The sequence below is a fragment of the Diabrotica virgifera genome, chromosome 1 (genome assembly GCF_917563875.1).
Source record: "Diabrotica virgifera virgifera chromosome 1, PGI_DIABVI_V3a".
Taxonomy (NCBI): Eukaryota; Metazoa; Arthropoda; class Insecta; order Coleoptera; family Chrysomelidae; genus Diabrotica; species Diabrotica virgifera.
The window spans coordinates 246696987-246985344 of record NC_065443.1 but is presented as its reverse complement, the minus strand read 5'-3'; the positions used below and the strand labels follow the sequence as shown (position 1 = coordinate 246985344).

The window sequence follows — 288358 nt, the reverse complement described above, 5'->3', positions numbered from 1 at the left end:
CTAAATAAAGGTATAATCTTTTAGACTTGAAATAAACATATGGAAAATATCTTTGCTTTTAAATCATCAGATGGATTTAAATAATTTATCATTGCTAAACATCTAAATATTGAATTTAGAATTACTTGAAAAAACCAAGCTCGTGTAGAGCTATATACTTGATGGAAATAATATTTATAACACGTGTTAATGAAACACTATAATATTGTTTCAATTATTTTATTAAGATATTTCAATTTTTGCTATTTTTTATAGGTACACACATATTATACAAATATAATGTTTTTAAGCAAACCAAGAAACATTCGGTTTAGATTTAAGGTATAAGATTTAATCAATGGTTTCAAATTCACCTGAAGAAAGTTTGGCAGGTCAGGTAATAGAAAAGTTACGAATTGGCCGGTGTACATTCTGATTTGAAAATTTTTGTCATTAAAAGTTACGAGTTGGCGCGTGTCCTGTTTTAATACCAACTTTAACCAAGAATACTATGTAATTTGATACAACAAGAATACAAAAAACAATGTTATTTTTAACCGAAATTCTTGTTATCCGAAACGGCCTGCCACCCAATTATTTCGGTTAATGGAGGTTTTACTGTATATATTATAACTCTATCAAAAATATTACAAGGTGATTAAAAAACAAAACAAAAAAACCGTTTAAAAAACATAAAAAAAGGGAAAAGTCAATTACTTTTTTTAGTTTAATTTCACTATTAATTAGAGCTCTGATTTTTTATTGATAAGGTCATTTTAATAATGAGAAAAATGAGAAAAATGATTTGACTCGGTGAATCCTTTCTTGAAACTCACTCTACAGTTTGTACTTGAACTCTTAAAACTCGTTCTACAGCTCCACTCCATTGCTATGTGCATCATATTTAAAAAATGAGTTATAAAAGTCATATTTTGTGTTTTTTTTTTAATTTAATTTACGTTAATTTATTTTTTGAGTCAACTTTCAAAAGTGATCATGGCTAACGAACCAGAATGAACTTCCGCCAAATAAATCCGTGCAGTCACGAGATATTACTGCAAGAAATTACCTTTCAGTGCTTGTAAAATATTGTTTTGATATCAAACAACACCTTCGATGCTGTGGGTTGGATCGGTCTTTTAGCGAGAGAAAAAAATTAGATTAATCTGATCATTTCCAGCACGATCAGATAAATTGGACTGTCTCGCTTCGGATGAAGTCCGGAAATTTCTTGGGATGTTATTTTTTCCACAATTAAGCACTGTCATGAACGGTTACGGGATTCGCTCGCCGAAGGGTAGAGGATACTTCGTGAGATATTGGCATGTATCGTTTAGTGCGATAAGATATTTATGGTTTTTAGGAGTAGTGATTTCTAAAAAAAGTTAGAGATGGGAGATATATTTTTAAAATACTGTAACTACTGTGAGAACAAAAATTACCTTTAGGCCGAAAATGCAGAAAAATGATAACATCTCTATAGTGAGAAGAATAATAGATATCAAAATTATGAAGGGAGTGTAACTATTTTTATTATTGTGGCACATTTGAATCTACATTAGCATAGCAAATCTAACAGATGATATAACAATAACAAAACCTAATCAAAGAGACAAAATAGAGAGAGAGCAGAAAAACAGTAAAGACACGTAGAAACAGTAAACAATCAATGAAAAAAAAACAAAGCCTGGACCACAGTCTTTACCTGGCGCTTGATACGGGATAAGATTTTGAGACGAAGGATTGTATGAATTTGGCGATATTTTAGAAAAACAATAAAAAAGCAACAAAGCCTAAGAAAAAAAAAGTTTTTTTAGCCAATTTTTTAACAACAATAAAGGATAAGATTGTGAGTACTGACACTTTTCTTTGCCTAACCATTGCAAAAAAAGAAGTTGTTAAAAAGAAGAATAGATTTATGGAAGTGAAACAAATGTCAGACGAATGGAGAAGCAGTATATTAACACCTGTTTACAAAAAAAGAGATATACAAAATCTACAAATCAGGCCCATAAAACGATTTATAACGTCATGAAAATCTGGTAGAGAGTAATAAACGGATAAGTAAAGATAGGCAGATCAATAAGAGATGTAAATCACGTTGTGAAATAAAAGAGATGAAACTAGTAGGGTTTGGAAATTATCAATAGAGAGCTATAAATCTACATTCTTTTGATAGTTTCTTACCTGTAGACGTATCGGAGGAGTTTGACAACTGCCACAGGAGAATTCTATAAACTTCTCCTGTTACAGTTTGACTCCGATACGTCTAAAGGTGTGAAACTACGAAAATAATATAAATTTATAGGTTTCTAACGATAATTATACACCTCTACTAGTTTTATCTCTTTTTATTCCACAACGTATTATGTTTTTCGTATTTTGCTTTATTTGCCGGTTATTAGCGTACTCATCACTGTATACAGTAGTGCTAATAACCGGCAAAAGAGCGCAATAGATGGAAAACATATTAAGTTGTGAGATAAAAAGAGATAAAACTAGCGGAACTGGGAAATTTAGCGATATTAACCTATAAATTTACATTATATTGATTGTTTCCCACCTTTACACGTATCAGAGGAGTATGTCAACTAAAACTGTCACTGCGACAGTGTAGTTGCCAAACTCGTCCGATACGTCTAAAGGTGGGAAACAATCAATATAATGTAAATTTATAAGTTAATATCGCTAAATTTCCCAGATCCGTTAATTTCATCTCTTTTTATCTCACAACTTACTACATTTTCCATCTTTTGCGCTATTTTGCCGGTTATTAGCGCGCTCATCACTGTATACATACCAGTGATTACAAAGTTGTTTCGTATTGTATGTTTTAATTGTTATTATTATAGAGATCTGCACACTATGTATAATTATTACAAAACAACTAAAATAAAAGCGAGAAGATATCATAAACAGACCTCGTTTGAATAGAAGTTTTACTAAACGCACACAGCGTTTACTTTGTTGTTATAATATTGTTATTCATTATATTATTCTTATAAAATCGTATATTGTATATTGAAATATGAAACAATTACAGCGTGGTGAAATATGTCATGTATAAAATTTTATAAACGGGAAATTTTGCAAAAGTTTATATTGAATTTATTTGTCGTGCATAATTTTTAATTTAGTGACCAAAAATGTCGTTTTATAGTCCAGAGCGGATCTGTTTTGAGGTGGACGTTGAGAGGTGACTCTAATTTTTTTGCAGAAATTGCTTGGAATTAACCCATATAATAGACCAAGAGGCAGCGCTGAAAAATCTATTTCAATTTACTACAGCTAGATTTTTCACAGTTGATTACTGTGAGTGTGTAGAGAAACATACTGCGGTCGGTCAAGCGAAACGTAGAACAGGGGTTACTGAGAGGGTATCAAAGTTGCTTTCCTACGAAGGTAATTATTTCCATTTACTAAAGCTGAAAATCAGTACACACGTTCTAAATTAAATATAAATAAAAGTTATTATAGTCGGTCAGCTGTATGACGGGACAGAGCCGGTCGGTCGGCCGCAATAGTCGATTGAGGAAATGAAGCATTTTGGCTCGCAATTTTTTCGTCCAGGATGGATTTACTTGAAATTTTCACGGAAGGTAGGGAATAGTCCAAGGATAATTTTATATATCACGCCGCTATCACACGCTAAAACCTTGGGGTGGTTGGCACCCCATCTCGGGGGTGGAAATTTTTTATTACATTTTAATGTAATTCGATGGAAAATGTGATTCTAAGAAAAAAATGTTTTTTACATTTTCTTCGTAAAACTAATATTTTTCGAGTTATTCGCGCCTGAAAATAACAGTTTTTCGACGAAAAAATCGACTTTTTTAGACGGTTTTTTGAGAATACCTCGAAAAATATGCATTTAATCAAAAAAACTGTAGATATCGAAATTGTATCCTTTAGTAACACAAATCAAATTATTTTCCTATAATATCTTTAAGACCAATACAAACCGAGATACGGCATGTTAAAGGTTAGCTTTTTTCTTCAAATGCATAATTTGAAATATTCAAAGCCAAATAATGGGAAAAATTTGCATTTTTCGAGGAAAACTTAAATAATCTTTTTTCAAGTATGCAATTAGACCTTTCAAAAAATAAATAATAATAAAAAGTTTCTAGCATGAAAATTAAGCGACTTATAATCAAAAAAATGTCGGTACCTGCTTTTCTCTACGAAAAAATCAGTGAAAATAACCCCCTAACAACTTTCCTAATTCAAAATTGGTCTTCACCTTTCTGTAGTTCCTTTTATATTTATATTATAAATACACTCAAGGAGTTTGACCTATTTAAAATGCCTAATTTTGGAAAAATTGGAGTTTAAACAAAAATTGATTTTTTTGCAACTTGGTGTTTTTTACCTTTTACTTACTTCTAAATATCTCCGAAAATACTGAAGATACGAAAAAAATTTAAAATTACTAAATTGTAGCTTTTTTAATGACTAAAATTACCCTTGGCATAGATTTTCATTACAGTAAACAGTTAGCCAGTTATAGCTGTTAAAACCTCTATTTACCAGCAAACACCCCCTTATTCGAGCCCTTTAAACCTGTCCCAATTAAAAACTAAGGGATCTTATATTTATTAAGTGCAACAGGCCTTGAAGGCCTAGGGCTAAAATGTTTACATTTCTGATTACATAAATAATATAGTAAATAACTTAATATAACTTACATAACTTATAAATTTTATTTAAATCTTACGGATCTTACGGATCTTACGGAATTTAATTTACACAGTCTTATAGCTCTTTAAAAATCCAACAAAATCGTTTTTGAAGAAACTTTTTGTCGCCAAAAATGTATAGAATATTTTCCAGTTATTCTCAACAAACCCTCTTCGTCGAAAAACTGTTATTTTCAAGCGCGAATAACTCGAAAAATATTAGTTTTACGAAGAGAATGTAAAAAACATTTTTTCCTTAGAGTCACATTTTCCATCGAATTACATGGTTAAAATGTGATAAAAAATTCCCACCCCCGAGATGGGGTGGCAACCACCCCAAGGTTTTAGCGTATGATAGCGGCATGATATAGAAAATGATCCTTGGACTATTTCCTACCTTCTGTGAAAATTTCAAGTAAATCCGTGCTGGACGAAAAAATTGCGAGCCAAAATGCTTCATTTCCTCAATCGACTATTGAGGGCGACCGACCGGCTCTGTCCCGTCATACAGCTGACCGACTATCATAACTTTTATTTATATTCAATTTAGAATGTGTGTACTGATTTTCAGCCTTAGTAAATGGAAATAATTACCTTCGTAGGAAAGCAACTTTGATACCCTCTCAGTAACCCTTGTTCTACGTTTCGCTTGACCGACCGAAGTATGTTTCTCTACACACTCACAGTAATCAAATGTGAAAAATCTAGCTTTAGTATATTCACATATATTTTTCAGCACTGCCTCTCCGTCTATAATAATAATTGAGTTATCCTCCCACTCAAAAAGGTCCGGAACATTGTTTAAATAATCAAAATGTCAAAAAATGAATTAAAAATTCGATTTTTTTCTTCGTTTTTTGATTATAACTTTAAAAGTATTCACTTCCGAGAAAAGTTATACTAAAATAAAACTTGCGTAATTAAATTTCCTACAATACAAGATTGGTAAATTTTTTTTAAAATTGTTGCCCTTGTTGCAAAATAGCAATAATTGTGAAAGAAACATAAAAAACCAATTAATTGCATTTTACTTTTTTTCAACCATTTCTGATACACTTAGGACCTTCATATTTCACCCAGAAAAACTTTATGATATAATAAAACAATACTGTAAATTTAGTTAAGATCGGTTCAATAGATTTTGCAAAATAAATTTTGGAATCCAGCTTTCGCAAAAAACAATTCATTTTTTCAAAATGTTGCAGGACTGAAAATAAAGCAGAGAGCAAGTTTTTAGCAAATAGAAGAATACTGTATCTTTCATTTGCAATTTGCAAAGTTAAAATCGGTTATCTACCACGACGTCAGGAATTTTTTTAAATAAACATTAATTTTTGGTGCTACGCGCAAAATTTCTTCCAATCTTTATCTAATATACTATTTTCTTACTCTATATTATGTTGTATGTTCATATTTTATTTCCACAAAAATCAAACTAATTTGTTTATTGTTTGTGAAAAATTGTTTAAACAATTGCATATGTTTAAAAATAATACACTTTTATTTTCTAAGTTAAAATATATGAGCAAAGAAAGTTTTTGCTAAAAAAAGTGTTATTACAAAGGACATATTATGTGTTTTTATTTTGCAATAAACAAATTTATTTATTTATTTCGAAATGCCCAATCAGAGCAAATATATCCGCTGTCCTGGGCGTAGCACTAAAAATTAATTTTATTTACAAAAAATCCTGACGCCGTGGTAGTTAACCGATTTTAATTTTGTAAATTGCAAATGAAAGGTACAGTATTCTTTTATAGGTAAAAAAAATCAAATTGCTTTCTGCTTTATTTGCGGTGCTGCAATATTTTGAAAAAATGAATTTTTTTTGCGAAAGTTGGATTGCAAAATTTATTTTGCAAAATCTTTTAAACCGATTTTAATGAAATTTACAATATCGTTTTAACATATCATAAAGTTTTTCTGGGTAAAATATGAAGGTCCTAAGTGTAGCATAAATGGTCAAAAAACGTAAAATGCGAATACTTGTTTTTTTATGGTTTTTTCGAAGTTATTGCTATTTTGCAACAAGAGTGACAGTTTTTAAAATTCCCAGTTAATCCTATATTGTAGAAAATTTAATTACGCAACTTTTATGTGGGTACAATTTTTCTGGAAAATGAATACTTTTAAAGTTATAATCAAAAAACCAAGAAAAAAATCGAATTTTTCCTCAATTTTTTGACATTTTGATTATTTAAACAATATTCCGGACCTTTTTGAGTGGGAGTATAACTCAAATATTATTATATGAGTTATTTTCAAGCAATTTCTGCAAAAAATATGAGTCACCTCTCAACATCCCAATGTACTAATATTTTTACAGATGCGCCCTGGCCTATTAACGATGAAAATACTAAGCGTTGTTTGGTTTCTCATAAGGACAATATATTAATTCTTTTAGCTTGCAAATTAAGTAGAGGGCTAAAGAAGAATGTTGCTGTTTATGCTGTGGAACTCTGAGAACATATTTAAAAAAATACAAAAGAAAATATTTTATAAAAAAATTATTAAAAAAAACAAAAAGAATTATTTATTAGTAGAATAGTTTATTAAATATTAATATTAGTATCTATGTACTAGTTTTAGTATAAGATACGAAAAAATTACTAATAAAGTAAAAATTGTAAAATGGACGAATTGGCGATTTAGTGTCCCACATAAACTCAAACATTCGTATAAACCCAAACAACAATGTATTAATTCTTTCTCTATACCGACATCGTTCTGTCCTTAAACATTTGTTGGTTTCTATAACTCCCTCGCAGGGGAAGGGGGGACGAAAATCATAAATTTAACAAGAATCTGTATATCGTAGAAAAACATGTTTTAAACAAGAAAAGTAGGTTAGATAATTTTGAACAAAAATGTGTCTTAGCAATTTTTGTGTAGAATAAACCGTTCTCTCAGAAACAACGCTTGAAGCGACCGGTAGGTTTGAATATCAGTTACGGGGGCAAAATCATTTTTTAAATAAAATTTGTATTAATTCGACGGTAAAAACTCGACATTGATGAGGCAAAATTCAAAATGCATTTTAGAGGTGAAGAGTGCAGTTTTCGTATACAATTTTTGCATTTTGGCGCAAATGAAATCCGTTACCTATTAGATAAATAAACGTTCCACGATTTTTGCCATTTGACAAAATCCGAAAATTGCATACGAAAGCTACACTCTTCACTTAAAACGCATTGTCATCTTTATCAATAATACACTGATCAAAAGATCGAATTTTTACCGTCGAGTTGATACAAATTTATTTAAAAAAACTCATTTTGCGCGCGTAACCGACATTCAAAATCGCCGGTAGCTTCAAGCGTTAATTCGGAGAAAATTGTTCATTCTACACAAAAAGTACATACTAATAAAAATTTTTGATCAAAATTATCTCAGCTACATTTCTTGTTTAAAATAGTTTCTTCCACGACGTACATATTCTTGGTAAGGTAGGCGTGGCAAACTTTTTTGCATTCTCTTTAGAGTCTCAAAATTGTAAAAATTCAGCTTGTTCGTATGATTTTTTTAGAAGTCACATCTCTGAGGAGTGGAGTAAAAGTACTATAAAAAGACTGTATATACTTTTAAATATGTGTAGCGTGTAGAGAAATACTCGTTATTCAAATTAAGCACACTTGTTCCTGTAACCTCTTGAGAAGAAGTTACATTACAGTATAGTGCAGTCACTGAAGGTGGATATGAGCTATTACCTCCGATTTCGTTGAACCTCCATAAATTTGCATGAAAATTGGTGAGTAATTAGAGGATATCTCAAGGAACAAAGGTGGCATGGTGACAACTTGCGCTTTTACCCTGGGGGTGGATGCCACCCCTTCTCGGGGGTGAAAATTATTTTATTGAAAATAACCCCATAATTCAATAGAGGGACAAATTCTAAGCAAAATTTGTTATATAAATTTATTAAAATAAATCAAAACTTTTTGAGTTATTGAAGATCAAAGATTTTAATTTTTCTTAATAACTCAAAAACTATAAGTTTTTACAAAAAAGTTATTACCAAAATTAAAGCTAATAAAAAACGAAATAAACCCATTACTAGAGAAACCTTTTTATGTTAACTAAAAGTGAGTTATAGGTAATTGAATATATATTTTTTTCGGCGAGCAAAAAAAAATCTAAGCGTTTAAGCTGAAATAACGGGAAAATGATGCATTTTTATAACATAAACATTTGTCAAAGTACTTAAAAATATCTATCAAATGAGCCCCCGAACATGTTCATAGCATTAAAATTTATGCACCAAAATTTTTTCAAAATTTATCTTTTAAGAATTTTTCCAAAAAATGTTTTTTTTAATAACTCCGTTTATTTTTAAGATATCAGGTTTATCTAAAAACTGTTTGAAAGTTAATTCCAAGGGCTATTTAACCACGTTAAATTTAATCTTTTAGGCCCCTTACTTTTTTTAAAAATGAAAGGTTAAATGGCCCCGGTTGCATGGTTTTCACAGCAAAATTTAAGATTTAAACGTTTCTATCTCGGTTATTTTTTACCCTATGGAAATAGTAAAACAGGTAAAATACTTGACACAGAAAAAACTAAAATTTAGATATATATCATTTTTTACGTATATTAAGTATTTTTGGAGTTATTATCAAAAGAATATGTAAATTACAATAATTTTAAAAATTATGATTTTTTTAAATTATATCTTTTTTTCAAAAAAAAATGCATTCTAAACCGGTTATAATTATTGAAATCATTACTTATGCTAATATAAAGAAGTTCTTGTAAGGATTACTATAAATTTTAATTTTTGTGGAGATGCGTATGTTTTATTTTTCACTTTTCCCTAAAAAATTCAAAAGGGTTCTTTTATTTTCATCATAACTTGCTTAATTTTGACGCTATTAACTTGTTCTGAAGCTCATTTAATAGGTACATATTCCAAAGTACGTTGACAAATGATTAGCAGGTATATTTTATACATTGCATCGTTTTCCCGTTATTTAAGCTTGAATACGTAGATTTGAGTATTCGTCGAAAAAAATACACATTCAATTGCCAATAACTCACTTTGAACTAACATTAGTTTAGTTCTTTAAGTGAGGAGTGTATTTAGTTTTTTATTATCATCAATTTCAGTAATAATAACTATTTTGTAAAAGCTTATAGTTTTTGAGTTATACGTGAAAAACCGATTTAAAACATGCATTTTTTTTACGAAAAAATAAAATCTTTAGTCTTTAATAACTCAAAAAGTGTTGATTTATATTAATAACTTTATATAACAAATTTTGCTTATAATTTGTATTTATGGTATTTTTTTAATAAAATAATTTTCACCCCCGAGAATGGGTGGCATCCACCCCCACGGTAAAAGCGCAAGTTGGCATCATGTCACCTTTGTTCCTTGAGGTATCCTCTAATTACTCACCAATTTTCACGAAAATCGATACAGGTTCAACGAAATCGGAGGTGAAAACCTTCAGTGACTCCACTAGTAGAGCATGTTAAATGTATGTAAATACAACAGAAAATTTTCATAACAGATAGTTCCAATTTATTTTATATACAAAAGATTGTCATTAAGTAAAAGTCTTTTCACACAATACATACACAAAACACGAATTTTGTATTAACAAACAGTGTACTTGTCCTGTTTTCTCCGGAAACTCAACATTAAGCCTGCTTACTAACATAAAAAACTACTTTCCAAGCCAAAAACTTTTCGTCCCTTTAGATGTGCCTACATCATAATCTGTTACACGCCATGTGAGAACATGTCCATTGAATGAACGAATCAATTATTCAATACTTGTTAAGTACATAATGGAACAGAAACTAATTGTTGGCATTTGTGAACCACTCGCCCGATTCGTGTACTCAAGACAAAGAGAATTATACTATAACTACTGTTGAGTGGAAGCGCTTAAATTTTGGCCCTCAACAACTGAAACTATAAGTAAAGGTATATAGTCAAGATTTTGAAGTGTGGCAGCATTCATTGGAAATAATTAAACCAAAAATTCAAATACACTCTGGACAAATGCTTCAGATAAGAAGATATAAGAAAGGCCGGGCCACGAAACCAATTCGTTTCGTAGGTATGTCTATGTAAGAACAACGTTGCCAAAGTAGAAAATTAGCAAAGTAGAAAAAATAATATATTTAATATTTTGGAAACGAACATAATAAACAAACAAATTATTTAAAAGAAAAAAACTTCACTATTAAAAATGTGATCTCATCTTTGTGCAGTTCATCATCATCTTCTTTATTGTATAAATTTGATATATTCATAGTTGTAATAATCATTTCTTAGTGTGTAAAATTGACACAACCCTTTTCAAGACAAATTGATTGGGATGAACGCATAATGCTGCCAAATTAAGATGGAGCTTCGCAGGACACAATGCCCAACTGAAGGATAAAACATGGAATCACGAAATACAATAATGGAGACCGTGGTTAGAAAAAAGACGTAGAGGAAGGCCACAAATGAGATGGCCTGATGACATAAAGAAGTTTAAATGACAACTGGAAACAGGTGGCGCAAAATAGACAACACTGGATTGAATTGGGGGAAGCCTATGTTCAAAGTTTATTAATTAAGGCTGAAGAAGAAGAAAAATGCATAATGCCATATAAAGTGTCTTTTACCAAGCGGTTCCTGCACTTCTTTATTAAATTCATTTTTGAAAATTGTCTTTTACATCTTGCATTTGAGTGAGATAAAGTGAAAACACAGATAAACAAAGACCCACTCCATTTATCCAGACTCCACTAATCTATTCGTTTGTACAGAATTCTACATATACTTATGAAGATCTTTTTGCTTGTAACTATCGCACCAAAGAAGTTCTGGAGTAGTAACATGTGAAAAACAAAAATGTCCTTTTTTCACTACTAGCGAGAAATTCTCACCATTCCTCGTATAGAAAAATAATTTGCAAGGACTCTTACAGCAATAACACTCTGACGTCATTCCTATTTATACTGTTTATCTAAAAAACCAATTTGGGCTTGTTAACAATGAAAACAAACAAGCAAGGCAACGTTTTTGAGTCGGTTTCTCTCTCGTCTAGCCCTTCGGCAGTTCTCACTGATTAACGGTTTCATTATTGATCTCGCCAGTTAGTTGTGGAACTAACGTATCGGAAAAATACTTTTTCTCGGTATAGTTCAAAGAATAGCGCCTCAGAGATTTTTGAAGGAGTTCCCGCCCATCTCTTCTGTGCTGTTATCTATGTGCCGTGACCGAGTTCACAGTTAATAGAAATTAAACTGCTTGGTGGATTTTTTAACTTTAACCAATGCAAAAATTCATTAGTCAGGGTTGTTGGTAGCTGAAAAAATTTAGTATTTTCTAGGGATATTATTTATATATTCTCAAGTGCAAAATAAACGCAACATGTGGTTAATAACACTGGCCTTCGTCAGTTTTGAGGTGGTTACTTTTATAGGTGATCTTTTGTATTTCATGTATGCTGAATTCAAAAATGCAATTGGACCTCGTTATGCAACAAGGAACCAACTAACAGTTTTTCGAAAATGGAGTTATTGGTTCGTACAGACTGTAAATAATACTATTCACGTTCTGCAATAACGAACCAAATGTTCTGGTACATCATAGGCATCTACTGGACGATAGAGCCATATTGCAGATTAAATTCGGTTGTACGCCATTGTACGGGTTTTCAATTCCGAACCCTTTGGTTCCTTGTTGCAGAACAAAGACAAAAAAAGACACCAGCAATAAAAATGTCTTTAGGCCTTTGAAATAAAAATAAAGAGTATTAAAGACAATGAAAAATAGGATATTGTTATAAAACATGAATTTCATTTGGAACAAGGTGAATTTCGAAGAAAACAAATGTAACTTGATTTAACCAAGGCAATACAAGACGAAAAACGCTTCCTTTATCTCGCATATCTTCCAATATGATATTTTACAAACGACAGTTATGCGTATATAATTGCGAAAGTTGCGCAGGTAAGCAAGAAATCTACTTTTCATTTATGGCTCGGATAGGCAGGCCGTAAAGCTGAAGAAGTGGGGTCTTGTTGAAAAAAAGAAAAGTAGGACCAACGAGACAATAAGTTGGTTTAAAATTAAAAAAATAAAATATGTAAAGATAACCCTTATTTTTTAAGACGTACCAAGATCATGAGGAGTATAAATAGGTAATTATAAAAAGGGAACAGGAATAGAACCTTCAACTGGGTTACAGTTTGTCATGTATTTAGAACCATTTCGGCCAAGGAAAATCAGTTTCCGAAGCAAAACTTAAAGATATAAAAATGTACCTTCATTTAATTCAGGACACCAGGATTTTATACAAATTTTATAGCAGATAATACTATCTTCGAGGATACAGATGGATTAAACAGTAATACAAATTTCGAACCAAGTGATTTTTTTCTACTGTAGGAGTTAATTTTGCAGTTGTTTCTTTCATTATTGCATTAATGCCCATTAATAAAACGTTTTTCTTGAATATCTCCAAACTAACTTAATGTCAATTGGTTCCTTGTTTCATAAGGGGGTCCAATTTATCTTTATCAGGTTTATTTACTATTTAAAATTTTCTGAAAGTCAAATTATCAAAATAAATGAAAGAGCACAAGAACTATTATTACTGTCATTGTTTGAAAACAGATTTACATTTTAAAATATTATACACAAATTTAGCAATTTATTTCAAAGTTATCTTTTTATAACAGCTATTTGTTAATAAATGATGGTTTCAAAGACTTTCTGGCGTGTTTTTCGCTTGTAACGTCCCTCGTAAGAAGCCAGCAATAATCTGCAAGCATGGTCAGCTCCCAGAGGCCCTGGTATACCTCTTCCATTACTGAAATGTCCTGATGGAAGCGCTCCCCTTGTTTTTCACTGTAAAGCCTGCAGTTTTCAGGGAAGTAGTTCAAATGAGAGCTGAGAAAGTGCATCTTTATAGACATAATATGTGAGCCAAGAGCATTAAGTTCTGAAGGAGTTCCTCTACAGTAGACATAGTTCTGTCTCTTATACTTGTCCAGAAAGTTTTTAATAATGGACTTCAATGAAAGCCAAGCATTTCCCTGTTTTGTCTGCATACTTTCATCGAATTTAGAGACATACATAAGTTCCGTAATCTGAGAGCCATCAAAAATGACCGTCTTTAACTTGGCTTCACTAATACGTGGGAATTTTTCTCTCAGAAATGTAAAAGTTTTATTATTTGTATGTTATTTTGTGTAAAAGATGTTATTTTTGATATCCGATCCGATACTGTAACTTTACCACAAATGTAGCAAAACTGATCGGGAATATTATTGCACTTGCAATATATTGTGTAAAAAACACTCAGGTAGTAAGTCCAAACAACCTGTAACTAATTATGACAAGCATTCCTCATCTTCCACCATTACACTCCTATAGAGTGGCCATATTTTTGCTCATCCACTATTGCCAACAATTGCTAGTACTGAACTGTGAACTGTGATTAATGGGAGAAAAGTTCATTTTCTAGGAATGTACATCAAAACAAAATCAAAAATATTTTATTCACTGAAAGAAGTATTTAATAAATACTAATCATCATAATTATGTATTCTACTTTGTATATAGGTACTATAAATTTCACACGAATATAGTTCCTTCGTCACAAAATTAGCATATTGGATCGAATCATCCGAATTAGATACAACAACGAGCTTTATCAACTTTATAAGGAAACACTCCTGTCAGACTTCATTAGAATACAAAGATTACAATGGGCCGGACATGTGATAAGAATGGAAGAGGATCGGCTACCAAAAAGAGCAATGAACGCTAGAATGCAGGCAAAGAGACCAGTTGGAAACCCAAGAAAGCGTTGGGAAGACACAGTAAGCAGCGATGCACAAGCACTATAAGGAGTCCGTGTATGGAGAAGAGCAGCCACAGTCAAGCAAGGGTGGAGGCAAAAAATAAAGGAGGCCAAGGCTCAATTTGGGTTGTAGTGCCGTAGAAGAACAAGAGGTTACTTATCTGCCTCATTGTTTAGTTTAACTGGGAATCTAAGCAGTTTGTGTTGTAATATAATATAATATCAAAGAAACAATTAGAATTATATAATATTAGACGAAGAAGAAATCAAGTAAATAATATCCAACCTCTATGAATTTTAATAAGAAATTATACAAAAAAAAATAAAATTACATATAAAAATATAAAATAAAATATTGGAATAATTAAATAAATATTTATATAATAAATAATTAAAAATTAATATCAAATATAAAATAAAATAAAATAAATCAAAAATTAAAAAAAAATATTAATCAAACAAAAAAAAAATTAAACTAAAAACCTGAAATTTTAAAACTCAATGGTCTGAGGCTCACCGAAATACCATTGAGAATATCATAAAGTTGATTAGACCTGCACTTAAAATTATTCGTGACTATTTTTAGATGAATAGTGCTGGCATTTCTCATCTGAGAATGAGAAATGGGAGCACTTTTATAAAAATTATATGTTAAAAAAAAGTAATAATTTATCTTTTGTTTATTAGTTTTTGTTTAGTTGCTGTTATTTGTTTATTAGAATTGTTTACAATTTGTAGTTTTCATAATTAGTAGTAGATTAGGGCTATTGTTAATTAGTCAAATAGAAAAAATTCTTAAAATAATAATATTGTAATAAACTACTGTAATCCCATCAGGAAACGACCTGGATTAGTCACAAGAGGCCAGGTCAATTGTATAGTACTATAAATAAATAAATAAATAAATAAAAAAAAAGTTTGTGTTGTTACCATTTAGCCAAATAGCCACAATCACCTTCACCAACCTAGCGATTCGGACTTTAGAGACGGAAAAGTTCATTTGATGTACATCCGTACCATTCTCTCAGTTTGCACAATCTTCTACGTCTCTCTGTGTTTCTTTATCCTCAAATCTTTCCCTGTATAATCAATTGGAGCAAATATTCAAATTTTCTTGTTTGGATTGTATTTAAAAGTTCCATTTCTTTATTCATCCTTCTCAGAACCTCTTTGTTTGTGACGTGTTCTGTCCTTTTCTATGGTGTTGAATCATGGACCTTGAACGAAGATATGTACCGAAAATTGGAAGCACTTGAGATGTGGCTATATCGGAGAATTCTTAAAATTCCATGGACTTATCGGGTCACAAATGAGGTGGTCCTTAGAAAAATGGGGAAGAACCAAGAGGTACTAACCACCATCAGATCTCGAAAGTTGGAATACTTTGGACACGTTATGCGAAATGATATGTCCTCCTACAAGCCATCATGCAAGGAAAAATATTTGGAAAGCGAGGTCCAGGAAGAAGAACATCCTGGTTAAATAACCTCAGAACCTGGCTCAACACAACATCATTTTTATTTATTATTTATCATTATTTATCATGTATAAATAATTATGCTAATGTTTGTATTACTGAATAGAGAATTGAATAACCTTTCAAACGAGCTATCACATGGCTCCTATTCTCATCTAAAAAATCATCGATTACGTCATCACGTCACGGATGACGTCACTAGTATGATATATATGTCCAAAAATCACAATTTAAAATAAAAATCGACTTACTTATTTCGAGTTTTTTTCCTAAAGTCACTGGTTTACGAAATAATGAATTTCTTCCAACCTCTACAGTGCTCACTGTATAAAATCATCTACAAAACTCTTCACTCACCTCACAAAAAAGGTTTTGAACCGGTGCCTGGCGCTGGCCAGTGTAATTTTTCAAAATTTGGGTTTTATTTTATTTTAATTGTGGTTCAATTCTAATAATTTTTTAACAAACTGTTTGAATTTTAGTCATCGTACAGGAAAATTAAAAGGTTGTTGTATAACCGTCATTTTCAAACACCGCAACCCATAACTATAACCATGCACTTTAAAAGAAGTGAAATAAAATTGCGGATTTTTGTAATGTATGAAATAAATAAAAATTTTACAAAAAATAAATTAATCAGTACATACCTTAGTAATAACCAATATGTATAAGCTTTCTTAAGTCTGTAAACCATTCGTACAAGCCTTACCTGAAAAATAAAAACGTGTTTCAGAAATAAAATAATATGAAAAATTAGAAATATACAGTAAAAACAGCAAATTGACTTCGATCAATTGATATTTATTAATTATTAATTTTAAATTATATTTTAAATTATTAATTTTAAATATGTAGGAACAAAAGAATTGGATTTGCACGAAAAATTGAATTTTTGTTTAACGACGGTCTACACCTTCGGCAAAGAATTAAAGATTTGCATGAAATTTTAGTATGTTATAGTTTACTTTAAAAAACTAAGACTTGGTTTTTAAAAAATTGTTTTACCGTGCCGTTTAATTATTATTAAGGGTCAAAGTTAAGTTTTAGCATGGGCTCTTATGGGAATTCTTAAAAAGTTAATAACTTTTGACCCAAATTTACGATTTGTGCTTAAATTAAAGGTTTTTTTGTAAGGAATAACATTAAAAAATGAGGATTGTTTACCGTACCATTTATTTTTAATTTATTTATTATAATTAATTCCGTAATTTATTCCGTAATTTATCATAATTTATTTTTATAAAGTATTCAATACTGAAACATATGATTTGAGTATTCTGCTATAAATGCATTGTTACCAACTTTCGCTTGCATATAAATTTTCCCCCTTTCCTCTGAGAGGCATACCCCGCAACGAAGGTGTAGAACGTCGTTAAAATTTGAAGACTAATGGTACCGGCACCTATCGAGAAAAAGTCAAGTGCAGTAGCCTAATTACATAGATCGCAGAACAATAGCTTTAGTGCTTCCCATACTTGAAACATTATAATGGTGGAGCCACAGTAAAATCTAATGCCGTTAATTAACGCATTATTTGCCACCTCTGTAATGCAAATACTGCGTTAATTAACGGCATTAGACGTTACTGTGGCCCCAGCATAAGAAATCATACACGGTAGAATTGTAAAACTCTTGAAGATTTCAAGTATAAATTTTTGTAACATCCTTAGTAGTCGCCAGATTTGGCTCCTTCCGAAAAGTTTTTCGTGAAATAAAGAGATGATACAGCAGCAAATGCGGCACGATAACATTGTTGATAGTGAAAAACCTAAGACGTTGGTAAACAGAGTTTTTCTGTAACACTTTTTTATGTCTCTTTGGATCCTTTTTTCTCGTTTATATTATTCTTAGTCAATTCCTCTTTCCTTGTCTGGAAACATTCACAGCAGTTTTTTAGCTGTGCAGTTTTGAGATATTAAGATTTTTACGTTAATTGTTATATGTATTTCTCTAGGCCCTAGGCCATCTCTGTGGCATTATAATACCGTTGAAACTTTATATTAAAAGATAATTAAAAACCTCAGTAAAACATTAACTCTTATAAAGAAAATAACAGTCTGCCGCACTATAATCTCTATAACTAGCTTCAAGGGACGTGGAAGAGGAAATAATTACAGCGAGTAGATTCCAACAAACCGAAAAAAGTCGAAAGAACAATAAGAGAGACAGAAACAAAAATGTATACCTGCAGAGGCGATCTCATTTCACATTTAAAAAATTTAAGTTTATTAAAATGTTCATAGCGGCAGAAACACACCTTAACCTAGAAAACAGATTATAAAATACGAGATATAAGACAACAAAATGGTAATTCAGATGTAGGTAATCATATTTCTTACGTTTAATGAATCATTGTGTATTTTACAAGTAATTGATTGTACTGGATATAATTGGTAACAATAGAATACTTCTTATTATCAATTATTTGTTTAGTCTAAGATCCGATATAATAACGACCTTCACCGATCGGTTTAATGGATAAAACTATTTGATATGTCATTTAGTAATACCTATGTTAATAATTATAAAAAAAGGGGTTTTTAATGTCAGACTTCTTTAAAATTTCAATATAATTTTAAAATTGATGTAATTAAATCAACGGCGCAAAAAATTAAAATGAACCTTTAATCACAGTTTTTTACGCTCTTTTAAAATGCGCAGACAAATTTTCAAAATTCCAATATACAGGGTGTTGGTTCAAGGTCACAATTACTTTATATTTTTTTGTTAATCCGGACCTGGATTTTTCTTGTTATTAGTAATTGTATCGTTCCAATGTGGTAAATAAGGATTGATTATTTTTAAAATGAGTATTTATTCATTAACTTTAATAATTTATAACTAAAAGTTAATATTACCTGCTTTTTAATGTCAGAGTTCTTAAAAAATTCAATATAATTTTAAAATTAAAGTCATAAAATTGTCTGACCGAAAAATTGAAGAGAACCATTAAACTTACTTTTTGTGTTCTCTTCAAATATGCAAACAGATTTTTAAAATTTGAATATACAGGGTGTTGTTTTAAGGTCACAATTACTTTATAATTTTTTGTTAATCCGGACCTGGATTTTTCTTATGGTTAGTATGTCGTTCGTTTGGGTTTTGAATGAAACATGTGTGCACCAAATATCAAAAAAATATATAAGGTGGTTCTAAAGTTATGGCTTAGGAAAGAAATGGGCAAAATCGATAAAACACCCTGTAACTCGGTCATAAAAGTCGGTAGGGCAAAACGTAGTATATCTAGAACCGTCTCGGTGACCTCTATTCACCGTTAAAGTATTTCCGTTTCACAATGAAACACCCTGTATAATCTGTTATGGTCTTAGTTCTATAGCATGGGGTACAATTGATTTACTCATTAGAGTTAGAGTATATTTTTACAGCATATATTCGGCCGAAGAAGGGTAGAACTGATGTAACACATACATATTTAACTTGAAAGGCGTATTCTATTTTATCCTAGATTGTTTAAAAGCTATCTTTATGCACGAGAGAGTAATAACCATGAATAATAAATATTTTTAAATGGAAATTCTAGTATACTGGCTGTAAGAAATGTTTCAATTTCAACTCGATGCTTGCTTGAAATTAATGAACTTTTTATTTCAAAAAGGAGCATAATTAACTTGTTTATCAAAAAATGAATAGTAATAGTGCAGTTAGTGAGGGTATTTGGCTCCAAATTCCATCCTACTGCATCAATTTCTAAAAACCATGACCTGGCAGGCATCAGCCCTGCACGTGTATTTACCAGGTAAATCGAAAAGTGCATAATTTAGGGGAAAAATAAACTTTCTCCTGTAAAGTTTAAATTTAAGTATGTGTTTAAGTAAGTCATTTAGAAGAAATGTGTACAATGACAGGCGATTCTGAACAGCATAAGACCTTGCCAGGCGAGAGGAAAGATTAGGGGTTTTTCCTAAAATTATTTTTTTTGCATCGAACTAAATTTTTTTAGTGTTGTTCTGAAGCTATTTCCTTGTGGCATTTTTTTATGATTAATTATTTATATGGGAAATAAGCCACAATTAAAATGAAAAAAATAATTTTATTAACGTTTCGACGCCCAAATCGGGTGCCGTTGTCAAAATACAAAATATTACTAATAAACAAAAGTGTTGTTGCTAAGCAAAAAAAAATTCTTCTAATAATTTATTTAATCTCACTCATTTATATTGGCAATTCAGACATATATTATACATTTTAAAGTAGAAGACTTTAAAATGATATTGCCAATATTTATGAGTTGCGTTCCTGGGACGACTTACTGAAAGATAGTTCATTCGATTACATGAAATTAACCCCAACTCAAGAATATCCGTCATAAAAAATTATAGCATGTGATATGTCTTTAAAAAGACAACCAAATGCAACGACAGTAAAATTCTCGAGTTAGAGATTTCATAGTAAATCACAAGGGAAAACCAGGAAAAACCCTGTGATACTATCCCGACATCGTAAGTATTTGGTCTTACATTAATTTACTCTCAAAAAATAATACCAAATTCTGACTTGTAACATGTTTAAATTATAAATAATATTAATAATACTAGATATATATACTACTAAAATATAAAATATGTACTAGCTCGATATTATTGACTTATTAATCTTGGTATTTTCTTTCTATTGATTTCCTCTTTCAGTATGGGTAACCACATCCTACTGCATTCTACCGAGGAATTTGCGACACAATTGGTTTCATTTAGCATAATTAGAGCCGCTTCTTTGATTTTTCTCTTTTTGCTATCTGATTCTTTCAGGACTATACTTGAATCTCTCCACTGAACTCTATGTTCATTATCCCATGCGTGTTGACATATTTGAGATCTAAACTAAACCTAACAATGATCAAGAAAGAACAAAGAATTGCATTTATAAAATACCTTGTGAATGCGAACAATTTTATTTAGGTGAGACATCAAGACCATTAGACGTTAGAATAAGTGAACATCAATCTTATATTAAAAATAGAGAATTTGAGAAGTCAGAATTTGGTATTATTTTTTGAGAGTAAATTAATGTAAGACCAAATACTTACGATGTCGGGATAGTATCACAGGGTTTTTCCTGGTTTTCCCTTGTGATTTACTATGAAATCTCTAACTCGAGAATTTTACTGTCGTTGCATTTGGTTGTCTTTTTAAAGACATATCACATGCTATAATTTTTTATGACGGATATTCTTGAGTTGGAGTTAATTTCATGTAATCGAATGAACTATCTTTCAGTAAGTCGTCCCAGGAACGCAATTGGCAATATCATTTTAAAGTCTTCTACTTTAAAATGTATAATATATGTCTGAATTGCCAATATAAATGAGTGAGATTAAATAAATTATTAGAAGAATTTTTTTTGCTTAGCAACAACACTTTTGTTTATTAGTAATATTTTGTATTTTGACAACGGCACCCGATTTGGGCGTCGAAACGTTAATAAAATTATTTTTTTCATTTTAATTGTGGCTTATTTCCCATATAAATAATTAATCATAAATTTTTTTAGGTTTTTTGAATCATTCCAAACAGAAAAGGTCTTTAGTGACTTTTCTCTTAGGCTAATAGTCTTTGTTATATGTATAAGCAATTAAAAATTTTGAAAATTTCGAAATCGGCCATTTTTAACCCTAAATCGGACATTTAAGTAAAAATTTCAATATGTATTTCCAAGATAGGTAGATATTGTTTAAACATTGATTGATGAAATCCCGAAGAGTTTTTTGCAATACAATATCGAAAACCCCTTCCAATTCCAGCTTGAATATTTTTTTTATTTTACTTCAAATAATGAAAATCATTTTGTAAGGAATACCTATTACTGAATTACTTTGAGTTACAATGACATGCCTATGAATTGCACAGAATTTGAACTTTGCCAATTTTTTCCTGATATAAAATTTAAGTATAAAGTAAACAATAAAAAATCGAAAATTCTGAAATCGACTTCTTATCTGGAGGTCAATAAAAATAAGTGTCAATAAAGATAATCTATTTTACAATGTGTGGCTTATTTGAAAGAGATATTTGACAAAAAATGAAATATAAATAAACTTTTAAAGAAACTTTTCTCTTTTCCATCTTATGTATGTAACCAACAGAATACCGGAGATCGATTATAAATAAAAAACAAAAGGTTCGCTTCGTGCGATACATTTTTGTTACCCCCAAACAAAAAAGTCATTCGGCGAATGGCTGGAAGGTTTATCTGCAGAGCAGTAGGCACTCAGCAATTCGGTTTTGTGGAATTCTCGCCTCCATTCAAACACCCCTGCCTTTCAAATTTAGTCTCGACAAACCTTTCATTCTTTTTCTCTGTTTATTTTCTTGTACTTCATGTCCTACGTGAGAAATCATTGATAAACAACTTCAGATTAGAGACGGAATACTAAGATCTGCCACCGAGTCAGGGTTTTCGGAGGATTGGCAAAGGTTTGCGTATCTCTTATGGAAGGCTTTGTTGCCAACACAATAAAACGTAAGAAATGATGTTTTAGTTTTGGGAGATATCGGTAGATACTTTATAATTTGTGAGTTGAGTAGAGATAAATACGATCATTTGTAGTTGTTGTTGAGTAAATTAATGGTTTGTTTACGTAGACCAGAAAAATTAACAAAAAAAGCATTTTTCAACACACTCTTTCATACAGATATTTAACAACTGCTTTTTGTGAATTTGGTGACAACAATATGTACCTAACTAACAAAATGTGCAAAAGCATAAACGTCATTGTTTACATAGTTATTGCAAAATTGCGAAATTGTTTATCCGGGAAAGCTTTTATTTACAACGTGTTTATTCGCAAACTATTGGGTCTACATGAATTCTAACAGCACAAAATTGAAGAGAAAGGCTTATAGTATCCAGTTAAATCATTTAACGATAAACAAGTTTATGTTAAATATCGTAAAATAGGTTTGCAAGAGTACTGTGATTTGAAGCTTATAAACATTTAAAATAACTCGTCGAATACATCAACATGTAGGAAGTTAATTTTCTTTTTATTCGAAATGTTGGCATATTTACACGAATTAAAAAAATATATATGCCCTACGCCCCTTAAAACCGGGTTAGCCCTTATTTTCAAAAAATCCCATGGGCTTTGTTTATAAATAATAGGACATTAAAAACACCATTTAAAAGAATAAAAGTTTCAGTTTTCGACAAAGAAATCAAAATAATAAAAATAAGATAAAAACTCGATTTTACTACTTCAAAAACTGAATTCTTAATTTCAAATTTATAATAGTCGCATTATCTCTGGTTCTAATAAACGAAAATTGATGTTTTTTTTAATTTGGGTTACCTTGTTATGTACATAGATTATATAAAAATGCAATTATGTTATTTTGTGAATTGTTTATTAAATCGTTCATTTATTTTAACAATTTAAAATAAATATTTAGTTTGCAAAATTTTACTTTTTTCTTATTAATAGTCGTAAGTAACTTAAATACATATTTATGTATTGGAGTTATAAATAATATCTTTTAACAATAAATTTTACAAGAAAATTAACTTTTTATTTGAAAATCAAATCTATACGTCCTAATTATTCTTGAATTATGCTTATTCTTATTACAATTACAAAAGCCATTTTGATAGCGGAGAAGCAAGAATTGAGTGTAAATATTTTTGATGCTCTAATTCCAAAAATGTCTTATTTTTTGCTACCATTTATTGGCCTTTTATAAAATAGAAAGAAGTTATTTAATCCACTAAAGTTGATCAACTAAAATCGAACCGTGAGAATGCGCCTTAAGTCTCAATGGTGTAACGAGTACGTTTCGTAAGCTGAGCTTAAGGCACGTCTTAAGCTTAAGATCTGTTGATGCAACCAGGCATATACGAGAAATGTTTTATTACTAAAAAAAATTCTTTATACTCAGTATTTTTAAATAAAATATTATTTTTGTATTGTAAACGGAAAGCCTTAATTTATTCCCTTACTTACGACACCCTGTATATCTTTCTTTCTTAGCGTCAGATTAACCGATCTCGCGATTTAAACGATTAGCATATAACCCCTTTCTTTGTACACCAGTCAAACCTTCGCAAACTCCTCTTTCAATAGCCGAACCCTTATCCAGCATAATAACTGACGTTTCCTTGATTTTCTGGACCTCTTTCAAAAACCGTTTTAAAAACATGTTGCTTATAGGCGTCGTTTCTGCGATTTGTATAACTTTTAGGCGTCTGAATTTGTAAACTTTGAAACTTTGGACTTAAAACTCCGGTAAAATCATCAACCAACTCCTTTCTTTAGTAAATATTTTATCAATAAAAATCTGAAACGTAACACAAGCAATTTGTGCTAACTTCCGAGGAAATTTCTTGAGACTTTCCAAATATTGGGGTGCAGTAAATGTATTTTACAAAGACATATTTTCAAAGTATGGAAAAAACTGGGTATCCAACGTGATTAGAACTATCAAACGCACAAATATCCTGATTAAAACGTAAAATGCAAAAAACAACATAACCAATTAAAACAATCCAGGGACTAAAATAAGATATTTAATTTTGTGAAAATGTTAGAACAGGTCCATTTTTATTCAAAGGAGTACATCTTTTAACGATATAGATATCTGTCATTTGTCAGATAGCCTTCCCTAACAGTACCACAAACCTATAATATTTTAATATGAAAAAGAAAGTGTTAATATTTCATTGTGTTTCAGTGTAGACCATCCATAGATATAACAGAATAGATTAGGCCAGTTCGAAAAATAGCGTAACGCGGAACAGTTCGGGTCGGTGGTCTATCTATCTCTCTCTACCGGCGCTTAGCTTTCTCTCTCTAGCATATGATGGCCGCCGCCTGTGTGTCACTGTCGTTCCGTTATTCCCACCTCTTGGTAGATACGCTCACACTCGCACGACAGACAAAGATAGCTAGACCACCGTACTTGATATCGGCGTTACACCCAGATGCATTGAGTGGCATATGACTAGCCTGATCTATTTTCTTTACATATCTCTGAGACCATCATCCTCTTACCTTCGTTTCGCTCTTTTGAGCTCTTCAGTGAGGCCTATGGTCTGCTCTAGACTAAAAAGAAAACGAACTGTCACTGTTTTCTTTTTGATTCAGATCTGATCATAGGACCCACTGAACAGCTCAAAGGAGTGAAACGTACGTAAGAAGATAATGGTCTACATCTGAAACAAAATTAAACATTAACTGTCTTTGATTTTCTATTAGTTTTACTCCTATATGACTGGGTACAGGGAAAGAAGATTGGATGGAATTTTGCCTAGATAAATAGACGGGTTGTAGAATGCAATCTTAGGTTCCCTCTAGTCTTCTTCTTAGTTATCGTTCGCTTCTTCTTCTTCTTTTAATAGGACTATGTCCTGTTTCTTCTGTTACAGTATCTGCTGCGATCCGGAGCTCCAGCTCTCGCACCATCGTTTTTTGGGTCTTCCTATGGGTCGCTTGGTGTTGGGCTTCTGTGTCTTCGCCCATTTCGCCATACGTTAAGGGTCCATCCGATCTACGTGGTCTCTCCACATGAGTTGTCGTGCTCTTGTCCATCTCACTACGTCTTGAACGCCTAGCTCTCTCAACGTGTCTTCGTTTCGTATTCTATCTCTGACTGTGATACCTCTTATGGATCTTAGGGTTTTCATCTCTGTTGTTCTCATTATTTGTTTGGTCTCTGTTGTCTCGGCTATTGTCTCAGCTGCAGTACGGGTCTAACACATGTCTTACAAATGCGGACTTTACTTTCGGTGCTCATATATTTATTCCGCCAGATTATATCCCTCAGGAAACCAGATATTCTCGCTGATTTCGTTGCCTGCTATTTTGCTTCTTACCACAGATGCCCGTCGCTAGATATTTCCACACATCGTTCGTTTCCTTTGCAAATTTTAGAAGGCACGAATTTGGATTGTCACCAGATTGTCACCAGAACCAGAAGGTTCTCTAGTAGAAGTCTTTAGATTTTCGGATCTAAAACTTTTGTTGAAAGTGTAACCCCTTTTAAAAAATAGACGTAAAGCCTATCTTTAAATTTTTCTCGTGTCATCAAAAACTAAATTAAAACGAAATTTGCAACAATCAGAGAAACTTTATGAAATGTAACGTACAGTAGAACGTCGATAATCCGGACGTCAAAAATCCGGACCGTCAATAATCCGGATTTGTATCTAGCAAAAATATCTGATTCTTTTAAAATAAATTAAGAACTTCGCTGCGAAAAACGAACCTCTACCGCAGTTCAAAAATATTTTACACATCTTTTTAAAAGCCCAAAAGTGTTGATGTTTTTACCGTACACACGGTGCTATTATAAATTAATTACAATACAGTGTTTAAACATAAAAAAATGTTTTGATTAATTTCACCTCTAGACGCTTTACTGTACAAGAGAAAACATAAAATTTTAAAAGGTTTGTTGTACTTTAATGTGTATACTGGCCTTTTTTTGAGGTAATTTCGATAATCCGGATAATTTGATAATCCGGATGGGGTCCGGTTCCAATTAATCCGGATTATTGACGTTCTACTGTATATAAAACAAGAATAAAAAACCGCTAAATAGTATGGTATAGTTAGACCCAAACCCAGACATCCAAAGTGAAAGTTATCCTCCAACAGCAAATTGTTCTATATGGTCCACATAATGTTCAGAAAAAAGTCACACCATTTTGAGCGTCGGGTTTGGGGGGGAGAGGGGGGAGAAATATGCAAATTCGTAGTTTTTTACGTTTTTCGTCAATATTTCTAAAACTAAGCGGTTTAGCATGAACAACCCTCTACACAAAATTGTTTTACATTAAATTTGAAATAAAAAAGGCCCTATGCATAACTCTTCTAAAATGAACGGTTCTAAAGTTACGGAGGTAGTATTGTATAATTGGTCCAAAAAAAGGTCTAACCCAGACATCCAAAGTAAAAGTTTTCCTTCAACACCAAACTGTTCTATATGGTCCACATATTGTTCAGTAAAAAGTTACACCATTTTGAGCGTCCGGTTTGGGGGGGAGATGGGGGAGAAGTCGGTAAATTAGTAGTTTTTTTAGGTTTTTCGTCAATATTTCTAAAACTATGCTTTAGCGTAAGGAATGTTCTATAGAAAAATATTCTACATAAAATTTAAAACAAAAAAGGTTCTATACATAATTGTTATAAAATCAACGGTTCCAGAGTTACGGAGGGTGAAAATTGGAGGTTTTCGATACTTGTTATATTTACCGATTTCTCTCCCCTCTCCCCCCAAACCCGACGCTAAAAATGGTGTGACTTTTTTCTGAACATTATGTGGACCATATAGAACAATTTGGTGTTGGAGGGTAACTTTCACTTTGGAGGTCTGGGTTTTTGGTATAGTTATAATATCATAAATATTGCCCAAAAATATAAAAAGTATCGAAAACTTTGACATTTCACCCTCTGTAACTCTGGAACCGTTGATTTTATAACAATTATGTATAGAATATATTTTGTTTTAAATTTCATGTAGAATATTTTTGTATATAACATTGTTTACGCTAAAGTACAGTTTTAGAAATATTGACGAAAAACTTAAAAAAACTACTAATTTACCGGCTTCTCTCCCATCTCCCTCCCAAACCGGACGCTCAAAATGGTGTAACTTTTTACTGAACAATATGTGGACCATATAGAACATTTTGGTGTTGGAGGAAAACTTTTACTTTGGATGTTTTGGTTAGGCCTTTTTTTTGGACCAGTTATAATATACTACCTCCGTAACTTTGGAACCATTCATTTTAGAAAGATTATGCATAGGGCCTTTTTTATTTCAAATTTAATCTAGAACAATTTTGTATAGAGGTTTGTTTATGCTAAACCGCATAGTTTTAGAAATATTGGCGAAAAACTTAAAAAACTACGAATTTACCGATTTCTCCCCCCTCTCCCCCCCAAACCCGACGCTCAAAATGGTGTGACTTTTTTCTGGACATTGTGTGGACCATATAGAACAATTTGGTGTCGAAGGATAACTTCCACTTTGGATGTCTGGGTTATGCCATCTTTTGGATCAACTATACTATACTAAAACGCCGTAAAAATGAGTGGCGCATACAATATTCCAGCTACAAAAGAGCTGATATGAGTATTACGTGGCGCGAAAATGTATTTTCATTTTGATGGAAAATAAAATTCTAGTTTTATTTTGAAAGATTTTTTCCATAATATTTGCTTAATTTGAAGTAAAACAAAAGAGTAACTTTGATACAGTTTGCCTTTTGAGGCTCTTTTGTGGCACGTTTTACTTCAAATTATGTAAATAAAATATTATGGAAAAAATCTTTCAAAATAAAACTAGAATTTTATTTTCCATCAAAATGAAAATACATTTTCGCGCCACGTAATACTCATATATGCTCTTTTGTAGCTGGAATATTGTATGCGCCCCTCATTTTTACGGCGTTTAGCGGTTTTTTATTCTTGTATCAGGAGTTTTTCAATGTTTTTTATAAACTACATGTATGAAATTGAATGTAATTTTCTCGATTACACGTTAAGCGTTATAAATGGTCGCCTTTGTCGCATTCTCTCAAAAATGATCTAGTAGTTACGACACCAGACTTGTGATGAGACAATCCGAGTTCATATTCCAGCCATCCTAATAATTATGGCAAGCAAATTAACTCGGATTGCACGATCAATCTTAGCGTCGTAACCCCTACAATTACATAAACCATTTCGGAGATAATGGTTAAATGGATTATACTTTTGGAGCCCGATTACTTCTAAACGGCTTAACCGATTTTGATCATTAAACATGAGTTTGAAACGTATTGACAAGTAGTATCTGATGCATCCAAGGTCAAGTATGTTAACTGAATGTATTACAGGAACTATTGAACTTGAAAAACCGTTTTCCCCATAAGAAATAGATTTGATCATACTTCCTATGCCCGGAACTAGCCCGAAAAATCCGGGACATGGCCCGAATTGCGAAGTCGTGTCCCGGCGTCCCGGGCAAGGCTTCCGGGCCATCCGAATTTTCAACGTTTTGGTAAAATTTTATTGTGAAATTTTGAATACGTTATTCTTCTAAGAATTCACGTCAAATTGAATTGATGGGACGAAAAACAGTCGACAATTTCTAGACTGTAATACTAATATCACATCTGAAACGCTCGCATTTTATATCGTGGTATTACAGTTCTACAAAAACTCAAACCCTGTACTTTTTACAGTTTCTGTATTTTGATTATCGTCTTCTGAAAGACGATTCAAAAACATGAATATCAAATAATGATAATTATATTTTGATATTAACCTAAGGTTCTATTTACATGGAAATCCAACATCAGTTAAATTTTCTAATTTTTCCGAGAACGATTTCCAGATTGGAAGTCGAAACATCAAAAACTAACAAAAGTGTAATTATCATTACAACCCATACCATCAAAAAAATGTTTGTCAACATAAAAATGTTAAATAATCAATAAAATGATATTAAAATTGTATATTTAAAAACATGGCCCGATTTTCATTGAAAAGTCCCGGATTTTAGGTTTTTTTTCAGCCTTGTTCCGAACTGGACTGACTTGGAGTTGGTCACACTAGGTATCCACCGTTAGATGCGTCTAGAGTCCTCCTACAAACGCTCAGTTATTGGCGTAAAACTTTTTAACTCGTAGTTATTTTAACTCGTAGGTTGAAATTTTGAGTAATTGTCAAAAAACCAAAATTTTCAAAGTTTACTTTTTTAGTTTTTCGGCTATACTGAGCCGTGTATATGTCTGATCCTAACCGCTTAGGCACCATTTGAAAGCTTAACTCAACGTTATTGATTTGATGTATTTGCGGTTTTCCTGTCTCTCCTTGAATCTAAGATATATACGCCCAAAAAATATGCAATTTTGTATCTACCAAGCCCTATAGCTGGCTTATGGGTGGTCAAAAGTCACAAACCGTCTAAATCGGCCCTGACCCCCTCTTGAAACACAGAAAAAAAATTCAGATCGGTGTAACTTTTCCACATACATACATACATATCCACAAACATTTTCGCCTTTTTAAATAAAAATTGAGTCACAGTTCTGAGCTCGGTAACTTTTGAATGGTATAACCGATTTTCAAAATTAGACATGCGTTGGAAAGGTAATGATCAGTACTATCACAAGCCGCTAAGGCCGGACTTAAATTATTGAAATTTTTGGGAGTTTTGGGGATGAGAACGAAAAACAGATCCTAAATGGTAAGGGTCGTAATCCACATCATTGGACCAAAATGGAGATTTGACATATAGATGGGCGAGTCTTTTCCTAAACTTTAAGATGGGATTTGGTCCGATTTTCAATTCAGTCAGATTTAGAAAATCGAAAATTTCGTGTATATACAGGATGAGGCAAATAAAGGGCCTATCAGAAATATCTCGAGAACTAAAGGCAACAGAATCATGAAAATTTGAATTAAGGGGTTTTGAAGAGTCATCTATTTAATGAAAATATTTTCATCTATTTGCTACTTCCGGTTATACCGGAAGTTGCTTATAACTTCGTTTTTTTAATGGGACACCCTATATATTTTTACATTTTTGAATTCTCTTTGATGTCTTCTTTTTTAAAATATGAGGTTTTGTAATGTTATACAGGGTATTTTAAAAGATAATTACGTTTTTGTATTAATTTCGTAGCAACATTCACACCCTGTAGAAATGTAGTAGTTTGACATATAAAACTCTACTTACGTTCAAATGATTTTTAATATAGTCTACTATTGTTAAGAATCATTAGTATAGCTAAATTTTTATTTTTAGTATACAGGGTTGGTCGAAACTCGGAATGAGTATTTTCTGAGTTTTCTTAAATGGAACTTGGTATTTTAGTATTGTAATGAAATTATATTTTATGGTACTTTTTTATTTCTTAAACATTCCCTATACCTAACTGCTTTAATTTGTGCTTAATTGTTAATCGCACCAACAATCTTAACTACGTAGGTATTTTGATAGCTAAACCATTATTGGTAATTTTAAGGATTAGTCTGGATTAATATGTATTTATTTCTGAAAAATTATTTGTGATTGAATTTTTTCACGGCCAACCTAATAAAATTTTACGTATTTTTTGTTGCAATTAATGTTTAGCTTGAATCACCAATAGCTCACAAATTAAAGCAATTAGGTATAGGGAATACTTATAAAATAAAAAAGTACCATGAAATATCATTTCATTACAGTACTAAAATACAGGGTGTTCCATTTAAGAAAACTCAAAAAATATTCATTCCGAGTTTCGACCAACCCTGTATACTAAAATTTCAAAATTAGCTATACTAATGATTCTTAACAATAGTAGACTATATTAAAAATCACTTGAACGTAAGCAGAGCTTTTAATGTCAAACTGTTACAATTCTACAGAGTGTGAATGTTGCTACGAAATTAATAAAAAAACGTAAATATCTTTTAAAATACCCTGTATAATATTACAAAACCTCATATTTTAAGAAAGAAGATATTGAGGAGAATCCAAAAATGTAAAAATATACAGGGTGTCCCATTTAAAAAACGAAGTTATAAGCAACTTCCGGTATAACCGGAAGTTGCAAAGAGATGAAAATATTTTCATTTAATAAATCATCCTTCAAAACCCCTACATTCCGATTTTCATGATTCTGTTGCCTTTAGTTCTCGAGATATTTCTAATAGGCCAGTTATCTGCCTCACCCTATATAGCAGGGCTGGCCAAATTGTGGCTCGCGAGCCACATGTGGCTCTTTGAAGGATTATTTTGTGGCTCGCAATAAATGTACCTGATTTACTTTCAATTTTTTTGTTGCAAAATGTCTTAAATTACTGACAACAAATATAAAAGGCTAAGTGTAAGATCAGGGCTTGGATAAGGAGAACCCTTATGATTGTTGCTATTCAATTTGGCCTTAGAATCCAGGATCAAAACTATTGTTGGCCTTTGCTGAATATATAGGTGCAGTCGCTCATTCTGCAAGAGACGTGAGAGAGGTGTTTTTACAACTCGAGGAAGAAACAGGTAGTCTGAGCCTTCGAATAAATGAAGACGAAATACATGCAGTAACCAAAAATCCAAGACCAAGAGTTAGGCAGAACATACCTATTAATGACCACAACTTCGAAGTAGTAAAAGAGTTTAAATATCTAGGGGCGGTAATCACAGATGACAAGCACATATAAAAAGAGGAGGTCTCAGCAAGAATAGCTTCGTGGAATAGAGCATTATATTCCATATCGTCATTATTAAGACCTAATCTTTTAAAAAGATAATCTAAATTTATTACGACTGTACAGCCAATTATTCGCCCTACATGGACTCTACATCAGCAGGAAATAAGTAAGCTGCTGGTATTTGAAAGCGAAGTTCTCAGAATGATATTTTTGGCCCTCAAAGAGATTAATTGACAGAGGAGTGGAGAATGCGCTGCAGAGCTGAATTGGTGACTGTGTATGGTACGCACTAAAAACATCGTCAAACATATAAACGCTAAGATAAGATGGGCAGGTCATGTGGTAGATCAGAGGAAGACATAGTGTTAAATACAGTGTTTTTGAGAGACGATAGAAGATCAGTAGGCCGTCCCAGAAAAAAATGGAAGGATGATGAAGAAACTACCCTTATCCTGAATTAGTAAAGGTTGCTTGTAGACTTATTTGCATATTTGAATCAACGATGTGAACCAGTTTATTTCACTTTAAAAATCGTGAAATCCAAACACCGAGAGAAAAATGTAATACCTTTTTTACACTCTTAGATAATTGTTTAAAAGCGGCTCGCGAAAAATTTCAAATTTTAAAAATGGCTCGGACGATCAAGGAGCTTGGCCACCCCTGCTATATAGTGTCGCATGTAGGGGTATTGTGCGCCACTGACGAGAACTGCCGTTCTCTGGTAATTAACTAAGGAGAGAAATAAGAAGTCCCAGATCTAAACAATAAATCTGAAAGTTATCGTGGAACCACTTTCTGGTAACATCCTTATTATGTGCCTTTTAAAACTGATCAAGCAAGGAGACGACGAATAAAGAAGACGAAAGGGACTCTACAATATGCAGTCACATCCAGTCTATTCGTCTAGGGAAAATTCCAATGAAAGTTGATTCCGCGTATTCAAAATATGAGTAAAATTAAAAATTAAAAACAGCTTATGTTTCATTTCAGTTCAGAGATGATCCATCATTCCCATACGTCCGTTTCGGTCTCTCCAGACCTCTTCAGTGGGGCTACATGAACACCTCTGAATCGAAACCAAGCTGTCTATTTAAGCAGAATTATATGCAAACTGTTATATCTTATATCCCCACATACAATTAAAAATAACCCATATACACAATTTACCTGAAATTAATCCCGAGTTTATTTTTATATAAAAAATGACTACCAAAAATTTTGCTGCTGACTTTTAATAAGAACCAGACTCATCAGTGTGAACAACCTTGCAAACGTAAACATACTTTCAATTTACATTTGTTGTAATAATATAAACTAAGTGAAATTTACTCACCGGGGGGTATAAACAGAAGAAAACCAAGTAAAGAGTATGTAAACAGCCTAATTTAATCAGAAAATAAGTAAACTTGTAAAAACGTTAAAATATTTTGTCAGGTGAAAAAAATTTGTTGATTTTGTTAACACAAAAAGAAATGGATTTTACAATTGCATTATTTAGAAAAGAAATGGATATGCATACCTTTTCAAAAATTGAAATACTTTTCTTAGATTCTAGTCACAGCAAATGTGTGGTTGAAAACATTCTTTGAGGATCATGGTATTACCCTAGGATTACCGAATTTTGACTGTTTTTTGTGGTATTTTGTGGTATATTTATAATATATCAATTAGTTTATAACGTTCCACGCCGTCTTTTGATTTCCAGTTTCCATTTATCTCGGTCGTTCCAAAGGTTTTCTTCAACTCCCCTCTCCCTTAAGTCTTTATCGATTCCTTCTCTCTAACTTAATCTCGGTCTATCTTGCTTTCTTCTTCCATGCGGTCTCCAGTTCAATACTTTCTTTGGCATTCTGTGTTCATCCATTCTTTGGACGTGTCCATACCATCTTAGTTGATTTATTCTGATGTCCTCTGTTATATTGAAATGTGTCTATTGTATATTGATAATTATGACCCCTTTCAAGCTGACACCTCAGTGGATACAGGAAGTAGCAATAAGGGATGAAAGGGGAAAGTTAGTGCAGTCATTAAAGGTTTTCACCTCCTATTTTGTTAAACCTCCATCGATTTGCATGAAAATTGGTGACTAGTTAGAGCATACCCAAAGAAATATAACTGATTTGGTGCGAACTTGCACTTTTATCCTGGTGGTGGATACCACCCCTTCCCGCGGGTGAAAACTATTTTATTAAAAATAACCCCACAAATCGATAGAGGGACAAATTTTAAGTAAAATTTGTTATATCATGTTATTAAAATAAAGCAAAACTTTTTGAGTTATTAAAGATCAAAGATTTGTCTGTTTAAGAGCACATGCGTGAAGTTACGGATGACAAAAAGAACATATTAATTAATTGTATGTCACTAAAATATTATTTTTATATTATTTCGATATTATAAATTTAGCAAAAGTGTATTCGAATATGTCAAATGTACCCATTATTGGACACCCCCAGTTTCTCGACATATTCAGTTTATATTGATAGAAAAAATTCAATTAAATATCGAAATAATATAAAAATAATATTTTAGTAACATGCAATTAATTAATATGTTCTTTTTATCATCCGTAACTTCACGCATATGCTCTTAAATAGACAAATCTTTGATCTTTAATAATTCAAAAAGTATTGATTTATTTTAATAACATGATATAACAAATTTTACTTATAATTTGTCCCTCTGTCCCTTGTGGGGTTATTTTTAATAAAATTGTTTTCACCCGCGGGAAGGGGTGGTATTCACCACCAGGGTAAAAGTGCAAGTTGGCACCAAATCAGTTTTATTTCTTGAGGTATGCTCTAACTAGTCACCAATTTTCATGCAAATCTATGGAGGTTTAACAAAATAGGAGGTAAAAACCTTTAATGACTGCACTAACTTTCTCCTTTCATCCCTTATTGCTACTTCCTGTATCCACTCAGGTGTCAGCCTGAAAGAGGTCATAATTGTCAATATACAATGGACACATTTCACAGGAAAAACTCCATATTACTTATGACGATGATTTTTCGGCTCTAGCTCTCCGTCTATCCAGAATACCAATTCTGTTACATCTAATGCTTTTAAGTTTTTTCTTTTCATTGACCATACCTCACTTCCATATATGTAACGATGCTTTTTATAATGCTGTTATAGATTTTATGTTTGTTTTCTTTTGAGATTGATTTGTCCCACAGTACACTGTTTAATTGTCTAATGACTTGTCTTCCCTGGTTATTTCTATGTTTAATTTCTTCATCTAATTTGCCATCGTTGGTTATTTGCATGCCTAAATATTTGTATTTTTACAGTGATTTATTTCTCGCTGTATTTCATTTTGTGTTAATGTTTGTTAAGTCTGTAATCTGTATAATAGTTGTGGTTGGTGAATAAATTTATTTTAATTTTTGTACATAGAGTGTATTTGTGTATTGTGTGTTTGTGTATTTAAGAGCCTGTGCAGTCATGATCTAAATTTGGAACTTCGCATAAGAACGGTTCGATGTTATATATTCCCAGTACTACTTTACGGGGTTGAAGCATGGACCCCGACAGAATCGCTTTTAAAAAACCTAGAAGCATTTGAGATGTGGGTCTACCGCCGTATTCTGAAAATCAGTTGGGTAGAAAGAGTCACAAACGAAAGGGTTTTGCAACGTTTGAATAAAAGTTGCGAAGTAGTGAACACGGTTAAAAGGCGCAAATTGGAATACTTTGGTCATATAATACGTCACCCAGAAAAATATGACATACTTCAACTTGTCATGCAAGGTAAAATAATGGGAAAAAGAAGTGTGGGCCGCCGTACAACTACTTGGCTTAAAAACCTACGCCAATGGTTTGGGAAAACTAGCACTGAACTATTTGGTGCGGCTGTAAATAAGACAATGATTGTTAATATGCTGGGCAACATGAGAGCCAACGATCGACAAACAGTCTCGGCACCTTAAGAAGAAGAAGTATTTAAGAGATTTTCGATTATTTGTTCTTCGACTTTCCTTACTCTGCTATTGTTGGTATGTTCTTGTTGTTAACTTCTTCTTTTGGTATTGGCAACCAAAAGCCTGCTGCATTCTGGTGATGGTTTTGCTACACATTGTTCTTCGTTAAGCAGGATGAGGGTTGCTTCTTTGACTTTTGTCTTTTCTATGTCTGTTTCGTTCATGATTACTTTATGCATCTTTCCATTTCACTCTATGCTTGTTACATATGGCATGTTTACATAATGAGCATCAAGTTAGCTAAACACCTATCACAAATCGATTCGAAAGTAGGTGGATAATTTGCCGCTAATTAGTCGTTAATTAGTTGTGAAAATACCGATTTTGTCGTTTCTTTTTTTTTAATTTTTTTAGGTGCTTTGCTAACTTGATATAAAGTTAGCAAAGCACACCTCCGAAAAATGACTTTAGAGCGTTCGTAGGAGAATCGGAATAGGATTAGTTTTTGCCGCTAATTAGTCGCTAATTAGTTGTGAAAAAATTAATTTTCTAAATTAATTTTTTTTTTTGTTTTTTTGGGTGCTTTGCTAACTCGATATAAAGTTGGCGAAGCACGCCGCTATAAAATGATTTCAGAGTTTTCGTAAGGGAATGAGAATAAAATGAGAATTTGCCGCTAATTAGTCGCTAATTATTTGTGAAGGAATTTTATTCAGAAAAAATTTTTTTTTTGTTTTTCACGGTGCTCCGCTTACTCGATATAAAGTTGGCAAAGCACGACTCCATACAATCATTTTAGGGTTTCCGTAGAAGAATAGCAATGGAATAAGAATTCTTTGCTAATTAGTCGTGCATTAGTTGTGAGAATACCAATTTTGTCGTTTTTTCGTTTTTGACGGTTCTTTGCTGACTTGATATAAAGTTCGCAAAGCATGCATCCATAAAATGATTTAGGTTTTTTTTAAGAAGCATGGAAATAGGATCAGAATTTGCCGCTAATTAGTCGCTAATTAGTTGTGAAGAAATTAATTTTCTAAATTAATTTTTTTTTGTTTTTTCGAGTTCTTTGCTAACTTGATATAAAGTTGGCAAGCACACCTCCGAAAAATCATTTTAGGGTTTTCGTAGAAGAATAGGAATAGAAAAAAAATTTGCCGCTAATTAGTCGTGAATTAGTTGTGAGAATACCGATTTTGTCGTTTATTTTTTATTTTTTATTTTTAGGTGCTTTGCTAACTTGATATAAGGTTAGCAAAGCACACCTGCAAAAAATGACTTTCGAGCGTTCGTAGAAGAATGGGAATAGAATGAGAATTTGCCGCTAATTAGTCGCTAATTAGTTCTGAAAAAAATAATTTTTTTAATTAATTTTTTTTTTGTTTTTTTGGGTGTTTTGCTAACTTGATATAAAGTTGGCAAAGCACGCCTCAATCAAATGATTTAAGGGTTTTCGTAAAAAAATGAGAATAGAATGAGAATTTGCCGCTAATTAGTCGCTAATTAGTTGTGAAAAAATGAATTTTCTAAATGAATTTTTTTTTCGTTTTTTTGGATGCTTTGCTAACTTGATATAAAGTTGGCAAAGCACGCCCCCATAAAATGATTTTATGGGTTTCGTAAAAGAATGAAAATATAATATGAATTTGCCGCTAATTAGTCGCTACTTAGTTGTGAAGAAATGAATTTTCTAAATTAATTTTTTTTTGTTTTTTTGGGTGCTTCGCTAACTTGATATAAAGTTGGCGAAGCACGCCTCCCTAAAATGATTTTAGTGTTTTCGTAAAAGAATGAAAATAGAATCAGAATTTGCCGCTAATTAATCGCTAATTAGTTGTGAAGGTATTTCATCCATAAATTCTGTTTTTTTTTGGTTTTTACGGTGCTTCGCTTACTCAACATTAAGTAGGCAAAGCACGCATCTTTAAAATGATTTAAGTTTTTTCGTAAAAGCATGGAAATAGGATGAGAATTTGTCGCTTATTACGAAACCCATAAAATCATTTTATGGGGGCGTGCTTTGCCAACTTTATATCAAGTTAGCAAAGCATCCAAAAAACGAAAAAAAAATTCATTTAAAAAATTCATTTTTTCACGACTAATTAGCGGCAAATTCTCATTCTATTCTCTTTTTTTCACGAAAACCCTTAAATCATTTGATTGAGGCGTGCTTTGCCAACTTTATATCAAGTTAGCAAAACACCCAAAAAAACAAAAAAAAAATTAATTAAAAAAATTATTTTTTTCAGAACTAATTAGTGACTAATTAGCGGCAAATTCTCATTCTATTCCCATTTTTCTACGAACGCTCGAAAGTCATTTTTTGCAGGTGTGCTTTGTTAACCTTATATCAAGTTAGCAAAGCACCTAAAAAAATAAAAAATAAAAATAAACGACAAAATCGGTATTCTCACAACTAATTCACGACTAATTAGCGGCAAATTTTTTTTCTATTCCTATTCTTCTACGAAAACCCTAAAATGATTTTTCGGAGGTGTGCTTGCCAACTTTATATCGAGTTAGCAAAGCAGCCAAAAATACAAAAAAAAAATTAATTTAGAAAATTCATTTCTTCACAACTAATTAGCGACTAATTAGCGGCAAATTCATATTATATTTTCATTCTTTTACGAAACCCATAAAATCATTTCGTGGGGGCGTGCTTTGCCAACTTTATGTCAAGTTAGCAAAGCATCCAAAAAAACGAAAAAAAAATTCATTTAGAAAATTCATTTTTTCACAACTAATTAGCGACTAATTAGCGGCAAATTCTCATTCTATTCTCTTTTTTTCACGAAAACCCTTAAATCATTTGATTGAGGCGTGCTTTGCCAACTTTATATCAAGTTAGCAAAACACCCAAAAAACAGAAAAAAAAATTAATTTAGAAAATTAATTTTTTCACAACTAATTAGCGACTAATTAGCGGCAAAAACTAATCCTATTCCGATTCTCCTACTAACGCTCTAAAGTCATTTTTCGGAGGTGTGCTTTGCTAACTTTATATCAAGTTAGCAAAGCACCTAAAAAAATAAAAAAAAAAGAAACGACAAAATCGGTATTTTCACAACTAATTAACGACTAATTAGCGGCAAATTATCCACCTACTTTCGAATCGATTTGTGATAGGTGTTTAGCTAACTTGATGCTCATGTTTACATAGGTATGTGGGATTTCTCGAAGTCTCTGTTCTTAATGTATGTTTCATGCTGGTTTACCCTGACACTTAATGGTCTTGTAGTTTCTCCCACGTAGAAATTGTTGTATTTGCAGCGTATTTTATAGATGAAATTTTTGGATGTATCTTGGATGTTGTTGGGTTTAGTTTTGGAAAGGATAGTGTCCATGTGGATGATAGAGTGTTGGTGATTTTGACAAACCAACAAAACAAATAACATTCAAGATGACAATGTTAAGGTAGAAATTTTTTTAGATATTTAGGAATCGTATTAAATACGGAGGAAGTAAATAAAGCAGAAATAAAAATTAAAAAGACAGAACATCGAATGGCAACAAACTTGTTCTCGTTGATTCAAATATGACGCTACAAGATCGTACAGCGGAAATAGAAGACGAAAACATGACAGATGACAGGAAGTAAAACAAAAATTAGACGTTTTTAAAAGAAAGATTCGAAGATCTGCGTGGACCGTCAAGATAAAAAATAATAGTATGATAGAATTGATCCAAAAGATGGCATAACCCAGACATCCAAAGTAAAAGTTATCCTCCTACACCAAATTGTTCTATACGGTCCACATAATGTTCCCAAAAAAAGTCACACAGTAGTTTTTTATGTTTTTCGTCAATATTTCTAAAACTATGCGGTTTAGCATGAACAACCTTCTATACAAAATTGTTCTATATTAAATTTGAAATAAAAAAGGTCCTATGCATAATCCTTCTAAAATGAACGGTTCCAAAGCTTAGTATAATTGGTCCAAAAAAGGCCTAACTCAGACATCCAAAATAAAAGTTTTCCTCCTACACCAAATTGTTCTATATGGTCCACATATTGTTCAGTAAAAAGTTACACCATTTTGAGCGTCCGGTTTGGGGGGGAGATGGGGGAGAAGTCGGTAAATTAGTAGTTTTTTTTACGTTTTTCGTCAATATTTCTAAAACTATATACTTCGTCTAATTTACTAACCGTTGCACGTCATCCGCGTCATAGCCTGTGACGTCGCATGATACCAACAAGAAATATTTAGGCGGTAGGTGTGTTCTTTTTTAGAATCACTTTAGAATTACAGCCACTAGACATATTTTATTATATACGCGTAGAAATAATATTTGAAGATTTCTATTAATGTTAACCTAAAGAAATACACAATAATATTTTTAATTTGTATAAATGGATTGTAAAGCGTTTTTATGAAGCACATTTGTTCGGAACACACTGTAACTGTAATCGAACGAAGGTGACATTTTAGAATAAATTGATAACATTTATTTGACAGTTGCGGTGATGACACTTCATATTTTTTTTATTCTTTACTATAGGTATATGTTTTATTATATTTACTGTTTTTATTATTTACTTTGCTATAAAAAGATCCTCTGCTATAAAAATATAAATTTCACCTATAGTCCGTCCGCTATAACTTTTCCCATGCGGTAAGATTCATTTTCAATCAAATTAAGTCAAAACATAAATTGAAACGAACGTCGATGTGTACATACATTTTGTATACTGTATACTATATATGTACTACACACATCGGCGTACGTTTCACTTTCTGTTTTGACTTAATTTGATTGAAAATGAATCGTACCGCATGGAAAAAGTTATAGCGGACGGACTATAATTTTATCACGACTTGGAATAATCGAGGTATCTGACAACTTTTTTAGTTGTTACTGTAGACATATACAAAGAAACCTACCGGCTTCATGCCAAGAGTTCGAAGCCGTTTTTTAATTATTAACAATGCAGTGCAAAAACGCTTGCACTGCAAATCTTAAAAGATTATAACTTAATTCATGTTCTCTATTTCTTAAGTTTTTACTTATTTACATTGAATATTAATTTGTTTTGTTGTATAATCCACGTTTACAATAATTATGTGATATATTTGATTTAAAATGGATTCAGGATTTTTTTATACTTTGGCAACTATGTCAACTTAGATCTCTTGGCGTAGATAATGACGTGCAACGCAACGGTAAGTAAATTAGACGGACTGTACTTTAGCGTAAACAATGTTCTATTCAAAAATGTTCTACATAAAATTTAAAACAAAAAAGGTCCTATACATAATTGTTCCAGAGTTACGGAGGGTGAAAAGTGGAGGTTTTCGATACTTTTTATATTTTTTGGGCAATTGATGATAATTTTGGGTGGTGAGGTTGACGTTTCTTCAAGGGCTTATCACTAACATACCATCGGCCACTAAAATAGCAAATTTGATTTATAAAACACAATCCTGTTAAAGAAAATCAGTAGGGAATTGCCCAAAAAATATAAAAAGTAGCGAAAACCTCCACTTTTCACCCTCCGTAACTCTGGAACTGTTGATTTTATAACAATTATTTAAACCTTTAGACCTTTTTTGTTTTAAACTTTAGGTAGAACATTTTTGTATAGAACATTGTTTACGCTAAAGCATAGTTTTAGAAATATTGATGAAAAACGTAAAAAAAACTACTAATTTACCGATTTCTCCCCCATCTCCCCCCCCCCAAACCGGACGCTCAAAATGGTGTAACTTTTTACTGAACAATATGTGGACCATATAGAACAATTTGGTGTTGGAGGAAAACTTTTACTTTGGTTTTTTAGGTTAGGCCTTTTTTTGGACCAATTATACTATACTACCTCAGTAACTTTGAAACCGTTCATTTTAGGATTATGCGTAGGACCTTTTTTATTTAAAATTTAATGTAGAACATTTTTGTATAGAAGGTTGTTTATGCTAAATCGTATAGTTTTAAAAATATTTACGAAAAACGTAAAAAACTACGAATTTATCGATTTCTCCCCCCTCTTCCCCCAAAACCCGACGCTCAAAATGGTGTGACTTTCTTCTGAACATTATGTGAACCATATAGAATAATTTGGTGTTGGAGGATAACTTGCACTTTGGATGTCTGTATTTGGGTCTTATACGATACTATAAATTCAGTGAAAATTTTTCTTTTTAAGGTGCCGTGCATTTCTTCGTAGGAGTCCACCGTACATTGTCTTGCCAGGTGAGATGTAAGCCGGTGGTCTCCAATAGACGATGTAGGCTGCGAACAACATCACGCCGTAGGAAAATTGTTTATTTTCGTTACTTTTAATAAACTTTGAAGGACAAAAACCGTCTTACAACCAAAACTAGTTAAAAAAGCGTAATTCTAAAACAAATTCAAATTACGGGGTGCATTGAAGTGACCACCGACTTAGCCTTAGCCGGTTGTCTCCAATAGACGCCGTAGGCTGCGTACAGCGTGTATTGGAGACCACCGCCTTGATACATGACATCTATTTACGTCCCAGACCTCTCTTAAACTCTATATTTCCTTCGAGTATCTATTGCTGAAAAGTGTACCGTTCTCCTCTTAATATGTACGCCAAGTATGCAGTCATCTTACTATTTACATAATTAAAATGTTGTAGTACTTCCTCATTTCTGACTATGTCCGACTTGTCCGTCCGTTTGTTAATGGAGCTGGTCTTTAACCATCCATCTTCCAGTCCAGTCCGTACAAGAGAACAGGCTAAACGTAACACTTTAGCATCTTGTATCGGAGATTGAAGTCCAACTTGCGACCAGTCAGAAATTTACGAAGCGTCAAAAATCATTTTAGTATGGTATAACTAGACCCAAACCCAGACATCCAAAGTGAAAGTTATCCTCCAACACCAAATTTTTCTATATGTTCCACATAATGTTCAGAAAAAAGTCACACCATTTTGAGCGTCGGGTTTAGGGGAGGGGAGAGGGGGGAGAAATCGGTAACTTCGTAGTTTTTTACGTTTTTCGTCAATATTTCTAAAACTATGCGGTTTAGCATGAACAACCCTATGCAAAATGTTCTACATTAAATTTGAAATAAAAAGGCCCTAAGCATAATCCTTCTAAAATGAACGGTTCCAAAGTTAGGGAGGTAGTATAGTATAATTGGTCCAAAAAAAGGCCTAACCCAAACATCCAAAGTAAAAGTTTTCCTCCAACACCAAATTGTTCTATATGGTTCACTATGTCCACATATTGTTCAGTAAAAAGTTACACCAGCGGTTCTCACACTTTTTGAGTCATGTACCACCTACAGTTCTTTTTTTATTATTTTTGGTACCACCTATATTTTTAAATTGTATTATCAAGACTGACTAAGTACATACTACTATTTTAATTTTTTTTTGTGTATCACCGCAAATAATGATATGTACCACCAGTGGTACATGTAGCACAAATTGAGAACCGCTGAGTTACACCATTTGGAGCGTCTTTTCTAAAACTGTGCTTTAGCGGAAACAATGTTCTATACAAAAATGTTCTACATAAAATTTAAAACAAAAAAGGTCCGATACATAATTGTTATAAAATCAACGGTTCCAGAGTTACGGAGGGTGAAAAGTGAAGGTTTTCGATACTTTTTATATTTTTTGGGCAATTTATAATATTATTACTGATGACAGAAATTTTCTTTAACAGGATTGTGTTTTGTAAATAAAATTTGCTATTTCAGTGCCCGATGGTATGTTAGTGATAAGCCCTTGAAAAATCGTCAACCTCACCACCTTCTCAAGAGGCGCTACTTTTTAAGAGAAAAAAAGCTTCCACAGGCCTAGGCCATATAAGCCTGTGGTACGGAGAAACTCAGTCTGAACTTTCTATGGACAATATCGCATGAATATCTTTTCAACTCTAATTTTCAACAAAATAATTTTAAATACTGGAGGCCAACCCTGGCAATAGTCTAATAAACACATGTTTTATTCAGCTCCGTTTAAAGTTTGAATACTTTGAAAAATAAAACCAAATTTAATAAACTAAAGTTAACAATTGTGTTAGTGAGAAGTGATACATCACATGCTGAAAAAGTAAGGATACAAAAACCTTTTTCCTTAATGTTATTTTGTAATTCAATTTATCAAAATAATAAGTAAATAAAGTGTGTGTATCTAACCTTGCTAATTATCAAGACCACCTAATTAGTCGAACCTGTATAAAAGCAGGTCCGGCTTTAAAATTTTGCAAATGAAAATTTTTTCGAATCAACAATATTATAAAAAATAATGATGACTTCAACCAACAACGATAACACCAACAAACCCTATAGCTATTCAACTGCTCTTACGCAACAACAACCTACCGCTTTCCCTTTGAAAGAACAAGCTCTTGTTTTTAATTCCTTAAATGGTATTAAAATAGAAGAATACCTCTTAGCCATTGGAGAAAATGTCAATCCAAAGAACATCTTATTCTGTTCAAGAATATCCGGCAACCGAATCTGCATGTATTTATCCAGCAAAACTATCGTAGATGAATTCATGAAACAACATCGAGGAATAATCACAGTAAATGGAGAAGAAGTTCAAACTCGTCCTTTAATAATACCCAGTCAACGTCTACTACTATCACATGTCTGCCCATCTATCCCACACGAATTCCTCGAACATCAATTAAAACAACTTGGCTATACACTAACTTCATCTATTAGTTTTTTACGAATAGGTACCTCTAATCCTGCATACAAACATATCCTAAGTTTTCGTCGTCAAGTGTATATATCTCCACCCTGCACCGTCGTTCCTGATTCAATACTTGTGACACATGATAATACAAATTATCGTATTTTTTTATCACATGAAAGTCAAGAGTGCACTTCTTGTAATCTAAAGGGTCATTTCGCTAATAACTGCCTAAATCCTCCCAATACGACCTTACATCAGAATAGCCCATCAACTTCTGAAACACCTACAACGGCCATTTCATCATCAAACCTAAATCCTCCCAATACGACCTTACATCAGAATAGCCCATCAAGTTCTGAAACACCTACTACAATGAATTTCATCATCAAACCTAAATCCTCCCAATACGACCTTACATCAGAATAGCCCATCAACTTCTGAAACACCTACTGAAATGCCTATTTTATCAAAAGAAACCACAAAATTAACTGAAAAGCTTAACAAAAATGACTCGAATAAAGAAAAAAACGAGAACACACCCCAAAAACCAATGGAAACCGATATTAAAAGTGCTATACGAAACTTTTCAGATGCAAACACACCCCCCGCTGAAGTATTCGCACAGCCTTTCACCGTTTTGAACACAAATCCCACCAAGAAACCAAAAACTTATAATGAATTAGAACAATTACTAGAGCCAGCAAAAATTGTATTTAAAGAAGAAACACTAAAATTGGACTTTGAGCAGATGGTAGACTTTTTCGAAAACGCATATGAGAATAAAGACCTTGTGAGTCTAGTGAAAACATACACCGAAGATATTGACGACTTCTTGAAAACATTGTCAAAAATGCATCCATACTATACCGACCGAGTCATAAAAAGCAGGAGTACTAGAATACGAAAAAGAATAATGAAACAACTCAACGTGAGTCCAGCTGCCATAAAACAATTTCTAGAGGACTCTGATAGTTCTATAGAGTCTTCACAAGAATAAAAATATATAATAATAATAAAAATGGATTGCATACTACAGTGGAATATAAACGGGTTTTACACTCACTTTGAAATGTTAAACACTTATGTTCAGAAATCATACCATCCATTATATGTATACAGGAGACGAATTTTAAAGGGCAGCATACCTACCAAATGAAAAATTATAAATGTTACTATAAAAATCGGAGGGATGCAAATATAGCTAGTGGAGGTGTCGCTATGTATGTACACCAAAATTACGAATCAAACATTTTAAAAATTAAGAGTGATCTAGATGTAGTAGCGGCAACAGTTCTATTTCCCCAAAAAATATGTATTTGCAATATATATATATTCCTCCAAACCAATCAATAACAGAAACAGATCTTACAGATTTATTGGATCAAATTCCAACTCCGAGAATAATTGTAGGTGATTTCAATAGCCACAATCCAATATGGGGATCTCTCGGAACAAACTCCAAAGGAAAAATCTTGGAAAACTTGATAATTTCTAAAAACTTAAACCTCCTAAACGACGAGCAACCAACCCGATATAATATTCACGTGGGTTCCTCATCAGCTATTGATTTATCAATTTGCGATCCTGTATTATCACCAAAGCTTTCTTGGGATGTAATACCATATTTATATGGTAGCGACCATTATCCTATTAAAATTTCTATGACAATTAATGACAACAAGAGCAATACCTCTCCGACTCCAAAATGGAACTTGAAGAAAGCAGATTGGTATTCATTTAAAACATATATCCAACGAAATTACCAAACATTAGAAGAAACTACAAAAGATCAATCTATCGATGAAATATTAAATTCATTCACATCATTATTATACACTGCTGCTAATATCCACGTAGGCAAAACAAAAATTTTGAAAAGAACTTCTCTTCCATGGTGGAATGCAGATTGTAGCCAAGCTATTAAACAATATAAAAATTCTTTTAACAAAATGAAGCGTTGCAAAACTACAGGAAACACCATCGAGTATAAAAAACTACGAGCCCAATTTAGATATGTTACAAAATTAAGTAGAAAAAAATCTTGGCAGGAATTTCTGTCTAGTATTAATAATTCTATGCCTATAGGTACTGTATGGGAAAAGGTCAGAAAAGTATCTGGATGCAATAGTTATAAGAAAATCCAATTCTTGTATGAAAACAAGCACATATTATCATCTGACGTTGAAATTGCAGAGCTTTTTGCTAAGCAATTTGAAATAAACAGTAGCAACAACAATTACTCCAAAGACTTTTTAAACATAAAGATACAAACAGAACAGAAATTAATTAACTTTATTGACATGGAAGATAACACCCTTAACAAACCATTTACAATAGAAGAACTAAATCATTCCTTACGTACTACCAAAAAGTCTGCACCAGGACCCGATGAAATTCCTGTAAGTTTTCTTCAAAATCTGCCAGACAACGCAAAACTATACCTCCTTGATTTCTACAACAAAATTTGGAATAGCCATGAATTTCCATCGAAATGGGCAGAGGCGATAGTAATACCTTTATTGAAAGCAAACAAAACACGAACTGACCCTGAGTCATATCGACCAATTTCCCTCACCAACACAATCTGCAAAATATTAGAAAAAATGGTAAATAAAAGGTTGTTGTGGTTTCTAGACAAAAATAATTTAATAATTAATGAGCAAAGTGGATTTCGAAGAAACAGGTCAACTTTGGATAATTTAATAGATTTAGAGTCAGAAATACATGAAAGTTTTGCTATTAAACAAGAATGTCTTGCTGTATTTGTTGACATAAATAAAGCTTTCGATATGGTTTGGAGGTATGATATTTTAAATACATTAAGTCACTGGGGAGTGAAAGGTAACATACTTTATTTTATTCGTAACTTTTTAGATAATAGGAAATTTAAAGTACGTGTAAACGGTATTACATCCAGTATAAAGAATCAAGAAAATGGTACTCCGCAAGGATCTGTCATCAGTTCAACACTTTTTTTGATTTCCATAAACAAAATATTAGATAATCTACCAAAACTTGTTAAAGCAAGATTATATGCTGACGACTTAGTATTATATACAAAAGGAAAAAACATTCGCACGATACAAAAAAATCTACAATGTTCATTAAACCACCTTGAGAATTGGTCAAAACAAGTGGGAGTACAATTTTCTACGACGAAAACAAAATGTATATTGTTTTCAAAGAATCGACATTCTACAAAGCCAGATTTGCAAATATATGGAAACAGCTTAGAATATGTTGACCATATAAAATTTTTAGGAATGTTTTTCGATAAAAAACTCTCTTGGAAAATGCACATTATGTACATCAAGAAAACTTGTCAAACTGGTCTGAATTTATTGCGAACTCTGTGTAACAACAATTGGGGGTCAGATTTTAAAAGCCTTATTCATATTTACAAATCATTTATACGATCAAAGATTGATTATGGTTCAATAGTTTACGCTTCTGCCAAGAAGACATTACTTGCTCAGCTTGAAACTATACAGAATACAGCATTAAGAATAGCCACTGGAGCTTTTCGTACTAGCCCTGTTGAAAGTTTACAATGTTTAACTGGTGAACCACCTTTGAAATTTAGGAGAATATATCTATCGTTAGCTTATGCATCAAGCATTCAATCAATAAAATCACATCCCTCTCTTCATAATACAATTGGTGACCGTTTTAAAGATATTTATATTAAACAAACTCGAACAGACCCACCATTCTATGAGAGAATTCGAAGGTATCTATCCTCGTATAGTGTTCAGTTTCCCAAATTCTTTGATAAGTCAACTACGGCTGAATTTCCATCATGGACATTACCCCCTTTACAATGTGATCTAACTCTTACCAAATATAATAAGTTCGAAACTACTCACAAAATAATAAACCAAGAGTCACTTAACAAACTTTCATGTTTTTCCGATTATTATCACATCTATACAGATGCATCCAAAACCAGTGATGGTGTAGGATCAGCAATTGTCACTCCAAATTCCATATTGCAATTTAAACTATCATCTACTAGCAGTATCCTGTCTGGAGAATTGATTTCGATTCTACAAGCATTAATTCATGTAAACAACCTTAACATCTCAAAAACTCTGATAATTACTGATTCTCTCAGTGCATTACATTCAATAAAACAGCTCTGTACCAGTAATCCTATTGTTCAGCTAATACAACATCAATTACACCTTATAAACCAAGCAAAACAGCAAATTCACTTCTTTTGAGTTCCATCACATACTGGTTTGGAAGGCAACGAAAAAGTGGATCATTATGCCGGTGAAGCAATACACAGTGCACCTTCAATAACAGTGAATTCAGTGTCAGTGACCGATTTTAAAACGTTCGTGAAACAGAAAGTGCTAAGTGAATGGGGAAATAAATGGCAACAATCAAAATCATTTCTACAGACTATTAAACGTACAACACATTCATGGTGTGAGATAAACATCGACCGCCGATTGTTTGCTAAAATAACTCGTTTGCGTATAGGACACAGCTGACTAACTCATGGTCATATTATATCTAAATCAAATCACCCTATATGTCGTACCATCAATGCAAGACTATCACAACCCAAAAATTACCATTTTTTGTTTTTTATGAATCTGTAATGGTAATGGGTAGTCTAACATAATGCAAGAGTATTATAACTTAACATTAATATTGTTTAATAATGTCTTATATTAAATTTTGAGTTATAATACTCTTTCATTATGTTAGACTACCCATTACCATTACGGATTCATAAAAAACAAAAAATGGTAATTTTTGAGTTGTGATAGTCTTGCATTGATGGTGCGATGTGATCATTGTAACTGTAATAATATTACATGTATGGATATATGGTATGGATATATTATATCCATACCACATATTTTGGTAGATTGTCCTAAATTTATTAATGAAAGAAACAAACATTCAATACCTGTAAATATAAAAGATGTTTTAGGAGATAATTGTAATCCGAAAAACCTTTTCAATTATCTAAAGGATATTGGCCTTTTAAACAAACTGTGAAGTAGTTTAATTTTTTTTATATTATATATGTCTAGTATTAAGATACGGACAAGTCATATACTTTAGTTATTAGTTAAAAAAAATATTGTACTCCAAACCTACCCACTTAATTGTAATATTAATTGTACAAATCCTGATTGTATGTTCAAATGTTCAAATTAACTGTATATTATGTTCTCCCGCTAATAACTCTTAGTAGTTGATGCGGTTAATAAAGAAAAAAAAAATTTTAAATACTTGAAATATTTCTTGCATCAGTAATAATATTATAAATTGCCCAAAAGATATAAAAAGTATCGAAAACCTCCACTTTTCACCCTCCGTAACTCTGGAACCGTTAATTTTATAAAAATTATGTATCGGACCTTTTTTGTTTTAAATTTTACGTAGAATATTTTTGTATAAAACATTGTTTCCGCTCAAGCACAGTTTTAGAAACATTGACGAAAAACGTAAAAAAACTACTAATTTACCGACTTCTCCCCCATCTCCCCCACCCCAAACCGGACGCTCAAAATAATGTGACTTTTTACTGAACAATATGTGGACCATATAGAACAATTTGGTGTTGGAGGAAAACTTTTACTTTGGATGTCTGGGTTAGGCCTTTTTTTGGACCAATTATACTTATACTAATTCCCTAACTTTGGAACTGTTCATTTTAGAAGGATTATGTATAGGGCCTTTTTTATTTCAAATTTAATGTAGAACATTTTTGTATAGAAGGTTGTTCATGCTAAACCGTATAGTTTTAGAAATATTGACGAAAAACGTAAAAAACTACGAAGTTACCGATTTCTCCCCCCTCTCCCCACCAAACCCGATGCTCAAAATAATGTGACTTTTTACTGAACAATATGTGGACCATATAGAACAATTTGGTGTTGGAGGAAAACTTTTACTTTGGATGTCTGGGTTAGGCCTTTTTTTGGACCAATTATACTTATACAATTCCCTAACTTTGGAACTGTTCATTTTAGAAGGATTATGTATAGGGCCTTTTTTATTTCAAATTTAATGTAGAACATTTTTGTATAGAAGGTTGTTCATGCTAAACCGTATAATTTTAGAAATATTGACGAAAAACGTAAAAAACTACGAAGTTACCGATTTCTCCCCCCTCTCCCCACCAAACCCGATGCTCAAAATGGTGTGACTTTTTTCTGAACATTATGTGGACCATATAGAACAATTTGGTGTTAGAGGACAACTTTCATTTTGGATGTCAGGGTTATGCCATTTTTTTGATCAATTGTCACTATTTCTGGTTTGTTCGACTCTGCTCTTTATTCTATTCTCACGGTCCCAACCGTCGCGTCGTTCAGCAGACAACCAAAGTATTTAATTTGCCTAACTTGTTCGATTTCTTCACATAATATGTCTTTGCGTTGGGGTAATTGAAAGTAAGTGAAAATTAAAGATGTTTTAGATTTAAACTATTTGTTAACTTGAATTTTCATTAATTATCAGCCGATTTTAGACAACCTTTTAGCAAGACAATATCAGGTCTTTTCACGAACGTATATCTGAACTTAAATGCATGCCAGCACTCCACAAACTATGTACGTGGATTCCTTGCAAGTCGCAATATCCAGTTTACAGTTTCCCGCTCAATCGTTTCGACGTAAAACTATTTACAACTTCTATGGAGAGAGTCAGCCACTGTAATGGAACAAAAATCGTAGTGTATCTCGGAATAAAGGTTGAAACTTCGATGTTAAAGGAGAGAATCTTTTAACACAGAAGAATGCTTATTTTTTGTGATTTGACCCGGACACTAACAGTTGTTGGGATAATATTTTTAATTTATTAAATCAGAATAGAATACAGCATTAGCACATACAGTGCATATGGTGCAAATGAAAGGAATAATATTGTTCTGAAGCTATTTCTTTCTGGCATTTATGTAATTTACTATTCTAGTTGAAAAATAAGCCACAATTTAACTTGAAAAATGATTTTATTGACGTTTCGACTTACACACTTACACCTAGTAAAAATTATTTCTCATAATTTAATTTAATCTGACTCATTCAAAAGAATAAATTCATTATCTCGTAAGGCGGCCACTTTGGGTAAAAATCCTGAGACAGATCGATTTTTATTTTTAAATTATGATTTTTTGACATATTTGTCATACTAGTGACGTCATCCATCTGGGCGTGATTTTTTTTATTGTTACAAACGCCACCTGTTTATTTCAAACCATAAACACTAAGCATTTTTGTTGAACAGAATTTGAACATTAAGAGTGATCGCTCAGTGGCTATAACTCTATTGGTTGATTATTTTTGTAACTAGATATACATTGGTACGACTTATATCTATTTACTTCACTACTTAATCTAAACTTATTCTAAACTTTTACTTGTTGTCTATTGTCTATCTATAGGGTAAATCCAGTACAAATATTTCGTCTGTTGTTTTGTACACTGTTGTCAAGGAGACCGATTACGAGATTGTTGGAGTGCACTTCAAGACGCTTTAGGCATTTATGACTACGCTGCGCGATCACTTGTTTCACTGTAGGGATTTTTAAATCACTGTAAATGACCTGGTTTGAGATAAACCAAGGGGCAGTCGCTATAGTTCTTAATGTCTTTGACTGGAATCGTTGTAGGATCGCTATGTTGCTGTCAGATGCTGAAATGGGCGTGATGACGTAGACGAGGATTCTTTTAATGCTAATAGGGATCGTGTGCTAGCTCATTTGAAGGGTAATGCAATTCACTATTCAATAATTTATAAATTGTAATGTGAAAAATGTATTGTGAATTAAATAAATTACAAACATTCTTCTTTTTGGGTCAATTAATTTAATTATAAAAAATATTTTGGACACACTGTATAAATCATTGTTAATGTTTATATTACTGAATAGAGAATTGAATAACCTTTCAAATGAGCTAGCACACGACTCCTATTCTCATTTAAAAAATTATCGATTACGTCATCATGTCCACATGGATGACGTCACTAGTATGACAAATATGTCAAAAAATCATAATTTAAAAATAAAAATCGACCTGTCTCAGGGTTTTCATAAAGTCACCGGCTTACGAGATAATGAATTTATTCCTTTGAATGAGTCAGATTAAATTAAATTATTGATATATGAAACTTACGACGAAATGAACCAATAAAAAACAGGACTGGCAAAAAAACATCACCTTTTAAGAAGACATAAAATCAACGCTTTTAAAAAATAAATTAGAGGTCTGGATGAAGACCGCTTCTCTGAAAAACAGCAGTCAATAATAGTTAAATAGTACAAGAAGCCAATTGGTTGCAGCATGAACGAATTATAACAAAAGATTTCAGAGACGATAAAATTTAGCTCCGGAGATACACCGCTCAAAGAAAATTGCTTTTCTTTTCTTTTTATATTATGACATGCTGCATTTCTTTGCAATCGATATTAAGCATCAAGGAGATATACAGAGTGTGCCAAAAGAAGCGGGACTGTCGAATATTTCGCGAAATTAATATCGGATCAAGAAACCGAAAAACATGTGTTCTATCTAATTACACCAAACATGACCCCCAGCCAGGGGTCGACCACCTAGGGTCAGGAGGGGGACAACTTTAAAATCCTAAATAAGAGTCCCCTTTTTAATTGCAGATTTGGATTTCTCGTAAAAAAATAAAGAGCTTTTATAGTGAACATTTTTTCTCATTCTGGATAGATGGCGCTATACATAATCGGAAAAAATATTTTTTATCGTAATACCGTTGATTGATAAATACGGATACCAGTATATTTATCAGTCAACGGTAATACCATAGGTAAATTATTATAGAAACGGTCTAATTCTAATATCTCTAGAAATACACTTCCAAATGAAAAACCAAAAAACACGTGTTAAATATTTTTTTAAAGTCTATCAAATGGCACCAAACACGTCCACTCTTCCATTCCCCAGGGGGTGGGGCAGGGGACAACTTTGAAATCTTAAATGGAAAACCACATTTTTCATTGCAGATTAGGATTCTATGTGAAAAAGTAAACGTTTTATTTCAACATTTTTTCGAATCGTGATATATGGCTCTCTACAAGGCAGAAAAACTTATACAGATCCGAAGTCTGCAAATAGGGGTTCCTAAAAGATTCCAACTAAGGTGAAGGCATCTAAGCTTCTAGGTTTTGTTATGAGAAATTTTAAGTGTTTTTTGTGGTAGCAACGAGATTGGTTTATTGCTCAATTGTTACATCCTTGTTGGAGCACTGTTCGGTAGTTTGGTCCCATTACTATCAAAACCATATCGATACGGTCGAGAGGATCCAACATAAATTTTTGAGATATTGTGCTTACCATGTTCACACTACCATTAGAAATCATGATTATTCCTCTATTGAACAACAATTATCTTTACCCCACTTAAGAACCGTCGTGATCGTGATATGTCAGGTGTTATATCACACATGGATTTATTGATTGTCCAAACCTGTTAAATGACATTAACTTTAAGGTTCCAAACCAAGCTCTACGTTACCACAATGTTTTCAACATTCCTTTTCACAGAACAACATATATTTATGGTATTCACAACCAAATGGATAGATACATGGGGCTATCAAATGAATTTGATTATGATATTTTCAATTTAACTTTAACTCGGTTCAAAAGATCTCTTGCTTTGTGATATGCTTTGTGATATATATGTATGGTATTGTTGAATTTTGTTCTTATTATACAGGGTGTAACAAAAGTACAGGTCATAAATTAAATCACATATTCTGGGACCAAAAATAGTTAGATTGAACCTCTCTTACCTTAGTACAAATGTGTACATAAAAAAGTTATAGCCCCTTGAAGTTACAAAATAAAAATCGATTTTTTCCAAAATGTTGAAAACTATTAGAGATTATTTATTAAAAATGGACATGTTGCTTTCTTTTGGCAGGAACATATTAACAAAAATTAAAAGTGAAATTTGTGCACCCCATTAAAATTTTATGAGGGGGTTTTGTTCCCTTAACCCCGCCCCCCTCAAATATTTGTGTACGTTCCAATTAAATTATTATTGTGGTATCATCAGTTAAACAAAATAGTTTTAAAACTTTTCTGTCTCTTTGTAATTTTTCGATGTCAGTTTTTATCGATATATTTTGAACATTTGTAAAATCCATCACAATTTGTTACATGGTAAGTGAGATTATAGAGACCTGATAATAATATGTAAATTATTAATTGTGAATTTACATTTTTTGGGTATATTTTGAAACATATTAATATCTCGATAAAAAAATCGTTTATCAAAAAAATACTAAGAGACAATAAAGTTTTAAAAATATTGTGTTTAACTAATGGTATCACAATAATAGTTTATTTGGAAGGTACACAAATATTTGGGGCGTTTAAGGGAACAAAACCTACTTAAAATGTTTATGTAAACATATTAAAAAAGAAGCCGCATCTAGATAAAAACTGCCTTGTCGAAAAAATACTAAGAGGCAAAAAAGTTTTAAAAACATTGTGTTTAACTAACGGTACCTCAGTAATAATTAAATTGGAACGTACACAAAAGTTTGGGGGAGTTTAAGGGAACAACACCCCCATAACATTTTTATGGGGTGTACAAATTTAACTGTGATTATTATTTTTTTAAATATTCTTACCATAAGAATACCACATGCCCATTTTCAATAAAAAATCTTTAACAGTTTTCGATATATTGGAAAAAATCGATTTTCATTTTGTAATTCCAAAGGGCTGTAACTTTTTTTTAATGCACATTTGTACTAAGGTAAGCTAGGTTCAATCGAGCTATTTTTTGTCCCAAAATATGTGATACAATTTATGACCTGCATTTTTGTTACACCCTGTATTTTGTATGTTTTTAGTATGTAGTGAACTTTTTAAATGTAACTTTTTGTTATTGATTCTATACTATAGGTAATTTATGTTTTGAAACCTAACTAATATTGTATTGTAATTTAACTGTTAATGGGGTTATCCCGTGTTTTAATAAATAAATAAAATTAAATAAAAGATTGCCTCCCACCCCACACCCAGGGGATGAGGGGTCATGATTATTATCATTCAACAGATTTTTGACAAATATTGGACATGTGTTTTTCATTTGTTTTAATCAGAAGTATATTTTCCGAGATATTAGACCCATAATTTCCTAGTGTATAAGGATAAATCATTATTTTCCAATTATCGTGTCATCGATCAATAATTCGAAAAAATGTCTGGCATAAAAGTTACTTATTTTCGCATAAGGAAAACAAATCTGCCATAAAAGGTGGTGGGTCCTATTTAAGATTTTTAAGTTTTTTTTAAAGTATTTTCATAAGATTTTTCAGTTATTCGATCCAATGTTCGTTTCGCGAAATATTCGAGCGTCCCGCTACTTTTGACACGCCCTATTATCTCGAAAGCTAACTATAGTCCAGGGCGCATCTGTTTTGAGATGGACGTTGAGAGGTGACTCAAATTTTTTTGCAGAAATTGCTTGAAAATAACTTTTGCAGAAATTGCTTGAAAATAACTCAAATACTAATATTTTAGTTATCCTCCCACTCAAAATAGTCCAGAACATTGTTTAAATAATCAAAATATCAAAATATGAAGGAAAAATTCGATTTTTTTATTGGTTTTTTGATTATAACTTTAAAACTGTTCATTTCTGAGAAAAGTTGTACTGACATAAAAGTTGCGTAATTAAATTTCCTACAATATAGAATTAGTTAAAAATTTAAAAAATAGTCACCTTTGTTGCAAAATATCAATAATTGCGAAAAAAACCATACAAAAACAAGTATTCGCATTTTACGTTTTTCAACCATTTATGTTAAACTTAGGACCTTCATATTTTACCCAGAAAAACTTTATGATATAGTAAAATAACACTGTAAATTTCATTAAGATCGGTTTAATAGATTTTGCAAAATAAATTTTGCAATCCAGCTTTCGCAAAAAATATTCATTTTTTTAAATGTTGCAGGACTGAAAATAAAGCAAAGTTGAATTTTTTTTTGCTTATAGAAGTGTACTGTACCTTACATTTGCAATTTGCAAAATTAAAATCTATTAATTACCACGGGTCAGGAAATTTTTTAAATAAACATTTTGGTGCTACGCGCAGGACAGCGGTGTTCGATTCACACAAGTTGACTTCCACCAAAATTTCTTGCAATCTTTATCTAATATATTATTTTCTTACTCTATATTTTGTTGTATTTTAATATTTCAATTCCACAAAAATCAAACTAATTTTATTGTTGTTTGTGAAATATTGTTTAAACAATTGTTTAAAAATAATAAACTTTTATTCTCTAAGTTAAAATATATGAACAAAGAAAGTTTTTGCTAAAAAAAGTGTTATTTCAAAGGATAGAGTATGTGTTTTTATTTTGCAATAAACAAATTTATTTATTTATATCGAAATGTAATAAAAATTAAAATGTATCAATCATTATCAAAGGTCATTGGAATGCCCAATCAGAGAAAACTATTCGCTGTCCTGCGCGTAGCACCAATAATTAATGTTTATTTAAAAAAATTCCTGACGCCGTGGTAGTTAATCGATTTTAATTTTGCTAATTGCAAATGAAAGGTACAGTACACTTCTATATGCAAAAAAATACAACTTGCTATCTGCTTTATTTTCAGTCCTGTAACATTTTGAAAAAATGAATTTTTTTGCGAAAGCTGGATTGCAAAATTTATTTTGCAACATCTATTGAACCGATTTTAATGAAATTTACAGTATTGTTTTATTGTATCATAAAGTTTTTGTAAGGGAATACGTAAATGAACAAATTTTAAGAGTAGGTCTAAAACTCTATCACAGAGAATTAGAAATATTTGTTGTATATGCTCCTACCGATGATTCAAACCAGGATGTAAAAGATAAATTTGAGGAAAGCCTAGCGGACACCATCTCAAAAATCAGCAACCGAAAAGAGATTATCATGATGGGCGACTTCAATGCCAGAACTGGGTCAAAGATCAATGACGACATTGTGGGAAGATTTGGCGAAGAAACTGTTAACAACAATGGAACAAGACTTGTGGGACTATGTGAAGCGTATTCCTTACGGATAACGAATGGATTTTTTCAACACAGAGCCATCCATAAATACACATGGACGCAATTACCAACCGACAATTGAAATCGATTATAGATTACGTCATCATGAAGCAGAAATCATCAATTGTGACGAAAGATGTACGAGTCTATAGAGGTGCAGAATGTGGAACTGACCACTTTTTACTCAGAGCAGATCTATACTTTCCATACATCTTGAACAACAAAATTGAAGAAACCCAGGAAGAGATTACAAAAGAACACCCGCCTCAGTACAAATACAACATCGACGCACTGAAAGGTAATTCAATCTCCTTTCTTTTTAAATTAAGGCTGAGCCAAAAGATAACCAATACACAGTTTGATACAAGAACAGCAGATGAAAAATATGATCGGCTAAAAAAGTGCTTACATGAAGCTGCATTCGAAGCGTTAGGGGAAAAATCCTCAAATAACACTAATCACCCTTGGTTTACAGATTCTTTAAAAGAAAAGACGAGGGAAAAAAAAGAAGCATATCAAAAATGGCCCAGTACCAATTGCTCAGAAGACCGAAAAACCTACGCAAGGATAAGAATGGAAACAAAAAAGAAGTGATTAAAACCAAAGAAAATATGTGGCTGAAGAAATGTGAAGAAATAGACACTCTTATGGGAGGAACAAAAAGCAGAGAAGCTTGGAGAACAATATCAAATACAAGACAAAACGTACAAGAAAGATGCCAGATATCCCTTATAAGTATAAACGAGTGGGAAACATACTTTAGAAACCTATTGCAAGAGAATAGACAGGAATATGTAAGGCAAACCATCATCGCCCCAAACAACCTGGAACAACTAGAAGATATAACTATTCAAGAACTAGAACTAACGTTAAGAGAAATGAAAAACAATAAAGCTCCTGGTCCCGGAGGTATTCCAATTGAACTCATTAGGCACAGCACGACACAGGCAAAAGAAATTTTAGTTGAAATATTCAACGGATGCCTTTCAGGCAATAGCGGCGTGCCCTCTGAGTGGAAAAACTCCATAACTACCCCTATATACAAAAAGGGTGGTAGAAAAAATTGTAATAATTACAGAGGCATTAGTGTGACCAGCTCAGTTGGAAGACTGTACGGACGAATAATAAAGAAACGGATAGAAAAGAAGTGGCAAGATTCCGAAGAACAAAGTGGATTTAGGGCAGGTAGATCATGCACAGATAACATTTTCTGCATAAGGCAATTACTAGAAAAACGTTCTGCTAGAAATCTAGAAACTCACATGGTATTTGTAGACTTAAAAAAAGCATACGATACCGTTCCCAGAGAAAAAATGTTTGAGGTATTACAACAAACCACTTTAAATAGAAAATACATCCAAACAATAAAATATCTCTATGCTAATGCAACAACAGCAATTAAAATTGGAACGAAACTTTCAAATACCTTTGAAACTTCGAAAGGCCTTTTGCAGGGATACTGTCTGTCGCCCACTTTATTTAAAATTTACCTTACACATGTGTTAAAATATTGGACTAGGAAATGCCAAACAATGGGGATACCAGTAGGAGATTCTTATTTGTATACGTTGCTATTTGCTGACGACCAAGTTGTGATTGCTGCTGATAAAGATGACGCCAGTTACATGATTAGAAAATTGAAAGAGGAGTACCAAAAATGGGGTTTGGAAATGAGCATGGAGAAAACTGAATACCTTGTAGTCGGAGGTGATACTGAAGACTTAGAATTAGAAGGGGAATACATAAAACGATGTGATGAATTTAAATATCTAGGTTCAATTTTTGACAAAAACTCCACATGCGATCAAGATATAAAATATCGAATAAGTCAAGGAAGAAAAGCTATAAAACAGCTAAATGCCATTTGGTGGAGTACAGGACTGCAAAATCAGACAAAGAAAAAAATCTACCAAACTATCGTGGAAGGAATTGTCCTGTACAACTCGGAAGTGTGGGAAGTAAAAGACCGACAAAATAAAAGACTTCAAGCTTTAGAAATGGACGCGCTTAGAAGAAGCTGCAGAATATCTAAACTGCAGCATATCCCAAACGAAGAAATAAAAGAAAGAATGGAAGTAGAAAAGGATATTATAGACAGAATAGAACAAAAAAGATTAATATGGTACGGGCATGTCCAGAGAATGGGACCAACAAGATGGCCCAAGAAAATGATCCAGTATGTACCACCCGAGAGAAGAAAAAGAGGCAGACCGAAGAGAACATGGATACAAGATGTAGAGAAAGCAATGAACAGTAGAAAACTCAACGAGGAAGATATTCGTGACCGAAAAGCATGGCGAATAGGATGCGGGAAACGGCGAATGCTGTAGAACACCCGATATATATATATATATATATATATATATATATATATATATATATATATATATATATATATATATATATAGTTTGAATATGATTCTTGAACCTTAATATATTTTTTAATTTGGGTTTCTTGGGCTTAGGTTCACAAAGAAAAAGAGATGGCTATGATGTTATGTCATATCATTTAATCGACGTTTCGACAGGAATATCCTTGCCTTTTTCAAGATCATTACGTGACTAAAAAACATTTCGTCAAAGATACAATACCAAAATTTAAGAAAACATTTTGACTTACCCTGCATGTAAAGTTGGCAGTGAACAATAACAATAATAGACGTCACAAAATAAAACAATGTTAAAAACATAGGGACAGACCCACTAGTAGATACATTTAAAATTTAGGTACTGTGTCGAATTATTGTGATGTTATATCGATGTTTCAAATATCAATCAATTAAATACCTAGTTGCTTCCGCATCATAGGCGTGCTGAAATTTCTTTTGTATTATATTTTAAATTAGATTATAATATAATTTGTTCAGATGTTTGATGTCCCTTTTGTCATTAATAGCATGGTTGTTCTTTTTTATTTCTATAGACTCTAGGAGCTCCCTCTTTTTCTTGTTGTGTTCAGTTTTTAAGATTTTGGTGTTGTCAAAATCGAATTTATGTTTTTTCTCGTTTTCATGTTTTGTGAGGGCCGTTGAGTTTTTTTTATCATATTTGTGAGAACGTATTCTTGAGTTGAGTAGCTGGCTGGATTGTCCAATGTACTAGAAGAATTTCTTTTAGCAGTTGAAACAACATTAAACTCAACATACTTTATATATAAAAACAAGTTCTTCCAACAAACAGATGGATGTGCTATGGGTGCTAGCATATCTAGTGCTATCGCTCAACTAGTTTTAGAGCACCTAGAAGAAATTGTCCTAAATAAAATAGATTTCGATATTCCTTTTTTCTATCGTTATATAGATGACTGTTTGACTGCAGCACCAGAGGATAAACTGGATATTTTGTTAAACGAATTTAATAACTTCCACCCAAAACTCAAATTTACATTAGAAATAGAAAAAAATTGTCAAATCAACTTTCTGGACCTGACTTTACATAGAGAAAATAGTATCATAACCACTTCATGGTACACTAAAAAAACCTGGTCATCGAGATATCTGAATTTCAACTCACATCACCCTCTGTCCCAAAAGAAATCAGTAGTTATTGGCCTAGCTGATAGAGCCATCAGATTGTCCGACCCCACAAACAGACCTCAGGCCATAAAAAAGGCAAAAACAGCATTGACGCTTAATTCTTACCCCCATCATCTCATTGAAAACACTTTTAAGTCGCGACTACATACTTTCTACAACAACCAGAATAACAATAAAACTAACAAGGTAAAGAAGAATTATATGTCTCTTCCGTATATAAAAGGGTTATCAGAACAGCTTGCAAATCTCCTATCTAAACACAACATCACAGTTGCTCATAAAGGGTACAATCTATTGAAAAGGAATTTCACACAACTAAAAACAAAAACTCCTCAATCAAAAAAATCGCATGTAGTATATGAAATCCCTTGCTCAGATTGCGATGGGGTATACATTGGACAAACCAGCCAGCTACTCAACTCAAGAATACGTTCTCACAAATATGATAAAAAAAACTCAACGGCCCTCACAAAACATGAAAACGAGAAAAAACATAAATTCGATTTTGACAACACCAAAATCTTAAAAACTGGACACAACAAGAAAAAGAGGGAGCTCCTAGAGTCTATAGAAATAAAAAAGAACAACCATGCTATTAATGACAAAAGGGACATCAAACATCTGAACAAATTATATTATAATCTAATTTAAAATATAATACAAAAGAAATTTCAGCACGCCTATGATGCGGAAGCAACTAGGTATTTAATTGATTGATATTTGAAACATCGATATAACATCACAATAATTCGACACAGTACCTAAATTTTAAATGTATCTACTAGTGGGTCTGTCCCTATGTTTTTAACATTGTTTTATTTTGTGACGTCTATTATTGTTATTGTTCACTGCCAACTTTACATGCAGGGTAAGTCAAAATGTTTTCTTAAATTTTGGTATTGTATCTTTGACGAAATGTTTTTTAGTCACGTAATGATCTTGAAAAAGGCAAGGATATTCCTGTCGAAACGTCGATTAAATGATATGACATAACATCATAGCCATCTCTTTTTCTTTGTGAACCTAAGCCCAAGAAACCCAAATTAAAATATATATATATATATATATATATATATATATATATATATACAAAATATGCACAAGATGGAATGCAACCATAGACACGTGTTTCTGACTTATTAGTCGTCATCAGTATGATATAGCTAAACAGGAGCAATGCAACCAATTTGTGGCTGTAATGTTAGAAGATTATGTTGCATTGCTCCTGTTTAGCTATATCATACTGATGACGACTAATAAGTCAGAAACACGTGTCTATGGTTGCATTCCATCTTGTGCATATTTTGTTTTTCATACTTATTGCGAGCCATGCCGATATCTATTAACTCACGCTAACCTCTCCTTATATATATATATATATATATATATATATATATATATATATATATATATATATATATATATATATATAAAACAAAATATGCACAAGATGGAATGCAACCATAGACACGTGTTTCTGACTTATTAGTCGTCATCAGTATGATATAGCTAAACAGGAGCAATGCAACCAATTTGTGGCTATAATGTTAGAAGACCCTCAGGATTCGAGAGCAACAACTAACAAATCCACGGAGGAAGCTACAGCTACCTGAGGCAAGGAATGCCAAACGTTTAGAACGTTTTAAACAATCAAACAAGGAGAGGTTAGCGCGAGTTAATAAATATCGGCATGGCTCGCAATAAGTATGAAAAACAAAATATGCACAAGATGGAATGCAACCATAGACACGTGTTTCTGACTTATTAGTCGTCATCAGTATGATATAGCTAAACAGGAGCAATGCAACCAATTTGTGGCTATAATGTTAGAAGACCCTCAGGATTCGAGAGCAACAACTAACAAATCCACGGAGGAAGCTACAGCTACCTGAGGCAAGGAATGCCAAACGTTTAGAACGTTTTAAACAATCAAACAAGGAGAGGTTAGCGCGAGTTAATAAATATCGGCATGGCTCGCAATAAGTATGAAAAACAAAATATGCACAAGATGGAATGCAACCATAGACACGTGTTTCTGACTTATTAGTCGTCATCAGTATGATATAGCTAAACAGGAGCAATGCAACCAATTTGTGGCTATAATGTTAGAAGACCCTCAGGATTCGAGAGCAACAACTAACAAATCCACGGAGGAAGCTACAGCTACCTGAGGCAAGGAATGCCAAACGTTTAGAACGTTTTAAACAATCAAACAAGGAGAGGTTAGCGCGAGTTAATAAATATCGGCATGGCTCGCAATAAGTATGAAAAACAAAATATGCACAAGATGGAATGCAACCATAGACACGTGTTTCTGACTTATTAGTCGTCATCAGTATGATATAGCTAAACAGGAGCAATGCAACCAATTTGTGGCTATAATGTTAGAAGACCCTCAGGATTCGAGAGCAACAACTAACAAATCCACGGAGGAAGCTACAGCTACCTGAGGCAAGGAATGCCAAACGTTTAGAACGTTTTAAACAATCAAACAAGGAGAGGTTAGCGCGAGTTAATAAATATCGGCATGGCTCGCAATAAGTATGAAAAACAAAATATGCACAAGATGGAATGCAACCATAGACACGTGTTTCTGACTTATTAGTCGTCATCAGTATGATATAGCTAAACAGGAGCAATGCAACCAATTTGTGGCTATAATGTTAGAAGACCCTCAGGATTCGAGAGCAACAACTAACAAATCCACGGAGGAAGCTACAGCTACCTGAGGCAAGGAATGCCAAACGTTTAGAACGTTTTAAACAATCAAACAAGGAGAGGTTAGCGCGAGTTAATAAATATCGGCATGGCTCGCAATAAGTATGAAAAACAAAATATGCACAAGATGGAATGCAACCATAGACACGTGTTTCTGACTTATTAGTCGTCATCAGTATGATATAGCTAAACAGGAGCAATGCAACCAATTTGTGGCTATAATGTTAGAAGACCCTCAGGATTCGAGAGCAACAACTAACAAATCCACGGAGGAAGCTACAGCTACCTGAGGCAAGGAATGCCAAACGTTTAGAACGTTTTAAACAATCAAACAAGGAGAGGTTAGCGCGAGTTAATAAATATCGGCATGGCTCGCAATAAGTATGAAAAACAAAATATGCACAAGATGGAATGCAACCATAGACACGTGTTTCTGACTTATTAGTCGTCATCAGTATGATATAGCTAAACAGGAGCAATGCAACCAATTTGTGGCTATAATGTTAGAAGACCCTCAGGATTCGAGAGCAACAACTAACAAATCCACGGAGGAAGCTACAGCTACCTGAGGCAAGGAATGCCAAACGTTTAGAACGTTTTAAACAATCAAACAAGGAGAGGTTAGCGCGAGTTAATAAATATCGGCATGGCTCGCAATAAGTATGAAAAACAAAATATGCACAAGATGGAATGCAACCATAGACACGTGTTTCTGACTTATTAGTCGTCATCAGTATGATATAGCTAAACAGGAGCAATGCTCCTGTTTCCTCCTACCTGAGGCATTCCTTGCCTCAGGTAGCTGTAGCTTCCTCCGTGGATTTGTTAGTTGTTGCTCTCGAATCCTGAGGGTCTTCTAACATTATAGCCACAAATTGGTTGCATTGCTCCTGTTTAGCTATATCATACTGATGACGACTAATAAGTCAGAAACACGTGTCTATGGTTGCATTCCATCTTGTGCATATTTTGTTTTTCATACTTATTGCGAGCCATGCCGATATTTATTAACTCGCGCTAACCTCTCCTTGTTTGATTGTTTAAAACGTTCTAAACGTTTGGCATTCCTTGCCTCAGGTAGCTGTAGCTTCCTCCGTGGATTTGTTAGTTGTTGCTCTCGAATCCTGAGGGTCTTCTAACATTATAGCCACAAATTGGTTGCATTGCTCCTGTTTAGCTATATCATACTGATGACGACTAATAAGTCAGAAACACGTGTCTATGGTTGCATTCCATCTTGTGCATATTTTGTTTTTCATACTTATTGCGAGCCATGCCGATATTTATTAACTCGCGCTAACCTCTCCTTGTTTGATTGTTTAAAACGTTCTAAACGTTTGGCATTCCTTGCCTCAGGTAGCTGTAGCTTCCTCCGTGGATTTGTTAGTTGTTGCTCTCGAATCCTGAGGGTCTTCTAACATTATAGCCACAAATTGGTTGCATTGCTCCTGTTTAGCTATATCATACTGATGACGACTAATAAGTCAGAAACACGTGTCTATGGTTGCATTCCATCTTGTGCATATTTTGTTTTTCATACTTATTGCGAGCCATGCCGATATTTATTAACTCGCGCTAACCTCTCCTTGTTTGATTGTTTAAAACGTTCTAAACGTTTGGCATTCCTTGCCTCAGGTAGCTGTAGCTTCCTCCGTGGATTTGTTAGTTGTTGCTCTCGAATCCTGAGGGTCTTCTAACATTATAGCCACAAATTGGTTGCATTGCTCCTGTTTAGCTATATCATACTGATGACGACTAATAAGTCAGAAACACGTGTCTATGGTTGCATTCCATCTTGTGCATATTTTGTTTTTCATACTTATTGCGAGCCATGCCGATATTTATTAACTCGCGCTAACCTCTCCTTGTTTGATTGTTTAAAACGTTCTAAACGTTTGGCATTCCTTGCCTCAGGTAGCTGTAGCTTCCTCCGTGGATTTGTTAGTTGTTGCTCTCGAATCCTGAGGGTCTTCTAACATTATAGCCACAAATTGGTTGCATTGCTCCTGTTTAGCTATATCATACTGATGACGACTAATAAGTCAGAAACACGTGTCTATGGTTGCATTCCATCTTGTGCATATTTTGTTTTTCATACTTGCGCTAACTCGCTAACTCGCGCTAACCTCTCCTTGTTATATATATATATATATATATATATATATATATATATATATATATATATATATATATATATATATATATATATAAAGTTTTTCCGGGTGAAATATGAAGGTCCTAAGTGTAGCATAAATGGTTGGAAAACGTAAAATGCGAATACTTGTTTTTGTATATTTTTTTCGCAATTATTGCTATTTTGCAACAAGGGCGACTATTTTGAAAAATTTTTAACCAATTCTATATTGTAGGAAATTTAATTACGCAACTTTTATGTCATTACAACTTTTCTCGGAAATGAATACTTTTAAAGTTATAATCAAAAAACGAAGAAAAAAATCGAATTTTCCCTTCATTTTTTGACATTTTGATTATTTAAACAATGTTCCGGACTTTTTTGAGAGGGAGGATAACTCAAATATTATTATATGAGTTATTTTCAAGCAATTTCTGCAAAACAATTTAAGTCACCTCTTAACGCCCAAATGTACTAATATTTTTACAGATGCGACCTGGTCTACTATACAGATCACTCTTTTACCACTCCTTTACCGTAGTTTTGGTAATTATCATAAACAGTTTTTGACGCCAGATTTTATCAATAACTTTTACTACATCAAGAAATCACCGTAATAAAAATAATTCTTATCATGATGGTCCTCTGATCGAGTAGTTTAAAAGCTATTTGTAAGTGTACTGGATTTCCTTGGTGAGTTTAAGTTATTCTTTCTCATTTTGCACTTTAAAAGTACAATTTAGCTTGTTAAAGTCCCATGAGGGTTTTCTAAAAACATCGTTTATCGATTTTATGCAAACTGGACGGAACATTTCCATAATTTTCTTTCGCAATTTGTTCTGGGTTCATAAATAAAGGATTGTACAGCCTCCACGATACATATATGTATGTTTTATGACCATTTTTCGTTTTTTATACCGGTGTACATTTTGGGTGTTTTGTAATTTTTGTTTGTTGTAATTTATAACACGAAAAAAATCGTACTATTGTTTTTATTTCAGTTTTGGTTTTATAGTTAACAATGCAGGAAATACATGGCATGTTTGTGTTTTTATAAACAAGTAGGTCGGCATAAAATAAACTACCCACAAAATATTCACGAATTGTGTTGTTATACAGAATATTACGTTTGTATTTGAACATACCGTTCGTTTTGGATTTCCTCCGAATAATCTAAGCATCCATTCTGTTCGAATAAATATTCAAACATTTAAAACCATTAAAATATTTTTAATTTACTAATACATATATAACTCAGTTTTCGATAACACTGCCAACACTGTAAATATGTACAAAGGACAAGAGTGTTTAGTGTTATGTTGGGGCCACAGTAACGTTAACGTCTAACGTCCATTATCGTATTAATTAACACACCAAAAATTATACAGTGCTAGTCAAAAGTCCGTACCCCCCCTCGTATCTTTTGAACGGTTATACCTATAATAGTGAAATTTGGAGGGAGAAAATAAACGGACGTAAGCTTCTTAACTAGTCATGACAGATGACGTAATAGTGACAGATGACTTTACAGCGCCACTGTGACAGATAATTTTAAATGGGACTTTATGGCAAGTGATACCTCGTTTGAAAGGTATTGAAATTACCTATTCATTTATACTAATTTTGTTTGAGTTTAAGCTAATTTTGATGAAAAAATGAAATAAATATAAAATTGTAGTTTCGCATTTAATTAATAAAAATTCAAAATTCTGCCTATGATTACTTGTCAAAAGGGTTGAAGTTTACGTAAAAACTACTAGAAAATTGAAAAACGTCAAATTTTTTGACAAAGAAACCATAGGCGGACATTTGAATTTTTGTTAATTAAATGAGAAACTACAATATTATATTTATTTAATTTATTCACCAAAATAAAAATCCACCTACACCCAAAAAAATTAGTATGGCTGAATAGGTATTTTAAATACCTTTCAAACGAGGTATCACTTGCCATAAGGTCCCATTTAAAATTATCGGTCACAGTGGCTCTGTAACGTCATCTGTCACTATTACGTCACCTGTCATGACTAGTTAAGGAGCTTATGTCCGTTTATTTCCTCCCTCCAAATTTCACTTTTGTACGTATAACCGTTCAAAAGATAAGAGGGGGGGGTACGGACTTTTGACTAGCACTGTAGAATAAACTGCCCCTTAAAGTGATTGGCCACACTTATTTTAGCGTGTAGTCAGCAGAAAACGCGTTTTTTAATCCAATAATTTCAAGATGGAAGTCGAAGCTGCTACGCTGTTATATTTTATGAGTGCTAATTATTATTTTATGAATTCTATGTTATATATTATTTATTATTCTATGAATGACTCAAGACGAGGTCGATGCAACAATTTGTTGCGCCTCAACTAATCCGCCAAAGATAAAGTGTAATTTAAGACGTGAACAAGCCACATCTCTTTCTCAAAAAAGCCATTTCTCAAAGGCTCTCAAAAGGCTCTTTCTCAAAGAGCCACAAGTATAAAGTGCCTGTTCAGACTAGGTCGATGCAACATCCCTGCAGGGCCTCAAAAATTCCGTCAAAGGATTTTACGCCACTTAAACGACCAAATTAAGAGGTTATCCATGCAACATCGCTGTTAGCAGAAGACCTCAAAGAATTCGTCAAGAATTCTTCTCATCGTGACTCCAATCTGTCAAAGATTGTGCATTGTTGTTAAAAGAGCAATAGGGCGTTTTGTGTAAACAAGTGTTAGAAGTTCGCATCACTTTTGGTAGCATTTAAATTCAAGGTTGCCACGTTCTCCACCACTATAGCCAGGATCTGCGTATCAGTGAGTTTTTAATGGACAGAAGTGGACATAACCTTTTAAAAGACTTATTATACTCGTAAGTACTTATTGTAGTTACAACATTTTATTTTCTCTGTATGATCTAGCGTTAGATCTATTTGTTTCTGATAAGATTTCAGATGTATTTATGGTAATCTTGATATTAATTTTATAATATTAATAGTATATATTAATTTTAATTGCTTCTTGGGAAGCAATTAATCAGAGGTTTATAAAAATGAACATCACGATAAAAGAAAGCAGAATAGCCATACTAGGAGTATATGGCATTAATGAAGACGCATTGATCAACAATAAAGATGAATTCTTCGAACAACTGAACGATGAAATTATAAAAGTAGGAACATCTAGGGAGATCATACTTCTAGGAGACTTCAATAGCAGAGTTGGACCGGAATTGAACAACAAAGTGGTAGAAGCACACGGTGAAAATACCAGAAACGATAATGGAACCAGATTAATATCAACATGCACACCAAATAACTTAAAAATATTAAATGGATTTTATCCACACCGTGATATACATAAGTACACCTGGATGCAACAGACCAGAAATCTGAAATCTATAATAGATTATAGCGTTGTAAGACAGAGAAGTACAATTAAAATACAAGATGTGCGAGCAGCCAGAGGGCCATCATGTGGCACCGATCATCATCTGCTAAAAGTTAAGGCGGTACTCCCAAACAGATATGAAAAAGAAAAAGAGCACATCGAGTCAAATCAGTTAATAAAACAAGTACGGTACAATCTATACAGTCTAAACCATGAGAGTGTAAAGCTATTGTATAAAAAACGTTTAGACGAAAAATTAGAAAGTGGTAGTTTTGAAAATACCGAAGAACACTACGAACACATCAAAAAGTCCATTCATTTGGCAGCAGAAGAAGCACTGGGGAAATTTGACGAAAACCATAAAGGAATAAAACCGTACTGGTGGGATGAAGAAGTAGAAAAGGAAATTACAGATAAACGTCGAAAATACCAAACGTTCCTATCAACAAAAACAGACAACGATAAAATGATTTACAAAGAAGCCCAAGCCAAAGTAAGAAATAAGATAACTCAAAAAAAAAGAACGAATCATGGGAAAAGAACTGCCAAAAAATCAACACTTACATAGGAGGTAGAAGAAGTACAGAGAGTTGGAGATTAATTAAAAATATGAGAACTAATAAGAAAAAAGACATACAATAACAACGGAAAAATGGGAAGAATATTTCAAAACATTACTAACAGAACAAAGACCAGAATTTGTTAACATAGAAGACAACACGATAGGTATACATATAAATTCATCACCATTACAAATAAGTAAATCAGAGATGAAAGAAATAACCAAATCCCTGAAAAATGGAAAATCCCCTGGTCCTGGTGACATCCCTGCAGAATTAGTGAAAGCCGGCACAGACAAACTCCAAGAACAGCTAAGAAAACTCTTCCAAGATTGCTTAAATGGTGCCGATTACCAAAAGAATGGAAATTATCTATCATGTCAACAATCCACAAAAAGGGCAGCAAGTATCAATGTGAAAATTACAGAGGAATTGCGGTAAACAGCACAATAAGTAGGATGTATGGGAAACTTATTAAGAACAAGATAGAAAATGACTATAGAGATTACGAAGCAGAGGAGCAAGCTGGCTTTAGAGCTGGGCGGTCCACAGTAGACCACCTGTACTCTATTACGCAAGTTATTGAGAAAAAAACAGCCGTCAATAAAGAAGTTCACCTGGTATACGTAGACTTACAAAAAGCATATGACAGTGTGCCCCACAGCAAACTATGGTCGACCCTACATCAAACCAACATTAAACATGGTCTTATCAAAGCAGTCCAAAGTCTGTATAATGGAACGACTGCAAAAATTAAAACTGGACCAAGGATGTCTGAGGGATTTAAGGTCACGAAAGGATTGAAGCAGGGTTGTTGTATTTCGCCTACCCTTTTTAAAATTTATCTGGAACAAGCACTCAAGCTGTGGAAAAGAAAATGTAATGGCATGGGAATCCCTCTCAATGACGACACAACACTGTACACTTTATGTTTCGCTGATGACCAAATTCTGATTGCTCAAGATCATGACGACTTAAGTTACATGACGCGGAAGCTAATAGAAGAATATAACAAATGGGGTCTCGAAGTCAACATTAAGAAAACTGAAGCCATGTGTATTGGAGGAACAAAGCAGTCCATTACATTAGACGATGGGGTAGAAATTAAACACTGCGATGAATACAAGTACCTGGGCATGAAGATAACTCAAGATGGAACACTCGACGCTGCTATAAAAGACAGAAACATACAGGGTAGAAAAGCCATATCCATGATGAACGGCATTCTGTGGGACCAGACAATATCTATAGCGAACAAACAGCTCATATACAATAGCATACTTAAAAGTATAATCACATATGGCAGTGAAGTTTGGCCACTGAAACAAAGAGCTCAGAAAATGTTACTAGTAACAGAAATGGACTTCTGGAGAAGAGCAGCATGCAAATCAAGAAGAGATCGGATACCGAACGAGAGAATACAAGAAATGTTGGGAGTAACACATACAATAATTGATGACATAAAAACAAAACAACTGGTATGGTACGGCCATGTACAGAGAATGCCAGACGACAGGATCCCTAAACAGATTTTGGCATGGACACCACAAGGGAGAAGAAAAAGAGGAAGGCCGAGAAGAAGCTGGAGGGAGGGAATTGAAAAAGAACTAGAGGAAAGAGAAATCCCTCCAGGTCTATGGTTAAACAGAGAAGAATGGCGGTTAGGAGTCGGAAGGCGTCGGAGAACGCTGTAAACCGATAGTAGTAGTAGTAGTTGATATTAATTTTATACCCTTGACTCCTTGATCTTCATTTTATATCTTTGTTTGAGGTTGACGGTTCCCTTTTAGCGACATTCTGACAATAATTATTGAAATAAAGGTATTATTTTTATTCCGGGCCAAAATTAGGCCTTCTCTAATTTTTGCCATAAACAGTACCGTACCGCCCCCGTCAAATTTCTGAGGAAATAAAGGTATTAGTTGACAAAGTGTCTTCTTTCGTTCGTCCAATACATTTGTTCCGATTTGATATTTCTTTCATGTACCTGCTCTAGATTGATTTTCACATAGTAGACTAGATCTAGTAACTCAAAATGTCATAAATATAACTAAAATTAATCAGACATAATATGTTCTTACTAAATTCTGAGGGAGTAAACTACCACTTACTTTAAACAATCAATCTCCCGATCCTAGTTAATGTCTTCGTTTGGGGTGAACCATGCAGTTTCCTTAATGACCCGAAATACGTCAAGAGAAGCTCTGCTGCTGCCGGGTACACTACTCCACAATTCAATTACGGATAGTTTGCACAGACAGAGTAATTGTTTAGTATACGTGATTTTGTGTGCTCCATACACTCTATTTGATACAAATATTTTAATACCCACCGTCGAATAAATCTATTCGAACAAAACTATTAAAACATATTTTTAATTTACCAGCATAAGCTTAATTCCATTTTGCAATAATTTGCCAATATCGTAAATAAGTAAATGACAACAGTGTAGTGTTCCAAGTGTCTAAACGACATAAATATTATGTAGTTTTCAAATACACCAAGCACCCGCCTACCCTCAGAGCAAAAGACGTGGTAGAAACAACATCCCTTTTGGCAGAAGCCCTTAAAAAATGCGTCAAGGATGCAGTGCTTTCCAATCTGACAAATTATGATTGTCCCGCTTTGTACGGGATATAGGGGAGTGCATATAGATTTTCACTTCGGAAAAAATCAAACAAGATAGAACTTTTTGTAATTTCATTAAGAAATGTTTAATAAACAATATATCAAAAAGTTCTACTCGAGAAGTGGGTGCTTCATTTTTTATTAAACAAATGAACTGCGAAAATAGATGTTTTACTCAGAAAATATAAATTTTTGAAAAAAAACTGACTTGGCGAATGAAAAATTCAGAAAATTTTACAAAAAAAACCTTATATAAAGATTTTTCTAGAATTAAATCTGTAGCTTCTATAATTTTTAATTTATAACGCTAAAGTCACCCTTCTCACAAACATTGGCGCACTGTAAAGTAGCGTACGGCGAATTGCACGGTTGAGTTATTTTAATGTAATTCTTTAACTAGTCGATCAAATGAAATTTTACAAATTGAACATGAAATTGTTTGAATTTTTTCGAAACAATGCATGTTTTCGTTCTAATTGCACTCCCCTAATACTACTAGTGACTTGGATGGACAATAGTGCACATAGATCTTCAAAACATTTCAAAATAGTAACTAGTAAGTAATATTATAGCGCTAGGATTTTGTTTATGTTTATTATGTTTCTATTTATTCGGATGTGCTAAATTGTTAGTACCTTTGGATAGCTTTTTGAACCATTAGTGTTTAAATTAAAGGTAAGAGTTCTCATACTTTTATCCAGCATCCTATGTTACAGACTCTCTCTCATTTTAGGACATTCTTCATGTTTGTCCTATTGTGTAGATATTAATTTTATCTACAACCCAGTTGTTGAAGATGCAACTGTAGGGTACAGTTTATAAAGCGTTTAATCTTCTAAAGAAGGGAGATAACAAATTATATTAGTACATAGTACATGATGGATAACCTCCCACCCAAATAAAAATTCAATGGTATTTTTGATAATGTAATGTTCATGCTGCCTCCCTTCCTTTGTTTATTTCGTCATATGATATAATCTCGAGTTCTTCTTCCCTTTATTCTTCCTTGCATTATTATTTGCAGCGGGTTGTAACGTTTGTGTCTATCTCCCTTACGATGTCCCCCCAAATAAACTTTCTAAATTCAAAGAGTTTAATAGAGATAGAGAACTTCAGGTAGACATTTGAATAGTATACCAAATTTCTTTTAAACATAATATAATAATATGTTTATGTATGCCAGACAATCGTACTGGCAATTTACCAGTTCTCCAATATGGACGTAATTATGTCCGTTGATATTGCGGTTGTCGCATTCTGTCCTGTCATGTACTGTCGAAGATTGCATAACGTGGTTGTCGATATAAAATATTATGTCTGTCCCAGTTGAAAAATAAACCTTTAAGGCAATATTAACTAATAAATATTCACTTCTTATTGACATTCGAACGGTCTATTTTTCTGTCCTTTGTCTACGGCAATTAGTATGAGTGACATAGCTGTTTTCTGATTTTCAACCTGAATCCTGCTTGATTTGAGGATGTCAACTTTCTGAGGGTCAAAGTAAGAATTATTACTTACATAGTTAGTCCAGAAAGCCACTGCGCATCCGCTAGGAAAAATATTCTAATTCGGATTTTTTGCACAATCTTACTCAAAAAGGACTCCTTTTAACAAATCTGCATGTTGCCAGGACCAAAAGGTGGTCAAAAATTTTTTAAACGTTTTTTTTTTGTTTTTATCCTAAAATTATTTTTTTTACATGTAAAAAAGTTTTTTTAGGTTTTTTGGATCATTCCAAATAGAAAAGGTCTTTAGTGACTTTTCTCTAAAAATGATAGTTTTTGACATATAAGCGATTAAAAACTGAAAAATTGCGAAATCGGTCATTTTTAACCCTCAAAAACTATGTGAAAAACTGAAAATTTGAATGTTGCCAAGGTAGGTAGATATTCTTTAAACATCGATTGATGAAATCACGAAGAGTTTTTTGCAATACAATATTCAAAACTCCTTTGTTTTTTAATTGCTAATCAAGTGTGCGCGACACTATTTTCCACCGGCAGTATGGTGCAAATGAAAGGAATAAATTCGTTATTTCGTAAACTGGCGACTTTAAGGAAAAATCCTGAAACAGGTCGATTTTTATTTTTAAGTTATGAGATTGTGGCATATATGGTATACTAGTGACGTCATCCATCTGGACGTGATGACGTAATCGATGATTTTTTTAAATGAGAATAGGGGTCATGTGCTAGTTCATTTGAAAGGTTCTTCAATTCTCTATTCAGTAATAAAAACATTTACATAATTATTTATACAGGGTGTCCAAAAATTTTTTATTAAATTAAATTATTTGACAAAAAAAGAAGTAGAAGGACGCCCTGTATAAATAATTATGTAAATGTTTACATTACTGAATAGAGAATTGAAGAACCTTTCAAATGAGCTACCACACGACCCCTATTCTCATTTAAAAAAATCATCGATTACGTCATCACGCCCAGACGGATGACGTCACTAGTATACCATATATGCCACAATATTATAACTTAAAAATAAAAATCGACCTGTTTCGGGATTTTTCCTTAAAGTCGCCAGTTTACGAAATATCGAATTTATTCCTTTCATTTGCACCATACTGTCGGTGGAAAATAGTGTCGCGCACGCTTGATTAGCAATTAAAAAACAAAGGAGTTTTGAATATTGTATTGCAAAAAACTCTTCGGGATTTCATCAATCGATGTTTAAAGAATATCTACCTACCTTGGCAACATTCAAAGTTTCAGTTTCTCACATAGTTTTTGAGGGTTAAAAATGGCCGATTTCGCAATTTTTCAATTTTTAATCGCTTATATGTCAAAAACTCTCATTTTTAGAGAAAAGTCACTAAAGACCTTTTCTGTTTGGAATGATCCAAAAAATCTAAAAAAACTTTTTTCCATGCAAAAATAATAATTTTCGCGGAAAATCGAAAAAGATTAGCGGACTATAATTTACAGAAAAGCGATGGGAATTCGCTGATAGTTTCAAAAAAGAAAACTTATCAAAAGTTATGTTCACTTATGCGCCGAATAAAATCCAAATTGCTTGGAAAACTCACCGGTTGAATTATTGCAGCCAGTTTACCAAACTTTCGAGTATAAACCTAATCTGTGACCTTGTAAGGTGGTGTAATTCCTGCAAACACGAAATTAGCAAAGGAGATTCCTGTTTAACCAAAACTTCATGTAGATTCGCGAAGTTTATCTTCGCAGGAAACGTTGAGAATTGACTTTGAGAAAGGACCGGTAGTAATTGAGTTTTTGCCTATTTTTAACAAGGGTCACTGCTTCCTGACACAAATTTATTCGTTTACATTATTTGGTGTGAACTTAACTATGTACAACCCTTCGCTTGTAAAAATCCGAAAAAATTCATGAAAATACATTTCTATGACCAAAAACCCTAATGCAAGTTGAGCTCAGGAATATTGCAAAAAAATTTAGGGTATGTAGGTAATTTTTTGCAAACTTGTGTTAACTAATAATGATTTTTTTGTGTATTTTTCCGTTATTTTGAATGGCGGGGTTAATCTTGCCATGTTCTCTCCGGAATATCCTCAAAATTTGAAAAGAAAACATTGTGTTTCCCCCTATGTTTTTAGCACATGAAGTCAACTGCATGTCAATAAAATAAATAACGTTTTTTTTTTTGTTATTTTTGTTATAACCGGGATTAGGTTCGCCATTTTCAGATCAGAACATGCTCGCTCAAAATACGACAGACCTCTTTTTTGCTATTCTTTCTCATGTCTTATGAGCACATAAACTCAACAGCATGTACATAAATAACAATTTTTCATCTACGTTTTCCGTTTTTTGTAATAGCAGGGTCATGTTGGCCATTTTCAGAACGAAACATACTCTAAATTCGAAGAAACTGCATTTTTCGGTGATTTTTTTTCATATTTTAAGCACATAACTTCCTTCATTTAAATGTGACAAATAACGATGTTTGTTTCCCCTTTTCATTCGAGTGGTGATTATCAGTAGTAATTACACGAGAGCTCTAAAATTATCGATTTGTATCCCGAGTGACACTTTGACAGTTTAAATTTCACGACCCAGGATGATTGAAATTATGTCAAAGTGTCACGAGGGCAAAACAAATCGATAATTTCAGAGCTCGAGAGTAATTCGGTAAGATTATTTCATGAATAAAACTATCTTTTTAAATCATTTTAACTAATATCATATTGTTATCTTCGCCTGAATATTTACTAAATCTGTTTCTTGGTGTTCTCTGTGACAAGTTGTAAGACATTAATTTTGTCATTAATGTGACTGAATGTTTTTTTTTTTGCGTAGCAATGAAGGGCATCTGACGTAAAATAGTTGACGACGGAAAATTATCAAAAATTATCAGTAGTAATTGCACAAGAGCTCTAAAATTATTGAATTTTTCCCGAGTGACACTTTGACAGTTTTAATTTATGTCAAAGTGTCTCGAGGGCAAAAATTCTATATTAATTTTAGAGATCGAGTGCAATTTGTTGCGATTATTTCATGAATAAAACTGTTCAACACCAAAATTTTATTGTAATTTATTTATGTAAGTACAAATTAGTACAATTAAACACAGTTTAATTTGACGGTTGAAAGCCATCACTTTTATAATTTTTAAAACATTAATTGTCATTAATGTCACTGAATGTATTTTTTCGTAGCAACGAAGGGCATCTGACGTAATATACTTGACGACGGGAAATTATCAAAAATTATCGATTTAATTTAGATTTATGTAGCTTTCTATTGGTCAGAATCTCCTATGAATGAAATAATCAGTAGTAATTGCACGAGAGCTCTAAAATTATCGATATGTTGCCCGAGTGACACTTTGACAGTTTTAATTTGTCAAAGTGTCACGAGGGCAACATATCGATAATAATTTTACAGATCGAGGGCAATTCGCTGAGATTATTTCATGAATAAAACTGTCATTTTAAATCATTGTAACTATAATATTTTATTCATATCTTCACTTTAATATTTGCTAAGCATGTTTCTTGGTGTTCTCTGTGACAAGTTGTAAAATATTAATTGTTATTAATGTCACTGAATGTTCATTTTGCATGGTAACGAAGGGCATCTGACGTAATGCTTGACGACGGGATATTATCAAAAATTATCGGTTATAATATCACAAGAGAGTGAGAATAAATTGAAAATAATGCGACAGTTTTTCGAAAATTTGTTGTCTGGCAATAAACACGAGAGCCCGCAGGGCTCGAGTGGCTATTGCCCAATGACAACAAATTTGAGTAAAAATGAAGATATTCGTAAGATTCTTTTTTAATACGTATATTATGGATATTTTCTTAAATGTGACAGTTGTCAAAACTAGGAAACTGGTTGCCATTAAACAGAAAAAATCTATTTAAAAAAATTCTATCGGTAATTTTCTACAGTAGATAATTCTCAGTATAATTTTAATCTGATTGGACAGAATTAAACACGTGATCAAATATCTTACTATACGATTGGAAGTTAAAATCATCAAAAAATAATCACTTTAATTTTTATTTCTGTAGCTTTCTATACGCTCTGAGCTTCGCTGGTATCGCTCCTAGCGGATTAGTAATGCAACTTTCACCGGTAATTTTTAAATTTATTATTTAATTGTTATCGCTTAATATTTACAACGCAAAAAAAGTAATTAAATTGTAATAGATTTTTTTAAGATTTTGCTAATCATTTTGACGTTCTATTGACGAAATATTAATTTCTTACTTCGAATACTTTCACAATTATCGTGTAGATGGTGCTAAGATTAATAGATTAATTTATAATTACATATTACGGAACATTAAAAAAACTTAAATTCGGTATTTAAAACGTAAGTATATCTAAGGTAAAAATATATACCACAGCTTTGACCAACTAATATTTTTTATAATTAATGTTTTTATTTTTAATTTTAAATTAATCACTTTGACATTTATGTCAAATTTCCAGTAAACGTTTAGACACTACTGGCACTCGCGAATTTTTAAATATCCCCTCTACGTACGAGCTCACAGCGTATTGGTCATAATGAATGAAATAATCATTTAAATATTATCATCTATGGACTAAATTAATAAAATAATTATGTATATTTAATTTCACATTTCACCTTATTTTCAATTTTTATGAATAATAATCAAATTTTATAAAATTACAACATAGTGAAAAATGTTCAAAATGACATTACAGTAATATTTTAGACTTCGTCAGTATCTTATATGATAAATAAGTCTGAAAGTATTGTTGCTGATCTAAAAAATTTTTGGCTTACTTAAACCTTGATATTTTAACCAACTTCACATCTATAAACAAAAACCTTACATAACCTTCCATAGCCGGTAGCTGCTTTTGTAAATATATGTTTTTTTTTGGCAACAGTTTTGATGCCTCAGAAGCCAATCGGCGTACGCCAATAAATTAATGTCTGAAATGAGATAATGAGATGTTTGTGACAAAAGTTGCGGAAATATGAGTAGCAATTAAAAATAAATAAACCGTCTTTATTGATCATAATATATATGTCCTTGGTGTATTTGGTGTTACATCGCATAAGTAATTTTTAGGGAGAACTTTACTTACACCGTTTGACTTCTGAAGTATCCATATTATGATGAAAAATGTGTTGAATTTGTTTGCCGTTAAGTTTGTACCATCGGATTATGACGTCATTAAATCTATGACGTGCACGTCTAATTGTTTGAATTGAATCATATTATTATACATATTAATTTTGGTAGTTATTAATTAAAACTGCCATTTGAGCTTGTTTACATATTATATCTCTCGTGTTGTTTACATATATTACCTATTTTGAATGTTTATTAAAATAGCAAAGCCAAATTAATTGTACGCGTCATTCTAATGCGTGTCCTTTGTACGCCCTCATAATCCTAAAAATAAATTAGACCTTCAACAATAAAAACAACTGTTTATTTAGGGCTTAAATCCACTTTATGTGTAATAGACAACGTTGAATTCAAATCAGGATAATAGGTCCATTTGAGTCGAGGATTTAAACTTTTAGAAAATTCTTTAAAATACGAGGCTTATTCAATTGTAACACATATTTTTGGTCAAGACAAAAATTATTGGTAAATATATCTACAAATAATTACCACTACATTTAAGGCACATGTCCAATTATTTTACTAACGGATGTCCGTGCTAAAAGAGTTCTTGTGGTTGTAGCTCGAAGAATTATTCTTTTGCGGCTATATTTCTTGGTTAAACTGAAAACGATTACTTTTTAGCGCCTTTTTCAGTGTGCCAAAGATGTGAAAATCACGAGGCGATAGATCGGGACTATAGGGTGGATACTCTAATATCCTTCATTTCTTTTGTTGTAGATTTTGTTCCACTACTTTGGCAACTTGAGGCCGAGCATTGCCGTGCAGAAGAATGCCACCATGTGAAAGGATATCTGGACGTTTTCGTCTTATTGCTTGATAGCAAGATAATATAAGATACTAATGACACCTAGATTCGTCACCAGCAATTATTCACACAAGAAAATCATTACCGTTTTGCCTACATATCGTATAGTCCAGAAAGCCACTGCGCATCCGCTAGGAAAAATATTCTAATTCGGATTTTTTGCACAATCTTACTCAAAAAGGACTCCTTTTAACAAATTTGCATGTTGCCAGGACCAAAAGGTGGTCAAAAATTTTTTAAACGTTTTTTTTGTTTTTTTCCTAAAATTATTTTTTTTTACATGGAAAAAAGTTTTTTTAGGTTTTTTGGATCATTCCAAACAGAAAAGGTCTTTAGTGACTTTTCTCTAAAAATGATAGTTTTTGACATATAAGCGATTAAAAATTGTAAAATTGCGCAATTGGCCATTTTTAACCCTCAAAAACTATGTGAAAAACTGAAAATTTTAATGTTGCCATGGTAGGTAGATATTCTTTAAACATCGATTGATGAAATTCCGAAGAGTTTTTTGGAATACAATATTCAAAACTCCTTTGTTTTTTAATTGCTAATCAAGCGTGCGCGACACTATTTTCCACCGACAGTATGGTGCAAATGAAAGGAATAAATTCGTTATTTCGTAAACCGGCGACTTTGAAGAAAAATCCCGAAATAGGTCGATTTTTATTTTTAAGTTATGATATTGTGGCATATATGGTATACTAGTGACGTCATCCGTCTGGGCGTGATGACGTAATCGATGATTTTTTTAAATGAGAATAGGGGTCGTGTGGTAGCTCATATGAAAGGTTCTTCAATTCTCTATTCAGTAATGTAAACATTTACATAATTATTTATACAGGGTGTCCTTCTACTTCTTTTTTTGTCAAATAATTTAATTTAATAAAAAATTTTTGGACACCCTGTATAAATAATTATGTAAATGTTTATATTACTGAATAGAGAATTGAAGAACCTTTCAAATGAGCTAGCACACGACCCCTATTCTCATTTAAAAAAATCATCGATTACGTCATCACGCCCAGACGGATGACGTCACTAGTATACCATATATGCCACAATATCATAACTTAAAAATAAAAATCGACCTATTTCGGGATTTTTCTTCAAAGTCACCGGTTTACGAAATAACGAATTTATTCCTTTCATTTGCACCATACTGTCGGTGGAAAATAGTGTCGCGCACGCTTGATTAGCAATTAAAAAACAAAGGAGTTTTGAATATTGTATTGCAAAAAACTCTTCGGAATTTCATCAATCGATGTTTAAAGAATATCTAGCTACCTTGGCAACATTAAAATTTTCAGTTTTTCACATAGTTTTTGAGGGTTAAAAATGGCCAATTGCGCAATTTTACAATTTTTAATCGCTTATACATATGTCAAAAACTATCATTTTTAGAGAAAAGTCACTAAAGACCTTTTCTGTTTGGAATGATCCAAAAAACCTAAAAAAACTTTTTTCCATGTAAAAAAAATAATTTTAGGAAAAAAACAAAAAAAAAACGTTTAAAAAATTTTTGACCACCTTTTGGTCCTGGCAACATGCAAATTTGTTAAAAGGAGTCCTTTTTGAGTAAGATTGTGCAAAAAATCCGAATTAGAATATTTTTCCTAGCGGATGCGCTGTGGCTTTCTGGACTAGTAAAGGCGCATTTACATCAAAGCGAACACGAACGAACGAACGAATTCGTTCGTTAACTTTATTGTATTTGTACAGCCAATCGAGCACGATCGAACGAATTCGTTCGCATTCGCACGTGTTCCAACCGATGTCGGTGTCGGTAAGTTAGCGAATCATCAAAGGAAATGGTTGTTCAATGTGGACAGTGGATAGACGGTAGCGAACGAATTCGTTTAGAAGTACTGATTTAATTTATTTACAAACATTAGTTTGAGAGGGTTGTTTATTGTGTAGTCGTGAAAACGTAATTTTGCAATATGGAATGGACCAATGAAAATATACTTCAATTAATTAAGTTATATAGAAATGAAGAATGCCTATGAAATCCGAAATCGAAGCTATATAAAATAATAAACAGAAAAACTTAGCTTGTTTTTAACATTTCTATAGGAATGGGTTGTGATGTCTCTGAAATAAAAAAAGAATTAGCTTCTGGCATCATTAAGACGAGAAAGACAAAAAAGGTTCGAAGTGGTTTGCTTTTAAAAGCCTAATGTTTTTATTGGATAAATTTCAACCCAGAAAGACTAATGAGGTAAGCAAATCAAATTAATTGCTAAAATTAATTAAAAGCAAATTTATTTTGACACACCAATTTTACAATTTATTATTTGATCATAATATAGTCATAATACCAAGAGCAAGCAACATTTTCGAGGAAGAATTTTAAGAAAGCTGGTTCTTTAAGAATATATCGCACCCTCAGTGCAAGACTGCAGTAACTCAAAATTTTATGAAAATGAAGTAATCATGGAATTCGATTGTAAACACGCATATCTATCCCCTGTAAAACTTTACTAACTTTCAAATGCTTAATGGGCTAAATATTACAACAACAACAGTTTAACTATTTTGCGTTTTTTGAACATAAGTTCCGTGCAAAACTGTTGTAACTCTAATGTAACAGAGTTACAACAGTTTTGCACGGACCATTGTAACGGATTCGATAACAAGCAATGAAAAAAGTAAGATATTTGTTATTTTAATATCTATATCTGTGGTGTTTAATTTTAATATACAGCGCGTCTACGTAATCCATTAACGGCTAAGACAATAAACAAAGATTTTTGAGACCAATCTATTCATGTAAATTTTATGTCCTTTGTGTGATATTATATTTATTTTCCATGATGTGTGCGATGTCGTTTGACCATTTATGTTAGATTGGATTAAAACCACATAAATTAAGATTAATTTATTTATGACCAAAAAGTATTTTTCTCATGAAAGGAAAAACAGTTATCTTAAAACTTGTGTATTAACAATACTGAGAGGTCAAAAATATCTATTCTCAGAAAACTTGCCAAAGAACAGCCAAAAATTCAAATGGCCAAAAAGAAAGATTTAGTATACTTATGCCATTCGGGTATGTACCAGAAGCCCACCATAGTTTTTATAAAAATATTTTGGCACAAGATGATGTACGAGAAGAGGACAACTACGGTAAAACCTGTCAGCAACGGCCACTAAAAATGAAAGAACTATTGGCCGATATAGAAAGGTGGCCGGTATTGCCAGTTTTTATAGTCTAGATATACATAATTGGTTTGGGGAATTTTTGGCCGGTAACACAGGTTTTACTGTAAAAGTAAATGTCTCGTACACTTTTCCAATTTTCTCCATGCAAAACTGTTGTAAATTTGAAATTCTAATACTAAATGTGTAGTGATTAACAATTTTTTCCGTGCAAAAGTGTTGTAACTTTGAAATTCCTAATTTTTTTGCATTAATATTATTTTATTTAAATTTCTATTTTTTAGTTAATGTAATATAGGCTGAAAATCATGCAAAATCATAATCAAATGTTAATTTTTCTTAAAACTTTTGTCTTATTTCACCGATATTAGCACGAAAATAAACAAAATCGTCTATATCTCGAAACTTACTTATTTTGACTTACTTGCAGTCTTGCACTGAGGGTGCGATATTATTCTCCATGCTTTCTCAAACAGCGTATAATACCTACCTGCTACCTGGCTGCTGATACAGATTGCGTTCATTAGTTCGAAGCACATTACAGGTACCGAGGTACCTACCTAAATATATTGAATTCAAAATTATTTTAAGAAGATAATTTTTTTGTCATTACTTTTGTCATTATTAGAAATATGAATACAAATATTTCGTCAGTAATTTATATGCTAAAAAGTGTTACGTTTGACCTGTGCTCTTGTGCGGAAAGGAAGCATGTCCAGTTAAAGACCAGTTCCATTAACAAATTTGAAGTGTTTGAAATGTGGTGCCTACGTCGAATGCTTAGAATTTAGAATATCACGGACGGACAGAGTCAGAAATGATTAAGTACTAAGAAGGGCGGGTGTACAGGATAGGGAACTTTTTAATTATGTTAAAAGTAAGAAGACTGCATACTTGGGGCACATATTACGAGGGGAACGATACACTTTTCAGCAACTGATACTCGACGGAAAGATAGAGGGTAAGAGGAGTCTGGGAAAAAGATGTCATGGCTGCGTAATCGCCACCGCCAGTGGACAAGAATCCACTGCTATGAAATGCTTTGCAATGCTGCTAAAAACAGTAATATTTTATAAACAAGACAATGTACGGTGGACGCTTACGCAGAAATGCACGGCATCTTAAGAAGAAGAAGAAATATGAATTAATAATTGCTAGACATTTTTGGACGTTTTATTTATCTCAAACTTTAGTTTATAATGCCAGATTTATATAAAATATTAATAAATAAAACTTATCATCAAAATTTTCAACAAAATAATAAAAAATACCTGGATAAATTATTTTTGAGTCTGGAAATAATTTTTATTTTATTTTAATTATTAAAATCAATTTTTTTAAATTAAATAATAATTATAGAATAGAGACAGGCCAAAATGAAATTACTGAAGTCGTATCAAGATTTATACTTTTTCCTTACAGAACACACATTGCATTTTATAAGCTATTATTGTATTAAAATTTACCCAACAAGAAACACGACAATAAACTTAAACACAATGTGTGACTGGCCCATCTTAACGACGTTCTACACCTTCGTTGCGGGGTATGCCTCTCAGAGGAAAGGGGGGAAACTTATATGCAAGCGAAAGTTGGTAACAATGCATTTATAGCAGAATATTCAAATCATATTTTTCGGTATTGAATACTTTATAAAAATAAATTATAATAAATTACGGAAATTACGGAATAAATTACAGAATTAATTATAATAAATAAATTAAAAATAAATGGTACGGTAAACAATCCTCATTTTTTAATATATTATTCCTTACAAAATAACCTTTAATTTAAGCACAAATAATTAAAAATCGTAAATTTGGGTCAAAAGTTATTAACTTTTTAAGAATTCCCATAAGAGCTCATGTTAAAACTTAACTTAACCCTTAATAGTACTTAAACGGCACGGTAAAATAATATTTAAAAAATCAAGTCTTAGTTTTTGAAGTAAACTATAACATACTAAAGTTTCATGCAAATCCTTAATTCTTTGCCGAAGGTGTAGAAGGTCGTTAAATACAACTGCGGACTGCGGTCAATATGCACTCGCGATCATCAACGAATGCGAACGTTTACTTCAATGTAAATGGTCCTACTTTGTAGCGAACGAATGACCAAGCGAACACCAACGAATTCGTTCCTTCGTTCATTCGTTCGTGTTCGCTTTGATTTAAATGCGCCTTTCGATGTTGGAAAGGTAAACCCGTAGGAAGGCTTTTTTGGTCCTCTGACACAAGGCGTGGAACCCATTGCGCAGAAACTTTGCTGTAATGCAGATTGTGTACGATACTATGAACAGATCCTATACTCACAGCAGTATTTTCTGAAATTGTTCTGAACGAAATTCAACGATTTTCTTTAATCAAGTCTTGCACACATGCTACATTCCTGCCCATCAATTAGCCAACGCACCTGGTTGGGGCTTGTCATTCATCTCCTGACTTAAACTCTAAAATTTTCGACACTATTCCATGACAGTTGGATGCTTAAAACATGCGTTTCCATAACTACTTGTATTCGCATATTTATTATCAATAGGGCTTTTCATTCACAGTCATTTGTTTCGAGCTTCTGTCATGTGTCACATAATATTAATATATCTACGTCGTACGTTATTGCTATATATTTACCAATGATGCAAACCAAAGACGTATGACGTAGATATATTAATATTATGTGACACATGACAGAAGCTCGAAACAAATGACAATCGATGAAAAGCCCTATGGTTGGAAAATCACAGTGAAATACAAATGATAGGAACCGATCAATGTGACGATAACAAACATAACATTGCAGAATGTCATTCATGTGATTACAATTGCTTCCAAGGTATTCGCGGTGTGCAAGTACTTGGAAAGGGAAACGAGAAACGACCGTGCGCGAGTCGCGGAGAAATATTGCATCTATCTTAAATAATTCATATTGTCAATTGAAATTGTCAAATTGACGTATATTTCATACCTTCTGTCATTGACGCAGAAAAATTATATATTGCTCCACAATATTGATATGATATGCAATTATTATATAAAGGTAAATTTAATTAATTGTATTTTGCTTGCAGTACTGCATTTTAATAACTGATTTTATTTACTACATACAATTGTTTACGTTTGCTAAACATAACCTGCATCTTATTTTTTCTTCTTATTATTTTTTTGGACTATGGTCTTGACAATTATCCAGCAACCAGGACTAATATAATTGGCCAATATAATTAAAAGTGCGAATAAAAGTACAGAGCGTAGAAATAGAGGTCGCTTTGCCGAACTTGCACGGTCCCAATACCTGACCAAAGATGTGTTTCAATTGAACAAGCGTATATTTAAATCATCAAAATTCAAAAAACTGTGAGGTTGTTTTACTCTTCCCTCGATATCTACAAATTAAATCTTTCATATATTATGTAGGTATGTATTTTTATTAAAAACAATATTAAAATTATAATTGACATATTGTAAGGATGATTGTCTGGACGTATAGTCCATTCTTTAACGGTAAAATATTGCAAAACCTCTAAATTGTAAAGAACCGCTTGGATTGACATGAAATTTGGCATACACATAGCTAACAAGTCAAAGAAAAAAAGTGATATTGTGCCGATATGTGCTTTTGCCCTGGGGGTGGTTTTCACCCCTTCTTGGGGGTGAAAAAATTTTCGTCCAAAGAAAGTCAAGAAATGGATAAACTGGCTAATTTTAAGTAACTTTTGTTCCATAGAGTTTTTTCACTAAGTCAATACTTTTCGAGTTATTTGGCAGTGAATATGTTCATTTTTTCAACAAAATAACCACGCGTTTAGACGGTTTTTCGCAAATAACTCAAATAGTAAGTATTTTGTCGAAAAGACATTCTTAGCAAAAATATAGCCTGTAAAAAATTTAAAAAAATGGTGTATACATCTAGACATACGTCTGTACACCTAGCAGAAGAAGAGTTATAGCTAATAAAAAATAGGTTTATATTCGTCAAATTCCAAATGAAATATTTTAACGTGAAATAACCAAAAATGAAGCACATTTCGGGGAAAACTCATTACAACTTATTTAAAGTGTTTAAAAAAAAGCTTCATTTTTGTTTTATAAAAAAAATTTCTAGCATCAAAATTAAACAAGTTACGCTAAAAATAAAGTTAGTCCCTTTTGGTTTTGGTAAAAAAATCGAGAAAATAACCCCCTAATTAGTATCTTAAATGAACTTAATCGTTAGGACTTCATAAGTTTCTTGACTCCTGTATATATTGTTTATGCGATCTGTAAGTTTCATCGGTTCAAAGTCCTTATTATTGAAAGGGCTGTAGTTAAAAGGGGTTAAAGAGTCACTGATCACGAATGTATGCAAATTTAGAAACACCAAATCTTAATCAATGTTTGTCCAACAGAGAAACAAAAAAATACATGATATTCAGAAAAGCAAATCGAACTTTTTTGTTTTTAGAGATTTTTGGTATCTTTAACAATTTTTAAGTTATTTTGAAAAAAAGCATATTTTTCAAAATTTAAATTTTAAAAAATTTTATTTTGAAACCAAATTTTTTCAAAAATAAGCACTTTGAATCGATGAAACTTACAGATCATATAAACACAACATAAGTAAAATAATTTGTGGAGCGGTAACGATTAATTTAATTTAAGTTGCTAATTAGGGGGTGGTCTTCCCGATTTTTTTTTGCAAAAACAAAAGGGACCAACTTTATTTTGAGCGTAACTTGCTTAAATTTGATGCTAGAAACTTTTTGTAAAAACAGAAATAAAGCTTTTTTTAAACACTTTAAAAAAGTTATAATAGGTTTTCCCCAAAAAGTGCTTAATTTTTTGGATATTTCACGTCGAAATATTCTATTTGAAATTTGGTGAATATGAATCTATTTTTCATTGGCTATAACTCTGGTTCTACGAGATCCAGAGACCTAACGCGTACACCATTTTTTTTACTTTTTTATAGGCTATATTTTTGCTAAAAGCGTTTTTTTGGACAAAATACTTAATTTTTGAGTTATTTGCGAAAAACCGTCTAAAAACGTGGTTATTTTGTTGAAAAATGAACATATTCACTTGCAAATAACTCGAAAAGTGTTGACTTGGCAAAAAAGCTCTATAGAACAAAAGTTACTTAAAATTAGTCAGTTTACCCATTTCCGGATTTATTTTGGACATATATTTTTTCACCCACAAAAAGGGGTGAAAGTCACCCCCAGGGCAAAAGCACACATCGGCACAATATCACTTTTTTTCTTTGACATGTAAGCTATATGTATGCCAAATTTCATGTCAATCCAAGCGGTTCTTTAAAATTTAGAGCAAAAACCGTGAAAGAATGGACTAGTATGGGAGCAGAAAATAATAAAAAATACATAATATTTCGCCTTTTCACGCCCAGACGAAATATAAAACACATTTTATACCCTACATCTTAATATCAGTGTCGTTCAACGTCACTTAATATCTCTCTTAAAGCCGATAATGAAAATTATATAGGCAATAACCTATCAAAAGGCAAGTTTAGTCAATATCGCAGTGATAACATCATGGGCGTGCCGGGAACATTTCTGTAAGGGGCGGAGATGGTCAACGCAGGTCAACGCTATAATTGTTCGAGAACGTTTCGGAATATCGGAATTGAGTTTACAGTTAGGAATATGGGCCGGCCCATCGTTAAGTGCAGTACCGTATCTGATCTCCAGCTTAAAATATTGTACAATTAAGCAAAATCAAGAGGATGCATGATAAATGTAGAAAAGCAGCAACTGGTCTACATAACATTTAATATGGTGTTATTCTCGTACACTAATTGTCTTTAATAACGAATCCTAAGACTAGACGAGTACGAAGACTGAGTGAAAAATTTGAGACCTAAGTAATATACAGTGATGAACGCGCTAATAATGGACAAAATAACGCAAAAAATGAAAAACATATTAATAGTATAACAGTATAGGCAACAGAGGTTGAACCTCGCAAAATGGACACAAGTCCGGTTTTATTTTTTTTCTGGTATATCAAGGGGTGCTTATTATGAGGCTAACTTTTTCTTAAAAAATTTCGCCCCGGAACCCCCCTTTTCATCCCTTTAAAGGAGGTAATTTGTGATTTTTGCGAAACGTAGCCCTTCCTGTACGTTTTACAAAAAATTTACTTAATAGTAAAATATTTCCTATTATTTATTTCCCGACAGCATATGTCTATCACCACCGTTTAGCGGGGGTGGCGCCCCAAAGTTGACAAGTTTTTAAAAAGATGTTTTAAAAAAAAATTATTATTCCCTAACTGTAATGAAAATTAAGAAGAAACCCAGGGGAGATTAATCACAAATAAGTGGCTGATTTTTTGGTATAGGTTTCATTTAAGGCACTTGCCCATTTTTAATTACAGGGTGTTACATTAAAAAAAACCCTTTTTATACCATCTGAACCGCCTATGCTAGAGTAAAAAAACTTTTAGCGATTATCCATGCACTGGTGTTATTTACAAATTTCTATAATGCATCCCCATTTTTTTCCGGAAACACCCCAAAAAAAAATGAGAATTAATAAAGAAAGTGATTTTTTTTGGAATCCTTCACACACCATGCCCTTTATTAATATGCTTCATATATCATTTTGTGCACGTTCTTATTACCCATGCATGGACACCAAAAGCTATTTATTTATGCAACATTGTAGCCAAAAAAAATAACATTGAAAAATTTTTTTTTGCTTTTTGACCCATATGGACGTATGCTCCGTAAATAGGGTTTTTCATAAATATACATCTGGACCTTGGAGGTGTGTCAACATGGTGTTATTTTTAATAAGTTCCTTTAATCCACTTATTTTATTAGTTGGATTATACAAATTGGTTATATATTATGATTAAAATAGGGTCATATTGTCTTTCAACCAATTATGGGATATATCAGATTTTTATTAACATCCTAAGTGCTCTAAATTTTGTTGCAAACACAGGCTAAACACAGTTGCTCGAAATGACATAGTGTAGTTTTCCTCCGAGGTCCAGACATGATTATTGCAAAATCTCTGCGGAACCTACCCCTATCCTTGAAAATAAACTGCAGAAACTACCCCTATCCCTTGGAGAGCATATTTTACGATTTTCTCATTACCTATGCATTTTTCTAAAACAAAACTTATACAGAATTAAAGACCACTATTTTCGCTACAAATAAGATCCTATGCATTTTTTTCGTATAAACAACCGTTACGGCACAATGGCGCCGTAAACCTCAGAAATGCTTTGGCGGGCTCCAGTTTTTGTTTTTTTTTCGTCACCTATTCATTTTATTGATAACGTACTTATAAAAATAAAAGAACATACTGTCTGCTACACATTATGACCTGTGCATATTTTATTTTCTTTGCACCCTAAAGTCACAGTGGTGGTCCAAAGTCAATTTTTGATTATTTTCTTTATTAATTCTCCTTTTTTTGGGTTGGTTCCGGGGCAAATAAGGGAGTGCATTGTACAAATTTGTAAATAACACAAGTACATGGATAATCGCTGAAAGTTGTTTTACTTTAGCATAGGCGGTTCAGATGGTATAAAAAGGGGTTTTTTTTTAAATGTAACACCCTGTAATTAAAAAATTTGCAATTGCCCTTAAATGAAACCTATACCAAAAAATCAGCCACTTATGGTTTCTTTATAATTGCCGTATGGTTTCTTCTTAGTTTTCATTACACTTAGGGAAAAATATATTTTTTTAAAACATCTTTTTTTAAAATTTGTCAACTTTGGGGCGCCACCCCCGCTAAACGGTGGGTGATAGACATATGCTGTCGGGAAATAAATAGTAAGAAATATCAATTCATTTTACTATTAAGTAAATTTTTTGCAAAACGTACAGGAAGGGCGTTCCTCGGCGGTTTTTGGAATCGCTGAACATGAATACGCCATCAGAACCGCTCCCGGAGCAACTTTGTGCTCAGGGCTACTGCTAAGGTACGTCATCTGGATTTTTGAGGGTTTTTCGGCACCACATCAATGCAAACAGATTACTCGGGGGTTTTTGGGGTCGCTCAAAATGAATACACTATCAGAACCGACCCCCGAAGTACCTGAAGCCCAGGGTGACTGCTGAGGCACGTCACCTTCTGGAGCTTCGAGTGTTCTCGACACTAAATTGATGCAAACAGATTACACGGGATTTTTGCGCTTGCTTAATACGAATATGAGATCAGAAGTGACTCTCGGAGCATATAAAGCTTAGGGTGACTACACGTCCCGGGCCCCAGAGGATCCGGGGGTCCATTATGATACTGCATTCGTGTTCAGCGACCACAAAACCCCCGAGTAATCTATTTGCATCAATTTAGTGCCCAAAACTCCAGAAGATGACGTGTCCTAGCAGTGACTCCAGACACCAGATACTCCGGGGCTCCGTTCTGATGGTGTTTTTATGTTCAGCGACCTTAAAAACTCTCGAGTAATCTGTCTGCATCAATTTAGTGCCGAAAACCCTCGAAACTCCAGATGAAGTATCTTAGCAGTAACCCTAGGCAGCAGGCGCTCCGAGAGTCGGTTCTGATAGCGTATTCATTTTCGGCGACCCCAAAAAGCCCCGAGTAACCAAATTTGGTTATTAATATACTGATTTTGAAATGTTTATGCAATTTTAGATGCATTTTATGCACTTTAAAATGAAATTATGCATTTCCATCCATTTTTCTATAAGTAGTAGACTTTTTTCTGGCATCATCCTGAACACAAGCAAAACGCACAAAGGTGCTGTATTTAAAAATCGCTTAGGCTACGGCTCCACGGGCGGGAAATTGACGCTAGCAGTAGCAGTAAAATGAATTTAAGGTTCCGCGGAACGGAATAGGGATAGCCGAACTGTACCGACTACAGGACTTGTGCGTAGTCGGTTCAGTTCGGCTATTCCCATTCCGTTCCGCGGAACCTTAAGTTCATTTTACTGCTACTGCTAGCATCAATTTCCCGCCCGTGGAGCCGTAGCCTTAGTGTTTTCTGTTCGAAATGCTCTGGTCTACAGAACTCAAAAATGACATTTTTGTATCCATGATAGAGCCCAAAAACAAGGAGATACGTCATATTTTAATACCTATGTATTAAGCTCTGAAATAAACAGCAATATTATGATTTTATGATAATTAATGCGTTATTTTTATTTGAAATGTTTCTATTTAAGCCAGTGCCGTTCTATGCACTGCGCGCTTGGGGCGGGAGCCCAGGGGACCGTAAGGACCCGTTCCTTTTACTAATAAAAAAGTAAAGTTCTCTAAATAATCTTCGTATTTTCCAAAATAGAAAAAAAAAGACGACGAAATACCTGCGTTTTCGAAATGGTCTGATTTTAATTTAAGACTGATGACTTTATAAAAACTGTGAACTTTTAACCCTGCACCTGCCACGTGCTGTTAGCACCCCATACACATTTTCATCAAATATTTCGTATATCAAGTTTGGTAACAGTGCTGTGCGTCATAGTAGCTTTCTACAATATTATACAACATAGATCTGTTTGCGTTTGAAGTGATTATTTAGTGTAATTTTGAACTTGTAGCGCTAAAGTCGAATTGGGGTCTCATCTGGCAGTTTAAGTTTTAAATTTTTTCTTGTGTTTTTGATAAACAGGTCAAAATTACATTTTTTATTACAATAAGTAGTGATTTAAATTATTAATATAGACTCAATACTCAATAAATCTTATTATTTTTAGATATTTTACTTCACTTCATTTATTATGGCTTGGTACTTGGTAATTTGTTTTATAACACCTTTTTAATTTTATTGTTTAACTTTTATAATATTAGTAGATAATAAGTTAATAAAACATGTTTTTTATATTCTTATGTTACTCAACACATTATTTTATTTATAAACAAGTAGATAACAGACAATTTTTAAGGGGTGCTGTGAGCACCCCACGTGGCAGGTGCCGGGTTAAACAAAAAAGTCATTCCTTAGAATATTGTAAAAAATGTTTGAAGGTGGAGAAAAAGCTTATTATAGACGATTAAATAGAATCAACTTTTATAGAGGAAACCCAATGTAGGCAAAGAAAAGAGAGATTGGCTATTGGAGAATACGACGCAAGTGTTAAAGCTGTTTATTGTTACCCGTGCAAATTATTATAAATTATTTATAAATTATAAATTATTTTCATTTGAAAAAATAGTTTAACTGAGTTTGGATGGACCCACTGGAAACATTTGAATATTTTGCCCAAATCTCACGAAGAAAGTAAATTTCATCTGAACTCTATGGTTACATTAATAACAAGATCATCATTAATTGGAGTTATAGACGCTGCCTTGAAAGAGCAAGGAAAATGCGAAGCTGACTATTGGATAAACGTTCTAAGAAGAGTTGTTGCCACTACTAAATGACTTGCTTCTCAGGGACTAGCATTCCGTTGATGCAATGAGGATTTAACGAGTCAACATAAAGAAAATTACTAAGTTGCCTTGTATACTAGGCTAAATTATTTGACTACTTTTTAGCAGAGCATTTAGAACGGAATGCGAATAAATGAAAAGGTTCAGTTAGCTATCTGTCTCACCAAATTTGCAATGAATTCTTGGAAGTAATTAAATCAAAGCTTGAAGAAACTTTTGACGCTGTAAATGCTTTAGTTAAAAACTAGAGATCCATAAAACCTATTTTTTCCAGTTAAGCAATAACAGAGACGAAAAATTAGCAATTAAAAATGAAGCCAAGACTAGAGAACAATAACCATAGAGAAGCGACACGACCGTACTTAAAACGTGTACTGTTTTTGTAGACGCATGCGCGAACCTGGTTGCTTTAAGTGTTCCCAACACATGCTAATTCCAGCTAATTCTGTCGCTCTGGTTGTTTTACGATAGTCCGTAGGCGTGTATGGTAAATACTCTCACAAGTTTGTTTGAGCATTTATATAATAATTTTAATAGTTAAAATGTCTGGTTACTCGTGTGTGGTTCACGGATGTTCCTCTGCGACAGGAAGAGAAATAAGTTTATTTAGATTTCCTAAGAATAATAACACGTAATTGTTATTGCTTTGTAATTTATACATATTAGTTATTAGGTTTCTAATAGTCTTAATTTGACTTGATTAAATATTATTGATAATAAATCAAGACGAAAGTGATTCATTTTCTTGTATACATTACCCCTAAGTAATGCTAAAAAAACTAAACTTCGTTCTGCCAAGCAACGGATATTTCAAAAAATAATAAATTTGGTGTCAGTGCATGTATTTCATAACAGACGCAAGTCTGCAAAAGTGAAATACGATTTTTTCTCTTTAAGTTTACATGTGATTTAATTAGTTCATTTAATAGATTGTTAAGAAACATATCACACATTTTTAAACGCTTTTATTTACTTCAATAGTTTGCATCAAATCTTTAGACGTTAATTTGACTGACTTTTCTTCAATGCAAATGAATGAAAATTTGCAGACATATGCATTCGCGGGAACAATACACGAATAGTCAATAAAAATTTTTTATGTTTATTAATTGTTTAAATAAAAAAAAACGATTTTAATGGAAAATGCTTAAATTCTCTTGTTTTTTACAATGTAGAAAATTCAAACTTTTACGGATTGTAGCTAATGATATATGAACTACATAATTTCACTTTTACGTTAATTGTTTACGTTATGCTTCATAAATAAACAATAAAGTTTCAAATTTTTTGCCGATTCCGACTACTTTTCATGTTTGTACATCATACTATGTTTTATACATATTTTGAAAATGTTTGAAATGTGTAAGACTATGTGTGTTTTATAATGTTTGAAAAGTGTAAGACTAAAAAGTAAAAAATAAAAAATATGCAAAAAATATAGCACCACAATTCTAAAGCCTCAAGAAGGTGACATAGATCATTTTTATTCACAGTCTCATAAGACTCGACACCATACAGTAAGACCGAGAACACGTAGCAGCGAAGTAGCCGGATTCGCAATGCTAATTTTAGATCTCTTGCCAATGATTCTTAAAACCTCGATCAATGTAAAATATTTACCACGAATGCCTTTTAGAAATCAATAAAAATAAAAAAACAGTAGATATGGGTATAACAGTATGCCAACGAAAATATGTAATCCGCTATTCTGTTGGCAGCTATTTTGGATTTTCTATAATGAACTCTGTTCTACTAGTCAAGCCCTTCATTTGATATCCATATTGAGGTAGTTGTGAAATTAAACATGTAACCCACCATTTTTTGGCGGCCATTTTGAATTTTCTATAATGAACTCTTTATTAGTAGTGAGATCCTTTCATTTGATACCCATATTGAAGTTGTTGTGAAATTACAATAATATGTAATCCACCATTTTTTTGGCGGCCCTTTTGGATTTTCTATAATGAACTCTTTATTAATAGTCAAGCCCTTTCATTTGATACCCATATTGAAGTAGTTGTGAAAAAATATGTAATCCGCCATTTTATAGCGGTGGACATCTTGGATTTACAATGATACTGAATGTATGTAGTGTATGTAATGTTACAAATTGGTGTAATTGTAACGATTCGTATAAGACTTTTTTGTTTATTGTTTAGATTGTTGCATATTTATATTTATAGAATATACTCTTACAGTACTTCTTGGGTTTTTATTCGTTTGCTCCGATATTCGACTTCAAAGGAAAAATGTACTTTTGATAGGTTTCCAAGACAAGAACAATATTGACATTCAATTTCAACATAAAGTTTCTTGTTATCGATCACGAACAATTGTCACCGAAAGAGAATTGGAACTTTCAGAGTTTGTGACATTTCCGTGGCCGTTACAATGGCTGTGTTTTTTTCGATAACCTATATTAAAAAATATAGTTTATTAGGAAATACCTCGACGAACAAATTATATCTTGTATCAGCCCAAGCCAAAAACAAGCAGTGAATGTCACACCTACCGTAATAAATAGATATATTTTATTATTGGTCTTTCAATGCCAAAATCAGGATAAACAAAAAGGTATTTTCATTTATGGTTCCAATCCATATGATTTTCACCATTACTTTGCATTGTGCGATATATTTGCAACCTTTTGTAAATCAAAAATAATTCCATTATTATAAAGAATGCCAACAAAAGCCGTCGCTATACGCAACTTTTTTCTCGGTGAGATATTTTATATTTATTGAAAGTCAACATAAATGTTTAATTTTATTTACGAATTTATATTGTGTGATATGCCCACTGACTATTGCTTCGATGGTCGCTCTGGTTGCTTTAAGTGTCGTTGTCGGCTTAGCCACGAAAGATCAAAGTCGTGTCGTTTCTCTGTGGTTATTGTTCTCTGCCAAGACACTGCAGAATAAAATCTTTGAGACAGCTCTATTGACACTGATTTGAACAAAAACTTTGGAACGAGTTTCTTCCAAGTTGTTGGAAACTGTTGGAGACGTAAGAAATATGTCAAGCGAAATTGAACTAGAAGCCAAAAATATATTTTTGCTAAGACGAGGATATATGCTACGAAGATGTTACATCAGCTGTTAGATGATTTTCTACGCTAGATAAAGAAGCAGTCAAGACGTCAATTAATACTTTATAGGTATGTGGAATATAAAAAATATGTATGAAACCAAAGAGAACTTGCATAATGAAATTACCCATTCGATAACATTATGCCAAAAGTTGAATAAACATTTTTATAAAATTTGGTGTCATCCAGAATGTAAAGATTGTAAAGGCAACATTTCCCAATTTTTTACCTTTACTGCAAGTTTATTTCACGATACCAACTTCTAATGCGTCAGGCGAGCGATCTTTTTCGGCTTTAAAAAGAATAAAAATATATTTAACGTCAGATTTGGGCCAAAAATCTAGACGCATATCACTAATGTATTATAGAAAATGAAAACCTAGAGCAACTGAATTGTGATATATGACCGATTGCTAATGCCTAGTCAAGCAAAAAAGTGATCTAATTTTTGTCATATGTATTTTTTAGAATATATTTTTTTGTTTGTCATGTGTTGTTTTGTGTAACTTTCTGTTTTTTTATACATTTTTAAATGTATTTTTTGGAATATTTTTTACGTTTGGTATTCTTCTTGTTTGCTAAAAATTGTGTCGTCTCGTTGTGGGTCGTTTGGATGCATTTCTGTTTTTTCTATTTTTTTCTTGTGTGTGTTTGTCCTGTTTTAGGTGATCTAACACCTCTTCAGGACATGTCTTATCTAGACACTGTTGTTTTATGTCCACTGGGACCACTGGTGGTAGTCTGAACCGTTGGTGGTGGTGGTGCACTGCTTGGAGGCTGTTGTTGGGCGGAGCAATCAGAGGAGAAAGTTGGTTCTACGGTTCTTTTCAGAATTTTTGATCTAAAACAAATTATTAGTACATGCAAAATTTTAAGTTTAAATGAAAAATTGAAAAGTTTATTAGTGTGTATGATAAAGTTTTAAAGTTTGAATTTGAGTTTTATAAATTGAAATTTAATTTGACTGTTTGAATATTTAAATATTTAAGAGTGATTGAATTCGCGTTGAGGGCAGCTGTGGCTGTATCCTCCCTAAAGACAGGTATAATTTGCAAATGAGTACGGGAAACCACAGAAAACCGAACTCTCCCTGTCCGAGGCAAAACTCTAAGTGAGTTATTTATCTAACGGTTGATTCTAAAATAGAGTGGAGTTGCCTCCAGGATATCAGTATATTCACCAGGGATGTCTTCTGTGCTGGCAAGAGTCAGCAATTTTGTTGGTAAGTGAGGTAGTTTTCGTTTGGGTGTTCTGGTGAATACACTACCAAAGGATGAGCAGGTAGTTTTAAGGACGTTTTGAGCTCTGATGTTTTGGCTGTTTATGATTTTTGTAGTAAAACTCCTGCTCAGAGAGGAGATTCTCTCGTTTAGTGGCTGGATCCTTGCTAGATGATGTATGAGTCTAGATGGGTAGTCTCTTCGTTTGTAGTTTATTTTGCGGAGTATGCTGCGTTCTGTGGCCAGTAATCTTTCTGTGTTGCGTTTGTTTAGTAATGTGTAGATGTTTGATTTGTATTCGATTACTGGCCGTATGAATGTTTTGTATGTGTGTGTTAGTGTGTGTTTATGCGTCCGACCGAATCTTCCACAGAGACTGTTGAGCAGATTAACCCTCCGTTTCACCCTTTTGCGGGTTTCAGCCAGATCTCTGTCCCAGTTTAGCGTTCTATCAAAAATGACGCCTAGGTACTCAATCTGGTCACGAAGTTGTAATCTCTCGCCCCACAGGTCCAGAACGACTCTTTCTTCTGCATTACGTATAGTGTGTGCGCTTAGGTTTGGGTGTCTGAATAGTATGGTTTGTGTTTTGTTTGGATTAAGTGTTACTCGCCATCTTCCACACCATCTTTCGACGGTGTTAAGGTGACTTTGAGCACACCTATTCAAAACGTGAATATCTCTCGATGTTGTTATTAGTGCAGTGTCGTCCGCATATAGTAATGTTAGTGTATTGGTATTTCTAGGGTTAGGAAAGTCGCTGTTGTATATTGTGTATAGTATGGGTGCCAACACGGAACCTTGAGGTACTCCTGCTGATGGAGTAAAAGAGGTAGACAGCAGAGTTTTGATCTTAACCATGACGGTGCGATCCGAGAGATACGAGTGGATGAGTTTTATGAAAGGAATGGGCATGCCGACGTCCCAGAGTTTCTTTGTCAGGCCGGCGTGCCAAACCTGATCAAAGGCCTTCTGTACGTCCAGGAATATGCCAAGTGCTAGATTTTTGTCGTTGAGAGTTTGAGTTATGTGTGTGACGATTTCTGTCAACGCCGTTTTTGTGGAGAGACCTTCTCTAAAGCCGAATTGGTAGGAGGGAATGATATTGTTTTCGGTGGTAAAGTCAACGATTCTCTCCTTAAGGATCCTTTCGAAGACCTTACCAAGAACACTTAGTAGAGAAATCGGCCTGTAAGAGTTTAGATTTGTCTTTATTTTGCCCTTTTTAGGGAGCATGATGGTGTGTGCTACTTTCCAAGCTTTTGGAAAGTAGCAGAGAGTTAGAGCGGCGTTGACAATGTTCGTCATATATTGTGCGACGCTCGGTGGGAGGTGTCTTACGCAGTTCCTGTTGATGTTGTCAGGACCTGGTGCATTGGAGTTGCCAATTTGGCAGTAATCCTCCAATGTTTGTTGACTCACGGGTGCCGTAAGCGGGTGCTCACGGCGAAACCGTGGATCGAATGGGGTTGCGAGCAGTCGTACTATATCTCTCTCGACCACCTCGTAGTAGTCTTGATCGAACCTCTGGTCGTGGGGCGTGACTAATGTATTTTGGAGGTGTGTCTTGAAAGCTTCGGCTTTCTCTTGGTCTGAATTTATAATTTGATTATTTATGACTAGATGAGATGGATTTGCTTGTTTCTGTTTAGTTAGGACTTTAAATTTATGCCAGAATCTAGCCCCATCACGGTAGTCCAAGCCAGCGGTGGCACTACGCCATTGTGACGCTTGCATGTTTTTCACCTCTAGCTTGATCCTAGCCGAGATACGGTTATACTCTGCCTTGAGAAGTGGATCGCGTGTTCGTTGGAATTGACGTAGGAGACGTCTTTTGTGTTTGATTTGATTTACTATGTGTTGAGGGAGTGGTGGTCTCTTTGGGTTTATAACCCGATTAGGGACTGATAGGTCAATTGCTTGTCCTATCAGTGTTTGAAGGACCGTGATATCGTTATCGATGTCAGCTTGCGTGTTTAAATTGCCTAACTGAGGAATATTCTGATTTAGATAGTGTCTATATAGGTTCCAGTCGGCATGTTTATAGTCTCTCATTACTCGTATATGTGCTTGTTGGTTCGGATTTAATATGTTTTCGTTTATGAGTATAGGTAGGTGGTCCGACGTTATAGAATCACCGATGATGCAAACATCGTCCAATACGTCTATCATGTCATACGTGCATATGACATGGTCGACGATAGAGGTGCCATTGTGATTAAATAACGTAGGTTCAGTGTTTCTGATTCTGTGAATGGGCAGTTCAAGGAGACAATCAGACAGCAGGTTACCCGCCACATTTGTGAACGTATCACCAAACTGTGTGTTTCTGGCGTTAAAATCACCCAGAATAATCGCCTTGCTCAGCCCAGAGACATACTCCAGAAGTGTATCTGAGAGTGTTTGTTGTGGATGTTTGTAATAAGAGACTATTGTCAGCGTCGTGTTGTTGTTTAGGTGTATGTCAACTGCCAAGACATCTTCATCAGTAATACCTACTTGAATAGGGATAGTATGAGGGGAAAAGGGTATACCATATTTAATAAGGAAGCCGTTACCATGAGATATTCGGCATTTTGGACGGTGGTGAGTGCTATAGCCGGGATAAGATGGAGAGGTTTTTAATTGGGTGTCGGTGAGGGCAAGTATTTGAATATTGTGGGTATCAAGTAAGTTTTTGATGAACGGTTTTTTCCTACCGGCACCCTGACAGTTAACCGCACCTATTGTACTGTCCATTTAAATGAATTGTGGGGTGTATGTGACTGTGGCTCTATTGTTATGGGCCACGATAGTACTCGTGTGCCCAAACATAGAGCAGGTGAGGTTGTTGGCGCAGTCCAGTACCGACTGTCTTCGGTCTGGGAGGACGTTTACCATTAGTAAGGAAATGAATTCAAGTGTGGTTTGCATATCGGAGGTGAAAGTGTAAGGTGGGATTCTTTTTTGGGTAGTAATGGGCTGAGTTTCTTGGAGAGTGGGAGGGGCCTCTTTCCGTAACGGACACTTTGGCGAGTACGCCGCATGAAGTCCGTCACAGTTAGGACATTTGGGTGAGGTTTGTTTTGTGCATGCTGAAGAACGATGTTCTTCACCGCATGTGGGACAGCGGAACTGTTTTAGGGTGCATTCCTGGATCGTGTGTCCATTGCGAGCACACCTGTTGCAGTATTTAGGTATGGGTGGGATAGGATTAGAGTTTAAGGGAAGTTCACCTCGGACAGAAATGCCGTCAAGATAGAAGCCTCTTGTCAGCAGTTCTGTATATTTTTCCTCACTATCTGTGATAAGTTTAATAAACGAGGTGTATACTCCTTCCCGAGATACGATGCGCCAGAGACGGATCACTGGAACACCTAAGTCGGAAAGGATGACTTTGACTTCATCGTCAGTGTAGTAATTAGCTATGCCTTTCAAGACGATCATGAAGGTTGGTTTATAGGTGGTTTGAGTGCGGTTGGATAATCTGTGTTTGGGGGTTAGTGTGATTTGGGAGTCGCCGAATTTATCACGCACTTTGCGCTGTATTTCGACGTGATTGATGGGATTTCTGGTGGTGAGGTATGCTATCTGTGTTGGAAGGACTCTGCATTGGATAATTTGATTTAGGAGGATTTCTTGAGTGTTTATTATTCTGTGGAAATCACGCTGGTTGCACTTTTCCACAGGGATGTTATTGAAGATGTATTCAAAGGAGTTAGGATGAGGTTGAGGGATAGCGTTACTGGATGTAGAGGCTGTTTGACGGGTAGCAGAGGCGTAGGTAGGTTGGTTGTTGTTAGGTTGTGAGGTTAGTGGGTGCCTAGGTGGTATAGTGGTAGCAATATTGGTTGGATGATGGTTGTTTAAAGGTTGTGTTGGGTGGTTGTTAAAAGGATGTGTTGATTGATTGTTTAAAGGTTGTGTTGATTGGTTGTTTAAAGGTTGTGTTGAATGGTTGTTTAAGGGTTGCGTTGTTTGTTTGTTTATTGTGTGTGTGATTTGGTTGTTTGTTTGATTGTTGTTAGATGTATTGATAGAAGGTTGGTTGGTTGTAGGTTGATTTAGCATTTGGTTGTTATTGTTTACTTGATTGTTTGTTGTTGACGTCGAACGGCTAGCTGAACCCTTAACTCTCAGCAGTGCTGATATCAGGAGGTCCAGCTTGTCGTCCGAGATTTTGTCTAAAGAGTTGAGAAACGTGTCAATTACTTCGTCTGTTGTAGGTTGTGTACTATATTGAGATGTTTCAGTTATGTTAGACGTGTTGATAGAGCTAGAATGTGAATCGTCGTGTGTTGCAATGTCGTTGAAGGAGTCGTTGTCATTTGTGGGAAGTTCGTTGTTTTCGTTATCGAAAAATTGTGTATGGATTTTACGGGTGTAAATACATGAACGTGTTTTCTTGTAAAAAAATCTGACAACGAATAGCAATTAAGGGGGCCCCTACCCTAAATATTCAGCGCCCATGGCCCGAAGTAAGGTTAAACCGGCACTGCTTTAAGCTATGAATTATGAAATAAACATCGTTGTAGAAAAAGTTTGTTTTTATTTGGAACTCGCTCAGCTCATATACGCGACCGCCCAGGGGGGTCGCGACCCACGCTTTCACTTCATTTCTAAAAATACCTGCCTTATCAACTTTATACGTTACAATATTTACTATTCTTAGTATCAATTATCATCTACATAATGTCTAGTAATAAATCAGCCTCTTATCGTAAAGATAATCCGTACAATGACAATTTTGTTGATATGTATAACGTGTGTGTGTATTATGTGTAACCTTTTAGAATTGTAAATAATAAAGTTATCGAATATTTATAAACCTCTATATAAATATTGCAATTAAAAATATCGTTATCCTTTCAATTAGTATTATTAATTTCTTTGTTTGCGTTGAAAAAGTTTACTGATAACTATTAATGTTTTGAATACTACAAATATGTATATTGTATATAAAATTAATGAAGGTGGAATACTAATGCCAAAGGAAGTTACATATTTTTATTCAGGATTGGAATAAAGTATGTGAAATATTACATATGTTCACCTAAAATGCTACAAAAATGCTTGTTGGTATATTTCAATTAAGAAGGTATCTGTAGATAATGAAATTATCTTAGGTTAGGTAAGAGGGCGATGAGTAAATATAGACGTTGAGATGTACACTCAACCAAACTATCGAATCACTATTATGGTGGTTGGGGTTGTTTACCCCCGACGAGGGGGTTACCTTGTAAAACACTATTTATCAAACATTTATTTATTTACCACACTAAATATTATATCAGTAACGAGTTGGTGGGCAAAGTCTATATTCTAACTACTTGATGTCTAAATAATGAATGGTGAATAAAGAATGATCTCTGCAATACTTTCTCCGTATCTATAAATAAACTCGTAATTGTTTTGTTATGATTTTGACGACACGATTGTGGCAGTGAAATACTCATAATATCAAAATCGCTGACTGAGATGTTCTCGAACCGATTGGCCTACATTGTGAAATAAGTGTCACCCAGTTATTTTACTATAAACAATAATGTTTGTGTAAGACCTTTAAAAATTAAATCGATATAGATTAATCTTATTTCTTTTGATGCTAATATAAATCCTGTACACTATGTATTTGAAACCTGTAGCTTTTGACTATAGGCGTAAATATTTTAGTTGAAACGATAAGAAGGACAGTTTCCGTGCCCAAGCATATAGCAGGAGGAAGTAACGGGATCCCGAATTAACCAGGCAGCACAAGACTGATCACGTAAATTGGTGTCTTCAGCACCAAAACTGCAACATTGGAAATTGGAAAAGTGTGCTATTTTCAAACGAAAGTAGGATGTGTAAAATCAGATGATTAACGAATTCGTGTACTTAGAGGGCGGGAAGACAAGCAAGAACGGAAACTGACAGATTTTTCATAAATTTAAAAGAGGAAGGGTCATGTTCTGAGGAGGAATTATGATCGGTAAAAAAACCTTTTAATTTTCATCCAACATAGCTCGCAGGTACGTTGATTTGGTTCTATAACCTGTAGTTAGGGTCCCTCTTCTTCTTCTTCTTCTAGTTCCATGACCGTTATCGATCGTTGGATATCATGTTGGCTACCAGTTAGGGTTCGGAGAGGTGCAATGAAAGAAAATTAAAAGCTGTAATTCGCTTAAAATAATAAAAAATATCAGATGATTCCATATAAGTTTGGTTGTGTGTCATTATCATAAATTCAAGTATCATCATCATTCTCTTTGCCTTATCTCTATGATGCGGGGTCGACTTCGGCTTCCCTAATTGCATTTCTCCACACAATTCTATCTTGGGTCTTATCAATGTTAATCCCCTTTACCAACATGTCCTGCCTTATCGTCTCCCCCCAGGTCTTCTTTGGTCTTCCTCTCCTACTCCTTCCAGGAATCTGCACTTCAGCTATTCTTCGTATTGGGTGATTAACGTCTCGACGTTGAACATGATCAAACCATCTTAACCTATGCTCTCTCATTTTGGCATCAATTGGTGCCACACCTAGACTTCCCCTAATATACTAATTTCTAATTTTATCCTTCTTTGTCACTCCACTCATCCATCTAAGCATTCCCATTTCCGCCACATGCATTCGTTGTTCCTCTTTCTTTTTCACTGCCCAACATTCAGTTCCGTACATCATAGCCGGTCTTATGGCTGTTTTATAGAATTTTCCCTTCAGCTTCATTGGAATTTTTCTATCACACAACACACCACTCGCTTCTCTACACTTCATCCATCCAGCCCCAATTCTACTGCAAGCATCTCCATCCATTTCTCCATTACTCTGTAATACCGATCCTAGGTACTTAAAACTATTGCTTTTCACAATCATTTCACCCTCCAAAGACACCATTTTATTTGTAGTAACTCCATCTTTAAATGAACATTCCAAATACTCTGTTATTGTCCTATTAAGTTTTCTTTTTCCTCCAGAGCTTGTCTCCACTGTTCCAGTTTTTGTTCTAAGTCTCTTTCACTATTTCCTATTAACACTACATTATCAGCATACATTAGGCACCATGGAATGCTACCCTGTAGTTTCGCTGTTATCTGGTCCAAAACTAATGAGAATAAATAAGGACTAAGCACCGAGCCTTGGTGCAATCCTACTTTCACCTGAAATTTATCAGTCTCTCCCACACCTGTCCTAACACTAGTCTTTATTCCCTCATACATATCTCTCACAATCTTTACATATTCGCCAGGAACTCTATCATATGCTTTCTTAAGATCAATGAATACCATATGAGCGTTGGTCTCTTTGTTTCTGTATTTTTCCATCATTTGCCTTACAATGAAAATTGCATCTGTTGTTGATCTGCCCTGCATAAAGCCAAATTGATTATCGGATATTTCGGTTTCTTCACGTATACGTCTATCAATTACTCTCTCCCATATTTTCATGGTGTGGCTAATAGTATGATAGAATTGATTCAAAAAATGACATAACCCAGACATCCAAAGTGAAAGTTATCCTCCAACACCAAATTGTTCTATATGGTCCATATAATGTTCAGAAAAAAGTCACACCTTTTTGAGCGTCGGGTTTGGGGAAGAGAGGGGGGCGAAGTCGGTAAATTCGTAGTTTTTATGTTTTTCTTCAATATTTCTAAAACTATGAGGTTTAGCATGAACAGCCTTCTATACAAAAATGTTCTACATTAAATTTGAAATAAAAAAGGCCCTATACATAATCCTTCTAAAATGAACGGTTCTAAAGTTACGGTGGTAGTATAGTATTGTAGCGTGATTAGTGTAATTACTTCTAATTACAATAAAACTAGCGGTTCGTAATTTATATACGACTTTATTATTTATTTATACAAGTTTACTTTACCAACTTTAGCTTAAGACTAACTCTATTTACAAATATGTCCTATTTATATATGCGATACAGATATTCCAGAAATATCTATATATCTCCAGCTATGTCCATGTGACTCGACCGCTTGGACGTCATCGGCGCTGCATCGGCGTATCTCGAAACATCGATAGTGTTCTGTCTGTGCGGAGACGGGAGCTGGTATACGAGGGTAGGTCAATAATTATTTTGTTACACTGCTCCCCTCTTAAGATCTGAGCGTCCCGATCAGCAACCCTAGATGGCCCAGGATGGCGGAATCTACAGGATTCTCCAGCTCTGCATACACCCCTAGAAAAGAAGTAACAGTCTACTGTCTTTGAAGGGTATGACATCTTCGGGTTCATGCAACACACAGTAATCCGTACGCCAGTTTCTCTGAAGATCACTTCCAGCATGCTTCTCACAATCTTCCAATCCAGATTTTCTACTGCATGGCCAATCTTTGGTAAAGCCAAATCTTTGATGTCATAATTACAGACCATTTTCTTCAAATTAGTTAGAGCACGCCATATGTTCTCGTAGCTTGGCGTGTCCGTATAAGACTTCCTGGTCACTATATACAGCAAAGATCGAGGACCATCTTCCAATCGCAATACTCTTCCAATTTTAGGTTGTTGATTCCTTAACTCGTCCAGGCGGCCGAACTTTCTATTGAATACGGACGAGATTCCTTTAGTCATCTCGAGGTCTTGTGCAACACAGTGGGCTAGAGAGACGTTTTCTGGAACACCAAACAGATCTTGCTGAACTTCTGTGGTCACGCCGAATCTAGCACTCTTTCTTTCTGCGTAATTTGACATAAATTCCTTAAAACTTGGCTGTGGTGCATCTTTCATCTCCTGTTGGAGGACTCGGGCTTCCTCTGTTTCATTTGAGCCAGCATATGGCGCAAGACGATTTATGTGAATAACTTTTGGTTTACCGTTTGGTAACTTCTTAATTCTGTATATTACGTCATTTATTTTCTTCTTAACTTCATACGGACCTTCCCATTGTCTTTGCAGTTTAGGACACAGGCCTCGACGACGTTGTGGATTATAAAGCCAGACAAGATCACCTACTTCGAAGCTTTCATTCTTGCAGCGAGAATCATATTGATCTTTCATTCTGTCACTGGCTATCTGGATGTGTTGTCGGGCAAGTTCATGAATGTTGTTCATTCGTAACTTCAGGCGGTCTACGTATTCTTCGCCTGCAACATATTCCTCGGAAGGTCTGCAGCCAAACTCTAGGTCGCAGGGCAAACGAACTTCACGACCCAACATCAGGCAGGTTGGTGTTTGACCTGTAGTTTCATTCACGGCCGAGCGGTAGGCCATCAGGAATAAATGAATGTGTTGGTCCCAATCTCGCTGATGTTCAGATACAACTTTGGACAAGTGTTTACCCATCGTTCGGTTCATCCTCTCGACCATCCCATCTGATTGAGGATGCAGGGGTGTTGTTCTGGTCTTATTGACACCAATCAATTTACAAACGTTTTGGAAAAGAGCTGACTCAAAGTTTCGCCCTTGGTCGGAGTGGATCTCCAAGGGAACACCAAATCGGCTGAAGAATTCTTTAACAAGTACCTCTGCAACGGTAGCAGCTTCTTGATTTGGTAATGCATAGGCCTCGGTACATTTCGTAAAATAATCCATGGCTACCAGGATGTATTTATTTCCAGCATCAGTTTCTGGAAATGGACCTGCAATGTCGATTGCTATTCTTTCCATAGGACTGCCAACATTGTACTGTCTCATGGGTGCTCTCTTTTTATCAACTGGACCATTACCGGATGCACACAGTTCACATTTCTGGCACCATCTTCTTACATCATCTTTACAGTTCACCCAATAGAACCGTTCTCGAACCTTTTGCAGAGTCTTCGTAATACCAAAGTGTCCACCTGATGTACCGTCATGCAACTGACGCAATACTTCTGACACTTTACTTTTAGGTACAATCAACTGAAGCTTAGATTCTGTACCATCATCGTTCTCAAAGGTTCTGTACAGAAGATCATCTTTTAGTATCAGGCAATTCCATTGGCTCCAGTAGGCCTTGACTTCCGGACTACATGCACTAATGTTTTGCCAACTAGGTCTCTCACCTCGACGCATCCAATCCAATACTCTTTTTATACATGGATCGTCTTCTTGGGCTTCTTGTAACTGTTGTGGCTGCCATTGCTCATTAACGACGGTAGTTCGTCTCACAGGGCAAAGCTGTTCATCTACTTTAAGCCGGTGATTACAACTTTCACTGCATGGCCGTATCGAGGAAGCATCTGTATTTGAACCAACTCTTCCAGCCCTCTTCATGCGTCTCTTCGGCATCGTGTCACGAATCACCCTCCGTACCATTTCCACCAAACGTTCATCTTTTCTCTTATCGCCTTTTTCCACGGTTATTACTCGATTGTTTCGTGAAGCTTGGCTAGCTGCTTCGTGTTCCAAGGCAATAGCAAGTGCTTCATCTAAAACTTTCGGTCTTGCTAGTCGTAAAGCTTTCTGTAGTTCATTATCTTTCAGCCCACTGACGAAGGTATCTACTGCAATTTCTTCTAAAACGCTGTCTGGCACCTCTGGATAAGCCAACCGCACCACACGAGCCACATCTGCTTCAAATTCTTGCAGATTCTCACTTGCTCGTTGACTTCTACTTCGCAGTTGTGCTTTGTATACTTGTTGTAGATGGGCATCTCCATAGCGTTTTTCTAGACGAGTGAACAAGGTCTGGTAACAATTTTCTTGACCCTTAGGAATTGATCTTAATATATCTGCAGCATCACCTCGCAAAGCAGCAGTCAAGGAAACAGCCTTTTCCTGTTTGGTCCAATGATTGGCGGTCGCAATAGCTTCAAATTGTCTAAGATATATGGACCAAGAGGACTTTCCATCGAATGGTGGTAATTTGAATCTCATATTATGCGACGTTTCGTCTCTCGGTAGTTCATCTTTCACTACCGGATCTAACGCTGCTGCATTAACTGATGGTTGTACTTTTGTATCGGTTATCATGCTCTCTAGTTGTTTGATCTTTTCTTCTACGGTCTCTACACTTTTCTGCATCTTATCGAATGTTCTAGAAACTTCTTCAAATTTCTCGTCATTCTGTCTACAAACGTCTTTAATTACTTGAGAAACACTTTCAAATTTCTCGTCGCTTTTTCTAGAAGTTTCATCGATCTTTTGAGAAACACTTTCAAATTTCTCGTTGTTCTGTCTACTAACTTCTTCAAGTTTCTCGTCGCTTCTTCTAGAAGTTTCATCGATCTTTTGAGAAACACTTTCAAATTTCTCGTTGTTCTGTCTACTAACTTCTTCAAGTTTCTCGTCGCTTCTTCTACTAACTTCTTCAAGTTTCTCGTCGCTTCTTCTAGAAGTTTCATCGATCGTTTCAGAAACAGTTTTTAATTTCGATAAGATTACTTGTTCTGCTGACTGGAAGTGGAACGTCTTTGGGTCTTCTCCGTTCTTCGTGAGGACATCCTCGAGTCGTGCTTGTAGGACTATCTTGAGCCCACTGCTGTCCAGATCCCGTTCCTCGAGCTGTTCACGGAGCTGTTTTACTGTAAGTTCTTGTAGCAACATCTTTGGTCGGCACACACGTACTTTCCAAAATGTCTTTTAACAGTCTTTCCGAATACCGAACAATCAACGCACTTAAACTATTCCCGACGAATAAAGTCCAAAAGTATTTTAAAGTCTTTCCGAATACCGAACAATTAACGCACTCCGGTTATTCCCGACGAATAAAGTTCAAAAGTCTTTTAAAGTCTCTCTGTAATTCACTTATTTATATCGCACTAAGTTAACCGAACACCGACACCAACTGTAGCGTGATTAGTGTAATTACTTCTAATTACAATAAAACTAGCGGTTCGTAATTTATATACGACTTTATTATTTATTTATACAAGTTTACTTTACCAACTTTAGCTTAAGACTAACTCTATTTACAAATATGTCCTATTTATATATGCGATACAGATATTCCAGAAATATCTATATATCTCCAGCTATGTCCATGTGACTCGACCGCTTGGACGTCATCGGCGCTGCATCGGCGTATCTCGAAACATCGATAGTGTTCTGTCTGTGCGGAGACGGGAGCTGGTATACGAGGGTAGGTCAATAATTATTTTGTTACAGTATAATTGGTCCAAAAAAAGGCCTAACCCAGACATCCAAAGTAAAAGTTTTCCTCCAACACCAAATTGTTCTATATGGTCCACATATTGTTCAGTAAAAAGGTACACCATTTTGAGCGTCCGGTTTGTGGGGGGGGGGGGAGATGGGGAAGAAGTCGGTAAATTAGTAGTTTCTTTACGTTTTTCGTCAATATTTCTAAAACTATGTTTAAGCGTAAACAATGTTCTATACAAAAAGGTTCTACATAAAATTTAAAACTAAAATGGTACTATCCATAATTGTTATAAAATCAACGGTTCCACAGTTACGGAGGGTGAAATGTGGAGATTTTCGATACTTTTTATATTTCTTGGCCAATTGATGATGATTTTGGGTGGTGAGGTTGACGTTTTTTCAAGGGCTTATCACTAACATACCATCGGCCACTGAAATAGCAAATCCTGTTAAAGAAAATTTCTTTCAATCAGTAAACATATTATAAATTGCTCAAAAAATATAAACTTCCACTTTTCACCCTCCGTAACTCTGGAATCGTTGATTTTATAACAATTATGTATGGACCTTTTTAGCTTTAAATTTGATGTAGAACATTTTTGTATAGAACATTGTTTACGCTAAAGCATATTTTTAAAAATATTGACGAAAAACATAAAAAACTACTAATTTATCGATTTCTCCCCCATCTCCCCTCCAAACCGGACGCTCAAAAGGGTGTAACTTTTTACTGAACAATATCTGGACCATATAGAACAATTTGGTGTTGGAGGAAAACTTTTACTTTTAATGTCTGGGTTAGGCCTTTTTTGGACCAATTATACTGTACTACCTCCGTAACTTTGGAACCGTTCATTTTAGAAGCATTATGCATAGGGCCTTTTTTGTTTCAAATTTAATGTAGAACATTTTTGTATAGAAGGTAGTTCATGCTAAACCGCGTAGTTTTAGAAATATTGACGAAAAACTTAAAAAACTACGAATTTACCGATTTCTCCCCCCTCTCCCGCCCAAACCCGACGCTCAAAATGGTGTGACTTTTTTTGAACATTATGTGGACCATATAGAATAATTTGGTGATGGAGGATAACTTTCACTTTGGATGTCTGGGTTTGGATCTATTTATACCATACTATAAGTAGTTTTATAGTCCCTTGTTTTTGTAGACAGGTACTAATATACTGCTTCTCCATTCGTCTGGCATTTGTCCAACTTCATCATAAATTCAAGTATATTAAACACACAAACCTTATTCGTAGACCATGTTTGGACGAAGTAAAAAAAGACTTTTCAATAAAATAAATAATGTTGCCATTAAGTCATTGAAATGTGATCAACTCAATTTGGATCCCACGTGTTGGGAAACCTGTATACCTTACCTTAGGGCATTATCCTGTTTGCCATGTGACCATCACAGGCCTTTTTATTGAAGTATGCACTTTTAAGGCATCTATATTTTATGTAAAGGGTTTTTACCCAGATATTTTTCTTTTGTGGCTCAGCTAGCATCCAGTTTATCGAACACTGATGATGATTTTTTATAAAAATCGAAAACGTTTTGTTGTGATGTAGCCCTTTTAAGGGATTTTTAATAAAAAAATTTTATACCTTTTACAAAGGATTTCTTTCCAATTTTGTGATTGATGGTATACAGCCAACTACAGGAAAACTTTTTCTTTTCCTTGTGGATTTTTTAAATAAATAATATAAAATCATTGACAAACTCAAGAACAGTCATAACAAAATTGGTTTATTACCACGTTTATAAATATTTAATACATTGCAGGGCCGCCAATCGCTTTTCTCAATGCTGTTAATACTCCGTTTGTGAATGTCATTATTTATAAAATTACATTCCCAAATGATTGTGAATCACTAAAATTTTGAGGTATTTTTTCTCAAATTGTTTGCAATTCACTAGCTAATTGTTGTAAAGTTTGAGGTGTCTGTAGGAGTCGGTTGAAACGTTTGGACACTTCCGGTGTTCGATGCAATTCATGTCCTTAGAGCACGGTGGCCACTACATTCTGGTAATTTCATGATAACCTATGTATCCATTCGTTCACAATTCTATCGCAGTGAGGACGGTCATTATCGTCGAGAAAAACAAATCTGTAACTTATAGCACCAGCAAATGACACTGTTATTGGCTCTATGGCCCCGTCACGATATTTTACAGCCGTCATTATTTCATTAATTAAAATGAATAGTCAGTTCATATGTGTTCACAACATATGCCTCCCAGCCCCAGACACAAATTGATCCGCCTCCATAGAGAGTGGTTGAACCCCCATTAAATGTTCATTATATCGTTGTCCTCTTTCTCTCCAAACTCATACTCTAGCGTCAGTAGAGTCTTGGAACTGTGTCATACAGACTTGGAAGCCTCATTGACAATGTTCTATCCCGTAACGATATCAATAAAAGGCGTTTAGAATTGTGTATGCTGCTGGTAAATCTTGTTTCAGACTATAATGTAGTCTGCGAAGAAATGTAACTCGATTGATACTTCTTGATATTATATCCTTATTGTTTTGTACAATGTTCTTGTTCGTTGAATCGTTAATGGACGATTGAGGACGACTCAGGGCCGCTGTCATATACCTTGACTTATAGCGGCGTTGCCAGTACAATGTTGTCAGATGCATTACAAATTAAAATATATAAACATAAAAATATACTGAATAGAGGGTATGTAGCGCATCTTCTTTCTCTCAAATGACATACATGACAACCGTCTTCTGATAGATTGACTAGAAATCACCCTTCCAGTAGCCTTGTATGAAGAAGACATTAATCTTTGACACTGTGTATGTCCTGTTTCTTCCTGCCGTGAGGACTATGAAACGATCTTGACCATAAGTTGTGATTTTGCTGTAATGACCCATATACAAATGCTGCAGATCCTGTCTCCAAAGTTGTAAGTTCCATACCCGGCTTACATTACAACACTCAAAACCCATTCAGACAGCGAGTTCCACTGGTGGCCACCACAGCCACCTTGAGACAAACCTTCGTGTCTCCAAAACACTAGATGTCAAAATTGCAGACTCTCTAAAGGGATATAGTCAGGGTCCCCAGGACTATTTTCACCATTTACTACTAACAAGCTAATTTGTCGTGAGTAGCTTCATTTTGACGAGACGCCAAACTTTTTTCCTTACAACAATTTCAGTATGTGGTAGATAACAACGATAGCAGGGATAGTTCAGTCGGGTTAGACCAATAACAGGCCTAACCTTGCATGTCGAGCTGCCCCAAATCTTATTCTTCTAATCTTTAGAAAGGGTCAATAGTAGTGTAAATTTTGCCGTTAGCCTTTCATTTTGATTTTAAACTAGAACCTTTTTGCTCAATATCTCCTCCATTTTTAACTTCTCGACAAACAGTATAAGAACTAAAATTGTTGAAAATGTCAATTTCTATAATTTCTTTCATTACAATTTTTTTCGTGTGGTCGATATTCTCAGAGTTATGGGGAAAAATAATAACTGTCATTATTTTCCCCCATAACTCGGAAAATATCGGCCGCACGAAAAAATTGTAATGAAAAAAATTATCGAAATTGACATTTTCAACAATTTTACTTCTTATACTGTTTGTCGAGAAGTTAAAAATGGAGGAGATATTGAGTAAAAGAGGGTAACGTTTAAAACAAAATGACGGCTATCGCAACGACGGAATTCAGTAGAGGTTTTAAATTTACACTACTATTGACCCTCCCTAAAGAATAGAAAAATAAAATTTTGGGGGAGCTCGGCATGCAAGATTAGGCCTGTTATTCGTCTAACTCGACTGGACTATCCCTGCTAACTTTGTTATCTACCACATACCGAAATTGTTGTAAGCAAAAAAGTTGGGCGTCGCGTCAAAATGAAACTACTCTCGAAAAATTAGCTTGTTACAATAGTAGTAAATGGTGAAAATAGACCTGGGATCCCTGACTAATATTATTAAATCAAATTTTATTTTAACTAAACTAAGTTTTATTAGAATAACAATAATAAAGTCGCTAAAGCTTATACTATACAAACATTTTAAACCAGATTTTTTTATTTGCTGAAAAGTAAATAAAAATTCATCATCATCAAAAATTTGTTAGTTTTTTAATATGTTAATAATAAATATAATAGTAAAATGGGTTAGGACAATCCAAAGTTTATAGAGTTAATATGTTTTTTTAGTTTTTTAAGATGACACTTCTGAAGTGAATGGTTGTATAATGGTATGCTAGGACGGGAATGAACTTTTCATGCTAACCTCGTATATAGATACAGTTTGTTTACTTCTTTCCGATGGTATATGAGTGTGGGCCCTCAGTGACTGCATACTTCGCATTTTTAATTTAAAAACAAAACATAGGTGTGGTCTGAATTACTGATTACTTACACTAGAAACAAACTTGTTTACAAATAATTGGTGTGAAATTCAACACTCCATTTTGGTTTATGTATGTATAGTAAATAAAGCTGCACAGTAAACTGAATAATATGTAGTAACTATTGACTAAGTGACAAAGAATTTATAAAAACTGTTAATAAGAACATAATAAAATGAAGAAGCTGCATATCTTTAGAAAATTTATACAACAATGATCAATGATTTGTACAGAAATCATAATAAAAGAAATTATCGTACCGGACTAACTAAAAATAGAGACCATTGTTAAATTATCACCCCCTCCACTAAACAAGACAGCTCTCATCAAGCCAATCGCCAAATACAATAACATAACCCACACTTTTAGGACTCAATCGGTAGTTTGTAATACGAAAAAGGGAATAATAATTATAGTTATATTCCAAACCAGACGTGATAAATGTAAAAACACTGAGCATGGGTGCCGCCAGGAATATTTCCAGGGGGTGCACCTGAATTTTAAGGTCTAAATTTCAAGGTTTAATCTAAATCTATACACACTATTAACCAATATAAAATATAGAACTATACATGTATAATGTATAGCTATATACATTCTTTCCGATTATGTAATGACACTGAGGTATTCAAAAGCTTAACTTTTAGCATCATGTAATATGAATCATAAACAGCTAAACAATTCTAACCTTTTCATTTTTTGAGTCCTTAGATTCGTCTTAGTCCTTGAGTAAGTTGGATGGAGTTCGACCTGCGTTTACAGGACCGTGCCTACCTTTCCTTGTAGACTCTCGCTTCAAGACCCAGGCCTACGCCGGGATCCAATAGGATCCAATCACCTATTTTTACCTGATCTCGCAACCGCAATTTACACTGCGGTGCAAAAAAATCGATCCACTAAAAATTTGGTCATTTTTGAAGTTTCGAATTTCCTAAACCTGTTGTTTGATTTAAGTGATTTTTTTACCACGTTATAGCCTTATTCATTGACAATATGTCTGTAATAATATTGTTGCTAAACAGTTAAACTGTCATTGTATACCGGGTGTACGAATCAAACTGTGTTTTTTCTCAAAGTTCGCATCACCCTGTGGATTATTCTAGCATTTATAAAATACTGAAATTAAAACCTAACTATAGCCTCAGGTTTTCTTAACATTTTGTCTTTCGATTCATTCGCTTATGTTGGATAATAAAAAAAGTTAGGTACATTAACAACTGGCCATGTTCGTCATCAGTACAGGGTTTTTTTGAAATAAGTGCGGCAAACTTTAAGGGGTAATTTTACACATGAAAATAATGACTGTTTGCTTAATAATCATAATATGTCCGCAAACGCTTCGTTTCCGAGATACGGGATGTTCAATTTTTTTACAAACTGACGATTTATGTATTGCTTTAAAACCAGTTGAGATGCAAATCAAATTTGGTGGGTTTTAAGACGTAGTTATTGCACATTTTTTGACATACAATTAAGAATTTTATATTTACCATTGGCGTGCGTACAGGTAATATTATCGGTCATAATACTCGTTTGCGCGCCAATGGTGAATATAAAATTCTTAATTGTATATCAAAAAATGTGCAATAACTACGTCTTAAAACCCACCAAATTTGATTTGCATATCTCAACTGGTTTTAAAGCAATAAATAAATCGTCAGTTTGTAAAAAAAAATTGAACGTCCCGTATCTCGGAAACGAAGCTTTTGCGGACATATGATTATAAAGCAAATTGCCATTATCTTCTCATGTAAAATTACCCCTTACAGTTTGTCACACTTATTATCGTACTGCAAATCTGCCTGTGGATCTTTTGCCCTTTACGTTGCCTTCAACTATCGTTCGTTCCATGCCTTCTCTTCTTATGTCCAAAATATCTCGGTATATTTTGGTTGAGAGTTGTGGTGCCGTTTTACCTTTGCCGTTTTATAGCATTCAGTTTTTCTTATTTATATTATTCATATTCGTACCAACCTCAGACACTCCCGATAATGAGCAACGAGGTCTTCGTATTGTTTTTTAACTATAACCGGTTTATTGTCGCCTAAAATAATTTTGGCCGTTCCACAATAATTTAGGTTAACGCGACAAATCGAAACGCAAAATTTGAATCTCATCTAATCAAATCGCCATTTTACTTTATTTACAAACTGAATCAACATAATTTCCAATTATGTAATGCACATTGCTATCGATTTGTTCATGGATTGAATGTGGATATCTCTAATAGACAAATTTTGAAATATTCGATGTTATTATGTAGTGACATCAATATTTTTGGCAGTCAATTAAGATAGTATTGGAACGCCAGAACAAAAATGAGATCTAAAAATATTATGTACTTTTTACTCTACTTGCTGTGGAGCATAACGATAAATAACCATGCTGTGTAAATAACTTTTTTGAAGTTATACTTCTTTACGCGCGCTATTAGGGTGAATTTTTATATGTTAAAACCTACGATCCCGGCGCATGCGCATTATAACTTTGTTCTAATTGGATGTTCAAATGACGTGTCAAAAATTATCCAATATGGCAGCTGTAGCGCAGCTGTGGTTTGGACGGTTGACGGTTTGGTTATGTATGGTTGTTGCGTTTTAAAATTTGTGGGAAGAGAAACAACAAAGGTTAGTTAATAGTTATACTGCCTTTTTAAATAGTTTTCATATTATATTTTTGAAGCTATACTTTAAAATGTTTTAATTTATGTATTTATCAGTCCAGAAAAGGTGTGGAAAGAATATATTAGTGTTTTTAAATATATTTTTCTACAAACGTGTTAAAAATGCAATTTTTAGGACTCCATAGGAGCGTTAAAAATGCTACTTTAAGGCACTAGTGCTTTAAATTTTTTAAGACACTGCAGTTAAAAGTGAATTGTCAAAATTTATTAACATTAATAATAATAATACAACTTGCGCAATTTGAAAAAGGTGGTTTAAAAGGTTTTTTATTATAATTTTGTGTCTTTGGATTTGTCTTTCTTGGGCGTAAAATAATAAAACATCTATTTTTATATTACACTTGTCACCGTGATGTATAATTATGTATATCTGAAAGGTAACTGGCATGCGGCTTGATGGCCTTGTTGGTAGAGCATTGGACCAGAGATCAAAAAATCGCGAGATTGCGGGTTCAAATCCCGGACGATTCATATTTTTTTCTTTTTTTTTAATATTTGGCCATTGTTAAGTTTTGGTTCATTTTTGGTAATTATTGTTAATTTTTTGTATTGTAACTGTTAAGTACGTATATTTATTTCGTTGAAATTATATTATAATAGAAGTATAACTTCTTATGTGCGTACAAAGTACACACACATTCTCTTTTAGTTATGGTGCCGATAAGAATATCACAATCACAAGAATATCACAATCTAATCAAATGTTAAATGTATCTAAATCTTCTGCTTTCCGTATCAGTTTGTATGAATATACACGCGCATCTTAAAATTAAGAAATTGGAGGGATTTATGCACAGATTGAAATGAGTGGAAGAAAATTAAAATGAAAGCCAAGTCACACAATAAACTTTGACAATACACAAGGGTCAATCCATGACAAGTGGTCCAATATAAATTAAGTTGGTTGCTTGACTATTTTTAATATTGATTATTTTTCTACCTCTTAAACTGCAATCCATAGAGAGAACAGAATTCCAGTTATTATATTTTTAAAAAATTTAGTTTGCCAATGACGGCCATTTTTGTTAAAGCGTATCGATCATTTTCACGGAAAACATGGCTTCGTTCTTTAGCCAATATTTTCACTGAAGTTTGTCCTAGAACAATAAATCAAAAACCAAACTTTTTAGAAAAGTATGCTCTAAAAAAACGGCCCATAGCATTTTTTAATTTCAAACTACCCTTAAGGCCTTAAATGAACCTCAAAGATTGAAGAGGTAAACTGATAAAAATTCCATTTTCAGCATTTTTTCAACAGCATAAGGCAAGCGGACAATGGTTTGTAATTTTTTTTTTGCACAAGACATACATACATACTTTAAATAAAAAAAGTTTAAGCTTTGAGACTTGAGTAAATTTTTTCAAAAAAATCTCAAAAACGAAATTTTTTGAAAAATCTCAAAGTTTGACCTGATATCTCTGATGGGCACGGATGAAAAAATTTGAAATTTGGCTGAATGTTGGCCCCTAAAAATTTGAAGTTGCAGACTTACGTCATATACGAGTTACAGGACTGAAAAAATGATCAAAAATCAAAATGGTCAAAATTTCAGCGTTTGCGGGCGTTTAGAAAATACGAGGCTTCAAAAATGTCCCATTTTTAAGGTGGTGCGTTAATTTTGACGCTTAGTGTATATTCTATATATGCCAAAAAATCGTACTTACTTCCAAAATCATTCAATCACGAAATAATGAATTTATTCCATTTGGCTTTTACATACTAATAAACGAATATACCGAAAAGATTCTTCATAAATTATACCACAAATTCTGGGGTCAAAAATAGTTCGATTGGACCTAACTTACCTTAGTACAAATGTGCTCATAAAAAAAGTTACAGCCCTTTGAAGTTACAAAATTAAAATCGATTTTTTTCAATATATCGAAAACTATTAGAGATTTTTTATTGAAAATGGACATGGGGCATTCTTATCGCAGGAACATCTTAAAACAAAATTATATTAAAATTTGTCCACCCCATAAAAGTTTTATGGGGGCTTTGTTCCCTTAAACCCCCCCAAACTTTTGTGTACGTTCCAATTAATTCATTATTGTGGTACCATTAGTTAAACACAACGTTTCTAAAACTTTTTTGCCTATTGGTATTTTTTAGATAAGTCAGTTTTTATCGGGATGCGGCTACTTTTTAAATATGTTTATACAGTGTGTCCACGGATGGGGTGCCCAAGAGGAAAAACTTTTTTATTTTCAATTTTAGCGAAAAATGTCATTCTTTATAAAAAGTTTTGCTTGTTCTAAAACCCCATAAAATGAAATAAAATTCAAGTTTTTCAAATCCTGGTTAATTTTATAGCCAATTTTATGTAAATCCCTATAAATTTTTGAACTAAGTTCGAAATTGTAACAATAATAACTTGGGAGAACAACCCTTTCCCTTCTCTGGATTATGAAGCCAGATTTTGTCATTCTCCTTGAATCATCAAATTATTTATTAATTAAATAATTATTAATCCAATAATTTTAATAATAAAATTTAACACAAGATAAATTCTTTATTGAACGCTTAACAATGTCGAAAAAAATGACAATTCGTAAATTATTTATCGGAGTTGACAGTTACTAAGCTACATTGTGGCTTGGCAACACTAGATTAATGTTACGATTTCGAACTTAATGCAAAAATTTATAGGGATTTACATAAAATTGGCTACAAAATTAAGCAGGATTTGAAAAACTTGAATTTTATTTCGTTTTATGGGGTTTTAGAACAAGCAAAACTTTTTATCAAGAATGACATTTTTCGCTAAAATTGAAAATAAAAAAGTTTTTCCTCTTGGGCACCCCAACTGTGGACACACTGTATAAAAATTTTATGGGGGTTTTGTTCCTTTAAACCCCCTAAATGTTTGTGTACGTTCCAATTAAACTATTATTGTGGTACCATTAGGTACACACAGTGTTTTTAAAACTTTTTTGCCGCTTAGTCTTTTTTTGATAAGTCATCTTTTATCGAGATGTGGCTTCTTTTTCAAAATATATGTACCTAATATGTGAATTATAAATAAATTTTCAGATTATTAACAGCTCTCTATGTATAATCGTACTTAACTTAACCATATACAAATATGTGGTGGATTCGACAAATATTCAAAATATCTCGATAAACACTGGCTTATCGAAAAAGTACTAAGAGGCAAAAAGTTTTAAACATATTGTGTTTACCTAATAGTGCAACAACAATAATTTAATTGGAACGTACACAAAAGTTTGGGGGGGTTTAAGGGAACAAAACCCCCATAAACTTTTTATGGGGTGCAAAAATTTCACTTTAATTTTTTTTTAAGATGTTGCTACTATATGTATGCCACATGTCCATTTTCAATAAAAAATCTCTAAGAGTTTTCGATATATGAAAAAAAATCGATTTTCAATTTGTAACTTCAAAGGACTGTAACTTTTTTTGTGTGCACTATTGTATATAGGTAAGTGAGGTTTAATCAACCTATTTTTGATCCCAGAATCTGTGGTATAATTTATGACCAATCTTTTCGGGACACCCTGTATAATTTATAATTATTTTCAGAGTGCTTACAAAATAAGCTGTTTTCAACTTACCAATTTTAATAATTCATTAAATTACATACCTGAAACAAAAATGAATTATTAGATAGGGGGTAATATAAAATATTGATAAAATTTTATTTTTCTACAACCGTGTTAACGGCACTCCATAGGAGCGTTAAAAATGCTACTTTAAGGCACTAGTGCTTTAAAAATTTTAAGGCACTGCAGTTAAAAGTGAATTGTCAAATTGTGAAACGTGAAAATATTTATATTTCATTTATTAACATTAATATTAATAGTACAACTTGCGCAATTTGAAAAAGGTGGTTTTAAAGGTTTTTTAAAATTTAATTTAAATTGTATTATTGCATCTTTAACACGTTTGTAGAAAAAACAAGTTTATGTAACAGTATAATATTTTCGCTAAGAATTTTTAGACATTCCCCTCGAGTGCAGACAACCAGTTCTACCTTTTACGGGTCATAGGTTTCATGGTTTCAGCAATTAACAAAAATATTGTATTTTATAAATTCATAACGTTTGTAGAAAAAATATTGTATGATATACGTGTTAAATTCTTATATAATAATGTATTTTATAAATTCATAACGTTTGTAGAAAAAATATTGTATGATATACGTGCAGAATTCGCTCCGCTCATTCTGCAAACGTTCACATGCGTGCCTTAAAATTGTACTTTTAACACTTATATCATAAATAACTATTAAATATCTTGATCTTAACAGTCTGTGAATGAATGAATTTTCACACTATTAGGCGAATTACCATTTTCAATGAAACTTCTTATACTAAATAGATCTGTTTCTATTAGTTCGCAGACGCAGACGGTGAGATTTGGCGACTGAGAAAAAATATTAATACACTATAATTAATATTCCGAAGTGAAAGTCGAAACATCAAATAAACTTCATTTTAACCTAAAATTGTGGCTTATTCCCAACTAAAATAGTAAATTGCATAAGATGCCACAAGAAAATAATAGCTTCAGACGACTCTGCATCAGTCAATATATGTTTAATCTAACCATAAAACACTGAAAATTTGTGTTTTCAATACTTTCACAAAATTTATTATAAATTAATGTTACTACAGCTGCTTCGGTACCTTCGATCTTTTTAATTCTTTGCTGAAAAATTTTGCATTGGCTAGGGCTATGGACAAAATGGGACAATCCATAGGCATGCCGCAGCTAAAGGATTATTAAAAAATGTTTGGAGCTTTTGCGTATCATCAAATGTACGATTGTTAAAAAACGGGACAATACCGTTTTTACGCCAATGAAGAAGCAAAATAATTATTGCTAATAATCATAAAGAAGAATGAGCAAATCTTTAAGCTTAGTGTTACACTTTGAAAACTTGTAACTAAGACAAAGAAAATAGTGAATAACAATAAGTAAATACTCATCACAGAAAATCTTTAACATTTAGTCGTTTAAACAAGTCGTTATAATTATGAGAAAAACCTTGGAATGTAAACTATATACCTCCTCCATTATAGCCAATAAAAAAACTAATCGGAGCAGTGCATCTGCTGATCATCAAGTCATTATATTTTCTCGTAAAAACTGCATAAAGCTCAAGAAAGGAAAATAGTCTAGAACTTTTGCAATTTCAACATATTTTAAAGTATTTACTTACATGCCTCAAGTATGCATTGCATAGGTATACAACAGGTGCGCAATTGACTGATTCCCTCAATTATTTACGATTACGACTAGAGCGAAATTATAATAGAAGCGGAGACTGATAAAAAGTTGGAATGTTCCTGCAGTCACTAGGTTTTATATAACGATAAATGCCCTACCATATGTGTACAGGGAGGTGGGTGAATTGGATTTAAAAAGGGTACAAGGCCTAAACATTTAGTTATTTGTAACAATTTCATTGTAAGACGAAAGCAAGAGACGTCATATATTTCAGTTCGCTCAGAGTGTGCCATATACACTATACACCCTTACCGGTTTCAAGTTCGTTAGCTTTCATCAAAGAATGTATCTATGACTATCTCAGAACAAACTGAAACAAATCCATCTGCTAGTTCCGAATTACAACAAAATAACATCATTGGATGTCGTTTGCAATATGGAATATGCCTATGAAACCCAAAATCGAAGCTATATAAAATAATAAACAGAAAAACTGATGCTTGTTTTAACATTTCTATAGGGATGGGTTGTGATGTCTCTGAACTAAAAAAATGAATTAGCTTCTGGCATCATTTAGACGAGAAAGACAAAAAGAGGGATCGAAGTGGTTTGCTTTTAAAAGCCTAATGTTTTTATTGGATAAATTTCAACCCAGAAACACTAATGAGGTAACCAAATCAAATTAATTGCTAAAATTAATTAAAAGCAAATTTATTTTGATACACCAATTTTACAATTTATTATTTGAACATAGTATAGTCATAATATCAAGAGCAAGTAACTTTTTCGAGGAAGAATTTTAAGAAAGCTGGTTCTTTATTACATATGTTATTTTCTAAGCTCCCTCAAACAGCGTATAATACCTGCTACCTGCTATTTTTGTAAGCTATTATTGTATTAAAATTTACCCAGCAAGAAACACGAAAATAAACTTAAACACAATGTGTGACTGGTACTGGCCCATCAGCCCATCTTAAAAACATCTGCGGGCAATATGCACTCCGGATCATCAACGAATGCGAACGTTCGCTTCAATGTAAATGGCCCTACTTTGTAGCGAACGAATGACCAAGTGAACACCTACGAATTCGTTCCTTCGTTCGTTCGTTCGTGTTCGCTTTGATTTAAATGCGCCTTTAGCCCGATCAGGGAACACAAAATTTTACGAAAACCTCCAAAAAAATAAAGGAAGGATGAAAATTTGGGAATAGGTAGTTGAAATTGTCTATTATTATATAAGAAAAAGTTTACAATTCTAGATCCCCTCCATTTTACAAAAATTGGGAAATAGGGGGTGAAAAATATTTTCTCGTGAGTGAAAAAATATACCTTCAAAATAGGCCCGGAATTGGATAAAATGACTAATTCTAAGCAACTTTTGTTCTATAGAGTTTTTTCATTAAGTCAATACTTTTCGAATTACATATTTGCGAGTGAATATGTTCATTTTTAACAAAAAAAACATGTTTATGGACGGTTTTTCGCAGACAACTCAAAAAGTAAGTACTCTAGCGAAAAAAATATTCTTAGTAAAAATATAGCTTATAAAAAATTGAAAAAGTGGTGTACGCGTGAGGTCTGCAGACCTAGTATAAGCAGAGTTGTAGCTAATGAAAAGTAGGTTCTTCTTCGTCAAATTCCAAATCGAATATTTCAATGTGAAATAACCAAAAGACAGAGCACTTTTTGGGGAAAATTCATTACAACTTTTTTAAAGTGTTTAAAAAAAGGTTTATTTTTGTTTTTTAAAAAATTTCTAACATTAAAAATAAGTGAGTTACGCTCAAAATATTGTTAGTCCTTTTATTTTTTGGTACAAAAATCGCGAAAATCACCCCCTAATTAGCTTCCCAAATAAAATTAATCGTAACCGCTTCACAAGTTTCATTGGTTCAAAGTGCTCAGTTTAAAAAAAAATTGGGTTTAAAGTAAAACATTTTTTTTAATTTTGAAAAAAAATGGAATTGTTCATGGAATTAACTTAAAAATTATTAGCAATACCAAAAATCTTAAAGAGTAATAAAATGTACGTTTTGCTTTTCTGAATATTTTTCCTTTTTTGTTTTCTTCTTATACTAAAATTGATTATGCTATGGCTGTTCAAAATGTGCCTAAACTCGTGATTAGTTACTCGTTCAAGCCATTTTAACTACAGCTTTTTCAAAAATAAGCACTCTGAACCGATGAAACTTACAGATCATATAAATAATACATAAGCAAAGTAACTTGTGAAGTGGTAATGATAAAATTTTGTTTGTGATGCTAATTAGGAGGTGATTTTCGCGATTTTTTTACCAAAAAATAAAAGGGACCAACAATATTTTGAGCGTAACGCACTTACTTTTAATGCTACAAGTTTTTTTAAAAAACAAAAATAATCCTTTTTTTTTAAACACTTTAAAAAAGTTGAAATGTATTTCCCCGAAAAGTGCTCCGTTTTTGGGTTATTTCACATTGAAATATTCGATTTGGAATTTTATGAAGAACCTACTTTTCATTAGCTACAACTCTGCTTCTACTGGGTCTACAAACCTCAAGCACAAACAATTTTTTTCAGTTTATTATAAGCTATATTTTTGCTAAGAATACTTTTTTCGCTGAAATACTTACTTTTTGAGTTATCTCCGAAAAACCGTCCAAAAACATGTTTTTTTCTGTTAAAAATGAACATATTCACTTGCAAATAACTCGAAAAGTATTGACTTAGGGAAAAAACTCTATAGAACAAAAGTTGCTTAGAATTAGTCATTTTATCCAATTCCAATTATTTTGAATGTATATTTTTCACCTTCGAGAGGAGGTATTCCCCTCTATTTTTGAAAAATGGAGGGGATGTAGAATTGTAAACTTTTTCTTATATAATAATAGACAATTTCAACTACCTATTCCCAAATTTTCATCCTTCCTTTATTTTTTTGGGGTCAGATTGTTCTTTGATTGGGCTATGTATTGTATAGCTCTGAGCATATTTCTTTCTCATCTTTCCAATTTCTCCGTATTTGCTTTTTTCATTGTCCATACTTCAGTACCTTACGTCACTGTGGGCCTTATTACCGGTTTATATATCCTTAACATTGTTTTTCTCGATACATATTTGGTTTTTATTTAGTTCTTTTTATCTGAAATGTGGACATTTTCAATCTATTTAACTGGCTTTATATACATGGAGAATAAAGTACCCCAAATAATGATTTTCATCTAATTTGATAATGTTACAATTTTTTATTATAATTGATAAATCATATTTAAAGAAGTAAATTGTCTTTCTTTAGGACACAAAAATTTAGGTGAAATTTCAATTCAATTTATTTTTTTGATGTTAACGAAACATCATTAGCATCGTTAGCATTTATCATTAAATTGAAAAAAGGTTGGGCGACCGGTTTCGCTGTTTTCAAATTACACAGCATCTTCAGGCCCACAAGAAACTAAGGATATCAGTACAAGTTTTTATATTGCTTCATTGAATATTGATGGTGAATGTTACTTATTGGTAAAGTAAATTGACAAACAAACAACACATTTAAAACATACCCAAAAATGCAAACACATGTCGTAGATTTCACATCATATAATAATGCATGTCGTTCACCTGTTTTTAACATTTAAAAATTTATTAAAACATTGAGATGGGGTATTAAATCAAAATTTTTAAAACAAAGTAGGTTATCAATCGAAGTAGCACAGAAAACGACAATAAATATCGTTCCCATACCACCAGATTGACAACAGGTGGAATACTTTCTTTGGTTACACCTCCTGAGATTTTCAAAATTTATAAATCAAACAGGATGCCAAGGAAATTAAGATGAGAGAATTTTAAATAATTCACAACTCATCTGCTCAGCGTGGTAAAAGTTCCAACAAGAAAGATTCCTTAAGGTGATACAGTAGCGATCAACAGGTAGCCAAAACGCGTTCCAAGATTGCGGCTGTAATTTTGAATATTTTTCTGAGATATTTGGCACACATATTCGTAATATAATAAAGAATGGCGGTACAGAGCCCAATTTGAAAAATATATTAATATGTGGAAATTACTCTGTAATTAAATGCAATATTAAAAAAACGAGCCTGTACCGCCATTAAGCAGAACAAAAAAATACACTTTCTTTAAATAAACTTTTTTATCCGATGCCTAGATTTTGTGTCATTTTGGAACTACTAATGAAATAAAAAATTTTAGTAGTTCCAAAATGACACAAAATGTAGGCATCGGATAAAAAAGTTTATTTGAAGAAAGTGTATTTTTTTGTTCTTCTTAATGGCGGTACAGGCTCGTTTTTTTAATATTGTATTTAATTACAGAGTAAATTCCACATATTAATATATTTTTCAAATTGGGCTCTGTACCGCCATTCTTTATTATATTACGAATACGTGTGCCCAGGGCCGTCTTAACCATACAAGGCGCCGGGGTGCAAGGCTCATCTTTGCGCCCCCTTTTCTCAGAAGATTATATAGGTTATAGGTACGCTAAAATTAAAACTAAATATGTTTGTTTTCTTTATTTATGTTATGTATTAAAAAACATGGTTTCAGTATAGGGCTTTTATATGTCGTATAATCCGTGTATATTGATATTATACTCAGATTATACAACATATGACAGAAGCTCGAAACAAATGACAATCGATGAAAAAGCCATATTCAAAAGAAATCAATCTTATAACACTGTACCATACTTTTTAGCGTATATCAAAGTCAACTTTTCTAACTTTTAAGTTGGCAAAACTTATTTTTATTGCTTCGGTGATATTTATTTTTACTTGCTTTTCTGTACTTATTACAGCCAGGTTTGTTAATCTGTCTAGGTCCATTGTTGAGAGCAGATAATTTTTATCAATTTAAGTTTAGAAAAAGCCCTTTCTCCTTCAGCTATTGTTACTGGAAATGTTAAATATATCCTTAGACATGTAGAAAGATTTGGGAAAACGGAGAGTAAATTATTAGAATATAAATATTATACTTATATAACTTAAACTATCGAGTAGAGTCGTGTCTATATTTATAAAAATTATTGGTAACAATTATTCTTAATCATGGAATAGATCTTCACCATCTATATCAGACCTATTTCCATGCGCTGGTTTCTTTTTGTAAATTTAAACATTGTGTTTTTTTTAAGTTTTCTTCGGAATTACTTCAACTCAATAAAGCTACCTACTTTCCAAGAAAGAAAAATTAGAGTTATGTAACCTCAACATTTCAATTCTTTCACTTAATTTTGCAATAGGAATGTCCAATCATAATAGAAGTTAACTTCAAACTTTTCTTTGGGTCTAAAAGAGGCTCGTCTGCAGCTACGTAATTGAAATGTCTTTTTCGGGGACGAGGACGAACAGTTTCAGAAAATTTAGTTTCGCAATCCAGTTCTTTAGCAATTGATACCGAGTCAATTAATTATTTCTCAAACACAGTGTCAGTGCGGGTGTTGGTTAAATCTTTACTAACTTGATCAAGCATCTTACAGCTTCCGAAATAATAATATCGCTCGTTTGCAAAGTTTTGCTGACAATATTAACCTTTGCTAAAGCGGTTTTAATGTAAAGGTGGGTATCTCATTCATTATGACATTCCTCCGTAATGTTGATGCGGAAAAAACATACCTAAATTTCTTTAACAATTTGTTAATATAATTTATTTCCATTGAGAATTTAGCGGCATCATTTAGCACTAAATTAAGGCTGTGAGCCGCAGAAGGAACATAAAACGCACGAGGATTCATGCCTAAAATTTTTTTTGAAGGCCAATATTTTTCTCTCTCATATTTGCCCCATTATCATACCCTTGGCCTTGTAAATCATCTGAATCAATATTCATTTATTTAAAAAATTCTAACACATAATTTGCTAATCCTTGTCCGGTAGTATCAGTAACCGGTAAAAAACCTAGAAAATGCTCTCTAATTTCGGCAAGCTTTGTTGACGAATTAGGATAAACGAACCTAACAACAATAGTAAGTTGTTCCTGGTGTGAAATATCAGGTGTGCAATCTAAAATTATAGAATAATATTTAGATTGTTTTAAAAGATCAACAATTGTGCATTTAATATTTTTACCAATTAAACTTATCAATTCATTTTGAATATTATGTCCAAGGTAATGAGGCATTCGATGCTGAACACTTTGAATCCGAGCAATGTGCTCTGATAGCGTATTATCAAAATTGGAAATACATTCTATTAATTAAAAAAAAAAAAAACTACCGTATTCCGATTCATACAACCTTTGACTGGTTCCTCTTAATTTTGTCGTGCTAAAAATGTTATTATTTCAATAATTCTTTCTAAAACCGCCTTCCACCTTTTTCTTTCGCGTTCAACTGCTGCTTGATTGACAGAGTCTACTGTATGACTTTCTAGTGTAAGTCTTTTTTTAGATCTACATATTTTTGTAAAGAAATTAAGTGTATAATACGCGTCACCTTTTTGAAATTATTGTCTGAATAATCTAAATGGTTTTTATATTTCATTTGCATATCGTAGGTGTAGTAAGCATTAATAGCCTTTGTAAAAAATACCGAAAGTGCACTTGTGGTATGTTCTTGTTATTTGTATTTTTTTAAGGACAAAAAGCGAAAGTTTGAGCCTAGCAACTGTTCGGCTTGCGCCCCTTGGACTTGGCGCCCGGGTGCCTCGCACCCCTTGCACCCCCGGGTTGAGACGGCCCTGCGTGTGCCAAATATCTCGAAAAAATATTCAAAATTACAGCCGTAATCTTGGAACGCGTTTTGGCTACCTGTTGATCGCTACTGTTTCCTCTTAATACTCCTACAAAACAGTAAATTAATTAAAAATGTATAAACATTTTCAATTTCTTTGCAACACGAAAATGCAGCAGCTGCATAATACTCTGGTTAAATCGGAGAGTGCAGGAAGAGTCTATACCGGTTTCGAAGGTCTTTTCCCCCTGATCAGTAGTCCCATATCCTCTTCTCTCCGATTTCTCCAGGTATCACACTTTGGACCTTTCCGAATTGCAAGAAAGAAATGTCACGGATGAACTAGAGCCATCTACCGAAAAACAAAGTAAGTTATCAATCGAAGTAGCACAGAAAACGACAATAAATATCGTTCCCATACCACCAGATTGACAACAGGTGGAATACTTTCTTTGGTTACACCTCCTGAGATTTTCAAAATTTATAAATCAAACAGGATGCCGAGGAAATTAAGATGAGAGAATCTTTCTTGTTGGAACTTTTACCACACTGAGCGAATGAGTTGTGAATTATTTAAAATTCTCTCATCTTAATTTCCTCGGCATCCTGTTTGATTTATAAATTTTGAAAATCTCAGGAGGTGTAACCAAAGAAAGTATTCCACTGTTGTTAATCTGGTGGTATGGGAACGATATTTATTGTCGTTTTCTGCGCTACTTCGATTGATAACTTTGTTTTTCGGTAGATGGCTCTAGTTCATCCGTGACATTTCTTTCTTTGCAATTCGGAAAGGCCCAAAGTGTGATACCTGGAGAAATCGGAGAGAAGAGGATATTGGACTACTGATGAGGGGGAAAAGACATCCGAAACCGGTATAGACTCTTCCTGGACTCTCCGATTAAACCAGAATATTATGCAGCTGCTGCATTTTCGTGTTGCAAAGAAATTGAAAATGTTTATAAATTTTCAAAATTTTTAGTTTTTTTTTTGAAAAATTGTCTTTGAACTTTCTCCACTATGTTTGTGACTTAAGCTTGCTTATTTCTAGCTCGATCAATTATTATAACTAGTATCTCCGATAATTTCTTCTGGAATCCAGTCGTGATACAGAAAAAATTTAAATACTTGATTCATTAAACTTATTGTGCAGTCATATTTCCACCAATTTAAACCAAGCAGCTCGGCAAAATTCAAATGTACTACTCTTTACATTTTTAAATAATACATAGTTATTATTAGCTAGTGGCTATTACTACTTCTGGACGTTTTTTAAACAAGTGTTCGAATAATTATTCGAACATAACATAAAAACTATTAAAAAATAGTTTTAATTTCGTAATAGATATGTATCTCCATTGACAACATTGCCATCAGTGTAAATATGTACAAAAGACAACCAGTGCTTAGTGATGTGTGTACCTAAAAGACATATGTTTCGAAAAGACTCTCCCCAAATACCAATACGTTGACCAAACAACATCTCTTGTTTGGCAGTTCTCACGAATTCGTCAAGTATTCAGTGTCTACTGTATGTAAAAAGTGATTCAGTGAAACGGTACGATTTGACAACGCTGCTAATGATAAAGTAGAGGAGCCGCGGGCTTGCGACCTACACGCTGTGAATCTAGAGAGTGGGAATTTAGTTATCATGGAAGCGTGGTGTTGTGAACAAAGCATTTCGTTTACACTAATTTTTGCCGCCCCGTTCACAAGACCAAGTTACAAGACTTGGGTTAGGAACTTTGAAAGTAGTGGTTCAACATTACAAAAAAGAGGTAGCAGTATCAGAACTGCTCGCACACCACAGAATATTAAAGCGGCACCAAACTCATTATACGCGAGTGCTCGAAGATCCCTGCGACGACTCACATGGAATGAATTTGGCACCGCTTCAATATTCTGTGGTGTGCGAGCAGTTCTGACACTCTTTTCTGTGATATTTAACCCCTACTTTCTAACCCAAGTCTTTATAGCCATGTTAAAAGAAAATGCAGCGCGGGGCGGCAAATGGTAGTATAAACGAAATGCCCGTTGTACACGCACAAAACTTTCACCACTTTTGTAATAAGCTTTCACAGCAAATGCGCGTTGTTCGTCCGACCACGTCTTCATGATAACTAAACTTCCCACTCTCTAGATTCACAACGATTACGTCGCAAGCCCGCGGCTCCTCCATTTTATCGTCAGCAGCGTTGTCAAATCGTACCGTTTCACTAGATTGTGCATTTTTATTAAAAGAGCAATCAATTATAAGATTTTTGTGTAAAAAAGTGTTCAGAAGTTTACATCGCTTTTGGGAGCCTTTAGACACCCGACCGACGTTGCCACACCTCCACAGCCAGGATCTGCATACCAGTGAGGTTTGCTAGACAAATAGGTAGTACACATAGCCTTTTGAAAAACTCATCACACTCGGTAAATACTTATGGTAGTTATAGTTTGTTTCTCTGTATGATCTAGAGTTTGATCTATTTGTTTAATATGTTGTTTTCTCTTTATTTCCTAGTTTGTTGTGATCCATTTTGTATTTTCTCTATAGTAAATTGATAGTACTTTTGAAAAAGCTTTTTGAACTAGTTAAGACATCCCTATATTACAGGTAAGAGTATCATATTTTGCAACCAACATCCTATGTTATACATTTCTCTCTCTTTTTTAGGACGCTCTTCGTGTTCGTGCTATTTTTGTAGAAAATCATTTTATCTGAACAAAAAGTATTACAGAGACTTCTACATTTTATTCAATGTTATTACAGTTCTCGTACTAAAAGCCCCTGTGGTTATCTCTATAAAATATACAGTTGACTTATCAACAAACTGTGTCTAACGCTTAGCAAAACAAACTAAATTGATAATTATGATATGGAAATATATTCCACACAATCTAAACAGAAACCCCGGCACCTACGCCCTAGGCTCACCACGTCGAAAAACTGGCTTGGCCGCTTCGCAGAGTAAACACGTCAGAGACGTAGATTCGTTCTCATATAAGGAAGCCTGATGCTGATGCACTGAACTAGTACCGGTGAAACAACAACAAAGTGATTGTTGTCGTCGCAAACTTGACCGAGAGAAGATAACCAAAATAAAATGCATTTTGTTGACGGGAAAATCTGGCTCATACATGACATTAAAATTTTGATTTGATGCAAAACTGGCTGGAAGGGACGTGAAGTTCAGATTTCGCGTGTAGGCTGGAGGGAAAAGGATTATAATAATTCAGGGCTAAATATATTCGAATATATTTAGTCGAACTAGATATATGTATAGTAAAATCACAATAAAGATGCATAGAAATAAACAAACCAAGACACGTTAAATGTTACGAGGGCACTTCCGAATCATAATTTACAATGTATAAACTTTGTAAATCATGATTTGGGAGTGCTCCTCATAACATTCAACGTGTCTTGGTTTGTTTATTTCTAGTGCATCTATATTTTGATCGTAGTGTAGTTACTTTTATGAGGTATATACCTATATATCGGTAATAATATATCGAATTGGATTAGTAAGTCATTTAGATACGGCGCTTGTTCAATTTAAAACCCATCGTTGCTCCAGAAAAAATGTATGAGTAAATATATCTACAAATAAATACCATTACAATGAAGGAACATATCCTATTCTTTCAGCAACCTATGTATGCCCTTTAAACAATTATTTGGCTGTTGATTGAAGAATTCTTTTACGGCATTTTGTACTTCTTCGTGCGACTTAACACGATTACCTTTTAGCGCCTTTTTCAGTGGCCCAATGATGTGAAAATGACAAGGCGATAAATCGGGACCATAGAGTGGATGCTCTAATATCCCTACATCTCTTTCGATGTAGATTATATTTCACTACTTTGGCTACATGAGAAGCAGGGAGAATATTGTCATGCAAAAGAATGACACCATGTGGGAGCTTATCTAGACGTTTTCGTCTTACTGCTTGATGGCACTATAATAGTTAATAGAAGATAATAATGACACCTAGATTCGTCGCTAGCAATTATTGACGGAATAAAGTCATTACCGTTTTACCTGTATTCCGAGAGATATTGCAAAGATAAACCCATACGCAAGCTTTTTTGGTCCTCTGACAAAAGGTGAGGAACCCATTGCGCAGAAACTTTTCTATAAACCAGTTTGTGTACGATCATCATTATCATCATCATCAATCAGCCCTTTGCATCCACTGCTGGATATAGGCTTCCCCTATTTTCGTCCACTCTCTTCTGTCCTGGGCGATTTGAATCCAATTTGTGGTCATTCTGTGCGGTCTTCCTCTACTTCTTTTATCAGCTCTTGTCTCCACTCAAACAACCTCTGTCCATCTCCCATCTGTCAGACCACATGACCGGCCTAGTTCCATTTAAATTTAGCCACCTGACATACAACATAATATGTTACTCCTGTTCTCAATCGTAGTTCTTAGTTTGTTATAATATGGTCCCGCAATGTCGGACCATCATGTCCCCAAGAATATCAACGTACACCGCCAATGTGGGTAGGGGTCGACAAGACAAGAATTCTTGTCTTGACAACAACTTCTTGTCTTGTCTTGAGAAAAAATAAAGGAATTTAAAAAATCTTGTCTTGACGTTTTCTTGACATCTTATATCTTGTCTTTCAAGATCTTGAAATTTCTTGATTACTCGGTCCGGTGATACCTTGGTGACCTTTTTATTGCGTTTCGTGCTAACACGGCCTCCACTGCCAGTGGGGGGAGTCCCCGATCTGCATTTGTTTCCTGACGAACCCAAAATTGATGTGTAGTTGCATGCTTAAAATAAGCATTTTGTACGTTTCGAACATATTCTAAACTTAGCTGTCCAGGATTTCATAAAAATTGTTGAGCCAAATTGAAACAGTTTAGACATCAAAAAAGATTTTGATTATTTGGAGGATGAGATCGAAGTAGAAAATGATATAAGTGATACTTAGATTTCAACTCTGAACTACTTTCACCTCTAAACAACTAGTAGAATTAAATACCTTGTCGAAAAAAAATTAAAAGCTCAGTTCAAATGCAATTTAAACTTAACAGTGCTTGCGAGGCCATTAAGATGACTATGCCAAAATTAGATGTGCCTACAAGATAACCTTCAACTTTCGAGATGCTAACATGGGGTTTAAGTGTAAAAAATGCTTTAACTATATTTTGCTAAAACAACGAAAATCTAAATAATTGCAAAATGTTAGATAAAGAATGGTTCTGATCAGTAAATTTTGTCAGTATCTGAGATTCTTTAAAACACTTTCTTCAATTCTCGAAGGGGAAAAACTTTCGGAAGGCACACTCCCGTTGGTGGTAATTGGAGTTATTTTACTTTTAGACAAACTGGAAATATGGGCTCATGAATCTAGATTTTATTATTAGTCAAGATATTTCAAGATTTCTTGTTTTCTTGACAAGGAATCTTGGTATTGACATACAATTTCTTGTCTTGTCTTGAAATCTAAAATTGCTTCTTGTCTTGATCTTGTCTTGAAATCAAGACAAGATCTTGAAATTTTCAAGAAGTTGGCGACCCCTAAATGTGGGCGATAGAAATTTTATTAAGTTGGTTAATTCATACAATGATAAAAATCTTAACTCAACGTGGCTAGACCATTACATAGGAAAATTACCACGGCACTGATCGTATCAGCCCAGCTAGGGTGGAGGCCTTAGTACCTGTATGTTAAACTCCTTTGAACCGTGTCATTTTACCGACAATTCATGGACAAAAACGCGACGCTCCACAGAGGCCATAAATTAGGGTACAGAGGCTATAAATAACAAATTTTGAGAGAACTTTCGCTATTTCACGTTGCGTTAAATCCCGTCTTCAGTTTTTATCTTTTTCACAAAAGAATTATTTTTCACAAAATAAATATAAATAAATGCATTTAGAATAATACCAAAGATAAACGACAACAAACTCCTTTGTTGACTTCTGCTAACGAAAAGCTCAGACCTACAAACCGTCCTTATCTTCGTTTATCTCCATAATACTATTGACCTGTCACGTATTTTTGTAAAATCTATTGAATATTAATGTTCTAAATAACAAATGTAGATAATTTTAACGACTTCAGTTTATTACAAAAATAAAGTGAATGAAATTAATGCAGCATCCATTAATGTTTAACATGTTTCCCATAAAATTTTATATCGTTAAAGTTTTAGAAAATTGTCCATAAAAATGTCTTTATAGGGAATTTTTCTCTCCGGGAAGTTTACAAGTATAGTGCCTTTTTCTCTAAAATAATCAAATTAAGTAAATCAATAGAAGTTTTCGAGACAATAAAGATCCTTATGTGATGGAAATGGTCTTGTGATTGAAGGAGTGGAGAAAAAGGTCAAAGTATTAAAACAAGATTTATAATAAAATTAGAATAGTTACATGAAGTGCAGCTATAAATATAGTTATATAACGTTTTTCTCTAATTTTTTAGTTTGTATATATATTTTTGTTATATAAAGAAAACAAGTGTGATTATGCAATAAATAGGTTATTAAGAGTAAACATTTTTTTTTTTGGAAAGTTCTGCGAACTTGCAACAGTGAGGCATAGAGACCTGTTTTTTCCGATTTAAGTCGACAAAAATTTTCCCCGGAAAATGCGGGGTTTTCCAACAAAATCTTTAATATTCAACTAAAATTTTAGATAAGTAATTGTTTATCAATAATTAAATAACATGGTAATATAACAGCTCTTTACGTGTAGATTATAATCCCAGAAGCCGATGGAAATCGAATGAACAGTTTAGCAACAATTGAATTGTTAATTAAAAATTTACGATCGCTATAATAACCACAATAATTATGATACATAAGAATAACTATGATTGTTGTATAAAAGACACTGTACCTATCTAATGTACTTTACAGAATTGAAATTGGACTCTTTAAGCGGTCTCAGGAATATAATTAAATTTATTAAAATAATAAATTAAAATTATAAATGATAATTAAAATTATAAACAATTTTTTGGCTTATAAACAAATATAATATCTCGGGAAATATTAAATTAAATTAAATCAAATCATGAAAACGGTATTGGAAAAAAGCGACAGGGTGCTTCTTTTAAAAGAAAAACGTTTAATTGTGATGAGTGGTTCCTGTGATACGACCGGTAAAAGTTGACCGGCATTTACGGCAAAGGTATAAACAATAGGATCATAATTTTTGGACCATCACCTTTTTATTTTTGCCCTCTTTCTTCACACCAATTTTCATATCTTTAAAATACTCATAACATATATTATTATAATAAAAACCGAGTATTCCGAGTGAAAATTGCCAAAAATAGCAAAATTCCAATCAAAAATTAGGTTGGAGAAAATGTAATCTCAAAGTTCAAAATCGGTATACGTTAAAAAAATGCATTTTCTCGGCTTCCCATGGAGCAATTTTCTTCATTTTTCTTTTGTTCCCAAGTAACTCGAGTAGAGCCATCTAACTAACGCATTATTAAATGTCAAGCTTGCTTTTGTTTTGTTATAATAGATTAATTTATTTACAAGAAAAAAAAACTACATATTTTTTCCAGTTGTAGACTTTTTTTAGATGAACTTACTAAAAGTGTACCGTTTAACGTTAAAAACACAAATATTCTCATTTGAAAGCTGTATAATTATTTAAACAATCTTTATTTAAACAAATTAAAAAATTTTGTTATAATAAATAAAAATAATTTATTATAACAAAACAAAAGCAAGTTTGACATTTAATAATGCGTTAGTTAGATGGCTCTACTCGAGTTACTAGGGAACAAAAAAAGAATGAAGAAAATTGCTCCATGGGAAGCCGAGAAAATGAATTTTTTTAACGTATACCGATTTTGAACTATGAGATTACATTTTCTTCAAGCAATAATTATTTTTGATAGGAATTTTGCAATTTTTTCTATTTTTGGCAATTTTCACTCGTAATATCGACAGTTTTTATTATAATAATATATGTTATGAGTATTTTAAAGATATGAAAATTGGTGTGGAGAAAGAGGACAAAAATAAAAAGGTGATGGTTCAAAAACTGTGATCCTATTGTTTATATCTTTGCCGTAAATGCCGTTCAACTTTGACCGGATGTATCTCAGGAACCACTCATCACAAGTAAACGTTTTTTCTTTTAATACTCGCGAAAAATAAGCGTACTGCCGCTTTTTTTCCAATACCCTTTTCAAGATTTAATTTAATTTAATATATCTCGAGATATTCTATTTGGTTACAAGCCAAAAAATGGTTTATAATTTTAAAATATTCCTGAGGCCGCTTAAATAGTCCAATTTCAGTACTGTAAAGTACATTAGATAGCTACAGTGTCTTTTTATAGAAAAATCATAAGTTATTCGTAAATTTTTAATTAACAATTCAATTGTTGCTAAACTGTTGATTCAATTTCCATCGGCTTTTGAAATTATAATCTATACGAAAAGAGCTTTTATATTATCAAGTTATTTAATTATCGATAAACAATTACTTATCTAAAATTTTAGTTGAAAATTTAAGATTTTGTTGAAAAAAAAAACTCGCATTTTCCAGGGAAAATTGTCGTCAAAGTAAATCGGGAAAAACACGTCTCTATGCAGAATTTAAGAACGGTGAATTTTTATTTGGGTGTTTTTAGTGTAAAGTTAAAATCTTTAGAGTTATAGAGCAAAAATTGAAAAAAAAACACGATTTTCGGGCGCCATTTAGTTTATAAAAAAAGTAGCACACTCTTTGCATACCTATATTATTAATATATACAATTAAGATTCGATTCCAGCAATAAAATTGCTGGTAAATAACTTTTCCTTGTATTTTGCTAATTAGCCCAGAGTATTTATCGAAAACTAAAGCACTCTTGGGTGTTCGACACTAACATATAAAGTTTAATTGTTTTTAGTGTACAACTTAAAACGAATAACATTGCGCATGTATTTCATTAGAAATTGATTTTGGAAGGAATTGCCTTTATTGTGTCGTAATAAAAACCAGAAAATACTCATAATATTATCTAGACTTAGTGTCTAATAAAGTCTGACTGAACAACTTATTATATGCGGAAATGCAAGAATTTTCGAATTCAAACAAATCTACTATCATGAACTTTATTAAACGTTATTTGATCTCATCTTAATGCCTTACGAAATCATAAATATTTATAGATTATTGGCATAGCGTAGACTTCGATTTCTCTCAATTATGTTTCGAGTTCACCGATATTTTCCAATGAACCTTCTCTCGCTCAAAGAGCAGTGGTTACAAGAAATTTTGTTTTCTTGCTTATTTTAGTTATTACTATGGGAAGTATAATTACTTTCGAATTCTAAAACCATTAATTTTAATAGGATAACATTATTTAATAATCAAAGTGATCAATAACATTGAATAAAAAGTGATCTTTGAATGATCAAAGAAGGTTACCCTAACTTTACTAGAGTTATTATTGCATTTTGACAAATATAGTGCGGACATTTAATTTGATAACTACAGTCTCGAGATTTTATTTCATAAACGCAGTGTTGCTCTGTTTTTTATTTTTTATTTTCGAGTTATTATCCAAATCTCGTCAACTGTTAATCAATCATAGTGTTAAATAAAAAGTTAAATTAAATTATTAGTCCAGAAAAATAAGATTTTTCTCGTGACACATCCCCCTCCAGGCCAAAACCAAATTTTTTGAGTTGTATGGACATCCACATTAATAACCTATATGTTTCCTGCAGACGATTTTGATGATATACATAGTTATAAACAAATGAAGATAAAAAACGGTAAATTTTTGCTTTTTTCGTCTATTACTAAAAAGTGAAGCATTCTAAACAAATTTGAGAATAAGGAACTCATAAATCATATAAAAAACTTCAATATGGCGTTCGCTGAATATGTCTATCCTTATCTGTTGCTTAGAAAATTGCAAAATAAGTCATAAATTTTGAGATTTTATAAATCCTCATAACTTATGTAAAAATTAAGTTAGAACCTTTTTATTACACGGAGTGCGGACACTTCTTGTGCTTAAATTATATTTTAAATTTCAAAGCAATTGGTCAAATAGTTTAAAAGTTATTTAATTTGTTTATCCCAAATTCATTTTTTTTACAACACTAAAGTCAGAAAATTATGAGGTTGAAACACGCTGAAAGTCCTCCGTCTAAATATTTGAGAATTCCGACTCAGTTTACAGTTGTACACTTTCGCTACACCCTGTATATCGATCTTCCGCATAGGCAGAGTATGGCGTTTTTCAATTCTCACGGGATTTGGATGTTTATTTCGGTTTTTGCGATTCTTTGAAATTTGGTGTACAAAGGTGCCCCAAATTGTTTATATCCTACAAAATTGTAAACGGAATATTTTTCAAAGAGGTTCCACGTTAAGTAGGGACTCAGAGTATTAAAAGGTTTTTATGATATTTACAGTTTTGGTTTGTCGGTTATATGTTCGTCGGTATATCCAAATAGCTACAGGAAGAACCCCTGCTATGCTGTTAGGCTGTTGCAGTCTAGAAGATGAAAGATTTTTATGACTTTCTCAGACACAAATTTATTGAGGGTTGTATTAGAGCAGGAAGGATTAGTCGATTGCTTTTTCAGCTCTTAAATATTGGTTCTAAAAACTAACTGTAATATATTGAGTCATCGCATTTCGTGTAAACTCGAGAGATTTTGTTGTTGCGAAGTTTAAGTAATTGTAAATGGTTGAAAGTAAAACCATCATGGCGTTCGAGGGCTGTCTTGAGAGTTTTTCTGACCATTTGATTGGTAGAGAAATATCTGGTATGATTCCTATTGGTCTAAGTGAGAAGTCACCTTTTTTTGGGAGAGGAACCCAAGTTTGAGAAGGATCGAGTTAGCGGTCCTAGAGATCAGTTCCGTATAAGCTATCATCATGTTTAGTTTAGTTCAGTAGAAGCCATCATCATGTTCAGTTAGTTCCGTATAAGCTATTATCATGTTCAGTTTAGTTCCACCAGGGTCATAATCGAGTTAAGTTGAGTTTTGGTTCCCTTAGGGCCATCGGCATGGAGTAGAGTTCAGTAGAAGCCGTCATCATGTTCAGTTGAGTTTCACCAGGGCCACCATCGAGTTGAGTTGAGTTTTGGTTCCCTTAGGGCCATCGTCATGGAGTTGAGTTCCATTAAGTGTTTCGGAATGTAGTTTTCCAGTTTCCCAGCCGGCTAGGTTAATTCCAGCCCGGTGAATGTGATGGTGTATCGTGAACTCCGGCGATTTTCCCGCTGTTTCTAAGCAAATCGTCGTTATCATTTTATACCAATTTTGGTATCCACTAATTTCATTTAAGCAGTCAGAATAAGAAGTAGGAGAGAAGAGTTTCAATTTTCTCATTGCTATGTTTAACAGTGCAGTTAAAACATGTAGTATGCTCACATATTTTATTTTGGTCAAAGTTAATGAACTTTCAATAATCATGTTCGAGTCTAACTAAATAATTTTATTCGAGTAAAAGTAAATTTGATCCAGTTTAACGAACTTTTAAACTATTTATCTTCAAGTGAAAGCTGAATTTTTCTATAATAATGTTTGTTTATAAACAATGTACTGTTTGCTGTAATTAACGACAGTGAAGTAAGTGTTTCGCGAGTGCAATAGCGCCTTGGACTTTCGAATCAAGCTACGAGGAAGAAGCCAGGACACTAATTGTTAAGGTATAATTTTTATATTTGTAAAACTGTTCGTTTCATCTTTGATTAATTGGTAATCTGGTCTCTAATTATAACAGAGAGATCAGAGATTAATTTTTTTGTTTTTAATAAATAATGTTTGATTTTCAACATATAATTTATTTTCTTCCCTTCTCTCTTGAATCGTAAGAACGATAAAAATTGACTGAGTATAGAATTCTGAATAAATAAGGTAAGTTACGTTATAATATTCTGTATATTATGTATATTTTTTTTTGACTATTTTCTGTTTTATTTTGATTTAATACCATTTTTCTTTTAATATTTGTTTTTTTTGTATAAAGTTTGGTTTCTCTTAGGTAACCAATGGCGCCCAATATTTTATTTTTTGTATTTTTTTTATATTTTTATTTCACATCCTTATTCCGATTTTTCTATCTTTCTAATTTTTCTAAGCTAATAAGAGTTTATCATAACATCTATTAAAGAATCCACTCCCTAAAATCTCTGAGACAGTAGCAACCGAGGTACTTAACAAATTATGTAGCACGAATTTTGTCCAATTCTTAATTAGTCATGTTTCATAAAACAACAGGGGCTATCTTTTGTCTTACATTAAAATGGCCCCATATGACTTCCATTCTTTGTCGTGTTTCATAAAATGGCTTCCATGCGTGGGGCTGTTTCATAAAATTAATTGTGCTTCAAGGTTACAGTAATACTTCGGACAGTTTATGAAAGAATATTTATACTATTAATTAGAATTACTTTTTAACCGTTACCCGTAGAAAAATTATTTTTTCATATTTAGAAAGACTGAATTTTTATACACATTTAGAAAGAAAAACAATTTTCCTAGGACAATTAGGGACGAAATTAGCCCCCCTTTTTTTAATTCACATTAAATTGTTCTTGCAAAATAATTTTGCAATATTTAGAATTACTTTTTGTCATTTTTTTTAATTACATTAATAGTGTAAATCTTCTTCTTTCATAAACTATCCAAAGTATTACTGTAACTTCATTATTTTCTGACTTGTGTTGCAAAATAAATTAATTTGGGATAAACAAATTAAATAACTTTTAAACTATTTGACCAATTGCTTTGAAATTTAGAGTATAATTTAAGCACCAGAAGTCTCATCATTATGTGTAATAAAAAAGTTCTAAGTTAATTTTTACATAAGTGGTGAATATTTATAAAAACTCAAATTTATGATTTATTTTGCAATTTTTTAAGCAACTAATAAGGATAGACATATTCAGCGAACGCCATATTGAAGTTTTTTATACGATTTATGAGTTTCTTACTCTCAAATTTATTTAAAATGCTTAACTTTTTGGTAACATACTAAAAAAGCGAAAATTTACCGTTTTTTGATCTTCATTTGTTTATAACTATCTATATCATCAAAATCGGCTGCAGGAAACATATAGGTTATTATTATAGATGTCCGTACTACTCAAAAAATTTGGTTTTGGCCTGGAGGGTGTTGTGTCACCAACAGGATATTTTTTTTTTATTTCTCTGAACTATATTAGATTAAGAGTTCCCTTAACTCGAGTTAAGTCCTGATCCAGTCACGATTAGATTTTTTGTTTAATTTCATATATAATTTACGATAACCACATCTTTAATGTATAATAAGGTACAGTGAAACCTCGATAAGTCGGATTAATCATGACCGCGGCCGATCCGGGTTATTGAAAATCCAGGTTGGCCGGAAAATATATACATTCTTCTTTTTGCCTGAATTAATTTAATTCAAAAAAATTTTTTGGACCCCCTGTATAAATAATTATGTTATTGTTTATATCACTGATTAGAGAAGTGAATAACATTTCAAATGAGCTATCACACGACCCCTATTCTCATTTAAAATAATCATTGATTACATCTATAAAAAAATCATAATTTAAAAATAAGAATCGACCTGTATCGGGATTATTTTCAAAATCGCCCATTCACGAAAAAATAAATTTATTCCAACCTTTATGTGCTCACTGTATACATAGGAGAGGTATTAGTAGTATGAATAATATCCTAAAGACCTACAGAACTTAACAAGTCAACACATACTTTTTCATAGTGTAATAAGTCACTAGTTACAGTGCTTTAGATTTGTAAAGTCTCAAAGACTAAGCTGGCTTGGTCACTTAGAAAGAATGCGAGATAATCGAGCTGTAAAAGTAATCCAGAGATGGAAGCACCAAAGAAATAGAACAAGAGGAAGGCCCCGTAAAAGATGGATAGACGACGTAGAGGAGGATCTTAAAACCATGAACATCAGGCAGTGGCGAAGAAAAGTATCCGACAGGGCAGAATGGAAGAACATTGTTAAGCAGCCCAAGACTCACAAAGTGTTGTAGCGCCACTAGAAGAAGAAGAAGAAGATTTACAGTGCTTATATTAAAATAGTCCGCACAATGTTCACAGCCACTTATAAGTAGATTAAAAGAGACATTCGATAGGACATATCACATTCAAAATGGTGTTTGTTTTTCATAGGCCAAATTGAAGCAACGTTGCCTTTTTTCGCAAATATTCCCCAAGAGGGTGATAAATAGTCCTATTTAAAGACTGTTTTAGACTATACTTTTTTTTTTGTTAACAGAAAATGACAAAACAAAAATTTACATGAAATGATTGTGTACAACTTTAATGCGGGAAGTTTGATGTATTAAGAGGATGGGTACGTATTTTCGGCTGCAATGCTATTCAAATGGGGATTCATTTTTTTCGAATCCTGAGAAAACCAATAAGTATTTTTGAAAAATTTAAACGCAGAATGAAAGATTACGTTATTGGTGAGGGCCGAAAGTCCCTGACAACTTCTATAATGTTTATTTTAATAAGTTACAGGGGTAAAAACTAAGAGAAAATTTAGTGTGATATTTAATTTCAAATATCTCATTTAAAATAAACTTTTTATTTAATCTAAGGGACTTTCGGCCCTCGGTAATAATTTAGTGTTTCATTCTGCGTTTAGATTTTTCAAAAATATTTATTGGTTTTTTCAGGATTCGAAAAAAATGAACAAAATGTCCGTGGTAATATTTTCCAAATCTGTCTTTGTCATACAACGCACTCAGTCGAATATAATATTGTCAGCATATTGTCAGTCAGACACTGACAATCAGTGACAATTTTAAATATTTGACATGAATCGGGAATATTTTGAGTTGTTGATTAAATAATATTGATATATAGTGTATCTGATAAATAATTGATTTAAGACGTGAACTTTATAAAAAGTTATTTATTGTGTATTATTTATGGAAGATAGAAGCAGAGAGTACATTCATTAAGATATATTCTGTGATCCAAGTATTTTGTTGTTAGAGATGTTCAAAATTGTAAGCGTTCCACAGTAACAATATATTATTAAAAAATCACTTTAACACTTTTCCTCTTTTCTCGATCGAGTATTAGTTTTTGTTGTAGGTACATATAAATTATTACAATCACTGATTACAAAGTTAGTGAAAAAATTATCACATTTATTAACTGAATTAATAATTTGCAATTATACAAAAAAGAACAGTTATCCAAGAACATTCAAAAGCCATATCTTTAAGTTAGTTATGACATTGTCAAGTAGAATGATATTCTAGTAATATTTGTCATACCAGTGTGAATTTTACTACACGTAATTTGTCATGTAAAGACAGAAAAGGTAGGGATAGCCGTAAAATATTTGCGAATTATGTGCCCATGGCCTTAAGTATGTACTATTTAATTTTGCACCTAAGTGTATGTTGGAGAGTTGTAAAAGTCTGCTTATTATATCTGTTTCATTTTTAATTGCATTTCAACTATTTTTTGAAATAAATATTTTATTTGTTTAATGCTTACTTGCTTTCAACCATTTATTGAGCTAAATTGTTTTTGTTTTGTACTGATGTATTTAAGTCCCCTAATTAAATATTAAATTTAAACAATTTGATAAATCCATTACAACGAGAAAGAAAGATACGGTTATATAAAACTTATGTAACTGTGTGCACTATTTCCACCGAACTGATTTGTTATTTATTTACAGAGTATAGAGTATTGACGACTACGAGTCAAATGTTTGGTGTTCAATTAAACATATCAAAGACAAAGATCATGATAGTGGATAGACTAAATAACAATCATCCACACAACCACAATTGACCAGTTTGCGATTGTGAGCTCATACTTATATCTGGGATAATTGATCACAAGCACAGAGTCATTACATGAAGAGATTAAATGTAGATGTGACCTAGCAAAAGTTGCCACAGCAAAAATGACCATAATATGGAAGGACTGTCAAATTTCAACAGCGTTAAAGATGAGGTTGATCAACTGCTTAATATTCCCAATACTGACTTTCGGATGTGAATATTGGAACCTGAGACAACCGGAAAGAAGAAAGATAGACGCCACTGAAATATTCTGAGACGAATGCTACGAATTCCTTGGACCGACCGTAGGACAAATAATTCAATTTTAAGAGAACTAAAGGTTAGCCAACGACTCTCCAGTAAAGTCCATCTCCAACAATTAAAATACTTTGGACATGTTATGAGAGCAAACACAGGAAACATGGAAAGACTCATTATACAAGGAAAGATGGAAGGCCTAAGATCACTAGGAAGATCCCCAACAAGATAAATCGATTAAATTACAGAAATTTGCAAAAGACCTATGCATGAGTTAAAAGAAATAACCAGAGATCTTTGGAGATGGACAATACACATCACATCTACCAATACACTCCCTCCGGGGGGTCAGGATTGAAGAAAGAAACGACTGTATTAACAACACTTAATCAACAGTTGCAACTTAATCAACAGTTGCAACTTCCATAACTTTTACATTTTTGGTTTTCAGAACCGTAACTTGTTGTTAAAGAACTAAGGTTTCTAAACTTTCTCCTTTTATTTTCAAAAAGTTAAGTGAACTTCTTTTTCTATCGCTTTCGCATTATATCAGTTGGTGACCTTTATTAAAAAAAGGTTACGCTTATTAAAACATTAATAATAATGAAAACAGCCATAGTAATCAGATAAACTTCTCTTCTTTTTTTTAAACTTGTATATTAAATTAGAGAGAGATATACTCTGGGCTAATTAGCAAAATTCATGGAAAAGTTATTTACCAGCAATTTTATTGCTGGAATCGAATTATAAGATCCTATATATTAATAATATAGGTATGCAAAGTCCGCAGATAGTGTGCTACTTTTTTTATAAACAAAATGGCGCCCGAAAATCGTGTTTTTTTCAATTTTTGCTCTATAACTCCAAAGATTTTAACTTTACACCAAAAACACTCAAATAAAAATTCACCGCAATTAAATTCTGCATAGAGATATGTTTTTCCCGATTTGCTCCGACGAAAATTTTCCTCGGAAAATGCGGGTTTTCCCAACAAAATCTCTAATTTTCAAATACAGTTTTAGGTAAGTAATTATTAATCAATAATTAAATAACTTAGTGAGATCAAAGCTTTCTTGGTATAGATTGTAATTCCAGAAGCCGGTGAAAATTAAACGAATATTTTAGCAACAATTCAATTGTTAATTAACAATTTACGATCCCAATAATAACCAAAATAATCATGATACGTTGATCAAACTTATAAAGATTATAAAGATGAGATGCTTATTTAATATTTTATCGACAAAATATAAATTTTTCGTTTTTTTGCATAATCTTTAAATTTTGAAAAAAAAATAGTTATAATACGCTGGTCTAATTAGTAAAGTACAAAGAAAGGTTATTTACCAGCAATTTTATTGCTGGAATCGAATATTATGATCCTATATATTAATAATATAGCTATGCAAAGTCCGCAGATAGTGTGCTACTTTTTTTATTAACAAAATGGCGCCCCCAAATCGTGTTGTTTTCAATTATTGGTCTATAACTCCGAAGATTTATCTTTACACCAAAAACACTAAAATAAAAATTCACCCCAATTTAATTCTACATAGAGGCATGTTTTTCCCGATTTGCTCCGACGAAAATTTTCCTCGGAAAATGTGGGTTTTCCCAACAAAATCTCGAATTTTCAAACAAATTTTTTGGGCAAGTAATTATGTATCAATAATTAAATAACTTGGTGAAATAAAAGCTTTCTTGGTATAGATTATAACTGCAGAAGACGGTGAAAATTAAACAAATATGTTAGCAACAATTCAATTGTTAATTAACAATTTACAGTCGCAATAACAACTAAAATAATCATGAAACATTGATTAAACTTAGAAATATTATAAAGATGTGATGCCTATTTAATATTTTGTCGACAAAATATAAATTTTTCATTTTTTTGCATAATCTTTAAATGTTTAACAAAAATAGTTATAAACAAATTAACATTTCTCAGAAATTTTTTATTATATTATAATTTAAAAAAATGATTAAAATGCGTATTTCAAAGGTCTTGAAAACGAATGCTTTAATATTTTTTTCCAACCATTTGCAAAAAAGTTATGAAACAGCAAAGTAAACATACGATTACTCCGTTTTTTATAATTTGTTTTAATAGGGATGTTCACTAATTTTTAAATATAGTTAAATTTAATAGATTACAAGGTATATAAAAACGTAACAATCATAAAACTGTTTAAAAATGTATATTTTTTAAGATAAATGAGTTCATAATGTTGATTTTCTTGGAGGCTAGAAAAACGGTACCCTGCAGCGAGGCTACGGTCTGTGACGTCAGCAGTCGTAACGTCTTTGATCGACGACTAGTTTTGTATAATTATTTACTCAGTGTATTTGAATGTGCGCAGTTTTTTACGTATTTAATTATTAAAAATAAAGCCAAATAAGTTGTGTTTTGTTCCTGGGTGTGTAAATACATCAAAAAACAGTTCTGACAAGATTTTTATTACCGTTCCAGCCAATTTAAAACAGAAAAATAAATGGTTTGTTGCAGCTAGAACTTAAAATAACTAACTTAAAGAACTAACTTAATAAAATAAACATTATAGAAGTTTTCATGAGACTTTCGGCCCTTGGTAATAATGTAATTGTTCTTTCTGCATTTACATTTTTCAAAAATACTTATTATTAGTTTTCTCAGGATTCGAAAAAAATGAATGAATTTAAATAGCATTGGACCAAGATTTTGCACCTACCCCCTTAAAGAGTAAATGAAAAAGTTTCGGGGCCTCAAATTTGTATTCCTTAAACTGGGATATTCCTAAAAACGGGATTCTAATAATACATACAGTAAAAGTAAACCTTGAAATAACTACATGTGGATGTAGGTATGACTTTATATTATATTAAAATCATTAATAATTTAGTGAAAAGATTGGTTGAAATGAAAATGTATAATACCTAAGTTCAAAAATATTTTTTACCTTGGAACAGTTGTCAACTCGAAATATGAAACAACCGAAATAAGATCTAGATAATTAAATAAAATATTTTCACCCATTGCGACATAATATCTCTCCCACTAAAAATGCGGCTGCTAAAATGTTATTATTTCCGGTCTTGCTATATGGCGCAGAGGCCTGGACAATAATGGAAACATTAAGAAAAAGCTAGAGGCATTCGAGATGTGGGTGTACCCACATATCCTCAAAGTATCCTGGGCGACCCATACCAACGTACAGGTATTGCGTCGAATGGGAAAACAAAAAGAAATCTCTTTTACAATTAAGAAACGAAATCTTAAATATTTCGGTCATATATCATGAGGCATGATAAATATCGTATACTCCAACTGATAACGCAAGGTAAAATAGAGAGCAAACGCGGACCCGGAAGAAAAGACACTCATGACTTAAAAACTTAAAAACACCTAACCAAGGTAAAGTAATAACCAGCCAATGTATGTATACAATATGCATGCGTACAATGCATGCATACAACTTTCTCTACTTTTTTTTTGTGGAGTATTAAGCATTTATTTTTTTAGCTTAAAGAAGACATGGAAAATTATATGGAATATACACTCAGTAAAGCTGTGGTAGATTTATTTTTTTACAAGATGCCAATAAATCATACACCATCGTTACATCTACACTACAGTCGGTAGTTTATACGAATCGGCTTTCTGAAAACCTTCTTCCATTTTATTTGTTTATTTTTGTAAAACCCAAAATATGTCCTTACAAACAGTCTATCCACTTTAAACTAAACAAATTCGCTATAAAACTCCACTTTAACCCTGATAAAACAAGAAGAGAACAAAATAAAATGACCTGAAACGTCGAAACAGGTAAACAGTAACACTATGAGAATGGCGCGCGCTTGGGGTATGCAACTAGTGACGTCAGGCCAATAGAGAAGCGTTCTTGAAATTTAAAATAATGCTAGATTTCTAATAAAGATTTTTTATAGAAAGGCTTTTTCAATTTTTTTGAAATTTTGGACAATTATTCCTAGGGTGTTTCTTAATCGTTTTACATGTTTGAAATGACTTTTTAATTTTTTGTGAACATCCCTATTGTTTCAAAGCTTAAAAATGAGTTTATGGTACAAACTAATTACTCTCAAAAAATATCAAACATTAGTTCAATGGTTATATATTAATCAAAGATTAAAAATGTTTTTTTTGTAATTTTTAGCGCGAAAACAGGCTTGATACAGAGCCGAAGCTTAATTTTATTTATTAACTACCGTACGTCGCGGGCGGTTGTCGCTTCGAGTGAAAATGTTATTAGCTACGGTACTGTATTAGTCTGCTTTCGCGCGTGTAAATTACAAAAGAAAATATTTATAATCTTAAATTAAAATGTAACCATTAAACTAATAATCGATATTTTTTGTAAGTAATTAGCTTGTACTTTAAACTCACTTTTACGCTTTGAAAGAATTAAAAAAAATTATAAACAGCATAGTAATCGTATGTTTACTTTGCTATTTCATAACTTTTTTGAAAATGGTTGCAAAAAAGTTTTAAAGAATTCATTTTCAAGATCTTTGAAATACGCGTTTTACCTATTTTTTAAAATTAGAATATAATAAAAACTTTCTGAGAAACGTTAATTTGTTTATAACTATTTTTTTAAACATTTAAAGATTATTCAAAAAAATTAAAAATTTATATTTTGTTGACAAAATATTAAATAGGCATCTTATATTTATAAGATTTCAAAGTTTGAACAGTGTATCATAATTATTTTGGTTATTATTGCGACCGTAAATTATTAATTAACAATTGAATTGTTGCTAAAATATTCGTTTAATTTTCACTGGCTTCTGAAACTATAATCTAAACCAAGAAAACTTTTATGTCACCGAGTTATTTAACTATTGGTAGATAATTTCTTATCTAAAACTTTATTTGAAATTTAAAGATTTTGTTGGGAAAACCCGCATTTTCCGAGGAAAATTTTCGTCGGAGCAGATCGGGAAAAACATGTTTATATGCAGAATTTAATTTCGGTGAATTTTTATTAGGGTGTTTTTGGTGTAGAGTTAAAATATTCGGAGTTATGAGCAAAAATTGAAAAAAACACGATTTGGGGGCGTCATTTTGTTAATAAAAAAAGTAGCACACTATCTGCGGACTTTGCATACCTATATTATTAATATATATAATCATAAGCTTCGATTCCAGCAATAAAATTGCTGGTAAATAACTTTTCCCAAAAATACCCTATTCTCCGATAATCAGCCCAGACTAATATTCTGTTCACCAGAGACTGGTATATAGCGGTGTATATAAAAAAGCATACGGTCTAACAATGAACATCAAGAAGACAAAATTTATGAGAATATCTAAAACGCAAAGAAATAACGAGAATCTCGTCACAAACGGAACCAATGTCGAACGAGTAAACCAATATGTATAGTATCTTGGAACGATGATCAACTCCACAAATGATTACTTCCATGAGATTAAAACTAGAATAGAAAAGGCTAGAGCTAATTTTACCAAAATGAGAAAAGTGCTCTACACAAGAGATCTGAATTTAGAGCTAAGAGTAAGGTTGGCTAAGGGCTATGTTTTCTCGACTTTATTTTACGGAATGGAAGCTTGGACATGCGGCATCAATGAAAAAACTGGAATCATTCGAGTTGTGGGTGTATAGAAGATTTCTGAAAATATCATGACAGCACACGTCACAAAGAGGTTCTGAGAAAGATGAATAAAGAAATGGAAGTCATAAATGAGGGGGTTAGAAGTAAAAGGGTTTAAGTGCACTTTTTTTTAAATTTTACCCTAAATACAGATTCGCATACTTAAATGGTATTATAACTTGGTGGTAAAATGATTTAAGCATATTTCGCCCTACAGTCGTCATCTATCACCATTACATTTAGTTCACTGAAAACAATTATTGCAGTTTGCTTTGGTAGTAAATAGATTTAACGTGTGCTTGAACCATTTTACAACAAAACTATTTTTAGTATTCTGTAAAAACAAATAGTAATAAACGGGTTAAGTGCGCTTGAATCATTTTACCACTAAACTTTTTTTAGTATTCTGTAATGCGTAAACACATGTTAATACAGGATTAATTTCAAGTAAATAAATATTAGATTTGTGACCAATTTTGAATACTAATTGAGTATTATGCAACGTGCCAGTTGTAGTTACACTATGGATAACAGCTGGGATAAAAATGATTAGTAATATTATGTAGTAAACATCTGCACTTGAACCGTTTTACCAGTAACATTTATCAACACCATGTACCGATTCAAGTACATTTTTTTAATAGTTGAAAAAAAGGAAGAATACAGTAAGAGTAATAATATACCCTTATATTTTTATCATGTTATAGTACATTGTACACTAGATATATTTTAGTTTAACGACTCGTAGAATTTATAAAACTCAAACAACTTTGAAGCTGATTATCTCAGAACTATCAAAACTGCACTTAAACCCTTTTACGTCTGGCCCCCTCAAATACATACAATCAAAACCAGAAAATTGGAATATCTCGGACATATTACACATGTAGAGATACAGCTTGCTCCAACTCATTATGCAGGGAAAAATCCAAGGAAAAAGAAGCATATGGAGACGTAGAATATCATGGCTGCGCAACCCCAGAGAATGGTACGGATGTACATCAAATGAACTTTTCAGAGCAGCCGTCTCTAAAGTCCGAATAGCTACGATGATTGCCGACCTCCGTCGCGGAGATGGCGCTTGAAGAAGATTAAATTAAATCAAAGGGTAATATAAATTTCTGATATTCCTCAAAAATTCATACAAACGATTTGGTGACTTTCATGGAAAAATAATCGAAGGGACTAAAAAAGCAATGTTATCGTATTCGATATTAATTTTACAATGAATGAATGAATGAATGAATAATATGAAGGTGCGTGGGTTTTTTGTCGAGCGTTGTATTACTAATCTTGAATTCGATTATCATATTTTTCTTGAACAGACTACCGATGATTGAATTGTGTTTTTTGAGTAAATATTAAATCAGAGCTAAAATCAACATATTCGAATCGACTAAAATATATATATTTCAATTCATCCACGTCAAAGAGATATGGCTGTAGATAAACCCCAAAAATAAAAATCACTACCGACAAAAAACGAGCTAACACAATATAGGCCAGGCTGTATGGTCGCCCCCGTTAGGTAAATTATTCTGATTCGATTTTTTTGCCCTAACTTACTCAAAAAGTGGTCCTTATAACAAATCCAGAATCCAGAAAATTTTTTAAACAATTTTTTTAAACAAATTCACCAAAAGCGCCTGCCGGTATACTGCGTAATGAGAAAGTGGAATGGTTGGCCAAAGATGCAATAAAAAAAGGTGAGATCCTAACTCAGATCTTATCGACAGATGCAACAAATGACGTCAAAGCTAGAATAAATAAAATATGGAAAAAATAATCGAAAAATATTTCAAGTATGTCAAAAAATTTATATTTTTCTTTACATCCAGAGCTTCCTTCGCCATCTGAATATACAGGGTGTTTGGTAAAGAATGGTCCATAGCTTAACCTTAGATTAAAATAGGTCGATTAAGGCTAAATTGCCTTAGTACGAAAGTTGATAATAACCGAAATACAGGCCAAAGTTAAACTTTTATTTTATTTATTCTTAAATATTTCTTGACAGGCATGAGCTAACAACACGAAATTTTGTAAGCGGGGGTTTTTTGGGACGAGAAATCTAAATTCGTCACCAAAAATGATGTACTGCCCAGAGGGCGCCGCATACGTCTTTCAGCGCTCATTTAATACGTTCAATTTTTTTATCCCCCACTCTACATACTTTTTGAATCAAAATTTTTTATTCTCTTACCATTTTTACTTAAAAAAGATATACTACATTCATCTCGCTAAACTTAACCGTTTTGTACCATAATATCATTGTAGTTAGTTACATCCGAAAAATAAAGTTAAACCATAATAATTGTGCAAGTTCTCATATTTATATTATTGCATTGCATCGCAAATTTCATTAGAAGAAATTTGCGAGACATTTTTGGAAATTATTATGGCTTTAAGTTTATTTTTCGGGTGTAACTACAATGATATTATGCAAACCATTATCTTGTTATATTAATGTAGTATATATCTTTTTCAAGTAAAAATATTAAGGGAATAAAAATTTTGATTCAAAAAGTATGTAGAGTGGGGGATAAAAAATTGAACGTATTAAAAAAGCGCTGAAAGACGTATGTGGCGCCCTCTGGGTAATACATCATTTTTGGGGTAGAATTTAGATTTCTCGTCCCAGAAAACCCCCGCTTGCCAAATTTCGTGTTGTTAGCTTATGCCTGTCAGGAAATATTCAAGAATAAATAAACTAAAAGTTTAACTTTGACACCCTGTATTTCTGTTATTATCAACTTTCGTACTAACGTAAGTTAGCTTAAATCGACCTATTTTAATCTCAGGAATCTAAATCTAAGGTATGGGCCATTATTTACCAAACACCCTGTATATTTAAGTATAACCTGCCAAAGCGAGATATTTTCTACTATCGTCAGGATTAAAAACTGGACACGAAAAATATTAGGCACATCTGCACAAATTAGGAATAGTTCATTCATCAGTTTGCTTTTGTGATAATGTTTCGATTAGAGATTTGAATCATATTTTCAAAATTAACGGGAGATATATAGACCAATTATTTTACAATTTACGACAAACACAAGTGTATTTTCCAATTAGAATAGAATATCTACTAAGTTAACTAATAAATTAAGGTAAAAATAAAATCAAAATCTGTGACTAACGGACCTGCATCCAAGCCATCTTTTCACACACACACATTCACAAAAACAATTTTTTCCCTTAGGACAAATCATTTGGGTCATTCGGAGTCAAAAAGGTCTCTTGTGATTTTTCTCTAAAATGGATTGTCGAATTATACGCGATTTAAAATTTGAAAACGCGAAAATAGCTATTTGCAAGCCTTAATGACTAGGTTAAAAATTATTATTATGAAAGAGAGGAAGGGACCAAATCAAAGTTTACAGTCCCCCCTACAAGATCCTGAAGAAATTTGTGTCCTTATTGATTTGGTCACTTCCTGACTTTCATAATAATAAGTTTTGACCGAGTTATTAAGCGTTGAAAATAGCTATTTTCGCGTTTTTTAAATTTTAAATCGCGTAAACTCGACAAAAATCAATTTTAGAGAAAAATCACAACAGACTTTTTTTGCCCAGAATGACCCACACGATCTAAAAAAAAATTGTTCGAAGTGAAAAAATTATTTTTGTGAATTTGTTAACAAAAATTGTTTAACAATTTTTCGACCACTGTACCGCGTGGCATCTTGTGATTTGTCATTAGGACCTCTTTTTGAGTAAGTTTGTGCAAAAAAATCGAATCGGAATAATTTATCTAACGGGGGCGAAGATACAGCCTGGACTACTAGATAAAGCCCAAAAATAAAAATCACTACCGACAAAAAACGGGGTAACACAATATCAAATCCTCTCAGCTGCACATTTACTAATTACTTCATTAGTTGTTGTGTTGTGTATTTTTAACTAAACGAGCGTGCCTCGTTATTCTGGAATAATGGAATGAGTCATATCAATTTCGAGTTTTGATTATAGTATTTATGTCCGCAATTCAGCTGGAACTGGATGGGCAGATTAAGCAATGTTGTAAAGAACAATTGGAGTAATGGTGGTCTGAATGTTTATTAATGTCAGGGACGTATTTTTCCTACATAATCCTACCATATCAAACGATTAAGAAAAATTTGTCTTTTTGATAAAATCAGTTATAGAATTAAAGTAGTAATTAGTGCAAAATGATATGTTTGAACGTTGTATATTCAGTAACGACCTAAATCTTCTTCTTCTCGTAGCACTACAACCCGGGAAGGGTCTTGGCTAGTGATATGAGAGAGGGGGGATATGACATAAGGGATGATTTTGTATTTACTAAATGGAACCACTTGATTTGACACTTTTGTGCTACATCCAATGTGGCGACGGGCAGGTTTTTATATGTTATATATGGAATATGTTATTAATTAGTTATTAAAATTATTAATTATTTATATATTTATATAATATAATATAATTATATAATTTGTATATTTTATATAGAGCAGAATATATATTACCAAAGAGTTGTTCCGCCATATTGGAAGGAGCGTTTTTGCGAGTGAAACCGAGCCCATTAGAGCTTTCCGATACGATACAATATCGATACTTTTTAAATATTGAGTATTGTATTGGTTATGCCAACTAAGTATCGTATCGTGTATCGATATCGGCAATACATACTTTCTTATAAAAATATCGTATTGATATTGATTTCGATACGACATCGATACAATGCTCGATAAAATATAGAATTTTTTTTTTAAATATACAAGAAATAGGATAAATTACATTGTAACCTCCCAAATATTATCCTTTAAGAGCTCTTCATCCATCTCTTCACACTTCACACAAATGAGTTCTTTGATACTTTTATCTTTTAAAGAGCATCTTTATCATCATTTAAAGACATCGATACAATACTCGATAAAATATAGACATAAAATTTTTTAAAATATACAAGAAATAGGATAAATTACATTGTAACCTCCCAAATATTATCCTTTAAGAGCTCTTCATCCATCCCTTCACACAAATGAGTTCTTTGATACTTTCATCTTTTAAAGAGCATCTTTTATTCTTTAGAACTAGCGCTGCTTCAGGAAAATGCCGCTCGACTGGTACGGACGTCTTTTGGACACACAAAATATCCCTAGCCAATCGAGATAAAACGGGGAAAATACTAATACATGATTTCCACCATAATAAAATATTTGTATCTGGTCCAGGTCTTAAAGATTAAGAGTAGTTCATTTTTTCAATTTTTAAAAACATCAATTTTATCTGATAATTTTAAAAATAAAATATCGAAATTTATTGACTTACGGCCGGTTTCACAAAGTAAAGTAAACTTGTGGTTAAGAGATAACCTCAAAATTACCCCAAATTATGCGTTTCAGTTTCATAATTTTTACCCTTCTGGGTATACCCATAAGGGTAACCCACTCCAACCTCTGGTTAAAAATTCTGTGAGTTAACCATACTTCGCTGTTGATCTGAAACTAAAACGCATATTTTGGGGTAACCTCTGGTTATCTCTTAACCACAAGTTAACTTTACTTTGTGAAACCGGCCGTTATTGAGTTCATCGTCCTTCTCTCTCGCACTAAGGGAGAGCATACGCGCTTGTGCGTCTTATAACACTTATAATATTTTAACTGTATAATAGACCTTTTTTTCGATATCGATATACTCAATGATATCGAGGCAAGCGTATCGACAATACAAGAGTATTGTATTGATTTCAGATAATGAGTATCGTATCGACATTAATATTGCTAAGGTATGTATTGTATCGGTATCTTATTGATTTTCGATACGATATCAATACAATATCGATATTTTTATCGAATATCGTGAAGCTCTAGAGCTCATCTACTTCACCGTATGCCGCATCCCCTCCCTCCCACATCACTGGTCTTGGCTGACTGCAGAACTCGCTTCCATCTCGAACGGTCGTCCATGATAGTTGGGTCAGTGGGTAACTCCATTGTTATTAAATCTGACCATATGTTATCTCTCCATCGCATTCGTGGACGTCCTAACCGTTTTCTTACTGTCTTCTTCCTCCTAGATTAGCTTCGCTAAAGAGGGAGTCTATTGATACGACCTAAATCAATTATCAACTTTTGGAGATTCGCGTCCTCTTCCTCTTCCATTACCTTGTTCCAACATGTTTTGTACGACCATAATTCCTTCTCAATGTGTCTAGAACAAGCACTCAACAAGATATACATAACAGGAGTATCCAGAATGGTTCCTATCCATTTCCTCAACGGTACCAAACACATGCACGTAATATTGCGACGTAATATTCCCAATACAGAAAACTCCCCTGGGTCCTGTCTGATATTGTGATATTCCCCAAAATAATACACGACAGATTATACTAACAACGGAAGAAGATATAGTTGATCCCCAGTTAGCATTCAGAAGAGCTCAGGATACTAGAAATTGAGAGAAGCAGTTTTCGTTTTTAATGTACTCGCACAAATATGTTTAGAAATGAATCAGGACATATATGTCTGCTTCATTGATTTTCAAAAGGTAATCGATAGAGTTGGAGAGAGTTCGACATCAGAACTACTAAGAGAAAATAATGTGGTACCCCTTAAAAAATACTAACACTGCACTGTACTGGGGACATGTAAAAAAAATGAATGATAACAGGAGTTTTCCGCATGTACATATCTTGAAATATTCAGCATAGTTATTAATTTGTTTCATTAAAAACAAGATAAAAAACCTACAAGCAGTTTTGTCGGTTTGTTTGGCTAGGCCCACTGTAACTAAAAATTACCCATTCTGCACTAAATTATTCTTTACTTTTGATTAGCCTCGTATTATTTTTATTGACGGCATCACTACACTACTCTACTGCCAAAGGAACATTTGATCATTAAATATAAAGATGTTTTCCATCTTAAAAAACTGGAAATTAATAATATTGGGAGACAAGCCCAATATTACTACCTAATTATTTCGCTCCACACGGGGAGTGAAAAATATCTCTCACCAATGGATGATCTTCTCTCGTCAAAATATAACACTTCGCCTTGGGCCACCTAGCCCATCGAACGATTTAATTAGGCCAATAGAAAAAAATATAATACGCAATCCAAAAACAAAAAGTTTATAAGCACTTATGGGATTTTAAGAATAGGCGTGATTACGTCATCACGCTCAGATGGATGACGTCACTAGTATGATATAATATGCAAAAGAATCGTAATTCCAAAATAAATAGAACTGTTTCGAAAATTATTTCCAAAATGGCCCATCTACGAAAAAATGAATTTATTCCATAATTTTGACCTATATCTAGTAAGATGGGTCTCTACCTTTATTTTATTATGGCATACAGGTTGTAATATAATATGTAATAGAAAACAAACATTATCGAGTTAATATTAGCATTCACAATCCCAATTACCCACAGATCAGTTCTGTTAATGTCCTGTAGCATCGTCTATTGTTCCATGATTGTACCTAAATAAATAAACAGCAATCAAGTGCCTAACAGCATTCGGGAGATGTATTAGTTTCATATTTACGAAAATTACTTGAAAGCCGACCAATTCCAGCCATGTTCGGATAACTTATAACATAATCATAATGGGGAACTACACAAATTTGTTTTTTGAACAACAATTTTTACAGAATGGATCGATTTGCTTGACAATTTGAAAATAAGTAGTGGATAGTCCATGGATCAAAATCTATATGATGCCGACAGGCGCTTTTACCATGGGGGTGGCTGCCACCCCATCTCGCGGGTGGAAACTTTTTATTATATTTTAATCGCAAAAGTTAGTAAAAATGTTCAGTCTAAACAAAAAACGATTTTTTGATAAAATTTATAGTTTTCGATTTATTCGCTATCGAAAGTGTTAGTTTCATATCGAAAAAATCAATGTTTTTAATCAGTTTTCTGCTAATAACTCCAAAAGTTTTCGTATTATGAAAACAACTTTACTTTATTAACAAAAACGTACCTTTTGAAAAAATAAACAAAACTGTTTTTTTTTAATTTTCTTTAAGACCAATAGTATTCGAGCTATACTTTATTATATGTTGGCTCTTCTTCGTCAAATGCTAAATATTGTAGTTTCAAAGTCAAAAGACGGGAAAACTACGCATTTTTCGAGGACAACTTGTTCAAACTAATTTAAAGTACTCAAAAATATCCATCTCCAGAAATCAAAAAAAAGTCTCTAGCTCAAAAATTAAGTGACTTATAATGAAAAGAATCTCAGTCCTTATTTTTTTACGGCAAACATTGAGTGAGCTCTTGACAATTAAAACTTGTAATAACATGCGAAAACCACCTTTACCAACCCTTTCAAAATCACCTCTTTTTGCGACTGAGGATTTTAAAAAGATTTAATATTAATAGGCTTATAGACCTTGTACAAACCTACAAAATTATTTTTTTTAACTTTCTAAGATATAAAATAAAAAAGTTACGGTTAAAAAATCAATATATTTTTTTGAAAAAAAAAGGAGAAATCCAGTTGGAAGCATAATAATGTAAGTTAGCGATGTTTTTAGTCATTGGCCTTATTCATTCTTATTTATTTATGTATTATTAATAGATTCTGGAAGTTTAATTGGCTTGAATGATTAGTTTTTAAAAAACTGGAGTTAAAAGCGAATAACGAATTTTTGTAGTTTGGTAAAAAGAATTTTCTTCAGAATAGAAACATTAGCATCAAAGATACGAAAAAATGTTTCAATATAAAATTGTAGGTTTTTTTTCCCAAGAACTTGGTTTGAAAAAAAAATTTTTCTACGACAAAAATTGAGTGAATCGTAAATGAGTATATCGAAAAATCGATAGCGAATAAATCGAAAACTATTAATTTTATCAAAAAAATGTATAGAACATTTTTTGCTTAGAATGAATGTTTTCATCAACTTTTGCAGTCAAAATATAATAAAAAAATTCCACCCCCGAGATGGGGTGGCAACCACCCCCGTGCTAAAAGCGCATTTCTGAATCATATAGATTTTGATCCTTGGACTATCCATTACTTATTCTCAAATTTTCAAGCAAATCGATCCATTCTGTAAAAATTGTGAGGTGAAAAGCTTCGGTTCCTGGCCCAATATTTTATAAATGCTGTAAATCTAAATTACGCGATTAAAGAATTAAAATTTTTACCACTAGGGTTAAACATGGAAATATAATAATGAAACTGTAAGAGAGACGATTAGTTGGAAAATTCTACGTTTTAATACAGTAGGCATTTGAATTCCCATTCTGTATATCGTTCGTCAGGAAGAAAAGTGACACAACTCGAAAAAATGCATAATTCCAGTTATCTTGTTAAATTGACTCCAAAAATCCTATAGTTTTACCAGGAAAAAGTCACATAGACATCTACTACCAATTTCGAAAGATGGCGGTAGTGTCAGTATTCATTTGGCGGCAAAATGAATATTTTTATTCGAGAATAATGACACATTTGAGGTTATGCTCTGACATTCGACGTGAACGTATTATTATTTGGGTCGCCCACGTTTTCTCAACTGTCATCAATACGACTAACTTCACGCGTAACTTTGATACGAGAATTATAAAAAAAATATGCATTGAAATCCAGATCCCGTAATTTTTTGAGCGTTATAAAGTGAGTACAAAGACATACATATCGCTCACTAAATACAACAATGTCATATTTCAAAAAACTAACTTTAGAGAAAATTCAATTTTAAGTTTTGGATGCTGCTAAAAAAATTTTTAATTTATTGAAAAAAAAAATGCTTAAAACCATTAGACAATGTGATTGTTTTGTCTAAGAATCAATTGAAAAAAAAAGAGTTTTTTAATTTTAAGGGTTAATAAGATCAAATTATTAAAAAATGTTCCATTTTGTGACGTTATTGTCAGTTAAATGCCTTTGTAAAAGAGGTACAAATTAAAATATGATGATCTTGTCATTATTTAAATACAGTTTTTGGCAAATAATTTTAATATGTCAACTTGTTAAAAACAAGACGTTACAAAATAAGAAAACTACAAATAAAAATACTGTTCAAGAAACATTAATAAAATATTTTGGCTTGGACATTTTAATGAAAATGCGCATGTTTCGCAAAGGTCTTTCTTGGGTGTAAAGAAAGAAATATTAAATTCTTTGACAAACACTTCATGGAAAATTGCGTAACTTGCAAAAGGTATATTTCTTTGTTTACAGATTTCAATATAGTCTCTATGAATATCTGCCAATGAACGGCTACCATCAATAAATATTCGGGATGTATTGGCGCGAGTAATAACTTTCAATTCTTGGGATTGATGTTATGTGCTGTCTAATATCTTCCCGAATTTCTGGATTTAGCGATTTCTGGTTTCCGTGTCTTCTACGTTTGTCCGATTCAAGGAGGACGTCTAAAACTTTATTCCGTTTTTCTTGCACAGTTCTTATTATGCGATCAGTTATGTCCAAAGTATTTGCAAAAAATACTTTGCAAACTCGAATCTACTTACCTTCTTTTACAAAATAGTATGCGTTGTTTTTGTCTCTGGGTTTTCTTGTACCTCCGACACGAATATACCGATATTGGGGTACAACTGGTACCAACAGTTTGTTAATATACTCTCTCTGTTTTTGAACTTTACCGAGTGACCAATAGCTTGAAAAAATCTGTATTCTCTCCTCTTCGGTAAATTTAGATGGACACTTGAGTTTACAATCTTTGCACGGATACCTTACTTGTCTTTTTGTCTCATCTTTTTGTTTTTTGAATGAGTTTGGTAGGCTTCACCACAATTTCTCATTTTTTTTGTAAGATTTCTCTTCCAGTTTACAGTATTCCGTTGACGTTTCTTGCCTTTCTTTGGGGGTGTAACAAGAATAGGAATGTCTTGGTTTGCTGATAAGGTTTGATTAGGCTCATTATTACCGTCGTCGTGGTTTTCTTTATCACACTGTTCTGATTCTTCATCACTCTTTGGTACATAGTTCTGATCGTTAATTATGTCTTCACAATCTTCAGAGGACGAAGAAGAGCTTCTACTACTGGAAGACCTACTAGAACGCCTACTACAACAGCTGCTTGAAGATGATGAAGAACTTGTTGACTTAGAAACTTCCGGAACAGCTATATTCTTATCATCTGTAAAAAATAATTATTTTCAAACATCATTAACTTCCAAAATCATACCATTTTTGAATTTTTTTGTATTTTTTAATTTTATATGGGAGTGCCTAGGTGTCAAGTAAAATACACCATTAAATCCTATACTGTTTTTTCCATATTATAACATAAAATACGTAGGCAAACTATATTTTTTTTATTTTAATGTTTCAGAACTAATTTTTTTATAAAAATATTTTTCCGCAAATCGCCAGGAAATTTTGACATTCCTGTCAAAATTTCTTGAAGAAAAAGTCAGGACTTCCTTACTGTAAGGAAATGTCATTTCTTTACTGTAAGGAAATGATATTTCCGTACAGTTATTAGTGTTCTACATAAATGATAGAAAACACATTGCTATTAAAACCTTGTAAATTACCTTAATCATTAAATTTTCTTTATCTGGAGCTTCCTGGATAAATTTTTCAATTTCTTCCTTCGTTAAAATCTTAGATTTCTTTGCCCTATAACCTTGAGCTTGCCGTTTCAATAAAGAACGAAGTTTTGAGTATGTAGATATATCTACATTGTGTTTAAGTGCAAGGGTTGACTTCAGCATTGAATAATTGGCCCATAATGTTGAAGATTTCATCTTTAAACAAAGGTCTAGGAAGTATGCCATTACAACATTTTCTGAGAAAGAACTCGTATTTTTACTCATGCGATAATCCATAAAACGTCTGTATGCATTTTCGTACTTTTCTCTTGATTTCTTTGGCAATAATTCTAATGAAGCAGTATTCACTGCCTCAACCAGCTCTGGAGGAGTCCCAGGAATGGAAATTTCATCATCACTTATCATTTTACTTTCGAGAACACCAGCAATTAAATTTATAAGCGTCAAGTTTGACAATTCAACCTCAATACGTTTCCATAGTAACCCAAGTAATTTTATTAGAAATTTCAAAGCACCATTTATTTGGGTATAAAATTATCGCGTTTTTTTTAAATCAATCAATATCTGTCGAATTTTAAACGATTTGCGGAAAAATAGTATGTTTACCTCGTAGGAAAAGCCACATTCCTGGACTCTGTGTTGCTAAGTCTCGGCTTGCGCCTCGACTTAGCAATCTTCACAGTCGTCCAGGAATGTTAAGCTTTTCCTACCCGATAAACAATGTACTATTTCCTTGTAACACCAATATTTCTAAACCGCAACGCCGCGCCCCCTCACATTTTTTTAAAAGCTGGAACAGCCCCTAAAAAAATACTTACCTAGTGTACTTGAAGATTCTTGATTTTTTACAAAAAAACTCATTGTCCATCTCTGAAACGTTTGTTTCATATTCTTGTTTGTTTTGTTGTTCATCATTGTCGAGCATATTCTTTGGGGTACCATTTTCATATTCAAAAACAGAAACTGTGTAGTCAGACGTATACTGTTCGGTCGATGCATCCTCATTGGTAGATTGCTGCTGCTTTAAAAGCTGCTGAATGTTTTTTAGGCGAAAGGACATTATTATTATACGTTGAAAGCCTAAAATAGTATATTTTTAAATTAGATCAAATTAAAAGTATTAGACAAATAAACATAATATGCAATTATTTTTGGTTTTAAATTTAAAAATTAGTAAAATTTAATGTACCTAATCAATTGGTCGCAATCCCAAATGGAGAAAAAAGTTGTGTTTAAAGATTGACCTAACCTTAAATAAATATTATTCCTTTTAAATTTTTAAATAATATTTTGTAACAATAAAGTCATATTGTTTACAAAAACTCAGACACCTCCAGCAAAAAAAATATTAAATTTTTTGTAATAAAGTCTTAAGAAAAAATAATACACCAAACAAATGTTTTTTTCAGAACAGTAGCGTCATATTTTTAATTATTAAAACCTAAACGTTTATCATTTTTTGGCGAAAAAAGTACTAATTCTAAATAATGCGTTATTGAAATAAAATATTATCAAAAAAAAAGATCTTACCTTTAGTGCAATATCCTCATAAAACACAATAACACGCTTTTAAACAAAAGCGTAAGCACGTGCCACTTCAACTGACAAACCACAACTGAAATAAAACACTCTTGCGGTAAAAATTTAGACTTCGTCGCAAAAATACTACAATTGTTTGGCGCCATCTCTCAGTTAATTGTTAAGTTACAGATATATCGATCTAACAAAGTAAACTTTATACAATTTACTTTCTGTTAAACCACATAACTCAAAAATTCAATTTTTTGAGATATGACGTTGTTGCATTTAATGAGCGATATTTCTTTTTTTGTAATTACAGCTTCAATTTACCGTACACTTCTCGCAGACTCTGCCGATAAGGTAGAGTCGTGTTGAGGAAACCTGGCGTGCCCTTATTATTATTTATCATGGAAAAGTGTCACATGATGTTTACTTCCAATTTCGTAAGCTGGCGGTAGTGTCATTATTCATTTAGCGGTTTGAACATTTAATTTAAGCAAGATGCAATGTTTATTTGTTAAATAATAGTATATTGTACAACAAGTGAGAAAAAATACATATTTCTCACGAGCGCTTTTTTGCGAGCGCGAGCCGAGGCACGAGGCGAGTGCCGCAAATCAAGCGGGGGAGAAATATATCATTTTCTCATGTGTTGTACAATGTACTTTTTCTATGGATGCGGTTTTGTCAAGAGTTCAAATTTCAAAATTAAATAATTTAGGTGCTTTTAGATATATTATATGCATAAATTGAAATAAAATAAATATACCTGTAGGTATTTAATATTCTTAAAATTTATGTACGTTATTTATTTAAAATTCTAATTAACAGTTTATTTTTGAACAGTCTCGAAAGGTTATTCCTGGTAAGTTTTGCTTCAACATGTTTTATTTGACAACATTAATTGTGTTTGTATTGTGCATGTTACCATGGAAACGACGATCATATGTATTGAAACCGGCGGAGAATACGTGAGAAAAAATATTTCTCACTGCAATGGCCGACTTTTCACACTGCTTGAGAAATTGTTCGTTTTGAATGTATGTAAGTAGTGAGAGAAGTTGCACACTGTATAGAATCCATAGAAAAAGATGTTTTTCTTTTTTCTGACAGCAGTAAAATGTATTATGAATTAAATAAATTACTTACATACATTCTTCTTTTTGTGTCAATTAAGGGCAGCCAAAGTCCGAAAATTGAACTTTTTAAGTTTTTTTGGGTTATAATTGAAACTTATTCTCTGAAATCTTCTCATTCCAACAATACTTAACACATTATAGTAGAAAAAATCCATTCAACTTAAAAAGTGTTCAAATGAAGCTCAGCAATGGACTGCCACAGGGATCTGTTTTGGCACCCTTACTGTTTAATTTATACATCGCGGACCTACCTACGACAACTTCGCAGAAATTTGGCTGCGCTGACGATTGGGCCATTGCAGCAAGACATAATAACATGGATGTTACAGAAACAATACTGACGGATGACCTTACCGTTATGGGCGAATACTTTCGCAAATGGAGGCTACGGTCAAATGCAAAGAAAACCGAAGTGTGCTGTTTCCATCTGAATAATTCCCAAGCCAACAAAAAACTCTCCGTTTACTTTGAAAACACACTACTCACTCATAACTCAACACCAAAATATCATGGAGTGACTCTTGACAGAACTTTAAGTTTTAAGGCCATCGGTACATAATTCGCAAATATTTTACGGGTATCCCTACTTTTTCTGTCTTTACACGGCAAATTACGTGTAGTAAAATTCACACTGGTATGGATATGTAAACATTACTAGAATGTCATTCTACTACTTGAAAATGTCATCATTAACTTAAAGAGATGGCTTTTGAATGTTCTTGGATAACTGTTATTTTTCTAATTGCAAATTATTAATTCAGTTAATAAATGTGATAATTTTTTCACTAACTATGTATTCAGTGATTGTAATAATTTATATGTACAATATAATATGTACAAAAATAATACTCAATCGAGAAAAGATGAAAAGTGTTAAAGTGATTTTTTAATAATATATTGTTACTACGCAACGCTTACAATTTTGAACATCTTTAACAACAAAATACTTGGATCACAGAATATATTATCCTGATGTATCCTCTGCTTGAACCTTCCACAAATAATACACCATAAATAACTTTTTATTGTTCACGTCTTAAATCAATTATTTATCAAATACACTATATCAATATTATTTAATCAACAACTCAAAATATTCCCGATGCCATGTCAAATATATAAAATTGTCACTGATTGTCACTGTCTGGCTGACAGTATGCTGACAATATTCTATTCGACTGAGTGCGTTGTATGACAAAGATAGATTTGGAAATATTACCACGGACATTGTGTTCATTTTTTTCGAATCCTGAAAAAACCAATAAATATTTTTGAAAAATTTAAACGCAGAATGAAAGACTATATTATTACCGAGGGCCGAAAGTCCCTTACAATAAATAAAAAATTAATTTTGAATGAGATATTTTAAATTAAATATCACACTAAATTTTCTCTTAGTTTTTCACCCCTGTAACGTATTAAAATAAATATTATAGAAGTTCTCAGGGACTGAGATTTTTTTGCATAATCACATTCGTGAGACAGTCCAGAATAAGATTCAAGAAGTCGCCCACGCGAAAAGTGGTCCCATTTTTGTTTTAACCATTGTTTTTATCAAATTGCAAAAAATCAATATTTTCGGCCCGGACAATTTTTTTAGGTTTTTTGGACCATTCTGGATAAAAAAGGTCTCTTGTAATTTTTCTCTAAAGTTGATCGTTTTCGAGGTAAAAGCATTTTAAAATTGAAAAAAAAAAACGAAAAATGGCGATTTTCAAGGCTTAACAACTCGGTTAAAAGTTATTACTATGAAAGTCAGAAAGTGACTAAATCAAAGTTTAGAGCCCCCCTTACAAGATCCTGAAGAAATTTTTGTCATTATTTGATCACTAAGCTGTTATTTTTAAGTACTAAAAATGAGCGCCATGCACGTATTAGGCGGCCGTCCATGATGAGTGCGAAAGAGATGCCATTCAGGCAGTCCAATGGCTCATCTCACTCGCAGTCACATTTACAGCTGCGCAATAAGATGTTACCGCTAATTATTAATAATTAAAAATAACAGCTTAGTAATAAATTAATGACACAAATTTCTTCAGGATCATTTAGGGGGGCTTTAAATTTGATTTAGTCACATTCTGACTTTCATAATAATAATTTTTAACCATTATTAAGTCTTAAAAATGGCCATTTTCGCGTTTTTCAAATTTTAAATTGCTTATAACTCGAACACGATCAACTTTAGAGAAAAATTACAAGAGACCTAATATATAATATCTAAAAAAAATTGTCCGGGCCGAAAACATTGACGAAAATATTGATTTTTACAATTTGATTAAAAAAAAATCGTTAAAAAAATTTGGACCACTTTTCGCGTGGGCGACTTCCTGAACATTATTCTGGGATGTCTCACGACTGTGATTATGCAAAAAAATCTCATGGGAATATTTTTTCCAACGAACCCGCCGTCTTCGCCTTGTCTAAGTCCAATAATATAATATGTATAATCAAATCCTGAATTCAAGTTTACTTACATATAATAGATATTATCATGTCACTTACAACTTACAACCTTCCATTTCAGTAAGTATACCTTTTATATTATAAAATGAAATGTTTAATGATTTTTTCTTTTAAAATACATAATAATTAGTACCCGTACTTATTAGTAAGTAATTAATTTTTCAATTTAAATACTTTATAATATGATTTGGTATTGCATTTGAAAAGGAAACAATAAATATTCAAAATGTAGTGGTCGGGATTTTTGCTTATGCGAGGATTGTTGCATGTCGGGATTTTGGCCTGTCGGGATTCTGGCGTGTCGGGATTTTGGCTATCGGGATTTTGGGCGCCACGGTGTGGCACCACATGGGGGTCCTCAGCCTCCGTACTCAGATCATCCGCTCCCGGCTATATATGCTCCCTTCGTATACTCGGCGGCTGAATATGCTTCCTCGGTAGGGCTCAATAGCAAATACACGAAGATTATTGACACCCAATTAAACCAGACAATGCGAATGATCTCAGGTACAATTCGACCAACACCGAACGACTGGCTTCCCATTCTAAGTCCCATTCCACCGCCGAAACTAAGAAGAAGTCATTCTCTTCTCAGAGAATATCGAAAAATCCGAGTCTAACTATCAACTACGCATCCACCATGATAACTAGTTGATTGGGTAAAATTAGAATATAGACTGCACTCAAAAGTTCATGTCAAAGGTCAAAGGTTAATATCTCTAGCATAGTAACAAAAACTTTGTACTTTGAAAGCTGACAAATACAATTTAAACGATGACATTATTTCAACACTGTTTGGAAATTCACGAGGAAAAAATTCTCCTGTAGTTGGCTGTACATTTATTACAAAAAACCATAAAATCCTTTATAAAAGGTATATTTGTTAAAATCCCTATACAGGGCACAACATAACTAGTTTTCAATCGGTTGACCGATCATCATTAGTGTTTGCTTGAACCTAACATGCTAACCACCAAAGTAAAAAATATTTGGGTAAAAACCCTTTACAATTAATTCGTCATAGGAACATAGATTAATTAGTTTGATGAGCCATGTACTTAAAGTACTCCTTACTATCATTCACTCGCGCATATACACCAAATTAGAAGAACAGCTGAGTGAAGTTCAATTTGGATTCAGATCAGGACTCGGAACGAGGGAAGCACTTTTCAGCTTGCAAGTTCTAATACAGAGAGCCAGGGATGTCAATTGCTATGTGTATGCATGTTTCATAGATTTCGAGAAGGCATTTGATAAAGTCCCACATGGAAAACTAATCGATATCCTAAAAACATCAGGACTCGATGGTAAGGATATAAGACTCGTTTCAAACTTATATCTCCAACAAAAGGCAACAGTTCGATTCGAAAATGAACTGTCCGAAATCTTCACGGTTGAAAAAGGAGTCAGACAGGGTTGCATACTGTCACCAACATTATTTAACATATACTCTGAAAACATCTTTAGAGAGGCCTTGGACGAATCAGAAGATGGTATTGCAGTAAATGGACAACTTATAAATAATATTAGATATGCAGACGATACAGTATTGCTGGCGGATAGTGCGCAGGGGCTCCAAAGGATCATGGATAATGTTGTAGAAGCATGTAACAAATACGGCCTAAAACTAAACTGTAAGAAGACAAAAATAATGATCATTAGTAAAAACACCAACATAAACGCCCAAATTACAGTAAACAATACACCTCTAGAGAGAGTACAGAAAATATGCTACCTGGGCTGCAACATTAAGGATACTTGGGATCATAGCTACGAAATAAAAACTCGTATTGAAAAAGCCAGAAGCTCTTTTAACAGTCTTAAGAAAATTCTCTGCAACTTGTCTTTAAGTATCAATATACGCATAAGAATTCTTAGATGTTACGTCTTTAGTGTCCTCCTATACGGAGTTGAAAGCTGGAGCCTGACAGAAGATGCCATAAAACGGTTAGAGGCGTTTGAAATGTGGTGCTACCGACGTATGTTGAGGGTCTCATATATACACCACACAACTAATATAACTATTCTCCAGAGGCTAGGAAAAGACAAAGAAATAATTAACACCGTAAAGAACAGAAAATTGGCTTACTTCGGCCACATTATACGTAATGAAAAATACCGACTGCTGCAGTTGATTCTACAAGGCAAGATTGAGGGCAGGAGAGGCCCTGGACGTAGACGTATATCCTGGCTGGCCAATCTTAGGAAGTGGACTGGTCTAACGTCAACTGATCTATTTCGAGCTGCCGTAAATAGAATAAGATGGGTCAATGTGGTCGCCAACATCTCTAGAAGATAGGCACTTTTAGAAGAAGGAACATAGAAAAAAGATGTGAATTTAAACATGGATGTTTAAAATATCCAATGTTTCATGCTCTAGGTACCATTGAGCTAGAATTTGACTTGTTCAAATCATGACTTTATGGCGTTAAGTTTACTTGCTACCATAAAGTCATGATGTGAACAAGTCAAATGTGAGCTCAATGGTACCTAGAGCATGAAACATTGGATATTTGAAACATCCATGTTTAAATTCACATCTTTTTTTTATGTTCCTATGACGGATTAATTGTAAAGGGTTTTTACTCAAATATTTTTTACTTTGGTGGTTAGCATGTTAGATTCAAGCAAACACTGATGATGATTGGCCAACCGATTGAAAACTAGTTATGTGGTGATATAGCCCTGTATAGGGATTTTAACAAATATACCTTTTATAAAGGATTTTATGGTTATTTGGAAATTCACTCAATTTGCAGGAAGTTGAATAAACTGGCAATTAAACTATTAATCGATATGTTTCACAATTAGACACGGTGAAACTATAAAAAAGAGGAAGTTAAGATTAATGTGAGATTACAAATTAAGGGATTAATTTGTGATTAAACATCTACATTTGTAAGATAAAACAACGCTTAACTTGTTAACGCTTGTTCGTAGTTATGAGTTGCTTATGGCGCCTTTTTATAATTATAACATTAATTACAATGAACTGTAATAGCTACACAGAGAAATGAAGGTATATTTTCCATCTCTATGTAGAAACAAGACAATACGTTGAAAAATCACTTTAGTTGCACATCAAATACCGCAAAATGCACTGTATGGCTTTGGCCGTGCACAGATTTAACGATGTATCTACAAAACTTTTGTAGATTATTCGGAGCACATACATACATTTCGCATGTAACGGTGAAAAAAGTTAATCTATTTACTTCTCGCAAACAGTTCCCCACGCCCTGTGTACTAGTTTAATTACTTTTATCATTAAATGCTAATCTACCGTCGTAAAGCTAAAATAACCATAGTAGCCTGCAGTCCTGGACTAGTGGTGGGAGTAACAGGTAATTTGGGGAACTGTTTGGTAAAATAACAGGTGTCTATAACGTGAAAGGTCCAGATTGTGGTTATCCGTTTCGAGATAATTCCTGAACACGATGTGTTGTTGTCGTGTTGTTTGTTGCTCTATCGTGTCCCATGGGGTTATCATAGGAGGGTTTTATTTTTTCATTTGACGCGGGAATCAAGTCACATTGATCTTTTTGTACTACAATTGGATGTATATTGGCTTGCTCTAAAATGTTACTTCATTCGCTTCCATTATTCTGTACTAGTTTCTACAGCTTCGTGTATACTAGTTTCATGCATTTCATACAATTTATTGGTTATGTGTGAAAATTAAATTTCGAAAAGAAATATGAAGATATACTTATACAGGGTGATTGATTAGTAGGGTAAAGCTCAATAGCTACGCTATAGTAATAGATACCAATAAAAGTTAATAACAAAAATTTTAGCCACCTTTGAGCTTCACGTTACAAAATTAGTTAGAATGTTACAGGGTGTTCGATAACACAGTGGCAGACCTAACTTATGTTTTTTTAAATGGAACACCCTATATTTTATTTTATATTCGAAATCCTGTTAACTTCTCCATCACAAAAATATAAAGGTTTGTAAAGTTATACAGGGTATTTACAAAGTTATAACCAATTTTGTATGAAAATCGTAACAAGTTCAACTCCCTGTATAAATAAAAATAAGCACAACAGCAATGGTTTATTAATGCCATATTTTTTTATTTATTGTCAAAATTTTTAAGAATTATTGATATTGCTAATTTTCTTTATATCAAATACAGGGTGAGTCAAAACGCAAGTACATTATTTTCTCAGTAATGTTAAATGGAACACCCTGTGTTTTATATCATTATTGAAAAGTAACATTACCGTACTTTAATTTTTATATAACATTCCCTATGCCCAAATTTATTAGTTTTCGAGATATTTTCATTTTTCAGAGCAAATTATTTTAGGTGTTTAAATTATTTATCTAAATTTTAAGTAAGCCATGACTGAATTGACAATTGAAGATTACCGATTATAAATTCGGCAATCAATGTAATACTGGGGCAAATAAAGAAATAAAAATAATTTATTAGTAATACATTTTACAAACAAAAACACAACCACTACATGCAACATTTTTGAAACAATTAAAAACTATCTTTTTATTGAAATGCAACAAATAAACAAAGAAAATTAGTAATAAATTTTACAAAAAAACACACAAACACAAAATACAATATTTTGTGAAGACAATTAAACACTACTTTTGTATGTAAATGTAACAATGTAACAAATAAAGAACGAAACATAATTTATCAGTAATACATTTTGCAAAAAAACATGTTTGGAAAAATTAGAAGCTACTTTTAATAAAATATTTTTAATATTTAATTACATAAGGTGTTCAAAATTATATATAACACATTTATGTACGCCTAAAAACGATCATTGAATGAGCTACTTACTCTACGGAGCATTTGTAAGTTAACACATCGAAATACACTTTGTATTCTATTTTTCATCTCATCCCTTGTTTTTGGAGGTATTTTATAAACTTCATTATTAACGTAACCCCAAAAAAATCAGTCCAGTTTATTAAATTCTGGTGATTTGGGTGGCCACGCTACTGGTCCATTGAAAAATGAAAATATCTCGAAAACTAATAAATTTAGACATAGGGAATTTTATCTAAAAATTAAAGTACGGTAATGGTACTTTTCAATAGTGATATAAAATACAGGGTGTTCCATTTAAAATTACTGACAAAATAATGTACATTGCGTTTTGACTCACCCTGTATTTGATATAAAGAAAATTAGCAATATCGACCATTCTTGAAAATTTTGACAATACGTTAAAAAATATGGCATTAATAAACCATTGTTGTTTTGATTATTTTTATTTATACAGGGAGTTGAACTTGTTACGATTTTCATGTAAAATTGGTTATAACTTTGTAAATACCCTGCATAACATAACAAACCTTTATATTTTTGTGATGGAGAAGATGGAAAAACAGGATTTCGAATATAAAATAAAATATAGGGTGTTCCATTAAAAAAAAACATAAGTTAGGTCTGCCACTGTGTTATCGAACACTCTGTAACATTCTAACTAATTTTGTAATGTGAAGCTCAAAGGTGGCTAAAATTTTTGTTATTAACTTTTATTGCTATCTATTACTATAGCGGAGCTATTGAGCTTTACCCTACTAATCAATCACCCTGTATACATATTTTTATATTATACGCAGGTACTTACTTGTGGGAAAAATTCCCAACAAATAATAATTGACATTTATTAAAGTTGTATAATTTACAATTAACATAGTTTTTTAATAATTTATTTATTTATTCAATTAATTTTATTGCCAATGTGGTAAGTAAATACCCCGATCATATAGTGCGACAGAGACTATCAACTTTTGGGAAAAATGACAAAAGACCTTTTTTAATGACCCAAGAAACCTAAAAAAATATTTTCCGAGTGATCTTTTGAATTTGTTTTGGTTTAAACAATTTCTGGCAAAAAATTTAGTCCGGCACCCTTCTGATTTGTTTAAATTTGTGAACAGGGGACATTTTTAAACATGAATCCGCAAAGAAACCGGATCAGAAGCTTTTTCATACGGGAACGGCATCACAATATGGACTAAGAAAGCAATACTAAAATAAGGTAATTAAAAAAATAAAGTAATATTTGGCTGTTATTTCTAAGAATTTGTGGAAACAAGAAAGGTAACTAATGACCGGTTGCACCAACAGATCTTAAGCTTAAGTCGAGAATATCATAAGAATTAATATAATATAATTATAATATATTACAATAAGAATACCATAATATAATAGATATAATTGGTAATAAGGTAAGAATCTAAAATTATGGTGCAACGTAAGTGATACTCAAGGAGGCCCTATCTATAAGTAGAGCTTAGATAAGCTGGAGCTTAAGATCTGTTGGTGCAACCAGGTATAAGAATTGGAACCTTGAGAAAGGCATTCTGCCGAGATAGCTGTAGTGACATTAACGACGTTCTACACCTTCGATGCGGGGTATGCCTCTCAGAGGAAAGGGGGGAAACTTATATGCAAGCGAAAGTTGGTAACAATGCATTTATAGCAGAATACTCAAATCATATGTTTCAGTATTGAATACTTTATAAAAATAAATTATAATAAATTACGGAATTTACGGAATAAATTACGGAATTAGTTATAATAAATAAATTAAAAATAAATGGTACGGTAAACAATCCTCATTTTTTAATATGCTATTCCTTACAAAAAAACCTTTAATTTAAGCACAAATAATTTAAAATCGTAAATTTGGGTCAAAAGTTATTAACTTTTTAAGAATTCCCATAAGAGCCCATGCCCCAACTTAACTTTGACCCTTAATAGTAATTAAACGGTACGGTAAAACAATTTTTAAAAAATCAAGTCTTAGTTTTTTGAAGTAAACTATAACATACTAAAATTTCATGCAAATCCTTAATTCTTTGCCGAAGGTGTAGAACGTCGTTAATTAGTAATAGGGGTGTAATGATAGATCGCCTCCACGTGGTGCACCCTGGGTAACGCTAAATGGTCTATCAATTTTTGGACGCCAAACTAGCCGCTAAGCTCTCCTGGCAACCAGTACGATAAAGAAAAGCAAGGAAAGGAATCTCCATATAGGAATATGGAAAACTACAAAGGTGTTTATCAACACCATTTGACGAGACGTATCGGACCAACCCTCCGTATATGTCAAATAAACATAGAGGGAATTAGTAGATCAAAATCTGAATTTCTTTCAAAAATACTAATCGAAAATAACGTTGACGTCATAGCTATTCAAGAAACTCACGCACCATCAGAAACCGAGCTTCTTAAGAGGGGTAAAATTCCGGGATATAGCATGATTGGAGCCACTTACAGCAATGTTTACGGAACTGCAACTTACGTGAATAACAGTATACAAAATTCCAAGGTGAAGGACTGCAGCTGCGAAAATAGTGTATCCATAATCTCTACAAAAGTGAATGACATAACCATAAAGAACATCTACAAACCACCATTAACTAAATGGCCAACAAATGTAATCAAAACTGAGGACAACCAACCTACAGTTTACATAGGGGACTTTAACAGTCACCACAACAAATGGGGGTATGAAAACAATGATGAAAATGGGGAAAAACTCCTGGAGTGGGCCGAAGAAAACAATATCCACCTTATCCATAGTCTAAAAGATAAACCTACTTTCTTTTCTAGAAGATGGCGCAAAGGCTACAACCCTGATCTATGCTGGGTTTCGAGTAACTCACAGTTACAACCACTCCCAAGCTCCCGAACTGTACTGCCTAGTTTCCCTCGCAGCCAACATCGACCTGTCATAATCGAAATAGGCATACAAATTTCTATCGTTGAATCCACGCCGAGACCCCGTTGGAATTTTAACAAAGCAAATTGGCCTGAATACACCAAAGAGCTGGACACCTGCATTCGCTTCATTGACCCAAAGGCCAACAATTACCACCGTTTTTTAGGAATGGTTATCTCTATCGCCAAAAAACATATCCCCGAGGTTTTCGAAAGGAGTACATCCCAGGCTGGACGGAAGAAAGCCAAAAACTATATGAAGAATTTTTGAAATCAGAAGATCCCGAAATCGGTGACAACTTACTCAAGTCACTGGATTCAACTAGACTTAATAAATGGAAATCTACCGTAGAACATATTGATTTCTCCCGTTCCAGTCGGAAGGCATGGGGACTGATCCGCAAACTGGGCGAAGCAAGCAGAGCACAACACTTAAACAAATCAACAATTGAGCCAAATAAGATAGCCAATAGAATAATTGAGAACTCTCGAGCTCCATCTGAGAAAACTCATACATCGATGGTAAAAAAAGCTCTTAAACAACTTAAATCAAATACCCCCACAACATCAGAATACTCACGTGCCTTCTCATTGGATGAAATAAACGAAGCGCTTAACCAAACCAAAACGGGAAAAGCAGCTGGTTTCGATGGAATATATCCTGAGTTTATAGTCCACACTGGTACAAAAACAAGACAATGGCTCAAAGAATTCTTTAGCGACATTGTGACTACAGCTATGCTTCCCCCAGAATTTAAAAGAACAAAAATTATCGCAATCCAGAAGCCTGGCAAAGACAACAAGCTGCCTGAAAGTTACCGGCCTATCGCCTTACTCAGTTGCTGTTATAAATTACTAGAACGACTCTTATATAATAGAATATGTAACACCATTGAGGACGCTGTACCAATTGAGCAAGCTGGATTTAGAAAAGGACGAAGCTGTTGTGACCAAGTGCTGTCCTTAACTACATTCATCGAAGCTGGCTTTGAAAGACGTGAAAAATCCTATGACACTGTGTGGAGAGAGGGCCTTATTTATAAGTTGATGAAAATCATACCCTGTCTCAAAACTTGTCAGCTGATAAACAATCTACTAACTAACAGACTGTTTCAGGTATATATAAATGATGCACGAAGTAGCGTTAGAAAACTTAACAACGGCTTACCTCAAGGCTCAGTGCTAGCTCCTTTATTATTTAACCTTTATACGGCGGATATACCTGAAACAAAATCGAGAAAATTCGCTTATGCAGACGACCTGGCCATTGGCTTCCAAGATAATAGTAAGGAAGCTGGAGAACGAGCTCTAAACGAGGACCTAACTACACTTAGTAACTACTTTAAGAACTGGCGCTTACGTCCTAACACAAGCAAAACTGAAACCTGTCTCTTTCACCTGTCGAACCAACTTGCGGGCGATACCCTCAATGTAACTCTAAATGATGCAGCTATCAAACATAACAACAACCCCAAATATCTAGGCATCACACTTGATAGAACACTCACCTTCAAAAGCCATCTTACAAACGCAGCCGGTAAACTGAGAACAAGAAATAATATAATAACAAAACTTGCTGGAACAACTTGGGGTGCTTCTGCAGATACTCTTCGGACCTCTGCTCTAGCTTTGGTTTTTTCAGTGGCAGAATATTGTGCACCAGTATGGTTAAATAGTGCACATACAAACAAAATCGATGTCCAACTTAATCAAACCATGAGATTAATCACTGGAACAATAAAATCAACCCCAGTGAGATGGCTGCCTACTTTGAGCAATATTGCCCCACCAGATCTACGCCGTACAGCAGCATTTGTGAGAGAGTATCAGAAAATTGTAGCCAACATACAATTACCAATCCATCAAGACATACCAGACATCTCAAAAGAGCACCAGCGACTGAGGTCTAGAAATCCTCCAATCAGAACTGCCCGAACAATTGGTGATTCCTATGATATACAAAGGCAATGGTCCACAAGATGGATGCCAACAATAGCAGCAGACTATATTCAGATATCCACCCCAACCCAGGGTTTCATCGGATCGGGTCTGCCCCGGCCCACCTGGACGAGGCTTAATCGCATACGTACCGGACATGGTAAATGTGCTGATTCTCTGTTCAAATGGGGTCGTGCAGAAAGTCCACAGTGTGATTGTGGATCGCTTAGACAGACCATAAGTCATTGTGTTTCAGATTGCCTAAATCGGGCCTACCGTGGAAACCTCCAGGACTTTGTGGAATGCTCCCCAGATGCAATTGAATGGCTATGTAAATTGGACATTAATATTTAGATTCATTCATTATGTTTTGGTGTTTGAATAATATATGTGTATATGTGTATATGTGTGTGTATGTATGTATATATGTATGTATATTATATTTGTGTGTTTATCGTACTGAGAAAGTCCATACGCTAAATAAATAAAAATTAGTAATACATTTTGTGGAAGTATCGAAAACAACAGTTTTCGGTGTTTTATTGTTAGATAATTTGAATCTTATTTAAAAGATGAGCTAGCACAACTTTCTTTATATGATGGAGGAATGAGGAAATTGACTAAATCTATATTGTATTTGTTATTTCAGTATCTTGACTATATATAAGCAATATTTGTCGTTTTTTATTCTTATGATGGAGAAAGTAGGAAATCAGTTAAAAGAAGCCGCCGATCATAGAAAATTAGTTTCAAGCTTTATCATCATCGTCAAACAGTTTGTTTTATTCATTACTTAAATTTGCATCTCCTCAATCAAGTTTGTTCTTGTAAATGTATAGAGCAATGAGCTATGTGTTCTGAATCCTATAGAGGCCTTATTTATGCATCAGGTTTCTACTACTTTCGATTTGAAATTTGCTATATTTGCCACATCGTGAAAATATCTTAAAACCCTGAAGGATCTCCTGTTTTGAAAATGATATATTAACATCCAGATAAAAATTACGGTGTTCAAGTGTTCAAATAAACACCTCTTATCTCAGGATTCCCGAGGCCATGGAAAATATATTGAGAGTGACGCGGCAGCAGACACGCAAAACTTGATGGATCAGAACTTGCGGGCGAGAGTCGCGTGGCCGCCAATGTTGGAGGACAGGAAGTCAAATACAGTGGTTGTAAGTTATACAACCACTTAAAGAAAAAATCCTCTTTGCAATCTAGTGTGGGTGGTTTATAATCACCTGCAAATACTTTTAACTCTTAACAAATTCACAATTAAATATCATTTTTGAGTAACCGTTCAACTAAGCTGTAGAGATTCATGAAACTTGCAACTTTATACGAAATTTTGCACGAAAGCTTGAAAAATTTGATGTGATTTCATCACCATCTTGTTCTTATATTTTTATTATTTCTCTCTATGAGCTAGTACAATAATTGTTCGGTCATATAATGAGGAGACCTAAATATCCCTTACACCGGTTGATCGTTCAGGAAAAAATGGAAAAACGCTATGTATCAGTAATTTGAAAAAATTATTATAGTTGATTTTTTTTCAAATTACTGATACACATCATTTTCAGTTACTACAAATATGATCTACAGCAGGGCTTCCCAAACTTATTCGTACTGTGACGCCCTTGGGACTTGGCTATTTTTTTGCGACGCCTCTCAACCCAACCCCCAATAACACTTACCAGTTTTAGTATTGCTAGCCTCGTAACAGCTCATAGTTGTAACAAAAACACTATTTGAACATTTATAATTTTTATTAGAAATTAAGAACGAAATCAAAACCTACACACAAAAATAAAAAGGGATATATTTATTTATGTAACTGGCTGGGTAATGTGAGGGGTGTGCTTGCTTTTTTGAGCACAGCTTATGAAACCGGGGCTTCAGTTTGGAAATTGACACTTTCATTTCTTTTTCTAAGTTTATGTTTGACCTGTTCTTGATTTAATTACTACAACTGCAGAAAAACCCGTTTCGCACAACTATGAACTCGCAAATGGTAATAAATCCTTTAATGCAGCAGTGCTGATAACATGATATTCATGAGAAACTGAGCTCCAAAATTCAAACAGTTTGTCCTTGCGATATTGAAGCTTTGTTGGGCTGAAATCACAGGACAATTCTGTCAGTTGTTCTTCTTCCTCTGTTGTAAATGTCGATGGTGTAGATGACTGGAAAGGGTTTAAGGCCCGGTCATATTGCTCCAGATCTTCAGGAAAATATTTCTCAAAGTGTGCGCTTAATGATAACATGTCTGGATTTTTGTTTACATTATAAGCGTACCTAATACCCTCTAATACCCTATGAACTAGTACTAGTTAGCATAGGCGCCCATAACTACGGGCAGGGGGGCTGTGGCCCCCCTGGTTTTTCGGGTGCTTTAAACTATAGTCATCCAATGTATACAAAATGTAATGTGCAACATCTTCACGTCTACCCCCACCCTAAAAATTTTTATATGGGCGCCCATGCTAGGTAGGTACCTATTCGACTATTCCATTTTGACTGCGCGTCTACCAAAGGACGCCAGGGCATCGACTGCACACGGGCGCTGCATGAGCTTAAGCCGCCTCTGGCTGCAGATCTTCGGGAAAATATTTCTCAAAGTGTTCGCTTAATGATAACATGTGTAGTGTAAACATATTTTTTAAAGAAGGATCGAGGATTTCTATCGATTTTTCTTGTAGAATACCTTGTAAAGCAGGGAAACAGTCAATATCTTGATCTAATTTTTTCTTCCATAAGAGCAACTTCTGAAACCCAGTAATTTGATCTGCCAATTTCAGGATGAGTATTGTTTCCCTGCAAAGACTTGTTAAGATCATTTAAATTGTTGTCACAGAGGTATGGTAATTTTATTCTAAACTCTGAATTAATAAAGTTCTGCGCATCATTATGTTATTCTGTATGTAGATTCTGCAAGTTTTTGATTTTCGGATAATTTCGTGGACCATCGGATAATTTAAGGGTCTATCGACTTAATGTTATATTTTCTATTTGATTTATTCATTAATACATATACATATTCTAAACTCATTTGAGTTAAATAAATATATTTTCTGTATTAAACGTCCGCGCTAACACTCGACGCCCCTGGGACAACGCCGCGACGCCCCAGGGCGTCGCGACGCACAGTTTGGGAAGCCCTGATCTACAGAACATGATGATTGATATACAGAACTCTAATCAAGCCCGTCCTCACTTACGCGTCAGAAACGTGGACGATAACAAAAAGTGATGAAGAACAGTTAGGCTGTTTTGAACGTAAAATCCTCAGACATATCTATAAAGGCATGGAGGAAAACGGATTATGACGTAGACGCTATAATTTTGAACTTTACCGCCTTTATAGTGAGCCTAGTATTGGTAGATCTATCAAAATAAACATGCTGCGATGGCTAGGCCACTTAGACAGAATGAGAGGGATAGGAAGGAATGGAAGCTGATTCTGGAACCGGCCAAGACCCACCATGGGTTGTAGAGCCAATGATGATGATGACGACAAAAATATGATCTCTTTTATTATCAATTTTACAAAAAAAAAATATTTTTCATAAAAATCTCTGCATGGCCTAAAACCTAAGATTTTTTTCGTAAAATTAATATAAAAAAAACGAGTTATCATATTTGCAGTTAACGAAAATGATGTGTCTCGCATTTAAAACAAGAGAATTGAATGATATTTTAAATACACGTTTTCACCTTTCTGAAAATGTAGAATTTACCTTTTAGTTACCTACGTTGACATTTTTCTGCAAAACAAAAAAACAAAACATAAGCAAAAATCAGACAACACCAAAAATTTCACGTTTTTTAATGACAACCATTTGCAACATCCACCACACCATGGGTTTCTTCGGATAGAAAAAGAATTACGACAGTCACATAATTTGTTAAATAAATAAATAAATAAATAGTTTATTTACGGCCAATATCATTTACAAAAATACCACATATCACAATAGGCATAGGTAGTATCACAATCATAAATACATATTAAAATAAAGAACAATATCACTATATAAAGACTGAAAAATCAAGAATATACATATACACATATATACATATATACACATATATACACACATATACGCATACACATATATACACACACATATATATTAAATACAATTTAGCATTTTTTTTTTCAATTTCTTCTTAAAACTAGGCAATGAACAGTCAAAAAAGTCAATATGGATATTATTGGCCCCCTTAGACATTCTTCTAATTGCTTTGTTCTGTGCATAATTGGTGCAATGAAAGTCTACAAAAAATAGTTCTTTACTACGAGTATTACATTGAGGAACTCTATATTTTATCTTCTCAAGAAGTGTTGAGCAATCAACCAATCCATTAGCAATCTTATATAAGAAAACTAAATCAAGAAACGATCTTCTATTTTCCAGTGATGATAAATCTAATAAGTTGAGAATTTCACTATAATTGATGTTTTCAGATGGTATATTTAGTTTATATGCAATGAATCTTAGAAATTTTTTTTGGACTTTCTCTATATTATCGATGTGGCATCTGTAATAGGGTGTCCATATGCAGCTTGAATATTCTAATATTGATCTAACTAATGCACAATAGACAGATTTAAGACAATTTATATTATTAAAATCAGAAAGACTACGTTTTATAAAACCAAGCATCTTCAAAGCTCTATTAACAACAAACTCAAAGTGCTTAGTAAAACTCAAAGATGAGTCAAAAATAATGCCTAAATCTTTAATGGATGTTAAAATTTCTAAGTTTTTGTTGTTAATAGAATAGTTAAAGAGTGTAGGTTGTAAGATTCTGTGATATCTCATTATTTTACATTTATCAATATTTAAATTCAGTTTATTGTCACAACACCACCTGAAAAAATTATCAAGATTCTCTTGTATTAGAAGACAGTCATTTACATCTTTAACTACCCTAAATATCTTTAAATCATCAGCATACAGTAATATTTTACAATCGGAAAAACAGTTTAAAACATCGTTGACAAAACAATTAAAAAGCATTGGAGAGAGATGACTTCCTTGAGGAACTCCTGATAAGACTTTAATTTCTGATGATAAGCAATCATGAATTTTGACAAATTGTCTTCTATTTGTTAAGTAACTTTCAAGCCATGATAATAATGATCCATGAATTCCTAATGCAGATAATTTTTTAACTAATATATCCTTATTCACTCTGTCAAATGCCTTGGAGAAATCGGTGTAGATCACATCAACCTGCCACCGGCTCTCCAAGGCCTCTAAAATGAATTCCTCCAATACAAGTAGGTTTGTAGATGTAGATCTACCTGACATAAAACCATGTTGTTCATTTATTAGTATGGATTTTATTTTTGGATATATTTTTTCAGTTATTAACATTTCAAAGATTTTAGCAAAAATAGAGATTTTTGAAACTGCTCTGTAGTTCTCAATAGATTTCTTATCGTTATTTTTGTGTATCGGGGTAACATAACTATCTTTCCATTTATCAGAAAAAACACCTTGAGACAACGACAAATTAAAAACTTTACATAAAACCTGAGAAAGGATGAATCTACAATTATAAACAAAAATGGGTGAAAGTTGTTAACTTCAATCATCATCATCATCGGTGACACCACAGCTCGTTATGAGCCAAAGCCTTTTCAGACAAATCGTTAATTCACCACTGTTCCTGGTAACTCTTCTCCATTAACTCTAATAGATTTTAAATCGTCCTCTGAGTTGTCTTGATACCTCTCTGTCTTCCTCTAGCTCATTGTCCCATTGGCCTTCTTCAGTCAAAAACTTTTCTAACTGTTGCACATTTCTCTCACCTGTTACATGTCCTATCAATCCAAGGTCTGGCTACCTCAATGAATTTTACAATGTCAGGTTTCCCGAAACAAAGTTGCAACCCCTGAGCCAAAAACCTTGCTTTTTTATTCCTCCATATTGTATGTTTCTTACGATTTTTCCTTTGGTCCTTCTGATACTTAACGATAACTAAACAAAAACAAGGTTTTTGATGGATTAATTGATGACTACCTACAACTGTTATTAATGGAACAGTTCCAGGAAATAACAGGTCTTCAAGCATTCCTATTTGGTAAAAGGATATTATAAGTTTTATATACAGTGATGAGCGCGCTAATAACCGGCAAAATAGCACAAAAGATGGAACACGTATTAAGTTGTGAGATAAAAAGGAATGAAACTAGTCGAGCTGGGAAATTTAGCGATATTAACTTATAAATTTACATTATATTGATTGATTCCCACCTATAGAAGTATCGGACGAGTTTGGCAACTACTACTGTCACAGTGACAGTTTTAGTTGACATACTCCTCTGATACGTGTAAAGGTGGAAAACAATCAATAGCAAATCAGCTCGACTAGTTTCATTTCTTTTTATCTCACAACTTAATACGTTTTCCATCTTTTGCGCTATTTTGCCGGTTATTAGCGCGCCCATCACTGTATAGTTTGTATACCCATTACAAATCAAACTGTCGCAATATTTCTTTCCTTTCTACAGTGTGTCCCGAAAATAGTGCATTCCTATAAGGTATGGATATAATACACAATGTAGAACAAAAAAGTCCTATAACATTTTTTTCTAAAGTTAACCGTTTCCAAGAAAAAAATTACATTGTTCTCCATATAAGTGAATTTTTATTTTCATAAATTTGAATGACATGGCAACGTAGCCTAGAAGAACTTGCTGTGACTGTGGAAATTTAACCTAATAACTCCTTGTTTATTTACTTTGAGGTGTGATTTTTGGGGTTGTTGACATCGTAGTTTGCTACCTGCAAAATAATGGATATAAGTTTGGTTGATATTTACATTATTTTACCTACCAGATGCAACTGACCTACAAACCTACTTTTTTAATCTTTAGATTTTTGAGTTGCGCGTTGTTGCCAGACTTCAATTTGCATATCAAAATGTATTTTCGTTTTTTGGTCAAACGGATCAATTTAGAAAAAAATGTTATAAGACTTTTCTGCTCTACATTGTGCCTTCTACCTACACCTTTAAGGAACGCACTATTTTCGGGGACACCCGTAACTTGATAAAATGTCTATGAACCGTTCACCAAACATGTTTATCCACAGAAACTTTAAATACCAGTTACAAAATAACCGATCTCCAAGTAACAGCTCCCCTATTCCGAGCTAAAAGTTAGAAAACTAAAACGAACGAAACTTTTTAGCTCGGCACCGAAATTTGCATCAGTTTTCCTGGTTCATTCTATCAATTAAGAGCAATTGGTAGATGGAGTACGTCCCGATTACGTTCCCCTCTGTTCGTGATGTCACTTAAAGCGTCCTAAATGGCGTTTTAATCACCTACAGGCGACTAAACTTCGAATCTTTTACGGTTCACTCGGTCGATGAATATAATTTTCTAGTGGCTTTATTAGTAAACTAACTCAGACGAATAGTTATTTATGGATCTTTTTGTTTATTAATGAGACAAGATAAGAAGTGCATTATCTAAAGAAGAAATATTACTTATATGTTGAATACACCGTTGTACCTACTAAAAAACAGACAAGTTTTACAGGGTTTTAAATTTTTAACCTTTTCTTGAAAAATCATTAAATGTATGCTTTGCTTATAAACTAAAGTCTGACTCTTTCAGGCCCTATCTTAAGACAGTATCCCATGGAACGTGGAATGACACACTTCGCCAGTTCACGTCGTCAAAGAGAAATAGAAAATAGATAATAGTGAAAAGAAGAGAGAGAGAAAGATCAGTTGGCGCCCCACGTTACTGTTAAATTAATAAATATTTACTTTTGGATAAATTCGATCGGACCTTTCCGATGGACCCCTCGAGAATCGAGGATACGCCACCAGTGTTGGCGGTGGAAATTTTAATAAGTTGGTTAATTCATACAATGATAAAAATACCAACACTCTACGTAAAATTTCCACTGCACAAACCGTAGCAGCCCCTAGCCGAGTCGGAAGGGTCGGAGGGGTACGTACCTAATTTGTACCAGCTTCTGACTTCCTTTGGACCGTGTTCATTTACCGACAAACGATGGGAGGCCTCGCACCGCCCCTCACCGGTCATAAATATATGGTTCTGTTTATGAGCCTAGCACAAGAATCGTAAATCACAAATTTTGAGGAAAATAACGCTATTCCACGTTGCGTCGATTCCCGCCTTTATCTCTATCTTTTTCCATTACATATTTTCGATTTCTCTTGGCGTGTCACGCCACGTTCCATGAGATCCCAGCTTTAGAGCAAATCCTGTGTACGGCGAACATTTCGTGTGCAATTGTAACGCAAAAATTTTTACTACTAATGCCGGAAGATTGGCGACCAAGCGAATTCGTTTTGCATATCAAGTGATCCCCTCCTTCGCCGTTTAGGACGCTGCGATCTCAAAAAGAACATTAGTCCTGCTTTTTTAAGCATACATGTCTAATTTTACCGCGATGCAGCCATTGGTATATTTTTGACTCCTGTATAAAATTGTCGTGTTTGGAAAAATGACATAACGAAGAAACTAAAAAAGAAGTAGAAGAATAAGATTGTGTAATGGTCGGCAGTTGCCCCCAAGAGCAAAAAGTTTGTGTCTTTGTTGTATTTGCCCCATGTTAACTCAAAATTGCCAGTAAACTAAAAAAGAAGTAGAAGAATAAGATTGTGTAGTGGTCGGCAGATGCCCCTGGGAGAAAAAGTTTAAAAAAAGTTTAGTTGTTGTATTTGTCCCATGTCAATACAAAATTTCTACTAAACCAAAGAAGAAAAAGAAGATTGTGTATTGATAGGCAGTTGCCCCTAGCGTGAAATTTTTTTATCTTGTTATGTTTGTCCCACACCAACCAAAATTGCCAGTTAACTAAAGAAGAAGAAGAAGAAGCAAATTGTATAATGTACTAAGTAAATAACTCCAAATTGTAAGTGAATAAGGGATTTTTCCCTTATTCCGCGACGATGAGCTGGCCAAATACCCAAGTAGGTGGACGGTGGAGGCCAATAAACTAAAGAAGAAGAAGAAGAAGAAGAAGAAGAAGAAGAAGATAAAAACGATTTTCCTTCAGGCTATACTGTAAAATTTTGGTTCAGTGGTTTCCTAGTGGTAATATCTATATTGGATGAACCAAGTACTGGACGACCATCCAATGCAGTTACACCGGAAATGTGAAGAAAGTCCATGATAAAGAGCGCACTAGTCATATTTTGAATAAGAAAAAATTATGCTTTGGGTGACGCGTTGACTGACCATTGACCAAGAATATGATCGTGTGACCACTTCTCAGTAGTGTTTGGGCCTTATGAAGATAAAACCTGGATCCATGACTACACAGCAGAGAAAACAGAATGACCGCACAGCAGTGGACTGAAGTCTGCGGAAGTGCTCCGAAGTGACCAAGAATGATTCAATGGATCGGAAAGGTAGGACATTCACTTCTATTGCCTCCAATTATCATTCTGTTTTTCAGGTTAGCTTCATGTAGCATATCATATACTATGTACAACAAATGTACTTACTAATACTTAAGAGTTTAAAAAACCGGAAAATCGTTTCAAAATATCCAAAAAAGAACCAGTGAACCAGATTTTAGAACCAGTGAACATTGCATGCTGACCATTTGCAATAGATTTTTAGCTTAGCATGTATGAATCAGAAAGCTAAGAAACTAACAATACAGTGATGAGCGCGCTAATAACCGGCAAAATAACGCAAAAGATGGAAAACATGATACGTTGTGAAATAAAAAGAGATGAAACTAGTAGAGGTGTAAAATTATCGATAGGAACGTATAAACTTATGTTACATTACATAGTTTCCCGCTTCAGACGTTTGAGTATGACAATTGTCATACTCCTCCGATACGTCTAAAGGTGGGAAACGATGTAATGTAATGTAAATTTATAGGTTCCTATCGATAATTTTACATTTCTACTAGTTTCATCTCTTTTTATTTCACAACGTGTTATGCTTTCCATCTTTTGCGTTATTTTGCCGGTTATTAGCGTGCTCATGACTGTATATTTATTATAATCATTGAAAATAGTTCTCCAGCCGCTCTACAATAACTACTGTATAAAATAGAAGACTGACTTATAGACCAGGGCGCATCTGTAAAAATATTAGTACATTTGGACGTTGAGAGGTGACTCAAATTTTTTTGCAGAAATTGCTTAAAAATAACTCAAATAATAATATTTGAGTTATCCTCCCTCTCAAAAAGGTCCGGAACATTGTTTAAATAATCAAAATGTCAAAAAATGAAGGAAAAATTCGATTTTTTTCTTCGTTTTTTGATTATAACTTTAAAAGTATTCATTTCCGAGAAAAGTTATATTGACATAAAAGTTGTGTAATTAAATTTTCTACAATATAGAATTGGTTAAAAATTTAAAAAATAGTCACCCGTGTTGCAAAATAGCAATAATTGGGAAAAAACCATACAAAAACAAGTATTCGCATTTTACGTTTTTCAACCAATTATGCTAAACTTAGGACCTTCATATTTCACCCAGAAAAACTCTATGATACAGTAAAACACTACTATAAATTTCACTAAGATCGGTTTAATAAATTTTGCAATCCAGCTTTCGCAAAAAAAATTCATTTTTTCAAACTGTTACAGGACTGAAAATACAGCAGATAGCAAGTTGAATTTTTTTTGCTTATAGAAGTGGACTGTACCTTTCATTTGCAATTTGCAAAACTAAAATCGATTATCCACCACGGCGTCAGGAATTTTTTTAAATAAACATTAATTATTGGTGCTGCGCGCAGGACACCGGATAGTTTGCTCTGATTGGGCATTCCAATTACCTTTGATAATGATTGATACATTTTAATTTTTATTACATTTCGATATAAATAAATAAATTTGTTTATTGCAAAATAAAAACACATAAGTACTCTATACTTTGAAATAACACTTTTTTTAGCAAAAACTTTCTTTGTTCATATATTTTAACTTAGAGAATAAAAGTTTATTATTTTTAAACATACGCAATTGTTTAAACAATATTTCACAAACAATAATAAAATTAGTTTGATTTTTGTGGAATTAAAATATTAAAATACAACAAAATATAGAGTAAGAAAATAATATATTAGATAAAGAATGGAATAAATTTTGGTGGAAATCAACTTTATGTGAATCGAACACCGCTGTCCTGCGCGTAGCACCAATATTTAATGTTTATTTAAAAAAATTTCTGCCGCCGTGGTAATTAATCGATTTTAATTTTGCAAGTTGCAAATGAAAGGTACAGTACACTTCTATACGCAAAAAATTTTTAACTTGCTATCTGCTTTATTTTCAGTCCTGTAACATTTTGAAAAAATGAATTGTTTTTGCGAAAGCTGGATTGCAAAATTTATTTTGCAAAATCTATTGAACCGATCTTAATGAAATTTACAGTACTGTTTAACTGTATCATATAGTTTTTCTGAGTGAAATATGAAGGTCATAAGTGTAGCATAAATGGTTGAAAAACGTACAATGCAAATACTTGTTTTTGTATGGTTTTTTCGCAATTATTGCTATTTTGCAACAAGGGTGACTATTTTTTCAATTTTTAACCAATTCTTCATTGTAGGAAATTTAATTACTCAACTTTTATGTCACTACATCTTTTCTCGGAAATGAATACTTTTAAAGTTATAATCAAAAAACCAAGAAAAAAATCGAATTTTTCCTTCATTTTTTGACATTTTGATTATTTAAACAATGTTCCGGACCTTTTTGAGAGGGAGGATAACTCAAATATTATTTTTGAGTTATTTTCAAGAAATTTCTGCAAAAAAATTTGAGTCACCTCTCAACGTCCATCTCAAAACAGATGGGCCCTGGACTATTACACATTACGTATAAAAGGGAACAATCCTATTACTACGCATGCTAAGAATTTCTTCTATTTTATGATTAAAAGCAATTGTAATTTTTCCTTTAATTGAATTTGCCTTTTTACAACACTTCAACTTTCTCTCTCACTCCTTTATTAAAAAAATACACCGATATTCCACAATTCACCTCCAACATTTATTATCTGCCACCATCGATAAATCCCGACCTGTCTGCCTTAGATTTTATCCAGGGGCTGCAGCTCATTGGAAGAAAAATCGTATTGATGTGTGAAAAAAGAATGGAAAGAACTTCAGAAATAATGAAGTAGGTAGATTTATCCTAACAAATGATAAAGAAGTTAGGTGTCTAACCTAATTCGGAGAAAAGGTTTCTGGCGAATGGTGAGAAATGATATTCAGCGAGTCAGGGTAATAAAGTGAAGAAAATGATTTGATCTTGTTCAGCGTTCTTAATTTGTACGACAGCGTATTATACGAGATAAATAAAGATATATTTATTTTTGATGCCTTTATTTTTAATGGCGGAACTGTATACATGTATATGTATATGTATATGTATATATATACATATATATGTATATGTATATCCAATATCTACAGTGCATTACCCGTTATTACACTATTAAAAAAAAATTCATTAGTTTATTTTCATTAACTTCGACGTATTGGCAACATTGGGAAAAGTTTTTTCTATAATTAACATTAAAAAAATATCTTGGAAGTTTGGATAAGTCGTCTAATATACGATCTGTTCTGCTAAGTGTTTTAATTTTTTAAAAGTTACCCACAAACATTAATGTTAAGCCGGGTACACATATGCTATCTGTATGCGAACGCTATATTCGTATAATTTGTACGGCAGGACGAACCGCTTGCGATATATTGATTCGTTACTCGTCACGAACCACGGCCTGTCTGTTTTTGGGACGAACACAAAGGATATTTGCAGTTCAATTTGGACGGCGTACGCAGGACATGGAAAATATAATTCAATAAAATTTACATGAATAGATCAAAATTACGATAATTTCATAATACTGCGCCAACTCTGAATGTTGATTAATAACGGCGCAGATTGTAATTAAAGTTTATAGTCTAGTAAAATAAAATTTCACTACATGTAAATCAAAATGTAAATTCGTACAGGTTGAAACAAATTTTATATCAAAGTTTAGGTGTGTACAAAAGATATTTTCAAGAAAGTATCCAAATCACACAAGGGGATAATTGTTTAAATAATTAAAAAGGGGTCATTTTTGCAAAAAAATTACTTTTTTAACTGCTGAGGTCATTCAATTACTAATGAAGGTCTATAGGATTGTTTTCTGCAAAGTTGAAGGGTAAATCTTTCACATAAGTCTTACTAAATTAAATTTGACCTCCTATTTATTTAAATAATTATACATAAAACTTTAAAAACAAATATGCAAAAAATTATGTTTAGCGTTTTAAATAAGCACTATAAAATATCTTATTTTACAGGAGAAGTTGCGCTATGTCATGAGTATTAATGAAAAAAAAAATTGGTCCAAAAATATTTAATATTTTTTGAGATATTGAATTTGTTTATTAAATGTTACTCTATTTTCAATTGCAAAAACGCAAAGAAATATTCAAACCAAAGAAATATTCACCTGTATTAAATCTTATTATTTTTATGTATATTTTCGATAAAAATGTATTGATAAATTCAAATTTCAATTAAACTTCCCCCTAAAATGGCATTTAAAAATTTGTTTATAATTTGTTTTTTTAATAACTTCGCGGGGATTAAATATTTTGAAACGCCGTTTCGATAATTGGGTTCCTGGGAATTTTTCACTAATTAACAAATTTTTTTGTCTTTTTTTCCTCTTCTTTTTTTTTTCTTGGAGTTATATTACTACGGGCCCTTTTAGGGTTAAGTTTCATTAAAAATGTCGAATCTCTAAGTTGTAGATTCTAGACCTAAAAATATTAAGATTGGTCTAAAATCACTTAAATAAAATGTGGCTGCTTTCTGAGATACTAGATTTAAAAATTTAAAAATTATTTTTACCAAGCACTTTCAAACTATTTGACGTATCCTTATTAACTTAGCAGAAAGTGTGGGTACTATACAGTCTACTAAATTGTGATAAATAAAAGTTTCTAGCTTCTACCAGAGGCGTACGACAGGGGGTAGTTAATGGTTGACCCTTCCCAAATTCTAGGGCATTGAGAGAATTACTATTTTAGCGAAATTTTTCTATTCTCCAATATTTTCTATGTAAATAATATACTCTTTACTGGTAACGATTAATTCATTAGTTTTCGAGATATTGGACGTTAAAAATGAAACGGCATAGTTATTTTGATTCATTCATTCATTCATTTTAAACTTCCAATATCTCTCAAACTGATGACTTTCTCGATACCAATAAAGTTATTTACATACAAAGTATGTATTGGATAATCGAAAAATTTCGCTAAAATAGTAATTCACTCAGTGGCGTAGAATTTGGGAAGGGTCAGTCATTCACTATCCCCTGTCGTACGCCTCTGGCACTAGCTAGAAACGTTTATTAATCACAATTTAGTAGGGTGTATAATAGCCACACTTTCTGCCAAGTATGATAAGGATACGTTAAATAGTTTTAAAGTACTTGGTAACAATAATTTTTAAATTTTTAAATAAAAAACACCCTGTAACTCAGTAAGTAGCCACATTTGATATAAGAGATTTTAGTTAAATCTTAATATTTTTAGGTCTAGAATCTACATTTCAGAGATTCGAATTCTTAATAAAATTTAAACCTAAAAGGGCCCGTAGTAATATAACTCCAACGAAAAAAAGAAGAAGAAAAATGACAAAAAAATTTTGTTAATTAGTAAAAAATATCAGGAACCCAATTATCGAAACGGTATTTTAAAATACTTAATCCCCGCGACGTTATTAAAAAAACAAATTATAAACAAATTTGAATAATTTTCAAATGCCAATTTAGGGGGGAGTTTAATTGAAATTTGAATTTATCAATACATTTATCGAAAGTATATATAAAAATAAAAATAATTAGATCCTGAGCAGGTGAATATTTCTTTGGCAACAACCGCGTTTTTGCAATTGAAAATATAGTAACATTTAATAAACAAATTCAATATCTCAAAAACTATTAAATATTTTTTGACTAATTTTTTTTTTGCTTAATACTGGTAACATAGTGCAACTTAGTCTGTAAAACAAGATGTTTTATAGTGCTTATTTAAAACGCTAAAAATAATTTTTTGCAAATTTGTTCTTTAAGTTTTATATACAATTATTTAAATAAATAGGGGGTCAAATTTAATTTAGTAAGTCTTATGTGAAAGATTTACCCTTCAACTTTGCAGAAAAAATCCCATAGACCTTTAATAATAAGTGAATTACCTCAGCAGTTAAATAAGTATTTTTTTGCAAAAATGACCCCTTTTTAATTATTTAAACAATGATCCCCTTGTATCATTTGGATACTTTCTGGAAAATATCTTTTGTGCCCACCTAAATTTGATATAAAATTTGTTTTAACCTGTACGAATTTACATTTTGACTTTTTTTTATTTTATTAGGCTATTATCGAAATCACATTTTTGTCATTCATTTTTGAATTCCATAAAAATGTCATTCATAAATACTATTAGTCTAGGTGCTATTCAAAACAGCTTAAACCCAGCGTGAGATAAGCCGATTAGAGGAAGTATTAAGTATACGTTAGTACTACTGACATGCAGAAGATTTATGGAGATTATAAAATATTTTTTCTCTGTCTAACTTACGTACGTACCCATTTGATTTTAGATTTATTTATATCAATTTATACCGTTATTAAGCAAAATTCAGGGTTGGCTCAATGATATGAAATTATCGTAATTTCGAGACAAATCTATTCATGCAAATTTTATTAATTTAGAGTGACATTATATTTTCTATAAGATGTGTGCGGTGTTTGAAACTTTCTTTTGTGGACTTATGTACATATTATGATGTCGTTTGATTATGTCCTTTTTTCAGTACCCTATCTGATTATCTAACATTGGTCGTTTGATTAGAGTTGTTATTGCAATCTGGGAATAATTGACATTAATTACTTTTAGAAACGACACACGGGATATAAGAATATTAAATATGTAATCTGTATTTTATGAACAAAAAGCTGTCATAAGAATAAATAATTTAAACACAAAAAATAAATAGGATCAAGAGAGGTGTTAGACACGTCTGAGTCTTGTTGCCATCACTGTTTAATGCATACTCAGACGAAATATTCAAAAAAGCATTAGAAGATGAAGACGCAGGCATAAAAATGAATGGCCTACCCATATGTGAAATTAGATAAGCTGATGACACAATACTAATAGCAGAAACTATTACAGATCTACAAAGAATTTTAGATAAGGTTGTTGCAACGAGTGTAGGATTTGGTCTGTCACTAAACATAAAGAAAACAAAATTCATGGTTATATCAAAGAAAAATATTAGAAACATCAATCTACACGTAAATAATAAGACTATAGAACGAGTTCAGAATTATAACTATTTATGGACAAGCATTAATGAAACAAACGATTATACCAAAGAAATCAGAATTAGAATAGAAAAGGCTAGAAGTGCATTCACTAATATAAAACAAATATAAAGGCGGGTTGACATTACTAGTGAATAACGAACGTGGCTCACGCTTACGTATTTTGCCCGTGCCATTGTTAGATGTTTTATTATCAATTTCAAACTCGAGCAGTACATTTGTATTTATGCAATGCATAGATACAAATGTACTGCTCGAGTTTGAAAATAGATAATAAGATATCTAACAATAGCACGGGCAAAATCCGTAAGCGTGAGCCACGTTCATTATTCACTAGTAATCTCAACCCGCCTTTACGCAGTAAAGACCTCAGCCTAAATCTTAGAAAACGAGTACTAAAGTGTCATGTATTTTCTGTTCTTTTGTATGGTGTGGAGACATGAACTATTAATAAACAATGTCTCAATAGATTGGAAGCATTTGAAATGTAGACATATCGAAGAATGCTGAGAATCTCCTGGACAGACAGAATAACCAATGAAGAAGTACTAAGAAAAATAGAGAATAGTAGGGAGATACTGGATTCCATCAAAATAAGAAAACTGCAATACTTGGGTCATATAATACGTGGTGACGGATATGAACTCCTAAAATTAATAATGCAGAGTTTAATTAATAATGTCCTGGCTGAGAAATCTCAGAGAATGGTTTGGATGCAGCTCCACTGAACTCTTTCGGGCTGTAGTGTCCAAAGTTAGAATATCAGTGATGATTGCCAACCTTCGTCGCGGAGACGGCACGTAAAGAATACTTTTAGAAATGCTATACCAGGCCAACTCCTTAAAGATATAACACTGAACAATAAATTCTGCCTGTAGAGCTCTATATTTTTTGCTGGTTCAATTAGCAACAAATAGACTATAACTTGTTTTACTGTAGAAATCCTTTGAAACGTGGAATTTCAAAGTTATCCTTTATAAAATAATAATATTATAAGCTCATAAGTTATAAAAATTGTGCATTGTTCAATTTTTACGACCGAGAGATACGACTATATATTCCCTCAGGCTATATTATTCCGTTCCAGAATTCGGTTTGTTCACGTCGAAAGACGAAATTGCATATAAACTATAATGAGCTCTGAGTAAATACCACAAAACCGGCAGTCTGATAGATATGAAGCATAAAGTAGACAGGAATCGTTATTTGGTTTCGTTTGAAACTTTTCTGGAGCTTCTCTTGATATACTGACAGCCAACTCAAATGTATATTTGTATCGACGGAAAATAGAAAGGTAACGCTTTGTTTACATGGGCGGTTTGCCAACGTTTGACGCCGCGGTTTACCTGAAAAACCCAACCGCCGCGGTTCAAGTTTAACATAGAAACAAATGCAACCGCTCAAAATCGTACACATGCAACCTTTCCGTCGTCAAATCGCGGCGGTTGTAAGTTTACTAGGGGAGGAATGAGACCGCCAGTCAATCGCTCTCATGTGTACGAACCGCGGCGGTTGGGTTTTTCAGGTAAACCGCGGCGTCAAACGTTGGCAAACCGCCCATGTAAACAAGCTGTCAGTTTGGGAAAAATTGTATGTTAAATATTTGTTTAAGAATAAATACGGCACTACCACTTAAAGTGTCTATTCAAATATGTGAACAGCGAGCGAGAAAATTGTTTTAAAGTATAGAAAACTCCTACAAGCGAACATTGATGAACGCACCATTATAAAAGCACAAGTGACCGTAAATATTATATAATGTATCATTAATCATTACTACTCTCAAAATCGGAATGGGACGTTTCATCGCCGCCGGTTCATCGCCGCCGTTTCGATGCCGCCGGTTCATCGCCAGTCCATTTCATCGCCGTCATATCTCGCATTTTCTAGAATTCCTAATTAATACTAAAAATAAATAATAATTGTAACTGTCGAAAATTCGGAAATATATCAGATAGCGATTAATTGACTGGCGATGAATCGGCCGGCATCGGCATCGAACTGGCGGCATCGAAACGGCGGCGATGAAACGTCCTAGACCCCTCAAAATATATTTGACCAAAAGATTCTAGGGTGGCTAGAAGAAAACGAAAAAGGCATAATCAGGAATTACGACATTTTTGAAAATCCAGCGACAGCGAGTGAGTAGTGAAGTTGGTTTTGATGTTTAGAGGGTTAAAGAGTTCTACTGCTTCTACAAAGCCTAAATCAATACGGCATTCAAAAACATCTAAACCCCATTCCATCCAAAAATAAACCTTGCCTCCCGATCAACCCAAAATCTTTCTAACTTTTATCAGAGGTGTCACTGACAAGATTAGTAGAATTCTTAACCCTAATAACATCAAAACCATCTTCACTACTCACTTCAAGTTATTCAATCTAGGCTTATCCGTAAAAGACCAAATCCTCAATGAAGACCATGGTGTCTACGAGATATTTTGTTCCAGTTGTCCACGAACATACATAGGACACGCAAACCGACGAATCCACAACCGTATTACGAACATTCTATATCTGTAAAACATTCCGATTCTACTTCAGCCCTAGCACAGACCCTAGCCCTATATAGACAGGTCACAAAATAGATTTCGAAAAAGCAAAAACCATCGCTCCTATCCGCTCCTTAAAATCGAGAATTATCCGTGAAGCCATCGACATTGAAAAACGACCTGACATTAGAGACCGACCGAATGTAACTTTTTTGGCCGAAGCCGAAGCCGATGCCGAAGTTCGGCCTGAAGGATACCTTCGGCCGAAGCCGAAGCCTAAGCCGAAGGTGACTAAATATTGGCATTTATAGTAGGGATAATCGATGGTCGATGTTTTGCCATTAATATTTAAGTAGTCAAAACACCAGTAATCTTGAGTTTTAACAAATACAATAAAATTATTATAGTTTCTCAGAATTTTACTACGTGAGAAATATTCAAATGAAGATCTTTGAGACATCTTGGCCTATTGTTAAAATTTATATCCTACCTACTACCTGAAAGTTTGTAAAACGTTTTGGTTTATTAGGGTATAAAATAGGGTGTAAATATTTTTCAAAGTATCAAAGGCTCGCCGAAGCATATTGTTTAGAGATTATTTATATAGTATAGTATACTCGGAGCATTTTATTGTTCCACCTTCGGCAAAACCTTTGGCTTCGTTTTGGCCGAAGCCGAATTTTGGCCGAAGGTTTAAATATTGGCCGAAGGTGGCCGAAGCCGATGCCGAAGCCGATTAATCGGTCGGTCTCTACCTGACATTGACGATGTCAAACTTAAAAACGAGAGATGACTCTAAAAGACTGCCAGCAACATGGCGATCCCGCTCAGACCGTTCCCGCGCATACCCTTCCCACGTATACTGAGGGTATAAAAGCAACTACACACGGTAAGACTGATCCCGAACAGGGAGAAGTTGGTTTTTTGCGGTTTCCCAACTTCATTGCACAATTATACCTGTTTGTCCCAAGAAAATAGCCGCAACTATTTTCACCACTCGAACGCTCACTATCCACGCTGCGCTCAAAAGCCACCTCCTGACCGCCGACGAGGGACGCAGGTTCGCCTGTCGTTGTACAAGGGTTTCTAGGGAGACTGGTCGAGAGCAAAGCACGGACAGTACACGTAAATGTCTATGGAACCAACAACAACTCCATCAAACTTTCTTCTCTGTTGCCTTTTTAGCCTTCTGGACACCACCGTCCGGCATAACCCAAGAAGCCAGAAACACCAGGATACGACACTTGCCCCAGTGTGTTTTTCGGACTGTTTGCTTTTGCGGCCACATTTTACACTCACTACAAACCCTGAAGAGGACTAAATCCTAAACGGGGACACTCATTGATAGCATTTCTACATAGCAATTTATTCTATATACGCAAATCAAACAATGAGAAGAAAGTAAGACTGATCGTCACTCGACACTATAAAGTGTCTATTCAAATATGTGAACAACGATCGAGAAAATTATTTCGTGGTATAAAGGGTTTTTGATAGAAAAATGCTACAACCTAACAATAACACTAATAGGAGACTGCTTCTAATTGTTCTAGGTTTACTGCGATCTTCCATTAAGTGTACCAATCTTCCAACTTATTTAGAGCATCTTGTAGACATCTTATTGCCAGGTTTAGATCCAAACTTCTCGCAGTTATAACTGTGTCATTGGCATATAAATAGACAGCATGGTTTGCGGGGTAGCTAGTATGTCCGCGGTATATATCATACAAAAGGGTGACAGTACTGCCTCTTGTGGCACTCCAACTTCACTCATTACGACTTCAGACAGGACGTGTTATCTGAACCCCGAATTTTCTATTTACTAAGTAGGCCGAAAAAATGCATGGAAGTGTCTTGCTGTATCCAAGATGGCTCTTTTTGTGAATAAGCCCTACGTGCCGCACTTTGTCAAATGCCTTACTGGCATCTAAGAATTCAGTAGCAATGTATTTCTTCTGGTTGAATCTCTCTTTGAGTTATTCGGTCAACCTTAACACTTTTAGCCAGCTGGAGTGTTCAACTCTGAAACCAATTTTGCTTACGGTATCGTGACTATTGCTTCAGACTCTTCTTTTAACCAAACTAGTATTATCCTCTCTGTAACCTTGCTAATTGGTGATAATAGGCTAATCGGTCTGTAGTTTTGAAGGATTGTTCCATTTTTTCCTACTTTCCGAAACATTATCACCTGTGTTTCTTTCCATCTTTTATGAAATAATCTAATGTCTGAGCATCGTATTTATGATGAGTAGTGTTGCCCAAATGCAAGAACAAGACGAGACTTAGACAATCTTGGTCTTGCGCCAATACACCTGGTCTTGATCTTGGTACTGCGCTGCGTTCCCGGTCTTGGTCTTACAGCAAGAGTATTGCAAGTCTCGCAGTTAACCATTAGTCTATTGCTACTTATTATACGTTACTTTAGATCTTAGAGCAACGTAACAGAGTAGGTACATTTTAAACTTTAATGATTAACATAGCCATAGTAAAGACTAGCCAAATTAATAAATGTCTAAATATGATTAAAGCACAAAAATCTAACTTAACGACATAATCTTGACTGTATTTTAAAGAACATTATATGTCTAGAAAGGGACTGATGGACCCTCACCTTATATGAAATCGAATAAAATAGTTGCAACGGTAGCCGGCATTATCTGTTTTTAATTTGTCTCGTTACTTTTGAATATCAGCCGCGCTCTTTCAGCAAATTTTGTCCCGAATGATTATGTCGCACACTCAGCAGAAACGATGTATAGTCTTAGATCGATAAGATTTGTGGTATGTAGATTCCTATTAACTAATAATGAAAAAAAATTAGGTAATTATTGAGAGGGTGCCCTAACAATATAATAAGGTATGCTATTATATATTATATTTTTTATTAGCTAAGGTGACATATTTTTAAAAAGTTTCGATACGATATTACTGTCGGCATCGCAACGCAAGAAGATTATTTTATGATTAGAGGGCGGCTATTCTCAAAATCTGGACAATTAATTTGATAGCGAAGAAGTCGTCTGCTGGGAAAGCATGTACAAAATATTTTATTTTTACATTGTAATAATTATATCCTCTTAGTACGTGTCAAAGGTGTCAAGTGTTCTTTTAATGGATATTTTGATTTGCTATGTATGTTTATGGTATTGTTCGTAATGCGCATAAGTCCAATTTTACAAATTTTTGATACTTATATATTTTTTGCGTCTCATTTAGTCTCTAAGCATATACCCAAACTATGGGCAGTCTTGGTCTTGCAAAAACGCAAGAACAAGACCAAGACTACAAGACCGATTTTGGGCAACACTAATAATGAGTGATGTAAACGATTGCTTTAATTGGAAGATTTTTTAGTGCCCAGTTCGTGACTCTCTGGACCTGGTGGTTTTTTGCTTTTTACTATTTAATTATTCTCTTTACTTCTTTTGGAGAACTGTGAGTTATTCTCAGTTCTCCTGATAATCTATTATATCTACGTTCTACTATGAAATCTATATCTTCACCCTGACGATGGGTTAGCTTGAATTGCCTTTCAAGGAAATTTTTCATCGCTTCTGTTTTTTCTTCTGTCGTGTACCCTATCCCATTTTCTGCAGTGTGAAGAGAGTAGAGCTCTCCTTTCAAGCGAAAGTTTGGATGGTATCGTCTTGCACGGCACCCCTTGCACGGCGTTCTTTTTTTCTAAGAAATTCTCCTACCCGTTACTAAACTAAACAAAAATCTGATGTTTAAAAAATATTGATAATTTGTTTTACAAGATCATTAAATTTATATAGCCGAATAAATTTACGTTTCAATTACAGTTGCAATCAATATTGTTATCTGGTAATAAATGATGAGATGAAAATATTTGATAATGGATATTTTCCATTTATGTATATATATTATTAATGAGTGTGTAATTTACATCGACAAAAACCACAGAGCTTATTTCGAGAATAATATATAACAGGAAGCGGAATACGTTTGGTTTTTGTTTATTGTGTTGGAAAACTGGAATATAGGGCAGTGCGTAGGATATGGTCAAAATATTCCTATTATAACATATATGTTTATACTATTCGGCTATATTGCATTTCTAAATGTATAGATTATAGATTAATTCAATATCAAATAAACAACTTGCATTAATGAATTTTACTTGAACATCTCTTTTATGCGAGTATCGAGTATCAATACAATGTTGTTGTGTATGTTGTGTATATTTTACTATTTTTCTTCTAAAAATAGCTGGCGCCCAATTCTTTTATCAGCTAAATGAGTACCAATACATTGTTGTTGTGTATGTTGTGTATATTTTACTATTTTTCTTCTAAAAATAGCTGGCGCCCAATTCTTTTATCAGCTAAATGAGTATCAATACATTGTTGTTGTGTATGTTGTGTATATTTTACTATTTTTCTACTAAAAACTGGCGCCCAATTCTTTTATCAGCTAAATATTCTGACCTTATTTTTCCCCGCATTCAAAGACAACAACTAATTTAATCACATGCATATAGAATTCCTACGATTCTATGCCATACTCCAAGCGACATAATGTATTTGTCAGTTGACAACTCTTCTAATTCTTAAATGGAAGTAGCGATGTTGTTTTTCTGCATCTTGTGTCCATTTCTTTTTCTCATAAATTCATTTATATCGTTTAAATCTCCATTGGAGTAAGTTCATTTCTTTATATTTAACAAATATCAAGTGTCTTTTTTTTGTAATTTTTTACTTTTTATAACCAAAGTGTTTTTAAATTTTGTTAAACCTATATGCAGCTATAATCTTTAATTTAACTAATTCTCTTAAAATAATTGTATTCACTTGATCCTTGCCAATTTGCTATTTTATTTGATATTTTTCTTGACACTGTAGTTTTGGAGGACACGGTGTTTGACCCACGATTAGCTTACCGTTTGTATACGTTGCTATAAAATATTACTTTAGCAAATTAAAATAATATACGACGACACTTTTCGATAAAACTCTTTATTGATTACTATACGTGTTTACAGATCTAATTTTCGCTCGCTACTGAATACTACTAAAATTACAAAACGACTCCCGACAAGAAATCCCTGGTGGTGGGGAAAACAAAAATGTCTATATCTGTCCTACAAAATTTCACTTTGAAAAAAACGTAATTACAAAACCGTTGTACAAATCACTGTTCTTCTCAAAAGGAGACAATAACTGCTTGATTCGTCTAACTTTCCAAATACCTACTTTCTAAAGGGGATTATGATACAAATGACAAATGTTACCCAGAAATACAGGTAAGAATGAATGTATTTTAATCATTTAAGAGGTTTCTGAAAAATAATTTACCCAAACTTTAAGAATGGTCTAATATGAATTTACATCGTAAAATAAAATCGAAAAAACTAAAATTAACTAAACTATAAGGAGACGAAACACACGACAAGGAATCTTTTTAAACGTCTGATGTTCTAATACAGATTTTCTCATTCTAGTTTTTTGGCTTAATATTAATTTTTGCCCCCCTTTTCAGGAGGGACGTCCTAAAGCCTACAACATATCATCGAAGATGTAACTACGTGGAATAAAACCAACTAAAAACTGCAGCTGCTTTCAAGAGGACAACGGCTACTTGAAGACACATACATGGTAAACACTTAAGATCTGCCTACGTCATCTGGAACCAAATATGTCCATCATCATCCTCCATATGCAATAAGCAACCTCAGAATGTCTAAAGCTATAGGCAAGATTTGTTCACTTTTTCGACCAAAATAAGACAAACTTACACTTAGTGACAGAGCTAGACAAATCCTTAACAATCAGCTCCCATAGTTAGTTGGAGTTTAATTGTTATATGGATGAGGACATTAAGGACATTAACATTCCAGGATTCGTATGCATTTAGAAAACAATAAGTAAGGCCAATAATTTTGTATGCTTTAATCATTAGCTTTACAACAACAGCGAAAGGACAAATAGAGCAATTTCAAAGAAAAATATTAGAAAAAAATCAAAGAGATATGGAAACACCATATATTAACCATTCAATATGTATCGGAATGTAGGTGAAAAATGTGAAAAAATCAGTGTAATATAAAATAGTGTGAAATATTGAGAAGAACAAAAATTTGTTAAGTATAAGATAATAACAACTATAATTTCAACTGAATAAACCGAATAACTATATATTTCAATAATAAATAGTATTTCCCTTTCGTAGAAAATTCAGTAGACATGTACGTCTATGGTAAATTAATCTCTACTACTTGCTTATTAGTTCAAAATTCAATTCCTACATTGCTTCTACCGTACCTTTATTTCGAGAATATTAATATCCAGACGTCGGAACATAATAAAAGCTCTTTGAATAGATATATAAAGAATTTCCCAACTTCTATTATCAATATAAAACTCCTTTGATACGACCTGACTCGCAATAATAAATTTAGACTCACCTTTGTTGTCTACGGAGAAAATCCCTATACCATCGCCACCTCTAATGGAGTATTCAATGGTGCTATCGCCACCGGGCGGATCGGCATCGGTAGCATTCACTTGCATCACAAAGCTGCCTACTGGCAAATTTTCCATCACTTTTCCCGACAACACAAAGTCTCCGAACTGCGGCGCGTGCATGTTCTCGTTCACGTCCACCACGTTTATCGTCACACTAGCCTCAGACGAAAGCGAAGGGTTGCCCTTATCTTTAGCGTACACCACCAAACTGTGCACTTGACGTTCCTCGAAGTCGAGAAGCTTGGTAGTTCTGATCGTACCGGAGGAGTTATCTATCTTAAACGCCTTTTCATTATCACTGTCTTCCAAGGAATACATGATCTCTCCTTCACTGCCAAGATCTGGATCTGAAGCCGAAATAACCGCCACCACTGTCCCTTTTGGCACGTCTTCTCGTATCTTAACAAGGTAATTAGGTAAACTAAATTTAGGAGGATTGTCGTTGATGTCATCAATAGATATTCTGACTAAAGCTTCGGAGTAGAGAGGAGGATTCTCTGGACCTTTACCGCCACCATCAGTAGCTCTGATTTTTAGTTCGTACAAGTCTTGTCGTTCTCTATCTAGAGCGTTAGAAACTGTGAGCACACCGTTAGTTGGGTCTATTGAAAAGTCTTTGGTGTCTGTAACTAAGGAGTAGGTAATTTTAGCGTTGTCACCTTCATCGGCATCTGTAGCATTGGCTCTGAATATAGCTGTTCCATTTAATGCGTTTTCGGTAACTCTAAAGCTTGCCAAAGTTTTCTCGAATCGAGGAGGATTATCATTAACATCGAGTACGGTTATCGGCAGGATCCTCGACCAAGATTTTTGCGGTTTTCCCAGATCGTACACAGAGATATTTAAGAAGTATATGCTGTCTCGTTCTCTATCTAAGTATCCGATTACTTTCAGTTCTCCAGTTTCCATGTCGATGCAGAACTGCGATCGCAAATCTCCGCTGGATATTCCGAAAAGTAGTTTGCCGTTGTATCCCAAATCTCGGTCTCGGGCGCGTAACTTAATTAACGTGGTGCCAAGAGCAACAGATTCGTTCACCTTAATTTCAACGGGGAAATCTAAGAATTCGGGAGAGTGCACATTCAGGCCGTAGCGAGTCGGCATCATTGGGAATTCCTCCTGCGTCGAAGGTTTGTTATTATGCTCGGCATCCGCAAGAATCTCGGTTAATTTTCGGGCCACTCCGGTATCCCTGCAGTCGAATTGTTCTAGCTCGTCACTGAAAGATTTCCCGTTCGCAGACACTTTTCTTTTACCGTTGACGAACTTGAAACGGACCCTGGCTATATCGGCGAAATGGGTGTTATCTGTTGCTGTAACGTTCAGCTCTCTTTCGCCTACTTTGATATCGTTGAGGTCGCAGCTTACGCTTATAGTGCCCGAAGTAGCGTCGATGGAAAAGCATCCGTCTTCGTTGCCGGAAACGATTCTGTATTCTATCAGAGTTTCAGCGTCGAAATCGATAGCAGAAAGAGTTATTATTTCTGAGCCGATAGGCATGTTACGAGGGATGTGCCCAAAGCAGTCGACTCGTTCGAATTGAGGTCTATTATCATTGATATCTTTCACTTTTACGGTAAGTTGCATCTCGGTTTGTCGTCGATAAGGAAGTCCCCAGTCGGACGCTCGTACGCGCAGCACATATTCCCGTCGCATGCTCTCATAATCCAGTAGCATCGTCGTTTTAATTATCCCAGAAAAATGGTCGATTTCAAACGGGACCTTGTTCAGATTAGCGATAAGATAAGAAATATACGCGTTCTCCCCTCTGTCCTTATCTTTGGCATGCACTGTCGTAACCGAAGCCCCTGCTGGCATATTTTCGTCTATCCAGACTACGGCCTCAGCTTTTTCAAATATTGGATCATTATCATTCGTATCTTCCACGTAGATTTTTATTTTCGCTGAGGACTGTTTCCGTGTGGCTACGTTTCCTTGGTCAATTGCAGAGACGGTGAGGCTATAAAATTGCTTGTTTTCTGCGTCTAAAGGCACTGCCGTGTAGAGCATTCCAGTCTCAGAATTTATGCTGAATTCTCCACCCTCGTTACCTCCAACAATCTCTAGATAAACTTGAGCATTCTTTCCTTCGTCGGCGTCAGTGACCTTCAGTCTAATCAGAGGTGTATTTACGGGGGCTGATTCTGGGACTTTAATGTCGTAAATTTCTTTGTTGAACACTGGAGCATTATCGTTGAAATCGGCAAGAATAACGTGAACAGATTTGTAGCTTTCTTTTGGAGGAATGCCTTTATCTACAGCTCGTAATTGCAAAATGTATCCGTTTGGAGCCGTTTCTCTATCAAGTAACTTTAAAACTTCTATATTATATTCGCCAGGTTGTTTCGTCGGACGTATTCTGAAATGTCCATCTGGATCCCCATCAACTATCTCCAAACTAGCGATTTCTCCGTGAATTCCAGTATCTTTGTCGGCAACATTAACGATGGCGTAAATATCAGCATTCGAATTTTCAACAATCTCTGGATGTCGTCTTATCTTAATCTCTGGGGCATGGAAATTTACTTTCTGCACTCTTATCCTTACTTTAGCTTTACTAAACATACCAAAACCGCTTTTAGTAGAAGCACCTCGATCTTGTGCGTATACAGTCAATTCGTGATAGGAGCCCTCGTTATATCTCAATGGTCTCGTTAGGGATATTATACCGGTTATGGGATGAATCATAAACTTTTCGGTGTCTTCAATGAAGCTGTAGTAGATTTCTCCATTTCTACCGAGATCTGCATCTTCAGCAACTACTCTCAGGATACTTTGATGGACTGGGGTGTCTTCAAAAACAGTCGCGTTGTATTCAGTAGGATAGAACAACGGATTAAGATCGTTAGTGTCTGTAACTGTAACTGCAACGGTAGTGTCTGTAGTAAACTGGACTTTTTGCTTTCCTTCTTTGAGAAAAGCAGATGCTCGTACCTGTAGATTATATTTGTCTCTGCGTTCTCTGTTGAGTACATCGTTGTTCCCTGTTTTAATTCTGATAAACAGGAAGCAAAAGTCACCCACTATTCTATGCTCTGTTTTGAAGAACTTGTCTTTGTCCCCCTCTACTATCTTATATCGAATGTCGTAGAACGTGTCTGGAGGGAGATGGATTCCCATGAGATCGGATCCGGGTGTTTGGGTGGCGTAAGTTTTGGCGATACTGTTCTCGGGGATGCTGACATTGTACAGGTGTTTGGTGAACTGGAAATTGGTATTACCGTCCGCCACTACTGATTTTAAGTTCGAGTACACAAGCGCGATAACCAGTAGACAGCTCACGAAGGCGCACTGATTCATCATTTCAGCTCATTGCAACCAAACCTGAAACAAAAGACGAAAAATTAGAGGAGTGCTAATATCGACAATAATTATTGTGAATGTTGACAGAGTAAGGTAAGTTTACAAGACCACACTTAGATTGATGACATCATGAAACAGAAATGGAAGGTCTCCTAATTCTTGCATACATTTAATTTTAAAACATGTTTTGTGTCAACATTATAAAATTAAAATTTTATAATGTTGGTCAATAGTATGGAATTACTAGAATAGACACTATTTACAAAAGCTGTATATAAAAGTTAAATGCGCTAACGATACTCAACGATCAATTTACAACCCTTTTACTTTTACTTTTTAAATTTTCAAAAAATCGATTTTTTTACATAAAGACATTACATAGTATCATAGACATACTGTCCTACAATTGTATTACGAAATTTTTTTTCTTCTTTTATGGCCTTTGGGAACTGCGCCCATTTAACAAGCAACACTTCTTAAAATCAACGCTTGACCATACACCAAGACCATTACGAATCCAATCGAACAATCAGGTGTAGGGAAGGAAAAAAAACTTTTCGCACCCAGGTCGTTCAGGGCAGGGCCGCCGAGAGGGATGAGCGGGCCCCGGTAAAAAGTGAAGGGCAGGCCCTCGGTAAAAAGTGGAGAGCGAAAAAAATTGTTTAATTTTATAGAAATAAAATTATTTATAATAAATACCTAATAAAAAACCTTTCAAATATAAATTTTATTAAATTTTGATTATATTTATAATAGTGAAAATATTTATAATACAGGTGCTTTTCGAGTTTTCTGATTGGCAAAAATGTCTCTAATTTTCGAAAAATCGCATGATTTTGCCAAATCATTCTCAATTCACAAAGTCGATAGGCAGCTAACCGATCCTGTTTCATCATTACATCATAGTATTTTTTATGCGAAAAAGAAAACTAAAGGGTCTTTCTGCTTCTGGGACTGTCACCGGTAATGTGCAAAATATTCTCAACACAATAACGATTCAAAGAGATGTTTAATTTTAATAAGCATATCTGTTGGAGAAATTTGAGATTCACCAATATTATCCTTGTATATCGCTCTCAAATGAAAAATTTTATCTATCAATTCTTCACTAATGTCTTCTTTATAAAACTCGCGCAATACATACATCTATCAATTTTTTTCTTAATATTGTCGTCATCTTCATCTCGGAATATCCATAAAATGTTAAATAGCGAATGAATTTTATTTTCCTCATTAAATCTTCTGTTTAAATTGCTTATTATATGACAATATTAAATATTTCCCAGCGAAATATTTCTTCGGGCTCAAAATTATCAGTCGCATCACTACCAGGCCCAGGCAAATCATAAAAGATCTCACAGGCTTTTTGCGCCGTTTTTCTTTATTTGATGTAAATTCTGGATTTATTCCATAATTGCTGACCCTGATATATTTTTAATCTCCATATCCATACCATAGTTTTATCTGACTGCACCAAATCGATTAAAGGTCATAATATTAAATATAGCCTAGTATTAATTAAACGCATTATGGACATAAAGTGAAGAGCAAAAAAGAACGGGAAAAATTACGTCTTTGGTCGGGTCGACGCCGGGCCCGGGTAAAATGTACCGGCTGTACCGCCCTCTCGGCGGCCCTGGTTCAGGGTGACTAACAACAGACTAAGTAGGGATATGGGGTATTATTAATTTACACGACTCATTTTATAATCTAAAGTTTCAATTTACACGATATTACGAAATTCTAAACAGAATCAGTTATAGCTGTACCCGAGCTAAAACTAGTTTATGTACAACACAGGACGGGCGACATCTCACCTATGCACCTCTTACTAAAAGGGGAACACGTGTTTTATGTTATTGAAATTTATCGAAAATTTAAGTCGAAGAATTAAATCTGGCAAATTGCCCCAAAAAATAAATTTTGTGGCAAATATGTGGTAAAGATAGCCCCCTGAATAGCAGCCTGTGTCTTTAATGAAGGAGCTAAAATCAACCTCGCAGTAATGGATCTTATGGGAATAAAAATTCTAGCAACGAGTCGGTCGGAAAAAAGAGGGCAAAATTATGACAAAAAAAAAGGTTTGATCGACCGTTTACGCTTACAGCTTTAACTGGACAATGAGGGGACTCAATATGCACCAGAAATCGTTGATTAGAGCTAAAAAGTAAATATGACGATTTTATTCGATAAAATTACAGTAAAAACAGTTTAAACGCATTTTTCTTGAAATTACCATTTTTAAAAACTGGGGGACGTTGTTCATAAAATCTACACCACTCCCAGTAGACCAAAAATTTTTTGGATACTTTATAATACAGTATGGTGTTGACAGGAATAAATCGTTATTTCGTAAGTCAGTGACTTCAAGAAAAAATCCCGAAACAGGTCGATTTTTATTTTTAAATTATGATTTTTTGGCATATATATGATACTAGTGACGTTATCCATCTCGGCGTGATGACGTAATCGATGAATTTTTTAATGAGAATAGGGTTCGTGTGGTAGTTCATTTGAAAGATTATTCAATTTTCTATATTGTAATATAAACATTAACATTCTGATTTATACAGGACGTCCAAAAAAAGTATTTTTTAATTAAATAAATTTACACAAAAAAAGAATGTAGATATTTAATTTATTTAATTCAAAATACATTTTACTACCGTTAGAAACCAGAAACAAATGTTTATTTGACAAATAAACATTGATTTTCGCTTAAATTAAATATTCTGCCTAAACCTAAATCTAAATAACTGCCAAGAGGAAGGTGGGTGGCAGCTTGAACATTGAATTTAAGGGAAAAGCAATGTTTGTTAATTTACCAAATAAATTCAATAAATTCCATACATTCTTCTTATCGTGTCAATTATTATAATTAAAAAAAATATTTTTCAGGACACCCTGTATAAATAATTATGTTAATGTTTATAGGTATTATTGCAGAGACTTCAATAACCTTTCAAATGAGCTAGCACACGACCCCTCTTCTCATTTAAAACAATCATCGATTACGTCATCACTCCCAGATGAATGACGTCACTAGTATGATATAATCCTCGTATTCCAAAATATTATAATTTAAAAATAAAACTCGACCTGTTTCGACATTTTTCCAATGGCGCCAGTGTACGAAATAACGAATTTATTCCTTTCATTTGTACCATATTGTATATGACTACCAAATGAACCCCTAAAATATTCGAAAAAACCATCTTTTTAGTACATGGGTAAACTCACTATCAAAACAGGTGGTTTTTCGATCTTCATATAAAATTGCATATAAGAGGCAGACAATTATAAAAAAAAACAACTTTTTAAAGTTTTAGTTTTTAGAGATGTAGAAAATTGTTTCCCAAATTAAAATGCAGCTTTTGGAAGACTCCGTCTGCAGTGATGAAACACAACTAAAAGATCTAAAAAAAATTGTATACTTAAAAAACCTTCTTAATAATGTATAAAAAATATTTTTTTCTCAAAAATATTTAAAAACTGTCTTTTTTCAGTTTAGACAGAAAAAGTCCCCTTGAAGGAAATAAATATAAGAGTAGTAAGCTAGTAAGTCGACAATGAGACCAGCTACGGAGACAAGATAAAAGCAAATAAAGAAATTTAATTACCAACTCAAAACTAATATTTTGTTGACTGGTGTCTTCGTTGCTTTAATGGCATAATATGCTTATTATAAGTTAAAACCAAACAACCACTAGAGACCATAACTACTGACGTTAATTTAGAAGTTGAAAGAAAGATTATTTTTGTAGTTTCTGTTATTTGAAAGACAGTGACATATGAGTAACTAAAATAAAAGCAATTAAGACACGAATTCGTCATACTTGGCAAAACAAACAGAAGACAGAGAGTAATAACGTTTATTAGTAAGAACTTTAATAGTCCACTGTTAAATAATGTAAATGAGAAAACCTAGCAGGTCTCACTTTCCCTAATGTAATTAACTAATATATTATATTATTTTTAGTACCAACAGCGCGGAATCCAATAAAGCAAGCGGTAAAATCCGGATTTCTACTAAAACGATTACGCATTTTGGATCTTCGGTTAATATATCTCTTTTTGATTTGCATCCATGTCGAATTATATTGCCTTAAAACACTAAATTTTATAAATGTCGAATAAAAAATGAATAAATGTCTACATCCTACCGTTTTAATAGTATTTATGTTATCGGTATTACGACATTACCACACTCCGAAGTAGAGATTCGTCGGTTACAAATTACAAAGAATGGAACACCATAAGGAACGGATCATAACAGATTATAAAACCTAAAACCATAAATTTAGATCTGTGTACAATAGAATGCATCAAACAACGAAGAAGGGTTGTGATTGATTCACACAAAGGACCCTATGAATTTTGGCAGGAGCCCGCTTATTGGAATAGCCTTCGTGCCAAGCCAAAATATTCCTAAAACCGGGATATTCTAATAACCGATCATTGGTGGCTACTAGAAACGTTTCGGGTCCTCAAATTTCTATTCCTTAAACCGGGATATTCCTTTAACAGGTATTCTAATAAGCGGGTTCGACTGTATTCTGATATACATTACCTCTTGTTAATCTTGATATAGTTCTTCCATTGTATCTTTGCACATGCAATTACTTTTTATACTAGGTCTCTTTTTTACTCACAGAAACTAGTATCGCAAAATTAAGCCGCTTGTCCATAAAAAAAAGGATAAACAATATGGCATGTCTTTGATACCTTGTTTATTATGAATCTTGAGGTTTATAATTTTCAGTGATAGTGACACAGTGACAGTTTACTGGTTTATTTGAATTGATTGTTTATTTGGTTTTATAAATCAATAAAGTTTTATTTACCTATTTATCAATAAAGTTTATTTGGTTTTATATTTATAAAAAATAAATATAATATTTCAGTTAAATACAGGAAAGGTTGTAATTCTGACTTTTAGGTCCCCAGACAAAGACGAGTATTAGTAATATACCTAGTATCTAGTGTTGATAACTCAATTTGTGAAAAAATTGCACTTGTATCACTTGTCAATGTGCGATATATTAAAAATATTAAGTAATTGTTTTTTTTATGTATTTCATGTGACAATTTTGTACTTGTTAAGGTAAGATTTGTACGTGGGCATGAAATTTTTTATGATTTAAGTTTGGATTTGCATCCTTTTTTATCATAAATGTTATATTACTTTATCCGAGATCTATTATTGTTTTTATTTTATTATTATTGTATTGTATTATTTATTGTATTACTATATTGTTTCTGTAATAATTTTGTATTAGGGATAGGACTATTGTAACTGGCTGAATGACAAACGTCTCTGCCATTAGAAAAAACCTTTGTGACTTTTTTAAATTCATTAATTACCGTTCTGTATTTATCTTTATAGGTACTAGTAATAGTCGGTATGATGTTCAAGCTGTTTAATGTTGAGTCTATCAATCTCCTCAACACTTACTGAAAAAAGATTAAACACTTCAATAAAATAAAATACGTACACCGGGATAACAGCCATTTCCTAATTATTTCTTTCACAGCACGTATCAATAGTGTGACCAACTAGCCCGAAAAATCCGGGACATGGCCCGAATTACAAAGTCGTGTCCCGGCGTCCCGGACAAGGCTTCCGGCCAACCGGATTTTCAACGTTTTGGTAAAATTCTATTTTGAAATTTTGAATACGTTATTCTTCTAAGAATTCACATAAAATTGAATTGGTGGGACGAAAAAAAGTCGACAATTCCTAGAGTGTAATACTAATACCACATCCAAAACGCATGCCATTTTATAACGTGATATTATAGTTTTACGAAAACACAAACTCTGGACTTTTTCCCGTTTCAGTATTTTAATTATCGTCTTCTGAAAAGACGATTCAAAAGCATGGATATTAAATAATGATAACAATGATAAATATATTTTTATATTAACCTATAAGGTTCTATTTATATGGAAATCCAACATCAGTTGATTTTCTAATTTTTCCTTTTTTGAGAACAATTTCCGGATTGGAAGTAGAAACGTCAAAAACTCATAAAAATGTAATTATCATTACAATCCATCCCACCAAAAAAAATTTTGTCAACATAAAATGTTAAATAATTATCAATAAAATGATTATATTAAATTCTATATTAAAAAAAAAATAGCCCGATTTTCATCGAAAAGTCCCGGATTTTAGGTATTTTTTTCAGCTTTGTCCCGAATTCGACCGAATTGAAGTTGGTCACACTACATCAATGATATTACACATCGACGTTACGTTTCACTTTATAATGTTTTGATTTAACTTGTTTGAAAATGAATCATGACTTTTGGGCGCAGATAAAATGGAATAACTATATAATAGAATTACTTAAAAAAAATTCCCGTGGAAACTGGCTGTTTAGTCAACTCACCGTGTCATATAAAGATTCGTTACTATTTCCATTTCTTTCAGAGAGTTTGAAAAACATACGCAATAATTTGTTTTTGCATAACTAGATAAATGTATTCGTTTACAGTTTTCACATTCTAAGACTTGTAAGTTCTCTGTAAATATCATTTAATAGGCACATAGATTCAATGTTAAGTGTACACACTCAGAAATTTTAAAAAACATATAATCTAAGCGCCAGGTAGGTTACCGTGGCCTTTTCAATTCTGACGGGCAAACTCAACGGTTTCTTGTGGATTTTTGGCTGCTGATTACGAATTTCGAGGGTGCATTTCGATCCGAGTGGTCAAAAATTGTTATAAACAATTTAATTGTTTATAAATTGTTTATAAGGCTCTAGTTCATAAACTAAAAGAGACAAACAGAAATAAAAAAAAATATTCCTTAATATAAAACAAAGAAAATGGCGTTTACCAAACTTAAATCCAATAATCGGAACTCAAGGTAATGTAAAATTAGTGCCTAATGCAAATTTCAATTTGCAAAATAAGAATTTTTCGAACCTTTTTTAATCGTAACTCGACTTGTACGCATGCAAATGAGCTTTACAAAGTCTCATTTTATAGCTTAGTTCATAGAATTCCAAACCAAGTTTGTTAAATTACTTTATCTTTATTTGTATTAAAGTTATACCCGTTTGAAATTAAAATTTTCTAAAAAAATCATCATCATCAATGGTGCTACAGCCCTATGAAAGAGCTTCGACCTTCCAAGTCTATCTAAGTCTTTCTAAAAAAAATGTACATTAATTTGGTAAATGGTAAATTAAAATGGTAGAAGAACTCAAAAGGAACATGTTCAGCTTAGGAAAATGTTCGTTGGTTTATTGAAGTTAAAACCTACGATCCCGGCGCATGCGCATTATAACTTTGTTCTGATTGGATGTTCAAATGACATGTCAAAAATTATCCAATATGGCAGCTGTAGCGCAGCTGTGGTTTGGACGGTTGACGGTTTGGTTATGTATGGTTGTTGCGTTTTAAAATTTGTGGGAAGAGAAACAACAAAGGTTAGTTAATAGTTATACTGCCGTTTTAAATAGTTTTCATATTATATTTTTGAAGTTATACTTCAAAATGTTTTAATTTATGTATGTATCAGCCTAGAAAAGGTGTGGAAAGAATATATTAGTGTTTTTAAATATATTTTTCTACAAACGTGTTAAAAATGCAATTTTTAGGACTCCATAGGAGCGTTAAAAATGCTAATTTAAGGCACTAGTGCTTTAAAATTTTTAAGGCACTGCAGTTAAACGTAAATTGTCAAATTGTGAAACGTCAAAATATTTATATTTCATTTATTAACATTAATATTAATAATACAACTTGCGCAATTTGAAAAAGGTGGTTTAAAAGGTTTTTTATTATAATTTTGTGTCTTTGGATTTGTCTTCCTTGGGCGTAAAATAATAAAACATCTATTTTTATATTTCACTTGTCACCGTGATGTATAATTATGTATATCTGAAAGGTAAGTAGCATGCGGCTTGATGGCCTTGTTGGTAGAGCATTGGACCAGAGATAAAAAAATCGCGAGATTGTGGGTTCAAATCCCGGACGCTTCATATTTTTTTCTTTTTTTTTTGATATTTGGCATTGTTAAGTTTTGGTTCATTTTTGGTAATTATTGTTAATTTTTTCTATTGTAACTGTTAAGTAGGTATATTTATTTTGTTGAAATTATATTATAATAGAAGTATAACTTCTTACGTGCGTACAAAGTACACACACATTCTTTTTTTTTTTGGTCAAGATATCGATTTTAATAGCGCGCTCTGAGGCGCAACATCGGCTCACAGCGAAAAGGATCGCGCGCTAACGTCTCCATACAAATTATAATTTATATTTGTATACGTTATCCTCATTCTTCATTTTTGAAGATCCTAATACAATTTTATTATATAATTCTTATAATTAAATCATCATAAAACGGATTGATAATTTTTGGACTCGTTGAGTAGGAAATAACCAGTGCTCTTATCTCTAAGTGTTATATTGGTAGTAACAGCGACTAACATTTGTCCCATTTTTGGTTAGCCATCTCTAACCCAGCGAAGCAAGATTTACGGACTGATCTTTTTGTAATGAATTTAAAAAATGGAAATGAAACTAACTTTAAACACACAATTAACCATAGATTATCATTAGAAAACATGTAAATACCGCGGAAAGTAGGTGTATAGATTTGCAGCTGCTTTTATCAACACCGGTTATGTAACCGTCTGCTGAAAAAATGTTCATATGGAATATGAAGTGATGGGTGTATGTACCTGAATGTTCGCTTGATTTGCATCGAGGGTGTAGTATGTTTATGCATGTAACATTTTGCAGTTTTAGTTCACAGTGTGTTGGCAGTTTCATCAAATGTGTCATGCAAGTGATGCTGAATGAAATAGTAATATTCTGGGCTGATTATCGGAGAATAGGCCATTTTTGGGAAAAGTTATTTACAAGCAATTTTATTGCTGGAATCGAATCTTACGATTGTATATATTAATAATATAGGTATGCAAAGTCCTCAGATAGTGTGCTACTTTTTTTATAAACACAATGGCGCCCGAAAATCGTGTTTTTTTCAACTTTTGCTCTATAACTCCAAAGATTTTAACTTTACACCAAAAACACTCAAATAAAAATTCACCACAATTAAATTCTGCATAGAGACGTGTTTTTCCCGATTCCCTTCGACGAAAAATTTCCCCGGAAAAAGCGGGTTTTTCCAACAAAATCTTTAATTTTCAAGTAAAATTTTAGATAAGTAATTGTTAATCAATAATTAAATAACTTGGTAACGTAAAAGCCCTTTTCGTAAAGATTATAATTCCAGAAGCAGATGGAAATTAAATGAACAGTTTAGCAACAATTGAATTGTTAATTAAAAATTTACGGTCGCTATAATAACGACAATCATTACGATATATAAGAATAACTAAGATTTTTTCATAAAAAGACACTATACCTATCTAATGTACTTTACAGAATTGAAATTGGACTATTTAAGCGGCCTCAGGAATATTTTAAAATTATAAAGAATTTTTTGGCTTATAAACAAATAAAATATCTCGAAAAATATTAAACTAAATTAAATTGTGAAAACGGTATTCGAAAAACAGCGGCAGGGCGCTTCTTCTAAAAGAAAAAACGTTTAATTATGACAAGTGGTTACTGAGATAAAATCGGTCAAAGTTGACCGGAATTTACGGCAAAGATATAAACAATAGGATCATAATTTTCAAACCATCACCTTTTCATTTTTGTCCTCTTTCTCCACACCAATTTTCATATCTTTAAAATACTCATAACATATATTATTATAATAAAAACTATCGATAATACGTGTGAAAATTGCCAAAAATAGCAAAATTCCAATCAAAAATTAGGTTGGAGAAAATGTAACCCTCAAAGTTCAAAATCGGTATACGTTAAAAAAATGCATTTTATCGGCTTCCCATGGAGCAATTTCCTTCATTCTTTTTTTGTTCCCAAGTAACTCGAGTGGAGCCATCGAACTAACGCATTATTAAATGTCAAACTTTTGTTTTGTTATAAAAAATTAATTTATTTATTATAACACAAAATTTTAATTGGTTTAAATAAAAATTGTTTAAATAATTATATAGCTTTCAAATGAGAATATTTATGTTTTTAACTTTAAAAGGTACACTTGTAGTAAGTTTATCTAAAAAAAGCCTACAACTGGAAAAAATATGTAGTTTTCTGTTCTTATAATAAATAAATTAATCTATTATAACAAAACAAAAGCAAGTTTGACATTTAATAATGCGTTAGTTCGATGGCTCTACTCGAGTTATTAGGGAACAAAAAAATAATGAAGAAAATTGCTCCATGGGAAGCCGAGAAAATGCATTTTTTTAACGTATACCGATTTTGAACTTTGAGGGTTACATTTTCTCCAATCTAATTTTTGATTGGAATTTTGCTATTTTTGGCAATTTTCACACGTATTATCGATAGTTTTTATTATAATAATATATGTTATGAGTATTTTAAAGATATGAAAATTGGTGTGGAGAAAGAGGACAAAAAGAAAAAGGTGATGGTTTAAAATTAGGATCCAATTGTTTATATCTTTGCCGTAAATTCCGGTCAACTTTGACCGCTTGTATCTCAGGAACCATTCATCACGATTAAACGTTTTTTCTTTTAAAAGAAGCGTCCTGCCGCTTTTTTTCGAATACCGTTTTCACAATTTAATTTAGTTTAATATTCCCCGAGATATTTTATTTGTTTATAAGCCAAAAAATTGTTTATAATTTTAAAATATTCCTGAGGCCGCTTAAATAGTCCAATTTCAATTCTGTAAAGTACATTAGATAGGTATAGTATATTTTTATGAAAAAATTATAGTTATTCTTATGCATCATAATTATGGTCGTTATTATAGCGACCGTAAATTTTCAATTAACAATTCAATTGTTGCTAAACTGTTTATTCAATTTCCATCTGCTTCTGGAAATATAATCTTTACGAAAAGGGCTTTTATATTACCAAGTTATTTAATTATTGATTAACAATTACTTATCTAAAATTTTACTTGAAAATTAAAGATTTTGTTGGAAAAACCCGCTTTTTCCGGGGAAAGTTTTCGTCGAAGTGAATCGGGAAAAACACGTCTTTATGCAGAATTTAATTGCGGTGAATTTTTATTTGGGTATTTTTGGTGTAAAGTTAAAATCTTTGTAGTTATCGAGCATAAATTGAAAAAAACACGATTTTCGGGCGCCATTTTGTTTATAAAAAAAGTAGCACACTATCTGCGGACTTTGCATACCTATATTATTAATACATACAATAATAAGATTCGATTCCAGCAATAAAATTGCTGGTAAATAACTTTATATTTTGCTAATTAGCCCAGAGTATAAATGCCAATGAGGTGGAGACACACATACATCAATTTCGAGCGTAGTCAGACGGGGATGCGTCTTGTCACCAATAATATAAAAATTTGATTCTATAAAGAGCTACAAAAACGCCTAACTAATTTTTTTTTAAATCCATTTGGTTCAGTCCGCAATAAATTTTATGCGTTTTAGAATTTCGGATGGTAAGACATACTCTGCGTGTTTATTTGCACAAGTCTTGCAAGAAATTGCAAGAACACAAGAATTGCTCCGATTGAACTAAACAAAATCAATAATTTATTTACATTGGGGAAAAACCGATGCGGCTGGGATGCAAGGTTGTGTGAGTTATCATCGCAGAGAAGAATTTTTTAATTCATTACACATGGGATCACATATATCCGCCAATATGGCATTACCAGCTCTTCGCCGATACAGGCGATTTTTGAGTTTTTTTTTTTGAAGATCAAAAGTATCTTTGGCAGTAGTTTTGTTTGGGATAGTATGCAGTCAATCAAATGGTACGAGGTTAATCAAAAGTAAAGATTAATTTAGTGCAAAATGGGATATCTTTAATTGCTGTAGGTACAAGCCCACAAGGCCGATGTAAATTTGTTACCTCTTTTTTTATGTCTCCTGCAACAGTAGATTCAATAATTCTGTGCTCCGTGCGTAAAGAGAGTTAAGTCCCAAAACATGTTTTGAGATAAACACGTTTAAAGTTTGCAATAATATGTTCGAGTTATACTTTTGGAGTTTTTACAAGAATGTGTCCCTCAAAATTCTTTTAAACACTTTGATCAATTAAATATTTATTTCTCTCAATAACATAATCAATAAATAATATAAACAAACCATAAAAGTATTATAAAAAAAATAATACTTTTTCTTACATAGACTTAACACAATTTGCACAAATATCATGAACTTAACACGCTTAACGCATAACACAAACTATTACAAAAAGCATAAAAAATAATATTTAATAATAATAATGGGGATTCTTAAGACCAAAGTAGCAGGTTTAAATAAATAATAATACAAGAACATTTAGCAAGACCAAAACTTGTGTTTATTCATCATAAACCAAGTAAGTAATAATATAAAGTAGATAAGTAAAATAATACAAAAAATAAACAAAAACTGATATGGAAAACAAGTCAATATTTTTTAAGTTTTATTATTTAGTATTTACATTTTTTCCCTGCTTCCTGACAGTTTGTTTCGTTGATTTATTGTCTTGGCAATTCTCATTTTTTTCGTGGTTTTCACATTTACTTTCTTTTTTGTCAACTATGTAGTTGCACTATTTCTTCATTTAGCAGTATGAAATATATAGCTTCATTTAGAAATGTATGAAAGCAGGTTGAGGAGGTCATTTTTTTCTTGTTAGGTATAGATTTTATCATGGGTAACGTAAACTAGGGTCCATTTTGCTAATGGTTTCTTTGCCTCTTCTTTTGAAACTAATGCATTGAAACGGTTGATTAAGTTCTAAGTAATTCTTGTAGTAAATTATTTCAGGCTCGTTTTTGACAAAATTCAGCCACTGTACATATCTCCAGCTAAAATTGTTTCCAACAACATCAATGTCGATTTTTAGCAGCTTAGCAAAGTCAAAGAAGCTATCTCGATTCATCTCCTTCATCACGAAAGGGCGTTTCTTACCAGTGCTTTGTACAACTTCGGCCCAATCATGAGGATGGTGGAAGATCCAGTACTAAAAAATTTATGATTAATCTCTTCCGAGTTAGGAAAATTTTGCAGGGCTACCATACACATAACTGCTACAGGAGTATTCTTGTTTTGACCACCACATGTATCTGAGTACATGGTCAAACTTTTCGCAACAGGCTTTAAAGCTTTAGAAATAAATTTGTATACACATGAGCCAACTCCATTAGCACCTCTGCCAGCTACACCTTCAGGCCAAAGGTAACAGTAAGTTGTGCCATCACTGCAGTCGTAGACTGTTAGATTAAAAGTCCAAAGTTGGCGTTTGTAGAAGGCTACAGAACTATGCACGAGTGTATGGGAAGGCATTGCTGCATGTCAAAGTCAAATGTCACAGTTTGGGTTGAACGTTAACTTTTGTATTTTCTTTGTCTTTTTGGACTCATATGCACACTCCGCGTTATCATGGTGGTCATTTTTTTGTTTTAAAAACTCCTAGTTTTCATTCTCAGAACATATTTTAAATTGCATGTCTAGCCTATCACATTTTGAACATATGTATCTACTTTAGGGTTTTTAATTTTTAAATTTTAGTTGTGGAGCTTCTCACAAAACTTAGTATAGCTTACCGGTTTTAAACTGGATTCAGATAGGGTACGCTTGTATTCTTCATATTATAGTGTCACTATCGTCAAATGTAGAGAAACAATTTTTTTCCCACAATCTCGTCTTGAGTATGGGCTTTCATAAGCTGGGAGTCTAATTAAAAATTTATTTACTTTATTCCTTTCTTCTTCAGTTATAAAGATTTTTCTAAAATTTCCTCTTTCATCCGGTTGAATTATGCTCAAAGAAGATGATCTTTTCTTTTGAATAATAGTTTATAGATATCTAATAGGTACTCCAAATAATTCCGACTTTCTCCAAATAATTTTAGTAAAATAGACAAATCAGCTTTGAAGGCGCGCGGCGTAAAGAGAGTCAAGGTAATAACTTATTAGTGTACAGTGTGTTAAGTCGCAAAATTGTGGGACTTAACACACTGAGTCTTCTTATTTATTAAATAATGTTTAGTGTAAAGAGTGATATGTCTAAGTTCAGGACTTAACACGCTTTACACAGTTAGGAATGATCGATTTTCATTTGTGTAAAATGAATATCTCAGTTTAGGAATTAAATTGGACTTGATAAATTATATACACATGTAGATATCAAATTCTAACATACAGATAGTGCATTGGCTAATTTCGGCCATTTTTGGACTTAACTCACTTTACGCACAGAGCACAGAATTATGCTGAATGGTGATGTGTCCAGGGGAAAACACCTGTTATCATGTAACGTTACAAACGTCACATCTTTGCTATTTTATTTTTAAATTAATTATTTTACTTTATTTTCTTTAATATTTCATTGATAATTATCTTCTGTATTCGTTTTAACTGGTTTTTCCGTTAAAAACCTGTTTGGCGCCCGTTCTATAGGCAACTCTCGTTTCATCTTATCATTCAGTTACAATACGGAACATGCCTGCCATCTCCTACGTTGCCCTGTCGTTTCAATGACAGTGACAACTCATAGTCATAGTGACAACGCATATTCATAGTGACAACTCATATCTCAGTCACAAGGGTGGTGGTAAATTATAATTATTAAGGTACCAACGGTATTATAAAGATAATAACGCTTGAGGTATATACGTCGACCGAGCCAATGACCGATCGTTGATATCAAAACCATAACCCACTGATTGTGGGCAGTCAAAATATGACATCAAGCTATTGAAAGACCAATACACAGAACATAGTGTAAAATAGTATGTACAGAACAACTTGAATATAGTTATTCAAACGGATGTAACTGACTAGCAGCTTATAAAGTTGCATAGTTTTACATGACATACAAGACAAACTCTTGAAGCCATCAAAAATAAAGAAAACATCGTGAAGGACAAATGAGATTTTAGATATGATGGTGGAGACAGTTTAAAGATCAAGACACGACATTATACAAAAAACCAGATAAAGAGATACAAAAAGTAATTTTTCCGCAAATCGCCAGGAAATTTTGACATTCCTGTCAAAATTTCTTGAAGAAAAAGTCAGGACTTCCTTACTGTAAGGAAATGTCCTTTCCTTACTGTAAGGAAATTATATTTCCGTACAGTTGTTAGCGTTCTACATAAATGATAGAAAATTATTAATAATCCATAAAACGTCTGTATGCATTTTCGTACTTTTCTCTTGATTTCTTTGGCAATAATTCTAATGAAGCAGTATTCACTGCCTCAACCAGCTCTGGAGGAGTCCCAGGAATGGAAATTTCATCATCACTTATCATTTTACTTTCGAGAACACCAGCAATTAAATTTATAAGCGTCAAGTTTGACAATTCAACCTCAATACGTTTCCATAGTAACCCAAGTAATTTTATTAGGAATTTCAAAGCACCATTTATTTGGGAATAAAATTATCGCGTTTTTTTTAAATCAATCAATATCTGTCGAATTTTAAACGATTTGCGGAAAAATAGTATGTTTACCTCGTAGGAAAAGCCACATTCCTGGACTCTGTGTTGCTAAGTCTCGGCTTGCGCCTCGACTTGCAAACTTCACAGTCGTCCAGGAATGTTAAGCTTTTCCTACCCGGTAAACAATGTACTATTATTTTAAAACTTTGTATTATTCCTTGATCCAATCTTTGGACGAAAGACGATGCATGTGGTCTTAGGATAAACTAATACTTTTGCATTGCATCGCAAACTAACAAATAGTGCAGACATGAATATACATTGTATTAAGTAATGTTTTAATAAAAATAAAAGTGCTTATTGAAAATGGCGAGGAAATAATAAAGTGTTTTATTTATAACAGACCGACAACCCCCGGAATTAAAAAGTTTCGATTTAAAACTCCGCGGTCAAAAAATAGCTATATCATATAAAAACTCTCCATTATTCCCATTATAAATAAAAAATCCGGAATTGTAAGTAGCTTGAAGTTCACATATTTTTGCAAAAGCCACTGGAAGCAACTTTGTTCCACAAACCATTATTCCCTAATCAAAACAAGTACTTTCAAGTCTAACCCACATTCATCACATTAATCTAACTTAAAGCGGTCCAAAGAATATTTCATTTGTCCCTTAATGTATCCACGTGGAAAGTTTCCAAGTGCCGTAATTCCCAACTTCCCGACTACACCAAATGTTGGCTTACAAAAATTGTCTTTTAAAAGTTTGCAAAACACAATTTCGGTAAATGTGATCTTGTTCTATTTCTTGTTTCCATTTTAGATAGGTTTTATTAGAGATGTTCCTATCTCTATTGCCAGACCTAGCTACGAATCGATACGAAATATATTGGTCCTGGTTTTAAAGTTTGTGCAGGAAGTAAGCTACAGATCTAATTATATTTTTGAAGTAAGACATGATTGTAAAACAATTTTTGTATGTGACTGGTACGAAATTTTTAAAAATGTATCTACCGATATCCGAAAAAATTATTCGAGATCCGTATTGATGTAAAAGGGATTTTTTGATAAATTTTTGTCAAAAAAATAATTTCTTTACGTAAATGTGGTTTGGCAGTTCGAAAATTACGTCGACTATTTACGGTTTTATATAAAAAACATTAATAAATCAACAAACGTTTCGAAATATTTCTTTTAAAGGAGTGCATATAGATTTTGACTTCGGAAAAAATCAAACAAGATAGAATTTTTTGTAATTTCATTCAGAAATGTTTAATAAACAACATATCAAAAAGTTCTACTCGAGAAGTGGGTGCTTCATTTTTTGTTAAACAAATGAACTACGAAGTTTGATGTTTTTTAAATAACTCCGAAAATATAAATTTTAGAACAAAACTGACTTGACCATTGAAAAATTCAGAAAATTTTACAAAAAAGCCTTATATAAAGAATTTTCTAAAATTAAATCTGTATCTTCTATAATTTTTATTTATAACGCTAAAGTCACCCTTCTCACAAACATTGGCGCACTGTAAACTAGCGTACGGAGAAGTGCACAGTTGAGTTATTTTAATGTAATTCTTTAACTAATGAAGCACATGAAATTTTGCAAATTGAACCTAAAAGAAGAATAATTAAGCTATCTTATGGTTATAATAAAAAGAAATAAAATGTATGGGCATAAGTACGGTGGGGGCGGAAAGTGAGCCTAACATGAATTTTGTTTAAAAATGATTTAAAAATGCGTAACTAATACAATTTTTCTTAAAAAACCCACAATTTTGCACAACTTACCTATCAAGCATAGTACTAAATGATGTTTCATTCAAAAAAAAATTCAAAAATTTAATTCAAATGATATGACGTCTTAAAAAATGTAATTTTTGAAATATTCGTAGTTTTATAGAGTTACCACCACTTTAAGACGGTATTACTCAAGTTTGAACAGATCTATTACAGTTTTATAAGTGATTTTTTAAAGCTTAGGATGTAATCTTTAAAATGCACTTAATTATTTTACTTTAGAGATGAAATGGACTATTTCTTTTTGAGAAAATTAAGAAAGATAACAAAAATGTAATACAAAAACCGAAAATTACCAGCTAAAAAAATGTTTATATAAAGTGATAAAAACTTTTTTCTGGAAAACTTACCTAAAATACATTTAATAATAAACTTCAACAATAAATGTTCAGCAAAAAAAATTTTTTTTAGCTCTTATACAGTATGTCTGCGTAACTTGGGACCTATTGATAACTTTTTTATTATCAGTTTTAGTAAAAAAAGTTATTCTTTATAAAATACTCTGCATCGTATATAATCTAAGATGCAATCAAATATCAAATTTAATGAATTTTATACGAAGTATGTCAAAAAATATGATTTTCACTCAAGAGTAAAGTATCGTTAAATTTCACAATATCGAAAATTGTTATTAAGAAAAGTTGTTTGGAATTAAAAAGTTTGTTTTAGTGTTCAATTACATCCTTCTAATTAAAAATATTGTGAATAATAAAGGCACTTAACTCGTAAGAAAAATTCATATTTTTTACATACCTCGTATAAAATTAAAAAAGTTTAATATCTGATGGCTGTATCTTAGATTTTAGACCAGGTAGAGCATTTTATAAAGAATAACATTTTTTCGTAAAAGTAATAATAAAATAGTTATCATAATTGTAATAAAATGATGATAAGTATCCGTAATTTGAGAAAAAATTGAAAAACAATTTCGATTAGAATAATGTAATTGTATATTTAAACATAGTTTTTAATTTCAAACAACTTTTCATAATTAGTCCTGTCGCCAGGGGGGGTACAACGGCCTCCTTAATTCAGATGGACTTACCCAAGTTTTTTTTATATATTTTGACCCGTAGAATACGAATTTTTTGGGTCATTTTAAGCAAAAAATATTCCTACAAGTTTTTTCGTAGAATGCATAGTTTTCGAGATAACCGCGGTGTAACTTTCAAAAAATCGAAAAATTGTAATTTTTGAACCCGAATAACTTTTGATTAAAAAATAAAGTAGCAATTCTGCTTACCGCATTTGAAAGTTTAAGTTAAATTATATCGGTTTTGATTATTTGCATTGCTAAAAATTAATTTTTTTATTGTTAAACAAAGCTATACACACATATTTTTTCCCGTGCCTAATACATGCGTTTTAACGCATGCTACGTAGAAATTGCCTCGCTTGCACTTGTAGCTACTCTACCTACTCGTTCGATTTTAAATGAGAAATCATTGAAAACATCACTCACGCACTAGGTGTTTATAGCTTTGTTTAACAATAAAATAATAAATTTTTAGCAATGCAAATAATCAAAACCGATATAATTTGACTTAAACTTTCAAATGCGGTAAGCAGAATTGCTACTTTATTTTTTAATCAGAAGTTATTCGGGTTCAAAAATTGCAATTTTTCGATTTTTTGAAAGTTTAACCGCGGTTATCTCGAAAACTATGCATCCTACGAAAAAACTTGTCAGAGAATCACCCAAAAAATACAAAAAGATGTTTTGTTTTGCGAGAAATCACTGTTATGTAATTCCTCAAGTTCTTTGTCTATAATAATCTTATCGACATCCGGATCAACTGTTATAAACTTGGGTAAGTCCATCTGAATTAAGGAGGCCGTTGTACCCCCCCCCCCCCCCGGCGACAGGACTGAATAGCATTTTTTGATATTCTGAAATATAAAGGTACTTTACTCTTTAACGAAATTCATATTTTTGACGTAACTCGTATAAAATTGATAAAATTTGATATCTGATGGTTGAGTTTTAGATTTTTGACTATTCAGAGCATTTTATGTAGAATAACTTTTTTTTCGTAAAATTGATAATAAAAAAGGTTTCCATGTGGTTCCTAGCTACGCAGACATACTGTATAAAAGCTTCTGTATAAAAATTTTCAAATTGCAATGCCATATTCGGATTCAGTATAATCAAAAACAAAATAGAAACATATTTGATCAAAGTAAAATGATGAATTTAACGATATTTTTAAAACTATTTATACAAAACAATTGTTATTGTTTAAACAATTAATAAACAATAAGCTTCCAAATCCGCGAGTAGAACTTTTTACTTTAACATGTATATAAACTAACAAAAAAAGTTTTAGAAAAATATAAGCTTGTTTGAATTTTTCCGAAACAATGCATGTTTCCGCTCTAATTGCACTCCCCTATTTGGAAAATTTGTAAATTTTTGCTTTTCTACTTGCAACATACTCCGTTATTCCATAATATCGTTCTTCTGTCTCAGAATATGCACAGCAAATTTGCACTTAAGTTTTCCTACTTGAGTTGACACATTTTTTACTTCCGTTTTACTACGTACTTTTCAACTATTTCTTTTTCTATCTGACAATTTGACATTACGCATTTTCTAAATATCGTTGTGTTTTGTAAAGATTGCATCACCAGCGTTAGGCACCAGCACGATTAAAGGCATCACCACTATCATCGATGCGCGCTGGAGATGCAACACCGCCAAACGTAAATCAAGACAGAGAACACATTTCTAAAACAAACCGCGTCCTGAAGAGGTGAAGACACCTAAAACAGTAAACAAACAGACATTGACTCACACACAGAGAACAGAGTTTTGAACTTGAGTACATACTTATATCTGGTAAGAACTCATACCTCCGGTCTTTGAGTATTGATCAAAGGCCACCGACCGTCCTTTCCGTTCCTCTACAGCGATCGAGCATTGGTCGATAGTTGCCGCTTCCTTATCTGCATCGAGTAGTGATCCATCGGCTACATTTAACCTATAGGTACTATATAAGTATTGATTCCCCGGTTTTTGAGTATTGACCAAAATTATCGTTCTTTGCCTCACACAATCAAGGATTTCAGACGCGTCTAACGGTGTATACCTCATATTTGGAAAAATTCGAATTTTTAAGTTATGGGCCTCACATGTATGATCAAATCCATTTCCTATGGGAAAAAACGGTTTTTCAAGCTCATTAAATCCTATAATACATTCAGATAACTTATTTGACCTTAGGTACTTCTTCTTATTGTACCACTCCTATCGGAGACTGGAAATCATCAAGACTACCCTGATCTTGTTTACAGCTGACCTAAAAAGTTCATTAGTGGTGCAGCCAAACCACTCTCTCAAATTCCGCAACCATGACATTCTTCTAACTTAGGTACATCAGACACTAATCAGCAATACGTTTCAAATGCGTGTTTAGTGATCAAAATCGGTTAAACCGTTTAGAAGTTATCGAACTCTAAAATTTTAATCCACTTAACCATTATTGCCGAAATGATCTAATGGTTACAACGCTAAACTTGTGACCTGGCAATTCGAGTTCATTTGTCAGCCATCCTAATACTTTTTTTTTCAATCTATTCCGAATAAAAAAAAATGAGTCCATTCCATGGACATGGAAAAAAATAATATTGCGATGGCTGGGATATGAACTCGCATTGTTCGACACAGCGCCGTAACCACGAGACAATTTCGGCGATAATGGTTTAGTGGTTTATAAGTCTTTTATAACCAAAGACCGGATGGAAAGAGAAGAGGCAGGCCCAGAGCACGATTTAAGGGCCAGGTGGAAGACGACTTATGAGTATTAAGAGTGCGTAATTGATAAACCAAGTCAAAAGATACGAAGGAATGGAAGCGGATTCTGGAACATTCCAAGACCCACCATGGGTTGTAGTTGTAGCCACCATTATGATGATAATAATGGTGTATAACGCTTAACATGTAATCGAGAAACATTACATTCAAGTTCATAATTTACAAAAAAAAAACTGAAAAACTCCTGATACCTACTACAACAAAAAATGAGTGTCGCAAATGTAGATATTTATTAAAAGAAAAATACGACTATCTAAATATTAGCAGGAAGGTATTTAAGATTATTATTATGTACCGGGTGTCCCAATAAGAATGGCTCTCGGCTATATCTCAGGAACCGTTTATAGTAGAGCTTTGAAATAAAAAATTTTATAACAAAAGTTGCCTCAGGAAAAGCCTGGAAATTATTTTCATAATTGTGGGACCACCGCCAGAGGGCGTAATTGAATATCAAAAATTAAAAAATCTAAATTTTACAAAATTTTCCTAATGAAGGGGCACTGGAAATCCGATCGTCGTATTCTTCATAAAATTCTACGCATATTTGATTTGACAAGTTTAGGTCTACCTTTGGAAATAAGAGGTGGGGGTGAGTGGGAACCTTGTTATGAAAAACTGGCTGTGAGTCCGGTTCTGCTTAATCAAATTTTGCAAACTTGGTCTTGTTGAAGATAGATCTTTTTCATCAATGTAAAAGTTATGATTTCGAACCAACTTACTGAGTAATATGCCAGCTAGAAGGCGGTATTTAATTTTTTTCAGAAATCTAGTGTTCCTTGGAAAATATTAAATACAAACATGCATTTTTAATACCATATTACAAAATTAGACAAAATTAGCAACAAAATAGCGAAAACCGCATGTTAATACCTTTTTTCTATCTCGAGATATCTTACACAACGTGTAAATTTAAAAACATAACTGTCACCGGTAAACGAAATAATTCATTAAAAGTAGTGTGCCATGGAAACAACAAAGAAACATTTTCCAGCTCTCAACGTATATTAGGTCTTTTCCACGCTTCTCATTTGTTTCGAGCCTCGTTCATATCTCGTATGTTAATATTATACACGGATTATACGGCATATGACAGAGGCTCGAAACAAATGAGAAGCTTTGAAAAGCCCTATTACAAAGAAATAAAAACAACTATTTAGTGATGACATAAACGTTCAAATTTTTGCCCATCATTTTCCTTGCAAACATTTACTCTTTCAAGAGTAGATTGAACAGCAGTCTCAATTTCTGCTCTCGATATGCTTTGAATGGCGTTTAGTATTCTCTGAATAATGTATTCTAGAGTAGTGTATGATGGGCAACAATTTGAATATTTAGGTCGTCACTAAGTAGTTCTTTTTGTTCTGTGTTATATTTAATTTTAATAGTATTGTTTCTCTTTATATTGTTGTTTTAATTAATTATATTTTTATACGTTGACATCTGGAAAATGTTATTTTGTTTTTTTCCACAGCACACTACTTTTCATTAACTTAGTTTACCGGTGATAGTAACAGTTATGTATAAAATTTACACGTTTCTCGAGATATCTTGAGATAGAAAAAAGGTATCGACATGCGGTTTTCGCTATTCTATTGCTAATTTAATCTAATTTTATAAAGTATGATTAAAAATGCATACTTGTATTTAATATTTTCCAAAGAAAACTAGATTTCTGAAAAAAATTAAATAACGCCTCCCAGCTGGCTTATTACTTATTAGGATGGTTCAAAATTATCACACTTACATTGAAGAAAAAGATCTGTCTTCAACAATACCCAGTTTTCAAAATTTGATTTAGCAGAACCGGACTTAGAGCCATTTTTTCATAACAAGGTTCCCACTCACCCCCACCTCTTATTTGCAAAGGTAGAGTTAAACTTGTTAAATCAAATATGCGCAGAATTTGATGAAGAATACAATAATCGGATTTCCAGTGCCCCTTCATTAGGAAAATTTTGTAAAATTTAGATTTTTTTATTTTTGATATTCAATTACGCCCTCTAGCGGTGGACCCACAATTATGAAAATAATTTCCAGGCTTTTCCTGAGGCAACTTTTGTTATAAAATTTTTTATTTCAAAGCTCTACTATAAACGGTTCCTGAGATATGCCCGAGAGCCATTCTTATTGGGACACCCGGTATATGAATTAGTTTTTAAGAGGATGGGTACGTATTTTCGACTCCAATGCTATTCAAATCGGGATTCATTTTTTTCGAATCCTGAGAAAACTAATAAGTATTTTTGAAAAATTTAAACGCAGAATGAAAGATTACGTTATTAGCTAGGGCCGAAAGTCCCTGAGAACTTTTATAATGTTTATTTTAATAAGTTACAGGGGTAAAAAACTAAGAGAAAATTTTGTGTTATTTTTAATTTCAAATATCTCATTCAAAATAAACTTTTTATTTAATCTAAGGGACTTTCGGCCTTCGTTAATAATTTAGTCTTTCATTCTGCGTTTAGATTTTTCAAAAATATTTATTGGTTTTTTCAGGATTCGAAAAAAATGAACACAATGTCCGTGGTAATATTTTCCAAATCTATCTTTGTCATACAACGCACTCAGTCGAATAGAATGTTATTATCAGCATATTGTCAGACAGACACTGACAATCAGTGACAATTTTAAATATTTGACATGAATCGGGAATATTTTGAGTTGTTGATTAAATAATATTGATATATAGTGTATTTGATAAATAATTGATTTAAGACGTGAACTTTATAAAAAGTTATTTATTGTGTATTATTTATGGAAGATAGAAGCAGAGAATACATCAAGATATATTCTGTGATCCAAGTATTTTGTTGTTAAAGATTTTCAAAATTGTAAGCGTTCCATAGTAACAATATACTATTAAAAAATCACTTTAACACTTTTCCTCTTTTCTCGATCGAGTATTAGTTTTTGTTGTAGGTACATATAAATTATTACAATCACTGAATACATAGTTGGTGAAAAAATTATCACATTTATTAAATGAATTAATAATTTGCAATTATACAAAAAATAACAGTTATCCAAGAGCATTTAAAAGCCATCTCTTTAAGTTAGTTGTGACATTGTCAAGTAGAATGACATTCTAGTAATATTTACATATCCATACCAGTGTGAATTTTACTACACGTAATTTGTCATGGAAAGACAGAAAAGGTAGGGATAGCCGTAAAATATTTGCGAATTATATACCCATGGCCTTAAATGAAAAATTGATGAACGAGACGATAATTAACACCTGCATATTTGTACATACAGAGTGGTCCAAAGAAAAGAGTCCACCTCGATATTTGGGAGTATTTATTAGATTTTAAAGAAATAAAAAAACAGGTCAATTTTTGATCCAAGGGGGACACATTTTTACGGTACATACATCTGTCATTTGTCAACCCCCTCCTTTAAACTTCCCCCGCCGCTTATTTTTAAATAGGGAATAGGGGTGTGTGCTAGCTCATTTGAAAGGTCATTCAATTCTCTATTCAGTAATATTAACATTGACATAATCATTTACACACGATGTCCAAGAAAAGTTATTTTGAATTAAATTAATTGACAAAAAAGAAGAATGTATGTAATTTATTTAACTCAGAATACATTCTACTGCTGACAGAGAACAGAAAAAAATGTTTATTTGATAAATAAACATTGTTTGTTGCTTAAATTCAATATTCAACCTACCAAGAGGCAGATGGGTGACAGGTTGAACATTGAAATTAAGCGAAAAGAAATGTCTATTTATCAAAAAACATTTTTTTCTGTTTTGTGACAGCAGTAGAATGTGTTTTGAATTAAATAAATTAAATACATTCTTCTTTTTGTGTCAATTAATTTAATTAAAATATTTTTTTCTTGGACACCCTGTATAAATAATTATGTTAATGTTGATATTACTGAATAGAGAATTGAATAATCTTTCAAATGAGCTAGCACACGACCCCTATTCCCTATTTAAACATAAGGGGTGGGTGAAGTGGAAGGGAGGGGGTTGACAAATGACAGATGTATGTACCGTAAAAATGTGTCCCCCTTAAGATCAAAAATTGACCTGTTTTTAGTTTCTTAAAATCTAATAAATACTGCCAAATATCGAGGTGGACTCTTTTCTTTGGCCACGTCTGTATTAAGTAAAATCTTTAAAAATATTTGCATATTTGCGCCAATTTTGTTCATAAAATATATGCGCATATTTACTCTGTTTTTCAACACATGTGTTATATATGTTGAAAACAATGTGTTGACAAACTGAATTGTTGAAAAACAAAAAGACACCAATAAATCTACAGCAAAGGGTATTCAACAGTTGTATTCTACTAGTTATCACCTATGGAATGGAGACGATGACACTAACAGAGGTATCAGCCAATAGATTGAGAACGACTCAGAGGGCGATGGAACGAGCTATGTTAGGAGTAGGTATCTCTGAGGGAACACATACGAAATGATGACGTGCGAAGCAGGACGAAGGTGTAAGACGTAATTGGAAGAATTGCGCAAATGAAATGGAACTGGGTAGGACAGATGGCACGACAAAACATCGAAAGGTGGACGAGAAACATTGTACATTGGAGACCACGCGAGCACAGTTGTAGTAGAGGAAGACCACAAAAACGATGGCTAGACGACATCAAAGCAAGAATGGGGAGAAACTGGCACCAAACAGCACAAAACAGAAGAATGGAGAACTCATGTGGAGGCCTTTGTTAAAGAATGGATGCAAACAGGCTGAAGAAGAAGAAGATTTACTCAGTTTACTCGGTTTGCTGTTGTATATGTTACCGGCCAAACCCGATTTCCGGATAAACTAGTTAGCGCGTAGGCCAAACTAGTTTGTCCTAGGCCAAACTAGTTTATCCTGATATAAATACACACACTTCAGTCCAAACTAGTTTACCTTGATATAAAGACGCACACTTCAGGCCAAACTATAGTCCGTCTAGAAAGTATCCGGAAAAAAGAAAGCAGAATTATAATTTTACGGTATTTATTTCTATCACTTGAAATATAAAATTTCAACAAATAATTCATCTCATTTACTTATGACGTATACAACCTCCATTTAAATCTAAACACTTAAAAACGTCCAGGTGCAAACGAAACTAGGTCAAGGCCATAATTTTCGGTAATGGTGTTCCAGGCCTGTAAAACTGACCGAATCAAACGTTCTTTATCTTGTGGCGCTGCACGTTCCACTTCCATCTTCATCAGTCCCCATATGTTTTCAATGGGGCTAAGATCTGGAGATGCTGCTGCTGGCCACGGAATTGTTGCCAATTCGTGTTCTTGCATCCAAGCTTGAGTATAAGCAGAAGTATGGCATCTTGCTGAAAACGCCACCCGTCTGGATATAAAACATGAGCCGTTTCAAGAAGAAAACCATTTAGGATGTCACAATATTTCGCACTATCAGCAGTACCATTAACTATACAGAGAGGTGTAGCACCACGCTGAGATATTGCTCCCCAAACCATTATTTTAGTGAGAAATTTGGAAATTTGAACGGTAACAAATCTAGGACTCTTGCTAGGACAAACTAGTTTGGCCTAGACCATACTAGTTTATCCTAACGCGCTTAGGACAAACTAGTTTGGCCTAAGCCTAGGCCAAACTAGTTTGTACTGAAATCGGTTTGGCCGGTAACATATAATATATTCCGGTCTCTAGTTATAAAATTACGCAGTATTCCAAGGGGTTTCACTATCTGTGGCAAAAAGTTTATCTAATGCCATCCCCTCTTTGTGAACACACACACACAAGGGGTTTCGTACTTGTCTATTGTTAGAAATTGCTGGAATATAATGGAAGCGAACTACATACAATTATTATATGTGTAATAAATATGTCACCGATGTTGACACATCTGTGCTTCAAAAACAAACCTTGAAATTCACAATAAATTATTTTATTCTCAAGCTGAAAGTAAAATCTAAATTAACTCCTTTCATTGTTTAACCAACCAGAAATCAACGGCCATGCTATCGTCACCAAATAAATCCCCGGCCATCTTTTTTCGTTTTCTGCCCAATAATAAACTTATAATGACATTAACGGATATAAATAGAATGGAAGAAAGTCACGTTCTGATTAATACTCCAGTTACTCTGTCATTGACAAATAAGATAAAGGAAAAAACACGAGTTCGAGAAAGAAAATTCATGTACTAAATGAAAGTCAGCTTCGGAATACCTCGTATGTCTGTGTCAATGTCTCACTCGCTAAAGCTGTTTGATATTTTCAAGTTCTCAATAATTAGTGGAGTCAATGTAGTTTTTACTTCGGAAAAATCTAACAAGATAGAAATTTTCATAACTGCGATTTAAGTAATAAATTTAACATAACTTTTTAATGAATTGATCAAATTAAATTTTACAAATTGGAAATCAAAAAAAGAACATTAAAGCTATTTTATAGTTGTTATACACATAAAGAAAGAAAAGACGTGTATAAGTATAAGTACAGTGTGGGCAGAATGTGGGGCTTACATAAAGTGTTTTAAGTTATTTAAAAATGTGTTACTAAGTAATACAATTTTATCTATAAAAATCTTAAATTACACAAATTACTTTTCAGACATCGTACTAAACGATGTTTCAATAAAAAAAAATCTCAAACATTTTATTCAAATGTTTGTTTCCAAAAATGTAATTTTTAAAAACTTCGTAGTTTTACAAAATTACTACATACCACTTTTAAGGGGATATTACTCAAGTTTAAAGGGCTATATTACAATATTTGATAGGTGCATTTTGAAAACTTAAGAAGTAATCTTTAAAATGCACTAAATTATTTTACTTTGAAAATAAAATAAACCACTTCTTTATGAGAAAATTAAGGAAATTAAAAAAATGTAACTCGAAAATCCAAAAATATGAATTAATGTTTATAAAAAGTCATAAAATTTTTTCTGTATAACTTACCTAAAGTACATTTACAAATTTAAAAAATAATAAATGTTAAAAAATTTTTTTTGTGGTCTTATAAGTAGGTACCTACAGTATGTCTGTTTATCTTGGAATCATAATATGGAAAACTTTTTTATTATCAATTTTACGAAAAAAGTTTTTCATAAAATATTGTGCATAGTCTAAAATCCAAGATGCAACCATCAGATATCAAATTTTATTAATTTTATATGAGGTATATATGTGAAAAACTATGAATTTTGCTCGAGAGTAAAGTACCTTTATATTTCACAATATAGAAAATTGTTATTGTGAAAAGTTGTTAGTATGTGAAAAGTTGTTTCAAATTACTGTTATCCCTTAAATCATTTACAAATTAAAATGATAACTCTTTTATTATTAATTTTACGAAAAAAAAATATTCATCATAAAAAGCTCTGCATGGTCTAAAACCTACATGATTCAACCATCAAATATAAAATGTTATCTATTTAATACGAGGTATGTGAAAAAATATACATTTCGCTCAATAGTTAAGTACCTTTATAGTCCACAATATTTCAATTATAAAGTAATTGCATTGAAACATAGTTTTTAATTCTAAACAAGTTTTCATAATAACAATTTTCAGTATTTATTGTGAAAAATAAAGGTACTTTCTTGAGTGAAATTAATATTTTTTGCCATACCTCATATAAAATTGATAAAATTTGATATCTGATTGTTGGATCTTAGGTTTTAAACCAGGCACAGCATTTTATGAAGAATAACTTCTTTCGTAAAATTGATCATAAAAACGAAGTAAAGAAACACAGACTTACTCACAATCATTTAATTTAGTCGAAGTAAATTAAATGATTGTGAGTAAGTCTGTGTTTCTTTACTTCATTTAAAATGAACTCACATATGCAACCCATTCAACATTTGATTATAAAAACGTTTCTCATAAGTATGGTTCCAAGATATTATTTTGGATCGGCAATTTTGAAATTTAAAATTTCAATATTTAATTCAAATTCAACAACCTCTTGGAAATAAATATATTAATTTTTTTTTGAAAAAAAAAATATGATTTTTGTACTATTTTTAAGTTCTCTTATGAAAAAATCGTCCATTTTGAAGCTGAAATTGTCAAATTTAATTTAGGTTCAGCAACCTTTTAAAAATAAAAATAATACATTTTGGAAAAAAATTCGTATTTGACAACTATTTTTTAGTATTCTTTTAGGAAAAATCCGCCATTTAAAATCCACCATTTTGAATTTTCAATTTGTAATGGCAGATTCGGATTCAGCATAATCAAAAACAAAATAGAAAAATTTTTGATCAAAGTAAAATTATGAATGCACCGATATTTTCAAAATTATTTATACAAAACAGATTTTATTGTTTTAACTTCAGGGGGTACGCACAAAATCTTGGTCCAATGCTATTTAAATGCATTCTTTTTTTTTTCGAATCCTGAGAAAACTAATAAATATTTTTGAAAAATTTAAACGCGGAATGAAAGATTACATTATTACCGAGGGCCGAAAGGACCTTAGAATTCACAAAAAGTTTCTTTTGAATGAAATATTTGAAATTAAAAATCACACTAAATCTTGTCTTTTTTTTTCACCCCTGTAACTTATTAAATTAAACATTATAGAAATTTTCAGAGACTTTCTGCCCTCAGTAATAATGTAATCTTTTATTCTGCGTTTAAATTTTTCAAAAATACTTATTAGTTTTCTCAGGATTCGAAAAAAAAATGAGTGAATTTAAAACACCGTGGCGCGCAATTTTGCGCCTACGCCCTTAAACAATTAGCGGCTAAAAACTAAAAAAAAGCTTTAGAAAAATATAAGCCTGTTTAATTTTTTTCCGAAACAATGCATGTTTTCGATCTACATTGACTCCACTAGTATGTCTGCATCAATGTCTCACTCACTAAAGCTGTTTGATATTTTCAAGTTCTAAATAGAGTGCTGACATAATTTTTCTAGTTAAGATGTTTAATTGCTATTGTCACCAGTTTATCACGTTCGGTGTTTGAATCCGTTTAAATTGATTACGGCTCTAGGTTTTATGGAGTATGACTAGTTTGTTTACTGCAATAATCTTTTTATGGATGAATAAATCCAGTGAAGGCTTTGAACGAATTTTTTCCGATAGGTTGGCACATCGGACGGAAGTATACACGGCAAAAATAATATATTTTAAAACAAAAATATATTCAAACCTTTTTAATTTATTGCAAAATACCGTCACAACATTCGGATTTATTGAGTTTATATCGTGTATAAAATAAATAACTTCGACGTTTTATAACAAAGTGGTTATTGTAGCATGTTTTGCAGAATTTTTATATAGAGGCATAAAAAAATTGGATTATTGGTCTGCAATTTAGTTAAACGTCAATTTTGGCTCAATTGACATTATAAATTTATGACTTATCATCGTAAAAGTAATAAGTCAAAGAAAATATTGGAATTCGGTCCGAATTCGGTGGAATTTTTCAATTTCAAATTGTCTTTGAATGCACCCATTTCTTCGACATATTGTTAATTGAAAGTTACAAGTTCATAACAAACAAAAATGAGTGATCAGAAATTGTATTGACATAATTGTATTGACTTAAATAAAGTAGAAAATATAGACGTACCATTCAACGTGTCTTGGTTTGTTTATTTCTAGTGCATGTTTATTGTGATTTTAGTATAGTGTACTTGCGTACTGACTGACTGACTGAATGAATGGTTGTTTATCAGCCACCGATAGATCTTGTCTTCATCTACATCCATCTATCATCTCGACTTCATCTGCAGGCCAGGTCCGGTGGGATCAAAAGTTCGAAATACGTAAACATGGTGGCAAAATAGATGAAGAAGTGTTAATAGTCCTGTTCCAATATAGTCCAGGGCGCATCTGTTTTGAGATGGACGTTGAGAGGTGACTCATATTTTTTTGCAGAAATTGCTTGGAATTAACTCATATAATAATAATTAAGTTATCCTCCCACTCAAAAAGGTCCGGAACATTGTTTAAATAATCAAAATGTCAAAAAATTAAGGAAAAGTTCGATTTTTTTCTTCGGTTTTTGATTATAACTTTAACAAGTATTCACTTCCGAGAAAAGTTGTACTAAGATAAAAGTTGCGTAATTAAATTTCCTACAATAAGTATAGGATTGGCTAAAAATTTTAAAAATTGTCACCCATGTTGCAAAATAGCAATAATTGCGAAAAACCATTTTACGGTTTTCAATCATTTAGACTACACTTAGGACCTTCATATTTTACCCAGAAAAACTTTATGATATAATAAAATAATACTGTAAATTTCATTAAGATCGGTTCAATAGATTTTGCAAAATAAATTTTGCAATCCAGCTTTCGCAAGAAAAAATATTTTTTTCAAAATGTTGCAGAACTGAAAATAAAGCAGATAGTAAGTTGATTTCTTTAGATATACATAGAAGAATACTGTAACTTTCATTTGCAATTTGCAAAATTAAAATCCCTTAACTACACTACTCAACAATTGAAGTGGATAATTTTAAAATTCCTAAAATTAACATATAAAACTATTTTTAAAATAATTGCTTGTACTATACTCTATATGCTATCTTTATTGCCAATATCTTTTGCATGTGGTTTTTTTCTCCCTATTCTTATCGGCCCTTATCTAGAACAAAGAGAGAAATGTTGTTCCAAACATGAATATATCATTCGTATAAAAGTGCTTGTATTGGCTTTACCAGTTGTCAAAAGTCAAGAAATCTATTTATCACAAAAACATTATGCCGCAAAGACGTTTAGAACTACTGCAGCTCGAGCAATGATTTCGTTGGATCCAACAAGGCATAACTCAACAAGAGGTTGCTATGAGGCTAAATGTGTCGCAAAGTGTGATAAGTCGTGCATGGAATCGGTATGTAGCAACTGGATCTGCAACATACAGGCATGGAGGAGGAAGAGAACGATCTACAACTCGTCGGCAAGACCGTTTTGTAGTTCTGACGGCAAGAAGAAACCCAACATGCACGGCTTCCAGAATTAACAGTATCTTCAGGCATGCTACTGGACGAGCGATTTCCGATCAAACTGTCAGAAGACGGTTACATGCATCCAATTTAAGGGCTAGACGGCGCGCTACCCATCCACGACTAACTAGGGAGAAGCGTGCATGCAGATATCGCTGGGCGATGGAATTTCGAAAATTGGAGGAATTGTCTCTTTACTGACGAGTCCAGCATAGGGATTACGTACACTCGATACGCATCGTATCCGCCATGTTTTCCCGTAAGGCGCTATGGGAAAACATGGCGGATACGATGCGTATCGAGTGTACGTAATCCGGGCCCAGATTTCGTTTGTATACGAATGATGGCCGAATATTGGTGTGGAGGGAAAGAGGACAGCGTTACAATGAAAATCTGAGAGTCCCAACCACTCTTTTTGGAGGTGGATCCATTTGCGTGTGGGGAGGCATATGTTTTGACGGTCGCACGGACTTAGTCGTCTTAATTAATGAGACAATGACTGCTACACGATATCGAGACAGTCATAGTACCAATAGTTGTTCCATTTTTTGGTGAAATAGGCGAACAATTTGTTCTGCTTGATGATAATTCTCGCCCTCACCGTGCAAGAATTGTCAACGAGTCTATAGAAGCTCATGGCATTACAAGAATGGAGTGGCCACCGTGTTCACCTGATATGAATTGCATTGAACATGTTTCGGCCGAAATGTCTAGGCAACAAAACAGGCTCCTTCAACCGCCCCAAACCTTAGATCAGTTGGCCAATACATTACGCGCGATTTGGGAACGTATACCGCAGCAGTTCATCAATAATTTAATAAGAGGTCGTCTAAATAGAGTTAGAGCGCTAGGCGACACAGAGGTGGCCCACACACTATTAATTTTTCTTTTCGGGATATTAGAAATTGAGGAGGAATAGAAATTTTAGGTTGCTAATTTTACAATTTTTGTTTATTTTCTATTTTGTTTTCTTAAATGATTTCTTTCTTTCGGTTCATCTGCATGAAAATACGAAGTAAAAATAAATCTTTATTTATATCACTCCATTTTTCTATTTGACCTTATGAACAAAAAATAAAATACACATTTTCATAATATCCACTTCAATTGTTGAGAAGTGTACTATGGCGTCAGGAATTTTTTTAAATAAACATTAATTTTTTGTGCTACGCGCAGGACAGCGGTGTTCCATTTACACAAGTTGATTTCCACCAAAATGTCTTCTAAATCTTTATCTAATATATTCTTTTCTTACTCTATATTTTGTTGTATTTTAATACTTTAATTTCACAAACATTTTCAAAGGACAGAGTATGTGTTTTTATTTTGCAATAAACAAATTTATCGAAATGTACTAAAAATTAAAATTTATCAATCATTATCAAAGGTCATTGGAATGCCCAATCAAAGCAAACATACTTATCCGCTGTCCTGCGCGTAGCACCTAAATTTAATGTTTATTTAAAAAATTTTCTGACGCAGTGGTAGTTAACCGATTTTAAGTCATTGGAATGCCCAATCAAAGCAAACGTACTTATCCGCTGTCCTGCGCGTAGCACCTAAATTTAATGTTTATTTAAAAAAATTTCTGACGCAGTGGTAGTTAACCGATTTTAATTTTGCAAATTGCAAATGAAAGGTACATTATTCTTTTATATGTAAAAAAATTCAACTTGCTGTCTGCTTTACTTTCAGTCCTGCAACATTTTGAAAAAATGAATTTTATTTGCGAAAGCTGGATTGCAAAATTTATTTTGCAAAATCTTAATGAAATTTACAGTATTGTTTTATTATCTCATAAAGTTTTTCTGGATGAAATATACAGTCGGAAAAATGAAAGAATACCCATGAACGAACATATAAAACATGCTGTATTTTCCTGTCACCGTGTCACAAAGAAAATTGTCCAGTGCAAGTACATGTAACAATAATTATTACATGTACTTGCGCTGGCCAATGTTTTGTGTGACACAATGACAGGAAAATACAGCGTGTTTTATATGTTCGTTCATGGATATTCTTTCATTTTCCTACTGTAAAGGTCCTAAGTGTAGCATAAATCGTTGAAAAACGTAAAATGCGAATACTTGTTTTTTTATGGTTTTTTCGCAATTATTGCTATCTTGCAACAAGGGTGATAAATTTTAAAAATTTTAACTAATCTTATATTGTAGGAAATTTAATTACGCAACTTTTATGTTTGTGCAACTTTTCTCGGATATGAATAATTTTAAAGTTATAATAAAAAAAAAGAAAAAAATCGAATTTTTCCTTCATTTTTTGATATTTTGATTATTTAAACAATGTTCCGGACCTTTTTCAGTGGGAGGATAACTCAAATATTATTATATGAGCTATTTTAAAGCAATTTCCGTAAAAAAAAATTTGAGTCACCTCTCAACATCCAAATGTACTAATATTTTTACAGATGCGCCCTGGTCTAATAAGAATAATCTTTGCAGATTTTCAATATCTATATTATGATAACAATTAGAACCTGTGAAATAGGCAAGAACACTATTCTCTTTATGAGAGTTCTGATAAGGCGTTTAATCGTTTTAATTTTTATATCAAAATTTGTTAATGCACACAAATAGTTTCTGACAAGAAACTTTCACGGCTGCATGATATTAGACAATGGTGTGTTTCCAAAGTAGAAGAATTATTTCGCGCAGCAGCCGATAGAGAATGTTTCAGGAACTTGTAAACATGATGACGACCAACGTCTAAATACGGACACGACACCTAAATAAGGACAAAGAGAAAGAGGGAGAAATGGGAGAATCCTGGCTTGAAATTAAAGCACTACTTAGTCGCAAATAGAGTTCGCTGGGAACACTTCGTGGAAATCCTGTTTTCCTGTTAGAAATCTTGGGACTATATGTTCCCTAGGATGTACTATATTCTCCTGAATATTCTAATAGCACGAGGCCCTTTCATTTCTTGGCGATCTTTTATGGTAAGAAAGGTATTGACTTAAATAATGTAGCCTATTTTTGTTTCCGCTGTTGTATAGTATTGTACTTGTAGATATTTGGCTTAAGGATGTGCAGTACTTTAACAAATTGCTGTTGTTTCTTGAAGTCATCACTTAGCCGTAAGAAGGTATAGAGATACGCTATAATTACTATTTCTGCTAATTTTATTTTCTTAATTTTTAATTATTTTTTCTCAAAAACGAAACAACAGTCATTCAAAATTCACATGAAAATACAAACTGCATGTTAAGAGGGACATGGTTTTACGAAGCTAAATGTATCCTTCACCATCTGTTCTTCGTTTGTGCGGTTTAACAAACTGCACCCCCATAAATTAATTACCATATCAGACAATTATGTCAAAAACTCACTTAATGCATTCGAAATTGTTTTCTTAAAACTGCAAAAGTATACGCCAGACCTAAATGATTTATTGCTCATCTGGTCAGAGGAAAGAAACACAAACATATTATAGTTTGTGGCTTTCTTTTCAGTCACTACTCAGCATGTGAACGATTCACACACACCGACCGTTCTCACTAACAATCGACCCTTTTCCGAGACCTAAGCGAAACACATTTTTTGTTACCAAAATAAATAAAATATTAACCGTTCGTTTTGTTACATTATTCTAATTGTTTTCAATTAATTCCGTCAACATCACCACCGGAATAAAGGGTTGTAAGGCGCATGTTGACAACCTTGATATGTATTTGCCCGGGGTGATGAGATAGAGAGAGCTGTCTTTCGATTTCCACTCTGAAGTTTCTAATGGGACCTATTTCAGAACCTGAGTCCTCTGATCCCTCAGATCACTTCACTACTACCAGATATACCTACTTGATATATCAGATTTCAATATATCAAGCACTACCTAATTTTAATTACTTTACATGTTTTTATGCCTAAATTTCTTCTCATTATCGTGCTGGCTTCATAGTCCAGAAAGCCACTGCGCATCCGCTAGGAAAAATATTCTAATTCAGATTTTTTGCACAATCTTACTCAAAAAGGACTCCTTTTAACAAATTTGCATGTTGCCAGGACCAAAAGGTGGTCAAAATTTTTTTAAACGTTTTTTTTTTTGTTTTTTTTTTTTGCTAAAATTATTTTTTTTTTGAAAAAAAGTTTTTTTAGGTTTTTGGATCATTCCAAACAGAAAAGGTCTTTAGTGACTTTTCTCTAAAAATGATAGTTTTTGACATATAAGCGATTAAAAATTGAAAAATTGCGAAATCGGCCATTTTTAACCCTCAAAAACTATGTGAAAAGCTAATAATTTGAATGTTGCCAAGGTAGAGAAAAGGTCTTTAGTGACTTTTCTCTAAAAATGATAGTTTTTGACATATAAGCGATTAAAAATTGAAAAATTGCGAAATCGGCCATTTTTAAGCCTCAAAAACTATGTGAAAAGCTGAAAATTTGAATGTTGCCAAAGATATTCTTTAAACATCGATTGATGAAATCCCGAAGAGTTTTTTGCAATACAATATTCAAAACTCCTATTTTTTTTAATTGCTAATCAAGCGTGCTCGACACTATTTTCCACCGACAGTATGGTGCAAATGAAAGGAATAAATTCGTTATTTCGTAAACCGGCGACTTTAAGGAAAAATCCCGAAACAGGTCGATTTTTATTTTTAAGTTATGATATTGTGGCATATATGGTATACTAGTGACGTCATCCGTCTGGGCGTGATGACGTAATCGATGATTTTTTTAAATGAGAATAGGGATCGCGTGGTAGTTCATTTGAAAGGTTCTTCAATTCTCTATTCAGTAATGTAAATATTTACAAAATTATTTATACAGGGTGTCCTTCTACTTCTTTTTTTGTCAAATAATTTAATTTAATAAATTTTTTTGAACACCCTGTATAAATAATTATGTAAATGTTTATATTACTGAATAGAGAATTGAAGAACCTTTCAAATGAGCTAGCACATGACCCCTATTCTCATTTAAAAGAATCATCGATTACGTCATCACGTCCAGATGGATGACGTCACTAGTATATCATATATGCCACAATATCATAACTTAAAAACAAAAATCGACCTATTTCGGGATTTTTCCTTAAAGTCGCCGGTTTACGAAATAACGAATTTATTCCTTTCATTTGCACCATACTGTCGGTGGAAAATAGTGTCGCGCACGCTTGATTAGCAATTAAAAAACAAAGAAGTTTTGAATATTGTATTGCAACTCTTAGGGATTTCATCAATCGATGTTTAAAGAATATCTACCTACCTTGGCAACATTCAAATTTTCAGTTTTTCACATAGTTTTTGAGGACTAAAAATGGCCGATTTCGCAATTTTTCAATTTTTATTCGCTTATATGTCAAAAACTATCATTTTTAGAGAAAAGTCACTAAAGACCTTTTCTGTTTGGAATGATCTAAAAACCTAAAAAAACTTTTTTCCATGCAAAAAAAATAATTTTAGGAAAAAAACAAAAAAAAAAACGTTTAAAAAATTTTTGACCACCTTTTGGTCCTGGCAACATGCAAATTTGTTAAAAGGAGTCCTTTTTGAGTAAGATTGTGCAAAAAATACGAATTAGAATATTTTCCCTAGCGGATGCGCAGTGGCTTTCTGGACTATCAAACGTTATTCTGATTTTCTAATCCGTAATGATACTATAAAATACATCTCATTCCTAAAATGAGAATAAGCAAAGATAATCAGACCTGTCAATTTCAACGACGAATAACACTTGCTTGGGCGACCTATGGTTCACTAAGAGACATGTTTAAGAGCAACATTCTGATAGATAAAAACGGAAGACCTTTCGTCTTCCGTTCTTCCTATTATGGCATACGGAGCAAAAACTCCCCCGCTCACAAAAACAACAGCACTCAAAATAAGAGATGCACAAAGGCGTATGGAAAGATCGATTCTCGACGTGGCAAAAAAAGACAAAACACATAAGAAACCAACACCTGAGAGACTAAAGAGAGAGACTAAAAGACTCGAGATGGACTAGAAAACTAAATGACTGGCAACCAGGAGAAGACAAACGCAGCAGAGGACGACCACCAACACGCTGGATGGACGACATTAAACGAATGTCCAAGAAATGGCAACAAGCGCACAGAACCGAGGAGAGTAGCGAAAAATGGGAGAGACCTATGTCCAGCAGTGAACGGAAGAGGTTACATGATGATGTTGAATGATACTACCCATTCGGAACTCAGAACGGATGTTGTCTATTCTCCAGAATATTTTACCATAGGAGACGCTATTATTTCATTAGTTTTATTGATATTGATGAAGGTATTTTCAGTAGGTATAATGAAATGATCCGGGCTAACCGGGCCCGGATAGCTCAGGCGGTAGCATGTCTGACTTCCACGCAGGTAGGCTGGGGTTCGAAACCCAGCGCCCGCGAGAACATCTACAGTCGAAAAAATGAAAGAATACCCATGAACGAACATATAAAACACGCTCTATTTTTCTGTCACCGTGTCACAAAGAAAATTGCCCAGCGCAAGTACATGTAATAATAATTATTACATGTACTTGCGTTGGCCAATTTTTTGTATGACACGGTGACAGGAAAATACAGCGTGTTTTATATGTTCGTTCATGGGTATTCTTTCATTTTTCCTACTGTAGACATCTTTAAAAATGTCTATATATAGTATGGTATAGTTAGACCCAAACCCAGACATCCAAAGTGAAAGTTATCCTCCAACACCAAATTGTTCTATATGGTCCACATAATGTTCAGGAAAAAGTCACACCATTTTGAGCGTCGGGTTTGGGGGTGGGGAGAGGGGGGAGAAATCTGCAAATTCGTAGTTTTTTAAGTTTTTCGTCAATATTTCTAAAACTAAGCGGTTTAGCATGAACAACCCTCTATACAAAATTGTTCTACATTAAATTTGAAATAAAAAAGACCCTATGCATAACCCTTCTAAAATGAACGGTTCCAAAGTTACGGAGGTAGTATAGTATAATTGGTCCAAAAAAAGGCCTAACCCAGACATCCAAAGTAAAAGTTTTCCTTCAACACCAAATTGTTCTATATGGTCCACATATTGTTCAGTAAAAAGTTACACCATTTTGAGCGTCCGGTTTGGGGGGAGATGGGGGAGAAGTCGGTAAATTAGTAGTTTTTTAAAGTTTTTCGTCAATATTTCTAAAACTATGCTTTAGCGTAATGAATGTTCTATAGAAAAATGTTCTACATAAAATTTAAAACAAAAAAGATTCTATACATAATTGTTATAAAATCAACGGTTCCAGAGTTACGGAGGGTGAAATGTGGAGGTTTTCGATACTTTTTATATTTACCGATTTCTCCCCCCTCCCCCCCCTCCCCCAAACCCTACGCTCAAAATGGTGTGCCTTTTTTCTGAACATTATGTGGACCATATAGAACAATTTGGTGTTGGAGGATAACTTTCACTTTGGATGTCTGGGTTTTTGGTATAGTTATATCATAAATTATGCCCAAAAATATAAAAAGTATCGAAAGCCTCGACTTTTCACCCTCCGTAACACTGGAACCGTTGATTTTATAACAATTATGTATAGAACATTTTTGTTTTAAATTTCATGTAGAACATTTTTGTATATAACATTGTTTACGCTAAAGCATAGTTTTAGAAATATTGACGAAAAACGTAAAAAAACTACTAATTTACCGGCTTCTCTCCCATCTCATTCCCAAACCGGACGCTCAAAATGGTGTAACTTTTTACTGAACAATATGTGGACCACATAGAACATTTTGGTGTTGGAGGAAAACTTTTACTTTGGATGTTTGGGTTAGGCCTTTTTTTGGACCAGTTATACTATACTACCTCCGTAACTTTGGAACCATTCATTTTAGAAAGATTATGCATAGGGCCTTTTTTATTTCAAATTTAACGTAGAAAAATTTTATATAGAAGGTAGTTCACGCTAAACCGCATAGTTTTAGAAATATTGGCGAAAAACTTAAAAACCTTCGAATTAACCGATTTCTCCCCCTCCCCCTCCAAACCCAACGCTCAAAATGGTGTGACTTTTTTCTGGACATTGTGTGGACCATATAGAACAATTTGGTGTTGAAGGATAACTTTCACTTTATATGTCTGGGTTATGCCATCTTTTGGATCAACTATACTATAGGTACTAATAGTGATGTTGATTATGATGTTGATTATAGTTACTTTCGAGTATTCGTTACAAATCTTTACTTTTGTATAAAGTAATCATTTACAGTATTCGTTACTTTGATTACTGTTACTTTTGTATTTGAGTACCGGTAATCATAATATGAGGTAATCATGATATTATCGAAAATCGTATTTCTCAGTAGGTAGGTATTTTGTATGCTCCCCCCCCCCCCTAAATGTCCTGGTCTAATTCTAATAAAACCAATGCAATACATACAAAATTAAAGTTGTTGATCATACTGTAGAGACATTGTCATTTCCACATTTTTTCGGTCAGTCTAGAAAGCAATCAAGTGTACTGGTTGTAGATACAATAGTCGTTACTCGTTCTGATACGACTGGTACGAAGTAATCAGAGTAATCAAAGTAATCAAAGTAGATACAATAGTCGTTACTCGCTCTAATACGATTGGTACGAAGTAATCAAATTAACGATTTGCCTCTCTATATAGTAATCGTTACTTTCGGTATTCGTAAGTGACGAGTACTTTGTAACGAATAGTTACTTCTTCAACATCACTACTATAGGCCCCAGGTCGACTCAGCCTGAATAAAAATGAGTACCTTCAATAAAAACAGGGGTAATAATAGGCGGTTGACTGTTTGTTTTTTGACTTAGCACGAGCTTTTGAAACTGTAAATCACCCAATAATGCTGATAAAAAACTTTATCATAGTGGTGTTAGAGGAACGAACTGCGTTAAAGTGGATCCACACCTTTTTATCGAAAAGGTTTCAAAAGGTTAAGGTCAATGTGAATGGGAATATAATATTTTCTTCAGAAAAAAGTGTCCTCTACGGAGTTCCACAGGGAACTATCATTGGCCCTCTTTTATTTTTGATTTTTGTCAATGATTTAAATCAACTGATAACCGATAGCTCAACATGTTTGGCTCGGAATCCATTAGATAACTTTTCTGATGCAATAAGCGTTCGAGTAGAAAACGTGGAACAGCAATTAGGCTGTTATGTCACTCAATTTGCTGACGATACCACAGTTGCACTAAATTCCAATAATTTTTTTCATGTAGTACAAAAAGCAAACTGTCTTGTAAAAAGTATGACTCATTACTGTTTAAATAATGCCCTAATCTTAAATGGATCAAAGACCAATATGGTAACCTTTTCACCTTCTACTATGCAGATGAGTCCATTAGTAAAACTTGACAATGGGTCAGTGGTAAATAGCCACTCCACTAGGTTGTTAGGTGTTTACCTGGATTCTAATTTGTCTTGGAGCTCTCACGTTGATTATGTAGTGGGAAGATTGTCTGTGCACTGTTATGTTCTATGGCAACTTAGGAATTTTGTCTCCCTAGATATCTTAAAACTTTACTATTTTGCTCATGTACAGTCAATTTTGCAATATTGCTTGGTTGGTTGGGGAAATTGTTCGCGAATTAATGAGGTGCTTGTTAGGTCCGTGAACTTAGCCCGAAAAAGTCGGGAAAAAAAATGCGATGGGTGCCATTCGTTTGTCCATTGATTGTCCACCATTTTATTTCGTTAGTCCACCCATCAATTCTTTTTTATAAACAAAAATTTTTTTTTCGGGCTAACTTCACAAATCTACAAATTTTCGAAAATTTAAAAAAACTCTTGCTATATTGTTTGTCCATCGTTTGTCCATGTTTGTCCACCACATAATTTTTTTTGTCCACCCTCTGAAACAACCCCCTGTTAATTGTAATTATTTTTTTATTTCTTAATAAGGGCTAACTTCACGTTCTCTTATATGGGCATTTAAACGTTAATTCGGGTGCAGAATCACAACTAAGCGTTTGTCCACCCCTTTGCAGCATTTGTCCAACCCCTTAAAGTGCGAAACAACCCCCCTGTTAATTGTAATTATTTTTTTATTTCTTAATTCGGGCTAACTTCACGTCCGTTTAAACGTGTATTTTAAAGTTAAATCGGGTGAAGAATCACAACTACCCGTGTGTCCACCCCTTCGCAGCGTTTGTTCTGCCCCTTAAAGTGCGAAACAACCCCCTCGTTAATTGTAATTATTTTTTTAATTCTTAATCCGGGCTAACTTCAAGTTCTCTTAAATAGGTATTTAAACGTTAATTCGGGTGCAGAATCACAACTACCCGTTTGTCCACTCCTTCGCAGCGTTTGCCCAACCCCTTAAAGTGCGAAACAACCCCCTCGTCAATTGTAATTATTTTTTTATTTCTTTATTCAGGCTAACTTCACGTTCTCTTAAATGGGCATTTAAACGTTAATTCGGGTGCAGAATCACAACTAAGCGTTTGTCCACCCCTTTGCAGCGTTTGTCCAACCCCTTAAAGTGCGAAACAACCCCCCTGTTAATTGTAATTATTTTTTTATTTCTTAATTCAGGCTAACTTCACGTCCGTTTAAACGTGTATTTTAAAGTTAATTCGGGTGAAGAATCACAACTACCCGTTTGTCCACCCCTTCGCAGCGTTTGTCCAGCCCCTTAAAGTGCGAAACAACCCCCTCGTTAATTGTATAACCTAATTATTTTTTTAATCCTTAATTCGGGCTAACTTCAAATTCTCTTAAATACCAAACGTTAATTCGGGTGCAGAATCACAACTACCCGTTTGTCACCCCTTCGCAGCGTTTGTCCAACCCCTTAAAGTGCGAAATAACCCCCTCGTTAATTGTAATTATTTATTTATTTCTTTATTCGGGCTAACTTCACGTTCTCTTAAATGGGCATTTAAACGTTAATTCGGGTGCAGAATCAAACTACCCGTTTGTCCACCCCTTCGCAGCGTTTGTCCAACCCCTTAAAGTGCGAAACAACCCCCCTGTTAATTGTAATTATTTTTTTATTTCTTAATTCGGGCTAGCTTCAGGTTCCCTTAAATGGGCATTTAAGCGTTAATTCGGGTGCAGAATCACAACTACTCGTTTGTCCACCCCTTCGCAGCGTTTGTCCAACCCCTTAAAGTGCGAAACAACCCCCCTCTTAATTGTAATTATTTTTTATTTCTTAATTCGGGCTAACTTCACGTCCGTTTAAACGCGTATTTTAAAGTTATTTCGGGTGCAGAATCACAACTACCCGTTTGTCCACCCCTTCGCAGCGTTTGTCCAACCCCTTAAAGTGCGAAACAACCCCCCTGTTAATTGTAATTATTTTTTTATTTCTTAATTCGGGCTAGCTTCAGGTTCCCTTAAATGGGCATTTAAGCGTTAATTCGGGTGCAGAATCACAACAACTCGTTTGTCCACCCCTTCGCAGCGTTTGTCCAACCCCTTAAAGTGCGAAACAACCCCCCTGTTAATTGTAATTATTTTTTATTTCTTAATTCGGGCTAACTTCACCTCCGTTTAAACGCGTATTTTAAAGTTATTTCGGGTGCAGAATCACAACTACCCGTTTGTCCACCCCTTCGCAGCGTTAGTCCAACCCCTTAAAGTGCGAAACAACCCACCTGTTAATTGTAATTATTTTTTTATTTCTTAATTCGGGCTAGCTTCACGTTCCCTTAAATGGGCATTTAAAAGCTAGCACGAATTAAGAAATAAAAAAATAATTACAATTAACAGGGGGGTTCTTTCGCACTTTAAGGGGTGGACAAACGGGTAGTTGTGATTCTGCACCCGAATTAACGTTTAAATGCCCATTTAAGGGAACCTAAAGCTAGCCCGAATTAAGAAATAAAAAAATAATTACAATTAGCAGGGGGGTTGTTTCGCACTTTAAGGGGTTGGACAAACGCTGCGAAGGGGTGGACAAACGGGTAGTTGTGATTTTTTATCCGAATTAATGTTTAAATGTCCATTTAAGAGAACGTAAAGTTAGCCCGAATAAAGAAATAAAAAAATAATTACAATTAACGAGGGGGTTGTTTCGCACTTTAAGGGGTTGGACAAACGCTGCGAAAGGGTGGACAAACGGGCAGTTGTGATTCTGCACCCGAATTAACGTTTAAATGCCCATTTAAGAGAACGTGAAGTTAGCCCGTATAAAGAAATAAAAAAATAATTACAATTAACTAGGGGGTTGTTTCGCACTTTAAGGGGCTTTTTCGGGCTTCACCCGAATTAACTTTAAAATACGCGTTTAAACGGACGTGAAGTTAGCCCGAATTAAGAAATAAAAAAATAATTACAATTAACAGGGGGGTTCTTTCGCACTTTAAGGGGTTGGACTAACGCTGCGAAAGGGTGGACAAACGGGTAGTTGTGATTCTGCACCCGAATTAACGTTTAAATGTCCATTTAAGAGAACGTGAAGATAGCCCGAATTAAGAAATAAAAAAATAATTTCAATTAACAGGGGAGTTGTTTCGCACTTTAAGGGGTTGGACAAACGCTGCAAAGAGGTGGACAAACGGGTACTTGTGATTCTGCACCCGAATTAACGTTTAACCCATTTAAGGGAACGTGAAGCTAGCCCGAATTAAGAAATAAAAAAATAATTACAATTAACAGGGGGTTGTTTCGCACTTTAAGGGGTTGGACTAACGCTGCGAATGGGTGGACAAACGGGTAGTTGTGATTCTGCACCCGAATTAACGTTTAAATGCCCATTTAAGAGAACGTGAAGTTAGCCCGAATAAAGAAATAAAAAAATAATTACAATTAACGAGGGGGTTGTTACGCACTTTAAGGGGTTGGACAAACGCTGCGAAGGGGTGGACAAACGGGTAGTTGTGATTCTGCACCCGAATTAACTTTAAAATACGCGTTTAAACGGACGTGAAGTTAGCCCGAATTAAGAAATAAAAAATAATTACAATTAACAGGGGGCTTGTTTCGCACTTTAAGGGGTTGGACAAACGCTGCGAAGGTGTGGACAAACGGGTAGTTGTGATTCGGCACCCGAATTAACGTTTAAATGCCCATTTAAGGTAACGTGAAGCTAGCCCGAATTAAGAAATAAAAAAATAATTGCAATTAACAGGGGGGTTGTTTCGCACTTTAAGGGGTTGGACAAACGCTGCGAAGGGGTGGACAAACGGGTAGTTGTGATTCTGCACCCGAATTAACGTTTAAATGCCCATTTAAGAGAAAGTGAAGTTAGCCCGATTTAAGAAATAAAAAAATAATTACAATTAACAAGGGGTTGTTTCAGAGGGTGGACAAAAAAAAATATGTGGTGGACAAACATGGACAAACGATGGACAAACAATATAGCAAGAGTTTTTTTAAATTTTCGAAAATTTGTGGATTTGTGAAGTTAGCCCGAAAAAAAATTTTTGTTTATAAAAAAGAATTGATGGGTGGACAAACGTGGACAATCAATGGACAAACGAATGGCATCAATCGCATTTTTTTCCCGACTTTTTCGGGCTAACTTCACGGAGCTGTGCTTGTTCTTCAAAAAAAAAATTATTCGTACCATGACGTTTAGAAGGCGCTTGGATTCCTGTAGACCAGTTTTTAAACAATTAAATATTTTAACTGTAATTTCGCTGTACATTTTCAGATGTGTTGTTTATGTAAAGTCACATATATGCAATTTTATTAGCAGAAGTGATGTTTACTTAACGAGTGGCTACAATTTTCGTTACGGAAATGATTTGGTGACCCCTGCTCGCCACTTGACCGTTGTGGGCAAGGGTCCTTACCCAACATGCATTCGTTTGTATAATAAATTGCCTAACTATGTTAAAGAGTCAAATATTTATGTATTTAAGAGAACAGTTAAGGACTTACTTCTGGTAAACACTTTCTATTCGTTAGAGGAATACTTGCAGGCATCTTTTTAACAATTTGTATGCTTTTGTGTATATTTTATATGTTTTTATGTTAACTGTTTTTATGTACTTATAGTTTTTACTGATAGATTGTATTTGACGCATTTCAATACTTGTAAAAGTCAGATGAAATAAAGATTATTGATTGATTGGTTGAAGCGGAGCACTGGCCCTGTTACCTTCCTTGTATACCGTAGGCCCTACATATGTATAGCAGACTACCCTGCTTTAATCTCAAAGCCGCGTCAGCGGTATAAAACGGGAGACTATTATTATTATAATGAAATAAAAAGATGTTCTCCATGAATACCTTGTCTATTAACATCATATCCAGAACTTGACCAACTCATCTCTAATGCAACAAAAGCGCAGTATTACTCTGCACTCGCTTACATTTTGCTATACAGGCCAGGATCGCTATTTACGAACTGCCCTATCAGCCAGTTGTATTACTGCCTGTAAGTTCCTTTGTTTTTTATCCCTATCTTTATTTCTTTTTTCTATTTTTTAAACTTGCCCAAGAAATTAATCTTACTGAAGTAGACAAAAATGTGTTTTGTGAAAGTTTTTACCGTATTGCGTCGCAAATTTACAAGAAGAAGAAGACCTTTAGCTATTTATATCAAGAAAATATGTTAAGTATAAACGATTAATCCAAAGTTCTGTTATACTCCAATGTGTTTGTTCCCTATAGAGAAACTGCCGTTGAGTAGCTTTCCCCCATTCCTGTGAATTATGTTCATAAATAAATGTATTTAGGAGATAAATGTGTAGAAATATAGTATTCTCTCTAATTGTTTGGTAACAAATTCGCTACTAATTAGTTCAATTAGCCCGGTGCAGTATATCGTACTAATGCAAAAATAATTCTAATGTATAGCTCTGCAAAAGCTATAGATTAATTTAATAAATCGTTCTAAAGTTTCCACCTCCACTGCAGCATAGAGATGGCGCGAATATTAGGAACGATAGAGTTTCAGGAACAGCTCCAGTGATCATTACAAAAAGGATTTTAAAAATTTTGGAAAAAATCACAGTTGGAGTATTTAAACTTTAAAATATGAATGCTTTAGGCCAGCCAGCGATACTCAACCTTCTTTTTCCCTGTGTTTTTATCGATTTTGCCCATTTTTGTCTGGGCCATAACTTTATAACCACCTTGTATATTTTTTGATATTTGACACAAGTATGTCTTATTTAGAACCCAAACCATAGAACTACTAATCAGAAGAAAAATCCAAGTCCGGAAGTTATACTTCTATTATAATATAATTTCAACGAAATAAATATACCTACTTAACAGTTACAATACAAAAAATTAACAATAATTACCAAAAATGAACCAAAACTTAACAATGCCAAATATTAAAAAAAAAAGAAAAAAATATGAATCGTCTGGGATTTGAACCCGCAATCTCGCGATTTTTTGATCTCTGGTCCAATGCTCTACCAACAAGGCCATCAAGCCGCACGCTACTTACCTTTCAGATATACATAATTATACATCACGGTGACAAAGTGAAATATAAAAATAGATGTTTTATTATTTTACGCCCAAGGAAGACAAATCCAAAGACACAAAATTATAATAAAAAACCTTTTAAACCACCTTTTTCAAATTGCGCAAGTTGTATTATTAATATTAATGTTAATAAATGAAATACCTATAAATATTTTGACGTTTCACAATTTGACAATTCACTTTTAACTGCAGTGCCTTAAAAATTTTAAAGCACTAGTGCCTTAAAGTAGCATTTTTAACGCTCCTATGGAGTCCTAAAAATTGCATTTTTAACACGTTTGTAGAAAAATATATTTAAAAACACTAATATATTCTTTCCACACCTTTTCTGGACTGATACATACATAAATTAAAACATTTTTAAGTATAACTTCAAAAATATAATATGAAAACTATTTAAAAAGGCAGTATAACTATTAACTAACCTTTGTTGTTTCTCTTCCCACAAATTTTAAAACGCAACAACCATACATAACCAAACCGTCAACCGTCCAAACCACCGCTGCGCTACAGCTGCCATATTGGATAATTTTTGACATGTCATTTGAACATCCAATCAGAACAAAGTTATAATGCGCATGCGCCGGGATCGTAGGTTTTAACATATAAAAATTCACCCTCATATCGCGCGTAAAGAAGTATAACTTCAAAAATTATACTGAAATTCATTGTGACCTTGAAACCACATCCTGTATGTATGTATATTGAAATTTTCAAAACCCGTTTGCACATTTGAAAAGAGCACAAAGAACTGAGTTTATAGATTCGCTTTAATGTTTTTCGCAGAAAATTTAATCACTTTAATTTTGAAATGAAATATATTGAAATTTTTAAGAACAGAGATTTCAAAGCAGGTTTTATGCACTTTTAATAATAAATTATTGAATTTAATGAATACATTCTCATTTTAACACTAATCAATTCTTAGTTACTACATTGGAACGACCCACTTACTACTAATCACAACAAAAATACAGGTCCAGATTAACAAAAAATATAAAGTGACTGTGACCTTGAAACAACACCCTGTATATTGAAATTTTCAAAACTCGTTTGCACATTTGAAAAGACCACAAAAAACTAAGTTTAATGGTTCACCTTCATTTTTTTCGCAGACAATTTAATGACTTCAATTAATTTTGAAATTATGTATGTCGAAATTTTTAAGAACTCTGAGAACTCACCACAAAAATTTCGATTTAATTTCGAAATGAATGTCATTAAATTGTCTGCACAAAAAGTTGAAGGAGTCAATTAAACTTCGTTTTAAGTACTCTTTTCAAATTTGCAAACGGATTTTGACAATTTTAATATACAAAGTGTTGTTTCAAGGTCACAATTATTTTATATTTTTTTGTTAATTCAAACCTGGGTTTTTCTTGTGATAAGTACGTGTCATTCCAATGTAGTATATAATTATGGATTCTTTTTAAGATGAATATTTATTTATTAAATTTAGTAATTTATTATTCAAAGTGCTTTAAAAACCTACTACTTTTTAATCTTAGAGTTCTTAAAAATTTCAGTATATTTAATGTCAAAATTAAAGTCATTAAATTTCCTGTGCCCAAAATTAAAGCGAACCTGTAAACTTAATTTTTGTGCTCTTTTCAAATTTGCAAAATAAATCTTGAAAATTTAAATATACAGGGTGTTGTTTCAAGGCCACAATCACTTTATATTTTTTTAGTAATACCGACTTGGATTTTTCTTGTGATTACTAAATGGGTTGTTCCAATGTATCTAGTTAATAAGTGTTGATTATGTTTAAAATGGGTATTTGTTCATTAACTTTAATAATTTATTATTATCTAAAAGTTAATAATACCTGCTTTTTAATCCCAGAGTTCTTAAAAATTTCAATATAATTTCACAATCACGCACAAACACGCCTTAAACACAGCGGCACACTATCAAATAATTTGACAAACACGTGAAATATGACAAATAATTTGATCGTTTACAGGGCCTTTTAGTGAGCCTTCGGGCCGCATGAAAAACGCTAGAGGGTCGCATGCGGCCTGCGGGCCGCAGGTTGAGTATCACTGACTTTAGGGCATATGCAATTCCACAGAATATTTACTATTGTAAATTAAGTTTAAAATCACTTCTTCTTCTTCTTCTTATGGTGCCGTGCATTTCTGCGTAGGAGCCCAACGTACATTTCCTTGTCATGTGAGATGTTAGATAGTCAGGATTAAATTATTCTGTTTTAGCAGCATTGACAAGCATTTCATAGCTGTGGATTCCTATCTATTGGCGAATATTACGCAGCCATGACATATTTTTATGTAGTAAAGTGTATCGATCTCCTCGTAATATGTGCCCTAAGTACGCAGTGTTCTTACCTTTTACATACTCAAAAAATTCCCGGAAGCCCGGTCTTCTTAATACTTCCTCATTTCTGACTCTGTCCGTCCATGATATTCTAAGCATTCGACGCAGGCGCTACATTTCAAAAACTTTAAGTTTGTTAATGGAGCTGGCCTTTAACCTCCATGCTTTCATTCCGTACAATAGAACAGGCCAAACGTAACATTTTATAGTCTACTCGGGAATCTGCTGGAAAATTTAAAATGAATATAACAAAATTCAGTTTGGCAACATTGTGTGAATACCAATACTTCTAGGATATTAACAGAACTGTAATTTAGTCCAGAAAAATTAATATATTTTTTTACCAACAAAAATGAGATGTTTTAACCAAAAATAATGTTTAAAATATGATGTGCAAAATAATTTTGAATTCGGTTCCGCTAATAACTTACTTTGTTTGACCTTAAAACAGAAAAACCGTTTAATTTCCCTTGCGTAATCTTTATTTTCTAATAATTTATCCTTCGACTAATTTGCAATGATTATTGGGATGTTAAAATATTATCTTATCTCTAAGCGGCTTCTGGAATTTCTTAAACATATCGAATTTTATATACCAAGCATTGATACTGCCACTTTGTTGCGAAATTCTGAGGGATTTCTGTTTTGACTATAACATATTGCATCTCAGGTTGAAATCTAACTTACGATCAGTCAGAAATTTACGAAACCTCAAAAAAAGCATTTCTGGCTTGTTCTACTCTGCTCTCTATTTCAGTCTCAGGATCTTTAACTCTCTAATAGTAGACAACCCAAGCATTTAAATTGTCTAACTTGTTCGATTTACAGCTTTACATATGCCGACGATACCTTGGTACTGGTTAATTGCAACCTACAAAATCTAAAGTGAACCAAACAGAACAAGTGGTCAATATAATAAAAAGACGCAGGCTAAAATACTTTTCACATTATGAAACAGTCTGAAAAATATGAACTTATTATACGTCATCATATTAAGGAAAGAATTAAGATAAACTTGGTCCTGACTCCAGACACAAGAATGGCATCATGGCTTAAAAACACGGGAAGACGCCGGTACAGAAAATCGAATATATACATCATTATTTAGAGCTGCTGTCAATAAAGCCATGACAGTTTTACATAGAACTAGAACAAGTAATATATATTACTTAATAAACTAAGAGCCGCTATGCTATAGGTGAAATTTGGTAATCATTTTAGGCACAATCAGACCCTATAACTTAAATAGTAGAACCTAAAAGAAAACGTTTGAACCCTGTGCCGTCACTTTTTAGTGGCACATGCGTCGACAGTGGCGCATCAAACTTTTCACTTTGGAAGGGATAAATAAATTAAAAGGTACCCTCCCTCACTCCCAGAATTGAATTTTTTTGATTTTTTTAAGTTCTATGTTATTAAACAATTAGTCTCAGCGTAATTTTATCCCGCCACCCCTTCCCCCTTCTCCCACCATCAAAAAATTAATTTTTCGTTTTTATTTTTTTTAGGAGGGATGCAATCAATTTTAAATTTTCAAAAAATTCATAGACATATTTGAGGAGTTTCCAAATCATGTCTATTTTTTATAGATCAGTAGGTTGAGTATACATAACCTCAAAACAATTTTAAAATATTTTTTTGAAAAAAGCGTGTAACTTTTTTTTGGAGGTGGCTGGAGGATTATTTTTTTTAAACTCTGTGTGTTTTATCAAACACTATGTTTTAAATTTTTTTCAGATTTTTCCGTAAGGTTCGCCACCTTCAAAAATCCAAAAAACTGTTTTTTATTTGGTTTTTGTTTTTGGGGGGTTGGACGTGTTTCTCCCATTTATAAATGTTACAAAGGACTCAGTTACTTTAATTTATATGTAACGTATACAAAAACATTGATTTGATCTATTTTTAAGTCTATAAACTAGGTAAAATCCCCAAAAACCCAAAAAAAAACAGTTTTTTGAATTTTTCAAGGGGGCGAACTTTACGGAAAAATCTAAAAAAAAAAATTAAAAACATAGTGTTTGATAAAATACACAAAATAGAAAAAAAATAGTCCTCCAGCCACCTCCAAAAAAAGTTACACGCTTTTTTCAAAAAAAAATATTTTCAAATTTTTTTGATGTTATGTATACTCAACCTACTGATCTATAAAAAATAGACATGATTTGGAAAACCCTCAACTATATCTATAAATTTTTTGAAATTTTAAAATTGATTGCATCCTTCCTAAAAAAAATAAAAACGAAAAATTAATTTTTTGATGGTGGGAGAAGGGGGGAAGGGGTGGCGGGATAAAATTACGCTGAGCCTAATTGTTTAATCACATAGAACTTAAAAAATCAAAAAAAAAAAAGAATGTGTGTGTACTTTGTACGCACGTAAGAAGTTATACCTCTATTATATAATTTCAACGAAATAAATATACTTAACAGTTACAATACAAAAAAAATTTACAATAATTACCAAAAATTAACCAAAACTTAACAATGCCAAAAATTAAAAAAAAATATGAATCGTCCGGGATTAGAACCCGCGATCTCTCGATCTCTGGTCAAATGCCCTACCAACCAGGCTATCAAGGCCTGTTATTGACGTTACGCATATACATAATTACACCTCACGGTGACAAGTAAAATATAAAAATAGACATTTTATTATTTTACGCCCAAGGAAGACAAATCCAAAGACACAAAAATTATAATAAATAATACATTTACTAAAAAACTCTAATATATTATTTTAATAAATTATTAATCACCTATGTAGGTAGATCTTGGCCATAGAAATAAGTCGCTTTAAACTGCAGTTAAATATGTTGCAGTAAATACTTAAGGCATTACAATAGCTGCACATGACGAATAGAGGAGAATTCAACATAAGGTTAGTTCTAGCTTGTGTATTTCTGAATGTAATCGAATTTCTTACTGGATAAGACGGATAAGATTATAATAAATATACAACAAAATGTTTTAATAATACTCATCTTACTCCTGAGGAAGACAAATCCAAAGACACAAAAATTATAATAAATATATTTACTAAAAACACTAATATATTCTTTTCACACCTTTTCTTGCACTGATATATTTATACATAATTAGAAAGTTTTAGCAACTAAACGCCATACTGTCTGTGTGCGCATGCGCGCAGTATTATGAAATTTTACTCTCAATCGCGCCTAAAGAAGTATAACTTCAAAAATTGAATTCTGGGATTAACTGAGGGTACTTTTTAATTTATCTATCCCGTTTATAAGTGGAAAGTTTGATGCGCCACTAAAAAGTGAGGCACAGTGTTCATACGTTTTCTTTTAGGCTCTACTATTTAACTTATAGACTCTTATCGTGCCTAAAATGATTAGCAAATTTCACCTATACCGGCTCCTAGTCTATAAAGGCATAGTTAAATATAAGTCATGAAAATAGAGAGAAATTTCAAATTTGCGGCTGATTCTGTAGTTCTTTTCTGTGTTCTGTACCCACCTCTAGTTATATACACTTCTGTCCTAGAGTCGCATAGTAAAATCTATATCGCAAAGTAAATTTGCAGCAGCCGAAAATTTGAAATAAATGAACTGTCAGATTTAACAAGAGAAGCCATATTTATGGGGCTGCGTTTGCATCCCCATTTTGCTTCCGTTCACCAAGAACATCGACTCGAATTGACGGAATTATAAATTTCAGTTGGACATGTGAACGTAATTTTAAAGGGTTTACTTACCTATTTCATTCGCTGTGATCGATCGAGGCGATATAACATTGTGTCACAAGAAATTCCGAATCAACGTCGACATTTTTTTTAATTTACTTTTGAGAATTCGGTTTGATTTACAGCGGACGTAATAGGAAAATTTAAATATGTATCTACAAATATAAATAAGTAAGAGATCTGCGAATAACGACTAGAAACAGGGTAAAACATTACTTATTGACTTCATCAGAAACGACATGGATCTAATAAGCAGCTTGTTGGAACTATTGCCTTGGTCATTCTGGAATGTAGGTACTGACACGTACATTAACACATAAACCAGGGTGGGCAAAAAGGAGGCCCAGAAGTTGGGCGCTATTTTGGGTAAAGTAAAAATTAACCAAAGGAAATGTTCTATCTTCGAATTTAGATTAAACGAATAAACCCAGGTTTAAAGACGTCCACAATGCTACCGGCTCTCAGATGTTTTGATGGTTACAACGGCGAGAGTTGAAAAGTGGATCAACAGATCTAGACTGGGGATACTGAAACGGTTATTTAAAACTAAGTTCGAAAAAAAGTAAAAAAAAGAATGTGTGTGTACTTTGTACGCACGCAAGAAGTTATATTTCTATTAAGTATATGATTTCTTAAAAATAAATATACTTTAAACAGTTTGTTTTAATTTTTTTTAAACACCAAACTAATTGTGTGCTTACCGCTTTCAAAAAAATAAAAAAAAAAGTATAGGATTGCACTGGATTCGAACTCAAGACCTCTCGATCTCTGGCTGAATGCTATACCAAGTACGCTACGAGGACTGTGCCTGTATCGGTTGTAAATATACAATAAAATGTTTTAATAATACTCATCTTACTCCTAAGGAAGACAAATCCAAAGACACAAAAATTATAATAATAGTTATTTATGTACCAAGTCAGTAAAGTGACTCTTTATCGAACGAGTCTGATATTATGAGCCGAGCGAGCGAGGCGAATAACAGACGAGCTCGATAAAGAGTCTTTACTGACGTGGTGCATACAAAATTTTATCGCCAATCATAAAAAACATTAACACTTACTTAATTACATCCTAATGAAAAGAGAGTGTGTGTACTTAATACGCACGTAAGACGTTATACTTCTATTATTATGATCTCAACGAAATAAATATATTTTAAACAGTTAATCGTATTTTTATTGAAATATTAAACCAATTTTAACACTTAAAATAAAATACCAAAAATTAAAAATATCGTTAATAGTTACGTTATGTTTATGAAGTGTAGCCTCCCGCAGCGCAGTTGCTTTTCCCTTGATGAATAGTAGAAAATCTAAATAAATATATTTGCTAACAAATTATCATTAATATCTGTCACCGTCCTATATACATAATATAATCGAATTAACAAAAACACCATCTATTATTATGATTTCAACGAAATAAATATATTTTAAACAGTTAATCGTATTTTTATTTAAATATTAAACCAATTTACACCTAATTTAAATTTATACAAACAACAAATATAAAAAAAACAGAACAACTGCTTTATAACATAACTGGATGAAACTGCTTTCCAGAGGTTTCATACTAAAGCTGTCATAAACAAAACCATTGTGAACTGAAGGACACTGTTTCAACTAGACATGTTTCAGCATCTTGATAACAAGAGATAATCAAGAAATTAAGGAAACCATATAGTTTATGCAAAAAGTGGTAACTCCTTTCATTTTATTTCTAAAAGTAGAAAGTAAATGGACCAAAATCTCTCGACCTGACCTCCAGACAATCTAAATGGACGTAAAGTAAAATGATTCTCGCTGCGATACTATACATACATACACTAAGCATCAAAATTAACGCACCATCTTAAAAATAGGACATTTTTGATGTCTCGTATTTCCTAAACCTGTTGTCCGATTTGAGTGATTTTTTTAATATGTTGTAGCTTTATTATTCAAGATATCGTTGCAATAATATTGTTGCTGAACAGGTAAGTGTCATTGTATACCGAATGTAACAATGTTAGTGTTTTTTCCTCAAAGTTCGGAACACCCGGTGGAATATGCCAGCGTATATAAAATATTGAAATTAAAACTCAACTAAGGCCTTAATATTTCTTAACATTTTGCTTTTTGATTCATTCGCTGATGTTGGATAATAAAAAAGTTAGGTACTTTAACAACTAGCAACGTTCTTCATCAATACAGGGTGTTTCTAAATAAGTGCGAAAAACTTTAAAGGGTAATACTGCATGAAAAAATAATGACCGTTTGCTTTATAAACATATGTCCGCAAATGCTTCGTTTTCGAGATACGGGATGTTGAATTTTTTCTTACAAACTGATTATTTATTTATTGCTCTAAAACCGGTTGAGGTATGCAAATGAAATTTAGAAGGTTTTAAGAAGTAGTTATTGCGCATGTTTTGACATACAACTAAGAATTTTATACTTACTATTGGCGTGCATACGGGTCATATTACCTGTATGCACGCCAATGGTAAATATAAAATTCTTAGTTGTAAGTCAAAAAATGCGCAATAACTACCTCTTAAAACCTACCAAATTTCCTTTGCATATCTCAACCGGCTTTAGAGCAATAAATAAATCGTCAGTTTGTAAGAAAAAATTTAACATCCCGTATCTCGGAAACCAAGCATTTGCGGACATATGTTTATGAAGCAAACGGTCATTATTTTTCATGCACAATAATTACCCCTTAAAGTTTGTCGCACTTATTTAGAAACACCCTGTATTGATGAAGAACGTTGCTAGTTGTTAAAGTACCTAACTTTTTTTATTATCCAACATAATAGTTTTACAGGCTACAGTTGAGTTTTAATTTCAATATAATATATGGGCTGGAATATTCCACGGGGTATTCCGAACTTTGAGGAAAAACACACAACACATAATTGTTACACCCGGTATACAATGACACTTACCTGTTTAGCAACAATATTATTACATCGATATTCTTGCTATAACATATTAAAAAAATTACTCAAATCGGACAACAGGTTTAGGAAATACGACACATCAAAAATGTCCCACTTTTAAGGTGGTGCGTTAATTTTGACGCTTAGTGTAATAATAGTAATAATAGTAATTCGCTTAAACTTGAATATTTTAGTAGGAAATGCTCAATTGTTCCTAGCTCCTTTGCGCAAAACTCACCTTTTAGAGACATCTGCCAGAGGCATATCGCAGAGGTATATCCAATACACTTATTTTGCTATCGGCATTTGCCAATGTAAATAAACAATAAAGCTATGTTCATTCTCTTCGAAGATTCCAAGGCGCAATTCAAAATGTTAAATAAAACCGTAGAGAAAACAAATGTCAGAGTACCACCACAAGTACGTCTCCTAATTGGTCATAGAAAGCTCTTCTTTCATTCTCACCCAGACCTGTTTGAGGAGCATACACACACACAACATTCAATACCTCTTTATCAATTACAAATTTCACTGACATCATTCTATCACTCGTTCTTACAACTTCTACTACGTTATCTTTCATTTCACTATCAGCAATTATACCAACTCCATTTCTAGTGTTACTACTCCCTACATACCACAATTTATATCCATCACCTAGTTCTTTCGCCCTTTGTCCTTTCCACCTAGTTTCTTGGATACAAGCAATTTGAACTCTTCTTCGTTTGAGCACATACACTAACTCCAGACTCTTACCTGTAAGACTACCAAGATTCCAAGACCCTATCCTGATTTTTCTAACCTGTAATGGTGTTCCCCCTGAGATAGTCCTCACCCGGAGATCCGAACGGAGGCTCATTTTACTTCCGGAACATTTTACCTCAGGAGATGCCATCATTTAAGTATAAGTTTTTATTGCGTTTGGAGAGCAAGCGATTTGCTTTTTTTGTATATCAATGTTCTTTGTTAATGCTGTTATATGGTCAAGACATTCCGCTGTTCAGATGGCTTTTGTCAATTATTGTCTCACTTCTTCCTTGAAATTGTAGTCACTTAAAGACTTCATTCCAAACTATTTCAACTCTATTACTTGTTCTACATTTCGTTTTCAATTCAAGTTTGCATTGGTTTTTTTGATACTAATAGACTTTTGGATTTTTCTAGAGATATTTTCATGTAGAATTCCTTATGAATATGGCAAATTGATTACTTAAGGAAGAAGTGAGGAGTAATCAAGTCCTGTGTTTGGGGTAAGCACGGGAAGAGAATATCCAGAGTTAGAAATTAGAACCACAAAAACATGTAGAGGTGATAAATATCTCGGATCTATAATATCTAAAGAAGACACTACCAAAAGAGACATCGAAAACAGAACCCAGCAGGAAAAAAAAGCGGTAAGCATTCTAAGCTCACTACTATGGTCTCTAAAGATATAAGCCAAAAAACGAAATTGACAATCTATCGAACCTTGGTATCATGACTTATGGGGCAGAAGTTTGGCAGATCACGAAAAAAGATAGAAAAAGAATAGAAGTAATAGAATGGATTATCTAGAGCGTGTGGTAGGTATATCCAAAAAAGATGACGATATTAGAAGGAGGACAAAATACTGTATATTCCAGTGTAGATAGAATTGAAACGAGCCAACTAGTGTGGTATGGTCACGTGAAACGAATGAATGAGGATATATGGCCAAAGAAAGCTTTAAATTGCATACCACAACAAAGAAGAAGAAATGGAAGACCTTCAGTTGCCTGAGAAGAAAATGTACGGCACATATTGAGAGATGGAGCCATCAAAGAAGACGAATGGATAGATAGAAAATGATGGCGGTCGAAATGCGAGAAGCGGCAGAGGCTGTAGGAACCTCGCTTATAGATAGATAGATTTAATAGACTTTTGGATTTTTCTGGAGTTATTTTCACGTTGAATTCCTTATGAAGATAACAAATTGATTATTTAAGGAAAGAGTAAGAAGTGAGACTTAAGTCATGTGTTTGGAGTAAGTCACGGGAAGAGAGTATCTTGGTTAAGAATCAAGAACCAACCAATGGTAAATTGATTTTGACACGAAAACAGTTACAGCATTTAGAGAAGCCTAACAAACTCTATGGTAATTAGTTATGTATTCAATTCCTTCTCTTCTACTTTTTATAAGTATACCTACTAGTACTTTCTAATAAAGAGCATTATATCACATCAACACAATAAGGCCGATGCCACATTATGCGTTTTGACCGGATGCGGTGAAAACGCATCCGTTTCCAACGCAACCGGACCGACCTGTCACACTATGCGTTTAGTCTGGTGCAGTTTGTAAGCGCGTACCGATGACTCAAAACGCATCCGTTCCCAACGCAACCGAACCGATCTGTCACACTATGCGTTTTCACCGGATGCGGCGGAAACGCATCCGGTCAAAACGCATAATCTGACATCGGCCTAATATAACAAGGTGAAAAATATTCCTGGTAGTGATAGAAAGCGTCAAAAATTCTGTTAAAATTAACAGTTTCATTTCTATTTGAGTCTATGACACATTATAAAATTTTATGTAAATAAAGAGATAAACAAATAAAGATAAAGTGAATTACAGGTAAATAACCTAGGTACCTACAAAATTCGTCATAAAACTATTTTAGGTAAAAAGCTTTACTTATACGAGGACAAAAATATTTCTCAGAATAGTTTTAAATCGTATAAATGGCCTTGAACGTCGGCATTTCGTTTGCAAGGTCGCCGAGATCCAAATGTGAGTTAAATTTGAATGAGTTCCAAGAGGAAGAACACAATATATTTATGTTAAAATATAATATGTTAAAGGCAATCTAACATCTGGTGAAGAATGTGATAATTATAAAGTCAAAAGATACAGTAAAATCATAGTTCCAGCAGTTGCATATACAGGGTGTTTGGTAAAGAATAGGCCATAGCTTAACCGTAGATTCCTGAGGTTAAAATAGGTCGATTTTAACCTTAGTACGAAAGTTGATAATAACAGAAATACAGGGTGTCAAAGTTAAACTTTTATTTTATTTATTTTTGAATATTTCCTGACAGGCATGAGATAACAACACGAAATTTGGTAAGTGGGGGTTTTTGGGACGAGAAACCTAAAATCCCCACCAAAAATTATATATTACCCAGAGGGCGCCACATACGTGTTTCCGCTCTCATTCAATATGTTCAATTTTTTTTATCACCCACTCTATTTATATAATTTTGAGATCAAAACTTTTATTCTCCTATAATTTTTACTTAAAAAAGGTATACTAAATTCATCTGCTAAACACAACCGTTTTCGAGATAAACACATTTTAAATCTACGATGCAAAATTCAATTTTTTGCATTTCATTGTAGTTACTAAAAACCATTTGACATATCCTTGTCATACTTGGCAGCAATTGAAGTACTCTACACCCTTTTAAATTATGATAAACGTTTCCAGCTACTACCAGAGGCGTACGACGGGGGGAAAGGGAAAGGTCAACCATTCACTTTCTCCTGTCGTACGCCTCTGGTAGTAGCCGGAAACGATTATTTAACATAATTTAGTACGGGGGAACAGTTACAGTACCTACACTTTCTGCCAAATATGACACGGATATGTCAAATAGTTTTAAAGTATTATTTTTTTTAAATAATTTATTCTTTATTTAATACGTTAAGAACTACGAGTTGTACGGCCCTACGCCGAAAAAATCTCTTTTCACCAACCATATCTCTTTTTGTATCATAATCATAACTAATAAACTTGGAAGATTTATGAAGAAGCGAATCTCTTTAATTGTTCATGATCTGCAAAAATGTTATATATAGTTTTTTTTTTTTTGTTAGATGCATAATAAGGTATTCGCAAAAAAACCGTCCGAAACGTCATTTTGCAATGAAAATGGAAAATTTTCAACCACGAATAACTCAAAAAGTATCGAGTTTTATTAAAGTAAAGAGTTTATTATTACAATATAATCTATCCGAATTAAACTATTATTAACTCTTTTGTAAAAACGTACAATTTTTCAGTGATTTACGAAAAACCGCTTTAAAACATGCATTTTCTGCACGAATAATTAAAATCTTTGATCTTTAATAACTCAAAAAGTATTGACTTATTTTAATAACTTTATAAATTTTGCTTATAATTTCTCGAGAAGGGGCGGTATCCACCCTCAGGGTAAAGGCGCAAGGTAGCACCATGTCACCTTTGTTTCTTGAGGTATCGTCTAACCACTAACCACTCACCAATTTTCGTGAAAATCGATGAAGGTTCACCGAAATTGAAGGTAATAGTTGATTTTTACCTTCAGTGACTGCACTATACAAAATGAATTGCAATATAATGATCTAAATGCGCGTATTTTGGGAGCTCATAAATGATTACATGATATGTAGTCGCCAAATAATTAATTTAATGCATTTTAAGTACAACTCTCTCTTAAGCCGGGAAGATGGAGTGGTTTTCTTGGGAAGGGATTGTAGCTCATTAGTCGAAATGCGCGTGATTTAAGAGTGTATTCTTAGAATATATAAGCTATAGGAATTATATTCGCGATACGATTTATTTTAATTTTTTTCAGCATGTTTCTCTTAAGTTAAATCAATTAAAGGGTTGTTTGGGGGTGAAGGAGATGAGCTCAAAAATCGAAACTATATCATTTCAAGAGCTCATAAATAGCTCGTAATTCTGCCGCAAAGATCGACTCAATATCCTTATTTTTAAGTAGTGGGGGGGCTGAGTCATCCCCCCCACTAAAATATGAAATTCCTGCTCAGTGTAACGAGCTCAAAATTTTTAATTTGCGGAATATGAAAGCTCATAAATCAGCGTTATTTGTTTTTTAATTTTTGCAAGTGGGGGGCCAGCTCAACAGGGGTTCCCAAAATATAAACTGTTCAGAATTTAAGTAAACCATGAAGCACCATTCAAATAAGACCTTCCAATCAACAATTATAATAAAAACATTCATTACTAATCTTTCAACCGTAACTAAAATTAATTCAATTGATTTTTTCCACCTTTCTAGGCGGACAAGTGTGCGAAACGATTATTCATCTATCTTGAGAACAGAACAGAGGACAAACAAAAAATGATTTATTGCTCTCAGGAAGCCATGGCAATTTATTATGTTGATTAACATTAATTCTACAGTTATTACATTCTTCAAGAAGTTTTATGAATTGTTTCCTACGTTGCCTCACAGACTTCTTAAGTAAGTAGCAAATTGAAAATTGTCTTAAATGAATGCTAGTCCAGCAGAGGAGAATAATGACACAGACATCTGTTACTGCTTTTATGTAAACTTACAAACTTAAGTGCATATTTTCCATTTTCCGTGTTTGCTGCCATAATATAAATGTAAAGTGCTCCATCTACTAAATTAGCGGTATTCTTTTTAGTATAACAACATATTTTACTAGCTAATTAGGGATTATTTTTTATGAACATTTTTTTTTTGTTTATAAAGGACATCGCACACATCTTATATAAAAAGTAGTGTCACTCAACTAGTCATTTTACCCTATGACGGCTGATATGTAATTAAGATATGATCACTATGATCAGTGGGCCTCAAACAGTGGGGCGTTAATATTTAATTCCGATCGCTTGAAAAGTAAAAATATTTAATTTCCTGTATTTTATGTTCAGTAATAATATTGGATTTTACTGTATCAAAGGCAAATAAAATAATTATAATATGTATATACGGGGGGTGTTAAAAGAAGTGGGACGGAATATTTCGATTACTCGAAATTATTTGTCGACATCAAATGTTCATCAAGGTCTCTATAAGCCTCTATTTTGCGTAGAGTGAAAATTATACGAATGATTTTGCATGCAGTAAAATTGGAAAATACTTGTCAAGTTGCTGGTATGTCCAAATTTGAATAAAATACATCCAAGACTTTAGTTTCTGCAGACACTGTATTAAATATAACCTTGAAACAAATTGGCACTAAATCACTTCCGAGTTTTCAACAAAACAAAAGGTTTAAACACGTGTAGCCCAGTAATTAATACCAAAGCTATTGAAAGTATGCACTCCAGTAATTAGACCGAAGGTACTTTATCGTTTAACTAAAACACACCGCAAAGTCCGAATTGAATTCCCGAAACACTTCTTTTTAGCAAACGATTTGTCCTATTCACTGTCTGATATTTCACTATCATGAAATCGTCACTATCTGAATTGTCTATCCGAATAATTAGAGGCCGGACCTCATCTATAACTCGCTCGGTTTGAAAAGACTTACCGATTATGTCTTCCGTATGTCTAATACAATTTTGCCATTGTACTGCTTTTATTTGTTCTAGCGATTCTTTCCATAAACTAAGAACGCTAGCGTCATCTGTTGTTTTGAATGCATGTTTATCATAAAAATTTTTGGCTATACCCCAAACTAACTCAATTGCATTATAGTGGCAATGGTAGGGCGGAAGTCGAAGAACGTCATGGCCATATTTAAGAGCCATTTGGTCAGTAACAAATTTCTTTTGAATTTTGTGCTTTCCACACCTTTGAAGTAAATCAACTTTTAAAAATATGTCACTGTGATAAATTTTCTTTTCTGTCAACCACAACTGTATTTCTTCTTTTGTCCAGCTGCTTGAAGGAAATCTCTCTTCTACTCTGGAGTGGTAGGATGCATTATCCAACACTATTATGGACAGTCACTTAAATTTTTTCAACAAATTTTCTTCAAACCATTCTTCAAAAATATTTGCATCCATATTTCCATGGTAATCACCTGTATTCTTTGTGGACGAAAAAATTAAACTAGCGTCCGGAATAAAACCCTCATCATTTCCAGCATGAAGTATAATGTAGCGTTTACCATTACCGGAACGATTAGAAGAATAACATTTCGTGGTGCCATCTTGCCAGGATGATTTTGACATATTTCCTTTAGCGAAAATCCAAGTTTCGTCTAAAAATACAACTTGCCTCGGACTATCAGACGTTTTATTGTTCATATATTTTCTTAAAAAATGCCACCGTTTTGAAACAACATTAGAGAGTTCACACAATACTTGTCTATTATTTGTCTTTTTATATCGAAAACCTAAATGTTTCAGCACTCTCCACAAACTTGTTAACCTAATATCACACAGTTCCTTGCCTTTAATTTTTTGTAACACAGCACTAATTGTTACATGTTCTTTGGCTTTATACATATTGTATATAATACTTTAAATTTCAAGTTTAATTGATTGGATGTCGACGATTTCTCTTGCTTACTTTATTTATTTCATCCTCACTCATGTTATTAATTCTTCGGAATGTCCTCTCTGAGATACCGCAAGCATCGCATATGCGTTTCTGAACAGCCGTAACAGATGCCAATGGACCCATATTATTTTTTTCCAAATTGAAATAACTTTCGTCTTTCAGAACTAAACGCCGTTCTTATGGACACAACACTCATACGTTTCTCCAAATTATTCATTTTACTTTAAAGTACCGCTTCACTATACTATTATAAAAAGAATAGGTATGTACTTATATACAACCATACAACTACTACACCCTGAAAAGTACGAGGATTGTACAACAAACGAAACAATCGAACACAAATTATTTAACAGCCAATGCTATAATAATAAACACTGTATTGATTGTGATTGCAAAAACCGTTCGCATGTTTCAAATAAGATTTTTGCTGATTAAGTATTTTGGTAAATTATTAAACAACACAGAAGTGTAATATGATGACAAGTTTAAATTTGATCTACTTTGTCGATAACAGTGTCGTTAACAGAAATATATTTTTAAATACAGCATGAATCATTTTTCAATGATTGTGTGCCTTTAAGAAATACATACATACTAAACAAATTTTTAAAATATGAATAACGGAGATTACATTTATTATGACACATATATATTCCTTATTTTTCAAATAATATGTTCTTGTAAAGGCATAACTTTGATTATTGGCATAACATAACTACATTATACGATACGTCAGAAGAAATTAAAAAAAATAACATGTAATAAATTCACTGTTTAAATAAATATTCCGTACCTACTCGTACTATTGCAATAAAATATTAAAACTAATAAACAATAACTTGTTGAGGAGTGCTGATTTAAACAACATACCAGTAAAATGTTATTCATAAAGGTAGTGTAAAATATATCGCCGCTTATCTGCTCCGCTAGTAATAAACTTATCAGCATTTAATTACAAAGCGGTCTTGTTAGCTGAAAAATACTTTACAATACAATTTACATGAATAGATTCGTCTCGAAATTACAATCATTTCATATCATTGTGCCACCTCTGAATTTTGATTAATGACAGCGTAATTTGATAATATAATTGATAGTAAGTTACCTACATAAGATAAAAACGCACTTCATAAATCTCAATATTTTATTGGAAAATAAGCCACAATGTAATAAATTTATTTTTAAATTAAATTGTGGCTTACTTCCAAATAAAATAGTAAATTGTATAAGATGCCACAAAAAGACAGTTCATAACAATATTCATTAATCTGTCTTCAGTTATTAAAGTCTCTTATCTTTAGGGGTCGCCAACTTCTTGAAAATTTCAAGATCTTGTCTTGATTTCAAGACAAGATCAAGACAAGAGTAATTTTAGATTTCAAGACAAGACAAGAAATTTTATGTCAATACCAAGATTTCTTGTCAAGAAAACAAGAAATCTTGAAATATCTTGACTACCTAAAAACTAGATTTTATTTTAAATAGCACATTTTTAAATCGGAAGTGATAAGCCATGAAGGCAGATAAACACTTCTTCTTATGGGGTCAACGCCTAGCTGACTTCTAGGCTTTGTTATTGTTAAAGTTGCTCTTGAAAATAGCCTTTCCGCAGGTACAGATGTTGCTGGCGTTCCGAGAAAATCCTTGTTCATTTTCGATAATGACGGGTAGATTTTTCGTGTCTTCTCCACCAATCAAGTATGTATATTCTCAGAATCTTCTGACCTAGGCTCATTTAAGTATTTTTCAATTTCATACTTCCAAGATTGTAAGTTATCATTATCAGCTTTCTTAAATAGGTAAGTCATATCTAAATCAAATTCGTTATCTTCTTTTTTCAGACTGGCTCTGGTATTGGATTCTATAGATAGATCTGGGATTTATTAAAGTAGTTAGCTTTAAATATTTGTTCAAATTTTTGTGCTGCCTCTGATTACAGAAGCTTTTCTTTTCAGTGTTTCAGTATTTTAACTCTCGCAGCTTGAATGCAGTAAATTAATTGCTGATCGGTAGTGTCTCTATCAATTTTATTATTAAGTTCATGAGCCCATATTTGCAGTTTGTCCAAAAGTAAATTTACTCCAATTACCACCAATGGGAGTGTGCAATATTTTTCCCCTTCGAGAATCGAAGAAGGTGTTTTAAACCTTCTCAGATACTGACAAAATTTACTGATCAGAAACATTCTTTATCTAACATTTTCCATTTATTTAGATTTTGATTGTTTGTCACAAAATATAGTTTTAAGCATTTTTTACACTTAAGCCCCATGTTAGCATCTCGAAAGTTGAATGCCATCTTGTAGGCACATCTAGTTCTGGCATAGTCGTCCTACAATTTATGGCCTCGCAAGCACTGTTAAGTTAAAGATGCATTTGCCCTGAGTATTTGATTTTTTTTACAAGGTATTTCATTTTACTTACAGGAGAGTTAAATTCTAAAGTAGTAGCATTTATAGCATTTTCTACTTCGATCTCATCCTCCAAATAATCAAAATCCTTTTCGATGTCTAAACTGTTTCGATTTGGCTCAGAAATTTTTATGAAATCCTTAGCTAAGCTTAGAATATGTGCGAAACATACAAAATGCTTATTGTAAGCATGCAAATACGCATCAATTTTGGGTTCGTCAGGAAACAAATGCAGATCAGGGACTCCGCAGTGGAGTTCGTGTTGGCACGCAACGCAATAAAAAGGTCGCCGTGGAATCACCCGACCGGTTAATAAAGAAATTTTAAGATCTAGAAATTTCTTGAGCCAAGACAAGATATAAGATGTCAAGAAAACGTCAAGATAAGATTTTTTTAAATTTCTTGATTTTTTCTCAAGACAAGACAAGAAGTTGTTTTCAAGACAAGACCCCTACTTATCTGACAGTTTTAAAATGACAATGCACTTCTAGCGACGCACCACAAAATAAGGGTCAGCCTCATGCAGGGTTAAGCTGTTTTCATGTACTGATAATATATTTTAGAACTTAATAGTACTTATGAATAGGACAGTTTTATGGACTTCAAAAATGTGATTTCCATAAACTTTAATTACAATTTATGCCGTTAATAATGAAAATTCAGAGTTGGTGCAATGATATCAAATTATTGTAATTTCAAGACGAATCTATTCACGTAAATTTTATTGTATTTGAGTGTGCGGTGTCCTTTGAAATTCTATTTAAAAATGAAAAGGGCATTCGGTAATATAAAGCAAATGTCCCTACTGTCATGGTAGTTTACCACCATATTTCCTTTCGTACGAAATATTTTTGGTTTTTATAGTGCTTATGTCGGCTGGGCCAACTGATATGGAAAGGGGCTTGTATATAGGTAAAAATGTCAGAGAGAGTTATGATAGGTATTGATTATATCGGAAATAATATGTAGTAATTGAACAAATAATGAAGGGAGACAGTGTTTCCTGTTTTTTTGACTAATATGGACCATACTTAACTAGGTAATAGTAATAGTAACGTCTAAAGTCTTAACAGGTGAGAAATCTTTCCTTTTTTAACAAATACAATCGGAAATTAATTTCATAAGTAATGAGAATATGTTACTAAGAATTATGGCTAGAAGCAGTCAAACAAGTATTTCAGGGCGGATCTGCTTTGAAATGGACGTTGAGAGGTGACTCAAATTGTTTTGCAGAAATTGCTTGGAAATAACCCATATAATAATAATTGAGTTATCCTCCCACTCAAAAAGGTCGGGAACATTGTTTAAATAATCAAAATGTCAAAAAATGAATGAAAAATTCGATTTTTTTCTTCGTTTTTTAATTATAACTTTAAAAGTATTCACTTTTGATAAAAGTTGCACTAAAATAAAAGTTGTGTAATTAAATTTCCTACAATATAAGATTGGTTAAAATTTTTTAAAATTGTTACCCTTGTTGCAAAATAACAACAATTGCGAAAAAAAACATGTATTCGTATTTTACGTTTTTCAACCATTTCTGCTAAACTTAGAAACTTCATATTTCAACCAGAAAAACTTTATATGATATAACAATATTGTAAAAAATCATTTTTTCAAAATGTTGCAGGACTGAAAATTAAGCAGAGAGCAAGTTAAATTTTTTTTACAAATAGAAGAATACTGCACCTTTCATTTGCAATTAGCAAAATTAAAATCGATTAACTACCACGACGTCAGGAATTTTTTTAAATAAACATTAATTTTTGATGCTAGGCACAGGACAGCGGTGTTCGATTCACACAAGTTGATTTCCACCAAAATTTCTTCCAATCTTTATCTAATATATTATTTTCTTACTCTATATTTTGTTGTATGTTCATATTTTAATTCCACAAAAATAAAACTAATTTGTTTATTGTTTGTGAAAAATTATTTAAAAAATTGCATATGTTTAAAAATAATACACCTTTATTTTCTAAGTTAAAATACATATATGAGCAAAGAAAATTTTTGCTAAAAAAAGTGTTATTTCACAGGACAGAGTATGTGTTTTTATTTTGCAATTTTTTTATTTATTTCGAAATGTGCTAAAAATTAAAAAGTATTAATCATTATCAAAGGTCATTGGAATGCCCAATCAGAGCGAACGTATCCGCTGTCCTGCGCATAGCACCAAAAATTAATGTTTATTTAAAAAAAATCCTGACGCCGTGGTAGTTAACCGATTTTAATTTCGCAAATTGGAAATGAAAGGCACAGTATTATTTTATACGTAAAAAAAATTCAACTTGCTGACTGCTTTATTTTCAGTTCTGCAACATTTTGAAAAAATTATTTTTTTTTTGCGAAAGCTGGATTGCAAAATCTATTAAACCGATCTTAATGAAATTTACAGTATCGTTTTATCATATAAAGGTTTTCTGGGTAAAATATGAAGGTCCTAAGTGTAGCATAAATGGTTGAAAAACGTAAAATGCGAATACTTGTTTTTTTTATGGTATTTCGAAGTTGCTATTTTGCAACAAGGTTGACAATTTTTAAAATTTTCAGTTAATCCTATATTGTAGAAAATTTAATTACGCAACTTTTATCTTATAACAAAACTTTTCTGGAAATTGAATACTTTTAAAGTTATAATCCAAAAACCAAGAAAAAAATCGAATTTTTCCTTAATTTTTTGATATCTTTATTATTTAAACAATGTTCCGGACCTTTTTGAGTGGGAGGATAACTCAAATATTATTACATGAGTTATTTTCAAGCAATTTCTGCAAAAAGATATCTATGAGTCACCTCTCAACATCCAAATGTATTAATATTTTTACAGATGCGCCCTGGTCTATGGGTATGAGTGTCGAATAATGATAATAATTTGATATAACATTGTGTTTTTAAAACACTGTTTTATTTTATAATTCATAGCCAAATTCCCACAAAATAAGTAAATATTTGTCAGTTTTTTTGGAGTGCCTTTTACTGTTACATTGCAACAAAGATGGTGAAACACCATATAAAATGAGTAAAAAAAATTGACCGAAAAGATAAATCAGCCTATTACAAAAGATTTACAAAGAAAAAATAGGGTCAGTCAGGGTAAATGGAAACACTATTTGAAATTTCATGACATCTAAGCATTTGAAATTGATTTAAAAATATAGGTACTGTTTCATATTATAATAAAATAATTTTTTGGCTATACGATAAAACTATAGTAGAATGTCTTAAAAACTAGTAAGAAAAAGTGACAAAAAAATAAGATATTCAAAGTTTCCATTTACCCCAGAAATTTTAAGACAACTCTAAAAAAGGAGGTAAAAGTAAACAACAATCAAAGGCGTTTAAACATGTAACAATATGGTCTTCAATTTTGGCTGACCATGCAGTAGACACACTAGTTCCTCTTATGAGTTAGTATAGTATGTTTCTACCCTTTATGCGGTTGTAAATAATGCAATGGAATACTGTAGTTAAGCAGCAGCCTCCCTATATTTAAATCATTCAAAGAGTATTTCGTTGCTTCTCTCTTTCTTTTGTACTTCCTCAACATTTTGAAAATGGCAAGACTTGTAACAAAATAATTCCCTTAACATAAAAATTTGATTTCCATTTACATCGCATTGTTTCCATTTACCCCAACAGGTGTTGGGTTAATCTGTGCCCATGCTCAATATTTAACGGGGTAATTTATTGTGAACACTTACTTTATTTTAAATGAGATATTTCAAATTCAAAATCACACTAAATTTTCTCTTAGTTTTTCACCCCTGTAACTTATTAAAATAAACATTATATAAAGCGTCGTTTAAACACAACGATAAGTCACAGCAACTAGTTGTGATGACAAGTTGAAACACTGTTTAGACGCTGCGATTCAATGCGATACCACCTTCAACCCAACTCCAACTTTGATAAGTTGTGCGATGCACCGTTTACACACAATGATAAGTTGCAACAACTCGATTGGCCTTGATAAGTTGTTTGATTTATCGCTGTGTTTAAACGACCCTTAAGTTCTCAGGGACTTTCGGTCATCGCTAATAACGTAATCTTTCATTCTGCGTTTAAATTTTTCAAAGATACTTAAGTATAATACCTATTCGTTTTCACAGGATTTGAAAAAAATTAATCAATCCCATTTGAATGGCATAGGAGCAGAAACTACATACCTATTCCCTTAAGTAATGTATCAACGTTTTGTATTTTGATAGTTCTATCGTTTTCTAAAACGATTTCCGATGTGAAAATCGAAACGCCAAATAAACTTAATTTTAAGGTAATAAAAATTGTGGCTTATTTTCCTACAAAAATACTAAATTTTCGGCAATTTCGGCAAAAATTTCGCCATTTCCTTTATATCGAATCCCAGCCAAACAACAGTTATAATGGACCAAAAATCCCTGACAATCAACAAGAACCTCAAACACATTCATTGTGTATCGTTAAGAATGCAGTTATTCAAATTTCTGCCTGTAATCCATCTCTCCGATTACCCAATCTAGCGTTTTTTTATCGTGATCTCTTCCTCTATTATTCCATCTCTTGCACCGCCTCATTACCATAACTACGAAATTGCATCCATCAGTACCATTATGTCAATCATTTCACCTAGAGATCATCCATCAGAAAAGAAACCGGTCACTGACCTCATCTAACTCTGATGTGAAGTTAATATTATTTTATATACGTGAATTGGTACCTTAGGCAGAAGGCAGACATTAATTTTGTAAGGTACTCATCCCAAATGCAGTTCTCTGCCGCGTCATCTGCTAAGAACGTGAAGAAAGCAATAGTGAGGTTATATAGGCAAATTCCACACACATGCATCTTGTAAACTGCAAGAAAGCAGGTGGAACAGGAACAGACGACTTTTAAACAACTTGTCTTTATTTATAATTTGGTAAGACATCACGATAATAATAACAACAACCATGACTTTGTTTTAGCTTTGGTTTTAATTGAATTAACTAATTGGTTTGGAACAAGTGTTTTTGTAATTTGAAAGGGTTTTTGAGCTTTAAAAACGTAAAGTGCAGTTACTAGGCCAATGCTCAAGTGTTTTTCATGAGCATAAATTTTTTATTATTTAAATAAAGTAGTTTATGAGTCAAACTCACTCAAAAACAAGCTGTGACAGGTACTCCAGGCCATAGGTTGGACTATTTTCCACTTAGAACAACACTAGTCACATAACATACACTACAAAAAACACGATAAAACCTCACACACGTACTAAAAAAGTCATATACACCGCGCGAGTTTTTTCATGTAAATTTTTATTTACAAACTATGGGGAAACGAAGCAGCATAGACGAAATGGGCACGAGAAACCGACACGAACCGTCCCATGCTTGACGCCACACTGGTTTCTCGATTCTCGTTTCTCGTTCACTCACTCGCTGCTCTCGCTGTGTTTACTGCTTGCCTTCCCACTCCAGGTCTTGCTTGCCGTGAGTTAGGTTAGTCACAGCACCGGCCACGGGCGTACTCGTGGGGAAAAAGGGCAGTTACCGTTAGCTGAGTGGTGGAGTGTTTTAGATTTGCTGATAGGGTACGTTGTGTCGGAATCTTATTTTCATTATTTTAAACCAAGGGAAAATAAATACAAGTTACTAAACGTTAATTTTTAATTAAGGGGGAAGTCTACTGTGACAAGGGAAAAACAGGCCGATTTTCCGGATTTTTTTTCTAACAAAATATAACTCGTACATTAAATTAAATTAAACCGCCAGCTTTATTTGTATATTCAAGTATTTGTAAAAAAATTTTCAAGTCGAAATATTCAAAATTGCCGTCGTGGCACGTGGCACTCCTTCAAGCGCAGGTCCGTTTTTTTAGGTGCCCAAACATGAAATATCACGTCTGGGTGATCTGAAACAAAAAACAAAATATAGTTATCATCTACATAGTATTGACACTCGTCTGACGAAGGATTTTGTCGATTAAAAATTTTGACGCCGAAAAAAAAATTCTTGAAATTTTTTTCTATTTTTTGGGCCAAAATTTTTATGTTATTATTGTATATAACAATTAAGCAAAAAACGATATCAAAAAAATTCTCCGTCAGACGAGAGTCAATACAATGTAGTTGATAACCATATTTTGTTTTTTGTTTCAGATCACCCAGACGTGAGATTTCATGTACACCGTTTGGGCACCTAAAAAAACGGACCTGCGCTTGAAGGAGTGCCACGACGGCAATTTTGAATATTTCGACTTGAAATTTTTTTTACAAATACTTGAATATATCGATACATTTTTGGCAAGCTAACCTAAGTGACATTTTTGGCGAAAATTAGTACGGCCAAAGTGTAGTAAGCCTAGAATTACTTTAAACATAATATGTATAGGCTTACTACACTTTGGCAGTACCTTCTGAACAATAATAGCGTTAGTTTAATGGAAAAACATGATTTTCAAGAATGTCACTTACGTTACTTTGCCAAAAACGTGTCGATATAATAAAGATGGCGGTTTAAGTTAATTTAATGTATGAGTCATATTTTGTTAGAAAAAAAATCCGGAAAATCGGCCTGTTTTTTCCCTTGTCACAGTAGACTTCCCCCTTAAAGGCCTTTGTTATACGAGAATAACGTAGATTACATAGGGCGTTTAGAAAGTCTGAAAATTGTATACCAAGGAAATAAACAAAAAAAGTCCTGTTTGGGATTGTGACAAATGTAGTTCAACAAATTTTTGAAGTTATACTTCTTTATAGGGTAAATTTTGATTTTACTGGGCGCATGCTCACACCGACAGTATGGTATAAACGTTATACGGGATCTAATTGGCTGTTAAAATCATCTGTCAATAATCAATATGGAGATTTTGGATAAACAAATAATTAATGTTGTGTATATTAGTTTTTATTGTTGTGATGGCAGAGAAAGGCCTTTGTTATACGAGAATAACGTAGATTACATAGGGCGTTTAGAAAGTCTGAAAATTGTATACCAAGGAAATAAACAAAAAAAGTCCTGGTTTGGGATTGTGACAAATGTAGTTCAACAAATTTTTGAAGTTATACTTCTTTATAGGGTAAATTTTGATTTTACTGGGCGCATGCTCACACCGACAGTATGGTATAAACGTTATACGGGATCTAATTGGCTGTTAAAATCATCTGTCAATAATCAATATGGAGATTTTGGATAAACAAATAATTAATGTTGTGTATATTAGTTTTTATTGTTGTGATGGCAGAGAAAAAAGTTTATAATTGTAGTGACTTTTTAAATAGTTTTTAAAAGCGACAGGTACGTAATAATAATTGTAAATGTTTCAGTATCGTAATAAAAAATTTCATAGGTACCTACCTATTTGAAAAAATTAAAAAGAACCTACCAAAATAGTATGTAATGCTTTGATTTACATAATTTGATTACCATCAAAATTTCTATCAATATTCACCTAATATATTGTTTTCTTACTCTATGTTTTGTTGTATTTTATTATATCTCATCCCTAAATGATTTCAATTCAAAATCAAAATAATTTGATTAAATTCAGAACTGTCAAAAGTTTAATCCGTTTAGTTAGTTGATCTTCGGACATAATGACGCATGGTCTCCGTGGGTAAAAGTTTAAGGTGAATGAATTTCAATACTAACTGCGCTGATAAGCGGGTTCGAACCCCAATAGAAACTTTTGTTTTTTTATTTTTTTTTATACATTTTATGATTGTAAGTATATTTATTATATAATTTTTTTTTTCAGAAAATACGTATTTAGTTAAAATTTTTTCCGACAATTATTGTTCAGAAAACATTTGTGGCATTTTTCAATGTGTTTGTGTGTGTTTTTATTCTTTTAATATTTTAATTTTTGGCACTGTTTTAAAAAAAATTTTTGAGAAGTAGTAAGTATAAATTAGTTTAATATTTAAATAAAATATAAATAAACTGTTTAAAGTACACACACATTCTTTTTTTATTTATTTATTATAGGCCTACACCCAGTGATGAGTGTGCTAATAACTGGCAAAATAACGAAAAATACGGAAACATAATACCTGTGTTGTGAAATAAAAAGAGATGCAGCTAGTAGAGATGGGGAATTATCAATAGAAACCTATAAATTTTCATTATATTGATAGTTTCTCACCTTTAGACGTATCGGAGGAGTTTGGCAACTGCCATTGTGACCTCCGAGTAATCTTTTTTTCATCAATTTCGTGTCGAAAATCCGTGAAACACCATAAAATGACCTGGGCACGAGATGTTCCGGGGTCTGTTGCGATGGTGTGTTCATGTTCAGCGAGCCCAAAACCCTCGAGTGATCTGTTTGCATACATTTTGTGCCGAAAACCCCCGAAACTCTAGGTCTAGATGACGTGACTTAGCACCTATAGGTCTGGATCCCGCGTATGAAAAAAAAGTTGATTAATAGCAAGTTGAAAATTTGTTAATAGCTTAAGGCTGTCTAGTCGGACAAACTTTGATATATGGGAACAGTGGAACAGGGGAAGTTTTAATTGTGTAATAGGTTAAAATTTGAAACGGTCAGACCACGAAAACGTCACATGTATTTTTTCTGACCGTTCCAAATTTTTAACCTGTTCCACAATTAAAAGTTCCCCTGTTCCAGTGTTCCTATATATCAAAGTTTGTCCGACTAGACACCCTTAAGCTATTAAAAAATTTTCAGCTTGCTGTTAATCAACTTTCTTTTCATACGCGGGATCCAGACCTACTAGACATCAGATGACTCCGGGGGTCGGTTATGATGACGTATGTACTCATATTCAGCGGCCCTAAAAATCCAGAGTAACTAAATCTGACTCTTAATAAACTAATTTTGACATGGTTATAATCTTGCGGATGCATTTTATGCACTGTAAATATAATTATGCATTTCCACCGATTTTTCTATTGTAGACTTTTTCCCTGAGGACATCCCTAACTAACACAATGCAAAAAGATGTATAGATCGTCCCAAACTCTTTTTTCGATTATCGAATTCTCTCTCTCTCTCTCTCTCTCTCTCTCTCTCTCTCTCTCTCTCTCTCTCTCTTTCTCTCTCTCTCCTCTCCTCTCTCTCTCTCTTCTCTCCCTCTCCTCTCTCTCTCTCTCTCTCTCTCTCTCTCTCTCTCTCTCGTCTCTCTCTCTCTCTCTCTCCTCTCTCTCTCCTCTCTCTCTCTCACTCTCTCTCTCTCTCTCTCCCTCTCTCTCGTCCTCCTCTCCTCTCTCCTCTCTCTCACTCTCTCCTCTCTCCTCCTCTCTCTCTTCTTCTCTCCTCCTCTCTCTCTCTCTCTCTCTCTCTCTCTCTCTCTCTCTCTAACGCATTACAGTTGTTGGAAGTGACAGAAAAAACGTACCTCTGTGATTATTATACATTTGTTGAACTTAGAAAAGTATGTATTCCTTGACGGGTATTTACATATTAAAACGGATTTATACTTATAGATGTATAATTGGTTGGCGGTTACAATACTCTAAATATATAACCAATCAATGAGGCGAGTAAAGATAATTTGACACAAAAATAATCGATCATATGGTAAAATGACAATTGTAATTTCTAGGTTAGTATTTTTCAGCGACGTAAATATAAATATTTTATGTCATTGGTATATCCGGAAATATTAGGTTTGTTCTAGCAAACAGTCAAACTAGTCAGAAACCGTCAGCAAACAGTGGGTCAGTGAGAGAACATAATACAGTCGCCAGTGCTATCCCCTCTACTCGCGCTGGTCGACTATTCGCTGATGGTTTCAAACCGTTTGAAACTGATGCTAGAACAAATCTATTAAATACACAGGTTTTGGTTAACCAACAACTAATTGACAGGGTCGACAGCTACACATACCTTGGTACCAACATAAACAGCCAGTGGGACCACTCAAGTGAAATAAAACAACGCATAGGCAAAGCGAGATCAGCGTTCATAATGATGAAGTCTCTTTTCAGAAGCCACGATTTACCTCTTGCTACCAAAATCTCTATCATCAGATGCTATGTATTTTCTACGTTATTATACGGAGTAGAGGCCTGGACACTTTCCGAGGCTTCTTTGAGAAAACTCGAGGCATTCGAGATGTGGTGTTAAAGGCGCATTTTGAGAATTTCGTGGGTGCATCGTGTGACTAATATTGAGGTTCTACGTAGCATAGTCAAGAAATGCGAGATTATTAACACAATCAAAGAGCGCAAACTAGAATATCTTGGCCATGTTATGAGGAAGGAACAGAGATATGGCTTGTTGCAACTAATTCTTCAAGGCAAGGTATTTGGAAAGAGCGGACCAGGGAGAAGAAGAATATCTTGGCTTCAAAACCTGAGAAAGTGGTTTAATACATCGACAACCGGACTATTCAGAATAGCAGCAAGCAAAGTTAGGATAGCCATGCTACATTAAACTATTTTAAATATTAATATTCTGACAAATATTTGTATAAATAGTGATGTTTCGTTATATAAATATAAATATTCTGACAACCATACCATATCTCCAAAACTATTTACTGCCGCACTTGAAGACATCTTTAAATCATTAAATTGGGAAACAAAGGGACTCTCGATAAATGGAAAGTATTTAAACCACCTAAGATATGCAGATGACGTGGTACTAATAGCCGACAGCTGGAAAGAACTGAAGGTGATGATCGATGAGCTTCATAGAGAATCCTTAAAAAAAGGACTAAAAATGAACTTGAGCAAAACTAAGCTAATGTCGAACAAAGATGATCAACCAACGATAACCATCCAAGGAACAAAAGTGGAACATGTAAAAGAATATATATATCTAGGTCAGAATATCAAGGTAAACAAAGAAAACCAAACTACCGAAATAAGCAGACGAGTAAGAATGGGATGGGCTGCATTCGGAAAACTCTCATATATACTAAAAGACAAAAAGATACCGCAATACCTTCGAACCAAAGTGTTCGATTCTTGTATCCTTCCCGTTCTCACCTACGGAGCTCAAACCTGGACATTCACAAAAATGAACATGGACAAGATTAGAAAAACTCAAAGGGCCATGGAACGACAGATGCTTGGTATCTCACTCATAGATCGGCAAACAAACGAAGCAACCCGAAACAAAACAAAAGTAAGGGATGCCGTGGAACAAGCGGCTAAATTAAAATGGAAATGGGCTGGACACAACGAACGTCTCGAAAATGGTAGATGGAGCAAGGAAGTTGGAAACTGGCGACCGTACGAAGCGAAGAGACCAAGAGGAAGACCTCAAATGCGCTGGAGCGATGACATCAGAAGAGTCGCAGGACCAATGTGGAAACGCCTCACACACAACAGAGATGAATGGCGAGAAATGGGAGAGGCCTTTATTCGACATTTCGAATAGAAAAAAAGGCTATAAAAAAAAAATTCTGACAACTGTCAGATTTAACTAAAATGTCATATAATGATTTGCGACATTCTTAAAATCCTATATAGTAGGAAAAATGAAAGAATACCCATGAACGAACATATAAAACACGCTGTATTTTCCTGTCACCGTGTCACACAAAAAATTGGCCAGCGCCAGTACATGTAATAATTACACTAGTTTACAACCAATTTGCGACTGGAATGCAAAATGGTGTTTTTTGTTAATTTATGCTCTCTAAATATGATTATGATGGTAAAATGTTCCCAACACCTAGGATTTTTGAGTTATGATTTTAAAAAAAAAATGAGTTATGATTTTTAAGTTATGAGTATTTTACTAAAAATTTTTTAAAACAGTCATTTGTAATAATATATCGGGGAGTGATCTTATCAAATTAACGTTTTTCCTAAAAATTGTGAATAATTTGGCCACACTGGGATATCTAATGTCTACGAATAACACATTAACATTTAAATAAATAACAAACCAAAGGTAGTCCTTAATCAGTAAACCTAACCATTTAAACTTATATAGTTCTAAACCATTTTAACGATTGTTACTCTTGCATGACAAAAGTGTCTGGGTTTTCAAGGAAGAACAAACATAAAATTAAATATCCAGATATTACCTCAGCAATAAAACCGGTTTTTCATGGAGAAGATTTACCAGTTCTAGGACCTCGGCAAATCAGGAGAAAGATTTGGAAATGTATGGTGACAAAAGTGAATCGGATGATGTATCAGAAAATATTGATTCTTATTTTCCCGAAAGCAACGTAAAAGCATAAAAGCACCTTATTGCATCCAAAAAGCCGAATTACATGATTTAGTTCGAGACCTTCACTTGTCCAAAGGACATGCTTAACCCATAGGCTCTAGATTACAATAATGGATTTTTTTAATGGAATTTACTAGCCAGGACAACTTATAACATTTAAGAATTGTAACCAGGAGCTATCCTCGTTTTTTACTATGCAGGATAAAAGTGTCTTTGTGTTAATATGTCTTTGGGATATGCAAAAAATTGTGTACAAAAGACTTAATATAATTTTTGTTTCTAGTAGTGTTGAACTTATATGTATATAGTATATAAGAATTTTTATAATAAACAGGCATATTTGATGCATTCTATAACTCCAAATCTAATATTTCACATGACGAGACAATGTACGGTGGACGCATAAGCAGAAATGCGCGGCGCTTTAAGAAGAAGATAACTCAAAATATATACGTAGTGGAACATTTTGGTGTTTGAATTCGCATTCAGGATGCTTTAAACTCCCCGATACAGCCATTTTAACATCAGTCGCAACTTTTTTTTGTTAATTTGTTGACTAGTGTTATTGTTACATGTACTTGCACTGGACAATTTTCTTTGTGACACGGTGACAGGAAAATACAGCGTGTTTTATATGTTCGTTCATGGGTATTCTTTCATTTTTCCGACTGTATATGACGTCAAAATTATCGACGCATGGAAAAAAGGGTTTGGGATTCACTATAAGTAAAGTCGATAGGTGTTGTATATAAAAATCGATTAATTCCGGTGTTTTTTTTTCTAAATGCCCTGGTCTAATGGCAATTACCTATGACAAACATAGATAAAAGAGTGGTCTTTCAAGTAAAAGTTTTACAAAAAGTGTTTTTTTTTACAAAAAGCAGTACTTGGTTAACGAACTTTCCTCTTTTTTTGTAAAAAAGAAATACTCTTTTTTAGTACACTTTCGCATAAAACCAAATCGTCGGTCTAATGAGCAAATTGCCTAAGTCCATTCTTTCCGAAAACTGTTTTTTGGTGTCATCTAGTAGTAGACGGTAAAAGCTACCGCCTGACAATTCCCACAAGCGCCATTATTTTTTTTTGCCATTTTGCTAAACGAATTTTGCTGAAGTCCAAACGTTCTTTCCGACGAATATTGCCTATGTCAGTGTTTCTGAAATTGTTTTGATTGAAAACGTTAGAAAATGTAAGTAAATAAATATATTTTGACTATTATTATTAACATGGATATAGTATATAAGTAGAAAGTTTGTTTAAATATTTTGTTTAACTAATTTTGGTCAATTATGTATTGCATGGAGTTAGGCAATTTTCTCTTTTTTACTTTTGTTCAAAAGTTTTTTGTCTCTCCTGTAAAATTTTCAATTTGTGACTTAGGTAATTTGCTCATTAGACCGACGTAATATAAAAATGTTCATTTAATAACGTGCACACCTGCAATAGTACTTGCAGTTTCTGATTGGCATTAAGAACGATCAGGCATAATTAAAATATTTTTTAGTTAAGGGCGTAGGCGCAAAATTTCCCGCCTTTTTGCATTTTGCTATTTTGTATCATCTGATTGCTTAGAGGCTGAGCATATTCTGAATGGGAAGCCAACCCATAAATTGTACATTAATATTGTAAATAAAGGTTTGTTTCCAGAAAGGAAAGAAGTTGATATAAGTCTTATTACACTATTAGATTAATTTATTAGATATTATTTATTGGATCATTACTCTATAAGAAAGATACAATGTTCGGCTTGTTCGTCTTTTACCTCCCTGTGCGAGTTTCGCAATAAGAAAACTATGCTTCTAAAAATAGAAGAGGTTCATGTAAACCTTATTAAACTATTCGGTGATCTATTCGATAATATTCATTCGAGTGAATTATTTTCTACAACAGATAAAATCGTTAGGCTTGTATGTTTTTTCTCTGAGCTAGTCTTGTGATGGAAGCTGTTCTTTAATATAATATTACAATAGTAATAAGTGAATGCTTAACTTCTAGCCAAAATTTTGTGTATAAATTCCATAATTCATGAAGTTCACATCGCTAGAGTCGGCTAGAGAAACACTTTACCGAAAGTTAGATAAAGACAAATAGATATAGACATCCCCCTCAAAAGAAAATATAAAAAACGAACAAAAACTTGCCTCAACCAACAAAAAAAGTCAACTAAGAAAACTACACAAGCCACAAAAAAAGTACAAAAAATGCTACTATAGTATGCGGTCTACCGTCTGTCACTAAAGCGCCTTTATAAAGGCATAAATAAGAACAATTATTATATTAAGTTTACAAATAATCCTTTGTTATATCGCTATTTACTATTTTAGTTGGGAATAGAGATGGTACAGAATAGCATTTTTCGGTAATAGGTTGGAACTGAACCTATTCCAAGCAAATACCTATTCCAGAAACCTAATGCGAGTTTATGATTCCGACGTGAAAAGACAATATATGGATCGCCCTAGCTCGTTCCTAATAGTTGTGCTGCTATTGTCTTCCGCTGCCCCAAATTCAAACGATCAAACTAGTGGGCACCTATAATTTTGTATTTTTAATCTAGCTAGAGGATGTATGTAATTTGATTTTTAAATATATTTATATTTTTTACCATGTTTTTCCTACAATTCGTAAATCTATATTATAACACCTATTAAAACAAATTTTTCTTACATGTAATTATGGGTTTTTAAATTACCTAAAGTCGAGGTTTATTCAGAATTCGTTTATGCAAATGGAAAATGAAGACCCTAATTTGCTACAAAAGATAGGATCGATTAGATTATAGTCAAATAAATAAAAACATAATGCGGTAGAGTCAAAATTTTAACAGTTTTAAATGACAACTATCTGTTACAGCCGTATCGACCTGAAATCCTTTTAAACCCATCACACTTTGGAATCGAAACAGTCAACAGACGCCGCCGATGCGTTTCTCTATGGTACCTATTCCGAGAGATCAAATCTCTCGGAAAAGGAAAGTGTACCTACTCAAATACGGCCAGCGCTGGAATCGGGACCGATGCCATCAAAGTTTTGCCACTTGTAATACGTGGAATAGTCGAACCGAACATATTCCGACGTACCCGCTCTAGTTCCATCATACCAACCCTTAACCGAAACGAACGTCACCGATGCATTTTCTACTAACTACCTAACCCTACGGTGGCTCGTTCCACGGTTGTGCTGCAGCGACCTATTCCGAGCGAGAATCCAGTTCGAGTTTATTGTAAATTGCAGATCGCGGTCGATGCGGCGCGCTTGGAATCGAAACCGATGCCGTCGACTTTTTGTCACTGGTGCGTGGAATAGACGATCGGAACCTATTCCGAGGTACCTGCTCCAGTTTCATCATGCCATCTCTAGTTGGGAATAAGCCAATTTTGTGGCTTACTTTCAATTAAAATAATTAATAATTGATATGACAAAGTATTAGTTTGTAGAATTAAAAAAATGGTAAACGCTGGTTTATCTTACACCGGGAGGTGGACGACACGGCGCATAGAACAATAGAAAACGCACGTTCTCGGCACTTCCCGGTGTCACCCCGTTCCGTTGTATTATAACCTAGCCAATGCTTTTCATATCAGACGATTCTTCAACGTGCCCCGTCCCGTCCACGTCCCCGTTGTAACATAAATCCGGCTTAATTCTTCTGATTTATGCGTTTTATTCACTTTGTAAAGATTTTCATTATAGTGTGAAAACCTTTCTGAGGAAAGATTAAAAAAATTATGGTATTGTTTAGTCACGCAGGTAGGTATACAGTGCCAGCAAGAAAATCTTTACAAAGTGAATAAGGCGCATAAATCAGAAGAATTATTGTTTTAATTTTGCAAATTGCTACTTTGTCATATCATTTTACTATTTTAGTAGTAGGGAATAAGCCACAAAATTGGCTTACTTTGCACACTATAATAGACAGGGACGGGCAGACCGCATACTATAGTAGCACCCACAAAAAAACGGGACGGAGGGGATGAAATCCTCGAGCGCCCAGTCACCGAACTGGACCTAGTTCGGAGAGGGGGTTCGGCGCTCAGGCAAGTGAAAGCACAATGATGTCAGCCTAAAGTCTGTATATCATTTGGGAGTACTTGTATCCAGGACTTCCACGTGACAAGCATTTTGCCGATTTTGTAGCCTCTGAAGCTCTTCAGCGTGCCATCGGAGGGTGGAGGATGGACGAGCATTGAGGCGAGGTAGAGGATTCCTGTTCTACTTGGATCAATTTCCCTTTACCCCTAATGAATTATCTCACAGGCTTGGTTCGTTTCTCTTGTATGCTTGCTAAGAGGTACTCTTTTTCGTTTTTATTTGACATGAACGGGAAGGCATAATTAGAATATTTAACGATTATATTTCGCATGCTTCGATTAGTTAGAAGCTGAGCACTAAGCATATTCTAAATGCCAACTCATAAAATGTATGTACATTTATATTGTAAGTGATGTATTCTTGTTATGTACCTCCAACGAATATAATACACTCCCTTACGTCTATATTCTTTGGTACCTCCTTCAGTTTTTTGTTTTTTCTGCGTTTATACTTACCTCTCTATGCTAATACAGAAATTTAAGAAGTTATTATAAGTTTTATTACACTATTCCATTATCTATAAGATATTTATTTGATTGCATAACTCTATAAAAATGATACAATGTTGGGCTTTTTAGTTTTTTACCTCAGTGTGTGAGTCCAGCAATAAGAAAACTGTGCTTAGAAAAATGAAGTTAATGTAAACCTTATTAAACCATTCGATTATCTATCTGATTATATTTATTCGATTGAAATACTTTCTACAAAACATACAATCGTTGAGCTTATATTTTCTGCGTTTATACATACAGCTCTGTGTGAGTTTTGCTATAGAAGTGCGATAGAGTTTTGCATATTTATTTAATATAACATTACAAGAGAAATAAGAAGTGTATGCATAAATTCTAAACAGTAATTTCGAGTACAAATTC

General features: G+C 33.2%; 1 protein-coding gene across 1 annotated transcript; it reads right to left on the bottom strand.

Annotated features, from left to right (window-relative positions):
• Positions 1–97335: 97335 nt before the first annotated feature.
• On the bottom strand, positions 97336–276663 carry LOC114345850 (fat-like cadherin-related tumor suppressor homolog). Its single transcript, XM_050663286.1, has 6 exons — positions 276401–276663; positions 201975–205359; positions 162766–162996; positions 161096–161498; positions 100675–102117; positions 97336–97483 (listed from the first exon to the last, which is right to left on the bottom strand). The coding sequence occupies exons 2-6, from the start codon at positions 205336–205338 to the stop codon at positions 97336–97338; spliced, it is 5589 nt and encodes a 1862-aa protein (XP_050519243.1). The 5' UTR covers positions 205339–205359; positions 276401–276663.
• Positions 276664–288358: the final 11695 nt, after the last annotated feature.

Bases quoted from the DNA above. Each gene is read 5' to 3' on its own strand.
- LOC114345850 (XM_050663286.1), bottom strand. From the start codon at position 205,338: ATGATGAATCAGTGCGCCTTCGTGAGCTGTCTACTGGTTATCGCGCTT. The intron at 162,997-201,974 runs GTGAGTCTAAAT...ATACTATTTTAG, and splicing joins TTTCTCCGTAGACAACAAAG to GCTTTCAACGTATAATAATA. The intron at 161,499-162,765 runs GTAAAAAATCAA...TATTTTTTACAG, and splicing joins GATGGACAATGAGTTTTTTT to ATGATAAGAATATAGCTGTT.